This window comes from Pimephales promelas, chromosome 9, assembly GCF_988280905.1.
Source record: "Pimephales promelas chromosome 9, fPimPro1.hap1.1, whole genome shotgun sequence".
Taxonomy (NCBI): domain Eukaryota; kingdom Metazoa; phylum Chordata; class Actinopteri; order Cypriniformes; family Leuciscidae; genus Pimephales; species Pimephales promelas.
In genome coordinates, this window is record NC_142777.1 from 14,264,625 (window position 1) to 14,552,982 (window position 288,358).

Below are 288,358 nucleotides of genomic sequence, written 5' to 3' on the forward strand. Positions count from 1 at the left end.
GGTACCACTGTCGTTTTTTTTTCGGGCCGAATTTTTGAGTTTCGATATCTCAGCTCTGGAAGGGGCTAGAACCTCCATTTTTGCACTCAGGTCTAAGTCTCATGGCCCTCTATCAGAATTCGGGGAGATTGGAGAAACTTAATTTTTCGCCCCAAGAAAAAAACGTAAGGGGTACCACTGTCGTTTTTTTTTTTCGGGCCGAATTTTTGAGTTTCGATATCTCAGCTCTGGAAGGGGCTAGAGCCTCCATTTTTGCACTCAGGTCTAAGTCTCATGGCCCTCTATCAGAATTTGGGAAGATTGGATAAACTTAATTTTTCGCCCAAAAAAAAACGTAAGGGGTACCACTGTCGTTTTTTTTTTTCGGGCCGAATTTTTGAGTTTCGATATCTCAGCTCTGGAAGGGGCTAGAGCCTCCATTTTTGCACTCAGGTCTAAGTCTCATGGCCCTCTATCAGAATTTGGAAAGATTGGAGAAACTTAATTTTTCGCCCAAAAAAAAAAACGTAAGGGGTACCACTGTCGTTTTTTTTTTCGGGCCGAATTTTTGAGTTTCGATATCTCAGCTCTGGAAGGGGCTAGAGCCTCCATTTTTGCACTCAGGTCTAAGTCTCATGGCCCTCTATCAGAATTTGGGAAGATTGGAGAAACTTAATTTTTCGCCCTAAAAAAAAAACGTAAGGGGTACCACTGTCGTTTTTTTTTTTCGGGCCGAATTTTTGAGTTTCGATATCTCAGCTCTGGAAGGGGCTAGAGCCTCCATTTTTGCACTCAGGTCTAAGTCTCATGGCCCTCTATCAGAATTTGGGAAGATTGGAGAAACTTAATTTTTCGCCCAAAAAAGAAACGTAAGGGGTACCACTGTCTTTTTTTTTTCGGGCCGAATTTTTGAGTTTCGATATCTCAGCTCTGGAAGGGGCTAGAGCCTCCATTTTTGCACTCAGGTCTAAGTCTCATGGCCCTCTATCAGAATTTGGGAAGATTGGAGAAACTTAATTTTTCGCCCCAAAAAAAAAAACGAAAGGGGTACCACTGTCGTTTTTTTTTTCGGGCCGAATTTTTGAGTTTCGATATCTCAGCTCTGGAAGGGGCTAGAGCCTCCATTTTTGCACTCAGGTCTAAGTCTCATGGCCCTCTATCAGAATTCGGGGAGATTGGAGAAACTTAATTTTTCGCCCAAAAAAAAAAACGTAAGGGGTACCACTGTCGTTTTTTTTTCGGGCCGAATTTTTGAGTTTCGATATCTCAGCTCTGGAAGGGGCTAGAGCCTCCATTTTTGCACTCAGGTCTAAGTCTCATGGCCCTCTATCAGAATTTGGAAAGATTGGAGAAACTTAATTTTTCGCCCAAAAAAAAAAACGTAAGGGGTACCACTGTCGTTTTTTTTCGGGCCGAATTTTTGAGTTTCGATATCTCAGCTCTGGAAGGGGCTAGAGCCTCCATTTTTGCACTCAGGTCTAAGTCTCATGGCCCTCTATCAGAATTTGGGAAGATTGGAGAAACTTAATTTTTCGCCCCAAAAAAAAACGTAAGGGGTACCACTGTGGTTTTTTTTTCGGGCCGAATTTTTGAGTTTCGATATCTCAGCTCTGGAAGGGGCTAGAGCCTCCATTTTTGCACTCAGGTCTAAGTCTCATGGCCCTCTATCAGAATTTGGGAAGATTGGATAAACTTAATTTTTCGCCCAAAAAAAAACGTAAGGGGTACCACTGTCGTTTTTTTTTTCGGGCCGAATTTTTGAGTTTCGATATCTCAGCTCTGGAAGGGGCTAGAACCTCCATTTTTGCACTCAGGTCTAAGTCTCATGGCCCTCTATCAGAATTCGGGGAGATTGGAGAAACTTAATTTTTCGCCCCAAGAAAAAAACGTAAGGGGTACCACTGTCGTTTTTTTTTTTCGGGCCGAATTTTTGAGTTTCGATATCTCAGCTCTGGAAGGGGCTAGAGCCTCCATTTTTGCACTCAGGTCTAAGTCTCATGGCCCTCTATCAGAATTTGGAAAGATTGGAGAAACTTAATTTTTCGCCCAAAAAAAAAACGTAAGGGGTACCACTGTCGTTTTTTTTTCGGGCCGAATTTTTGAGTTTCGATATCTCAGCTCTGGAAGGGGCTAGAGCCTCCATTTTTGCACTCAGGTCTAAGTCTCATGGCCCTCTATCAGAATTTGGGAAGATTGGAGAAACTTAATTTTTCGCCCTAAAAAAAAAACGTAAGGGGTACCACTGTCGTTTTTTTTTTCGGGCCGAATTTTTGAGTTTCGATATCTCAGCTCTGGAAGGGGCTAGAGCCTCCATTTTTGCACTCAGGTCTAAGTCTCATGGCCCTCTATCAGAATTTGGGAAGATTGGAGAAACTTAATTTTTCGCCCAAAAAAGAAACGTAAGGGGTACCACTGTCTTTTTTTTTTTCGGGCCGAATTTTTGAGTTTCGATATCTCAGCTCTGGAAGGGGCTAGAGCCTCCATTTTTGCACTCAGGTCTAAGTCTCATGGCCCTCTATCAGAATTTGGGAAGATTGGAGAAACTTAATTTTTCGCCCAAAAAAAAAAACGAAAGGGGTACCACTGTCGTTTTTTTTTTCGGGCCGAATTTTTGAGTTTCGATATCTCAGCTCTGGAAGGGGCTAGAGCCTCCATTTTTGCACTCAGGTCTAAGTCTCATGGCCCTCTATCAGAATTCGGGGAGATTGGAGAAACTTAATTTTTCGCCCAAAAAAAAAAACGTAAGGGGTACCACTGTCGTTTTTTTTTCGGGCCGAATTTTTGAGTTTCGATATCTCAGCTCTGGAAGGGGCTAGAGCCTCCATTTTTGCACTCAGGTCTAAGTCTCATGGCCCTCTATCAGAATTTGGAAAGATTGGAGAAACTTAATTTTTCGCCCAAAAAAAAAAACGTAAGGGGTACCACTGTCGTTTTTTTTTCGGGCCGAATTTTTGAGTTTCGATATCTCAGCTCTGGAAGGGGCTAGAGCCTCCATTTTTGCACTCAGGTCTAAGTCTCATGGCCCTCTATCAGAATTTGGGAAGATTGGAGAAACTTAATTTTTCGCCCTAAAAAAAAAAAACGTAAGGGGTACCACTGTCGTTTTTTTTTTTTCGGGCCGAATTTTTGAGTTTCGATATCTCAGCTCTGGAAGGGGCTAGAGCCTCCATTTTTGCACTCAGGTCTAAGTCTCATGGCCCTCTATCAGAATTTGGGAAGATTGGAGAAACTTAATTTTTCGCCCAAAAAAAAAACGTAAGGGGTACCACTGTCGTTTTTTTTTCGGGCCGAATTTTTGAGTTTCGATATCTCAGCTCTGGAAGGGGCTAGAGCCTCCATTTTTGCACTCAGGTCTAAGTCTCATGGCCCTCTATCAGAATTTGGGAAGATTGGAGAAACTTAATTTTTCGCCCAAAAAAAAAAACGTAAGGGGTACCACTGTCGTTTTTTTTTTCGGGCCGAATTTTTGAGTTTCGATATCTCAGCTCTGGAAGGGGCTAGAGCCTCCATTTTTGCACTCAGGTCTAAGTCTCATGGCCCTCTACCAGAATTTGGGAAGATTGGAGAAACTTAATTTTTCGCCCCAAAAAAAAAACGTAAGGGGTACCACTGTCGTTTTTTTTTTCGGGCCGAATTTTTGAGTTTCGATATCTCAGCTCTGGAAGGGGCTAGAGCCTCCATTTTTGCACTCAGGTCTAAGTCTCATGGCCCTCTATCAGAATTCGGGGAGATTGGAGAAACTTAATTTTTCGCCCAAAAAAAAAACATAAGGGGTACCACTGTCGTTTTTTTTTCGGGCCGAATTTTTGAGTTTCGATATCTCAGCTCTGGAAGGGGCTAGAGCCTCCATTTTTGCACTCAGGTCTAAGTCTCATGGCCCTCTATCAGAATTTGGGAAGATTGGAGAAACTTAATTTTTCGCCCTAAAAAAAAAACGTAAGGGGTACCACTGTCGGGTTTTTTTTCGGGCCGAATTTTTGAGTTTCGATATCTCAGCTCTGGAAAGGGCTAGAGCCTCCATTTTTGCACTCAGGTCTAAGTCTCATGGCCCTCTATCAGAATTTGGGAAGATTGGATAAACTTAATTTTTCGCCCAAAAAAAAACGTAAGGGGTACCACTGTCGTTTTTTTTTTCGGGCCGAATTTTTGAGTTTCGATATCTCAGCTCTGGAAGGGGCTAGAGCCTCCATTTTTGCACTCAGGTCTAAGTCTCATGGCCCTCTATCAGAATTTGGGAAGATTGGAGAAACTTAATTTTTCGCCCAAAAAAAAAACGTAAGGGGTACCACTGTCGTTTTTTTTTCGGGCCGAATTTTTGAGTTTCGATATCTCAGCTCTGGAAGGGGCTAGAGCCTCCATTTTTGCACTCAGGTCTAAGTCTCATGGCCCTCTATCAGAATTTGGGAAGATTGGAGAAACTTAATTTTTCGCCCAAAAAAAAAACGTAAGGGGTACCACTGTCGTTTTTTTTTTCGGGCCGAATTTTTGAGTTTCGATATCTCAGCTCTGGAAGGGGCTAGAGCCTCCATTTTTGCACTCAGGTCTAAGTCTCATGGCCCTCTACCAGAATTTGGGAAGATTGGAGAAACTTAATTTTTCGCCCCAAAAAAAAAACGTAAGGGGTACCACTGTCGTTTTTTTTTTCGGGCCGAATTTTTGAGTTTCGATATCTCAGCTCTGGAAGGGGCTAGAGCCTCCATTTTTGCACTCAGGTCTAAGTCTCATGGCCCTCTATCAGAATTCGGGGAGATTGGAGAAACTTAATTTTTCGCCCAAAAAAAAAAACGTAAGGGGTACCACTGTCGTTTTTTTTTCGGGCCGAATTTTTGAGTTTCGATATCTCAGCTCTGGAAGGGGCTAGAGCCTCCATTTTTGCACTCAGGTCTAAGTCTCATGGCCCTCTATCAGAATTTGGGAAGATTGGAGAAACTTAATTTTTCGCCCTAAAAAAAAACGTAAGGGGTACCACTGTCGGTTTTTTTTTCGGGCCGAATTTTTGAGTTTCGATATCTCAGCTCTGGAAAGGGCTAGAGCCTCCATTTTTGCACTCAGGTCTAAGTCTCATGGCCCTCAATCAGAATTTGGAAAGATTGGAGAAACTTAATTTTTCGCCCAAAAAAAAAACGTAAGGGGTACCACTGTCGTTTTTTTTTCGGGCCGAATTTTTGAGTTTCGATATCTCAGCTCTGGAAGGGGCTAGAGCCTCCATTTTTGCACTCAGGTCTAAGTCTCATGGCCCTCTATCAGAATTCGGGGAGATTGGAGAAACTTAATTTTTCGCCCCAAAAAAAAAAACGTAAGGGGTACCACTGTCGTTTTTTTTTTTCGGGCCGAATTTTTGAGTTTCGATATCTCAGCTCTGGAAGGGGCTAGAGCCTCCATTTTTGCACTCAGGTCTAAGTCTCATGGCCCTCTATCAGAATTTGGAAAGATTGGAGAAACTTAATTTTTCGCCCAAAAAAAAAACGTAAGGGGTACCACTGTCGTTTTTTTTTCGGGCCGAATTTTTGAGTTTCGATATCTCAGCTCTGGAAGGGGCTAGAGCCTCCATTTTTGCACTCAGGTCTAAGTCTCATGGCCCTCTATCAGAATTTGGGAAGATTGGAGAAACTTAATTTTTCGCCCCCAAAAAAAACGTAAGGGGTACCACTGTGGTTTTTTTTTCAGGCCGAATTTTTGAGTTTCGATATCTCAGCTCTGGAAGGGGCTAGAGCCTCCATTTTTGCACTCAGGTCTAAGTCTCATGGCCCTCTATCAGAATTTGGGAAGATTGGATAAACTTAATTTTTCGCCCAAAAAAAAACGTAAGGGGTACCACTGTCGTTTTTTTTTTTCGGGCCGAATTTTTGAGTTTCGATATCTCAGCTCTGGAAGGGGCTAGAGCCTCCATTTTTGCACTCAGGTCTAAGTCTCATGGCCCTCTATCAGAATTTGGAAAGATTGGAGAAACTTAATTTTTCGCCCAAAAAAAAAAACGTAAGGGGTACCACTGTCGTTTTTTTTTTCGGGCCGAATTTTTGAGTTTCGATATCTCAGCTCTGGAAGGGGCTAGAGCCTCCATTTTTGCACTCAGGTCTAAGTCTCATGGCCCTCTATCAGAATTTGGGAAGATTGGATAAACTTAATTTTTCGCCCAAAAAAAAACGTAAGGGGTACCACTGTCGTTTTTTTTTTCGGGCCGAATTTTTGAGTTTCGATATCTCAGCTCTGGAAGGGGCTAGAGCCTCCATTTTTGCACTCAGGTCTAAGTCTCATGGCCCTCTATCAGAATTTGGGAAGATTGGAGAAACTTAATTTTTCGCCCAAAAAAAAAACGTAAGGGGTACCACTGTCGTTTTTTTTTCGGGCCGAATTTTTGAGTTTCGATATCTCAGCTCTGGAAGGGGCTAGAGCCTCAATTTTTGCACTCAGGTCTAAGTCTCATGGCCCTCTATCAGAATTTGGGAAGATTGGAGAAACTTAATTTTTCGCCCAAAAAAAAAACGTAAGGGGTACCACTGTCGTTTTTTTTTTCGGGCCGAATTTTTGAGTTTCGATATCTCAGCTCTGGAAGGGGCTAGAGCCTCCATTTTTGCACTCAGGTCTAAGTCTCATGGCCCTCTACCAGAATTTGGGAAGATTGGAGAAACTTAATTTTTCGCCCCAAAAAAAAAACGTAAGGGGTACCACTGTCGTTTTTTTTTTCGGGCCGAATTTTTGAGTTTCGATATCTCAGCTCTGGAAGGGGCTAGAGCCTCCATTTTTGCACTCAGGTCTAAGTCTCATGGCCCTCTATCAGAATTCGGGGAGATTGGAGAAACTTAATTTTTCGCCCAAAAAAAAAAACGTAAGGGGTACCACTGTCGTTTTTTTTTCGGGCCGAATTTTTGAGTTTCGATATCTCAGCTCTGGAAGGGGCTAGAGCCTCCATTTTTGCACTCAGGTCTAAGTCTCATGGCCCTCTATCAGAATTTGGGAAGATTGGAGAAACTTAATTTTTCGCCCTAAAAAAAAACGTAAGGGGTACCACTGTCGGTTTTTTTTTCGGGCCGAATTTTTGAGTTTCGATATCTCAGCTCTGGAAAGGGCTAGAGCCTCCATTTTTGCACTCAGGTCTAAGTCTCATGGCCCTCAATCAGAATTTGGAAAGATTGGAGAAACTTAATTTTTCGCCCAAAAAAAAAAACGTAAGGGGTACCACTGTCGTTTTTTTTTCGGGCCGAATTTTTGAGTTTCGATATCTCAGCTCTGGAAGGGGCTAGAGCCTCCATTTTTGCACTCAGGTCTAAGTCTCATGGCCCTCTATCAGAATTCGGGGAGATTGGAGAAACTTAATTTTTCGCCCCAAAAAAAAAAACGTAAGGGGTACCACTGTCGTTTTTTTTTTTCGGGCCGAATTTTTGAGTTTCGATATCTCAGCTCTGGAAGGGGCTAGAGCCTCCATTTTTGCACTCAGGTCTAAGTCTCATGGCCCTCTATCAGAATTTGGAAAGATTGGAGAAACTTAATTTTTTGCCCAAAAAAAAAACGTAAGGGGTACCACTGTCGTTTTTTTTTCGGGCCGAATTTTTGAGTTTCGATATCTCAGCTCTGGAAGGGGCTAGAGCCTCCATTTTTGCACTCAGGTCTAAGTCTCATGGCCCTCTATCAGAATTTGGGAAGATTGGAGAAACTTAATTTTTCGCCCCAAAAAAAAACGTAAGGGGTACCACTGTGGTTTTTTTTTCAGGCCGAATTTTTGAGTTTCGATATCTCAGCTCTGGAAGGGGCTAGAGCCTCCATTTTTGCACTCAGGTCTAAGTCTCATGGCCCTCTATCAGAATTTGGGAAGATTGGATAAACTTAATTTTTCGCCCAAAAAAAAACGTAAGGGGTACCACTGTCGTTTTTTTTTTTCGGGCCGAATTTTTGAGTTTCGATATCTCAGCTCTGGAAGGGGCTAGAGCCTCCATTTTTGCACTCAGGTCTAAGTCTCATGGCCCTCTATCAGAATTTGGAAAGATTGGAGAAACTTAATTTTTCGCCCAAAAAAAAAAACGTAAGGGGTACCACTGTCGTTTTTTTTTTCGGGCCGAATTTTTGAGTTTCGATATCTCAGCTCTGGAAGGGGCTAGAGCCTCCATTTTTGCACTCAGGTCTAAGTCTCATGGCCCTCTATCAGAATTTGGGAAGATTGGAGAAACTTAATTTTTCGCCCTAAAAAAAAAAACGTAAGGGGTACCACTGTCGTTTTTTTTTTTCGGGCCGAATTTTTGAGTTTCGATATCTCAGCTCTGGAAGGGGCTAGAGCCTCCATTTTTGCACTCAGGTCTAAGTCTCATGGCCCTCTATCAGAATTTGGGAAGATTGGAGAAACTTAATTTTTCGCCCAAAAAAGAAACGTAAGGGGTACCACTGTCTTTTTTTTTTTCGGGCCGAATTTTTGAGTTTCGATATCTCAGCTCTGGAAGGGGCTAGAGCCTCCATTTTTGCACTCAGGTCTAAGTCTCATGGCCCTCTATCAGAATTTGGGAAGATTGGAGAAACTTAATTTTTCGCCCAAAAAAAAAAACGAAAGGGGTACCACTGTCGTTTTTTTTTTCGGGCCGAATTTTTGAGTTTCGATATCTCAGCTCTGGAAGGGGCTAGAGCCTCCATTTTTGCACTCAGGTCTAAGTCTCATGGCCCTCTATCAGAATTCGGGGAGATTGGAGAAACTTAATTTTTCGCCCAAAAAAAAAAACGTAAGGGGTACCACTGTCGTTTTTTTTTCGGGCCGAATTTTTGAGTTTCGATATCTCAGCTCTGGAAGGGGCTAGAGCCTCCATTTTTGCACTCAGGTCTAAGTCTCATGGCCCTCTATCAGAATTTGGAAAGATTGGAGAAACTTAATTTTTCGCCCCAAAAAAAAAACATAAGGGGTACCACTGTCGTTTTTTTTTCGGGCCGAATTTTTGAGTTTCGATATCTCAGCTCTGGAAGGGGCTAGAGCCTCCATTTTTGCACTCAGGTCTAAGTCTCATGGCCCTCTATCAGAATTTGGGAAGATTGGAGAAACTTAATTTTTCGCCCCAAAAAAAAACGTAAGGGGTACCACTGTGGTTTTTTTTTCGGGCCGAATTTTTGAGTTTCGATATCTCAGCTCTGGAAGGGGCTAGAGCCTCCATTTTTGCACTCAGGTCTAAGTCTCATGGCCCTCTATCAGAATTTGGGAAGATTGGATAAACTTAATTTTTCGCCCAAAAAAAAACCGTAAGGGGTACCACTGTCGTTTTTTTTTCGGGCCGAATTTTTGAGTTTCGATATCTCAGCTCTGGAAGGGGCTAGAACCTCCATTTTTGCACTCAGGTCTAAGTCTCATGGCCCTCTATCAGAATTCGGGGAGATTGGAGAAACTTAATTTTTCGCCCCAAGAAAAAAACGTAAGGGGTACCACTGTCGTTTTTTTTTTTCGGGCCGAATTTTTGAGTTTCGATATCTCAGCTCTGGAAGGGGCTAGAGCCTCCATTTTTGCACTCAGGTCTAAGTCTCATGGCCCTCTATCAGAATTTGGAAAGATTGGAGAAACTTAATTTTTCGCCCAAAAAAAAAACGTAAGGGGTACCACTGTCGTTTTTTTTTCGGGCCGAATTTTTGAGTTTCGATATCTCAGCTCTGGAAGGGGCTAGAGCCTCCATTTTTGCACTCAGGTCTAAGTCTCATGGCCCTCTATCAGAATTTGGGAAGATTGGAGAAACTTAATTTTTCGCCCTAAAAAAAAAACGTAAGGGGTACCACAGTCGTTTTTTTTTTTCGGGCCGAATTTTTGAGTTTCGATATCTCAGCTCTGGAAGGGGCTAGAGCCTCCATTTTTGCACTCAGGTCTAAGTCTCATGGCCCTCTATCAGAATTTGGGAAGATTGGAGAAACTTAATTTTTCGCCCAAAAAAGAAACGTAAGGGGTACCACTGTCTTTTTTTTTTTCGGGCCGAATTTTTGAGTTTCGATATCTCAGCTCTGGAAGGGGCTAGAGCCTCCATTTTTGCACTCAGGTCTAAGTCTCATGGCCCTCTATCAGAATTTGGGAAGATTGGAGAAACTTAATTTTTCGCCCAAAAAAAAAAACGAAAGGGGTACCACTGTCGTTTTTTTTTTCGGGCCGAATTTTTGAGTTTCGATATCTCAGCTCTGGAAGGGGCTAGAGCCTCCATTTTTGCACTCAGGTCTAAGTCTCATGGCCCTCTATCAGAATTCGGGGAGATTGGAGAAACTTAATTTTTCGCCCAAAAAAAAAAACGTAAGGGGTACCACTGTCGTTTTTTTTTCGGGCCGAATTTTTGAGTTTCGATATCTCAGCTCTGGAAGGGGCTAGAGCCTCCATTTTTGCACTCAGGTCTAAGTCTCATGGCCCTCTATCAGAATTTGGGAAGATTGGAGAAACTTAATTTTTCGCCCTAAAAAAAAAAAACGTAAGGGGTACCACTGTCGTTTTTTTTTCGGGCCGAATTTTTGAGTTTCGATATCTCAGCTCTGGAAGGGGCTAGAGCCTCCATTTTTGCACTCAGGTCTAAGTCTCATGGCCCTCTATCAGAATTCGGGGAGATTGGAGAAACTTAATTTTTCGCCCCAAAAAAAAAAACGTAAGGGGTACCACTGTCGTTTTTTTTTTCGGGCCGAATTTTTGAGTTTCGATATCTCAGCTCTGGAAGGGGCTAGAGCCTCCATTTTTGCACTCAGGTCTAAGTCTCATGGCCCTCTATCAGAATTTGGAAAGATTGGAGAAACTTAATTTTTCGCCCAAAAAAAAAACGTAAGGGGTACCACTGTCGTTTTTTTTTCGGGCCGAATTTTTGAGTTTCGATATCTCAGCTCTGGAAGGGGCTAGAGCCTCCATTTTTGCACTCAGGTCTAAGTCTCATGGCCCTCTATCAGAATTTGGGAAGATTGGAGAAACTTAATTTTTCGCCCTAAAAAAAACCGTAAGGGGTACCACTGTCGTTTTTTTTTTTCGGGCCGAATTTTTGAGTTTCGATATCTCAGCTCTGGAAGGGGCTAGAGCCTCCATTTTTGCACTCAGGTCTAAGTCTCATGGCCCTCTATCAGAATTTGGGAAGATTGGAGAAACTTAATTTTTCGCCCAAAAAAGAAACGTAAGGGGTACCACTGTCTTTTTTTTTTTCGGGCCGAATTTTTGAGTTTCGATATCTCAGCTCTGGAAGGGGCTAGAGCCTCCTTTTTTGCACTCAGGTCTAAGTCTCATGGCCCTCTATCAGAATTTGGGAAGATTGGAGAAACTTAATTTTTCGCCCAAAAAAAAACGAAAGGGGTACCACTGTCGTTTTTTTTTTCGGGCCGAATTTTTGAGTTTCGATATCTCAGCTCTGGAAGGGGCTAGAGCCTCCATTTTTGCACTCAGGTCTAAGTCTCATGGCCCTCTATCAGAATTCGGGGAGATTGGAGAAACTTAATTTTTCGCCCAAAAAAAAAAACATAAGGGGTACCACTGTCGTTTTTTTTTCGGGCCGAATTTTTGAGTTTCGATATCTCAGCTCTGGAAGGGGCTAGAGCCTCCATTTTTGCACTCAGGTCTAAGTCTCATGGCCCTCTATCAGAATTTGGAAAGATTGGAGAAACTTAATTTTTCGCCCAAAAAAAAAAACGTAAGGGGTACCACTGTCGTTTTTTTTTTCGGGCCGAATTTTTGAGTTTCGATATCTCAGCTCTGGAAGGGGCTAGAGCCTCCATTTTTGCACTCAGGTCTAAGTCTCATGGCCCTCTATCAGAATTTGGGAAGATTGGAGAAACTTAATTTTTCGCCCTAAAAAAAAAACGTAAGGGGTACCACTGTCGTTTTTTTTTTCGGGCCGAATTTTTGAGTTTCGATATCTCAGCTCTGGAAGGGGCTAGAGCCTCCATTTTTGCACTCAGGTCTAAGTCTCATGGCCCTCTATCAGAATTTGGGAAGATTGGAGAAACTTAATTTTTCGCCCAAAAAAGAAACGTAAGGGGTACCACTGTCTTTTTTTTTTTCGGGCCGAATTTTTGAGTTTCGATATCTCAGCTCTGGAAGGGGCTAGAGCCTCCATTTTTGCACTCAGGTCTAAGTCTCATGGCCCTCTATCAGAATTTGGGAAGATTGGAGAAACTTAATTTTTCGCCCAAAAAAAAAAAACGAAAGGGGTACCACTGTCGTTTTTTTTTTCGGGCCGAATTTTTGAGTTTCGATATCTCAGCTCTGGAAGGGGCTAGAGCCTCCATTTTTGCACTCAGGTCTAAGTCTCATGGCCCTCTATCAGAATTCGGGGAGATTGGAGAAACTTAATTTTTCGCCCAAAAAAAAAAACGTAAGGGGTACCACTGTCGTTTTTTTTTTCGGGCCGAATTTTTGAGTTTCGATATCTCAGCTCTGGAAGGGGCTAGAGCCTCCATTTTTGCACTCAGGTCTAAGTCTCATGGCCCTCTATCAGAATTTGGGAAGATTGGAGAAACTTAATTTTTCGCCCAAAAAAAAAACGTAAGGGGTACCACTGTCGTTTTTTTTTTCGGGCCGAATTTTTGAGTTTCGATATCTCAGCTCTGGAAGGGGCTAGAGCCTCCATTTTTGCACTCAGGTCTAAGTCTCATGGCCCTCTACCAGAATTTGGGAAGATTGGAGAAACTTAATTTTTCGCCCCAAAAAAAAAACGTAAGGGGTACCACTGTCGTTTTTTTTTTTCGGGCCGAATTTTTGAGTTTCGATATCTCAGCTCTGGAAGGGGCTAGAGCCTCCATTTTTGCACTCAGGTCTAAGTCTCATGGCCCTCTATCAGAATTCGGGGAGATTGGAGAAACTTAATTTTTCGCCCAAAAAAAAAAACGTAAGGGGTACCACTGTCGTTTTTTTTTCGGGCCGAATTTTTGAGTTTCGATATCTCAGCTCTGGAAGGGGCTAGAGCCTCCATTTTTGCACTCAGGTCTAAGTCTCATGGCCCTCTATCAGAATTTGGGAAGATTGGAGAAACTTAATTTTTCGCCCTAAAAAAAAAACGTAAGGGGTACCACTGTCGGTTTTTTTTTCGGGCCGAATTTTTGAGTTTCGATATCTCAGCTCTGGAAGGGGCTAGAGCCTCCATTTTTGCACTCAGGTCTAAGTCTCATGGCCCTCAATCAGAATTTGGAAAGATTGGAGAAACTTAATTTTTCGCCCAAAAAAAAAAAACGTAAGGGGTACCACTGTCGTTTTTTTTTCGGGCCGAATTTTTGAGTTTCGATATCTCAGCTCTGGAAGGGGCTAGAGCCTCCATTTTTGCACTCAGGTCTAAGTCTCATGGCCCTCTATCAGAATTCGGGGAGATTGGAGAAACTTAATTTTTCGCCCCAAAAAAAAAAACGTAAGGGGTACCACTGTCGTTTTTTTTTTTCGGGCCGAATTTTTGAGTTTCGATATCTCAGCTCTGGAAGGGGCTAGAGCCTCCATTTTTGCACTCAGGTCTAAGTCTCATGGCCCTCTATCAGAATTTGGAAAGATTGGAGAAACTTAATTTTTCGCCCAAAAAAAAAACGTAAGGGGTACCACTGTCGTTTTTTTTTCGGGCCGAATTTTTGAGTTTCGATATCTCAGCTCTGGAAGGGGCTAGAGCCTCCATTTTTGCACTCAGGTCTAAGTCTCATGGCCCTCTATCAGAATTTGGAAAGATTGGAGAAACTTAATTTTTCGCCCAAAAAAAAAACGTAAGGGGTACCACTGTCGTTTTTTTTTCGGGCCGAATTTTTGAGTTTCGATATCTCAGCTCTGGAAGGGGCTAGAGCCTCCATTTTTGCACTCAGGTCTAAGTCTCATGGCCCTCTATCAGAATTTGGGAAGATTGGAGAAACTTAATTTTTCGCCCTAAAAAAAAACCGTAAGGGGTACCACTGTCGTTTTTTTTTTCGGGCCGAATTTTTGAGTTTCGATATCTCAGCTCTGGAAGGGGCTAGAGCCTCCATTTTTGCACTCAGGTCTAAGTCTCATGGCCCTCTATCAGAATTTGGGAAGATTGGAGAAACTTAATTTTTCGCCCAAAAAAGAAACGTAAGGGGTACCACTGTCTTTTTTTTTTTCGGGCCGAATTTTTGAGTTTCGATATCTCAGCTCTGGAAGGGGCTAGAGCCTCCATTTTTGCACTCAGGTCTAAGTCTCATGGCCCTCTATCAGAATTTGGGAAGATTGGAGAAACTTAATTTTTCGCCCAAAAAAAAAACGAAAGGGGTACCACTGTCGTTTTTTTTTTCGGGCCGAATTTTTGAGTTTCGATATCTCAGCTCTGGAAGGGGCTAGAGCCTCCATTTTTGCACTCAGGTCTAAGTCTCATGGCCCTCTATCAGAATTCGGGGAGATTGGAGAAACTTAATTTTTCGCCCAAAAAAAAAAACATAAGGGGTACCACTGTCGTTTTTTTTTCGGGCCGAATTTTTGAGTTTCGATATCTCAGCTCTGGAAGGGGCTAGAGCCTCCATTTTTGCACTCAGGTCTAAGTCTCATGGCCCTCTATCAGAATTTGGAAAGATTGGAGAAACTTAATTTTTCGCCCAAAAAAAAAACGTAAGGGGTACCACTGTCGTTTTTTTTTTCGGGCCGAATTTTTGAGTTTCGATATCTCAGCTCTGGAAGGGGCTAGAGCCTCCATTTTTGCACTCAGGTCTAAGTCTCATGGCCCTCTATCAGAATTTGGGAAGATTGGAGAAACTTAATTTTTCGCCCTAAAAAAAAAACGTAAGGGGTACCACTGTCGTTTTTTTTTTTCGGGCCGAATTTTTGAGTTTCGATATCTCAGCTCTGGAAGGGGCTAGAGCCTCCATTTTTGCACTCAGGTCTAAGTCTCATGGCCCTCTATCAGAATTTGGGAAGATTGGAGAAACTTAATTTTTCGCCCAAAAAAGAAACGTAAGGGGTACCACTGTCTTTTTTTTTTTCGGGCCGAATTTTTGAGTTTCGATATCTCAGCTCTGGAAGGGGCTAGAGCCTCCATTTTTGCACTCAGGTCTAAGTCTCATGGCCCTCTATCAGAATTCGGGGAGATTGGAGAAACTTAATTTTTCGCCCAAAAAAAAAAACGTAAGGGGTACCACTGTCGTTTTTTTTTCGGGCCGAATTTTTGAGTTTCGATATCTCAGCTCTGGAAGGGGCTAGAGCCTCCATTTTTGCACTCAGGTCTAAGTCTCATGGCCCTCTATCAGAATTTGGGAAGATTGGAGAAACTTAATTTTTCGCCCTAAAAAAAAAACGTAAGGGGTACCACTGTCGGTTTTTTTTTCGGGCCGAATTTTTGAGTTTCGATATCTCAGCTCTGGAAGGGGCTAGAGCCTCCATTTTTGCACTCAGGTCTAAGTCTCATGGCCCTCAATCAGAATTTGGAAAGATTGGAGAAACTTAATTTTTCGCCCAAAAAAAAAAACGTAAGGGGTACCACTGTCGTTTTTTTTTCGGGCCGAATTTTTGAGTTTCGATATCTCAGCTCTGGAAGGGGCTAGAGCCTCCATTTTTGCACTCAGGTCTAAGTCTCATGGCCCTCTATCAGAATTCGGGGAGATTGGAGAAACTTAATTTTTCGCCCCAAAAAAAAAAACGTAAGGGGTACCACTGTCGTTTTTTTTTTTCGGGCCGAATTTTTGAGTTTCGATATCTCAGCTCTGGAAGGGGCTAGAGCCTCCATTTTTGCACTCAGGTCTAAGTCTCATGGCCCTCTATCAGAATTTGGAAAGATTGGAGAAACTTAATTTTTCGCCCAAAAAAAAAACGTAAGGGGTACCACTGTCGTTTTTTTTTCGGGCCGAATTTTTGAGTTTCGATATCTCAGCTCTGGAAGGGGCTAGAGCCTCCATTTTTGCACTCAGGTCTAAGTCTCATTGCCCTCTATCAGAATTTGGGAAGATTGGAGAAACTTAATTTTTCGCCCTAAAAAAAAACCGTAAGGGGTACCACTGTCGTTTTTTTTTTTCGGGCCGAATTTTTGAGTTTCGATATCTCAGCTCTGGAAGGGGCTAGAGCCTCCATTTTTGCACTCAGGTCTAAGTCTCATGGCCCTCTATCAGAATTTGGGAAGATTGGAGAAACTTAATTTTTCGCCCAAAAAAGAAACGTAAGGGGTACCACTGTCTTTTTTTTTTTCGGGCCGAATTTTTGAGTTTCGATATCTCAGCTCTGGAAGGGGCTAGAGCCTCCATTTTTGCACTCAGGTCTAAGTCTCATGGCCCTCTATCAGAATTTGGGAAGATTGGAGAAACTTAATTTTTCGCCCAAAAAAAAAACGAAAGGGGTACCACTGTCGTTTTTTTTTTCGGGCCGAATTTTTGAGTTTCGATATCTCAGCTCTGGAAGGGGCTAGAGCCTCCATTTTTGCACTCAGGTCTAAGTCTCATGGCCCTCTATCAGAATTCGGGGAGATTGGAGAAACTTAATTTTTCGCCCAAAACAAAAAACATAAGGGGTACCACTGTCGTTTTTTTTTCGGGCCGAATTTTTGAGTTTCGATATCTCAGCTCTGGAAGGGGCTAGAGCCTCCATTTTTGCACTCAGGTCTAAGTCTCATGGCCCTCTATCAGAATTTGGAAAGATTGGAGAAACTTAATTTTTCGCCCAAAAAAAAAAACGTAAGGGGTACCACTGTCGTTTTTTTTTTCGGGCCGAATTTTTGAGTTTCGATATCTCAGCTCTGGAAGGGGCTAGAGCCTCCATTTTTGCACTCAGGTCTAAGTCTCATGGCCCTCTATCAGAATTTGGGAAGATTGAAGAAACTTAATTTTTCGCCCTAAAAAAAAAAACGTAAGGGGTACCACTGTCGTTTTTTTTTTTCGGGCCGAATTTTTGAGTTTCGATATCTCAGCTCTGGAAGGGGCTAGAGCCTCCATTTTTGCACTCAGGTCTAAGTCTCATGGCCCTCTATCAGAATTTGGGAAGATTGGAGAAACTTAATTTTTCGCCCAAAAAAAAAACGTAAGGGGTACCACTGTCGTTTTTTTTTCGGGCCGAATTTTTGAGTTTCGATATCTCAGCTCTGGAAGGGGCTAGAGCCTCCATTTTTGCACTCAGGTCTAAGTCTCATGGCCCTCTATCAGAATTTGGAAAGATTGGAGAAACTTAATTTTTCGCCCAAAAAAAAAAACGTAAGGGGTACCACTGTCGTTTTTTTTTCGGGCCGAATTTTTGAGTTTCGATATCTCAGCTCTGGAAGGGGCTAGAGCCTCCATTTTTGCACTCAGGTCTAAGTCTCATGGCCCTCTATCAGAATTTGGGAAGATTGGAGAAACTTAATTTTTCGCCCTAAAAAAAAAAAACGTAAGGGGTACCACTGTCGTTTTTTTTTTTCGGGCCGAATTTTTGAGTTTCGATATCTCAGCTCTGGAAGGGGCTAGAGCCTCCATTTTTGCACTCAGGTCTAAGTCTCATGGCCCTCTATCAGAATTTGGGAAGATTGGAGAAACTTAATTTTTCGCCCAAAAAAAAAACGTAAGGGGTACCACTGTCGTTTTTTTTTCGGGCCGAATTTTTGAGTTTCGATATCTCAGCTCTGGAAGGGGCTAGAGCCTCCATTTTTGCACTCAGGTCTAAGTCTCATGGCCCTCTATCAGAATTTGGGAAGATTGGAGAAACTTAATTTTTCGCCCAAAAAAAAAAACGTAAGGGGTACCACTGTGGTTTTTTTTTTCGGGCCGAATTTTTGAGTTTCGATATCTCAGCTCTGGAAGGGGCTAGAGCCTCCATTTTTGCACTCAGGTCTAAGTCTCATGGCCCTCTACCAGAATTTGGGAAGATTGGAGAAACTTAATTTTTCGCCCCAAAAAAAAAACGTAAGGGGTACCACTGTCGTTTTTTTTTTTCGGGCCGAATTTTTGAGTTTCGATATCTCAGCTCTGGAAGGGGCTAGAGCCTCCATTTTTGCACTCAGGTCTAAGTCTCATGGCCCTCTATCAGAATTTGGGAAGATTGGAGAAACTTAATTTTTCGCCCTAAAAAAAAAACGTAAGGGGTACCACTGTCGGTTTTTTTTTCGGGCCGAATTTTTGAGTTTCGATATCTCAGCTCTGGAAGGGGCTAGAGCCTCCATTTTTGCACTCAGGTCTAAGTCTCATGGCCCTCTATCAGAATTTGGGAAGATTGGAGAAACTTAATTTTTCGCCCAAAAAAAAAACGTAAGGGGTACCACTGTCGTTTTTTTTTCGGGCCGAATTTTTGAGTTTCGATATCTCAGCTCTGGAAGGGGCTAGAGCCTCCATTTTTGCACTCAGGTCTAAGTCTCATGGCCCTCTATCAGAATTTGGAAAGATTGGAGAAACTTAATTTTTCGCCCAAAAAAAAAAACGTAAGGGGTACCACTGTCGTTTTTTTTTCGGGCCGAATTTTTGAGTTTCGATATCTCAGCTCTGGAAGGGGCTAGAGCCTCCATTTTTGCACTCAGGTCTAAGTCTCATGGCCCTCTATCAGAATTTGGGAAGATTGGAGAAACTTAATTTTTCGCCCTAAAAAAAAAAACGTAAGGGGTACCACTGTCGTTTTTTTTTTCGGGCCGAATTTTTGAGTTTCGATATCTCAGCTCTGGAAGGGGCTAGAGCCTCCATTTTTGCACTCAGGTCTAAGTCTCATGGCCCTCTATCAGAATTTGGGAAGATTGGAGAAACTTAATTTTTCGCCCAAAAAAAAAACGAAAGGGGTACCACTGTCGTTTTTTTTTTCGGGCCGAATTTTTGAGTTTCGATATCTCAGCTCTGGAAGGGGCTAGAGCCTCCATTTTTGCACTCAGGTCTAAGTCTCATGGCCCTCTATCAGAATTCGGGGAGATTGGAGAAACTTAATTTTTCGCCCAAAAAAAAAAAACGTAAGGGGTACCACTGTCGTTTTTTTTTCGGGCCGAATTTTTGAGTTTCGATATCTCAGCTCTGGAAGGGGCTAGAGCCTCCATTTTTGCACTCAGGTCTAAGTCTCATGGCCCTCTATCAGAATTTGGAAAGATTGGAGAAACTTAATTTTTCGCCCAAAAAAAAAAACGTAAGGGGTACCACTGTCGTTTTTTTTTCGGGCCGAATTTTTGAGTTTCGATATCTCAGCTCTGGAAGGGGCTAGAGCCTCCATTTTTGCACTCAGGTCTAAGTCTCATGGCCCTCTATCAGAATTTGGGAAGATTGGAGAAACTTAATTTTTCGCCCTAAAAAAAAAAACGTAAGGGGTACCACTGTCGGTTTTTTTTTTCGGGCCGAATTTTTGAGTTTCGATATCTCAGCTCTGGAAGGGGCTAGAGCCTCCATTTTTGCACTCAGGTCTAAGTCTCATGGCCCTCTATCAGAATTTGGGAAGATTGGAGAAACTTAATTTTTCGCCCAAAAAAAAAACGTAAGGGGTACCACTGTCGTTTTTTTTTCGGGCCGAATTTTTGAGTTTCGATATCTCAGCTCTGGAAGGGGCTAGAGCCTCCATTTTTGCACTCAGGTCTAAGTCTCATGGCCCTCTATCAGAATTTGGGAAGATTGGAGAAACTTAATTTTTCGCCCAAAAAAAAAAACGTAAGGGGTACCACTGTGGTTTTTTTTTTCGGGCCGAATTTTTGAGTTTCGATATCTCAGCTCTGGAAGGGGCTAGAGCCTCCATTTTTGCACTCAGGTCTAAGTCTCATGGCCCTCTACCAGAATTTGGGAAGATTGGAGAAACTTAATTTTTCGCCCCAAAAAAAAAACGTAAGGGGTACCACTGTCGTTTTTTTTTTCGGGCCGAATTTTTGAGTTTCGATATCTCAGCTCTGGAAGGGGCTAGAGCCTCCATTTTTGCACTCAGGTCTAAGTCTCATGGCCCTCTATCAGAATTTGGGAAGATTGGAGAAACTTAATTTTTCGCCCCAAAAAAAAAACGTAAGGGGTACCACTAGGGGTGGCACGGTACATGAAAAAACACCCGAACCGTTCGGTTCGCTTGTCTCGGTTCGGAGCGTGTGTGCGTCTCACGGTTCGACGCATGCGCAATGTAGCCCGTATGTCACGTTTGTTTTCTTTTCGCACGACATAAGCTTGTTCAACTTGGACCGGCGCTGCAGAGAGCGACCGGTGAATAACATCAAACTAGAGCGGGAACGACGGCTCCGTCACTCACTTTCGCGGTATTTGATGTCATTACCGATCGCTCTGTATGCCGGTTCAAGTTAGTAAACAATCCAGTAAAAGTGGAGTATGGAGCGCTGCAGGTCACGGCACGCGGAGAAATGGCAAGTGGGAGAGATGAGGGAGTTGGAGGAAGCGCGAGCGTCCTATAAGTCCGGTGTGTGGGAACATTTTGGATTTCATGTTATGATATTTTAATATAACGCTACAGTGGCACTTTATGTTTAAATAAGAGCTCCAGTCATATGTTTCGAAATCCTGCATTTTAATTTCAAGTGAAAAAAGGTACCCTCACTTTTTGGGAATAGAAGCATTGTTTATACTGTTTTTTGTGTTGAGGTTGAACTTGTTTCACTTTATGTTTATGGCCTTTGCTATTGCTATAGCCTAATTATAGGCAATGAGGTATTCATGTATATTAACTTATTCATAAAAGACAGTGTAGTTCCTCTTTTTTTCTTTTAAAAGATAGAATTTTTGTAAGAGCTACAAAAGTTGTCAGTTGATAAATGCAAGTTAATTTCTTTGTGTAAATAAGATTTGTGTGATAAAAATGCTCAAGTTCTTGTAGAGATAGTGATACACATTCTCCTTTTTTTTCAAAAAAAAATCAAAAGCATGTTAATGTCTTCTCTCTTGCTGTATCAAAATCTCACCTAGCTTTCCTCTGAGATAGTCCCAAAATGTGCTTAAAGTCAAAGAGTCAAATTCAGTTTGTGCATGATTGCATGAATATAATATATATTTTTTTAATACTGTATCCTAAAGTGTGGATAATTAAGCTATATATCACATGCTGAAGTACATTTCTGGAGTGTTAAAGATTAAAAGAAAAAAAATAACAAGAACCGTACAGAACCGAAAACCGTGACACTAAAACCGTGATACAAACCGAACCGTCGGTTTCGTGAACCGTGCCACCCCTAGGTACCACTGTGGTTTTTTTTTCGGGCCGAATTTTTGAGTTTCGATATCTCAGCTCTGGAAGGGGCTAGAGCCTCCATTTTTGCACTCAGGTCTAAGTCTCATGGCCCTCTATCAGAATTTGGGAAGATTGGATAAACTTAATTTTTCGCCCCAATAAAAAAACGTAAGGGGTACCACTGTCGTTTTTTTTTTCGGGCCGAATTTTTGAGTTTCGATATCTCAGCTCTGGAAGGGGCTAGAGCCTCCATTTTTGCACTCAGGTCTAAGTCTCATGGCCCTCTATCAGAATTCGGGGAGATTGGAGAAACTTAATTTTTCGCCCAAAAAAAAAAACGTAAGGGGTACCACTGTCGTTTTTTTTTCGGGCCGAATTTTTGAGTTTCGATATCTCAGCTCTGGAAGGGGCTAGAGCCTCCATTTTTGCACTCAGGTCTAAGTCTCATGGCCCTCTATCAGAATTTGGGAAGATTGGAGAAACTTAATTTTTCGCCCTAAAAAAAAAACGTAAGGGGTACCACTGTCGTTTTTTTTTTTCGGGCCGAATTTTTGAGTTTCGATATCTCAGCTCTGGAAGGGGCTAGAGCCTCCATTTTTGCACTCAGGTCTAAGTCTCATGGCCCTCTATCAGAATTTGGGAAGATTGGAGAAACTTAATTTTTCGCCCAAAAAAGAAACGTAAGGGGTACCACTGTCTTTTTTTTTTTTCGGGCCGAATTTTTGAGTTTCGATATCTCAGCTCTGGAAGGGGCTAGAGCCTCCATTTTTGCACTCAGGTCTAAGTCTCATGGCCCTCTATCAGAATTTGGGAAGATTGGAGAAACTTAATTTTTCGCCCAAAAAAAAAAAAACGTAAGGGGTACCACTGTCGGTTTTTTTTTCGGGCCGAATTTTTGAGTTTCGATATCTCAGCTCTGGAAGGGGCTAGAGCCTCCATTTTTGCACTCAGGTCTAAGTCTCATGGCCCTCTATAAGAATTTGGGAAGATTGGAGAAACTTAATTTTTCGCCCCAAAAAAAAAACGTAAGGGGTACCACTGTGGTTTTTTTTTTTCGGGCCGAATTTTTGAGTTTCGATATCTCAGCTCTGGAAGGAGCTAGAGCCTCCATTTTTGCACTGAGGTCTAAGTCTCATGGCCCTCTATCAGAATTTGGGAAGATTGGAGAAACTTAATTTTTCGCCCAAAAAAAAAAAACGTAAGGGGTACCATTGTCGGTTTTTTTTTTCGGGCCGAATTTTTGAGTTTCGATATCTCAGCTCTGGAAGGGGCTAGAGCCTCCATTTTTGCACTCAGGTCTAAGTCTCATGGCCCTCTATCAGAATTTGGGAAGATTGGAGAAACTTAATTTTACCCCCAAAAAAAAAAACGTAAGGGGTACCACTGTCGTTTTTTTTTTGGGCCGAATTTTTGAGTTTCGATATCTCAGCTCTGGAAGGGGCTAGAGCCTCCATTTTTGCACTCAGGTCTAAGTCTCATGGCCCTCTATCAGAATTTGGGAAGATTGGAGAAACTTAATTTTTCGCCCAAAAAAAAACCGTAAGGGGTACCACTGTCGTTTTTTTTTTCGGGCCGAATTTTTGAGTTTCGATATCTCAGCTCTGGAAGGGGCTAGAGCCTCCATTTTTGCACTCAGGTCTAAGTATCATGGCCCTCTATCAGAATTTGGGAAGATTGGAGAAACTTAATTTTTCGCCCAAAAAAAAAAAACGTAAGGGGTACCACTTTCGTTTTTTTTTCGGGCCGAATTTTTGAGTTTCGATATCTCAGCTCTGGAAGGGGCTAGAGCCTCCATTTTTGCACTCAGGTCTAAGTCTCATGGCCCTCTATCAGAATTTGGGAAGATTGGAGAAACTTAATTTTTCGCCCAAAAAAAAAAACGTAAGGGGTACCACTGTCGTTTTTTTTTCGGGCCGAATTTTTGAGTTTCGATATCTCAGCTCTGGAAGGGGCTAGAGCCTCCATTTTTGCACTCAGGTCTAAGTCTCATGGCCCTCTATCAGAATTTGGGAAGATTGGAGAAACTTAATTTTTCGCCCCGAAAAAAAACGTAAGGGGTACCACTGTCGTTTTTTTTTTCGGGCCGAATTTTCGAGTTTCGATATCTCAGCTCTGGAAGGGGCTAGAGCCTCCATTTTTGCACTCAGGTCTAAGTCTCATGGCCCTCTATCAGAATTTGGGAAGATTGGAGAAACTTAATTTTTCGCCCCAAAAAAAAAAACGTAAGGGGTACCACTGTCGTTTTTTTTTCGGGCCGAATTTTTGAGTTTCGATATCTCAGCTCTGGAAGGGGCTAGAGCCTCCATTTTTGCACTCAGGTCTAAGTCTCATGGCCCTCTATCAGAATTTAGGAAGATTGGAGAAACTTAATTTTTCGCCCAAAAAAAAAACGTAAGGGGTACCACTGTCGTTTTTTTTTTTGGGCCGAATTTTTGAGTTTCGATATCTCAGCTCTGGAAGGGGCTAGAGCCTCCATTTTTGCACTCAGGTCTAAGTCTCATGGCCCTCTATCAGAATTTGGGAAGATTGGAGAAACTTAATTTTTCGCCCAAAAAAAAAACGTAAGGGGTACCACTGTCGTTTTTTTTTTCGGGCCGAATTTTTGAGTTTCGATATCTCAGCTCTGGAAGGGGCTAGAGCCTCCATTTTTGCACTCAGGTCTAAGTCTCATGACCCTCTATCAGAATTTGGGAAGATTGGAGAAACTTAATTTTTCGCCCAAAAAAAAAAAACGTAAGGGGTACCACTGTCGTTTTTTTTTTTCGGGCCGAATTTTTGAGTTTCGATATCTCAGCTCTGGAAGGGGCTAGAGCCTCCATTTTTGCACTCAGGTCTAAGTCTCATGGCCCTCTATCAGAATTTTGGAAGATTGGAGAAACTTAATTTTTCGCCCCAAAAAAAAACGTAAGGGGTACCACTGTCGTTTTTTTTTCGGGCCGAATTTTTGAGTTTCGATATCTCAGCTCTGGAAGGGGCTAGAGCCTCCATTTTTGCACTCAGGTCTAAGTCTCATGGCCCTCTATCAGAATTTGGGAAGATTGGAGAAACTTAATTTTTCGCCCAAAAAAAAAACGTAAGGGGTACCACTGTCGTTTTTTTTTTTGGGCCGAATTTTTGAGTTTCGATATCTCAGCTCTGGAAGGGGCTAGAGCCTCCATTTTTGCACTCAGGTCTAAGTCTCATGGCCCTCTATCAGAATTTGGGAAGATTGGAGAAACTTAATTTTTCGCCCCCCAAAAAAAACGTAAGGGGTACCACTGTCGTTTTTTTTTTCGGGCCGAATTTTTGAGTTTCGATATCTCAGCTCTGGAAGGGGCTAGAGCCTCCATTTTTTCACTCAGGTCTAAGTCTCATGGCCCTCTATCAGAATTTGGGGAGATTGGAGAAACTTAATTTTTCGCCCAAAAAAAAAAACGTAAGGGGTACCACTGTCGTTTTTTTTTCGGGCCGAATTTTTGAGTTTCGATATCTCAGCTCTGGAAGGGGCTAGAGCCTCCATTTTTGCACTCAGGTCTAAGTCTCATGGCCCTCTATCAGAATTTGGGAAGATTGGAGTATCTTAATTTTTCGCCCAAAAAAAAAAAACGACAGTGGTACCCCTTACGTTTTTTTTTTTTCGGGCCGAATTTTTGAGTTTCGATATCTCAGCTCTGGAAGGGGCTAGAGCCTCCATTTTTGCACTCAGGTCTAAGTCTCATGGCCCTCTATCAGAATTTGGGAAGATTGGAGAAACTTAATTTTTCGCCCAAAAAAAAAAACGTAAGGGGTACCACTGTCGTTTTTTTTTTCGGGCCGAATTTTTGAGTTTCGATATCTCAGCTCTGGAAGGGGCTAGAGCCTCCATTTTTGCACTCAGGTCTAAGTCTCATGGCCCTCTATCAGAATTTGGGAAGATTGGAGAAACTTAATTTTTCACCCCAAAAAAAAACGTAAGGGGTACCACTGTCGTTTTTTTTTCGGGCCGAATTTTTGAGTTTCGATATCTCAGCTCTGGAAGGGGCTAGAGCCTCCATTTTTGCACTCAGGTCTAAGTCTCATGGCCCTCTATCAGAATTTGGGAAGATTGGAGAAACTTAATTTTTCGCCCAAAAAAGAAACGTAAGGGGTACCACTGTCGTTTTTTTTTCGGGCCGAATTTTTGAGTTTCGATATCTCAGCTCTGGAAGGGGCTAGAGCCTCCATTTTTGCACTCAGGTCTAAGTCTCATGGCCCTCTATCAGAATTTGGGAAGATTGGAGAAACTTAATTTTTCGTCCAAAAAAAAAAACGTAAGGGGTACCACTGTCGTTTTTTTTTTCGGGCCGAATTTTTGAGTTTCGATATCTCAGCTCTGGAAGGGGCTAGAGCCTCCATTTTTGCACTCACGTCTAAGTCTCATGGCCCTCTATCAGAATTTGGGAAGATTGGAGAAACTTAATTTTTCGCCCAAAAAAAAAACGTAAGGGGTACCACTGTCGTTTTTTTTTCGGGCCGAATTTTTGAGTTTCGATATCTCAGCTCTGGAAGGGGCTAGAGCCTCCATTTTTGCACTCAGGTCTAAGTCTCATGGCCCTCTATCAGAATTTGGGAGGATTGGAGAAACTTAATTTTTCGCCCCAAAAAAAAAACGTAAGGGGTACCACTGTCGTTTTTTTTTTGGGCCGAATTTTTGAGTTTCGATATCTCAGCTCTGGAAGGGGCTAGAGCCTCCATTTTTGCACTCAGGTCTAAGTCTCATGGCCCTCTATCAGAATTTGGGAAGATTGGATAAACTTAATTTTTCGCCCAAAAAAAAAACGTAAGGGGTACCACTGTCGTTTTTTTTTTCGGGCCGAATTTTTGAGTTTCGATATCTCAGCTCTGGAAGGGGCTAGAGCCTCCATTTTTGCACTCAGGTCTAAGTCTCATGGCCCTCTATCAGAATTTGGGAAGATTGGAGAAACTTAATTTTTCGCCCCAAAAAAAAAACGTAAGGGGTACCACTGTCGTTTTTTTTTTCGGGCCGAATTTTTGAGTTTCGATATCTCAGCTCTGGAAGGGGCTAGAGCCTCCATTTTTGCACTCAGGTCTAAGTCTCATGGCCCTCTATCAGAATTCGGGGAGTTTGGAGAAACTTAATTTTTCGCCCAAAAAAAAAAACGTAAGGGGTACCACTGTCGTTTTTTTTTTCGGGCCGAATTTTTGAGTTTCGATATCTCAGCTCTGGAAGGGGCTAGAGCCTCCATTTTTGCACTCAGGTCTAAGTCTCATGGCCCTCTATCAGAATTCGGGGAGATTGGAGAAACTTAATTTTTCGCCCAAAAAAAAAAACGTAAGGGGTACCACTGTCGTTTTTTTTTTTTCGGGCCGAATTTTTGAGTTTCGATATCTCAGCTCTGGAAGGGGCTAGAGCCTCCATTTTTGCACTCAGGTCTAAGTCTCATGGCCCTCTATCAGAATTTGCAAAGATTGGAGAAACTTAATTTTTCGTCCAAAAAAAAACCGTAAGGGGTACCACTGTCGTTTTTTTTTTTCGGGCCGAATTTTTGAGTTTCGATATCTCAGCTCTGGAAGGGGCTAGAGCCTCCATTTTTGCACTCACGTCTAAGTCTCATGGCCCTCTATCAGAATTTGGGAAGATTGGAGAAACTTAATTTTTCGCCCAAAAAAAAAAACGTAAGGGGTACCACTGTCGTTTTTTTTTCGGGCCGAATTTTTGAGTTTCGATATCTCAGCTCTGGAAGGGGCTAGAGCCTCCATTTTTGCACTCAGGTCTAAGTCTCATGGCCCTCTATCAGAATTTGGGAGGATTGGAGAAACTTAATTTTTCGCCCCAAAAAAAAATGTAAGGGGTACCACTGTCGTTTTTTTTTTGGGCCGAATTTTTGAGTTTCGATATCTCAGCTCTGGAAGGGGCTAGAGCCTCCATTTTTGCACTCAGGTCTAAGTCTCATGGCCCTCTATCAGAATTTGGGAGGATTGGAGAAACTTAATTTTTCGCCCCAAAAAAAAAACGTAAGGGGTACCACTGTCGTTTTTTTTTTGGGCCGAATTTTTGAGTTTCGATATCTCAGCTCTGGAAGGGGCTAGAGCCTCCATTTTTGCACTCAGGTCTAAGTGTCATGGCCCTCTATCAGAATTTGAAAAGATTGGAGAAACGTAATTTTTCGCCCAAAAAAAAAAAACGTAAGGGGTACCACTGTTGTTTTTTTTTCGGGCCGAATTTTTGAGTTTCGATATCTCAGCTCTGGAAGGGGCCAGAGCCTCCATTTTTGCACTCAGGTCTAAGTCTCATGGCCCTCTATCAGAATTTGGGAAGATTGGAGAAACTTAATTTTTTGCCCCAAAAAAAAAAAAACGTAAGGGGTACCACCGTCGTTTTTTTTTTCGGGCCGAATTTTTGAGTTTCGATATCTCAGCTCTGGAAGGGGCTAGAGCCTCCATTTTTGCACTCGGGTCTAAGTCTCATGGCCCTCTATCAGAATTTGGGAAGATTGGAGAAACTTAATTTTTCGCCCAAAAAAAAAAACGTAAGGGGTACCACTTTCGTTTTTTTTTCGGGCCGAATTTTTGAGTTTCGATATCTCAGCTCTGGAAGGGGCTAGAGCCTCCATTTTTGCACTCAGGTCTAAGTCTCATGGCCCTCTATCAAAATTTGGGAAGATTGGAGAAATTTAATTTTTCGCCCCCAAAAAAAAACGTAAGGGGTACCACTGTCGTTTTTTTTTCGGGCCGAATTTTTGAGTTTCGATATCTCAGCTCTGGAAGGGGCTAGAGCCTCCATTTTTGCACTCAGGTCTAAGTCTCATGGCCCTCTATCAGAATTTGGGAAGATTGGAGAAACTTAATTTTTCGCCCCAAAAAAAAAAACGTAAGGGGTACCACTGTCGTTTTTTTTTTCGGGCCGAATTTTTGAGTTTCGATATCTCAGCTCTGGAAGGGGCTAGAGCCTCCATTTTTGCACTCAGGTCTAAGTCTCATGGCCCTCTATCAGAATTTGGGAAGATTGGAGAAACTTAATTTTTCGCCCAAAAAAAAAACGTAAGGGGTACCACTGTCGTTTTTTTTTTCGGGCTGAATTTTTGAGTTTCGATATCTCAGCTCTGGAAGGGGCTAGAGCCTCCATTTTTGCACTCAGGTCTAAGTCTCATGGCCCTCTATCAGAATTTGGGAAGATTGGAGAAACTTAATTTTTCGCCCCCCAAAAAAAACGTAAGGGGTACCACTGTCGTTTTTTTTTTTCGGGCCGAATTTTTGAGTTTCGATATCTCAGCTCTGGAAGGGGCTAGAGCCTCCATTTTTTCACTCAGGTCTAAGTCTCATGGCCCTCTATCAGAATTTGGGGAGATTGGAGAAACTTAATTTTTCGCCCAAAAAAAAAAACGTAAGGGGTACCACTGTCGTTTTTTTTTCGGGCCGAATTTTTGAGTTTCGATATCTCAGCTCTGGAAGGGGCTAGAGCCTCCATTTTTGCACTCAGGTCTAAGTCTCATGGCCCTCTATCAGAATTTGGGAAGATTGGAGTATCTTAATTTTTCGCCCAAAAAAAAAAACGACAGTGGTACCCCTTACGTTTTTTTTTTTCGGGCCGAATTTTTGAGTTTCGATATCTCAGCTCTGGAAGGGGCTAGAGCCTCCATTTTTGCACTCAGGTCTAAGTCTCATGGCCCTCTATCAGAATTTGGGAAGATTGGAGAAACTTAATTTTTCGCCCAAAAAAAAAAACGTAAGGGGTACCACTGTCGTTTTTTTTTTCGGGCCGAATTTTTGAGTTTCGATATCTCAGCTCTGGAAGGGGCTAGAGCCTCCATTTTTGCACTCAGGTCTAAGTCTCATGGCCCTCTATCAGAATTTGGGAAGATTGGAGAAACTTAATTTTTCACCCCAAAAAAAAACGTAAGGGGTACCACTGTCGTTTTTTTTTCGGGCCGAATTTTTGAGTTTCGATATCTCAGCTCTGGAAGGGGCTAGAGCCTCCATTTTTGCACTCAGGTCTAAGTCTCATGGCCCTCTATCAGAATTTGGGAAGATTGGAGAAACTTAATTTTTCGCCCAAAAAAGAAACGTAAGGGGTACCACTGTCGTTTTTTTTTCGGGCCGAATTTTTGAGTTTCGATATCTCAGCTCTGGAAGGGGCTAGAGCCTCCATTTTTGCACTCAGGTCTAAGTCTCATGGCCCTCTATCAGAATTTGGGAAGATTGGAGAAACTTAATTTTTCGTCCAAAAAAAAAAACGTAAGGGGTACCACTGTCGTTTTTTTTTTCGGGCCGAATTTTTGAGTTTCGATATCTCAGCTCTGGAAGGGGCTAGAGCCTCCATTTTTGCACTCACGTCTAAGTCTCATGGCCCTCTATCAGAATTTGGGAAGATTGGAGAAACTTAATTTTTCGCCCAAAAAAAAAAACGTAAGGGGTACCACTGTCGTTTTTTTTTCGGGCCGAATTTTTGAGTTTCGATATCTCAGCTCTGGAAGGGGCTAGAGCCTCCATTTTTGCACTCAGGTCTAAGTCTCATGGCCCTCTATCAGAATTTGGGAGGATTGGAGAAACTTAATTTTTCGCCCCAAAAAAAAAACGTAAGGGGTACCACTGTCGTTTTTTTTTTGGGCCGAATTTTTGAGTTTCGATATCTCAGCTCTGGAAGGGGCTAGAGCCTCCATTTTTGCACTCAGGTCTAAGTCTCATGGCCCTCTATCAGAATTTGGGAAGATTGGATAAACTTAATTTTTCGCCCAAAAAAAAAACGTAAGGGGTACCACTGTCGTTTTTTTTTTCGGGCCGAATTTTTGAGTTTCGATATCTCAGCTCTGGAAGGGGCTAGAGCCTCCATTTTTGCACTCAGGTCTAAGTCTCATGGCCCTCTATCAGAATTTGGGAAGATTGGAGAAACTTAATTTTTCGCCCCAAAAAAAAAACGTAAGGGGTACCACTGTCGTTTTTTTTTTCGGGCCGAATTTTTGAGTTTCGATATCTCAGCTCTGGAAGGGGCTAGAGCCTCCATTTTTGCACTCAGGTCTAAGTCTCATGGCCCTCTATCAGAATTCGGGGAGATTGGAGAAACTTAATTTTTCGCCCAAAAAAAAAAACGTAAGGGGTACCACTGTCGTTTTTTTTTTCGGGCCGAATTTTTGAGTTTCGATATCTCAGCTCTGGAAGGGGCTAGAGCCTCCATTTTTGCACTCAGGTCTAAGTCTCATGGCCCTCTATCAGAATTCGGGGAGATTGGAGAAACTTAATTTTTCGCCCAAAAAAAAAAACGTAAGGGGTACCACTGTCGGTTTTTTTTTTTCGGGCCGAATTTTTGAGTTTCGATATCTCAGCTCTGGAAGGGGCTAGAGCCTCCATTTTTGCACTCAGGTCTAAGTCTCATGGCCCTCTATCAGAATTTGCAAAGATTGGAGAAACTTAATTTTTCGTCCAAAAAAAAACCGTAAGGGGTACCACTGTCGTTTTTTTTTTTCGGGCCGAATTTTTGAGTTTCGATATCTCAGCTCTGGAAGGGGCTAGAGCCTCCATTTTTGCACTCACGTCTAAGTCTCATGGCCCTCTATCAGAATTTGGGAAGATTGGAGAAACTTAATTTTTCGCCCAAAAAAAAAAACGTAAGGGGTACCACTGTCGTTTTTTTTTCGGGCCGAATTTTTGAGTTTCGATATCTCAGCTCTGGAAGGGGCTAGAGCCTCCATTTTTGCACTCAGGTCTAAGTCTCATGGCCCTCTATCAGAATTTGGGAGGATTGGAGAAACTTAATTTTTCGCCCCAAAAAAAAATGTAAGGGGTACCACTGTCGTTTTTTTTTTGGGCCGAATTTTTGAGTTTCGATATCTCAGCTCTGGAAGGGGCTAGAGCCTCCATTTTTGCACTCAGGTCTAAGTCTCATGGCCCTCTATCAGAATTTGGGAGGATTGGAGAAACTTAATTTTTCGCCCCAAAAAAAAAAACGTAAGGGGTACCACTGTCGTTTTTTTTTTGGGCCGAATTTTTGAGTTTCGATATCTCAGCTCTGGAAGGGGCTAGAGCCTCCATTTTTGCACTCAGGTCTAAGTGTCATGGCCCTCTATCAGAATTTGAAAAGATTGGAGAAACGTAATTTTTCGCCCAAAAAAAAAAAACGTAAGGGGTACCACTGTTGTTGTTTTTTCGGGCCGAATTTTTGAGTTTCGATATCTCAGCTCTGGAAGGGGCCAGAGCCTCCATTTTTGCACTCAGGTCTAAGTCTCATGGCCCTCTATCAGAATTTGGGAAGATTGGAGAAACTTAATTTTTCGCCCAAAAAAAAAAACGTAAGGGGTACCACTTTCGTTTTTTTTTCGGGCCGAATTTTTGAGTTTCGATATCTCAGCTCTGGAAGGGGCTAGAGCCTCCATTTTTGCACTCAGGTCTAAGTCTCATGGCCCTCTATCAAAATTTGGGAAGATTGGAGAAATTAAATTTTTCGCCCCCAAAAAAAAACGTAAGGGGTACCACTGTCGTTTTTTTTTCGGGCCGAATTTTTGAGTTTCGATATCTCAGCTCTGGAAGGGGCTAGAGCCTCCATTTTTGCACTCAGGTCTAAGTCTCATGGCCCTCTATCAGAATTTGGGAAGATTGGAGAAACTTAATTTTTCGCCCCAAAAAAAAAAACGTAAGGGGTACCACTGTCGTTTTTTTTTTCGGGCCGAATTTTTGAGTTTCGATATCTCAGCTCTGGAAGGGGCTAGAGCCTCCATTTTTGCACTCAGGTCTAAGTCTCATGGCCCTCTATCAGAATTTGGGAAGATTGGAGAAACTTAATTTTTCGCCCAAAAAAAAAACGTAAGGGGTACCACTGTCGTTTTTTTTTTCGGGCCGAATTTTTGAGTTTCGATATCTCAGCTCTGGAAGGGGCTAGAGCCTCCATTTTTGCACTCAGGTCTAAGTCTCATGGCCCTCTATCAGAATTTGGGAAGATTGGAGAAACTTAATTTTTCGCCCCAAAAAAAAAACGTAAGGGGTACCACTGTCGTTTTTTTTTCGGGCCGAATTTTTGAGTTTCGATATCTCAGCTCTGGAAGGGGCTAGAGCCTCCATTTTTGCACTCAGGTCTAAGTCTCATGGCCCTCTATCAGAATTTGGGAAGATTGGAGAAACTTAATTTTTCGCCCAAAAAAAAACGTAAGGGGTACCACTGTCGTTTTTTTTTCGGGCCGAATTTTTGAGTTTCGATATCTCAGCTCTGGAAGGGGCTAGAGCCTCCATTTTTGCACTCAGGTCTAAGTCTCATGGCCCTCTATCAGAATTTGGGAAGATTGGAGTAACTTAATTTTTCGCCCCAAAAAAAAAAACGTAAGGGGTACCACTGTCGTTTTTTTTTTCGGGCCGAATTTTTGAGTTTCGATATCTCAGCTCTGGAAGGGGCTAGAGCCTCCATTTTTGCACTCAGGTCTAAGTCTCATGGCCCTCTATCAGAATTTGGGGAGATTGGAGAAACTTAATTTTTCGCCCAAAAAAAAAAAACGTAAGGGGTACCACTGTCGTTTTTTTTTCGGGCCGAATTTTTGAGTTTCGACATCTCAGCTCTGGAAGGGGCTAGAGCCTCCATTTTTGCACTCAGGTCTAAGTCTCATGGCCCTCTATCAGAATTTGGGAAGATTGGAGAAACTTAATTTTTCGCCCCAAAAAAAAAACGTAAGGGGTACCACTGTCGTTTTTTTTTTTCGGGCCGAATTTTTGAGTTTCGATATCTCAGCTCTGGAAGGGGCTAGAGCCTCCATTTTTGCACTCACGTCTAAGTCTCATGGCCCTCTATCAGAATTTGGGAAGATTGGAGAAACTTAATTTTTCGCCCAAAAAAAAAAACGTAAGGGGTACCACTGTCGTTTTTTTTTCGGGCCGAATTTTTGAGTTTCGATATCTCAGCTCTGGAAGGGGCTAGAGCCTCCATTTTTGCACTCAGGTCTAAGTCTCATGGCCCTCTATCAGAATTTGGGAGGATTGGAGAAACTTAATTTTTCGCCCCAAAAAAAAAATGTAAGGGGTACCACTGTCGTTTTTTTTTTGGGCCGAATTTTTGAGTTTCGATATCTCAGCTCTGGAAGGGGCTAGAGCCTCCATTTTTGCACTCAGGTCTAAGTCTCATGGCCCTCTATCAGAATTTGGGAGGATTGGAGAAACTTAATTTTTCGCCCCAAAAAAAAAACGTAAGGGGTACCACTGTCGTTTTTTTTTTGGGCCGAATTTTTGAGTTTCGATATCTCAGCTCTGGAAGGGGCTAGAGCCTCCATTTTTGCACTCAGGTCTAAGTGTCATGGCCCTCTATCAGAATTTGAAAAGATTGGAGAAACGTAATTTTTCGCCCAAAAAAAAAAAACGTAAGGGGTACCACTGTTGTTTTTTTTTCGGGCCGAATTTTTGAGTTTCGATATCTCAGCTCTGGAAGGGGCCAGAGCCTCCATTTTTGCACTCAGGTCTAAGTCTCATGGCCCTCTATCAGAATTTGGGAAGATTGGAGAAACTTAATTTTTTGCCCCAAAAAAAAAAAAACGTAAGGGGTACCACCGTCGTTTTTTTTTTTCGGGCCGAATTTTTGAGTTTCGATATCTCAGCTCTGGAAGGGGCTAGAGCCTCCATTTTTGCACTCAGGTCTAAGTCTCATGGCCCTCTATCAGAATTTGGGAAGATTGGAGAAACTTAATTTTTCGCCCAAAAAAAAAAACGTAAGGGGTACCACTTTCGTTTTTTTTTCGGGCCGAATTTTTGAGTTTCGATATCTCAGCTCTGGAAGGGGCTAGAGCCTCCATTTTTGCACTCAGGTCTAAGTCTCATGGCCCTCTATCAAAATTTGGGAAGATTGGAGAAATTTAATTTTTCGCCCCCAAAAAAAAACGTAAGGGGTACCACTGTCGTTTTTTTTTCGGGCCGAATTTTTGAGTTTCGATATCTCAGCTCTGGAAGGGGCTAGAGCCTCCATTTTTGCACTCAGGTCTAAGTCTCATGGCCCTCTATCAGAATTTGGGAAGATTGGAGAAACTTAATTTTTCGCCCCAAAAAAAAAAACGTAAGGGGTACCACTGTCGTTTTTTTTTTCGGGCCGAATTTTTGAGTTTCGATATCTCAGCTCTGGAAGGGGCTAGAGCCTCCATTTTTGCACTCAGGTCTAAGTCTCATGGCCCTCTATCAGAATTTGGGAAGATTGGAGAAACTTAATTTTTCGCCCAAAAAAAAAACGTAAGGGGTACCACTGTCGTTTTTTTTTTCGGGCTGAATTTTTGAGTTTCGATATCTCAGCTCTGGAAGGGGCTAGAGCCTCCATTTTTGCACTCAGGTCTAAGTCTCATGGCCCTCTATCAGAATTTGGGAAGATTGGAGAAACTTAATTTTTCGCCCCCCAAAAAAAACGTAAGGGGTACCACTGTCGTTTTTTTTTTTCGGGCCGAATTTTTGAGTTTCGATATCTCAGCTCTGGAAGGGGCTAGAGCCTCCATTTTTTCACTCAGGTCTAAGTCTCATGGCCCTCTATCAGAATTTGGGGAGATTGGAGAAACTTAATTTTTCGCCCAAAAAAAAAAACGTAAGGGGTACCACTGTCGTTTTTTTTTCGGGCCGAATTTTTGAGTTTCGATATCTCAGCTCTGGAAGGGGCTAGAGCCTCCATTTTTGCACTCAGGTCTAAGTCTCATGGCCCTCTATCAGAATTTGGGAAGATTGGAGTATCTTAATTTTTCGCCCAAAAAAAAAAACGACAGTGGTACCCCTTACGTTTTTTTTTTTCGGGCCGAATTTTTGAGTTTCGATATCTCAGCTCTGGAAGGGGCTAGAGCCTCCATTTTTGCACTCAGGTCTAAGTCTCATGGCCCTCTATCAGAATTTGGGAAGATTGGAGAAACTTAATTTTTCGCCCAAAAAAAAAAACGTAAGGGGTACCACTGTCGTTTTTTTTTTCGGGCCGAATTTTTGAGTTTCGATATCTCAGCTCTGGAAGGGGCTAGAGCCTCCATTTTTGCACTCAGGTCTAAGTCTCATGGCCCTCTATCAGAATTTGGGAAGATTGGAGAAACTTAATTTTTCACCCCAAAAAAAAACGTAAGGGGTACCACTGTCGTTTTTTTTTCGGGCCGAATTTTTGAGTTTCGATATCTCAGCTCTGGAAGGGGCTAGAGCCTCCATTTTTGCACTCAGGTCTAAGTCTCATGGCCCTCTATCAGAATTTGGGAAGATTGGAGAAACTTAATTTTTCGCCCAAAAAAGAAACGTAAGGGGTACCACTGTCGTTTTTTTTTCGGGCCGAATTTTTGAGTTTCGATATCTCAGCTCTGGAAGGGGCTAGAGCCTCCATTTTTGCACTCAGGTCTAAGTCTCATGGCCCTCTATCAGAATTTGGGAAGATTGGAGAAACTTAATTTTTCGTCCAAAAAAAAAAACGTAAGGGGTACCACTGTCGTTTTTTTTTTCGGGCCGAATTTTTGAGTTTCGATATCTCAGCTCTGGAAGGGGCTAGAGCCTCCATTTTTGCACTCACGTCTAAGTCTCATGGCCCTCTATCAGAATTTGGGAAGATTGGAGAAACTTAATTTTTCGCCCAAAAAAAAAACGTAAGGGGTACCACTGTCGTTTTTTTTTCGGGCCGAATTTTTGAGTTTCGATATCTCAGCTCTGGAAGGGGCTAGAGCCTCCATTTTTGCACTCAGGTCTAAGTCTCATGGCCCTCTATCAGAATTTGGGAGGATTGGAGAAACTTAATTTTTCGCCCCAAAAAAAAAACGTAAGGGGTACCACTGTCGTTTTTTTTTTGGGCCGAATTTTTGAGTTTCGATATCTCAGCTCTGGAAGGGGCTAGAGCCTCCATTTTTGCACTCAGGTCTAAGTCTCATGGCCCTCTATCAGAATTTGGGAAGATTGGATAAACTTAATTTTTCGCCCAAAAAAAAAACGTAAGGGGTACCACTGTCGTTTTTTTTTTCGGGCCGAATTTTTGAGTTTCGATATCTCAGCTCTGGAAGGGGCTAGAGCCTCCATTTTTGCACTCAGGTCTAAGTCTCATGGCCCTCTATCAGAATTTGGGAAGATTGGAGAAACTTAATTTTTCGCCCCAAAAAAAAAACGTAAGGGGTACCACTGTCGTTTTTTTTTTCGGGCCGAATTTTTGAGTTTCGATATCTCAGCTCTGGAAGGGGCTAGAGCCTCCATTTTTGCACTCAGGTCTAAGTCTCATGGCCCTCTATCAGAATTCGGGGAGATTGGAGAAACTTAATTTTTCGCCCAAAAAAAAAAACGTAAGGGGTACCACTGTCGTTTTTTTTTTCGGGCCGAATTTTTGAGTTTCGATATCTCAGCTCTGGAAGGGGCTAGAGCCTCCATTTTTGCACTCAGGTCTAAGTCTCATGGCCCTCTATCAGAATTCGGGGAGATTGGAGAAACTTAATTTTTCGCCCAAAAAAAAAAACGTAAGGGGTACCACTGTCGGTTTTTTTTTTTCGGGCCGAATTTTTGAGTTTCGATATCTCAGCTCTGGAAGGGGCTAGAGCCTCCATTTTTGCACTCAGGTCTAAGTCTCATGGCCCTCTATCAGAATTTGCAAAGATTGGAGAAACTTAATTTTTCGTCCAAAAAAAAACCGTAAGGGGTACCACTGTCGTTTTTTTTTTTCGGGCCGAATTTTTGAGTTTCGATATCTCAGCTCTGGAAGGGGCTAGAGCCTCCATTTTTGCACTCACGTCTAAGTCTCATGGCCCTCTATCAGAATTTGGGAAGATTGGAGAAACTTAATTTTTCGCCCAAAAAAAAAAACGTAAGGGGTACCACTGTCGTTTTTTTTTTCGGGCCGAATTTTTGAGTTTCGATATCTCAGCTCTGGAAGGGGCTAGAGCCTCCATTTTTGCACTCAGGTCTAAGTCTCATGGCCCTCTATCAGAATTTGGGAGGATTGGAGAAACTTAATTTTTCGCCCCAAAAAAAAATGTAAGGGGTACCACTGTCGTTTTTTTTTTGGGCCGAATTTTTGAGTTTCGATATCTCAGCTCTGGAAGGGGCTAGAGCCTCCATTTTTGCACTCAGGTCTAAGTCTCATGGCCCTCTATCAGAATTTGGGAGGATTGGAGAAACTTAATTTTTCGCCCCAAAAAAAAAAACGTAAGGGGTACCACTGTCGTTTTTTTTTTGGGCCGAATTTTTGAGTTTCGATATCTCAGCTCTGGAAGGGGCTAGAGCCTCCATTTTTGCACTCAGGTCTAAGTGTCATGGCCCTCTATCAGAATTTGAAAAGATTGGAGAAACGTAATTTTTCGCCCAAAAAAAAAAAACGTAAGGGGTACCACTGTTGTTGTTTTTTCGGGCCGAATTTTTGAGTTTCGATATCTCAGCTCTGGAAGGGGCCAGAGCCTCAATTTTTGCACTCAGGTCTAAGTCTCATGGCCCTCTATCAGAATTTGGGAAGATTGGAGAAACTTAATTTTTCGCCCAAAAAAAAAAACGTAAGGGGTACCACTTTCGTTTTTTTTTCGGGCCGAATTTTTGAGTTTCGATATCTCAGCTCTGGAAGGGGCTAGAGCCTCCATTTTTGCACTCAGGTCTAAGTCTCATGGCCCTCTATCAAAATTTGGGAAGATTGGAGAAATTAAATTTTTCGCCCCCAAAAAAAAACGTAAGGGGTACCACTGTCGTTTTTTTTTCGGGCCGAATTTTTGAGTTTCGATATCTCAGCTCTGGAAGGGGCTAGAGCCTCCATTTTTGCACTCAGGTCTAAGTCTCATGGCCCTCTATCAGAATTTGGGAAGATTGGAGAAACTTAATTTTTCGCCCCAAAAAAAAAAACGTAAGGGGTACCACTGTCGTTTTTTTTTTCGGGCCGAATTTTTGAGTTTCGATATCTCAGCTCTGGAAGGGGCTAGAGCCTCCATTTTTGCACTCAGGTCTAAGTCTCATGGCCCTCTATCAGAATTTGGGAAGATTGGAGAAACTTAATTTTTCGCCCAAAAAAAAAACGTAAGGGGTACCACTGTCGTTTTTTTTTTCGGGCCGAATTTTTGAGTTTCGATATCTCAGCTCTGGAAGGGGCTAGAGCCTCCATTTTTGCACTCAGGTCTAAGTCTCATGGCCCTCTATCAGAATTTGGGAAGATTGGAGAAACTTAATTTTTCGCCCCAAAAAAAAAACGTAAGGGGTACCACTGTCGTTTTTTTTTCGGGCCGAATTTTTGAGTTTCGATATCTCAGCTCTGGAAGGGGCTAGAGCCTCCATTTTTGCACTCAGGTCTAAGTCTCATGGCCCTCTATCAGAATTTGGGAAGATTGGAGAAACTTAATTTTTCGCCCAAAAAAAAACGTAAGGGGTACCACTGTCGTTTTTTTTTCGGGCCGAATTTTTGAGTTTCGATATCTCAGCTCTGGAAGGGGCTAGAGCCTCCATTTTTGCACTCAGGTCTAAGTCTCATGGCCCTCTATCAGAATTTGGGAAGATTGGAGTAACTTAATTTTTCGCCCCAAAAAAAAAAACGTAAGGGGTACCACTGTCGTTTTTTTTTTCGGGCCGAATTTTTGAGTTTCGATATCTCAGCTCTGGAAGGGGCTAGAGCCTCCATTTTTGCACTCAGGTCTAAGTCTCATGGCCCTCTATCAGAATTTGGGGAGATTGGAGAAACTTAATTTTTCGCCCAAAAAAAAAAAACGTAAGGGGTACCACTGTCGTTTTTTTTTCGGGCCGAATTTTTGAGTTTCGACATCTCAGCTCTGGAAGGGGCTAGAGCCTCCATTTTTGCACTCAGGTCTAAGTCTCATGGCCCTCTATCAGAATTTGGGAAGATTGGAGAAACTTAATTTTTCGCCCAAAAAAGAAACGTAAGGGGTACCACTGTCTTTTTTTTTTTCGGGCCGAATTTTTGAGTTTCGATATCTCAGCTCTGGAAGGGGCTAGAGCCTCCATTTTTGCACTCAGGTCTAAGTCTCATGGCCCTCTATCAGAATTTGGGAAGATTGGAGAAACTTAATTTTTCGCCCAAAAAAAAAACGAAAGGGGTACCACTGTCGTTTTTTTTTTCGGGCCGAATTTTTGAGTTTCGATATCTCAGCTCTGGAAGGGGCTAGAGCCTCCATTTTTGCACTCAGGTCTAAGTCTCATGGCCCTCTATCAGAATTTGGGAAGATTGGAGAAACTTAATTTTTCGCCCCAAAAAAAAAACGTAAGGGGTACCACTGTCGTTTTTTTTTCGGGCCGAATTTTTGAGTTTCGATATCTCAGCTCTGGAAGGGGCTAGAGCCTCCATTTTTGCACTCAGGTCTAAGTCTCATGGCCCTCTATCAGAATTTGGGAAGATTGGAGAAACTTAATTTTTCGCCCAAAAAAAAACGTAAGGGGTACCACTGTCGTTTTTTTTTCGGGCCGAATTTTTGAGTTTCGATATCTCAGCTCTGGAAGGGGCTAGAGCCTCCATTTTTGCACTCAGGTCTAAGTCTCATGGCCCTCTATCAGAATTTGGGAAGATTGGAGTAACTTAATTTTTCGCCCCAAAAAAAAAAACGTAAGGGGTACCACTGTCGTTTTTTTTTTCGGGCCGAATTTTTGAGTTTCGATATCTCAGCTCTGGAAGGGGCTAGAGCCTCCATTTTTGCACTCAGGTCTAAGTCTCATGGCCCTCTATCAGAATTTGGGGAGATTGGAGAAACTTAATTTTTCGCCCAAAAAAAAAAAACGTAAGGGGTACCACTGTCGTTTTTTTTTCGGGCCGAATTTTTGAGTTTCGACATCTCAGCTCTGGAAGGGGCTAGAGCCTCCATTTTTGCACTCAGGTCTAAGTCTCATGGCCCTCTATCAGAATTTGGGAAGATTGGAGAAACTTAATTTTTCGCCCCAAAAAAAAAACGTAAGGGGTACCACTGTGTTTTTTTTTTTCGGGCCGAATTTTTGAGTTTCGATATCTCAGCTCTGGAAGGGGCTAGAGCCTCCATTTTTGCACTCAGGTCTAAGTCTCATGGCCCTCTATCAGAATTTGGGGAGATTGGAGAAACTTAATTTTTCGCCCCAAAAAAAAAACGTAAGGGGTACCCCTTACGTTTTTTTTTTTGGGCCGAATTTTTGAGTTTCGATATATCAGCTCTGGAAGGGGCTAGAGCCTCCATTTTTGCACTCAGGTCTAAGTCTCATGGCCCTCTATCAGAATTTGGGAAGATTGGAGAAACTTAATTTTTCGCCCAAAAAAAAAACGTAAGGGGTACCACTGTCGTTTTTTTTTTTCGGGCCGAATTTTTGAGTTTCGATATCTCAGCTCTGGAAGGGGCTAGAGCCTCCATTTTTGCACTCAGGTCTAAGTCTCATGGCCCTCTATCAGAATTTGGGGAGATTGGAGAAACTTAATTTTTCGCCCAAAAAAAAAAACGTAAGGGGTACCACTGTCGTTTTTTTTTTCGGGCCGAATTTTTGAGTTTCGATATCTCAGCTCTGGAAGGGGCTAGAGCCTCCATTTTTGCACTCAGGTCTAAGTCTCATGGCCCTCTATCAGAATTTGGGAAGATTGGAGAAACTTAATTTTTCGCCCCCCAAAAAAAACGTAAGGGGTACCACTGTCGTTTTTTTTTTCGGGCCGAATTTTTGAGTTTCGATATCTCAGCTCTGGAAGGGGCTAGAGCAGGGGTCTCAAACCCAAATTAACTGGGGGCCGCTGGAGATAGAGTCTGGGTCAGGCCGGGCCGCATCAAGTATTACAAAAAAAAAATTTTATTTAAGTATTCCAAAAATGGAGCACAACTGATCCAATCTTCTCAATCTTTATTATGAACGTTTCTTTTGAACTGTTCCTGAACTGTTTGAACATCCTTTCTGTACATGATTGGTTCTTCATGAGCTGTCCTTCTGACAGTTGAAGTTCATTTTACAAACTTTCTGTCTTTTTCTTATACAACATCTTCGTGATGATAGTCAAATTTGCTTTTTATTTTCTTTATACAACACTATTATATTGAATGTTTTTTTTCTTTTTTTTCCTAAAGGCATATTTCCTTTTATTATACTTAGAAAAACAATTACTGCTTTTGAAATACAAATAATTATTTCTACATATGTATATTGTCTCTTTTTTACTAAAATTACTGACTTTGCACATATCAAAGCAAACCTTCTTATCAACCTGTTGGACCAAGTTCATTACATGAACTAGTTCAAAGTTCAGTTCACAAATTTTAAAATGGACTAGTTAGTTCTTTTTTTCCATATGTTGCTGCGAGCTTCTTTTTTATTATTATGGTATTATTATTGCCACAGCCCATATACAACCACAGATAACAATAATTTTGTCTACGGGCAAATTTTGCACATTAAGATTTTCCCATCCTCACCGACCTCATAAAAGCCTTTTAAATGATCTTACGACGCCTCCTCGCTCCTCGGTTCACAGACACTACTAGAATGAACGAGTACACTGTAACTTTCATCAGGCAGTAATACAGTAGGCTACGTTCAGTTCACGTTCGCCCAAAATATGAACGAGATCATGAACTATATCTTTCATTGAACGCGTTCAGACACAACGCATATTACAAGCTCAAAATGATTATTCTCACATTGTTTTAGAGCAGGGGTATCCAACACGTCGCTCGCGAGCTGTGGCCTGATTTGGTGGTGGTAGCTCGCCTTGTTCACATATCGCGCTCACATATTTTGCACGCTCAATTACGTTTCAGATGTAGGCGCGCATCAAGCACCCTCATAATTGAAGCGACGCGCTCATTTTTTCCAGGCGCAGTATATTTGTACTTCGTGGTTGTCTATGACAACTGACAACAAACCCACCGTAAGCTGTCACGAGACTATATATGGTAGCCCATAAGGGATAAAAATATTAATAATAAAAAAACGCGGCAAACACAATGGCGGGCCGCACTAACATTAAACTTTAATATCAAGTAGGGGGCCACAAAATATCATCGGGCCGCGAGTTTGAGACCTCTGGGCTAGAGCCTCCATTTTTGCACTCAGGTCTAAGTCGCATGGCCCTCTATCAGAATTTGGGAAGATTGGAGAAACTTAATTTTTCGCCCAAAAAAAAAAACGTAAGGGGTACCACTGTCGTTTTTTTTTCGGGCCGAATTTTTGAGTTTCGATATCTCAGCTCTGGAAGGGGCTAGAGCCTCCATTTTTGCACTCAGGTCTAAGTCTCATGGCCCTCTATCAGAATTTGGGAAGATTGGAGAAACTTAATTTTTCGCCCAAAAAAAAAAACGTAAGGGGTACCACTGTCGTTTTTTTTTCGGGCCGAATTTTTGAGTTTCAATATCTCAGCTCTGGAAGGGGCTAGAGCCTCCATTTTTGCACTCAGGTCTAAGTCTCATGGCCCTCTATCAAAATTTGGGAAGATTGGAGAAACTTAATTTTTCGCCCAAAAAAAAAACGTAAGGGGTACCACTGTCGTTTTTTTTTCGGGCCGAATTTTTGAGTTTCGATATCTCAGCTCTGGAAGGGACTAGAGCCTCCATTTTTGCACTCAGGTCTAAGTCTCATGGCCCTCTATCAGAATTTGGGAAGATTGGAGAAACTTAATTTTTCGCCCCAAAAAAAAAAAGTAAGGGGTACCACTGTCGTTTTTTTTTTCGGGCCGAATTTTTGAGTTTCGATATCTCAGCTCTGGAAGGGGCTAGAGCCTCCATTTTTGCACTCAGGTCTAAGTCTCATGGCCCTCTATCAGAATTTGGGAAGATTGGAGAAACTTAATTTTTCGCCCAAAAAAAAACGTAAGGGGTACCACTGTCGTTTTTTTTTCGGGCCGAATTTTTGAGTTTCGATATCTCAGCTCTGGAAGGGGCTAGAGCCTCCATTTTTGCACTCAGGTCTAAGTCTCATGGCCCTCTATCAGAATTTGGGAAGATTGGAGTAACTTAATTTTTCGCCCCAAAAAAAAAAACGTAAGGGGTACCACTGTCGTTTTTTTTTTCGGGCCGAATTTTTGAGTTTCGATATCTCAGCTCTGGAAGGGGCTAGAGCCTCCATTTTTGCACTCAGGTCTAAGTCTCATGGCCCTCTATCAGAATTTGGGGAGATTGGAGAAACTTAATTTTTCGCCCAAAAAAAAAAAACGTAAGGGGTACCACTGTCGTTTTTTTTTCGGGCCGAATTTTTGAGTTTCGACATCTCAGCTCTGGAAGGGGCTAGAGCCTCCATTTTTGCACTCAGGTCTAAGTCTCATGGCCCTCTATCAGAATTTGGGAAGATTGGAGAAACTTAATTTTTCGCCCCAAAAAAAAAACGTAAGGGGTACCACTGTGTTTTTTTTTTTCGGGCCGAATTTTTGAGTTTCGATATCTCAGCTCTGGAAGGGGCTAGAGCCTCCATTTTTGCACTCAGGTCTAAGTCTCATGGCCCTCTATCAGAATTTGGGGAGATTGGAGAAACTTAATTTTTCGCCCCAAAAAAAAAACGTAAGGGGTACCCCTTACGTTTTTTTTTTTGGGCCGAATTTTTGAGTTTCGATATATCAGCTCTGGAAGGGGCTAGAGCCTCCATTTTTGCACTCAGGTCTAAGTCTCATGGCCCTCTATCAGAATTTGGGAAGATTGGAGAAACTTAATTTTTCGCCCAAAAAAAAAACGTAAGGGGTACCACTGTCGTTTTTTTTTTTCGGGCCGAATTTTTGAGTTTCGATATCTCAGCTCTGGAAGGGGCTAGAGCCTCCATTTTTGCACTCAGGTCTAAGTCTCATGGCCCTCTATCAGAATTTGGGGAGATTGGAGAAACTTAATTTTTCGCCCAAAAAAAAAACGTAAGGGGTACCACTGTCGTTTTTTTTTCGGGCCGAATTTTTGAGTTTCGATATCTCAGCTCTGGAAGGGGCTAGAGCCTCCATTTTTGCACTCAGGTCTAAGTCTCATGGCCCTCTATCAGAATTTGGGAAGATTGGAGAAACTTAATTTTTCGCCCCCCAAAAAAAACGTAAGGGGTACCACTGTCGTTTTTTTTTTCGGGCCGAATTTTTGAGTTTCGATATCTCAGCTCTGGAAGGGGCTAGAGCAGGGGTCTCAAACTCAAATTAACTGGGGGCCGCTGGAGATAGAGTCTGGGTCAGGCCGGGCCGCATCAAGTATTACAAAAAAAAAATTTTATTTAAGTATTCCAAAAATGGAGCACAACTGATCCAATCTTCTCAATCTTTATTATGAACGTTTCTTTTGAACTGTTCCTGAACTGTTTGAACATCCTTTCTGTACATGATTGGTTCTTCATGAGCTGTCCTTCTGACAGTTGAAGTTCATTTTACAAACTTTCTGTCTTTTTCTTATACAACATCTTCGTGATGATAGTCAAATTTGCTTTTTATTTTCTTTATACAACACTATTATATTGAATGTTTTTTTTCTTTTTTTTCCTAAAGGCATATTTCCTTTTATTATACTTAGAAAAACAATTACTGCTTTTGAAATACAAATAATTATTTCTACATATGTATATTGTCTCTTTTTTACTAAAATTACTGACTTTGCACATATCAAAGCAAACCTTCTTATCAACCTGTTGGACCAAGTTCATTACATGAACTAGTTCAAAGTTCAGTTCACAAATTTTAAAATGGACTAGTTAGTTCTTTTTTTCCATATGTTGCTGCGAGCTTCTTTTTTATTATTATGGTATTATTATTGCCACAGCCCATATACAACCACAGATAACAATAATTTTGTCTACGGGCAAATTTTGCACATTAAGATTTTCCCATCCTCACCGACCTCATAAAAGCCTTTTAAATGATCTTACGACGCCTCCTCGCTCCTCGGTTCACAGACACTACTAGAATGAACGAGTACACTGTAACTTTCATCAGGCAGTAATACAGTAGGCTACGTTCAGTTCACGTTCGCCCAAAATATGAACGAGATCATGAACTATATCTTTCATTGAACGCGTTCAGACACAACGCATATTACAAGCTCAAAATGATTATTCTCACATTGTTTTAGAGCAGGGGTATCCAACACGTCGCTCGCGAGCTGTGGCCTGATTTGGTGGTGGTAGCTCGCCTTGTTCACATATCGCGCTCACATATTTTGCACGCTCAATTACGTTTCAGATGTAGGCGCGCATCAAGCACCCTCATAATTGAAGCGACGCGCTCATTTTTTCCAGGCGCAGTATATTTGTACTTCGTGGTTGTCTATGACAACTGACAACAAACCCACCGTAAGCTGTCACGAGACTATATATGGTAGCCCATAAGGGATAAAAATATTAATAATAAAAAAACGCGGCAAACACAATGGCGGGCCGCACTAACATTAAACTTTAATATCAAGTAGGGGGCCACAAAATATCATCGGGCCGCGAGTTTGAGACCTCTGGGCTAGAGCCTCCATTTTTGCACTCAGGTCTAAGTCGCATGGCCCTCTATCAGAATTTGGGAAGATTGGAGAAACTTAATTTTTCGCCCAAAAAAAAAAACGTAAGGGGTACCACTGTCGTTTTTTTTTCGGGCCGAATTTTTGAGTTTCGATATCTCAGCTCTGGAAGGGGCTAGAGCCTCCATTTTTGCACTCAGGTCTAAGTCTCATGGCCCTCTATCAGAATTTGGGAAGATTGGAGAAACTTAATTTTTCGCCCCCCAAAAAAAACGTAAGGGGTACCACTGTCGTTTTTTTTTCGGGCCGAATTTTTGAGTTTCGACATCTCAGCTCTGGAAGGGGCTAGAGCCTCCATTTTTGCACTCAGGTCTAAGTCTCATGGCCCTCTATCAGAATTTGGGAAGATTGGAGAAACTTAATTTTTCGCCCCAAAAAAAAAACGTAAGGGGTACCACTGTGTTTTTTTTTTTCGGGCCGAATTTTTGAGTTTCGATATCTCAGCTCTGGAAGGGGCTAGAGCCTCCATTTTTGCACTCAGGTCTAAGTCTCATGGCCCTCTATCAGAATTTGGGAAGATTGGAGAAACTTAATTTTTCGCCCAAAAAAAAAACGTAAGGGGTACCACTGTCGTTTTTTTTTTCGGGCCGAATTTTTGAGTTTCGATATCTCAGCTCTGGAAGGGGCTAGAGCCTCCATTTTTGCACTCAGGTCTAAGTCTCATGGCCCTCTATCAGAATTTGGGAAGATTGGAGAAACTTAATTTTTCGCCCCAAAAAAAAAACGTAAGGGGTACCACTGTCGTTTTTTTTTCGGGCCGAATTTTTGAGTTTCGATATCTCAGCTCTGGAAGGGGCTAGAGCCTCCATTTTTGCACTCAGGTCTAAGTCTCATGGCCCTCTATCAGAATTTGGGAAGATTGGAGAAACTTAATTTTTCGCCCAAAAAAAAACGTAAGGGGTACCACTGTCGTTTTTTTTTCGGGCCGAATTTTTGAGTTTCGATATCTCAGCTCTGGAAGGGGCTAGAGCCTCCATTTTTGCACTCAGGTCTAAGTCTCATGGCCCTCTATCAGAATTTGGGAAGATTGGAGTAACTTAATTTTTCGCCCCAAAAAAAAAAACGTAAGGGGTACCACTGTCGTTTTTTTTTTCGGGCCGAATTTTTGAGTTTCGATATCTCAGCTCTGGAAGGGGCTAGAGCCTCCATTTTTGCACTCAGGTCTAAGTCTCATGGCCCTCTATCAGAATTTGGGGAGATTGGAGAAACTTAATTTTTCGCCCAAAAAAAAAAAACGTAAGGGGTACCACTGTCGTTTTTTTTTCGGGCCGAATTTTTGAGTTTCGACATCTCAGCTCTGGAAGGGGCTAGAGCCTCCATTTTTGCACTCAGGTCTAAGTCTCATGGCCCTCTATCAGAATTTGGGAAGATTGGAGAAACTTAATTTTTCGCCCAAAAAAGAAACGTAAGGGGTACCACTGTCTTTTTTTTTTCGGGCCGAATTTTTGAGTTTCGATATCTCAGCTCTGGAAGGGGCTAGAGCCTCCATTTTTGCACTCAGGTCTAAGTCTCATGGCCCTCTATCAGAATTTGGGAAGATTGGAGAAACTTAATTTTTCGCCCAAAAAAAAAACGAAAGGGGTACCACTGTCGTTTTTTTTTTCGGGCCGAATTTTTGAGTTTCGATATCTCAGCTCTGGAAGGGGCTAGAGCCTCCATTTTTGCACTCAGGTCTAAGTCTCATGGCCCTCTATCAGAATTTGGGAAGATTGGAGAAACTTAATTTTTCGCCCCAAAAAAAAAACGTAAGGGGTACCACTGTCGTTTTTTTTTCGGGCCGAATTTTTGAGTTTCGATATCTCAGCTCTGGAAGGGGCTAGAGCCTCCATTTTTGCACTCAGGTCTAAGTCTCATGGCCCTCTATCAGAATTTGGGAAGATTGGAGAAACTTAATTTTTCGCCCAAAAAAAAACGTAAGGGGTACCACTGTCGTTTTTTTTTCGGGCCGAATTTTTGAGTTTCGATATCTCAGCTCTGGAAGGGGCTAGAGCCTCCATTTTTGCACTCAGGTCTAAGTCTCATGGCCCTCTATCAGAATTTGGGAAGATTGGAGTAACTTAATTTTTCGCCCCAAAAAAAAAAACGTAAGGGGTACCACTGTCGTTTTTTTTTTCGGGCCGAATTTTTGAGTTTCGATATCTCAGCTCTGGAAGGGGCTAGAGCCTCCATTTTTGCACTCAGGTCTAAGTCTCATGGCCCTCTATCAGAATTTGGGGAGATTGGAGAAACTTAATTTTTCGCCCAAAAAAAAAAAACGTAAGGGGTACCACTGTCGTTTTTTTTTCGGGCCGAATTTTTGAGTTTCGACATCTCAGCTCTGGAAGGGGCTAGAGCCTCCATTTTTGCACTCAGGTCTAAGTCTCATGGCCCTCTATCAGAATTTGGGAAGATTGGAGAAACTTAATTTTTCGCCCCAAAAAAAAAACGTAAGGGGTACCACTGTGTTTTTTTTTTTTCGGGCCGAATTTTTGAGTTTCGATATCTCAGCTCTGGAAGGGGCTAGAGCCTCCATTTTTGCACTCAGGTCTAAGTCTCATGGCCCTCTATCAGAATTTGGGGAGATTGGAGAAACTTAATTTTTCGCCCCAAAAAAAAAACGTAAGGGGTACCCCTTACGTTTTTTTTTTTGGGCCGAATTTTTGAGTTTCGATATATCAGCTCTGGAAGGGGCTAGAGCCTCCATTTTTGCACTCAGGTCTAAGTCTCATGGCCCTCTATCAGAATTTGGGAAGATTGGAGAAACTTAATTTTTCGCCCAAAAAAAAAACGTAAGGGGTACCACTGTCGTTTTTTTTTTTCGGGCCGAATTTTTGAGTTTCGATATCTCAGCTCTGGAAGGGGCTAGAGCCTCCATTTTTGCACTCAGGTCTAAGTCTCATGGCCCTCTATCAGAATTTGGGGAGATTGGAGAAACTTAATTTTTCGCCCAAAAAAAAAAACGTAAGGGGTACCACTGTCGTTTTTTTTTTCGGGCCGAATTTTTGAGTTTCGATATCTCAGCTCTGGAAGGGGCTAGAGCCTCCATTTTTGCACTCAGGTCTAAGTCTCATGGCCCTCTATCAGAATTTGGGAAGATTGGAGAAACTTAATTTTTCGCCCCCCAAAAAAAACGTAAGGGGTACCACTGTCGTTTTTTTTTTCGGGCCGAATTTTTGAGTTTCGATATCTCAGCTCTGGAAGGGGCTAGAGCAGGGGTCTCAAACTCAAATTAACTGGGGGCCGCTGGAGATAGAGTCTGGGTCAGGCCGGGCCGCATCAAGTATTACAAAAAAAAAATTTTATTTAAGTATTCCAAAAATGGAGCACAACTGATCCAATCTTCTCAATCTTTATTATGAACGTTTCTTTTGAACTGTTCCTGAACTGTTTGAACATCCTTTCTGTACATGATTGGTTCTTCATGAGCTGTCCTTCTGACAGTTGAAGTTCATTTTACAAACTTTCTGTCTTTTTCTTATACAACATCTTCGTGATGATAGTCAAATTTGCTTTTTATTTTCTTTATACAACACTATTATATTGAATGTTTTTTTTCTTTTTTTTCCTAAAGGCATATTTCCTTTTATTATACTTAGAAAAACAATTACTGCTTTTGAAATACAAATAATTATTTCTACATATGTATATTGTCTCTTTTTTACTAAAATTACTGACTTTGCACATATCAAAGCAAACCTTCTTATCAACCTGTTGGACCAAGTTCATTACATGAACTAGTTCAAAGTTCAGTTCACAAATTTTAAAATGGACTAGTTAGTTCTTTTTTTCCATATGTTGCTGCGAGCTTCTTTTTTATTATTATGGTATTATTATTGCCACAGCCCATATACAACCACAGATAACAATAATTTTGTCTACGGGCAAATTTTGCACATTAAGATTTTCCCATCCTCACCGACCTCATAAAAGCCTTTTAAATGATCTTACGACGCCTCCTCGCTCCTCGGTTCACAGACACTACTAGAATGAACGAGTACACTGTAACTTTCATCAGGCAGTAATACAGTAGGCTACGTTCAGTTCACGTTCGCCCAAAATATGAACGAGATCATGAACTATATCTTTCATTGAACGCGTTCAGACACAACGCATATTACAAGCTCAAAATGATTATTCTCACATTGTTTTAGAGCAGGGGTATCCAACACGTCGCTCGCGAGCTGTGGCCTGATTTGGTGGTGGTAGCTCGCCTTGTTCACATATCGCGCTCACATATTTTGCACGCTCAATTACGTTTCAGATGTAGGCGCGCATCAAGCACCCTCATAATTGAAGCGACGCGCTCATTTTTTCCAGGCGCAGTATATTTGTACTTCGTGGTTGTCTATGACAACTGACAACAAACCCACCGTAAGCTGTCACGAGACTATATATGGTAGCCCATAAGGGATAAAAATATTAATAATAAAAAAACGCGGCAAACACAATGGCGGGCCGCACTAACATTAAACTTTAATATCAAGTAGGGGGCCACAAAATATCATCGGGCCGCGAGTTTGAGACCTCTGGGCTAGAGCCTCCATTTTTGCACTCAGGTCTAAGTCGCATGGCCCTCTATCAGAATTTGGGAAGATTGGAGAAACTTAATTTTTCGCCCAAAAAAAAAAACGTAAGGGGTACCACTGTCGTTTTTTTTTCGGGCCGAATTTTTGAGTTTCGATATCTCAGCTCTGGAAGGGGCTAGAGCCTCCATTTTTGCACTCAGGTCTAAGTCTCATGGCCCTCTATCAGAATTTGGGAAGATTGGAGAAACTTAATTTTTCGCCCAAAAAAAAAAACGTAAGGGGTACCACTGTCGTTTTTTTTTCGGGCCGAATTTTTGAGTTTCAATATCTCAGCTCTGGAAGGGGCTAGAGCCTCCATTTTTGCACTCAGGTCTAAGTCTCATGGCCCTCTATCAAAATTTGGGAAGATTGGAGAAACTTAATTTTTCGCCCAAAAAAAAAACGTAAGGGGTACCACTGTCGTTTTTTTTTCGGGCCGAATTTTTGAGTTTCGATATCTCAGCTCTGGAAGGGACTAGAGCCTCCATTTTTGCACTCAGGTCTAAGTCTCATGGCCCTCTATCAGAATTTGGGAAGATTGGAGAAACTTAATTTTTCGCCCCAAAAAAAAAAAGTAAGGGGTACCACTGTCGTTTTTTTTTTCGGGCCGAATTTTTGAGTTTCGATATCTCAGCTCTGGAAGGGGCTAGAGCCTCCATTTTTGCACTCAGGTCTAAGTCTCATGGCCCTCTATCAGAATTTGGGAAGATTGGAGAAACTTAATTTTTCGCCCAAAAAAAAACGTAAGGGGTACCACTGTCGTTTTTTTTTCGGGCCGAATTTTTGAGTTTCGATATCTCAGCTCTGGAAGGGGCTAGAGCCTCCATTTTTGCACTCAGGTCTAAGTCTCATGGCCCTCTATCAGAATTTGGGAAGATTGGAGTAACTTAATTTTTCGCCCCAAAAAAAAAAACGTAAGGGGTACCACTGTCGTTTTTTTTTTCGGGCCGAATTTTTGAGTTTCGATATCTCAGCTCTGGAAGGGGCTAGAGCCTCCATTTTTGCACTCAGGTCTAAGTCTCATGGCCCTCTATCAGAATTTGGGGAGATTGGAGAAACTTAATTTTTCGCCCAAAAAAAAAAAACGTAAGGGGTACCACTGTCGTTTTTTTTTCGGGCCGAATTTTTGAGTTTCGACATCTCAGCTCTGGAAGGGGCTAGAGCCTCCATTTTTGCACTCAGGTCTAAGTCTCATGGCCCTCTATCAGAATTTGGGAAGATTGGAGAAACTTAATTTTTCGCCCCAAAAAAAAAACGTAAGGGGTACCACTGTGTTTTTTTTTTTCGGGCCGAATTTTTGAGTTTCGATATCTCAGCTCTGGAAGGGGCTAGAGCCTCCATTTTTGCACTCAGGTCTAAGTCTCATGGCCCTCTATCAGAATTTGGGGAGATTGGAGAAACTTAATTTTTCGCCCCAAAAAAAAAACGTAAGGGGTACCCCTTACGTTTTTTTTTTTGGGCCGAATTTTTGAGTTTCGATATATCAGCTCTGGAAGGGGCTAGAGCCTCCATTTTTGCACTCAGGTCTAAGTCTCATGGCCCTCTATCAGAATTTGGGAAGATTGGAGAAACTTAATTTTTCGCCCAAAAAAAAAACGTAAGGGGTACCACTGTCGTTTTTTTTTTTCGGGCCGAATTTTTGAGTTTCGATATCTCAGCTCTGGAAGGGGCTAGAGCCTCCATTTTTGCACTCAGGTCTAAGTCTCATGGCCCTCTATCAGAATTTGGGGAGATTGGAGAAACTTAATTTTTCGCCCAAAAAAAAAAACGTAAGGGGTACCACTGTCGTTTTTTTTTCGGGCCGAATTTTTGAGTTTCGATATCTCAGCTCTGGAAGGGGCTAGAGCCTCCATTTTTGCACTCAGGTCTAAGTCTCATGGCCCTCTATCAGAATTTGGGAAGATTGGAGAAACTTAATTTTTCGCCCCCCAAAAAAAACGTAAGGGGTACCACTGTCGTTTTTTTTTTCGGGCCGAATTTTTGAGTTTCGATATCTCAGCTCTGGAAGGGGCTAGAGCAGGGGTCTCAAACTCAAATTAACTGGGGGCCGCTGGAGATAGAGTCTGGGTCAGGCCGGGCCGCATCAAGTATTACAAAAAAAAAATTTTATTTAAGTATTCCAAAAATGGAGCACAACTGATCCAATCTTCTCAATCTTTATTATGAACGTTTCTTTTGAACTGTTCCTGAACTGTTTGAACATCCTTTCTGTACATGATTGGTTCTTCATGAGCTGTCCTTCTGACAGTTGAAGTTCATTTTACAAACTTTCTGTCTTTTTCTTATACAACATCTTCGTGATGATAGTCAAATTTGCTTTTTATTTTCTTTATACAACACTATTATATTGAATGTTTTTTTTCTTTTTTTTCCTAAAGGCATATTTCCTTTTATTATACTTAGAAAAACAATTACTGCTTTTGAAATACAAATAATTATTTCTACATATGTATATTGTCTCTTTTTTACTAAAATTACTGACTTTGCACATATCAAAGCAAACCTTCTTATCAACCTGTTGGACCAAGTTCATTACATGAACTAGTTCAAAGTTCAGTTCACAAATTTTAAAATGGACTAGTTAGTTCTTTTTTTCCATATGTTGCTGCGAGCTTCTTTTTTATTATTATGGTATTATTATTGCCACAGCCCATATACAACCACAGATAACAATAATTTTGTCTACGGGCAAATTTTGCACATTAAGATTTTCCCATCCTCACCGACCTCATAAAAGCCTTTTAAATGATCTTACGACGCCTCCTCGCTCCTCGGTTCACAGACACTACTAGAATGAACGAGTACACTGTAACTTTCATCAGGCAGTAATACAGTAGGCTACGTTCAGTTCACGTTCGCCCAAAATATGAACGAGATCATGAACTATATCTTTCATTGAACGCGTTCAGACACAACGCATATTACAAGCTCAAAATGATTATTCTCACATTGTTTTAGAGCAGGGGTATCCAACACGTCGCTCGCGAGCTGTGGCCTGATTTGGTGGTGGTAGCTCGCCTTGTTCACATATCGCGCTCACATATTTTGCACGCTCAATTACGTTTCAGATGTAGGCGCGCATCAAGCACCCTCATAATTGAAGCGACGCGCTCATTTTTTCCAGGCGCAGTATATTTGTACTTCGTGGTTGTCTATGACAACTGACAACAAACCCACCGTAAGCTGTCACGAGACTATATATGGTAGCCCATAAGGGATAAAAATATTAATAATAAAAAAACGCGGCAAACACAATGGCGGGCCGCACTAACATTAAACTTTAATATCAAGTAGGGGGCCACAAAATATCATCGGGCCGCGAGTTTGAGACCTCTGGGCTAGAGCCTCCATTTTTGCACTCAGGTCTAAGTCGCATGGCCCTCTATCAGAATTTGGGAAGATTGGAGAAACTTAATTTTTCGCCCAAAAAAAAAAACGTAAGGGGTACCACTGTCGTTTTTTTTTCGGGCCGAATTTTTGAGTTTCGATATCTCAGCTCTGGAAGGGGCTAGAGCCTCCATTTTTGCACTCAGGTCTAAGTCTCATGGCCCTCTATCAGAATTTGGGAAGATTGGAGAAACTTAATTTTTCGCCCAAAAAAAAAAACGTAAGGGGTACCACTGTCGTTTTTTTTTCGGGCCGAATTTTTGAGTTTCAATATCTCAGCTCTGGAAGGGGCTAGAGCCTCCATTTTTGCACTCAGGTCTAAGTCTCATGGCCCTCTATCAAAATTTGGGAAGATTGGAGAAACTTAATTTTTCGCCCAAAAAAAAAACGTAAGGGGTACCACTGTCGTTTTTTTTTCGGGCCGAATTTTTGAGTTTCGATATCTCAGCTCTGGAAGGGACTAGAGCCTCCATTTTTGCACTCAGGTCTAAGTCTCATGGCCCTCTATCAGAATTTGGGAAGATTGGAGAAACTTAATTTTTCGCCCCAAAAAAAAAAAGTAAGGGGTACCACTGTCGTTTTTTTTTTCGGGCCGAATTTTTGAGTTTCGATATCTCAGCTCTGGAAGGGGCTAGAGCCTCCATTTTTGCACTCAGGTCTAAGTCTCATGGCCCTCTATCAGAATTTGGGAAGATTGGAGAAACTTAATTTTTCGCCCCAAAAAAAAACGTAAGGGGTACCACTGTCGTTTTTTTTTTCGGGCCGAATTTTTGAGTTTCGATATCTCAGCTCTGGAAGGGGCTAGAGCCTCCATTTTTGCACTCAGGTCTAAGTATCATGGCCCTCTATCAGAATTTGGGAAGATTGGAGAAACTTAATTTTTCGCCCAAAAAAAAAAAACGTAAGGGGTACCACTGTCGTTTTTTTTTTCGGGCCGAATTTTTGAGTTTCGATATCTCAGCTCTGGAAGGGGCTAGAGCCTCCATTTTTGCACTCAGGTCTAAGTCTCATGGCCCTCTATCAGAATTTGGGAAGATTGGAGAAACTTAATTTTTCGCCCAAAAAAAAAACGTAAGGGGTACCACTGTCGTTTTTTTTTCGGACCGAATTTTTGAGTTTCGATATCTCAGCTCTGGAAGGGGCTAGAGCCTCCATTTTTGCACTCAGGTCTAAGTCTCATGGCCCTCTATCAGAATTTGGGAAGATTGGAGTAACTTAATTTTTCGCCCCAAAAAAAAAAACGTAAGGGGTACCACTGTCGTTTTTTTTTTCGGGCCGAATTTTTGAGTTTCGATATCTCAGCTCTGGAAGGGGCTAGAGCCTCCATTTTTGCACTCAGGTCTAAGTCTCATGGCCCTCTATCAGAATTTGGGAAGATTGGAGAAACTTAATTTTTCGCCCCAAAAAAAAAACGTAAGGGGTACCACTGTCGTTTTTTTTTTCGGGCCGAATTTTTGAGTTTCGATATCTCAGCTCTGGAAGGGGCTAGAGCCTCCATTTTTGCACTCAGGTCTAAGTCTCAAGGCCCTCTATCAGAATTTGGGAAGATTGGAGAAACTTAATTTTTCGCCTCAAAAAAAAACGTAAGGGGTACCACTGTCGTTTTTTTTTTTCGGGCCGAATTTTTGAGTTTCGATATCTCAGCTCTGGAAGGGGCTAGAGCCTCCATTTTTGCACTCAGGTCTAAGTCTCATGGCCCTCTATCAGAATTTGGGAAGATTGGAGAAACTTAATTTTTCGCCCAAAAAAAAAAAACGTAAGGGGTACCACTGTCGTTTTTTTTTTCGGGCCGAATTTTTGAGTTTCGATATCTCAGCTCTGGAAGGGGCTAGAGCCTCCATTTTTGCACTCAGGTCTAAGTCTCATGGCCCTCTATCAGAATTTGGGAAGATTGGAGAAACTTAATTTTTCGCCCAAAAAAAAAACGTAAGGGGTACCACTGTCGTTTTTTTTTCGGGCCGAATTTTTGAGTTTCGATATCTCAGCTCTGGAAGGGGCTAGAGCCTCCATTTTTGCACTCAGGTCTAAGTCTCATGGCCCTCTATCAGAATTTGGGAAGATTAGAGTAACTTAATTTTTCGCCCAAAAAAAAAAAACGTAAGGGGTACCAGTGTCGTTTTTTTTTCGGGCCGAATTTTTGAGTTTCGATATCTCAGCTCTGGAAGGGGCTAGAGCCTCCATTTTTGCACTCAGGTCTAAGTCTCATGGCCCTCTATCAGAATTTGGGAAGATTGGAGAAACTTAATTTTTCGCCCCAAAAAAAAACGTAAGGGGTACCACTGTCATTTTTTTTTTCGGGCCGAATTTTTGAGTTTCGATATCTCAGCTCTGGAAGGGGCTAGAGCCTCCATTTTTGCACTCAGGTCTAAGTATCATGGCCCTCTATCAGAATTTGGGAAGATTGGAGAAACTTAATTTTTCGCCCAAAAAAAAAAACGTAAGGGGTACCACTGTCGTTTTTTTTTCGGGCCGAATTTTTGAGTTTCGATATCTCAGCTCTGGAAGGGGCTAGAGCCTCCATTTTTGCACTCAGGTCTAAGTCTCATGGCCCTCTATCAGAATTTGGGAAGATTGGAGAAACTTAATTTTTCGCCCAAAAAAAAAACGTAAGGGGTACCACTGTCGTTTTTTTTTCGGACCGAATTTTTGAGTTTCGATATCTCAGCTCTGGAAGGGGCTAGAGCCTCCATTTTTGCACTCAGGTCTAAGTCTCATGGCCCTCTATCAGAATTTGGGAAGATTGGAGTAACTTAATTTTTCGCCCCAAAAAAAAAAACGTAAGGGGTACCACTGTCGTTTTTTTTTTTCGGGCCGAATTTTTGAGTTTCGATATCTCAGCTCTGGAAGGGGCTAGAGCCTCCATTTTTGCACTCAGGTCTAAGTCTCATGGCCCTCTATCAGAATTTGGGAAGATTGGAGAAACTTAATTTTTCGCCCCAAAAAAAAAACGTAAGGGGTACCACTGTCGTTTTTTTTTTCGGGCCGAATTTTTGAGTTTCGATATCTCAGCTCTGGAAGGGGCTAGAGCCTCCATTTTTGCACTCAGGTCTAAGTCTCATGGCCCTCTATCAGAATTTGGGAAGATTGGAGAAACTTAATTTTTCGCCTCAAAAAAAAACGTAAGGGGTACCACTGTCGTTTTTTTTTTTCGGGCCGAATTTTTGAGTTTCGATATCTCAGCTCTGGAAGGGGCTAGAGCCTCCATTTTTGCACTCAGGTCTAAGTCTCATGGCCCTCTATCAGAATTTGGGAAGATTGGAGAAACTTAATTTTTCGCCCAAAAAAAAAAAACGTAAGGGGTACCACTGTCGTTTTTTTTTTCGGGCCGAATTTTTGAGTTTCGATATCTCAGCTCTGGAAGGGGCTAGAGCCTCCATTTTTGCACTCAGGTCTAAGTCTCATGGCCCTCTATCAGAATTTGGGAAGATTGGAGAAACTTAATTTTTCGCCCAAAAAAAAAACGTAAGGGGTACCACTGTCGTTTTTTTTTCGGGCCGAATTTTTGAGTTTCGATATCTCAGCTCTGGAAGGGGCTAGAGCCTCCATTTTTGCACTCAGGTCTAAGTCTCATGGCCCTCTATCAGAATTTGGGAAGATTGGAGTAACTTAATTTTTCGCCCAAAAAAAAAAAACGTAAGGGGTACCAGTGTCGTTTTTTTTTCGGGCCGAATTTTTGAGTTTCGATATCTCAGCTCTGGAAGGGGCTAGAGCCTCCATTTTTGCACTCAGGTCTAAGTCTCATGGCCCTCTATCAGAATTTGGGAAGATTGGAGAAACTTAATTTTTCGCCCCAAAAAAAAACGTAAGGGGTACCACTGTCGTTTTTTTTTTCAGGCCGAATTTTTGAGTTTCGATATCTCAGCTCTGGAAGGGGCTAGAGCCTCCATTTTTGCACTCAGGTCTAAGTCTCATGGCCCTCTATCAGAATTTGGGGAGATTGGAGAAACTTAATTTTTCGCCCAAAAAAAAAAACGTAAGGGGTACCACTGTCGTTTTTTTTTTCGGGCCGAATTTTTGAGTTTCGATATCTCAGCTCTGGAAGGCGCTAGAGCCTCCATTTTTGCACTCAGGTCTAAGTCTCATGGCCCTCTATCAGAATTTGGGAAGATTGGAGTAACTTAATTTTTCGCCCAAAAAAAAAAACGACAGTGGTACCCCTTACGTTTTTTTTTTTCGGGCCGAATTTTTGAGTTTCGATATCTCAGCTCTGGAAGGCGCTAGAGCCTCCATTTTTGCACTCAGGTCTAAGTCTCAAGGCCCTCTATCAGAATTTGGGAAGATTGGAGAAACTTAATTTTTCGCCTCAAAAAAAAACGTAAGGGGTACCACTGTCGTTTTTTTTTTTCGGGCCGAATTTTTGAGTTTCGATATCTCAGCTCTGGAAGGGGCTAGAGCCTCCATTTTTGCACTCAGGTCTAAGTCTCATGGCCCTCTATCAGAATTTGGGAAGATTGGAGAAACTTAATTTTTCGCCCAAAAAAAAAAAACGTAAGGGGTACCACTGTCGTTTTTTTTTTCGGGCCGAATTTTTGAGTTTCGATATCTCAGCTCTGGAAGGGGCTAGAGCCTCCATTTTTGCACTCAGGTCTAAGTCTCATGGCCCTCTATCAGAATTTGGGAAGATTGGAGAAACTTAATTTTTCGCCCAAAAAAAAAACGTAAGGGGTACCACTGTCGTTTTTTTTTCGGGCCGAATTTTTGAGTTTCGATATCTCAGCTCTGGAAGGGGCTAGAGCCTCCATTTTTGCACTCAGGTCTAAGTCTCATGGCCCTCTATCAGAATTTGGGAAGATTAGAGTAACTTAATTTTTCGCCCAAAAAAAAAAAACGTAAGGGGTACCAGTGTCGTTTTTTTTTCGGGCCGAATTTTTGAGTTTCGATATCTCAGCTCTGGAAGGGGCTAGAGCCTCCATTTTTGCACTCAGGTCTAAGTCTCATGGCCCTCTATCAGAATTTGGGAAGATTGGAGAAACTTAATTTTTCGCCCCAAAAAAAAACGTAAGGGGTACCACTGTCATTTTTTTTTTCGGGCCGAATTTTTGAGTTTCGATATCTCAGCTCTGGAAGGGGCTAGAGCCTCCATTTTTGCACTCAGGTCTAAGTATCATGGCCCTCTATCAGAATTTGGGAAGATTGGAGAAACTTAATTTTTCGCCCAAAAAAAAAAATGTAAGGGGTACCACTGTCGTTTTTTTTTTCGGGCCGAATTTTTGAGTTTCGATATCTCAGCTCTGGAAGGGGCTAGAGCCTCCATTTTTGCACTCAGGTCTAAGTCTCATGGCCCTCTATCAGAATTTGGGAAGATTGGAGAAACTTAATTTTTCGCCCAAAAAAAAAACGTAAGGGGTACCACTGTCGTTTTTTTTTCGGACCGAATTTTTGAGTTTCGATATCTCAGCTCTGGAAGGGGCTAGAGCCTCCATTTTTGCACTCAGGTCTAAGTCTCATGGCCCTCTATCAGAATTTGGGAAGATTGGAGTAACTTAATTTTTCGCCCCAAAAAAAAAAACGTAAGGGGTACCACTGTCGTTTTTTTTTTTCGGGCCGAATTTTTGAGTTTCGATATCTCAGCTCTGGAAGGGGCTAGAGCCTCCATTTTTGCACTCAGGTCTAAGTCTCATGGCCCTCTATCAGAATTTGGGAAGATTGGAGAAACTTAATTTTTCGCCCCAAAAAAAAAACGTAAGGGGTACCACTGTCGTTTTTTTTTTCGGGCCGAATTTTTGAGTTTCGATATCTCAGCTCTGGAAGGGGCTAGAGCCTCCATTTTTGCACTCAGGTCTAAGTCTCATGGCCCTCTATCAGAATTTGGGAAGATTGGAGAAACTTAATTTTTCGCCTCAAAAAAAAACGTAAGGGGTACCACTGTCGTTTTTTTTTTTCGGGCCGAATTTTTGAGTTTCGATATCTCAGCTCTGGAAGGGGCTAGAGCCTCCATTTTTGCACTCAGGTCTAAGTCTCATGGCCCTCTATCAGAATTTGGGAAGATTGGAGAAACTTAATTTTTCGCCCAAAAAAAAAAAACGTAAGGGGTACCACTGTCGTTTTTTTTTTCGGGCCGAATTTTTGAGTTTCGATATCTCAGCTCTGGAAGGGGCTAGAGCCTCCATTTTTGCACTCAGGTCTAAGTCTCATGGCCCTCTATCAGAATTTGGGAAGATTGGAGAAACTTAATTTTTCGCCCAAAAAAAAAACGTAAGGGGTACCACTGTCGTTTTTTTTTCGGGCCGAATTTTTGAGTTTCGATATCTCAGCTCTGGAAGGGGCTAGAGCCTCCATTTTTGCACTCAGGTCTAAGTCTCATGGCCCTCTATCAGAATTTGGGAAGATTGGAGTAACTTAATTTTTCGCCCAAAAAAAAAAAACGTAAGGGGTACCAGTGTCGTTTTTTTTTCGGGCCGAATTTTTGAGTTTCGATATCTCAGCTCTGGAAGGGGCTAGAGCCTCCATTTTTGCACTCAGGTCTAAGTCTCATGGCCCTCTATCAGAATTTGGGAAGATTGGAGAAACTTAATTTTTCGCCCCAAAAAAAAACGTAAGGGGTACCACTGTCGTTTTTTTTTTTCAGGCCGAATTTTTGAGTTTCGATATCTCAGCTCTGGAAGGGGCTAGAGCCTCCATTTTTGCACTCAGGTCTAAGTCTCATGGCCCTCTATCAGAATTTGGGGAGATTGGAGAAACTTAATTTTTCGCCCAAAAAAAAAACGTAAGGGGTACCACTGTCGTTTTTTTTTTCGGGCCGAATTTTTGAGTTTCGATATCTCAGCTCTGGAAGGCGCTAGAGCCTCCATTTTTGCACTCAGGTCTAAGTCTCATGGCCCTCTATCAGAATTTGGGAAGATTGGAGTAACTTAATTTTTCGCCCAAAAAAAAAAACGACAGTGGTACCCCTTACGTTTTTTTTTTTTCGGGCCGAATTTTTGAGTTTCGATATCTCAGCTCTGGAAGGCGCTAGAGCCTCCATTTTTGCACTCAGGTCTAAGTCTCATGGCCCTCTATCAGAATTTGGGAAGATTGGAGAAACTTAATTTTTCGCCCAAAAAAAAAACTTAAGGGGTACCACTGTCGTTTTTTTTTTCGGGCCGAATTTTTGAGTTTCGATATCTCAGCTCTGGAAGGGGCTAGAGCCTCCATTTTTGCACTCAGGTCTAAGTCTCATGGCCCTCTATCAGAATTTGGGGAGATTGGAGAAACTTAATTTTTCGCCCAAAAAAAAAAACGTAAGGGGTAACACTGTCGTTTTTTTTTCGGGCCGAATTTTTGAGTTTCGATATCTCAGCTCTGGAAGGGGCTAGAGCCTCAATTTTTGCACTCAGGTCTAAGTCTCATGGCCCTCTATCAGAATTTGGGAAGATTGGAGTAACTTAATTTTTCGCCCAAAAAAAAAAACGACAGTGGTACCCCTTACGTTTTTTTTTTTTCGGGCCGAATTTTTGAGTTTCGATATCTCAGCTCTGGAAGGGGCTAGAGCCTCAATTTTTGCACTCAGGTCTAAGTCTCATGGCCCTCTATCAGAATTTGGGAAGATTGGAGTAACTTAATTTTTCGCCCAAAAAAAAAAACGACAGTGGTACCCCTTACGTTTTTTTTTTTTCGGGCCGAATTTTTCAGTTTCGATATATCAGCTCTGGAAGGGGCTAGAGCCTCCATTTTTGCACTCAGGTCTAAGTCTCATGGCCCTCTATCAGAATTTGGGAAGATTGGAGTAACTTAATTTTTCGCCCAAAAAAAAAAAACGTAAGGGGTACCAGTGTCGTTTTTTTTTCGGGCCGAATTTTTGAGTTTCGATATCTCAGCTCTGGAAGGGGCTAGAGCCTCCATTTTTGCACTCAGGTCTAAGTCTCATGGCCCTCTATCAGAATTTGGGAAGATTGGAGAAACTTAATTTTTCGCCCCAAAAAAAAACGTAAGGGGTACCACTGTCATTTTTTTTTTTCGGGCCGAATTTTTGAGTTTCGATATCTCAGCTCTGGAAGGGGCTAGAGCCTCCATTTTTGCACTCAGGTCTAAGTATCATGGCCCTCTATCAGAATTTGGGAAGATTGGAGAAACTTAATTTTTCGCCCAAAAAAAAAAACGTAAGGGGTACCACTGTCGTTTTTTTTTCGGGCCGAATTTTTGAGTTTCGATATCTCAGCTCTGGAAGGGGCTAGAGCCTCCATTTTTGCACTCAGGTCTAAGTCTCATGGCCCTCTATCAGAATTTGGGAAGATTGGAGAAACTTAATTTTTCGCCCAAAAAAAAAACGTAAGGGGTACCACTGTCGTTTTTTTTTCGGACCGAATTTTTGAGTTTCGATATCTCAGCTCTGGAAGGGGCTAGAGCCTCCATTTTTGCACTCAGGTCTAAGTCTCATGGCCCTCTATCAGAATTTGGGAAGATTGGAGTAACTTAATTTTTCGCCCCAAAAAAAAAAACGTAAGGGGTACCACTGTCGTTTTTTTTTTTCGGGCCGAATTTTTGAGTTTCGATATCTCAGCTCTGGAAGGGGCTAGAGCCTCCATTTTTGCACTCAGGTCTAAGTCTCATGGCCCTCTATCAGAATTTGGGAAGATTGGAGAAACTTAATTTTTCGCCCCAAAAAAAAAACGTAAGGGGTACCACTGTCGTTTTTTTTTTCGGGCCGAATTTTTGAGTTTCGATATCTCAGCTCTGGAAGGGGCTAGAGCCTCCATTTTTGCACTCAGGTCTAAGTCTCATGGCCCTCTATCAGAATTTGGGAAGATTGGAGAAACTTAATTTTTCGCCTCAAAAAAAAACGTAAGGGGTACCACTGTCGTTTTTTTTTTTCGGGCCGAATTTTTGAGTTTCGATATCTCAGCTCTGGAAGGGGCTAGAGCCTCCATTTTTGCACTCAGGTCTAAGTCTCATGGCCCTCTATCAGAATTTGGGAAGATTGGAGAAACTTAATTTTTCGCCCAAAAAAAAAAAACGTAAGGGGTACCACTGTCGTTTTTTTTTTCGGGCCGAATTTTTGAGTTTCGATATCTCAGCTCTGGAAGGGGCTAGAGCCTCCATTTTTGCACTCAGGTCTAAGTCTCATGGCCCTCTATCAGAATTTGGGAAGATTGGAGAAACTTAATTTTTCGCCCAAAAAAAAAACGTAAGGGGTACCACTGTCGTTTTTTTTTCGGGCCGAATTTTTGAGTTTCGATATCTCAGCTCTGGAAGGGGCTAGAGCCTCCATTTTTGCACTCAGGTCTAAGTCTCATGGCCCTCTATCAGAATTTGGGAAGATTGGAGTAACTTAATTTTTCGCCCAAAAAAAAAAAACGTAAGGGGTACCAGTGTCGTTTTTTTTTCGGGCCGAATTTTTGAGTTTCGATATCTCAGCTCTGGAAGGGGCTAGAGCCTCCATTTTTGCACTCAGGTCTAAGTCTCATGGCCCTCTATCAGAATTTGGGAAGATTGGAGAAACTTAATTTTTCGCCCCAAAAAAAAACGTAAGGGGTACCACTGTCGTTTTTTTTTTCAGGCCGAATTTTTGAGTTTCGATATCTCAGCTCTGGAAGGGGCTAGAGCCTCCATTTTTGCACTCAGGTCTAAGTCTCATGGCCCTCTATCAGAATTTGGGGAGATTGGAGAAACTTAATTTTTCGCCCAAAAAAAAAAACGTAAGGGGTACCACTGTCGTTTTTTTTTTCAGGCCGAATTTTTGAGTTTCGATATCTCAGCTCTGGAAGGGGCTAGAGCCTCCATTTTTGCACTCAGGTCTAAGTCTCATGGCCCTCTATCAGAATTTGGGAAGATTGGAGTAACTTAATTTTTCGCCCAAAAAAAAAAACGACAGTGGTACCCCTTACGTTTTTTTTTTTCGGGCCGAATTTTTGAGTTTCGATATCTCAGCTCTGGAAGGCGCTAGAGCCTCCATTTTTGCACTCAGGTCTAAGTCTCAAGGCCCTCTATCAGAATTTGGGAAGATTGGAGAAACTTAATTTTTCGCCTCAAAAAAAAACGTAAGGGGTACCACTGTCGTTTTTTTTTTTCGGGCCGAATTTTTGAGTTTCGATATCTCAGCTCTGGAAGGGGCTAGAGCCTCCATTTTTGCACTCAGGTCTAAGTCTCATGGCCCTCTATCAGAATTTGGGAAGATTGGAGAAACTTAATTTTTCGCCCAAAAAAAAAAAACGTAAGGGGTACCACTGTCGTTTTTTTTTTCGGGCCGAATTTTTGAGTTTCGATATCTCAGCTCTGGAAGGGGCTAGAGCCTCCATTTTTGCACTCAGGTCTAAGTCTCATGGCCCTCTATCAGAATTTGGGAAGATTGGAGAAACTTAATTTTTCGCCCAAAAAAAAAACGTAAGGGGTACCACTGTCGTTTTTTTTTCGGGCCGAATTTTTGAGTTTCGATATCTCAGCTCTGGAAGGGGCTAGAGCCTCCATTTTTGCACTCAGGTCTAAGTCTCATGGCCCTCTATCAGAATTTGGGAAGATTAGAGTAACTTAATTTTTCGCCCAAAAAAAAAAAACGTAAGGGGTACCAGTGTCGTTTTTTTTCGGGCCGAATTTTTGAGTTTCGATATCTCAGCTCTGGAAGGGGCTAGAGCCTCCATTTTTGCACTCAGGTCTAAGTCTCATGGCCCTCTATCAGAATTTGGGAAGATTGGAGAAACTTAATTTTTCGCCCCAAAAAAAAACGTAAGGGGTACCACTGTCATTTTTTTTTTCGGGCCGAATTTTTGAGTTTCGATATCTCAGCTCTGGAAGGGGCTAGAGCCTCCATTTTTGCACTCAGGTCTAAGTATCATGGCCCTCTATCAGAATTTGGGAAGATTGGAGAAACTTAATTTTTCGCCCAAAAAAAAAAATGTAAGGGGTACCACTGTCGTTTTTTTTTTCGGGCCGAATTTTTGAGTTTCGATATCTCAGCTCTGGAAGGGGCTAGAGCCTCCATTTTTGCACTCAGGTCTAAGTCTCATGGCCCTCTATCAGAATTTGGGAAGATTGGAGAAACTTAATTTTTCGCCCAAAAAAAAAACGTAAGGGGTACCACTGTCGTTTTTTTTTCGGACCGAATTTTTGAGTTTCGATATCTCAGCTCTGGAAGGGGCTAGAGCCTCCATTTTTGCACTCAGGTCTAAGTCTCATGGCCCTCTATCAGAATTTGGGAAGATTGGAGTAACTTAATTTTTCGCCCCAAAAAAAAAAACGTAAGGGGTACCACTGTCGTTTTTTTTTTTCGGGCCGAATTTTTGAGTTTCGATATCTCAGCTCTGGAAGGGGCTAGAGCCTCCATTTTTGCACTCAGGTCTAAGTCTCATGGCCCTCTATCAGAATTTGGGAAGATTGGAGAAACTTAATTTTTCGCCCCAAAAAAAAAACGTAAGGGGTACCACTGTCGTTTTTTTTTTCGGGCCGAATTTTTGAGTTTCGATATCTCAGCTCTGGAAGGGGCTAGAGCCTCCATTTTTGCACTCAGGTCTAAGTCTCATGGCCCTCTATCAGAATTTGGGAAGATTGGAGAAACTTAATTTTTCGCCTCAAAAAAAAACGTAAGGGGTACCACTGTCGTTTTTTTTTTTCGGGCCGAATTTTTGAGTTTCGATATCTCAGCTCTGGAAGGGGCTAGAGCCTCCATTTTTGCACTCAGGTCTAAGTCTCATGGCCCTCTATCAGAATTTGGGAAGATTGGAGAAACTTAATTTTTCGCCCAAAAAAAAAAAACGTAAGGGGTACCACTGTCGTTTTTTTTTTCGGGCCGAATTTTTGAGTTTCGATATCTCAGCTCTGGAAGGGGCTAGAGCCTCCATTTTTGCACTCAGGTCTAAGTCTCATGGCCCTCTATCAGAATTTGGGAAGATTGGAGAAACTTAATTTTTCGCCCAAAAAAAAAACGTAAGGGGTACCACTGTCGTTTTTTTTTCGGGCCGAATTTTTGAGTTTCGATATCTCAGCTCTGGAAGGGGCTAGAGCCTCCATTTTTGCACTCAGGTCTAAGTCTCATGGCCCTCTATCAGAATTTGGGAAGATTGGAGTAACTTAATTTTTCGCCCAAAAAAAAAAAACGTAAGGGGTACCAGTGTCGTTTTTTTTTCGGGCCGAATTTTTGAGTTTCGATATCTCAGCTCTGGAAGGGGCTAGAGCCTCCATTTTTGCACTCAGGTCTAAGTCTCATGGCCCTCTATCAGAATTTGGGAAGATTGGAGAAACTTAATTTTTCGCCCCAAAAAAAAACGTAAGGGGTACCACTGTCGTTTTTTTTTTCAGGCCGAATTTTTGAGTTTCGATATCTCAGCTCTGGAAGGGGCTAGAGCCTCCATTTTTGCACTCAGGTCTAAGTCTCATGGCCCTCTATCAGAATTTGGGGAGATTGGAGAAACTTAATTTTTCGCCCAAAAAAAAAACGTAAGGGGTACCACTGTCGTTTTTTTTTTCGGGCCGAATTTTTGAGTTTCGATATCTCAGCTCTGGAAGGCGCTAGAGCCTCCATTTTTGCACTCAGGTCTAAGTCTCATGGCCCTCTATCAGAATTTGGGAAGATTGGAGTAACTTAATTTTTCGCCCAAAAAAAAAAACGACAGTGGTACCCCTTACGTTTTTTTTTTTCGGGCCGAATTTTTGAGTTTCGATATCTCAGCTCTGGAAGGCGCTAGAGCCTCCATTTTTGCACTCAGGTCTAAGTCTCATGGCCCTCTATCAGAATTTGGGAAGATTGGAGAAACTTAATTTTTCGCCCAAAAAAAAAACTTAAGGGGTACCACTGTCGTTTTTTTTTTCGGGCCGAATTTTTGAGTTTCGATATCTCAGCTCTGGAAGGGGCTAGAGCCTCCATTTTTGCACTCAGGTCTAAGTCTCATGGCCCTCTATCAGAATTTGGGGAGATTGGAGAAACTTAATTTTTCGCCCAAAAAAAAAAACGTAAGGGGTAACACTGTCGTTTTTTTTTCGGGCCGAATTTTTGAGTTTCGATATCTCAGCTCTGGAAGGGGCTAGAGCCTCAATTTTTGCACTCAGGTCTAAGTCTCATGGCCCTCTATCAGAATTTGGGAAGATTGGAGTAACTTAATTTTTCGCCCAAAAAAAAAAACGACAGTGGTACCCCTTACGTTTTTTTTTTTTCGGGCCGAATTTTTGAGTTTCGATATCTCAGCTCTGGAAGGGGCTAGAGCCTCAATTTTTGCACTCAGGTCTAAGTCTCATGGCCCTCTATCAGAATTTGGGAAGATTGGAGTAACTTAATTTTTCGCCCAAAAAAAAAAACGACAGTGGTACCCCTTACGTTTTTTTTTTTTCGGGCCGAATTTTTCAGTTTCGATATATCAGCTCTGGAAGGGGCTAGAGCCTCCATTTTTGCACTCAGGTCTAAGTCTCATGGCCCTCTATCAGAATTTGGGAAGATTGGAGTAACTTAATTTTTCGCCCAAAAAAAAAAAACGTAAGGGGTACCAGTGTCGTTTTTTTTTCGGGCCGAATTTTTGAGTTTCGATATCTCAGCTCTGGAAGGGGCTAGAGCCTCCATTTTTGCACTCAGGTCTAAGTCTCATGGCCCTCTATCAGAATTTGGGAAGATTGGAGAAACTTAATTTTTCGCCCCAAAAAAAAAACGTAAGGGGTACCACTGTCGTTTTTTTTTTCAGGCCGAATTTTTGAGTTTCGATATCTCAGCTCTGGAAGGGGCTAGAGCCTCCATTTTTGCACTCAGGTCTAAGTCTCATGGCCCTCTATCAGAATTTGGGAAGATTGGAGAAACTTAATTTTTCGCCCAAAAAAAAAACGTAAGGGGTACCACTGTCGTTTTTTTTTTCGGGCCGAATTTTTGAGTTTCGATATCTCAGCTCTGGAAGGGGCTAGAGCCTTCATTTTTGCACTCAGGTCTAAGTATCATGGCCCTCTATCAGAATTTGGGAAGATTGGAGAAACTTAATTTTTCGCCCAAAAAAAAAAAACGTAAGGGGTACCACTGTCGTTTTTTTTTTCGGGCCGAATTTTTGAGTTTCGATATCTCAGCTCTGGAAGGGGCTAGAGCCTCCATTTTTGCACTCAGGTCTAAGTCTCATGGCCCTCTATCAGAATTTGGGAAGATTGGAGAAACTTAATTTTTCGCCCAAAAAAAAAACGTAAGGGGTACCACTGTCGTTTTTTTTTCGGACCGAATTTTTGAGTTTCGATATCTCAGCTCTGGAAGGGGCTAGAGCCTCCATTTTTGCACTCAGGTCTAAGTCTCATGGCCCTCTATCAGAATTTGGGAAGATTGGAGTAACTTAATTTTTCGCCCCAAAAAAAAAAACGTAAGGGGTACCACTGTCGTTTTTTTTTTCGGGCCGAATTTTTGAGTTTCGATATCTCAGCTCTGGAAGGGGCTAGAGCCTCCATTTTTGCACTCAGGTCTAAGTCTCATGGCCCTCTATCAGAATTTGGGAAGATTGGAGAAACTTAATTTTTCGCCCCAAAAAAAAAACGTAAGGGGTACCACTGTCGTTTTTTTTTTCGGGCCGAATTTTTGAGTTTCGATATCTCAGCTCTGGAAGGGGCTAGAGCCTCCATTTTTGCACTCAGGTCTAAGTCTCAAGGCCCTCTATCAGAATTTGGGAAGATTGGAGAAACTTAATTTTTCGCCTCAAAAAAAAACGTAAGGGGTACCACTGTCGTTTTTTTTTTCGGGCCGAATTTTTGAGTTTCGATATCTCAGCTCTGGAAGGGGCTAGAGCCTCCATTTTTGCACTCAGGTCTAAGTCTCATGGCCCTCTATCAGAATTTGGGAAGATTGGAGAAACTTAATTTTTCGCCCAAAAAAAAAAAACGTAAGGGGTACCACTGTCGTTTTTTTTTTCGGGCCGAATTTTTGAGTTTCGATATCTCAGCTCTGGAAGGGGCTAGAGCCTCCATTTTTGCACTCAGGTCTAAGTCTCATGGCCCTCTATCAGAATTTGGGAAGATTGGAGAAACTTAATTTTTCGCCCAAAAAAAAAACGTAAGGGGTACCACTGTCGTTTTTTTTTCGGGCCGAATTTTTGAGTTTCGATATCTCAGCTCTGGAAGGGGCTAGAGCCTCCATTTTTGCACTCAGGTCTAAGTCTCATGGCCCTCTATCAGAATTTGGGAAGATTAGAGTAACTTAATTTTTCGCCCAAAAAAAAAAAACGTAAGGGGTACCAGTGTCGTTTTTTTTTCGGGCCGAATTTTTGAGTTTCGATATCTCAGCTCTGGAAGGGGCTAGAGCCTCCATTTTTGCACTCAGGTCTAAGTCTCATGGCCCTCTATCAGAATTTGGGAAGATTGGAGAAACTTAATTTTTCGCCCCAAAAAAAAACGTAAGGGGTACCACTGTCATTTTTTTTTTCGGGCCGAATTTTTGAGTTTCGATATCTCAGCTCTGGAAGGGGCTAGAGCCTCCATTTTTGCACTCAGGTCTAAGTATCATGGCCCTCTATCAGAATTTGGGAAGATTGGAGAAACTTAATTTTTCGCCCAAAAAAAAAAACGTAAGGGGTACCACTGTCGTTTTTTTTTCGGGCCGAATTTTTGAGTTTCGATATCTCAGCTCTGGAAGGGGCTAGAGCCTCCATTTTTGCACTCAGGTCTAAGTCTCATGGCCCTCTATCAGAATTTGGGAAGATTGGAGAAACTTAATTTTTCGCCCAAAAAAAAAACGTAAGGGGTACCACTGTCGTTTTTTTTTCGGACCGAATTTTTGAGTTTCGATATCTCAGCTCTGGAAGGGGCTAGAGCCTCCATTTTTGCACTCAGGTCTAAGTCTCATGGCCCTCTATCAGAATTTGGGAAGATTGGAGTAACTTAATTTTTCGCCCCAAAAAAAAAAACGTAAGGGGTACCACTGTCGTTTTTTTTTTTCGGGCCGAATTTTTGAGTTTCGATATCTCAGCTCTGGAAGGGGCTAGAGCCTCCATTTTTGCACTCAGGTCTAAGTCTCATGGCCCTCTATCAGAATTTGGGAAGATTGGAGAAACTTAATTTTTCGCCCCAAAAAAAAAACGTAAGGGGTACCACTGTCGTTTTTTTTTTCGGGCCGAATTTTTGAGTTTCGATATCTCAGCTCTGGAAGGGGCTAGAGCCTCCATTTTTGCACTCAGGTCTAAGTCTCATGGCCCTCTATCAGAATTTGGGAAGATTGGAGAAACTTAATTTTTCGCCTCAAAAAAAAACGTAAGGGGTACCACTGTCGTTTTTTTTTTTCGGGCCGAATTTTTGAGTTTCGATATCTCAGCTCTGGAAGGGGCTAGAGCCTCCATTTTTGCACTCAGGTCTAAGTCTCATGGCCCTCTATCAGAATTTGGGAAGATTGGAGAAACTTAATTTTTCGCCCAAAAAAAAAAAACGTAAGGGGTACCACTGTCGTTTTTTTTTTCGGGCCGAATTTTTGAGTTTCGATATCTCAGCTCTGGAAGGGGCTAGAGCCTCCATTTTTGCACTCAGGTCTAAGTCTCATGGCCCTCTATCAGAATTTGGGAAGATTGGAGAAACTTAATTTTTCGCCCAAAAAAAAAACGTAAGGGGTACCACTGTCGTTTTTTTTTCGGGCCGAATTTTTGAGTTTCGATATCTCAGCTCTGGAAGGGGCTAGAGCCTCCATTTTTGCACTCAGGTCTAAGTCTCATGGCCCTCTATCAGAATTTGGGAAGATTGGAGTAACTTAATTTTTCGCCCAAAAAAAAAAAACGTAAGGGGTACCAGTGTCGTTTTTTTTTCGGGCCGAATTTTTGAGTTTCGATATCTCAGCTCTGGAAGGGGCTAGAGCCTCCATTTTTGCACTCAGGTCTAAGTCTCATGGCCCTCTATCAGAATTTGGGAAGATTGGAGAAACTTAATTTTTCGCCCCAAAAAAAAACGTAAGGGGTACCACTGTCGTTTTTTTTTTCAGGCCGAATTTTTGAGTTTCGATATCTCAGCTCTGGAAGGGGCTAGAGCCTCCATTTTTGCACTCAGGTCTAAGTCTCATGGCCCTCTATCAGAATTTGGGGAGATTGGAGAAACTTAATTTTTCGCCCAAAAAAAAAAACGTAAGGGGTACCACTGTCGTTTTTTTTTTCGGGCCGAATTTTTGAGTTTCGATATCTCAGCTCTGGAAGGCGCTAGAGCCTCCATTTTTGCACTCAGGTCTAAGTCTCATGGCCCTCTATCAGAATTTGGGAAGATTGGAGTAACTTAATTTTTCGCCCAAAAAAAAAAACGACAGTGGTACCCCTTACGTTTTTTTTTTTCGGGCCGAATTTTTGAGTTTCGATATCTCAGCTCTGGAAGGCGCTAGAGCCTCCATTTTTGCACTCAGGTCTAAGTCTCAAGGCCCTCTATCAGAATTTGGGAAGATTGGAGAAACTTAATTTTTCGCCTCAAAAAAAAACGTAAGGGGTACCACTGTCGTTTTTTTTTTTCGGGCCGAATTTTTGAGTTTCGATATCTCAGCTCTGGAAGGGGCTAGAGCCTCCATTTTTGCACTCAGGTCTAAGTCTCATGGCCCTCTATCAGAATTTGGGAAGATTGGAGAAACTTAATTTTTCGCCCAAAAAAAAAAAACGTAAGGGGTACCACTGTCGTTTTTTTTTTCGGGCCGAATTTTTGAGTTTCGATATCTCAGCTCTGGAAGGGGCTAGAGCCTCCATTTTTGCACTCAGGTCTAAGTCTCATGGCCCTCTATCAGAATTTGGGAAGATTGGAGAAACTTAATTTTTCGCCCAAAAAAAAAACGTAAGGGGTACCACTGTCGTTTTTTTTTCGGGCCGAATTTTTGAGTTTCGATATCTCAGCTCTGGAAGGGGCTAGAGCCTCCATTTTTGCACTCAGGTCTAAGTCTCATGGCCCTCTATCAGAATTTGGGAAGATTAGAGTAACTTAATTTTTCGCCCAAAAAAAAAAAACGTAAGGGGTACCAGTGTCGTTTTTTTTTCGGGCCGAATTTTTGAGTTTCGATATCTCAGCTCTGGAAGGGGCTAGAGCCTCCATTTTTGCACTCAGGTCTAAGTCTCATGGCCCTCTATCAGAATTTGGGAAGATTGGAGAAACTTAATTTTTCGCCCCAAAAAAAAACGTAAGGGGTACCACTGTCATTTTTTTTTTCGGGCCGAATTTTTGAGTTTCGATATCTCAGCTCTGGAAGGGGCTAGAGCCTCCATTTTTGCACTCAGGTCTAAGTATCATGGCCCTCTATCAGAATTTGGGAAGATTGGAGAAACTTAATTTTTCGCCCAAAAAAAAAAATGTAAGGGGTACCACTGTCGTTTTTTTTTTCGGGCCGAATTTTTGAGTTTCGATATCTCAGCTCTGGAAGGGGCTAGAGCCTCCATTTTTGCACTCAGGTCTAAGTCTCATGGCCCTCTATCAGAATTTGGGAAGATTGGAGAAACTTAATTTTTCGCCCAAAAAAAAAACGTAAGGGGTACCACTGTCGTTTTTTTTTCGGACCGAATTTTTGAGTTTCGATATCTCAGCTCTGGAAGGGGCTAGAGCCTCCATTTTTGCACTCAGGTCTAAGTCTCATGGCCCTCTATCAGAATTTGGGAAGATTGGAGTAACTTAATTTTTCGCCCCAAAAAAAAAAACGTAAGGGGTACCACTGTCGTTTTTTTTTTTCGGGCCGAATTTTTGAGTTTCGATATCTCAGCTCTGGAAGGGGCTAGAGCCTCCATTTTTGCACTCAGGTCTAAGTCTCATGGCCCTCTATCAGAATTTGGGAAGATTGGAGAAACTTAATTTTTCGCCCCAAAAAAAAAACGTAAGGGGTACCACTGTCGTTTTTTTTTTCGGGCCGAATTTTTGAGTTTCGATATCTCAGCTCTGGAAGGGGCTAGAGCCTCCATTTTTGCACTCAGGTCTAAGTCTCATGGCCCTCTATCAGAATTTGGGAAGATTGGAGAAACTTAATTTTTCGCCTCAAAAAAAAACGTAAGGGGTACCACTGTCGTTTTTTTTTTTCGGGCCGAATTTTTGAGTTTCGATATCTCAGCTCTGGAAGGGGCTAGAGCCTCCATTTTTGCACTCAGGTCTAAGTCTCATGGCCCTCTATCAGAATTTGGGAAGATTGGAGAAACTTAATTTTTCGCCCAAAAAAAAAAAACGTAAGGGGTACCACTGTCGTTTTTTTTTTCGGGCCGAATTTTTGAGTTTCGATATCTCAGCTCTGGAAGGGGCTAGAGCCTCCATTTTTGCACTCAGGTCTAAGTCTCATGGCCCTCTATCAGAATTTGGGAAGATTGGAGAAACTTAATTTTTCGCCCAAAAAAAAAACGTAAGGGGTACCACTGTCGTTTTTTTTTCGGGCCGAATTTTTGAGTTTCGATATCTCAGCTCTGGAAGGGGCTAGAGCCTCCATTTTTGCACTCAGGTCTAAGTCTCATGGCCCTCTATCAGAATTTGGGAAGATTGGAGTAACTTAATTTTTCGCCCAAAAAAAAAAAACGTAAGGGGTACCAGTGTCGTTTTTTTTTCGGGCCGAATTTTTGAGTTTCGATATCTCAGCTCTGGAAGGGGCTAGAGCCTCCATTTTTGCACTCAGGTCTAAGTCTCATGGCCCTCTATCAGAATTTGGGAAGATTGGAGAAACTTAATTTTTCGCCCCAAAAAAAAACGTAAGGGGTACCACTGTCGTTTTTTTTTTTCAGGCCGAATTTTTGAGTTTCGATATCTCAGCTCTGGAAGGGGCTAGAGCCTCCATTTTTGCACTCAGGTCTAAGTCTCATGGCCCTCTATCAGAATTTGGGGAGATTGGAGAAACTTAATTTTTCGCCCAAAAAAAAAACGTAAGGGGTACCACTGTCGTTTTTTTTTTCGGGCCGAATTTTTGAGTTTCGATATCTCAGCTCTGGAAGGCGCTAGAGCCTCCATTTTTGCACTCAGGTCTAAGTCTCATGGCCCTCTATCAGAATTTGGGAAGATTGGAGTAACTTAATTTTTCGCCCAAAAAAAAAAACGACAGTGGTACCCCTTACGTTTTTTTTTTTTCGGGCCGAATTTTTGAGTTTCGATATCTCAGCTCTGGAAGGCGCTAGAGCCTCCATTTTTGCACTCAGGTCTAAGTCTCATGGCCCTCTATCAGAATTTGGGAAGATTGGAGAAACTTAATTTTTCGCCCAAAAAAAAAACTTAAGGGGTACCACTGTCGTTTTTTTTTTCGGGCCGAATTTTTGAGTTTCGATATCTCAGCTCTGGAAGGGGCTAGAGCCTCCATTTTTGCACTCAGGTCTAAGTCTCATGGCCCTCTATCAGAATTTGGGGAGATTGGAGAAACTTAATTTTTCGCCCAAAAAAAAAAACGTAAGGGGTAACACTGTCGTTTTTTTTTCGGGCCGAATTTTTGAGTTTCGATATCTCAGCTCTGGAAGGGGCTAGAGCCTCAATTTTTGCACTCAGGTCTAAGTCTCATGGCCCTCTATCAGAATTTGGGAAGATTGGAGTAACTTAATTTTTCGCCCAAAAAAAAAAACGACAGTGGTACCCCTTACGTTTTTTTTTTTTCGGGCCGAATTTTTGAGTTTCGATATCTCAGCTCTGGAAGGGGCTAGAGCCTCAATTTTTGCACTCAGGTCTAAGTCTCATGGCCCTCTATCAGAATTTGGGAAGATTGGAGTAACTTAATTTTTCGCCCAAAAAAAAAAACGACAGTGGTACCCCTTACGTTTTTTTTTTTCGGGCCGAATTTTTCAGTTTCGATATATCAGCTCTGGAAGGGGCTAGAGCCTCCATTTTTGCACTCAGGTCTAAGTCTCATGGCCCTCTATCAGAATTTGGGAAGATTGGAGTAACTTAATTTTTCGCCCAAAAAAAAAAAACGTAAGGGGTACCAGTGTCGTTTTTTTTTCGGGCCGAATTTTTGAGTTTCGATATCTCAGCTCTGGAAGGGGCTAGAGCCTCCATTTTTGCACTCAGGTCTAAGTCTCATGGCCCTCTATCAGAATTTGGGAAGATTGGAGAAACTTAATTTTTCGCCCCAAAAAAAAACGTAAGGGGTACCACTGTCATTTTTTTTTTTCGGGCCGAATTTTTGAGTTTCGATATCTCAGCTCTGGAAGGGGCTAGAGCCTCCATTTTTGCACTCAGGTCTAAGTATCATGGCCCTCTATCAGAATTTGGGAAGATTGGAGAAACTTAATTTTTCGCCCAAAAAAAAAAACGTAAGGGGTACCACTGTCGTTTTTTTTTCGGGCCGAATTTTTGAGTTTCGATATCTCAGCTCTGGAAGGGGCTAGAGCCTCCATTTTTGCACTCAGGTCTAAGTCTCATGGCCCTCTATCAGAATTTGGGAAGATTGGAGAAACTTAATTTTTCGCCCAAAAAAAAAACGTAAGGGGTACCACTGTCGTTTTTTTTTCGGACCGAATTTTTGAGTTTCGATATCTCAGCTCTGGAAGGGGCTAGAGCCTCCATTTTTGCACTCAGGTCTAAGTCTCATGGCCCTCTATCAGAATTTGGGAAGATTGGAGTAACTTAATTTTTCGCCCCAAAAAAAAAAACGTAAGGGGTACCACTGTCGTTTTTTTTTTTCGGGCCGAATTTTTGAGTTTCGATATCTCAGCTCTGGAAGGGGCTAGAGCCTCCATTTTTGCACTCAGGTCTAAGTCTCATGGCCCTCTATCAGAATTTGGGAAGATTGGAGAAACTTAATTTTTCGCCCCAAAAAAAAAACGTAAGGGGTACCACTGTCGTTTTTTTTTTCGGGCCGAATTTTTGAGTTTCGATATCTCAGCTCTGGAAGGGGCTAGAGCCTCCATTTTTGCACTCAGGTCTAAGTCTCATGGCCCTCTATCAGAATTTGGGAAGATTGGAGAAACTTAATTTTTCGCCTCAAAAAAAAACGTAAGGGGTACCACTGTCGTTTTTTTTTTTCGGGCCGAATTTTTGAGTTTCGATATCTCAGCTCTGGAAGGGGCTAGAGCCTCCATTTTTGCACTCAGGTCTAAGTCTCATGGCCCTCTATCAGAATTTGGGAAGATTGGAGAAACTTAATTTTTCGCCCAAAAAAAAAAAACGTAAGGGGTACCACTGTCGTTTTTTTTTTCGGGCCGAATTTTTGAGTTTCGATATCTCAGCTCTGGAAGGGGCTAGAGCCTCCATTTTTGCACTCAGGTCTAAGTCTCATGGCCCTCTATCAGAATTTGGGAAGATTGGAGAAACTTAATTTTTCGCCCAAAAAAAAAACGTAAGGGGTACCACTGTCGTTTTTTTTTCGGGCCGAATTTTTGAGTTTCGATATCTCAGCTCTGGAAGGGGCTAGAGCCTCCATTTTTGCACTCAGGTCTAAGTCTCATGGCCCTCTATCAGAATTTGGGAAGATTGGAGTAACTTAATTTTTCGCCCAAAAAAAAAAAACGTAAGGGGTACCAGTGTCGTTTTTTTTTCGGGCCGAATTTTTGAGTTTCGATATCTCAGCTCTGGAAGGGGCTAGAGCCTCCATTTTTGCACTCAGGTCTAAGTCTCATGGCCCTCTATCAGAATTTGGGAAGATTGGAGAAACTTAATTTTTCGCCCCAAAAAAAAACGTAAGGGGTACCACTGTCGTTTTTTTTTTCAGGCCGAATTTTTGAGTTTCGATATCTCAGCTCTGGAAGGGGCTAGAGCCTCCATTTTTGCACTCAGGTCTAAGTCTCATGGCCCTCTATCAGAATTTGGGGAGATTGGAGAAACTTAATTTTTCGCCCAAAAAAAAAAACGTAAGGGGTACCACTGTCGTTTTTTTTTTCAGGCCGAATTTTTGAGTTTCGATATCTCAGCTCTGGAAGGGGCTAGAGCCTCCATTTTTGCACTCAGGTCTAAGTCTCATGGCCCTCTATCAGAATTTGGGAAGATTGGAGTAACTTAATTTTTCGCCCAAAAAAAAAAACGACAGTGGTACCCCTTACGTTTTTTTTTTTCGGGCCGAATTTTTGAGTTTCGATATCTCAGCTCTGGAAGGCGCTAGAGCCTCCATTTTTGCACTCAGGTCTAAGTCTCAAGGCCCTCTATCAGAATTTGGGAAGATTGGAGAAACTTAATTTTTCGCCTCAAAAAAAAACGTAAGGGGTACCACTGTCGTTTTTTTTTTTCGGGCCGAATTTTTGAGTTTCGATATCTCAGCTCTGGAAGGGGCTAGAGCCTCCATTTTTGCACTCAGGTCTAAGTCTCATGGCCCTCTATCAGAATTTGGGAAGATTGGAGAAACTTAATTTTTCGCCCAAAAAAAAAAAACGTAAGGGGTACCACTGTCGTTTTTTTTTTCGGGCCGAATTTTTGAGTTTCGATATCTCAGCTCTGGAAGGGGCTAGAGCCTCCATTTTTGCACTCAGGTCTAAGTCTCATGGCCCTCTATCAGAATTTGGGAAGATTGGAGAAACTTAATTTTTCGCCCAAAAAAAAAACGTAAGGGGTACCACTGTCGTTTTTTTTTCGGGCCGAATTTTTGAGTTTCGATATCTCAGCTCTGGAAGGGGCTAGAGCCTCCATTTTTGCACTCAGGTCTAAGTCTCATGGCCCTCTATCAGAATTTGGGAAGATTAGAGTAACTTAATTTTTCGCCCAAAAAAAAAAAACGTAAGGGGTACCAGTGTCGTTTTTTTTCGGGCCGAATTTTTGAGTTTCGATATCTCAGCTCTGGAAGGGGCTAGAGCCTCCATTTTTGCACTCAGGTCTAAGTCTCATGGCCCTCTATCAGAATTTGGGAAGATTGGAGAAACTTAATTTTTCGCCCCAAAAAAAAACGTAAGGGGTACCACTGTCATTTTTTTTTTCGGGCCGAATTTTTGAGTTTCGATATCTCAGCTCTGGAAGGGGCTAGAGCCTCCATTTTTGCACTCAGGTCTAAGTATCATGGCCCTCTATCAGAATTTGGGAAGATTGGAGAAACTTAATTTTTCGCCCAAAAAAAAAAATGTAAGGGGTACCACTGTCGTTTTTTTTTTCGGGCCGAATTTTTGAGTTTCGATATCTCAGCTCTGGAAGGGGCTAGAGCCTCCATTTTTGCACTCAGGTCTAAGTCTCATGGCCCTCTATCAGAATTTGGGAAGATTGGAGAAACTTAATTTTTCGCCCAAAAAAAAAACGTAAGGGGTACCACTGTCGTTTTTTTTTCGGACCGAATTTTTGAGTTTCGATATCTCAGCTCTGGAAGGGGCTAGAGCCTCCATTTTTGCACTCAGGTCTAAGTCTCATGGCCCTCTATCAGAATTTGGGAAGATTGGAGTAACTTAATTTTTCGCCCCAAAAAAAAAAACGTAAGGGGTACCACTGTCGTTTTTTTTTTTCGGGCCGAATTTTTGAGTTTCGATATCTCAGCTCTGGAAGGGGCTAGAGCCTCCATTTTTGCACTCAGGTCTAAGTCTCATGGCCCTCTATCAGAATTTGGGAAGATTGGAGAAACTTAATTTTTCGCCCCAAAAAAAAAACGTAAGGGGTACCACTGTCGTTTTTTTTTTCGGGCCGAATTTTTGAGTTTCGATATCTCAGCTCTGGAAGGGGCTAGAGCCTCCATTTTTGCACTCAGGTCTAAGTCTCATGGCCCTCTATCAGAATTTGGGAAGATTGGAGAAACTTAATTTTTCGCCTCAAAAAAAAACGTAAGGGGTACCACTGTCGTTTTTTTTTTTCGGGCCGAATTTTTGAGTTTCGATATCTCAGCTCTGGAAGGGGCTAGAGCCTCCATTTTTGCACTCAGGTCTAAGTCTCATGGCCCTCTATCAGAATTTGGGAAGATTGGAGAAACTTAATTTTTCGCCCAAAAAAAAAAAACGTAAGGGGTACCACTGTCGTTTTTTTTTTCGGGCCGAATTTTTGAGTTTCGATATCTCAGCTCTGGAAGGGGCTAGAGCCTCCATTTTTGCACTCAGGTCTAAGTCTCATGGCCCTCTATCAGAATTTGGGAAGATTGGAGAAACTTAATTTTTCGCCCAAAAAAAAAACGTAAGGGGTACCACTGTCGTTTTTTTTTCGGGCCGAATTTTTGAGTTTCGATATCTCAGCTCTGGAAGGGGCTAGAGCCTCCATTTTTGCACTCAGGTCTAAGTCTCATGGCCCTCTATCAGAATTTGGGAAGATTGGAGTAACTTAATTTTTCGCCCAAAAAAAAAAAACGTAAGGGGTACCAGTGTCGTTTTTTTTTCGGGCCGAATTTTTGAGTTTCGATATCTCAGCTCTGGAAGGGGCTAGAGCCTCCATTTTTGCACTCAGGTCTAAGTCTCATGGCCCTCTATCAGAATTTGGGAAGATTGGAGAAACTTAATTTTTCGCCCCAAAAAAAAACGTAAGGGGTACCACTGTCGTTTTTTTTTTCAGGCCGAATTTTTGAGTTTCGATATCTCAGCTCTGGAAGGGGCTAGAGCCTCCATTTTTGCACTCAGGTCTAAGTCTCATGGCCCTCTATCAGAATTTGGGGAGATTGGAGAAACTTAATTTTTCGCCCAAAAAAAAAACGTAAGGGGTACCACTGTCGTTTTTTTTTTCGGGCCGAATTTTTGAGTTTCGATATCTCAGCTCTGGAAGGCGCTAGAGCCTCCATTTTTGCACTCAGGTCTAAGTCTCATGGCCCTCTATCAGAATTTGGGAAGATTGGAGTAACTTAATTTTTCGCCCAAAAAAAAAAACGACAGTGGTACCCCTTACGTTTTTTTTTTTCGGGCCGAATTTTTGAGTTTCGATATCTCAGCTCTGGAAGGCGCTAGAGCCTCCATTTTTGCACTCAGGTCTAAGTCTCATGGCCCTCTATCAGAATTTGGGAAGATTGGAGAAACTTAATTTTTCGCCCAAAAAAAAAACTTAAGGGGTACCACTGTCGTTTTTTTTTTCGGGCCGAATTTTTGAGTTTCGATATCTCAGCTCTGGAAGGGGCTAGAGCCTCCATTTTTGCACTCAGGTCTAAGTCTCATGGCCCTCTATCAGAATTTGGGGAGATTGGAGAAACTTAATTTTTCGCCCAAAAAAAAAAACGTAAGGGGTAACACTGTCGTTTTTTTTTCGGGCCGAATTTTTGAGTTTCGATATCTCAGCTCTGGAAGGGGCTAGAGCCTCAATTTTTGCACTCAGGTCTAAGTCTCATGGCCCTCTATCAGAATTTGGGAAGATTGGAGTAACTTAATTTTTCGCCCAAAAAAAAAAACGACAGTGGTACCCCTTACGTTTTTTTTTTTTCGGGCCGAATTTTTGAGTTTCGATATCTCAGCTCTGGAAGGGGCTAGAGCCTCAATTTTTGCACTCAGGTCTAAGTCTCATGGCCCTCTATCAGAATTTGGGAAGATTGGAGTAACTTAATTTTTCGCCCAAAAAAAAAAACGACAGTGGTACCCCTTACGTTTTTTTTTTTTCGGGCCGAATTTTTCAGTTTCGATATATCAGCTCTGGAAGGGGCTAGAGCCTCCATTTTTGCACTCAGGTCTAAGTCTCATGGCCCTCTATCAGAATTTGGGAAGATTGGAGTAACTTAATTTTTCGCCCAAAAAAAAAAAACGTAAGGGGTACCAGTGTCGTTTTTTTTTCGGGCCGAATTTTTGAGTTTCGATATCTCAGCTCTGGAAGGGGCTAGAGCCTCCATTTTTGCACTCAGGTCTAAGTCTCATGGCCCTCTATCAGAATTTGGGAAGATTGGAGAAACTTAATTTTTCGCCCCAAAAAAAAAACGTAAGGGGTACCACTGTCGTTTTTTTTTTCAGGCCGAATTTTTGAGTTTCGATATCTCAGCTCTGGAAGGGGCTAGAGCCTCCATTTTTGCACTCAGGTCTAAGTCTCATGGCCCTCTATCAGAATTTGGGAAGATTGGAGAAACTTAATTTTTCGCCCAAAAAAAAAACGTAAGGGGTACCACTGTCGTTTTTTTTTTCGGGCCGAATTTTTGAGTTTCGATATCTCAGCTCTGGAAGGGGCTAGAGCCTTCATTTTTGCACTCAGGTCTAAGTCTCATGGCCCTCTATCAGAATTTGGGAAGATTGGAGAAACTTAATTTTTCGCCCAAAAAAAAAAACGTAAGGGGTACCACTTTCGGGTTTTTTTCGGGCCGAATTTTTGAGTTTCGATATCTCAGCTCTGGAAGGGGCTAGAGCCTCCATTTTTGCACTCATGTTTAAGTCTCATGGCCCTCTATCAAAATTTGGGAAGATTGGAGAAACTTAATTTTTCGCCCCAAAAAAAAACGTAAGGGGTACCACTGTCGTTTTTTTTTCGGGCCGAATTTTTGAGTTTCGATATCTCAGCTCTGGAAGGGGCTAGAGCCTCCATTTTTGCACTCAGGTCTAAGTCTCATGGCCCTCTATCAGAATTTGGGAAGATTGGAGAAACTTAATTTTTCGCCCCAAAAAAAAACCGTAAGGGGTACCACTGTCGTTTTTTTTTTCGGGCCGAATTTTTGAGTTTCGATATCTCAGCTCTGGAAGGGGCTAGAGCCTCCATTTTTTCACTCAGGTCTAAGTCTCATGGCCCTCTATCAGAATTTGGGAAGATTGGAGAAACTTAATTTTTCGCCCCCCAAAAAAAACTTAAGGGGTACCACTGTCGTTTTTTTTTTCGGGCCGAATTTTTGAGTTTCGATATCTCAGCTCTGGAAGGGGCTAGAGCCTCCATTTTTGCACTCAGGTCTAAGTCTCATGGCCCTCTATCAGAATTTGGGGAGATTGGAGAAACTTAATTTTTCGCCCAAAAAAAAAAACGTAAGGGGTACCACTGTCGTTTTTTTTTCGGGCCGAATTTTTGAGTTTCGATATCTCAGCTCTGGAAGGGGCTAGAGCCTCCATTTTTGCACTCAGGTCTAAGTCTCATGGCCCTCTATCAGAATTTGGGAAGATTGGAGTAACTTAATTTTTCGCCCAAAAAAAAAAACGACAGTGGTACCCCTTACGTTTTTTTTTTTCGGGCCGAATTTTCGAGTTTCGATATATCAGCTCTGGAAGGGGCTAGAGCCTCCATTTTTGCACTCAGGTCTAAGTCTCATGGCCCTCTATCAGAATTTGGGAAGATTGGAGAAACTTAATTTTTCGCCCCAAAAAAAAAACGTAAGGGGTACCACTGTCGTTTTTTTTTTGGGCCGAATGTTTGAGTTTCGATATCTCAGCTCTGGAAGGGGCTAGAGCCTCCATTTTTGCACTCAGGTCTAAGTCTCATGGCCCTCTATCAGAATTTGGGAAGATTGGAGAAACTTAATTTTTCGCCCAAAAAAGAAACGTAAGGGGTACCACTGTCGTTTTTTTTTTTCGGGCCGAATTTTTGAGTTTCGATATCTCAGCTCTGGAAGGGGCTAGAGCCTCCATTTTTGCACTCATGTCTAAGTCTCATGGCCCTCTATCAGAATTTGGGAAGATTGGAGAAACTTAATTTTTCGTCCAAAAAAAAAAACGTAAGGGGTACCACTGTCGTTTTTTTTTTTCGGGCCGAATTTTTGAGTTTCGATATCTCAGCTCTGGAAGGGGCTAGAGCCTCCATTTTTGCACTCAGGTCTAAGTCTCATGGCCCTCTATCAGAATTTGGGAAGATTGGAGAAACTTAATTTTTCGCCCCAAAAAAAAACCGTAAGGGGTACCACTGTCGTTTTTTTTTTCGGGCCGAATTTTTGAGTTTCGATATCTCAGCTCTGGAAGGGGCTAGAGCCTCCATTTTTTCACTCAGGTCTAAGTCTCATGGCCCTCTATCAGAATTTGGGAAGATTGGAGAAACTTAATTTTTCGCCCCCCAAAAAAAACTTAAGGGGTACCACTGTCGTTTTTTTTTTCGGGCCGAATTTTTGAGTTTCGATATCTCAGCTCTGGAAGGGGCTAGAGCCTCCATTTTTGCACTCAGGTCTAAGTCTCATGGCCCTCTATCAGAATTTGGGGAGATTGGAGAAACTTAATTTTTCGCCCAAAAAAAAAAACGTAAGGGGTACCACTGTCGTTTTTTTTTCGGGCCGAATTTTTGAGTTTCGATATCTCAGCTCTGGAAGGGGCTAGAGCCTCCATTTTTGCACTCAGGTCTAAGTCTCATGGCCCTCTATCAGAATTTGGGAAGATTGGAGTAACTTAATTTTTCGCCCAAAAAAAAAAACGACAGTGGTACCCCTTACGTTTTTTTTTTTTCGGGCCGAATTTTCGAGTTTCGATATATCAGCTCTGGAAGGGGCTAGAGCCTCCATTTTTGCACTCAGGTCTAAGTCTCATGGCCCTCTATCAGAATTTGGGAAGATTGGAGAAACTTAATTTTTCGCCCCAAAAAAAAAACGTAAGGGGTACCACTGTCGTTTTTTTTTTGGGCCGAATGTTTGAGTTTCGATATCTCAGCTCTGGAAGGGGCTAGAGCCTCCATTTTTGCACTCAGGTCTAAGTCTCATGGCCCTCTATCAGAATTTGGGAAGATTGGAGAAACTTAATTTTTCGCCCAAAAAAGAAACGTAAGGGGTACCACTGTCGTTTTTTTTTTTTCGGGCCGAATTTTTGAGTTTCGATATCTCAGCTCTGGAAGGGGCTAGAGCCTCCATTTTTGCACTCATGTCTAAGTCTCATGGCCCTCTATCAGAATTTGGGAAGATTGGAGAAACTTAATTTTTCGTCCAAAAAAAAAAACGTAAGGGGTACCACTGTCGTTTTTTTTTTTCGGGCCGAATTTTTGAGTTTCGATATCTCAGCTCTGGAAGGGGCTAGAGCCTCCATTTTTGCACTCAGGTCTAAGTCTCATGGCCCTCTATCAGAATTTGGGAAGATTGGAGAAACTTAATTTTTCGCCCAAAAAAGAAACGTAAGGGGTACCACTGTCGTTTTTTTTTTCGGGCCGAATTTTTGAGTTTCGATATCTCAGCTCTGGAAGGGGCTAGAGCCTCCATTTTTGCACTCAGGTCTAAGTCTCATGGCCCTCTATCAGAATTTGGGAAGATTGGAGAAACTTAATTTTTCGCCCCCCAAAAAAAACGTAAGGGGTACCACTGTCGTTTTTTTTTTCGGGCCGAATTTTTGAGTTTCGATATCTCAGCTCTGGAAGGGGCTAGAGCAGGGGTCTCAAACTCAAATTAACTGGGGGCCGCTGGAGATAGAGTCTGGGTCAGGCCGGGCCGCATCAAGTATTACAAAAAAAAAAATTGTATTTAAGTATTCCAAAAATGGAGCACAACTGATCCAATCTTCTCAATCTTTATTATGAACGTTTCTTTTGAACTGTTCCTGAACTGTTTGAAAATCCTTTCTGTACATGATTGGTTCTTCATGAGCTGTCCTTCTGACAGTTGAAGTTCATTTTACAAACTTTCTGTCTTTTTCTTATACAACATCTTCGTGATGATAGTCAAATTTGCTTTTTATTTTCTTTATACAACACTATTATATTGAATGTTTTTTTTCTTTTTTTTCCTAAAGGCATATTTCCTTTTATTATACTTAGAAAAACAATTACTGCTTTTGAAATACAAATAATTATTTCTACATATGTATATTGTCTCTTTTTTACTAAAATTACTGACTTTGCACATATCAAAGCAAACCTTCTTATCAACCTGTTGGACCAAGTTCATTACATGAACTAGTTCAAAGTTCAGTTCACAAATTTTAAAATGGACTAGTTAGTTCTTTTTTTCCATATGTTGCTGTGAGCTTCTTTTTTATTATTATGGTATTATTATTGCCACAGCCCATATACAACCACAGATAACAATAATTTTGTCTACGGGCAAATTTTGCACATTAAGATTTTCCCATCCTCACCGACCTCATAAAAGCCTTTTAAATGATCTTACGACGCCTCCTCGCTCCTCGGTTCACAGACACTACTAGAATGAACGAGTACACTGTAACTTTCATCAGGCAGTAATACAGTAGGCTACGTTCAGTTCACGTTCGCCCAAAATATGAACGAGATCATGAACTATATCTTTCATTGAACGCGTTCAGACACAACGCATATTACAAGCTCAAAATGATTATTCTCACATTGTTTTAGAGCAGGGGTATCCAACACGTCGCTCGCGAGCTGTGGCCTGATTTGGTGGTGGTAGCTCGCCTTGTTCACATATCGCGCTCACATATTTTGCACGCTCAATTACGTTTCAGATGTAGGCGCGCATCAAGCGCCCTCATAATTGAAGCGACGCGCTCATTTTTTCCAGGCGCAGTATATTTGTACTTCGTGGTTGTCTATGACAACTGACAACAAACCCACCGTAAGCTGTCACGAGACTATATATGGTAGCCCATAAGGGATAAAAATATTAATAATAAAAAAACGCGGCAAACACAATGGCGGGCCGCACTAACATTAAACTTTAATATCAAGTAGGGGGCCACAAAATATCATCGGGCCGCGAGTTTGAGACCTCTGGGCTAGAGCCTCCATTTTTGCACTCAGGTCTAAGTCGCATGGCCCTCTATCAGAATTTGGGAAGATTGGAGAAACTTAATTTTTCGCCCAAAAAAAAAAACGTAAGGGGTACCACTGTCGTTTTTTTTTTCGGGCAGAATTTTTGAGTTTCGATATCTCAGCTCTGGAAGGGGCTAGAGCCTCCATTTTTGCACTCAGGTCTAAGTCTCATGGCCCTCTATCAGAATTTGGGAAGATTGGAGAAACTTAATTTTTCGCCCCCAAAAAAAAAAACGTAAGGGGTACCACTGTCGTTTTTTTTTTTTTTCGGGCCGAATTTTTGAGTTTCGATATCTCAGCTCTGGAAGGGGCTAGAGCCTCCATTTTTGCACTCAGGTCTAAGTCTCATGGCCCTCTATCGGAATTTGGGAAGATTGGAGAAACTTAATTTTTCGCCCAAAAAAAAAACGTAAGGGGTACCACTGTCGTTTTTTTTTCGGGCCGAATTTTTGAGTTTCGATATCTCAGCTCTGGAAGGGGCTAGAGCCTCCATTTTTGCACTCAGGTCTAAGTCTCATGGCCCTCTATCAGAATTTGGGAAGATTGGAGAAACTTAATTTTTCGCCCAAAAAAAAAAAACGTAAGGGGTACCACTTTCGTTTTTTTTTCGGGCCGAATTTTTGAGTTTCGATATCTCAGCTCTGGAAGGGGCTAGAGCCTCCATTTTTGCACTCAGGTCTAAGTCTCATGGCCCTCTATCAAAATTTGGGAAGATTGGAGAAACTTAATTTTTCGCCCCAAAAAAAAACGTAAGGGGTACCACTGTCGTTTTTTTTTCGGGCCGAATTTTTGAGTTTCGATATCTCAGCTCTGGAAGGGGCTAGAGCCTCCATTTTTGCACTCAGGTCTAAGTCTCATGGCCCTCTATCAGAATTTGGGAAGATTGGAGAAATTTAATTTTTCGCCCCAAAAAAAAAACGTAAGGGGTACCACTGTCGTTTTTTTTTTCGGGCCGAATTTTTGAGTTTCGATATCTCAGCTCTGGAAGGGGCTAGAGCCTCCATTTTTGCACTCAGGTCTAAGTCTCATGGCCCTCTATCAGAATTTGGGAAGATTGGAGAAACTTAATTTTTCGCCCAAAAAAAAAACGTAAGGGGTACCACTGTCGTTTTTTTTTTCGGCCGAATTTTTGTGTTTCGATATCTCAGCTCTGGAAGGGGCTAGATCCTCCATTTTTGCACTCAGGTCTAAGTGTCATGGCCCTCTATCAGAATTTGGGAAGATTGGAGTAACTTAATTTTTCGCCCCAAAAAAAAAACGTAAGGGGTACCACTGTCGTTTTTTTTTTTCGGGCCGAATTTTTGAGTTTCGATATCTCAGCTCTGGAAGGGGCTAGAGCCTCCATTTTTGCACTCAGGTCTAAGTCTCATGGCCCTCTATCAGAATTTGGGAAGATTGGAGAAACTTAATTTTTCGCCCAAAAAAAAAAAACGTAAGGGGTACCACTGTCGTTTTTTTTTCGGGCCGAATTTTTGAGTTTCGATATCTCAGCTCTGGAAGGGGCTAGAGCCTCCATTTTTGCACTCAGGTCTAAGTCTCATGGCCCTCTATCAGAATTTGGGAAGATTGGAGAAACTTAATTTTTCGCCCAAAAAAAAAAACGTAAGGGGTACCACTGTCATTTTTTTTTCAGGCCGAATTTTTGAGTTTCGATATCTCAGCTCTGGAAGGGGCTAGAGCCTCCATTTTTGCACTCAGGTCTAAGTCTCATGGCCCTCTATCAGAATTTGGGAAGATTGGAGAAACTTAATTTTTCGCCCAAAAAAAAAACGTAAGGGGTACCACTGTCGTTTTTTTTTCGGTCCGAATTTTTGAGTTTCGATATCTCAGCTCTGGAAGGGGCTAAAGTCTCCATTTTTGCACTCAGGTCTAAGTCTCATGGCCCTCTATCAGAATTTGGGAAGATTGGAGAAACTTAATTTTTCGCCCAAAAAAAAAAAACGTAAGGGGTACCACTGTCGTTTTTTTTTCGGGCCGAATTTTTGAGTTTCGATATCTCAGCTCTGGAAGGGGCTAGAGCCTCCATTTTTGCACTCAGGTCTAAGTCTCATGGCCCTCTATCAGAATTTGAAAAGATTGGAGAAACTTAATTTTTCGCCCAAAAAAAAAAACGTAAGGGGTACCACTGTCGTTTTTTTTTCGGGCCGAATTTTTGAGTTTCGATATCTCAGCTCTGGAAGGGGCTAGAGCCTCCATTTTTGCACTCAGGTCTAAGTCTCATGGCCCTCTATCAGAATTTGGGAAGATTGGAGAAACTTAATTTTTCACCCCAAAAAAAAAAAACGTAAGGGGTACCACTGTCGTTTTTTTTTTTCGGGCCGAATTTTTGAGTTTCGATATCTCAGCTCTGGAAGGGGCTAGAGCCTCCATTTTTGCACTCAGGTCTAAGTCTCATGGCCCTCTATCAGAATTTGGGAAGATTGGAGAAACTTAATTTTTCGCCCAAAAAAAAAACGTAAGGGGTACCACTGTCGTTTTTTTTTTCGGGCCGAATTTTTGAGTTTCGATATCTCAGCTCTGGAAGGGGCTAGAGCCTTCATTTTTGCACTCAGGTCTAAGTCTCATGGCCCTCTATCAGAATTTGGGAAGATTGGAGAAACTTAATTTTTCGCCCAAAAAAAAAAAACGTAAGGGGTACCACTTTCGGTTTTTTTTCGGGCCGAATTTTTGAGTTTCGATATCTCAGCTCTGGAAGGGGCTAGAGCCTCCATTTTTGCACTCAGGTTTAAGTCTCATGGCCCTCTATCAAAATTTGGGAAGATTGGAGAAACTTAATTTTTCGCCCCAAAAAAAAAACGTAAGGGGTACCACTGTCGTTTTTTTTTCGGGCCGAATTTTTGAGTTTCGATATCTCAGCTCTGGAAGGGGCTAGAGCCTCCATTTTTGCACTCAGGTCTAAGTCTCATGGCCCTCTATCAGAATTTGGGAAGATTGGAGAAACTTAATTTTTCGCCCCAAAAAAAAAACGTAAGGGGTACCACTGTCGTTTTTTTTTCGGGCCGAATTTTTGAGTTTCGATATCTCAGCTCTGGAAGGGGCTAGAGCCTCCATTTTTTCACTCAGGTCTAAGTCTCATGGCCCTCTATCAGAATTTGGGAAGATTGGAGAAACTTAATTTTTCGCCCCCAAAAAAAAACTTAAGGGGTACCACTGTCGTTTTTTTTTTCGGGCCGAATTTTTGAGTTTCGATATCTCAGCTCTGGAAGGGGCTAGAGCCTCCATTTTTGCACTCAGGTCTAAGTCTCATGGCCCTCTATCAGAATTTGGGGAGATTGGAGAAACTTAATTTTTCGCCCAAAAAAAAAAACGTAAGGGGTACCACTGTCGTTTTTTTTTCGGGCCGAATTTTTGAGTTTCGATATCTCAGCTCTGGAAGGGGCTAGAGCCTCCATTTTTGCACTCAGGTCTAAGTCTCATGGCCCTCTATCAGAATTTGGGAAGATTGGAGTAACTTAATTTTTCGCCCAAAAAAAAAAACGACAGTGGTACCCCTTACGTTTTTTTTTTTCGGGCCGAATTTTCGAGTTTCGATATATCAGCTCTGGAAGGGGCTAGAGCCTCCATTTTTGCACTCAGGTCTAAGTCTCATGGCCCTCTATCAGAATTTGGGAAGATTGGAGAAACTTAATTTTTCGCCCCAAAAAAAAAACGTAAGGGGTACCACTGTCGTTTTTTTTTTGGGCCGAATGTTTGAGTTTCGATATCTCAGCTCTGGAAGGGGCTAGAGCCTCCATTTTTGCACTCAGGTCTAAGTCTCATGGCCCTCTATCAGAATTTGGGAAGATTGGAGAAACTTAATTTTTCGCCCAAAAAAGAAACGTAAGGGGTACCACTGTCGTTTTTTTTTTTTCGGGCCGAATTTTTGAGTTTCGATATCTCAGCTCTGGAAGGGGCTAGAGCCTCCATTTTTGCACTCATGTCTAAGTCTCATGGCCCTCTATCAGAATTTGGGAAGATTGGAGAAACTTAATTTTTCGTCCAAAAAAAAAAACGTAAGGGGTACCACTGTCGTTTTTTTTTTTCGGGCCGAATTTTTGAGTTTCGATATCTCAGCTCTGGAAGGGGCTAGAGCCTCCATTTTTGCACTCAGGTCTAAGTCTCATGGCCCTCTATCAGAATTTGGGAAGATTGGAGAAACTTAATTTTTCGCCCAAAAAAGAAACGTAAGGGGTACCACTGTCGTTTTTTTTTTCGGGCCGAATTTTTGAGTTTCGATATCTCAGCTCTGGAAGGGGCTAGAGCCTCCATTTTTGCACTCAGGTCTAAGTCTCATGGCCCTCTATCAGAATTTGGGAAGATTGGAGAAACTTAATTTTTCGCCCCCCAAAAAAAACGTAAGGGGTACCACTGTCGTTTTTTTTTTTCGGGCCGAATTTTTGAGTTTCGATATCTCAGCTCTGGAAGGGGCTAGAGCAGGGGTCTCAAACTCAAATTAACTGGGGGCCGCTGGAGATAGAGTCTGGGTCAGGCCGGGCCGCATCAAGTATTACAAAAAAAAAAATTGTATTTAAGTATTCCAAAAATGGAGCACAACTGATCCAATCTTCTCAATCTTTATTATGAACGTTTCTTTTGAACTGTTCCTGAACTGTTTGAACATCCTTTCTGTACATGATTGGTTCTTCATGAGCTGTCCTTCTGACAGTTGAAGTTCATTTTACAAACTTTCTGTCTTTTTCTTATACAACATCTTCGTGATGATAGTCAAATTTGCTTTTTATTTTCTTTATACAACACTATTATATTGAATGTTTTTTTTCTTTTTTTTCCTAAAGGCATATTTCCTTTTATTATACTTAGAAAAACAATTACTGCTTTTGAAATACGAATAATTATTTCTACATATGTATATTGTCTCTTTTTTACTAAAATTACTGACTTTGCACATATCAAAGCAAACCTTCTTATCAACCTGTTGGACCAAGTTCATTACATGAACTAGTTCAAAGTTCAGTTCACAAATTTTAAAATGGACTAGTTAGTTCTTTTTTTCCATATGTTGCTGTGAGCTTCTTTTTTATTATTATGGTATTATTATTGCCACAGCCCATATACAACCACAGATAACAATAATTTTGTCTACGGGCAAATTTTGCACATTAAGATTTTCCCATCCTCACCGACCTCATAAAAGCCTTTTAAATGATCTTACGACGCCTCCTCGCTCCTCGGTTCACAGACACTACTAGAATGAACGAGTACACTGTAACTTTCATCAGGCAGTAATACAGTAGGCTACGTTCAGTTCACGTTCGCCCAAAATATGAACGAGATCATGAACTATATCTTTCATTGAACGCGTTCAGACACAACGCATATTACAAGCTCAAAATGATTATTCTCACATTGTTTTAGAGCAGGGGTATCCAACACGTCGCTCGCGAGCTGTGGCCTGATTTGGTGGTGGTAGCTCGCCTTGTTCACATATCGCGCTCACATATTTTGCACGCTCAATTACGTTTCAGATGTAGGCGCGCATCAAGCGCCCTCATAATTGAAGCGACGCGCTCATTTTTTCCAGGCGCAGTATATTTGTACTTCGTGGTTGTCTATGACAACTGACAACAAACCCACCGTAAGCTGTCACGAGACTATATATGGTAGCCCATAAGGGATAAAAATATTAATAATAAAAAAACGCGGCAAACACAATGGCGGGCCGCACTAACATTAAACTTTAATATCAAGTAGGGGGCCACAAAATATCATCGGGCCGCGAGTTTGAGACCTCTGGGCTAGAGCCTCCATTTTTGCACTCAGGTCTAAGTCGCATGGCCCTCTATCAGAATTTGGGAAGATTGGAGAAACTTAATTTTTCGCCCAAAAAAAAAAAACGTAAGGGGTACCACTGTCGTTTTTTTTTTCGGGCAGAATTTTTGAGTTTCGATATCTCAGCTCTGGAAGGGGCTAGAGCCTCCATTTTTGCACTCAGGTCTAAGTCTCATGGCCCTCTATCAGAATTTGGGAAGATTGGAGAAACTTAATTTTTCGCCCCAAAAAAAAAAACGTAAGGGGTACCACTGTCGTTTTTTTTTTTTTTCGGGCCGAATTTTTGAGTTTCGATATCTCAGCTCTGGAAGGGGCTAGAGCCTCCATTTTTGCACTCAGGTCTAAGTCTCATGGCCCTCTATCGGAATTTGGGAAGATTGGAGAAACTTAATTTTTCGCCCAAAAAAAAAACGTAAGGGGTACCACTGTCGTTTTTTTTTCGGGCCGAATTTTTGAGTTTCGATATCTCAGCTCTGGAAGGGGCTAGAGCCTCCATTTTTGCACTCAGGTCTAAGTCTCATGGCCCTCTATCAGAATTTGGGAAGATTGGAGAAACTTAATTTTTCGCCCAAAAAAAAAAAACGTAAGGGGTACCACTTTCGTTTTTTTTTCGGGCCGAATTTTTGAGTTTCGATATCTCAGCTCTGGAAGGGGCTAGAGCCTCCATTTTTGCACTCAGGTCTAAGTCTCATGGCCCTCTATCAAAATTTGGGAAGATTGGAGAAACTTAATTTTTCGCCCCAAAAAAAAACGTAAGGGGTACCACTGTCGTTTTTTTTTCGGGCCGAATTTTTGAGTTTCGATATCTCAGCTCTGGAAGGGGCTAGAGCCTCCATTTTTGCACTCAGGTCTAAGTCTCATGGCCCTCTATCAGAATTTGGGAAGATTGGAGAAATTTAATTTTTCGCCCCAAAAAAAAAAACGTAAGGGGTACCACTGTCGTTTTTTTTTTCGGGCCGAATTTTTGAGTTTCGATATCTCAGCTCTGGAAGGGGCTAGAGCCTCCATTTTTGCACTCAGGTCTAAGTCTCATGGCCCTCTATCAGAATTTGGGAAGATTGGAGAAACTTAATTTTTCGCCCAAAAAAAAAACGTAAGGGGTACCACTGTCGTTTTTTTTTTCGGCCGAATTTTTGTGTTTCGATATCTCAGCTCTGGAAGGGGCTAGATCCTCCATTTTTGCACTCAGGTCTAAGTGTCATGGCCCTCTATCAGAATTTGGGAAGATTGGAGTAACTTAATTTTTCGCCCCAAAAAAAAAACGTAAGGGGTACCACTGTCGTTTTTTTTTTTCGGGCCGAATTTTTGAGTTTCGATATCTCAGCTCTGGAAGGGGCTAGAGCCTCCATTTTTGCACTCAGGTCTAAGTCTCATGGCCCTCTATCAGAATTTGGGAAGATTGGAGAAACTTAATTTTTCGCCCAAAAAAAAAAAACGTAAGGGGTACCACTGTCGTTTTTTTTTCGGGCCGAATTTTTGAGTTTCGATATCTCAGCTCTGGAAGGGGCTAGAGCCTCCATTTTTGCACTCAGGTCTAAGTCTCATGGCCCTCTATCAGAATTTGGGAAGATTGGAGAAACTTAATTTTTCGCCCAAAAAAAAAACGTAAGGGGTACCACTGTCATTTTTTTTTCAGGCCGAATTTTTGAGTTTCGATATCTCAGCTCTGGAAGGGGCTAGAGCCTCCATTTTTGCACTCAGGTCTAAGTCTCATGGCCCTCTATCAGAATTTGGGAAGATTGGAGAAACTTAATTTTTCGCCCAAAAAAAAAACGTAAGGGGTACCACTGTCGTTTTTTTTTCGGTCCGAATTTTTGAGTTTCGATATCTCAGCTCTGGAAGGGGCTAAAGTCTCCATTTTTGCACTCAGGTCTAAGTCTCATGGCCCTCTATCAGAATTTGGGAAGATTGGAGAAACTTAATTTTTCGCCCAAAAAAAAAAAACGTAAGGGGTACCACTGTCGTTTTTTTTTCGGGCCGAATTTTTGAGTTTCGATATCTCAGCTCTGGAAGGGGCTAGAGCCTCCATTTTTGCACTCAGGTCTAAGTAAAGATATAAAATGTAAAACCTAACATTAAGGTCTCTAGCGTTATATTTTGCCAACGAACTAAAATTGAAACCATGTTATACAAATCTGTGTTTCGAAAAGGGAGAAGAGAGAGTTCGGCAAGGCGGATTCGAACTCGCGTTCAGCGCTTCAAAAAGCTGCTGTCAAGTACTTCACGCCCTACGACCCACGCCACTGAGGCTGTTTCAACACGGGTGTCGTTTTGCTGTAAAGACAGGCACTAGTGCAAATATATGCTCCGTTGTAGAAAATGTAAAAAAAAAAAAAAAAAGTTTTCTTCCCTTAGCTTGGGCCATGGCGAACTTCCAATAAATACATTTTATCAGACCGGGCCGGCCCTCGCGGCTTCGAAACACTACCGATGTCAGAACACCGGCCCACCGGGAAAACTCCCGACTCTCCCGATTGCCACTCCGCTTCTGATGAGCAGTGACAGATCAATGCGACTCAGATGAACGCACTGAATTGTCACTACTGAAGTGAACACAAATCTGTGTAGCCAACTCAATTACTAATTATTATTTTTACTAACCCCCCAAACTATAATTTTCATCCCTTTTGGGATGGTCCAAATGTTTTCAGACTCTTTGAGAAATGAAGTGATGTGGAGCATGAGTAAAATGGTGCTTTTGACATTGGGTTAATGTAAACCTGTTGTAGGAGAGCTGCAAAATAAAAACAGCCTAGTAGGCCCTTTAAAAACTAATGGAAATGTTGATAGCACACAAATCATTTTTTTATGCTTATTCAAACCTACCTACCTAGATCACTCACATCAGCTAGAAACACCAAGGGTTCACTCTAAGCATGGAGATTCTGCTTTTAGCTATTATGCCAGCAGCCGCCACTGGAACCAGCTTCCAGAAGAGATCAGGTGAGCTCCTACAGTAGTCACATTTAAATCCAGGCTCAAAACACATCTGTTTAGCTGTACATTTTGCCACTGTTCGTCCGACTGTTACTGTACTTCGTTTTATTTTTGATTCTAAATTGTTTTAATTATTTACTGTATTTTTATTTTTATAATTATTTTTATTTTTCATATGTTTTATTCTAAACTGTTCTAATTATTCTGATTTCTTTTGATTATTTTAATTTTTTCTATGTAAAGCACTTTGAATTGCCATTGTGTATGAAATGTGCTATATAAATAAACTTGCCTTACCTACCTACCAGTATTAACTTTCACATGCAGTTACACATTAACCTACCTACCAGCATTAAATAAAAAAAAAATATCAAACAACCCATACATCCCCACATGTTGTTTGAGAGGGTTTCAAGAAAGATCCTCCTCACTCCTCCAAAAACAAACTCCAGCATATTCAGGTGTCAGACACGACTGGATCTTCAAACGGCACATGGTTCTGTGGTCAGATGAGACTAAAAAAAGAGCTTTTTGGCAGTAAGCACACTAGATAGTTTGGTGGACATGAGGATAAAAAGTACCATGTGTACAATTTAATAAACCATTGGATCTTTAATGTTGGGGACCTATTTTTCAGCAGGAGGTCCTGGACTTCTTATTCAGACACATGGCATTGTGGATTCTATTAAATATCAACAGATAAAAAATCAAAACCTGACACCTTCTGCTAGAAATCTTATTATGGGCCATGGTTGGATCTGCCATCTGGACAACGATCCAAGACAAACATCAAAATCAACACAAAAATTTGTTAGGGAGCACAAAATGAAGCTTCTGCCATGACCGTCCCAGAACCCTATAGAAAATGAGTGGTCCGAACTGAAGAGAAGAAGCACAAACATGGATCTGGGAATCTGAAGGATCTGGAGAGTCTGTATGGAGGAATGGTCTCTGATCTCAGGTCAGGTGTTGTCCAAACACATCAGGCATTATAGCAGAAAACTCAGAGCAGTTATCTTGGCAAAAAGATATTGCAAAAAGGTATTTAATAAAAGGGTATGAGTAATTGTGGCCAACGTGTTTTGGAAAAAAACATTTATTTTATAATGTGATCCCACATTAACAAACATACCTACCAACCAGTATTAACGTTCACATAGTTACACATAAACCAACCTACCAGTATTAACTTTCACATACAGTTACACATTAACCAACCTACCTACAAGTATTAACTTTCACATCCAGTTACACATTAACCTACCTACCTACTGTATTAACTTTCACATACAGTTACACATTAACCAACCTACCTACCTACAAGTATTAACTTTCACATGCAGTTACACATTAACCAACCTACCAGTATTAACTTTCACATACAGTTACACATTAACCTACCTACCTACCTACCACTATTAACTTTCACATGCAGTTACACATTAACCTACCTACCTACCTACAAGTATTAACTTTCACATGCAGTTACACATTAACCTACCTACCAGTATTAACTTTCACATGCAGTTACACATTAACCTACCTACAAGTATTAACTTTCACATGCAGTTACACATTAACCTACCTACCAGTATTAACTTTCACATACAGTTACACATTAACCTACCTACCAGTATTAACTTTCACATGCAGTTACACATTAACCTACCTACCTACCTACCAGTATTAACTTTCACATACAGTTACACATTAACCTACCTACCTACCAGTATTAACTTTCACATGCAGTTACACAATAACCTACCTACCTACAAGTATTAACTTTCACATACAGTTACACATTAACCTACCTACCAGTATTAACTTTCACATACAGTTACACATTAACCTACCTACCAGTATTAACTTTCACATGCAGTTACACATTAACCAACCTACCTACCTATAAGTATTAACTTTCACATACAGTTACACATTAACCTACCTACCAGTATTAACTTTCACATGCAGTTACACATTAACCTACCTACCAGTATTAACTTTCACATACAGTTACACATTAACCTACCTACCAGTATTAACTTTCACATGCAGTTACACATTAACCAACCTACCTACCTATAAGTATTAACTTTCACATGCAGTTACACATAAACCAACCTACCAGTATTAACTTTCACATACAGTTACACATTAACCTACCTACCAGTATTAACTTTCACATACAGTTACACATTAACCTACCTACCAGTATTAACTTTCACATACAGTTACACATTAACCTACCTACAAGTATTAACTTTCACATGCAGTTACACATAAACCAACCTACCAGTATTAACTTTCACATACAGTTACACATTAACCTACCTACCAGTATTAACTTTCACATGCAGTTACACATAAACCAACCTACCAGTATTAACTTTCACATGCAGTTACACATAAACCAACCTATCAGTATTAACTTTCACATACAGTTGCACATTAACCAACCTACCAGTATTAACTTTCACATGCAGTTACACATTAACTTTCACATACAGTTACTCATTATCGTTCGCATGCTGTTACTCGTCATTTCACATGCAGGTACTCATCATTTTTCACAGGCAGGTACTCGTTAACTTTCACATGAAGCTACTCATTAACTTTCGCTTGCAATTACTCAACAACTTTCTCACGCAGTTACCTATCGATTTTCACTGCAGTTACACATTAGCTTTCACATGCAGTTACACATCAACTTTCACAAGCAGTTACTCGTCGCCTTTCGCATGCCGTTACTCATTAACTTCGCTTGCAAGTTACTCATTAACTTCAGTGCAGTTACTTATCATTTCACATGCAGCTACTCATAAACTTCGCTTACAAATTACTCATCAACTTTCAGATGCAGTTCCACATCAACTTTCTCTGCAGTTACACATAGACTTTCACATGCAGTTACCGGTTAACTTCGCTTGCAGTTACTCATTACCTTTCACATGCTTGCTACTCGTCTTTCACATGCAAGTACTCATATCTTTCACATGCAGCTACTCGTAACCTTTCGCATGCAGCTACTGGACATTTTCCGATGCAGTTACATATCGATTTTCACTGCAGTTACACATTAGCTTTCACATGCAGTTACACATTAACTTTCACTGCAGTTACTCGTTGCCTTTCGCATGCAGCTACTCATTAACTTCGCTTGCAAGTTACTCATTAACTTCACGTACAGCTACTCACCATTTCACTGCAGTTACACGTTAACTTCGCTTGCAAGTTACTCATACTTTCACCTCAAGTTACTCGTACTTTCATATGCAGTTACACATTAATTATCACACGCAGTTACACATATGACTTTCGCAAGCAGTTACTCAATAACTTTCACCAGCAGTTACACATTAACTTCCACTTGCAGCTACTCATAAACTTCATCTGCAGATACTCATTAACAGTAACATGCACTTTACTCATCGACTTTCACCTGTAGTTACACATAGACTTTCACTGCAGTTACACATCGACTTTCACAGCAGTTACTAAATAACTTTTACATGCAGTTACACATTAACTTTCACATGCAGTTACTCATTAACTCTCACATGCAGTTACACATTAACTCTCACATGCAGTTACACATTAACTCTCACATGCAGTTACACATTAACTCTCACATGCAGTTACACATTAACTCTCACATGCAGTTACACATTAACTCTCACATGCAGTTACACATTAACTCACATGTAGATACACATTAACTTTCACATGCAGTTACACATTAACTCTCACATTAACTCACATGTAGATACACATTAACTTTCACATGCAGTTACACGGTAACACTTTACAATAAGGTTCGTTAGTTAACATTAGTTAACTACATTAGTTAATATGAACTAATAATGAATAGCACATATACAGCATTTGTTAATCTTTGTTAATGTTATTTTCAACATTTACTAATACTTGATTAAAATCTTGTTAACATTAGTTAATTCACCGTGAACTAACATGAACAAACAATGAACAGCTGTGTTTTCATGAACTAACATTAACAAAGATGAACAAATGCAGTAACAAATGTATTGCTCATGGTTAGTGCACGTTAGTAAATAAATTAAATAATGAACCTTATTGTAAAGTGTTACCAGTTACACATTGTCGGTTAAAAACAAGAAAGTGGCTAGTAAAAACGTCGAGTGGCTGGTCGATTTTGAAATCCACAGTGGCCGCCGGTGGACAAAAGAGTTGATTTCCATCCCTGCTTGGTAATGTCAAGGTGTCATAACAAAGACATCTCAAACAATGTCATATTTGCATTAAAACTTTCATAACTGAGCAAAAGACACTTAATGACAGTTGTCACAAACAAACACAAACCTTCCTTCATATTCATAATACATCATGTTAGTCTTATGCATACCCCTTCAAGTAAAGTGTTACCAAAGAATGACTCTTATGAATGACAGTTTATAAGAGAAACGTGTGCAGGATTCCGTGTTGCAAGAATGCTGTCTTGACGAAGCCCAACTTGCTTCATAAATGTAATATATTTTTTAATATTTAATTTATCAGTCAGAGCAGGAATCAAGGCTACATTCGAATAAACAAAGCCAGCGGAGCGATTATCTCTGTCCATCTTGAGGAATGAAAACGGTTGAACCAAAGAACGTATATTGACAAGAAGTGAACGCTCCATTGCAACACAAGTATTTTGCAGTATTATCTTATATTAATGACCGTTAAAACAAAACTATGTAAACAAAAAAAAAAACACAGCCACTGTTCAAAGTGGCAATTAAAGTTATAGGATAACGGACACAGCGCATCACGATCATCATGTTTGTAGCATGATCCAGGGGATTAAAACGTACAAAATATATTTCAGGCCTAATGGAGTTGGTAACTAATATAAGTAGTAAATGTGTAAAGTTGCATACAATGGAAATACCACAGACTGTAAAAAATATGGACAAAGCGTCTGTGACGTCACTCATAGACTTTCTGAAGAACAGGTTTGAGGCTGTTTATGGGGGGTATGGGCGGCACCATATTAGAAAATCTTGAGAAATACAAAATACAAATGTTCAGAAATACAAATGTTTCAGAAAGGATACAGAGATGCGTCGTGTCAGATCATGGCCAAGACGTCCAATTCCACTCGGCGCAGCCCGTTATCAGATGTCAATCGAAGTTAACCGCCCTTATTTTTCATACATTTTACATCCAAATACGATCTAAACTAACGAGTTAGAAAAAAATTCACTCACCTCACAGTTGTCAGGCACTCAGAACCTATCGAAAAATACAATAAAAGTCAAACTGTAAACATATGAATTGATGCTGTGAAAACGGACATTTTAATGTGAGGTCTATGGATATTCACCCCCTTTTGGGACCGGCCTCTAGCGGATTTTCGATGGATTGCAGTTTTTCCCACTTCCGGGTAGGCTTCATTTTTCAGATTAGAATTTTGCCGCTTGGGAAAAATTAGAAGAAAAAACTACCTCAAAAAACTGTTATCTATGCTGTTGTCCAGTAACTCCAGTTGGAATTTTCACCCCAAAATGGCGGCCCCGCTCCTGAAGCGCCACCTAGTGGCTTTTACCAAAAAAGCATTAGAGTTTTGCTTCTTGTTCTTCTATACTCTTTGGTTGAACTCTGGCCAATAAGAGGATCGTTTTATACATGTGGCTTGCATAAACACATTTTGGTACGCTTTGAAATGTTGCCTTGTGAAAGCAAACCGAACGAGTAAAAAATTAAATCCGTGCTTCAGAACACAGAAAATGACCTACAGGTATGAAAATGCAGCCCTACACTGCAACCTATGGCATGAGTTGGGCTTTGCTTATCAGGTTTTCTGATAATCAAGTCATTTTGTGTGAAAAGACAATGGTCATGAAAACAGTAGACTTCCTTTTGGAAAAAAATACTTTTGGCATTTGGTTGGAGAGACAGTGCTCACAGAAGGCACATGCAAACTTTCTTTCTCAATTGGCTCATTTTGGCTTTCATGGGCTCTATAATAACATTTTCTACTAGGGCTGAACGATTTTGAAAAATTGCGATTTTTTTTAACCAATATTGCGATTGCGATTTAATATGCGATTTAAAAAACAGTTCTTTACCTTCTGTATTAGTCGACAAAGACAAGCAATAAATCATTGTACAGTAGAGATGGGAATCTTTAGATAGCTCATGATCCGATCTAATTAATTAATCTTAATAACTCTTAAAATATGTATTTAATTACTTGTGTAAAAACACATACTTTAAAAAATAAAAAACATTTAATTAAACCAATTACATGTTAAGAATTTTAAAATAGGCTATATAAAATAATATAGCTTCAAAATATAAAAGCTAGTAAATAAAGAGAAACAAAAAAAGCATTACAAGCAATTAACAAAGAGTGCTCTCAGTATTTAAAAGTAGGCTGTCTGAATGTTTTTCATTCAAGAGCTGGAGTGATTTCCCCTCAGTTTAGATATGATAAGCTGCATTCACACTAATGCATATATCTCTTTTGAAATTGTAAATGTGGTTTGTCCTGTTGGTTTAAGATATAACTGACCGTGTTCACATTAATTTCGCGTCATAAAAGCATTTTGACATGCAAGTACATTTAACCAATGAGTCGCTTACGGCCGCGTGCACGAGCGCTCTTCACAAAGCACGCGTTAGTATTTTAAAATGAAATCAGCCTTCTCAGTGATTTTCATAGTTTTAATATATAAAGCCAACTGCATTCCAAAAGACATAAATAATGCCTCTGTGAAGCATTTGTAAAGAAAATTCCCACGGGAGAGAACGCGTTCAGCCCTATTTTCTACCTCATGAATTTCGCTGAATATGAAATGAATATCTTCATAAATGGATATTAAAGGCTTTAGCTGTGCTTTGCCGCTGGAGTATAATAGAAACCCACATTTTGCTTAAGCCGAACAATAACTCCTGGCAAATAAACCGTCGAGGTATAAAACGGTTAACGGTAAAGCTGTAAACGTGCGTGGGAGAGAGCAGACCTTGCCTATATCAGAGCAACTCAAAATTTCGACCCAAAAAAAACGACAGTGGTACCCCTGTGGGTTTTTTTGGTGCGAAAGAATAAGTTTCTCCAATCTTCTTGAAACTCTGGATTCTGATAGAGGGCCATGAGACTTAGACCTGAGTGCAAAAATGGAGGCTCTAGACCCTTCCAGAGCTGAGATATTGAGATCCCACTTAGCATTTATGCCATTATATAATATCTCAATATGTCAGCACTGGAAGGGTCTAGAGCCTCCATTTTTGCACTCAGGTCTAAGTCTCATGGCCCTCTATCAGAATCCAGAGTTTTGAGAAGATTGGAGAAACTTAATTTTTCACCCGAAAAAAAAAAACGTAAGGGGTACCACTGTCGTTTTTTTTTTTCAGGCCGAATTTTTGAGTTTCAAAATCTCAGCTCTGGAAGGGGCTAGAGCCTCCATTTTTGCACTCAGGTCTAAGTCTCATGGCCCTCTATCAGAATCCAGAGTTTTGAGAAGATTGGAGAAACTTAATTTTTCACCCGAAAAAAAAAAAAAAAACGTAAGGGGTACCACTGTCGTTTTTTTTTTTTGGGCCGAATTTTTGAGTTTCAAAATCTCAGCTCTGGAAGGGGCTAGAGCCTTCATTTTTGCACTCAGGTCTAAGTCTCATGGCCCTCTATCAGAATCCAGAGTTTTGAGAAGATTGGAGAAACTTAATTTTTCGCCCGAAAAAAAAAAAAAAAAAACGTAAGGGGTACCACTGTCGTTTTTTTTTTGGGCCGAATTTTTGAGTTTCAAAATCTCAGCACTGGAAGGGTCTAGAGCCTCCATTTTTGCACTCAGGTCTAAGTCTCATGGCCCTCTATCAGAATCCAGAGTTTTGAGAAGATTGGAGAAACTTAATTTTTCACCCGAAAAAAAAAAACGTAAGGGGTACCACTGTCGTTTTTTTTTTTTGGGCCGAATTTTTGAGTTTCAAAATCTCAGCTCTGGAAGGGGCTAGAGCCTCCATTTTTGCACTCAGGTCTAAGTCTCATGGCCCTCTATCAGAATCCAGAGTTTTGAGAAGATTGAAGAAACTTAATTTTTCGCCCGAAAAAAAAAACGTAAGGGGTACCACTGGCATTTTTTTTCGTGATGAATTTTTGAGTTTCGATATCTCAGCTCTGGAAGGGTCTAGAGCCTCCATTTTTGCACTCAGGCCCGAAAAAAACAAACAAAAAAAAAACGAAAGGGGGTTTGGGGTGTGAAAGTTGTACCCCTTTCGTTTTTTTTTTTTCGGGCGAAAAATTAAGTTTCTCCAATCTTCTCAAAACTCTGGTTTCTGATAGAGGGCCATGCGATTTAGACCTGAGTGCAAAAATGGAGGCTCTAGACCCTTCCAGAGCTGAGATATTGAGATCCCACATAGCATTTATGCCATTATAAATATCTCAATATCTCAGCTCTGGAAGGGCCTAGAGACTACATTTTTGCACTCAGGTCTAAGTCTCATGGCCCTCAATCAGAATCCAGAGTTGAGAAGATTGGAGAAACTTATTTTTTCGCACCAAAAAAAAACAAAAAAAAAAACGACAGGGGCACTGTCGTTTTTTTTTTGGGTCGAAATTTTGAGTTTCTCTGATCTTCTTGAAAATCTGGATTCTGATAGAGGGCCAAGAGACTTAGACCTGAGTGCAAAAATGGAGGCTCTAGACCCTTCCAGAGCTGAGATATTGAGATATTTATAATGGCATAAATGCTATGCATGCATTATGCATGACTAACGTACTAACGTGTAACTACTTCCCCTCAAAATAAAGTGTTACCATAACTTTAATAAGAAAGCATAAAGACATTGTCAATACATTTCAATATTTTAATGGATTTCAATGAAGCAGTTTGCACAACCATCACTATAAGCGGTCATAACAGACAGTACAAAAATGCATTACCAGCTGTTCAGCAAACTGAACGCTAACAAACTACTGTCCAGTCGACGAGGCAGCTTGTTTTCAATCACAGGTCTGTAAACTCACTCATGTTGATGGGTTCACATTGGCTCTGGGTAGTAAAAGTATAGTTGAGGTGGAATGGGAGATCTGGTTGAGCCAGTATTAACACAAAAAAAGTCAACAAACATTGAGGACACTCCTGAAAGCAAGCAGCAGCTTTTATGAGTGAAAAATGTTTGCCAAGACAGACCTGTGGAATGTGGAATTTGTTCTGCTAAACCGACACAACTGAACATGGTGGTGTTTTTTCTGAAAACAATGTCAAATGGAATGTAAAAATGTTGATGTTCGACAACATTACAGGACAAGCTCCACCCGCAGAACAATGTTGAGGAACTGGACCAAAACAGAGGCAGATACCGTCCATCATAAGTCTCATCCAATGTAGATGCGATGGAAATCATTGGCACCAAAGGCAGCATTGCACTTCGGGCACTTTCTCTGACGGGTGTCGTAGCGCGTCTTCACGCACTCGAAACAGAAAACGTGGAAGCACTTTGTCAAAACTGCGTCCTTTACACGTGAATTGCAGCATGGACACGTCAATCGGGCCTGCAAAACAAACAAAACAAGAAAAAAACAGATCCTTAAAGCCTATGAACACACAACTAGTTCTGGTCCCCCATCCAAATGGACAACATAAAATGACCTTGTAATCGTTTATTTCTTCATTCAGGATCTCATCTCCATTTCGAATGTTCTCGGCCGGTTTCTTGGCCTTCTCAATCTTCCTGCGCAGTTTGGAAATGTCCTCCTAATACGATAAAAGAAACATCACATGCTCAGTTCAATCCACAGATGAACAACAGTATGTAGACAGCTGGCATTGAGCTAAAGAACGGTTCATCGCGGTCTGCTCACCTGTGCACGACGGGCATTGAAAGACTCTTTCTCTCGAGATATGCTGTTCTCAACCACCTCCTCTCTGACCGCGCTCAACCTCTGCTGCACCCCCTCCAGCTGAGTGCGCACCTCCTCCGACAGCAGCACTGACTCCTGCGCCTGAAACACACAATTCATGGACGCACATCATTTACTCTCCCTCAAGTTGTTCCAAACATGTATGAGTTTCTTCTGCTGAACACAAAACAAGTTTATTATGAAAAATGACCAATGACTTCCATAGTATGGAACGAAAAATACTATGGAAGTCAAAAGGGTCCATCAATTGTTTGGTTACCCGTATTCTTCAACTATTCTTCAATTCTGCATGTAAATAATGTTCTATTTATTATGATTATTTTTCACAGAGAGCCTGACCGATAAAGGATTTTGAAGGCCGATACCGATACAAATATTTGTTGGTTTTAAAATCCGATATTCCGATATATCGGCCGATGTTATTTTTATATTTCAGAAACGCGCAACAAAACATTAACAGATTTCCCTAACATTAGTTATTTATGAGTTTTAACTAAAATAATATGATAATGCATTTTAAAAAGAAACTTGTTTCTATTGTCACAACAGAGCAGAGGAACATTAAAATATATGAAAGTTCTGATAAATAAAATAATAATTAGTCCCTACATTGCCTTATAAGCTACCTTATAATTACAATGTCAGCTTGCTTATCCCTTTACCTGCACTTTTTAAATTTTTTTCATCAAGCTACATCAAACCATTTTCAATCATCAGTTGCTGCCTGCCTTCTAAAACCTACTATTTAGCGATTCTAATCTAAATCCATTACAGAACGACAGTCTGCAACGCACACTTGGCATCGTTGGATTTCACACACGTTTGAAAGAAAAGCTAACTTTTATGCACAAGATACGTTTGATTCTTTTTCTCTATGTCTAAATGTTCACTCTTCGCAAGACTAACTTGCATTTTACAATGCAGGGACTGTAACTACAGATATGTTAGTTAGTGTAGAGTGCCCTCTGGAGGACTAACTATACAACTCCAACACTCATGACATGGTTGAAGCGTGATTCGTCCGTTTTTATTTTATTTTTGAAATATTCTTTTATCGGTCATTATAACTGACGATACCGATATTTTAGAAAATGCCTAATATCGGCCTGCCGATATATCGGTCTGGCTCAACAAGCTAGTGCTTTTTTAAGCATTTCTTGCATTTGCTACGAAATAATAACTATACGAATGCAGTAACAAATTTCATGTATATTTAACTGATGTTTTTAATAGTCAACTTATATTCAGATAATCATTCTATTAAAGCTCAGTGAATATGTCATGATGGTCACAGACACGGAAATCTACCTTTAATTATTTCACCAAACTGACTGCTTGCTTAAAGAAAAACTCACAGATCATGTTTTCAAGTCATTTCAGGATTGAATGTATAGTAACAAAGTGGTGATATTTAAGTGGGTGAATTGACCCTTCGCTAAGCCCCGCCCTCCTTAATTACTGTTGCTACGCCTGTCAAGCTTTCGCGGCTGGCCCATCTAATATAGTGTGGATGCACCCGGTGCCAGACATTCCAATGAGATAATTAGTAATTTTCGGCGAACAAGTGAAATATCAGAGAGAGCAAGACAAAGGGGACTACAGTATGCATTCGAGGGATATATTCACGACATTATATGCAACCGATTAGAGAATAATTTCTTAAAAATTGAAGTTAACGGGTTAGTTCACCCAAAAATGAAAATTAAGTCATTAATTACTCACCCCCATGCTGTACCAACCCCGTAAGACCTTCGTTCGTCTTCGGAACACAAATGAAGATATTTTTGATTAAATTTGAGAGCTGTATAACTACCACATTGGCTCCTAAAGGACTGCCTCTTGACGGCCCAGAAAGTCAATGAAGAAAATGTTTAAATATCCCAAGTGACTACCGTGGCTCAACTATATGTTTATCAAGCGACGCGAATACTTTTTGTGCGAAAAAACAAACAAAAATAACGAGTTTATTCGACTATTTCTTTTCTTCCTTGTAGGCCAGAACGAGAATTCCTTAGATTTCCACGACGCATGCGCGAGATTTGCGATCTGCTCACACCAGCCTTCACTACTTCAGATCGCAGAGCGCATGCGTCATGGAAATCTAAGGAAGTCTCGTTCTGGCCTACAAGGAAGAAAAGAAATAGTCGAATAAACTCGTTATTTTTGTTTGTTTTTTCGCACAAAAAGTATTCGCGTCGCTTGATAAACATATAGTTGAGCCACGGTAGTCACTTGGGATATTTAAACATTTTCTTCATTGACTTTTTGGGCCGTCAAGAGGCAGTCCCTTAGGAGCCAATGTGGTAGTTATACAGCTCTCAAATTTAATCAAAAATATCTTCATTTGTGTTCCGAAGACGAACGAAGGTCTTACGGGGTTGGTACAGCATGGGGGTGAGTAATTAATGACTTAATTTTCATTTTTGGGTGAACTAACCCTTTAAAGCCTAACGTTATAGTCCCAGCGCAAGCAGCAGCGCCTCATACGCTGACCGTTCAAATGGGAAACACAAATTGAGGAACAGCTATGCATGTATGTATACACAGCAGTGTATGTGAAAATAATCTTAATAATTATAAATCAAACAGCTTATCAATAAATCTTGTGGAATAACACTAATACCGGGAGAGCCGCGATCGGATTGGGTTAAGTTACTTAGTAAGGGGTAACGTTAGTAGGACGTCGATTAACAAAATGCTGAAATATATTTCAAAGTATGTCAGTGAGCCTTTGTCTTGTCTCTTTAATTGTCTTATTTTACGTTATCATTATGACCAAAGAACCGTCAATATTTCCAAGCAATAGGTGTTTTTGTTAAGCATGTCGACATTTACCAGTAGTTGTGAATGGGTCTCGCACATAGATGCTAGATCACGCCAATCATTTCTCCCCTTGGCTTTTAGATTTTCTGGAAGGAAAACAATTCCTCTCCCCCGTCCAAACTTTTAGTATACCGGTATCAGATTTGCACAATCCATACGCACAATGCTTCAGCATGTTCCCTCTTTCGAAAGCTTGCCAGACCTCCCGCGCATAGTTACGGTTGCTACGACATGATTGGCCAGTGGCGGTTTTTGGGCGTGGCTTAGCGAAGGGTCAATTGTTTGTTTACTTTTTAATTAATCTTACCATTAAACATGATAATTTATTCATTAACCCATTTAATCCCAAATTTTCCCAGACACAAAAATATCCAAATCATTAGTATCCCTTTGAAACGATCAATCATATATATTTTTTTAAATTTTCATGGAAAAGTGTGTGAAAAAGTGAGTTCTATGATCGGTCACGATTGTGACTGGTGGGATACCGTGTTGTATCCACCATTGGACAGACTGAATATAGGCGATAGTGGTGTGTGCGTGCGTGTGGGGTGTGTAGTGCATGATTTGAGTGTTGCGGTGTGCGTGCGTGCGTGTGGGGTGTGTAGTGTGTGATTTGAGTGTGTGTGAGATGTGAGAGTGGGGTGTTGGGTGTGCGTGTGGGGTGTATGATATTAGTGTGTGGGGTGTGCGTGTGTGTGGCATGCGTGGTGTGTGTGTGTGAGTGTTTCTGTGCATGTCTGTATGTAAAATTAGGTAGAAAGTTATGTATTGTGTATTGGCATTTAGATACAATGTGTTATCCCATCTATTGTTGCCGTTGACATGTTTGTGAGTTCTATGAACACAATAAACAAAGTTGAGTAATTGCAAAAAACTTAACACCCTGAACACGAAGTGTACCAAAAATCTATGTCCTATCTTTATGTTAACATACTTTACTAATCTTTTCGTTGGGAGCTTTCTTGCTGCCATCCTCTTCTCTTGGCACAAACAGGAAATAAACAGCTCTGGTCAAGTGACTATTTACAGTAAACATGCGACACTGCACATATTTCATTGAGACCCTTTATTATTTCAATATCTGCTGGAAATCCATTGATGGATTATTCAGTAACATTTTTATAGCCTTAGAAATGAAACATTTTTTTACAGTCACCGTATTGTGACCGTTGGGATTAAATGGGTTAAAACCGATTTACGAATGTGGAACATGCATTAAAAGGAGACACAGGATTTATCATGTTGGCGGGGCATCGCGACGTTCGTCTGTTATAGGACAACTTAGTTTGAATAAATGAGCAGACACTGATTGGCTACTTGCTCTACGTTTATTTTAAATTAATATCAAGACAACAACCAATGAATGTGCTTTCCATTAAATGAATCACACAGTAAATAAATCCTTAACAAAACAAAAAAAAACAAAAAAAAAGCTTTCTTTGTCAGTGTCGGCAGCAAAGATGAAGTTGACGATGCAGACTTGCAATCTTCAGTAGTGAACGTGCTAGAGAGAAATGCACATTTCATACGGATTACATAAGCAGAGAGCAGTCTGTAGTCTGTTTTCTTTCAGTTTGGATTGTTCTGTTTAAAAGTAGACATGTCTGTGAGGCAAATAGGCTACCTTTATATGAGACGAGCTCCGGCCCCTCCGTGTCGTGATTATCTATCTGCTATATTTACTTCTTATTTATTAAATCCAGGCAATTGGTTGATGAAACATTGATTACAAAACGAAATTCACTTTAAAGAAAGGTTTTGTGCTTTGTTTGTCTCTGTGAACGTTTTTACTCTGTGAGATGTGATTAAAGGTCCTATATGTAACTTATTTTATAAAATGAATCCTTTTTGTAATCACACATTGCAATGATCCACTCTTCGGGTTTTGCTATTACCTCTAAAGGCCAATATTCATATGCGAGGTCTCCGGGTCGGATTTCCTGCGAAATCCTTCAGATGTGACGTGCATGCGCGCTCCCAAGCCTCTCTATGCAGTCAACCATGTCTCTATCCAATCTCTATACAATCAACCATGCGACCAACGGCACTTCAACCCCCCAAAATGTCCTGCCTCAGACACAGACTCCAACACAAACTCCATAAATATAAAAACAAAAAAAGTTATCTGCCCAAGCTCGTCAGGCAAAACGTGAATCTGATCGACTCCGGACGAAAACGCGGATTAACATAATAAACTCAAGTGAAATAGCAAACTACATGAAACATGACATGAATACAAAAGAATGTTCCAGGATAACAAAAAGTCAGTGCTTTAGGATGTAACTTATTTTATTTACTAGATCTACTGACTAACGTCGTCATCCCACTACTATCATATTGTTTATAATTACACATTTCCAGACACGTTCAGTACAGTAATGTTACTTCCTACGATCTTACTGATAACTGTTCAATTTAGTTCACTAACCGTTTTCGTTATCATATTATACATTCACCTGTGTTGACATTGCTGATTGTGAAAGATACACGAATAGTTAGAGAAATAGCTTATGCTATATAACATCACATGTCGGCTAAATGCAGTTTATTGTAACATTATCATGGACGAGCAGAGCATTAGTTCAACGTCAACCTGATAAAAGTCTATTATTGTATTATATTATTGAATTATTATATAAAAGTATATATAATATATTGTATTATTATATAAAAGGCTATTATTGTAACTGCAGTGGGAGTTTACATTAGTTTCCAGCATGTTGTGCGATGATTTCGCCGTTGCGTTGAAAGTCTCCGTGTGGAGACTAGTGAATGCTCGCTATCGAGCACGCACACGAGCGCTGTTGTTGCATTCTGAAACATCACCACTAGAAAACGCATAGAGCACCTTTAAATGTCACGTCTTTTAGTGGCGCTTTCAGACCGGTCACATCCGTAACGTTGTTTCTTCATGAATGCGAACACGAAAAATACAATAAAATGAATAATTTATGTTCTGTGAAGACTACCTGTTACTCATAATTTGTATTCTGAATACATAACGCCAGTACATGTATTCCGTTACTCCCCAACACTGATATTAGTTTAACCTTATCTGCAAGATATTTTAATAACATGGTTTTGGCGGTTATAGAAGTCTACTGACAGTGTTCAACAATAACCGTCACACCCCTAATCTGCAACTGTATGTTCTATATGTACCTTGCGTTTGTTCATCTCTAATGCTTGTGTGCGTAGACCCAGCTCCCTCTCCGCAGCGCTGATGGTGCCCTGCAGCAAGCGCTCTTTCTCCTCTAGCTTTCGTACCACCTGCAGCTGAGCGTCCACCTAAGAGAAACACAGAAAAATGTTTCAGTTGCATATCATTTAAACACTCAAGCGAGTTTAAAGCATTCAAGCGCAAGACGCAAAAGAGAACTCAATTCTGAACAATTAATTTCAGTTCTCTTTCTTGACTTTTTGTGCTTGAATGGACACATACATGCAAAATTCAATTCATTCAAAAAAAAAAAAAAAGGCCCGTATTGCTGAGTATCTTTGTGAACACAGTCGGAAATTATAAACTTCCACTCTTTGATGGTTATACTTTTAAATTAATCTGCGAATCACATGCGTTCTGATCCGCGGGGCCTGGTCCATGTGGATTACAGATCAACTATGATTCCTTTATACTACATCCTGCGCAAATTGAGTTTCTGAGGTTTATTGCGCTTGAACAGTCAAATAAACACTTATGTATCTAAATGCTCGTCTTGGCGAGAATTCAAGTAAACGCAGTTGCTTATGTCTTAAGTGAACATAAACCGTTAAGAAAGAAAAATGTGATGTGTAAATTGGATCTGTGTATTAGTCTTATAGTCCCCGTGAACCAGAAGTTGCAAATGATTTTTCTCCAGTGCTGTGACGTATTTCGCTCCTCCTCTCCATCTCTCGCTCATAGCAAACTAACGGTTTGAGGGGAGTGGTTAAGCGTTTCCCCACCCAAACTGTGAAACCTACGTCATCAGAAAAAGAAACCGTTCCAGACCGGAAGTAACTTTTCAGATTTTGATTAAAGATTACCAAGGTAAAACATTTTTTGAATATATATATATTTACTTGCACGGATTAATTGTTCACCACAAGACTAGTAATATGCGCTAACAAAGTAAATAGGTTCAATTTTGATTTCACAGGGACTTTAAAGGGTTAGTTCACCAAAAATGTTAAATTCTGTCATTAATTACTCAACCTCATGTCATTCTAAACCAGTAAGACTTTTGTTAATCTTCGGAACACAAATAAAGGTCTTTTTAATGATATTTGAGAGATTTCTTTCCCTCCATTGACAGCTACGCAACTACCACTTTGAGGCTTCAAAACGTTCATACAGGGATTGTAAAACTAATCCATATGAATCGATGACTGTCATTGGAGGGACAGATATCTCAGATGAACCAAAGTCTTTCAGGTTTGGAAGGGCACAAGGGTGAGTAAATGATATGTTTGAGTAAACTAATAAAACTAGTGTTTCTAACTTGAATACTAGGTTTGGCTGTGGGGGGCGTCATCATGTACGTTGTGTCAAAAGGGGAGGCCCACTGTTTTTGACTTTGAGAACCCCTGCCATAACCCAAACAATTCACTCAAGAATTCAGTCAACATGATAACAATCCATCTCAAAAGCCCACCCACTTGTGTTTTAAGTGTGAGCAGCTGGTCGGCAAGCTCCTCTTTCTCTTCCTTGAGGAGTTTATGGATCTGGTTGGATTTGATGCGTTCGCTCATGAGTTTGAAGTTGGCATCATCTTTCTCTCTGAGCTGCTGCATCAGACGAATGTTCTGCTCCTGCATGTCTTCGAATGCCTGGCCAGTAACATCCATTTCACTCAGCAAAGCATCTTCCTCCTGAGATAGAGAGACCGATTCAGACTTTTCCAGAAGAAAGTTTGTCATTCATTACTGAATGTCAGTCTCATATATTTGTGTAAATCTGAGCCCTACCTGCTTAGCAAGAGAGAGTTTCTTATTGAGTATATCGATCTGCTCCTCCACTGAGCGGATCTTTCTCAGGGCCTCTTCGTCTGCCATCTTCTTTCCTTCTCTCCTCTCTCTCTCCTCCAACTCTCGCAACCGCTGACGGAGCTCCTCGGCCTGCACAAACATCCACATAAACTCTGATAAACTATTAATCTCTTGATCTTTTCATTGATTAATCTGATATTTCACTTTGCTTCCAACAATTTGAGCTCTATATAGTGTATGCATGTACATTTGGTTATGTACCTCTGACTTCGCCTTCTTCTCCGCTGCCATCAGCTGTACTTTATCTCTCTGTTCTTTCGGTGCCGAGCGGTACATGTCCAACAACAGCTTCATCTCCCTCTGGGACTCTTGGGCTTTCCTGTTTCGTAATTGCATTATTACCATCAGCTTCCCTATTATCATTATTGACACTTCCCAAAGTCTTTGGACTTGAATTTGCAAATCAGAAAGAAGCAGTCAAGAAACAGGAGGGGCCAGTTGTTCAAAACATTTAATCTGGATCAAAATGATCCGGATTTGGAAATCCCATTTTTTCCTATCCAGAATCAGGTAATCCGTCTTACTTTTATGCCGGTTTTTCAAAGCAACATTGGACTGGAATCTGGATCACCCTGATCCAGATACACAGTTTTCAAGATTACCAAATGAAGATTACCAGTGCTCTAAATGGGACGACATATCCCAATGTGGGCTACCAGCTATGTAAAGAACAGGTAGAAGAGCCAACATGGGGTCACTGTAAGTGTTTCTTATTTTGAGACAAAACACAAATGGGGATGATCATTTTTATTTTATTTTTACTTTACTATACTGAATAGCTTGATTGTTAGCCTATGTCTACTTTATCACTGTTACAACAGTTACACAAGTCAAGTGCAAAATATAAATAAAAGTAAATGATAGAAATGTATTATTTGACCCATTTTAAAGTTTTACTACATTTTCTTCCCGAAATCCACCTTGAAATCCTACCCCCTGTTGGGATCAGGATAATCCTGTTTTTTTGGATCAAAGTTATCCAAATCCCACTGACAAGTTTTGAACAACACAAACTGAAGGTTTGATCCAGATTAAAACTAGGATTGGATTCCCTGATCTAATCTGATTTCAGATTCCTTCTTTCCCTTTTTGAACAACCCATTTTCAAGATTTGATCCAATCCGATAACCAAAATCCGATCAGCTTTCCTTCGAACAACTAGCCTGAGGTGATAGTAACTAAGTGTTTTGGATCTTTTTCTCATTTGATTTAAAGTGCAGTTGTTGTTCACTGTGCTGAAATCTAGTTGATAGTCTTGTTTGTTTGTGTTTAGTCACAAGGTAAACCATTTAGCTGGTGAGGCGTGTCCAGCTGTATTCAATAATGATGTTTCAGATTAGTATAAAAGCAAGCAGTATACGCGTCATTCCTCGAGTGAAGGCCGTCACCTATCCTCTTTGGTCTCATCCACACTTCCTTCACCTGATCAGCTCTCAACACTAGATACTAACAGTGTAACTGATACTCTTTTCTCCACTTTAACATCCTGCTTGGACAACTTCTGCCCCCTTTCCTCCAGGCTAGCCCACGCCACCCCCTCTGTCCCCTGATAATCTCTGCGAACATAGTTCTAAACTCAGGGGTGCAGAGAGGAAGTGGCGCAAATCGAAAGATCCCATTATCAATTCCTCCTCTATTCCTTCTTTGCTAATATCTCTACTGCTAAAATGGCTACTATAGCATGCTTTTCAAAACTCTCTCCTTCTCAAACGTCCTTCATCAACCCTAACAGCTGACGATTTTGCCAAATTCATCATAAATAAAACAACCACTATGAGTGGCCAATTTACTAAACCACAAAGTGACACATGCATATCTTACCAGCCAACACACACATTATAGCCTGCTTCTTTTTCAGGTTTGCTGCCTTTGACACAGTTAACCACCAGACCTCCTGTCCTGACAGACTGGATGAAGGACCACCACCTTCAACTAAACCATGCAAAGACAAGGAGTTGCTTGTGGATCCCGGCCAACCCAACACTACACTACAACTTCTCCAGTCAGCTAGATTTTTTATCCATAACTCCATCAAGGGCAGCCAGGAACCTTGGAGTTGTGATTGATGATCAATTGAACTTCACAGACCACATTGCTAGAACTGCAGATTTGCCCTATACAACATTAAGAGGATCAGGCCCTTCCTTACAGAGCATGCTACACAACTCCTTGTCCATGCACTTGTTCTATCCAGACTGGACTATTGTAATGCTCTCCTGGCTGGTCTTCCAGCTTGCACTGTCAAACCTCTTTAACGTCTTTAACGAACCGAGAGCACACATCACTCCTCTCCTCGCAAAACTGCACTGGTTACCAGTTGCCGCTCGCATTAAATTCAAGTCACTGACTATGCCTACAGAACTAAAATAAAAAGTACACGTACTACGTTAGATTAAACTGGGAAGGGTCATAGCACTTGCATATTGTTGTCCAATTGTTAACTGCTTCTTTTGTTCTCATTTGTAAGTTGCTTTGGATAAAAGCGTCTGCTAAATGAATAAATGTAAATGCAAGTCATTTTCATTATTACAATCATCGTTTTGAGCAGAATGACTTACTTCAGCTCCACCCGTACTATTTTCAGCTGCTCCACCTCCTTGCGTTTAGGTCCTCCAATCACAGTGCAGCGTTCAACTGCTAAGTCTTCTGATTGGCTGCTGCTAGTGCTGGCTTTCTCTCTTTCTTCTTTCACCGCTATGCCTCCAGTACTCCCACGAGTCACCCTCTCTCGTTCTCTCTGCTCCTTCTCTTTTTCCTTGTCTTTTTCTTTCTCCTTTTCCTTATCCTTTTCTTTTTCCTCCTCTTTCACCGCAGTCTCCGCATCCGTACCTGGTTCAGTCTTAACCGCTGCACCTAAAGGGAAAATATATAATATATAAGTGCTAGACTGTCGCTTATATATAAAAAGTTAAGAAATGTAAACACAGCTGAAAATACAGAATTATATTAGACTCATATGCTTGCACACTGTCACCGACTACATATTTAAAATAATGTAGGCCCTTTTTTACTGGTGCAGATCAATTCCAGCGTTGATGGTCTTGACAAAAAAATCAGTAAGAGTTCCAGGTAGAACGTCACTGGTTGCCATTTTGTAATTACAATTACGACATGGCATGAACGCAGCACACGACCTCTGTTTTGGTTCAGGAGGAACGGTGGCTGAAAAGGTGGCTGCTGTTTGCCCAGTGACTACAAAGCTAGCTACGTTCATTCATCAACTGAAATCAGCATAGATTGGACGATTATTGGAATTTAAGAATCAATATTGATATGATCAGTGTCAAAATGAGAATCAATTAAAATCGACATCGATATTTTTCACCAATATTTTAAATTAGCTTTTATCTTTATATTTTCATTTTAAAGTATTAATTTTATTGTTTAGTCATTGTATTATTATTATTATTATTATTATATTTTAAATATGTCTATATAGATTTTTTATTAATTCAGTTTTAGTCATTTTATTACATCAACTTGTAATAGAAATGTTGCCTTATTAAACTTTTTTTTTTTAATTTCAGATTCTAAATTTCTGAGTTTATGTTTTAGTAGGGCTGTCAAATGATTAATCGCATCCAAAAAAAAAAAATGTGTTTATATGTGGGTGCACTGTGTATAATTTAATATATATATAAATATATATATATATATATATATACACACATATACACGCACACACACACTTGTATATATTTAAGAAATATTTTCATGTATATACTCATTATAGATTTATATATAATATAAATATTTTATAAATAAATAATATTTTTTTCTTAAATATACATGCATGTGTATTTATATATATATATATATATATATATATATATATATATATTATGTAAACACAAACTTTTATTTTGGATGCGATTAATCGTTTGACAGACCTAGTTTTTAGTTTTAGTTTACTTTAATAACCCTTTTGCTTGCGTTAGAGACATCATTTTCAATATATCGTGCAGCCCTACATAACAATATTCATATCGTCTGCCATGTCAAAATCTTATTTTGATCATTTAGAAAAGTAACAACAAACCTCACCCGAACAAGCCAAACAATTTGATGTATTACTCATATCCGTAACGGTGCAGGACGTAATACACACAGTAGTTCAATACATAGTTTAATACCTCAGCAAACACCCCCAATTAAAGATTAAAAACGCAGTGTGTACCAGTTGTGCTGGGTGTGGCGGAGCCGCTATCTGGTTCGGTCTTCACAGTGACGTCACCCGTCGGGGCGGGTGTTAAAGGGGAGGCGGTCTCTTCCTTCACATCCATCTCTGTGCTCGACTGTGATTGGACAGCAGCATTACCTTTGGCAACACGGAGCTATAAGACACAACAGAAACTTCAGCAACCACTTATTTTCTTAATGAGTAAATATTTGCTTCTAATACTTGTTTTATTTCAGAGGCAATAAGTTTGTGTTCTCGCCTGGCTGTGCTCTTGCTGAGACTCTCTCAGTCTGAGTTTATACTTGACCACCTCTCCCTTCATCTGCTGGTTATGATTCTGCAGCGTACTGATCAAATGTCTCATCTCACGGTTTATAGGACCTGAGAAAGAACGAGAAGGCACTATAGACTCACTTCAAAGGCTGATCTTAACAAAAAGACCAACATGAGCACATCATTATAAAGAGAGCAACGAATGTTACCTGCTTGTTCATTAGCAGCTAATGTCTGCTCAAACTCGATCCTGAGCATCTCGTACTCCTTGCGCACCTGTGCTAACGTGTCTTCCAACTGAATCACTTCAGTGCGGACCTTACGCTGCAAGGACACCTCGTCGTTCTGAAATAACACGCATAAATCATCAATCACACAGCCATCCCTCCTCAACATCATTTAATTCCCAGTTCATTCACATCATCCCCCCACGTACCTCCATGTGGTCCAGCTGGCGCAGGCGGGCGGTCCTGGTCGTGTTGAGCCGTGCTTTGGTCTCGTCCAGCTGCGATTTCAGCACCAGTGATTCGTTATAGAGCACAGAGAACTGAGACTGCAGACAGCGATACTCAGCGCTCTCTCTGGCCACCTCCTCAGCCCTGGACAACAACTCCAACTGTCAGAGAGAGAGAACCATGCACGTCCTGTTAGTCAATCTAAAGGGCCTTTCACACCGGGTAGATCTAGGAACTAGCCACCAGAGTGGTTCCCCGAGTACTAAGAATGTTTTCCTGGTTGCATTCTTGGCATTCTTCCTGGTTGCAAAATTATAGCAATATCTATCGGTTCATCCTACCTCATCGTAAATTCCTACTACGCGTTTCTGCTTCGCGTCTGTGCCAAATAAAATAATTCAATGTAATTTTACCAAAGATACTTATTAGGTGATGCAGGGTGATTTTACAGTGCAAAGTAACGTTACATAATCAGATCTGTGAAATAAACGGGTAGCGCTAGGATGATTTGGTAACGCTTCCTTTTACAGTACAGTACTTACAGTGTACTTACCTAGAAATTACTGGCTGGTAAGTACATGGAACAGGGGTAGGTTCAGGGTAAGTACTAGTTATTACCCAGGATTGTAGTTACTAAAATAAGTACATAGTATTTACATGGGTAACTGGACTGTAAAAGGAAGCGTTACCGATGATTTTACGGTGCAAAATATCTCATCAGATTGTCCTACCAGTATGAAATAAACGGGTAGGATGATTTTATAGTGCAAAATACCTCAGAAGATAATGTGCAAGCTTCAGTAAATCCCACCATTACTAAAAGGAGTGTTTTTCAGAGTATCTGTCTTCAAGTGTTACTTCAAGATTTATAGTGGGGTTTTAATCTTCCACTCCAAAGAGCTGAACAGTTGATTGCCTCTGAATATCAGATTGAATCAGGTATTGCCTGAACAGGAGATCTCACAATAAACCTCATATTAATCTAACAAGTTAATGGTGTGTGTGCTCTCGAGGGCTTTACCTTCATGTTATTGTTCTCCTGGTAAACGGTCTGCAGGTCCTGCTGGAGTTTCTGGAGCTCACTGAGCCGGTTCTCCGCCAGCTCCCTGTTCTCCTCCAACTCACTGTCCATCTCCTCAAACTAACAACAGATGAGAAAGGGTTTAATATTCAACATTTATAACAATATATTCTATAGCAAAACCATTTAGCACAAACCTGCCAATGTCATCAATATATGGTTGAGCAAGTATTAAAGATACACTACCATTCAAAGGTTTGGGGTGATTTTTTTTTTTTTTTTTTTTTTTAGCAAGGATGCATTAAATTGATAAATAGTATTATAATTTTACAAAAAAGAATCCTAAACAAAATGCATTACAGTTTCTCCAAAAATATGAAGCTACAACTGTTTTCAACATTGATAATAATAAGGAGTCATTTACCTTTCTTTTGTTGATTGTGATGGTTCCACATACACTGCTGGCTTCGCCACACACCTTATAACCTTTGCTGTTCACCTGGTTATGGTGGAAGAGCACACTATCAGGTCCGGCACAATGTAAAACAATAACAACACTATATCTTGGGTTTACCATCACAAATATCTGTAGAAGTCCGTATGTTTTGACATTTGACATTACATCTTGACATATCCCAGTGCCTTTTTTTAAATCCATTGTCATTTGCTATTATAGAGGTAAACCTTATCACATTACTACTGTTAACTGATATTAAAATGCTGGTAACTAAAGAAAGGCTGTATTATACACAGCAGTAGCCTAAATTGAAGACTAAAAAGTTTTTTGGCTATTTATTAAAGTTAATTTTGGCCCAGTTGACATTAGCAGAGAAGAAAGAATAACATGCGTTAATCAATCATACTCAAAAAGACAATGAACGTGTTTGAAATGAAAGTAGCAACAGAACTTTTCTTCTGTATTGTGGCATACATCTGAGTGTAATCAATTATTGAAAAAGATAAGCTTGTAGGGCGGGACTCAGTTCTCTGCATTGATTGTTGATTGGGCCGCACAGAGAACAGATGCGAAATGTGTGGGGAAATCCATTTGATAATACTTTCGAATGAGAAATTATAAGGGTGTCACGATTTAATTTTAAATAGAAATCGATCAAAATTAATTCACAATCTCGAACTTCGAATTAAAAAAAAAAAAAAAAAAAAAAAAAAATGGAACAGTCGTTGCTGCCAAGCCCCAATGTCACATCCGGTCACCTTGCCAAGTGGAAAAAACATGCGTGTTGAAGTGCTGCGAGTCTATGGTCAACCTCCTCTAACTTAGCTAGAGCCATTCAAAAGATAGCATGGCAACTGCAGATGCAAGAGACCCATCGACAGAACTTGAATCATTGAAGTCGCAGGTGTGGAAGTTTTTTGGATTACCAGTGTGTTATGTTGACAACGTTTCCGCTTCAAAAAAGCCACCGTTTGCAGACATCCCAAGTCTTGCTGAAGTGCCGGGAGTCTCCCGCATATTGATAGTGGCTCCCTGATGCACGCAAATTAGTTAAAATCTCCCAGAATCTAGAGTGAGCGAGCAAGAGCGAGCGTGCATGCCGAGACAGAAAAAACTGTGCTCCAAACCGTATTGTGCGCACGGCAGAGAGGGAGAGGCCGAGAGACCCTGCGTGTGTGCCTCACAAAGCGCATGTAAGACAGAGAGCATCCTGATTGGCCGATTGATAAAAATAGAGAATCAAATCGAACCGTGACCTTAGAATTGAAAATGTAATCAAATTGCGGATTTGGAGAATCGTGACACCCCTAACCACTATAGAGCTTTACAGGTTTCATAGAAAGAGAATGATTGTGTGTGCGGCAGTGAGCCAAATCAGTTGCGGAAAAAACAAATAGCACAATACCAGAGCCAAGAAAAATTGGTTTAAAAATTAAAAAAAAAAAAAAAAATTAGGTCTTTAAAAAAAAAAAACGTCGACTTTACCGGCCCCAATATACTCATTCCAAGAGGTTCTTTTTCGTTCTACGCTTAGGGGTAAAAAGAAGTTTGAAACACCTGTGTAGCAGTAAGACAATTAGCGTGTCACTATCAATTATAATTAAGAACTCCAAACAAACTTATTTTGTTCGAAATGATGCCACACCAGTTCTTTCTTTGATTGTACTTAAAGTATATCAGGGCCTTAAAATGCCAAGTAGTGTCCATTTTGATTTCATGTTGACTGTGGTGCAAATACCACTTACCCTTTCTAGCACCTCTGCGAGGTGTGTGTTGAGGCGATTCTCCCTCCGTCTGATTTTCTCCATGTCCCACTGCAGCTCCTCAATAAGACCCTGCAGCTCACTGATCCTGTTATCAGCACGATTAGCCGCGCGACCCAAAGAACGAGACTAAACACACATACACATACATTAAGAGCAATACGGCAACGTTAACAGATGAACATGCCAACAAATCAACCACCAACCTCACTGGTCATGTGGCTATGCTTCTGCTGGAGACTGTTGGTCAGTTGGCGGAGACGTTCATTCTCATTGGTCAGGAGGGTGTTGAGGCGGACAGCGGCGTCCCAGAGACTGCCACCTGAAGGAAATCACATGAATAAACACATTAAATACAGACTGTATAAATAAATAGTTTGTTTTTAATTCATTTGATGGATTGATCAACAAGAGATGTTGAGAAGCGTAGAGTTGGTCTCACCTGTTCCAGACTCCACATCCTTCTTCAGTTGATCAACCGTGTTCTTCAGGTTCTCGTAGATTTCCACCACACGACTGGCCTGTTTGCAGCTGGACTCCACTCGCTCCTTCAACTCTGTGTCGATCTCCTCGCTGCTGCTGCTGGCCAGCGTGGCCAGAAAAGAGCTCACTCCCTCCCCCTGTTGACCTGTGTGAAACATTACAAGAGGAACAGGTTTCCATCAAGACTAGACCCTCAGAAAAGACAGATCTGGCCTTCAAAGAACAGAGAAAATGGGGAATAAAATTCAAACACCATGAAAGTTGCTGTTATAGTGTAATGATCACCATGAAATCATTAGCCACCATGAAATTCTTGTTTTTTTATGGAATATTGTACTATTTATTAGAAATGTAATTATTTATCTGTGATTTTTTTTTTTTTTTAAATGAAGGTGTCCTTGTAATCTTTAATCAAAATAACTTCGCCTCCCTCTCTTCTCTGATGATGTGTCTACTGGCGTGAGGGCGGGTCAACCTGTCACTCACATCAGATCCACCAATAGCAAACCACAACCATCCAATCAATTCCCCATTGACAAAATCAAGTCCCACCCTACATCTGTTCTGGTTTGAAAAGCCGCTTCACTCGGACATACATGCATCACAATAGGGAAGAAAAGACTATTTGAATTTCTGTTGTCATCCCGACTTAAATATTTTTTTAAATGGACTGTGGTCTTGTCTGAAGCCACAAGACTAAACTTTAGCTGTTGATACCCTAAGCAAAAAGAACAAGAATGAAATGATGCATCAAAATGATTATTTTTTTTGCAAAACCAAAAATAAAAACCAAGAGGGAAGATAAAGTCTTTTTTTAAAAATCAATTACTACATTTATTGGTTCTCATTTAATAACGCTGCAATTAATTTAAATTGCACTTGATAAATTACATAAATAAAATATACTTTTTTATTTTAAGAATACAGCTTCAAGTTTTCAAGATGAGGAAGACATTCAGAGCAGCAAATTAAATTTAAATTCAAGTCAAGCTTGCGGATTCAACAAGGAAGAGTAGAGGCACTAGAGTAGAGGTCGAACATCACATTTTGGCCTATTACAGAGTTGCAATAATTCTCAGCACGTGGTAAATTTGTTTTTAGTATTAAATATATTTAAGAAAATGATATTAGTGTGCCTAAAGGGGCTTGCACATCTAACAGGAAGCGCAGCACCAACACATCTATACGCAGCGGCCAGCAATGGCTCAGGACACAGAGCGCCATTTACAGTTTTATATTACATTTACGTTATATTTGTCTCAAATCATCATAAATACTGATTTCACCCTGTGCTGCAATTTACATTTAGTTTTACATTCATTTTCAGAAATCAGCTGATTCTGTAATTTATACCCATATATATATTATATTTAGACAGTTGATGGACCCCATTACACATGAATACTATTAAAGTCAATGGGGTTTTGGTTACCGCCATTGTTGTTCAACAAAAGAAAGAAACTCATCCAGGTTTGGAACAACTTGAGGGTGAGTAAATGATGGCAGATTTTTCTTTTTTGGGGGGAAATGTTGTACCTCTGTCTTTTGCACGCTCCTGGTTCGAGTCTCCATCTGGTTCTGGTGTTCCAGGTTTTAAGCTCCGGCCTTCGGGCGGTTGGCTTTCCACAGGCTCACTCCCCGATTGGTCATAGCGATGAACAATTAATCGCACATTTTCATCAAACTGAAAAAGTAGGGTGGAACAAAAATCAGGAATAAAAAAAATGGTAGAGATTGAGAGAAATATAATATAGGCTGAAAATAAAACCCAAAAAACTTTACCTGGTTCCAGTATCTGTTTAGAATCAACAAACTTGCATCATCTGTCGCCTGACGAGTCTCCAATCTCTCAACTCTCTCTCTCAGTTCATCCTCAATCACCTACATCAACATAGAAGGAAGAGTCCATGTTTGCATGTACACATGTGTCCCACTTTTCAGTAGGAAATGGAATGTAATTGTAATTGTAATGATGATGTAAAACTCTGTTCAATGTTTTTTGTAAATAATGAAAGGGTTGTATATACGAGTTATGAATCTACCTGTCTTTGGTCTAGGGATTCTCCCAACTTCCTGTTTTTGATCTGCAGGGCTTTTATATCTTGTTCTTCCTGCAAGAACAAAAGTGGGGACCAAGAATCAGGAGTCAGAAGTTAACACTGGCACGCATTCACAACAGTTTCAAGACAAACAATTAAGTCAGGAGTGCAACCAACCTACCTAAATATTAAATATAAGACACACACACACACATATACATATATATATATATATATTGCTCAAATGATTTCCACAAAAAGAGCCTCTCACCAGGTTGGATCCTCCTCCAAGTTTGATGACGGTTTCCACAGCAGTGCTTCCTCCTGACCCAGTGCTCATTCCCTCTCCATCCTCACCTCCCTTCTTCTTCTCTGGAGGAGCACCGAGGAGGGCAGAGCTACTGGGATCACTGGGGCGCTTCTGACCGGACATCACGCACCTCACTGTGAAAAATACACCATTAGAGTCCATACACAGTCAGAAACCACAAAAGCACTTATGGAAAAGTACTTATGGGGGAATTATAACAAACAATAAATAATCTATGAAAAGAGTCAAGGAATTGGGAGAATAAATGTTCAAAGACTTAAATTATGCTTCTAAACATCAGGCTAATAAACCAATAATGATGTATAATATTACTATTGCTGTTGTCATTATTTCTAGTATATATACAATACATGTTGTATAAGAATTATAATGGTAGTTTCTAATCATTATCATCATAACGATATTAGTAGTATTATTTATGATTTTATTAAATGTTTATTAATGTATTATGCTAACATTTAAATATGCCTAATAAAGAGGTATCAGCACATTTAAGAAGTAATAATAATGTTTTAATTGTTCTTAGAAATATTAGTACTAAAGTAGCGCTAAACTTTACATCAAACTGTACTACTCTTCAGTATTTTAGCATGGTGAATAACTTACACTGCTACTAATGGTAAAATATGACAACATAAGTTAGCATTTAAAAAAAAAATATCGTGGTTCTCATTCATATACTCTAACGTTATGTGTATTGACATGGTACTCCGTGATATTTCAGCCGATACAATGATACTTTATTGTTAGAGTACATAATAACACACAGGCGTAACCGTCATTAATATATAATAGGCAGTTACACAATTATAAGCAAATATATTTATTGTTAAACTGCGGCGATTCAGTGTAATCCCGAGCACAACTGATCTAAGAAAGCACTGGTACACTCTCGCGCTAAAAACGCAATGTGCATTATATAATAACACTCTAACTATGTTTTTGTTCAATTCTTACCTAATTTTGTTTGTTATTGATTGTGAAATGGTTTTGTGGATGTAGCTGTTGCGCTTCATCCAGCGGCCGAAACACCTCCCGGAAACAGCGCCGCTTCTCTTCTTCTACCGGCGCTGAGCTGACGGAGTCTGCAGAACTGCAGCGCCACCTCGTGGTGGAAGGACCGTTTCAGGTCTGTGTCTCCTATCCCTGGGATTATCAACTATACAACACAATTTAAAGGAATAGTTCGCTTAAAAATGAAAATTCTGTCATTATTTACTCACCCCGAAGTAGTTTCAACCTGTATGCGTGTATTTCTCCTGCTGAACACAAAAGAATATACTTTCAAGAATGTTGGTAACCAAACAGTTGATGGACACCATTAACTTCCATGGTATTTTTTCCCTACTATGTAAGTCAATGGGGTCAATCAAATGCCTGATTTCCCACATTCATAAAAATATCTTCTTTTGTGTTCAGCAGAAGAAACTCATACAGGTTTGAAACAACTTGAGGGTGAGTAAATTATGACAGAATTTTAATTTTAGGTGAACTGTCCCTTTAACGGTTGGTTGATTCTATGGTCTTTATTTGATTGATGCATTCATTTTTGGGCACACAAAAGATTAAACAAGAAGAGACATGTCTTATTTAGCATAATATTACAAGATATTCAAGCAGAGTCAATAGTTTTGGGATTCCACAAGAATGCGCAAATACCGTCTTCAAGTAATAATAATTGAAAAAAAAGATAATTAGATATTATTGAAATGCAAAACAACATTAAGGTTTCTGTGAGGATCCTTACACCATTATTTGTCACTGCAATTGTGTCACACTCTGTGCATGAACTATGATGACTATTTGGACTCTGTCCTTGCATGCATTTCAGACTCTTGGATTTGAATTCAGAGTTCATGTTGTGAAATCCCTAGATTTGTTTCCCCTTGTTTTTTTGCCTGGTCATTTGTGCACCTCTTTGTCTTCATTATGCTGCAAGTTTATCACTGGCATTGCTCCTGGAACCCTTTCATTGGATGTCTTGTCTGTTTGCCAAAGTGATTTCATCAACTGCTCTTGATGTAATTCTCTGTTTGAATGTCACAACAATCAGACAACTTTGTTATCCACACACATTCAGCAAACACACACACACACACACACACACACACACACACACACGTTGGGTTTTCATGTTTTATGGGGACGGACTCTCCACAGATGGAATGGACTTGTACAAACTGCATATTTTATCCCCTAAACCTACCCATCACAGAAATAAATAACACATTTTTACCTTTCCAAAACATAAAAAAGGATAGGTTATGTATTTAAAATATGGTCAAGTTTGTGGGGGCAGTTTTTGTCCAGGCCACACACACACACAAAGTAGCCTAACTATTTGAGTAGCCTGGCATTTTTAGTATTTTATGTTTAGTGTATTTTTAAGGTGCCAACTGAGCACATTTCTCTTACAAAGAAATGTTAGTGAAAGTATGTTAACACTAACAGCATGCGTTTTATTTTTATTTAGTGTTTATTTAGTCCCAGGCTCCTCATCCAAACACCCACACAACGGTCTTCTGGACCTTAAAAAGCATTTCATTTTGCAGAAGGTCGACATGTTTTCTTTCATATGCTCTCTTTTATGTAATATCACATAGCACAATGCCTTTTCCAGATATTTAGTATACAACAAAAAGTGTGACTTAATAGAAAGGTTGCAAAGTGAACATGCTTGAGAAGGACAATGCGGAAACTGAAGAACCTGAAAATCAACTTTAACTTAAAACTCACGTTTCACAACCCTGTGCCTCACAGTTCATCCATGGTTTTCCAAATATTTTGCGAATTAATTTAAAATATGTGTTACACTAAGTGCAAGGATGGATGTAGCCAGGCCTATTATGGACATTTTGGAGTTAAAAGCCTTCTTCCAAAGTCCACATAAGCAGATATTTTCACACACCCGTCCAATCCTCCAGCCAATGGCGTCCCCGGAGTCTAAGCACGCCCGTTCGCATCACTCCAGCCCGGCCTCTGCGCTCGCCTCACATAAATACTCACTTGTCCCAATCGCTCGGTCCCGATCCATTCAGATCCATCGTCGTCAGTGAGGAGAGGCCACTCCATCCATTCACACACTAGTGCAACTTACCTGCAGACCTGTCAAGTAAGCGACTTTTAAACTCTTTATATTGTCACTGCATCTTGCGAAAATAGTATTAATAATAATTTCATCAAGTATATTATTATGTTGTTGCCTTCCTTGTTTGGATGTGTATACGTATACGTAACATAATCGTACGTTTTGAAACGTCAACATGCAGTTGTTCTCAAACTGCAGGTGTGTTATGCAATACTGTCACTACATATGTAGGTTCTGCTCTTTAATTTATGTCATGAATCACATTAGCAATTTCATTGTTTGGTTTGACAGCGCAAAATGATCTATATTGAATCAACGTAGACAATGCATTTTGCAATATTTTCGTGTACTGCGAAAAAGGAAGGCAATTCATAACTTGAATATACACAGCGTGTAAATAAAAACAGTATTGTACAGTTGTTAATGATATTGCGCGAATGTGTGAAACTTTTTGCACATAATCGCAAAGAAAACTGCTAAATCTTCAAGTCTAGTGTGAACCCTGGACTTGTTTGTTCAGTGGGAGGAGCCTGTGTGTTCCTCTCTGGACTAAAGTTCAACAGTCAGGCCAAATATTTACAGATAAGAGTGAATAACCCAGTGAGCCGAATAAGAGAAGTTCTGTAAATTACAGGTTTTAGTATTTTAGCTAATAATTGTACATCTGCTCCTCTTGCCAGGATGACGCATCAGTTTCCAGCTCTCTCTACGGAGCAGAAGAAGGAGCTTAGCACAATCGCCCAGCGCATTGTGGCACCTGGAAAAGGCATCTTGGCTGCAGATGAGTCCACAGGTAGGAATGTGTGGCGTACTGCGTTGGATAGAGTACCACCTTTATGCAAAATGACTTAAAGGAGTAGTTTGCTGATAATTTACTCACCCCCATGTCATCCAAGATGTCCATTTCATTCTTTCTTTAGTCGAAAAGAAATTAAGGTTTTTGATGAAAACATTCCAGGATTTTCTCCATATAATGGACTTCAATGGGAACCAAACGGTTCAAGGTCCAAGTGAGAGTTTCAGTGCAGCTTCAAAGGGCTTTAAACGACACCAGACGATGAATAAGCGTCTTAATTGATCAACAACAAATTATAAATGTGCTTCAACTGTCACTATAATTGGTTATTAACAGTGTTATGCATGAAGATGTAGTGATAATGAAATGTATCCCTCTCCAGATGTTCTTAGATGTTTGTTTCATATTCTAGGCACCATGGGAAACCGTTTTCAGAAGATAAAAGTGGAGAACACCGAAGAGAACCGTCGTAGCTATCGCGACCTCCTCTTCTCTGTAGACGATTCTATCTCTGAAAATATTGGTGGTGTCATCTTTTTCCATGAAACAATGTACCAGAAATCAGACAAAGGAGTTCTGTTTCCAAAAGTCATCAAGGACAAGGGCATCGTAGTTGGCATCAAGGTGAGGTTTCGGTGCTTTTTCTGAAGATATTTGCCAAAACATAGTTACAGGGTCTTCTCATTAATCTTGACAGTAATGTTATGAATGAAAATTTTGTGTTTGTGTTCATAAAGGTGGACAAAGGCACAGCAGGCCTGGGTGGAACAAATGGAGAGACAACCACACAGGGTAACTTTCTTACTGAAATACTTCTTAACATGACAGTTATCTATCCCGACTAACTGTCTTTGCCTGATCGGTTTCACTCAGGATTGGATGGTCTGTCTGAACGCTGTGCCCAGTACAAGAAGGATGGTGCTGACTTTGCCAAGTGGCGTTGTGTACTTAAGATCTCTGACAGCTGCCCCTCTGCTCTCGCAATAGCTGAAAACGCTAACGTTCTTGCCAGATATGCCAGCATTTGCCAACAGGTATGTCTTAACAGAATTTGGCTGGCTCATGGAATCCTGTTTATTAAACAGCCTTTAAATGGCTCCTCTGAACAGTACTATTCATTTTGTTTCCAAACTGTCTATAAGATCTTTTCTTCTGATTAATTCTTCCTCAATTCCTTTAGAATGGCTTGGTTCCCATTGTAGAGCCCGAGATCCTCCCAGACGGAGATCATGATCTGCAACGGTGCCAGTACGCCACTGAGAAGGTAAGTTTCCTTCCAGAATAAACAAGGATGGTTCATCTAAAAAAATGAAAGTTCTGTCATTAATTACTCACCCTCATGTCGTTCCTAACCATCTTTGGAACACAATTTAAGATATTTTTGATGAAATCCGAGAGGTTTCTGAACCACCCATAGGCTGCAACGTCACTGCAACTTTCAAGGCCCAGAAAGTTAGTAAAGACATTGTTAAAATAGTCCATGTGACTTTCACTTAAAAAAAAAAACCTTTTGCTGATAATTTACTCACTGCCATGTCATCCAAGATGTCCTTGTCATTCTTTCTTCAGTCGAAAAAGAAATTAAGGTTTTTGATGAAAACGTTCCAGGATTTTTCTCCATATACAGTAATGCACTTCATTGGGAACAAAACGGTTCAAGGTCCAAAAGACACTTTCAGTACAAACTGCAAGCTGTTCAAAGGGTTTTGAATAAGGGTCTTATCAAGCGAAACGATCGGCCGTTTCAAAAATAAATAAAAAAGTTTAAGTTTTATAAGCACAAATGCTCGCCTTGCTCTGTTCTGTGATGCGAGTTCGTGACTCTCCTGTTCAAACTCGTTCATCAAAATGAACAAATCTTTTTTCGAGTCATTTCGTACGTTGAATGAACCAAATGACTCGAAAAAAGATTCGTTCATTTTGATGAACGAGTTCGAAAAATTTCTTTTTGACTGAAGAAAGAATGACATGGACATCTTGGATGACATGTGTGTGTGTAAATGATCAGCAAAAGTTTTTTAAAAGTGAAGTAGTCCTTTAATGTTATGAAGTGACCAGAATACTTCTTGTGAAAAAAATTCAAATAACAACTTTATTCAACAATCTCTTCTCTTCCACGTAAATCCACAAAGTTAGCCAATAGTTAGCATTCTGATGTAGAACCAGGAAGCGCTGCACTGTGTTTACTTCATGAATAGCGTAGCAGAATGACGTGGAAGAGAAGAGATTGTTGAATAAAGTCGTTATTTTTGCCGTTGGGTGGTTCAGAAACCTCTCGGATTTTATCAAAAATATCTTAATTTGTTTTCCAAAGATGAACGAAGGTCTTGCGTATTTGGAATGACATGAGGGTGAGTAATTAATGGCAGAATTTTTGGGTGAACTAACCCTTTAAAGCAGAGCAATTCCAAATTATCCATTAAAAATAACTCTCAACAAATTGCTACCAAGGTCCTGGCGGCTGTGTACAAGGCCCTCTCTGACCACCACGTGTATCTGGAGGGAACTCTGCTCAAACCAAACATGGTCACTGCTGGACACTCCTGCACCAAGAAGTACACCCCTCTGGAGGTTGCCATGGCAACAGTCACTGCTCTCAGACGCACCGTCCCAGCTGCTGTGCCAGGTATGCCAGTCCTCGTCCCAGTCACTAGAGGAAGGCCTCCATTTAAGTGCTCTTCAAACGTACAACATCTCTCTTCTGGTTCTCAGGCATCTGCTTCCTCTCTGGTGGCCAAAGTGAGGAGGAGGCCTCTGTGAATCTGAATGCCATGAACCAGCTTCCCCTGCACAGACCCTGGAAGCTGAGCTTCTCTTATGGCCGTGCTCTCCAGGCCTCGGCTCTTTCTGCATGGAAGGGACAGGCAGCGAACAAGAAGGCTGGACAGGATGCTTTCGTCACACGTGCCAAGGTAACCAATGTCAAACTTAAAATACTGCGTGTGGGCAATATGCTTCAATGTGTTGTCAGTTTATAGGCCTACCATATTAAATGAAGCAGTCCATCTTGATTATTTTTTTTTTTGTTTCCTTTTCAGATCAATAGTCTTGCATCAAAAGGCGAATACAAGCCCTCAGGCCAGGCTGACCAATCATCCCAACAGTCCCTCTTTACCGCCAGCTATGTCTACTAAACTCAACAACAAACAACAGCAACTTATTATGGACGTTACAAAATGTACATGCATGGACTGTTCTGTGATTTATCAATAAAATAACTATGAAACAAACGTTCTAGGATATATTTCTTAGTAAATAAAACCCACAGATTCAATATTAGTAGAGACACTGCCAGTCTCTCCTCACTCACTAATGCCTGGTTCAGATTACATGATTTTTGCCCGATTTTGGCACAATCCGTTTGACATAGGGTGTCGTGGGGATTCGTGTCATCGTGGGCGACAACCTACGTCACGTCTGTGATGCTTCACGACATAAAGACTAGCATGTTTAATTTTTTTAATGGTCGTCCACGACGGTTTAGTCACATGTATGAGGTTGACCAATAGAAGCACAGAAGCTTTTCGTACACAACTTTCAAAAATGGCGAAACGAAAGAGAGACGATGGTGCTAACGTTCAAACTAAACGTAAAAATATATAAGAAAATAATATTTTACCTCAAGTTCTCTTTGGAGGATTGATAGCCCATACTGTCCGCTTAGAGCAATCCAGGAATGTGTCCATTGTCGGGTTTTCTTTCTTTTTTTACTTTTTTCTGAACACAGGACAGCACATAAAACACTCACCGCTTCATCCATTGTTTGTTTACGTTCGTTTCCGGAAGTCACTCGCTACTAGTTTCGCCTTCTCGAGCATGCGATGACTGGTCAGGAAGCAACGTGTAGTCTGACGTGTCTTGTCGACGACACGACAAGATTTTAGGAGTCAAAATCGCGTAATCTGACACAGTGACTATCAAGGTTACAATCATTTACGAAAAAACGAAAACTAGATGGGGAAAAAACATTGTCGTTAACTGAAATAAAAATAAAAACGAGCCATTACAAAAAAAAAAACTATAACTAACTAAAACTGTAATGTGTGTTTGCAAAACTAACTAAAATAAAATAAAATTATAGAGCAAACGTCCTTAGTTTTCGTCTTTGTCAATGTCTTTCATTTTAACGTTATTTAAAACATGCATGTAAAGCTGTGGGATTTTTATATAGAAGAATGTAGATTGTTGGTACGGTAAAGGAATTTCACATTGTATGCTACATTTTATGTACTGGTTTTAATGTTGAATAGATATTTCTAAAATTGTATGATGTTTTTGTTGAGTTGTTATTATTACACAATTCTTTTTCTGACCTTTTTCAACCTTACCCCTGACAAATAACCCAAACTACAAAAAAAGACTAAAACTAACACTAAAACTAATAAAAACTAAACTTAAACAAAGCATTTTCAAAAAATGGAAACTAAACTAAACTAGTAAACCCACTTTTAAAACTAATTAAAACTAAACTGAATTTGAAAACAAAAATTCAAAACGAAATAAAAATAAAAACTAATAAAAAATGCAAAGCTATAATAACCTTGGTGACTATCGTAACATACAAAAAAATGTGTAATCTAAGCCAGGCATAATGCATTCATATAAATGTAATCTTTACTTTGCTACTTTTTATCTGGTTTAGAACGAACAGAAATCTGTGAGAAATACAACGGCCTAAAGACAAAAGAACTGTTAAAAAATAAGCTGTTATGTAGGAGCAATAGTTTTGTGGGCAGCGCTGCCTGTGTCATTCGCCATTCCTGTGTACAACTTCATTTGCTTATTCATTAATGACGTCATCAGCGACTAGTCAATGTCGACTCGAATATCGACTTTAAAATGATAGTCCTTCAACCCCTACTGACAACACATGAATGTGTACACTTGTTAATGGTCCTAAAAAGAATGTTCTACCAAAAATGACTCAAACAGACCCTGGATTAGTTTCAGTTAATTAATTTAATCAATTATATATTTTAATTGAGTTGGTTTATTGTGTAAACATTAAGTGGGGGAGTTTATTTTAGTTAACGGTTTTGTAGTGATCTACTTTGTCAAGGCCTTTGCATTTGATGTCACCTGGTGTGTCTGACTCCTTCACCACAGACTGAAAAGAGATGCTGAAGGGTGAGTTTCAAATAGGAAGGTTGAAGAGCACCAAAATGTCATGCAGGTTATTCTTTCTTGCGTCATCTGCTGCTGTTCTCCCCCAAATATCAGGAATCTGATAGGGAAAAGACAAATACAGGTTGATGGTTATGGCTTATGCTGTCTTTGGGCCATTTGGACCTGAAATTATTTGTTTTCATCTTTCATTTGGGAGAGGTCCAAGACCTTGGAAATTGGAATTCATACACAAAAAAATGTTGACTGGATTCGAGGAGTTTGTGATTGTAATAAAAATAGCATTCCCTTTCCTCGCGTCAATTTGACCCGCATAGGAATGAATAGGAAAAATTGGGATTTGTCCAAAAAACAAAAACAATCTGGCATAGGCCTAATCCAGAACACACATAAGCATGAGACATAGAACAAACCAAACAGACGGAGAACAATAACATAAATAGAAGCACAATACTCTTACTGAAATATGCATATTGCTAAAATATTTGTTGTTGGACTGTTATGAAAAAAAGAAAAGAAAAACAGAGAACACCAAGATATATAACGTTTCCATATATCACCATGTGATAAAAATGCTTCAACTTTCCCAAAATATTATTTTATAATGTCTAAATCGAGTATTTTGTATTTAAGTTGAAACAATGTGAAAAAATGTGCATAATTTATATTAATAAATTAAATCATTGATAAAATCTAGTAATGTAGAGGTAAAAAAAAAATCCATTCAAATAATAGAAAAAATATTATCAAAATGAAATGACATAAGCTTTCTGGACCAAAATTGTATTAAAGGGGTGGTAAACATTTTTTTCAAAGGCTTGAATATGTTTGTGGAGTGTACTGTAACAACTCTTCTCCAAAGCAATATAAAATGGCCTCGCCCCCCTTATTTAGTCATTTAATATTCTCAAAGGAGGGGTTTATGGAAATATTGGGGTTAGTGATGTCAGCAACCCAGGAGGAATGTCGTGTAGTCCCTACCGGCCATTTGCTGTAGTCCTTAAAAAACGGGGGTTTTTTTAAAGCAAATATCTCCCTTTGCGAGGGAGTTAAAAAAATCGAGTTCAAAAACTTTGAGCGTTGTAACTTTGCAGATGTTGTTTTAAGCTCAAACATCAACATTTCACATCAACTACAATTAGAAAAGTGAAATCGTGTTTTACCACCCCTTTAAGAATAATTTTAGGTCCTCGGGTCATTTACAGGAGTGCTGCAGCTGCACGAGGAGACCATAAGGGTTCAATATTTGAATTGCTAGAGTGCCACCAATCAGAAAAGTAAAAAAAAAAAAAACATAAATTCATAATGTTCAGTATACTGTACATATTAACAAATGTACTTTTATTATACCTCTGGGGTCGCGCCATGTTGAAGAAGTTTGGACACCATGAGCTTGTTCCTCTTCTCCACGGCTGCATGTAAAGCAGTCTGTCCATTGTAATCACACTGGTTCATGTTTGTACCAGCTAAGAACCATGCATGCACAAGCCGATAGTCTTTAGCCCAAACCGCCCTAAATTAGAGAGGACAGTTGAATGAAAATGTCCACAACAGACAGACTGCCAAGTTAATTGTTGTTTGAAAGACTGACTTGATAAGATCCATCCCGATTCGCAGAGGATTTTGAGTTACTGTGGCTCCGCGCTGTATCAAAATCTTGATCATGCCAAAGTGCCTGGCATATGTAAGGCAATGGTGTAAAAAATGAAATGTAGGTAAATTAAATCATTTAAACTGGTGAAAACCACTTACTTGTTTTTTATGGCAAGATGCAGAGGTGTGTAACCAAAGCGGGTAGTCGCTTGGCATGTTGCTCCAATAGACAGTAAATGAATTGCCATTTTAATGTTCCCCGTTTCACAGGCGAAGTGCAGGGCAGTGTATCCATCATAGTTTCCAGCATCTTCCTTCATCTAAAGAGATAAAGCATGGATTAAGAATTATATTAATGGTCATATGAAAGAGAAGAAGCTAACTTAATAGTCTAATGCACTCTACATCTTACATGCTTGAGAATCTCCTGTAAAGATATAAAGTCGTTGTTCTCCACGCATCTGCAGGCAAAAGATGGCATCAGCATTCGGTGAATTGACTCGACGTCCTGGGGAGAAAAAAAAAACATTTAAGTTAATCGGATGTTACGTCACTTCATTCATCTAAGACTTATTGATTTATCTCAGTAAACGAATAAAAACACAGGATGGCAAAAGTGTAAGCTCGCTCACGTCAGGCGTCTTGTCTTTAAGCCAGGAGAGTTTTAGCACCTTGCCCATGTTGTGGAGGAACTGCCGGTTTCGCAGTTTAGTTTCCAATTTCGATAACGGAAGAAATAACGGATCATACGGTTCCACTTCTGGCTCCTCAACTAGTAAAGTTATACGTCAAAATAAGCTTTAGTTTAAACATATTTTAATAGATAACAACATGACTTTTACATGGTTTCTATTTTTATATTCAAAATTGTGATATAAATATTTACTTACAATACATGTTTGAAGGTATTTTTTATCTTGCTCAGCTTTGGTGAAGTTAAATTACCGTTAGATTCCGAATCTTGCCACGCGCGGGTTTAGTTGCGCATGCGTCAGTGTCCTGAGACACCGCGCTTAGGACTGCACATGCGCAAGATATAGGCTATAGGCTATATATATATATATATATATATATATATATATATATATATATATATATATATATATATATATATATATATATGATCCAAATGTCTAGCCACTAATATGATACTATTCTAAATAGCTTAAGAGCTCTACTATACAATAGAAAAGAAAGAATTAAACACAGATGACTCTTCCATAAACACACAATGAAACCACATTTTTCAAGGCTCTGTCAAACTGGCACATTTAAAACACATTCAGTTGTTATTTAAGTGTAGGCCTTATAAATGAAATACATTTAACAACATAAACAACGTTATAAACAACAACAATAATATAAACATCACTTTTTTAAGAAGGGGTGCAGGTACAGCAGACCCCCTCCCCTATATGTGTATGAGACTATCCCCAATGTGTATGAGCCATAGGATTTATACTGGATACATCCCAGTCCCCCTGAAGCCAGCTTGGGCAGTCTGGACTGTGCCTATATTATCGCAAGCAAGCTCAATAAGTAGTTTAACAGTCTTTGTTTAAATATATAACTAACTAAATTTATGAGGGACATATAAAATGGGAACTCAATTCCTCAAGAATGACTTGAATGGCTGTTCCAGTTTGCCAGTAATACCCTAATACCCTGTCCCAGTTTAACAATATGCTATTCGCAAACTGGGACAGTGCCAAAATCGCATAAAAAACCCCAAGAAGATTAATATGAATGTGATATTTAGAAATTCTGATTCTCCATTACATCCCATAACAAAATATATAACAATTACAAATGATTCATGATTTTTTTTTTCATTTTTATAACCTTAACAAGTCATTTTACCATATATATATATATATATATATATATATATATATATATATATATATATATATATATACAGTATATATATATATATATATATATATATATATATATATACATGTCTTTATGTTAGAGCCATTCTTTACAGGATTGGTACAAACTGTTCTGTTAGTGTTAATCATGACTACTTTTGTCATCTATGAAAATGATCTAAATTACTCTCTGGATTTGTAAGTGCATTTATGTATGTAATTAAGGGTATTTATGGACAGCCATCTGGTGTGCCAACAAATGAAAGTAAAAAAAAAAAAAAAAAAAAAAAAATTTGCATATTTTTCTTCTTCTTCGTAAAAAAGATCAGACTAATTATGACAACATGTTCCCTATTTATATATATATATATATTTTTTCTTTTTACTGTATTTCTAGTACAATTTCTTATATGTGAAAAATAATATCTGTACTCTTTGACCTTATTGCGAACCTTCGTTTTCCCCAATTTTGAGTTCAACCTAGTTTAGACAATGACAATATATAATCAAATCAATCTTTATTGGCAATTCGACACGAACAACCCATCTACCCTACCAAAATACACATGCATGCGCAGTTTCTAAACAAGTCTTTCCACAATTACAGTTAAACACATACTTGGAGAGTTATTTCCAATAGGAAGGGATGTTGGTGCACATTAAAGTGAAACTAACACCAGAGGGCCTTTCATTGACAGCCCCCCCTCCATTGGTTACCTGCTGTTGATCCTGTGAAACCTGAGACTTTCTGGGGTTGCGTGCATGGGGAACATCATCAAAACCTTCATTTACCAATATCCTGCTTTGCAAATTGTGCTCAAAAAGACTGTATATACATACATTACAATGAATTTGGAAATTCTAATCTAAGACAAATGTAAAACTAGCCTACATATTTGAAAAGATCCATATTAATTAGTTTCGCAGCAGAAGAAACCTCACATAAGAACTTCACATCACAAAATGAGGGTATTATTCAAGGATGGCCCCAAAAACTTCTGTCTATGTAATAAACTGTGCAAGATTTGGATCTACCCTGAAAAAAAAGAAAAAAAAAATCCTTTAGTTCAAAAATCGGCACTAAATTCAGCATGAAGTTAAAGGAGTAGTTCACTTAAAAAAAAAAAAAACTTTTGCTTATAATTTACTCACCCCCATGTCATCCAAGATATCCATGTCACTCTTTCTTCAGTCGAAAAGAAATTAAGATTTTTGATGAAAACATTCCAGGATTTTCTCCATATAATGCACTTTACTGGGAACCAAACGGTTCAAGGTCCAAAAGACAGTTTCAGTGCAGCTTCAAAGGGCTTTAAACGACACCAGATGATGAATAAGGGTCTTATTGAGCGAAAAGATCGCTCATTTAAAAAAGAAATACAAAAGTTTAAGTTTTATAACCACAAATGCTCGCCTTGCTCTGTTCTGTGATGCACGTTCGTGACTCTCCAATTCGAACTTGATCAAAATGAATGAAAATTGGTTCATTCAAAGAACGAAATGAACGAATTGACTCGGAAAAAGATTTGTTCATTTTGATGAACGACTTCAAACAGGAGAGTCACGAATTTGAGCTTGTAAAACTTAAACTTTGTTATTTATTTATTAAATGAGCGATCGTTTCGCTTGATAAAACCCTTATTCATCGTCTGGAATCGTTTAAAGCCCTTTGAACAGTTTGCACTGAAACTGTCTTTTGGACCTTGAACCGTTTGGTTCCCATTGAAGTCCATTATATGGAGAAAATCCTGGAATGTTTTCATCAAAACCTTAATTTCTTTTCGACTGAAGAAAGAAAGACATGGATATCTTGGATGACATGGGGGTGAGTAAATTATCAGCAAAAGTTTTTTTTAAAGTGAACAACTCCTTTAACATTAGTTAATAATAAAAACCAAAAACACTCCTCCAAATGTAAGCATTTCCATAAGAATTCAATCTTGCAGATTTATTTGATGAATGATAGATAAGTCCATACAGTATGTACTGTATAAACTAATGTGATTCTTTAACAAAAGCCTGACACCAAAGAACACTGTTGTGTTTTTTTAGTCTGTACATCAGAGCAGAGCAGTATTGCTATAAATGCTACAGCTTTTTTAACGTTACCTCATTAACTGAGGATATCAGTCAAAATATAATATTAACATAAATGCATGTCACAGATTTCACAGGTGCAAAAGCAAGGCATCAGAGTGTTCCCTACAACTACCTATTCACAATCTATCTAAAAATAATGACCTAAATGGGTGCCCTTGTTCAAAAAACAAATGAATTATTCATTTTGTTAACACACTACAAGGCAGAAGCTCCTTTGAGATAAATTGAAATGGAGTTGTGTTGGAGTTTGTTTTACGCTATTGAAAAGTTAAATAAATGCCAGACTATGAACCAGTTTAAAAACACCATACACAAAAAAAAAATCCCTCATCACACAAGTCTGTTTCTCGCAGAACAACTCCATTGTGATTCGGAACAATCAGTTCAGAAAAGGTCTTGTAGGCCGGTTGAGGACAAGGGCATATTGTCAATGAATTTCATTGCATGGAATAAGGGCCACAGGATTGACACCCTTGGACAAATGACGTCAACATGAGATTCACCCAGCCTACGATGGCTCCGAGAAGTAACGTTCCAGAGGTTTAGTGGCGCTCGCATCACATAATATAAACCTTCTCGGCCTGGGAAAAGTTGAACACCTCTTTGGTCCTGGGGCATACCACCTTGTCATCTTGACGAATGGACAAGAGAGACTGAAAACCAGAGGCAAGGAAATGTTAAATCACTATATAATACACAGCATTGCTAACAGCATAATATTGGGCTGCACAATTTGGGGAAATAAAATCAAATTGTGAAAAAAAAAAAAAAAAATATATATATATATATATATATATATATATATATATCCAGGTGCTTGTTTGTAGGGGTGCACAATTATATATATTTTATATATATATAATTATATATATTATAAGTAATTATATATATGTTGTTGTTTTTTAACAATACAATAGCAAAACTACTAAACTAATATTTATGGTCTTAGCAAAATAACAGCTCTCGACAACAATTTCCTCAGACACAGATAAGCACAACCGGCGCTGCGTCATAGAATGTCTCTGAATAGGTTCTCGCCCACTTTTGGGGGAAAACAAACTAGACTCCCCATAGACTTCAATACAAAATAACAGCAAAAACCAACGTCTGTACACAGCCGACAGGCGTAAATAACTTAAGAAATCACTTATATAAAACATAGAGCCACAGAGCGTGAAAGAGACATACACACAAATTTAATTTGGCCAATTTAAAAACATGTCCCTTTATTCTCCCAGCATCAAATTGGTGCAACAACCCCACCCAGTGGCCAGAGGTGTCTTACCCGGACATTTTATTGTACCTTATCGAGTCACCAGGTAAGCCCCTGAATGATTTTATTTCGTTTTTTAAAGTAAAAAAAAAACTTAATGTATATATTATGAATTTATGATGATGATGGCAGGTAGCCTGGGCTTGTTGATTACGGGCATAAAAAATGTATCTTTCAGGCTCTATGGCAGGCAGGGTGGACTTATAATTACTTGACATGTTTTATACAAGTGATTTCTTAAGTTATTTACGCCTGTCGGCTGTGTACGGACGTTGGTTTTTGCCGTTATTTTGTATTTAAGTCTATAGGGAGTCTAGTTTGTTTCCCCCAAAAGGGGGCGGGGACAAAATTGATAGTTAAGTTCCCGGATGTGCCGGTTGTGCGTATGCTCGTTGCTGCTAGAAATAATGCTGCCCACAGGTAAAAATGCTTTAATTTCTTAAATTCCGCTGCTATTATGTTTTTAAAGAGGAAAATGACAACAACATGGTTTTACAGTGCAAACTGTGCCTTGTTAGTATGTAGTGTGTATTACTGCTTAAAAATTCAGTGGTTTGTATGATTGCAGTTGTAAGTTTTCTAGCGATGCTGAAATCTGAAGAAATTAGGAATCGTTTTTTTTAGTACCTAAAATGTTCTTTCATAATCTCTTCTCTGTCTCACTTAAGGAGATGAACTCCCACTGCCAACGGCCCAAGTTCAGTCAGGCAAATTAAGAAAGATCACAGCTTTAGTCAACATGTAGGCCTATTTTAAAATAAACTAATATGTAGATTGTGTAGAATTTTTAAATGTTTTTTTTTATTATTATTTCCTTGTTGCCTAGTTATTTCAAAATAAAACAAAAAATCTGTAATACCACACTGTTGCCAATAGATGTCTGTATAGCCCTTTAAATAAATATATATTCAGGGCTGTGAAATTAATAAATAAAAGTTAGTTTTTTTTGGGGTTTTTTTTTTAAATAATATCTGTCCTTGAAGTAATCCAAAAGTAATCAGTTACATTACTTTCCTATTGTGGTACTTGGATTACGTTACTGAATACTTTTTTATCAAGTAATTTGTAACTAACGGAAAACATTTTTAACCATAAGTAACCATCCCAAGCCTGGTTGTATTCCCAAATGCCAACATGACATAATGACTTTTGCGTAAACTTGACTTGAAAGTGGCATGTTATACACATTTTGAGCTATCCGCGTGTATGTCTACGGCGTTAAATGTCCGAGTGATTCCGCGTGTAATGTACACGCCGTTAAATGTCTGAGCGAAACGAAGCAAAAAGTAGATCTACATATGGGAGCGATATTTTTTTCCTAGGATGGTAGGGGAAGACTCATAAATGTTTTTAACCCCAGTGACGGGTAGGTTTAAGGATGGGGTTGCGGTAGGTCATATATTTATATATACAGTAATAACGTTAAGTCAACGGCGTTCATAAACACGCTGAAAAGCGATTATGCGTGTTGATAGCACGCCAAAACTGGAAATACGAATTGCCGTGTCATACATACGCAATTTCATGAGATCAGTCTGCAAATGCATAAATGTCAATGCTTAAATATTTTAAGTAATCCAAACTCAGAGCAGATGCAGAGACGAATTTCGTGCAGAGCAGCGTTTACTGTGAACCAATCCGGCCTGAGATGCTGGAACCACCGGCGGAAGAACGCAGTGCCGCGCTTTACTTTGAAACACGCAGTTCAAAGTTGCCTTTGAAATGTGATAATCGCGTTTTAAATATAACGGTTTAATTTGGAGTCATTGTGCAGCCCTGGCATTGAACAATTACAGCATATAAACACTGAATATGAAAATGACACAAAACTAGCTTCAAAACTCACATTGTATCCATAAACATAGCCATTAGGCAGCATCATGGGTGGGTTGTTCTCATTCATGACTTCGCCAGAGATTTTGCACACCAGCCTTGAGTTTGCACAGTGTGCCATGGGAAGAGGTTGAGCCAATTTGTTCAGCGACTTACTGCAGACAGGGCAGTCGGGGTTTTTGGAAGTGCCATCCTCTTTATAACACTGCCTGTAAACTTGGAATTAAGGTCAACAACTATTCAGTTGGACTAATAAACCAACAGAGTACCATTTTCAGTCACTTAAAAACAATGACCTTTCTCTTGTCATAGCCAAAAATACTGTTAAAATCGACTTTTTTTACTCAGAATCAGTTGAATAAATGACCTGCTGGAAACCCTAAGGATGATGAACGTTACTGCAGAGAGGATACGGGGTTTTGATGGCGGACAGCCCTGCCTGCAGGGTAATGGTAAACACAGAGTTGTTCCCCAGCTGGTGTAATCTGTAGTTGTCATATCTGAATTGCTGGATCAGCATTTTCCAGCGAGCCGGATCCAAAAGATCCTGGGAGGAAAGAAAAAAAAAAAACGCTGCAGACCATTGAACTTCAAATGAACCATCAGAACAGTTCCAGATAATAGATGTGCAGAAATATCATTTACCTTATACGGTGAGATGTGCGTATCTGAGGGAAACGCCAGCATGCCCATCACTTGCCGTACCTCATCCAACTGCCCTCCTTCTGCTTGGCTGAAGTGTTTGCGTGCATGTCTAAAATGAGAATGCTTATAATCTATATTCATGTTTAACAATAAATGACAGTTATTCAGTTAAAATGGCAGTCTAGCCATGAACTCCAAGGATTTGTCTCATACCTTACTGCATCCATTCGTTTGTTTTGTCGAATGAGTTCAATAAATTCCTGGATCCTTAAACTGAACTCCAAACAGCTCTGGGAACGAGAACATATTTCAATAAAACGGAATAAACTTTACCTTTCAAATTGCATTGCCTTTAGGCAACGTGTCAAAACATCTCTGAAATGAAAACTTGAGACTGCAAGGAATACAACCACAAAACACACTGTGGCTCAAAACGCAAGAAGATGTTTGAATACAGAAACAAACTCAGCGTCTTACCTTCATTTTCCGTAAGCGAGACTTGTTGTCGTGGCACCAAGCCAGGCAGGTAGCCGTTTCCTGACGTTCAAGAGACTCTTCAACCTCTTTTGCAGTAAGAAACATTTCTATGTTCACCAAATCCTACAAAGACAAAACACAGCCAATATGAGAACCAGCTCAAAACTCTTATGGTGCGTTCACACCGGACGCGAATAGCGCGTCAGGCGCGAATGATTTCAATGTTAAGTCAATGCAAATACGAGTTACGTGCGTAAAAAATTCCTGCGGCGCGAATGAGACGTGGAAGCACGAATACGCCTCGTTCGCGCGAATTGAGCGTCTGGCACGTTAAGCGCGAATGATTTAGTTAGTGCCATTTGTGCATTCACGCGTTTGACGCGAATTTGCGTCTGCCGCCCGAGTTGAAAAATCTGAACTTTGGCGTGAATTCGCGCCGCATTAACCAATCAGGAGCCTAGCTGCTTGCTCATGTGGTAAAGAATCTGGATGCTTCAATAAATTATTTTGTAATATGACTAAATGCATGGTGGGATTCTGTTATGCACATCAAAGCAAATATTTTATCACTTAAAACATTATTTCTATATACGAGACATGTTTATTTTGTATTGAATGTTATTCATTCAATATCTAGATTATATGAAATCGTATTGTGATGTAAAGACAATCAACATATGTGCATAAGTTTGTGTCTGGACGTGAGAGAAAAAAAAAATCACAGGACAGGTTAATAACTTTTGGAAGCTGGCTCTTTTTATCATCAAAACAAAAATAAATGACAGCTAGATTAGGTGGATGAGGGCGAGGGTGATACTCGCTTTGATGCGGTACAACAGGTCATCAAACTGGGCGCGGGACAGGCGGAAGTACCGCTGATAGCGGCCGTCATCCAACGCAGCTCCTGGAGCGAGCAAATGGTGAAACTCGCCAAACGGTTCGCCTCAGAAGGGTCCGGAGGACACAAATATACGGCGACGATGATCCCAACGCCGCTGTTCTGCTCTCCAGAGTAAATACAGAGCGATGAATGGTCGGTCGACATTAAAATAATGGCCGCCAACGGATTTCGATTCTGACGCACGTAAATTTCGCTTCAAACTTTTGTTTTTACGCGCGCCAGTTTCACTCTTGACACACAAATTGACACAAAGTGGTCAAGCGTCAAACTAAACGCGTCAGGCGCGAATTTGACACGCTATTCGCATCCGGTGTGAACACAGCATTACACGATGCACAGGAACAGTGGAGACGCACCTCAATCCCACTTTGTCTTGCTAGCTTGACTGCAGTGTTGTAATAGCCACATCGTAGTAAGTGTTCCACCATCATGCGGTCCATGCGCTTCTTCTTCCAAACGTTGGCGCTGGCCGGCTGGTCGCTGCTATGTTCCTTCAGGTGCTCTATGCGTCGCTTGCATAACTTAGCGCTCTCGTCTTCTGCTTGGATAGACTCAGCCGCCTATCAGATAAGAAACCCTTTCACTCTTTATAGTGTGAACGGAACAAATGCAGTAAAACTGAACTAACTCAACATGATGCATTAGTTAGTATACCTTTCTCTTGAGGGCGCTGAGCTTCTCAACCACCCCATCCAGGAGAGAGACTACGGTATCCACCACTGGAAAGTTACTGAGTGTTTTCTCCAGCTCTGCAACCACCATCGTCACGTGACTGGTCTCCCGGTCTATGTTCTTTTGAGCTGCTCGGAAGCGCTTGTTCAAGGTTTCATAAGGAACCTGTTGAGGTAAATAAACAACAGAATTTCATAAGTAGGCACAATTTCAGCTAGCTACAACAACATCTTTGTATGTTACTTGCTTGGTAAAACTCTCTCTCTCAAATCACTAAAGGTTTAGTTCACCCGATAAACTACATTCTAGTCATCATTTATATCCTGTGATTTAAGCATGGAAATGTCCAGTGGATCCTTAGTAAGCAAATATTCTTGAACCGTAAGTTTCAGCATTAGATAAATAAGTAGAAAGTAGGTCTATTCGAGAGAAAGGTCATAAAGATGGACATGATCATTGGTCCAGAATGAACAGCTCTGGAGGAGGCAGAGATGCATAAAATTTCAACCTTATCTCGAAGGATCCGCCAGTTTATTTTGATCAGGCCATCTGTCACCTTAAAACCAGGGCAGATAAGCAGTATCAACATTTGCAGTGCTCTATTCACGTATGATTTAGAGTAGAAAAACTCCCTACATCAGTCAATGCTATTATTGAAGCTATAACCTTTGTTGGATTACAATGCGCAACCTAATTTTAGGCAGTGAGAAGTGAAAGGTCCTCAATGCAAGCCAGAATGCAAACTACTGAAAAAAAGCAAATCAGCACACAACTAGGTCCAGAAAAACTAAATTACACAGAATCAAATAGGCTATTTCTTTTCAATAAACAATTTTAAGATATGGATTCATTTCATTATCAATCATGCATGCCTATAACTTAAACCCATAATTAAAGGTCCACTGAAGTGCATTGAAATGCCTATAGTGCAATCTAGAGAGTATTTGATTGGACAGAAAATCTGATGAAAAGCTAAAGCTGAAGTGCAGAGTGATGTCATCAAAATCATTTTTTCGTATTGAGTGCCAAAGTTACGACGTCACTTTGTAGGCCAAAACGCAGAAGTGAGTTAGCATTTTAGCATTAGCGAGTTAGCAACACTTCCGGTTCTCCCGCTCTAAAGTCTATGGGCTTTTTGAATGGGTTTTTGCTAAATCGCCTGAAATAAGGTCTGTGGTGAACAAAGCCTCTAAATATTTTCACGTTTAGTTCTATGACATAAAAACACACCAGTTATAACCTGCTTGTGGTTTTTTAAACTTTATTGTGTCTGCTTGTGTTTTTAAAAACTTTGATTGGCTTCAAAATGTATACATTTTGGATTAACTACGTAGACAAAACGTAAGCGTCACAACTCTTTGTTAAACACAGATTTTATTTTGTGCGAAATTGTCTAATTTCGCACAAAAGTTGTCCAACAAAATGACGTTATCACTTCGGCACTCTATTGGGGGAAGTGAGAGACTACATTTTGAATGGTTGAGGGCTTGAGGCCTCAAGTGAATTGTGTCATTGTTTTGGAGACGCACTAACTTATAGATAACAGACTAGCATGTTTATACCTTCCATTTTGATTTCATGGGGACTTTAAAACCTTATATTACAACTGCCACAAACACAAGTGAAGTAGAAAGCTACTTAGATAATAAATAATAGCATTCAAATACTTTGCGAATATAAAAACAGTTGGATTTGTGCCAAATGAGAGAGGGAGGCTACATGACTGACGCTGGATTTAGTTTAAAGGGGTGGTCCAGAATTTTGAACATCGGGCCTCATTTCCAAGTGAGCCTTAGTGTTATTTATTTGTAACTTATATGTTATTTATTTGTAACTTTTAGCATGCCATTAAAAACAGTTTTACCCACTCCACAGTACACCAAAAGCAAATCAATTATAACGACAGACCATCAATGTAAGATGTAAATGTCTGTTGAGAGAATCGCAAAGTTTTCACAAATTTCCTTTTGAAGATCCAGAAAGGATTCAACTTTGGATTATTTCTGCGGGCTTGGACAAGGAGACACCGGCAGAGACTCTAAAAAAATTTAGGATTTGCAGTGACCATTTTAGACCAGACGACTTTAAAGAACCATTTAGTCGAATCGATCACAGGTTTATGACAAGGAATGCAGTTCCAGCTGTCTTACCAGATGCACCAACAGATGTACAGTTAATATATTTAGGCTACTCTAGCTAGCACTTTCATAACTGATAGATCGACACTGACAACGTTAGTGGAGAATACGTAACGTTCAATGCATTGTGTAGAGTGACAATAATAGTGTAACTAAGAGTATAGTTATTTTTTGAATTGGTCAAACAGTATGTCAAACATAGTAGTCGTATTGTCTTTACAATCCACTAAAGTTGTTTATTTGTTTTTATGTTGTGTGTAGCAATACATTATATTTATATTAGGGCTGGGCAACCAATCCAAAATAAAAGTTTGTGTTTACATAATATATGTGTGTACTTTGTATAATTATTTTGTATATACAAATTCACACAGGTGCATGTATATATTTATAAATATATATACAGTATATTCATGCAAATATTTCTCAAATATATACATGTGTGTGTATCTATATATATGCAAAATAATTATACACAGTACACACTACCTACACATATTGTGTAAACACAAACGTTTATTTTGGATGTGATTAATCGTGATTAATCGTTGATTCGTTGGCCAACCCTAATATATATATATATATGTTATTGTTGTTGTTATCTACAAAGGAAATAAAGGAGATGTGCACTGTACCAGTCCTTGTATTACATATCACAAATTACACTCTGTTTCTGTAGTGATGAATGTCAGCAGCAGGTAAATAAACTTGTGTGATTGTCGTGTGGACCGGCTCTCTCGGTTGCCTAATATGCCTAGGTAACTTCATATCGCTCCGCCGCTGTAGACCGTGCTAATAAATATAGGTAAAACAATATAACTATTGCAATGCGATGAAAGAGTAGTTTGATTTCTAACATTATTATCTCAACAGACACTTGCATCAATAGTCTGGCGTTATAATTGATTTGCTTTTGGTGTACTGTGGAGTGGGTAAAACTGTTTTTAATGGCATTTTAAAAGTCACCGTTGACTCGCGCTCTCCTAGCACCGGCGAACTATGCAACTGGGACGACTAATGAATTTTTTTTTAACTGTCTCCACTGATAAATAACACTAAGGCTCACTTGGAAATGAGGCCCGATATCCAAAATTCCAAACCACCCCTTCAAGTTTCGCTTGAATGATACATTAATCGTCTCATGTTAATCAACAATTTTAAGATATTTATTTCTTTATCAAACAATATAAGATAAACTACTGTTCAATTATGCCTATAACTTAATCTCATAATTAAAACCTTACATTACTGTCAAAAAGATACATGTATCCATCTAGAGCTCTATTCTGTTACATAATTTGCTTGTTTAAATATGTGTTCATTTTAATGATCTCTGAGGTATCAGTGCCTTACAAAAATAGCTAGTTCATTCATTCTTCAACCAATGTGTCTTTAGATTTTGCACACACACAAAAAACAGTGACTAGTTTACATGGTTAGATCATGATGCAATGATTAAGAAGGTACTGGAAATCATTCTCAATGCTGCAAGACAAGCTCAGATGCAATATGCCCTTGACACAGCAGTGAAGACCATAATATATTATTGACATTCAGTGTGCATACATAAACAGGCGTCATTTTACAGGAGATCAACCAACTAAATCACGTTACAAAGCATTCAGCTCATCATTAAACAATAAAAGGAATCGATTAACGCAAGGATTCAGACAAATCGACGCTATAAATCGGGAAAACCCTGTGACGCAGAGAACAAAGGTGCTGTATGCCAACTATTAAATAATAAGCCCCTCATCGAGAATCAACAATACATGAGCTATAACCTGTTAAGATCTGCTACTGATCCACGCAACACGATGCAATATGATCCCAATATGGTGCATAACTCGTTTGCATACCGAGCTCTGTTCACCATTGGCATGTGTCTATTCCTCCAGCATTTAACGTTATCCAGAGACACGACTATCATGCAGTGTCTAGATCATATTTTTAGACGGCAGCGTTCAAAACTAAATTATCTCATCAGTACGTTAACGTTACTCGATTATAAAATAGCTCACGTTAAACAACCGAGTCGTGTCACTATCCACCTCGCGAATGGTTCTCGTCAATCTGCATTGGTTGCACTAGTGGACAAACCTGTGATGGGATAATAACGTTACAGCGCCTGTCTAATAACACAATACTGTCGGAACGCAAAAGTGTCGCGGATCAGCGATGACATAACTCGACTTATTGCTCTCCTTTATAGATCCATCGGGTTGTAACTGAACACAGCCGATGTCACAGCTCGACTGTTTGCAATCACTCCGGTGAGATGTGTTTGTGTGACACTTATTTTGCTAAGTTGCCTAGCCCGAGAGCTAACCAGTTAACTGTCTAAATGCAGCCACATACTTTCATCTGGTCGATCATTTCCGTTTTGATGATCAATTTTGAAGGTCATATAGCGCTAAAGAGAATCTGTTCAGTTGCACGATTAGAGTATTAAGAGGAAAGGCTTGACAGACCTTTAAAGTTGGATATTCTTGCACCTTTAGGGCCATAGAGAGTTGAGCTGCTGTCTCCTGCACCGCCATCTTGCTTTGGGGAAACTGTGGAGCATTTGTTCGTCTTCTTCTCGGCGTTGGTCTTAACGGCGGCAATGAAGCTAGACTGGACATTACTGCCTCCTAGTGTAGCGGTGCATAGATGTGTCCTCAAGGGTTAGTATTTCATCCAAACAATGATATAATCGAATGATCCAATCGTTATGGGGCCGTTCACACAGAACGCGGTTTTCCCATTCCAATATGCTACTTTTCCGTTATTTTACTCTTTAAACACGAGCTAGACGGACGTGTTTGACAGCTGCGCTTGCGGCAGTGACATCAGTGTTTTTTAAATGGAAGGCTATCGAGATATGCCCTTCCAGTCCAGTCTTTATGAGGCTTTTAGTCTAGTGTCCTCTACAGCAATTAATATTCAAATAAAATATATATTTGAATGTTTTAAAGCTGCACTCTGCAGTTTTTCCTCTTTGTTGCCATCTCTGTTTGAAATCTGCAATTGCAGTCATTCGTGGAATTATCAACTTTACGTCGGTTATGCCTCGGCATGGCACAGTGCGAGTGAATCCAATGTTTTGAGGAGAATGTGCGGCTGAGTCACTGCGCCGTTGTGGATGTCATTCAGAATCACAGATTTTACTTTTTGGAAATATGACCAGCTGTATGATAAAAACGTTTTTTTTTGTTTGTTTGTTTGTTTGTTTGTTTGTTTTGAGAATTTTTAACCCAAAAAGGTTATGGAATACAGCTTTAAATATTGGTGTGAGAACAAACATCAAGCACCTCATTGATAAAATCATCATAAAATCAAAATTGACTAGTATTTATTATAAATGATTTATCCATGCACATTTTATTTTATTTTTTAATTTGTGTACCCTCATTAAAAAAATAACGTTCATTTCATCCCTCTTGTAACTGTGTTTACTGCCATGAGGACGGGACAACAACCTGTCACTCACATGACATCTTACAAAAGCAAACCACAACAATCCAATCAATTCCTCATGGACAAAAGCAAGTCTTGCTTGCCGTTTTTTCTTGTTTAAGAGGCCGTTTCACTAGGATTTACCTCACAATGAAAACACTATTGAAAATTTCCATTTCATGTCGACCTGAATAAAACCGAGGACAAAACTTGTCACATAATAACGTTTTCTGCCATAGAAAATATAAGCATGGAGAACTATAGGTCTTAAATACTTTATTATATATGAAGTATGGAGTTATGGTCTGAGAACAGCTGAGTTTAAGGGAGCACATCCATAGATATCCATAATAAAGGCTAGATGTCTCATCCGTGCTGCTGGCCAATGGAGGTCGACGTCCGCACCTTGTGGCCATCTTGTCACAGGCAGCTCGCTTTTTAACGGTTTAGTTGGTTGTTAACGTCAGAGATGTAGTTATGAACACTGCATCATTATGAATAATACGTGTATAAGTAAATAATCAGAATTAGCCACGTTAATAATGTTCATAAGAAACCAAACGTCAAGATTTTAATGAGAAAAAGAGTCTTTGTATTGGTGCTGATCACTCATCATACATCAGGTGCTCGCCAGAAAGCTTGCCTGTGACAAGATGGCCGCCGGTGATGATGATGATAGAGACTCCGCCATAAGACATTTAGCCTTTATTATGGATATCTCTGGGTACATCTATTTAAGCCGTATATTACATTTTCTCTTGAGGGTACAACCTTTAATTTTTTATTCGCCACCAGAGGTCGCATTTTCAAAACAATAACAAAGACGAAGCTTGATGACTTTATGAAGGACAGTGGAACGATGGGAGATGTCGTTTTCACCATGCAGAGATGTATGGAAATTCACAAATCATATAGATTATATATATATATATATATATATATATATATATATATATATATATATATCAGCTAATAAATTCATTTTTGTATATCTGAATCACACTATATCAAGTCATCGTAATGAATTATCTGCAAGGAACGTGAAATGTAATGCCTTAGCCTGTTACTGATATGTGACTATTTGTCAAATTATTTGGTGGTTTAATGCTGCACAGTTTTAAACGTTTAAAACAATCACACTAAAAGTAGCAACATTTGAACAAACCCACTGCATTTGCAAGCAATGGCTAAATATTTTTGTGCAACATATAGGCTGTATTTAATTGTACTGCCATAGACTTGGTCACCAGACTTGATAAAAAGTATTACTGAAGTATGTGTACAATAAATAATATAAAGATTTGCTAACCTTTCAATTAAAACACTCCATGCGAGAATGGAGTCTCTGTGGACAGATCAAGTCCAAGTTTTTTACGAAGCTCTCTCCAATCTCGAAAACCCCACGCCGATATTTGTTTTATTTCTCTGTTTTTGTCCCAAACCTGCTTGCCTCAGTTGATCTACGTTTAAGTTTTTATTTTCTGTACTCGCAATGAATAATCGTGAACCATAATTCTTTACGTAGCGGCCCATTGAAACGGCCACTAATGACATTTCTATATGGTTTCTACAAGCGGAAACCGATGATAGCGCAGATTTTACGTAACTGAAATGGGTTGAGCCATTATTTAAAACTGACTAAGACCAATCAGGGATGATAGCTCCTAAATGGTATATGGTGGGGTCCGGATAAGAGGAAAGTACCCAAAAATCTTACATATTGTACCTTTAAGTGTAGGCTACCTCTTTATACTTAATTATTTCAAAATGGAAATGTTGCTATTTTAACTAATGGTAGGAAAAGTTGTGGGTCGTGCATTGTTTATTGTCTCAGTAATCGTCTATTCAGTTAGACCCACTATTTTATTGAAAAAAAGAAAACAAAAGTAGTTCCTTCCTCACCCTTCACCTCCTCCACTCTCACTTTCACCCCACATCGCGCTCACATTTCTCTTTCCTGCACGAGCATGCGAGTGTGAACCCTCCCCCACCCCTTCGGTGTCCGCTTGAGCAATGAGTCTCGATATGATTGGTTTTCGTCCATGCGCATCTTCCACTGATTGGCTGACTCACCTGTCACACAGCGCTGATTGGTCACATTTTCGTATCATGTTTTACCCGAATCCCGGGCACATTCAGGGACTTTAGCCTTCAAAGCGGGTGATGCAAGGTTTGTGATTGTTTTGGTTTTCTCTTTGAGCTATCTTGGGTGGGTGTGCTTGTCAAACCGCGCTGATAGAGCCATGTTTTTATTTGCTCTTTTTATTTCTGTCAGGCAGATGAACACGGCTGTGGACCGGCTATTATGGTGCTTTCTTAGCTAACACACTTGACTTGGATTTAAGGGCACTTAGTTGTCAACACTGTGGCAGAGTTCGGGTTACTTTGAGTAAGTGTTTAACGTTACTTGATATTTTAAATTAGTCATTATTCTCTTTAAACAGCGGCAACAAGTGAGATACTGAAGCTGGAATTAGGACGTGCGACGTGGTAAATAAAACCCCAACAATATCTATAAAACTTTAAGGGTTTCATAAGGGATTTAGTGTTGGAGATGTACAAAAATGCAGGAATCCATATGTATGATATTTGATCCATGCAATTGAATATATCTATTATAACAATATAAATGATTGAAGGTCCCATAGATGGCACATATCGCTTTTTATTTTTGTCATTTCATTTTAATATAAACATTTGTGAGATTAGTCTGTCAAAATGGAGTTTAATTGATCTAATGTTGTGTCTCTGGAAAATAGGGATTATGACATTGTATTATGTTGAATATAACATCTATCTATAAGATTTTTACAGTAAAAATTCTAGTTTTTATTTTAAGTAAAAAGATAAAATTAGACCCTTGATGTATGACCCCACAGAATGGGCACAGAAGACATCATGTTACCAGTGTTATTATTTGAATAATTATTGTAATTAATAGGATTCATATTTAGTGTTCCCATGAATTAGTTGTAGGCTACTTTTCAGACATCATCGCTTTCATTAAAACGTATAGGTTAGCTGAGTGAAATCACAAAATTTGCATTCATTTTTCATAGTGTTCACATGGGCAATTAAATATGTAAATATTCATATGCCTATACAGAATAATTTTACCTTTCAGATTAATCTCTTTAACTGCGATTCTGCTTTTTCTGTCATTGGTTACTCAATTATTCAAAGAAATTGTCAAAATTCAATATTAAATAGAATAGAGTTGATTTAGTACTTTACATTATTGACACTTAAAGCTATATTCTGTAAAAGTGTAGGGGGGCAGTAGTGTCGTCTTTTACTATTTTATACATTTTGTTCTTCTATTACTACATTATCAAATGTTTTCTAATTATTTCCTATAATAACACATTGGCTGATATACATCATCATTCTGCAGATGCTAAACTTAAGTCAATATATACAAATCGTATTGGGCGGTGAATGTGCGTGACATTTAAATCCCTGAATGTCTAACTGCAGCTCATTCATCTTCATTATTAGTAATAGTTAGTTCCACCTTATTTTCATAAATTCAAATATTATTTTAATGAATATTGTTTGGTTCTGAAAAAATGCCTCAGTATTCAAAGGCTCTGTGTAGTTAACAAGTAGCTCAATTATCCTTTATAAAAAAATCAAGATTTTAAGTCAAAATGATATTTAAGCAATATATGTAAAAAAAGCATTGACTTTTCCTCCCATCTCACATTTTTTTTCCAACACCATGTCCTCTTTTGGTCTCCGTAATACGATGCATAAGAGAAAGCCAGTAATTTCAACACTGTAATGTTGTTCACAACTTTTAATAATTCTATTTTTTACCACCCTGTGAAAAATGAGTTTTACTACATATACATATGAGGTCATACAAATGGGATGAATAATAATCATAGGCTACAATGAATTGCAAAATCTTTTTAATAGATTCAGAGGAAATTTAGCTTGTCACACCAAGTATTTAGGACCAGATTTACTTACAGCTTGCTCCAGTGCAAGCCCCCCTTTTGCCAAAATTAGCGCTGAAAAGTTATGGACAGTGTTATTTTTTTTTGCGGCTGACCTTATTGCATATGCATTTTAAGTAGTTTCCCTTTCAGACGCAAAATTTATGGCAGGAGAATATTTAAATGAATCAAGCAAAGTAATCATACTAAGGTTTGTACTCGTCAATTTACTGGTATTTGCCCCATTATTTAACACCCCCAAAAAGCATAAAGCTTAAACCAGATGCTAATTTGCTCTTGGTAGATTGTGTTGGTCATTATGGAAATGATCCGGCTGCGTCTGTGTTCTTTAATTTGCGCGTCGTCAGTAGATCACGCACAGAACTGTCCACTCCCATCAGTGCCTTTTTGTTATTGCGCTCACACACTAATTTGCCCTGTTTAGTAACTCCGGTCCTTAATTTCACATACCGTTCAATCAGTGCCAGTCTAATTCATTGCTTTTTTAGTTTGATTTAATGTCATATATTTGTAATATTTCCTAAGTGGTTGTGATGTGTGCAGTCTACTTTGGTCATATGTTTAATGTGTGTAGTTGCAGAGCAGAGCAGAACATCGAGTGCTTTCATAGGATCCTTTATAATTGTGTTTGTTGTTTGACTGGAATCCAGTCTTGGAAGACTCCAAGACAAAGAATGATCTTGATCGAATAAATGCCTGTTCTCTGGCATTCACCATGTAGATATTCCATAGATACAATCTGTTAATGGACTTTGATCTAATAATGGACTGTTAGGTCTCGGCGGGTGTTTTAATGAAATTCTCTTGCTTCTGCACTTCCCGATTGCAGCCAAGTTTAATAGGATGCGTTCAGTCACACTGAATTTATTTAGGGAAATGTTATCCGTGCACACTCTTCCCTTCAAGATAGGCTATGTGAAGGAGTTTACCCATTCGCCACGCTGCAGTGGGTGTGCGTGTGTGTGTGTGCTGGCAGGGAGGCGGCAGCAGCAGTGTGTCTGAGGCAGCGTAATCTTTCTCAGGGGCATCTTTCTTATGCTCTTTGCCTCTCCCCACCTCTATTTTTCCCTCTTTCATAGTGTTTTTCAATAGGTTTTTGAGGTTTTCACTGGTGCCAGTTGCGATATTCCTCATTCATCATAGATTGTATCCTCTGACAGGTTCTTTTCCCAGCTGTTACTGTGGCTCAGAATTGATTTGACTGTGGTGGATGTGCGGTTTGGTGTTGAGATGGTTTTCACCTTGTTCTGTCCTTGCGCTCTTTTACAAAGATAAAATATGCCCAGTTGGTTTTAGAGAAAATATATTGCAATGGCAAAATTTACCAGCTATTTATTAAGAAGATTTTGACTTTCCTAAATCACATTAAAGGCAGCATGAAACAGAAGTTTTCTTCAGTATTGTGACGTATATCTGAGGCCCCGTCCACACTACTGCGTTTTCGTTTAAAAACGGAGACCTTTTGCAACGTTTGCACCTCCCGTCCAGACTAAAACGAGAAAAACGAAGACCTAAAACGGAGAAGTTTAGAAACGCTGCAGCTGCATTTTGCGTTTTGAATCTCCGGAGGGCGTTTTAGTGTGGACGAGACAAAACGGAGGAGTTTACAAACGATGACGCAGAGGCTGATGCTTGGCTCTCTGATTGGGTGTTATCAGTCATGACGTATCCTTCCCTGATTCGTCATTCACTGTTTACACCGGCACGCGCATGCCCAGTGTTGGTGAATGGTCACGTGATCCGCATTTTCAGTCGTTTTAATGTGGACGAGATCGTTTCTAATACGCAGATAAAACGCTGGTGTGGACGGAGATCGTATTCGTTTTAATTCTCCGTTTTTAAACAAAAACGCAGTAGTATGGACGGGGCCTAAGTGAAATGTCTTCTCAAACAAGAACAAATGTAGGGCGGGGCTTGATTTTGTCTATGGGTAATTGATTGGATGGTTGGGGTTTGGTATTGGTGGATCTGATGTGAGTGACAGGTTGTCCCGCCCTCGCGGCAGTAAACACATCATCAGGGAAGAAAAGAGATGTCGCTGCAAGAGGGAGGGGAAGTTAATCTGATTAAAGATTATAGGCACATAAATAAATAAAACATCATGATGTGCACGGATAAATCATTTACAATAAATATTGCAATATTCCATACAAAAAAAATAAATTAGTCCATTTAGATTTCATGGTGACTTTAAAGTACTATGTAGGCCAGAGTAACACTTTACAAGGTTACATTTATTGACATGAACTATTGAACTTCACAGCATTTATTAATCTTTGTTAATGTTAATCTCAACATTTTCTAATACATTTTTAAAATCAAAAGTTATATTTAACATTAGTTAATACACTATGAAGTAAATTTAACAAACAATGAACAGCTGTATTTTTTTATTAACTAACATGTACAAAGAACAAAGTTAAATGTATTCTCATGGCTAGTTTAAGTTAGATAATATATTAACTAATGCAGTCAAATGAAACCTTATTGGAAAGTGTTACCAAGGGTTGTTTAGAGAACAAATTGTACCACGCATTTGTAAGGTGTGAACATAATTATTACAGATTTTAGGATGTGTCATAACTTGTTCAATAGCTTTTTTTGTCGCCTTGTATCTGGAATGTTATATTATGAAGTAATAATATAATTGGAAGTGAGTTAAACCTGACTTTTCGTGAACAAATCATGGATTTTCCATAAATTTCCCTACATGATCGATGCATGAGTGGCCGTTTTATGGCACAGGCATGATTAGCCGGCTTATTAAATGTGGCCAAAGTGCTCAGATCGCATACGTGATGCATACTTTGTGCTTTACTTGCCAAAACCAACGGTCCCCTGAGGTCTTTACCAGAGCTAATGAATTCACAAAGAATGGGGCTCTTCTGCATGAGTGCCAATCTGTCTGACTTCTCCACTGGAGCGCACACACACAAGATACAGTATGTCTGTGTTCCCAGACTGCCTTGTTATTAACGTACTGTAGCAGTGGCCTAGCAGAAATACAGTACATGCCACACAACATACAGTACATAGTTATAACTACATAGGCTAGTTAGATATTATGTAAAATGTTTTGTGATCGAATTTCAGCAAAAAACTTTAGAGATTCTTGAGCATTATATGTGTTACTTCTAAAAATTAGACTATAGTGGTAAAATTGCTTACTAACTTTGTTGTTTGTTATTTGAAATCCTTTATCTCATGTCATGAGCCACTAAATGAACACTAACTTTTGCATGATAGCAAAAGGATAGTAGAATGGAAGTGGCCTCCACTTAAAGGAGAAGCATCTTTATTAACATTTAACAAAAAATGTGCATGGAACTACCAAAAATAAGTCTTTTATGCTCACCAAGACTGCATTTATTTGATAAAAAAAATACAGGAAAATATACATTTTCAAGCAAAAAATGAAGTTCAAAAGAGCAACATTTATTTGGAATAGAAATTTTGTAACATTTTAAATGTCTTTACTGATCTATTTAATGTGTCTATACATAAATAAAAATACATGCAAACACCCTTTAACAAATTTGCATACTGAATCATGTGGCAACTGATCATAGCTTTGATGAGGATTGTGAGTTTATCTAAATGAATCAGCTGACAAATTATGCATGTTGCAGCCGAAGGAGACACTTAACAGTTTCTGTTCTACCATTGAGCAAATGACTCATTAAGTAAACTGTTAGAATGACTTTTAAAAGCATAGTAAAAGTGGTGAAAAGTAGAAACAGATGCAAATAGAAAAAACACCAGCAAATAAAGAAAACATCTTCATTAGTGTGACAACACGTACTCACAACTCAACCATGTACAGAAAGACACTGCAAATATTACAAACCACAAGATAAATGTTTCCAGGGGACCCCAACAAGTGACAAACCTAGGGTGCGTTTCCCGAAAGCATTGTTAGCCAACTATGGCCGCAAGTTCCGTCGTTATCTGCATAGTTCAACGAGTCGTTGTTTCCCGAAACCATCGTTCCAAGGAACATTCGAAAACAGCATCGCAAAGTTGTGTGGTTTGAACGACAGCTCTCGACCTTAGGTAAGAGGCATCGTTTCTATATTGCATGACATTTAATAAATCCTTATCTTGAGCAAAATAAGCAAGCTGACATTCAGTACAACCAGTGCCTTTTATTTAGAATACATAAAAATGGAATTTACACCTTTTAGTTTGTCAAAAGTTTTGAAGTACCGTGTTTGAAGAGTGCACATGTTCGAACGTGCTCTACTATGTAAGAACAAGCCAAATATTATGTCTGGTAATAAAGCAAAATAACTGAGAACAATTAGAAATAGTCCTCAGATGACACGTCTGTAATTTATATAAAACAAATCTAGCGTTAATTGGATCTCAAACAGTTTCATTAAAAGTAGTTATTACTCCACCACGTGCGAAACCAACGTGGTTGAACGATACTTTGCGACAGTGGGTTTCGGGAAACAGTCGTGACTAGCTAGTTGATTTTTCCAACGATGCATCGTACTATGGTAGTGAAACAGTGAACAACGTCGTTGTACGGGAAACGGACCCCTGGCTGGGATATGTTTATTGTTCAATGTCTATTCATCAGTGGTGTTGTCGATGACCTGATAGGTGAGTTTTGTTTATGTTAACATTCTGGTCGTATTTGTCTTGTGAGTATTTGCTGCACTTTTTTGTGTTTAGATTAGTTTTAAGCATTTGCGGCGTGTTTCTGTATTTGGTTACATTGTGAGTATTTGCAGCTTGTTTCTGTATTTGCAGTTTCTGTATTTGGTTGCGTTGTGAGTACAGTGTGTTTCTGTATTTGGTTGCATTGTGAGTATTTGCACCGTGTTTCTGTTTTTGCATGTTTCTGTATTTGGTTGAGTTGTTAGTATTTGCAGCGTGTTTCTGTATTTGGTTGAGTTGTGAGTATTTGCTCTGTGTTTCTGTATTTGGTTGAGTTGTGAGTTTTTGCAGCGTGTTTCTGTATTTGATTTAGTTGTGAGTATTTGCAGCGTGTTTCTGTATTTGGTTGAGTTATGAGTATTTGCTGTGCGTTTCTGTATTTGGTTGCGTTGTGAGTATTTGCAGCGTGTTTCTGTAGCATGTTTCTGTATTTGGTTGCATTGTGAGTATTTGCAGCGTGTTTCTGTATGTTTCTGTATTTGGTTGAGTTGTGAGTATTTGCAGCGTGTTTCTGTATTTGGTTGAGTTGTGAGTATTTGCAGCGTGTTTCTGTATTTGGTTGAGTTGTGAGTATTTGCTGCGTGTTTCTGTATTTGGTTGAGTCATTACTATTTGCAGCATGTTTCTGTATTTGGTTGAGTTGTGAGTATTTGCTGCGTGTTTCTGTATTTGGTTGAGTCATTACTATTTGCAGCATGTTTCTGTATTTGGTTGAGTTATGAGTATTTGCTGCGTGTTTCTGTATTTGGTTGCGTTGTGAGTATTCTGTATCTGCATTTTGAGTATTTGCAGCGTGTTTCTGTATGTTTCTGTTATTGCTTGTTGTTAGTTTCCAGCCTGTTTCTGTATGGTTGAGTTGTGAGTATGCTGTGTGTTTCTGTATTTGGTTGAGTTGTGAGTATTTGCAGTGTGTTTCTATATTTGGTGTAGTTGTGAGTTTGCTGTGTGTTTCTGTATTTGGTTGAGTTGTGAGTAGGCCTATTTGCTGTGTGTCTCTGTATTGGGTTGTGAGTATTTGCTGTGTGTTTCTGTATTTGGTTGAGTTGTGAGTATTTGCTGTGTGTTTCTGTATTTGGTTGTGTTGTGAGTATTTGCTGTGTGTTTCTGTATTTGGTTGAGTTGTGAGTTTTTGCTGTGTGTTTCTATTATTGGTTGAGTTGTGAGTATTTGCTGTGTGTTTCTGTATTTGGTTGTGTTGTGAGTATTTGCTGTGTGTTTCTGTATTTGGTTGAGTTGTGAGTAATTGCTGCATGTTTCTATATTTGGTTGAGTTGTGAGTATTTGCTGTGTGTTTCTGTATTTGGTTGAGTTGTGAGTATTTGCTGTGTGTTTCTGTATTTGGTTGTGTTGTGAGTAATTGCTGCATGTTTCTATATTTGGTTGAGTTGTGAGTATTTGCTGTGTGTTTCTGTATTTGGTTGTGTTGTGAGTATTTGCTGTGTGTTTCTGTATTTGGTTGAGTTGTGAGTTTTTGCTGTGTGTTTCTATTATTGGTTGAGTTGTGAGTATTTGCTGTCTGTCTCTGTATTTGGTTGAGTTGTGAGTATTTGCTGTGTGTTTCTATTATTGGTTGAGTTGTGAGTATTTGCTGTCTGTCTCTGTATTTGGTTGAGTTGTGAGTATTTGCTGTGTGTTTCTGTATTTGGCTGCGTTGTATTTGCTACAGGTGTGTTTCTGTATTTGGTTGTGTTGGGAGTATTTGCAGCATGTGTTGTCAAAGTGATAAAGATGTTTTCTTAATTTGCTGGTGTTTTTTTCTATTTTCATGATTTTTTTTCTTTCTGTTATCTGTTTTTGTGCTGATTTTGAATTAACTTTCAAAAACGTGTCTCGAGACCCTACGTTTTGTCTATTCTGCCTCTGTTTTTAATAATGTGTCTTGTGTGAGCGGCCCCTAACCCTGTTTGTACTTATTTTTGGCGATGGCTCAGCTGTCCATCAGGACTATAGGATTTAGTAATTGGTTTTCTGAGAGCTAAATAACCGAGAACCATCACTGTCAGAAGCGTTTAGATAACTCTCACTCAGTATCACAATGTAGTCCACAAAGATGAAGATGAGAGCTGAAGTACGTCAAACAGTCAAGCAACTTAATTTAAACAAAATAAGAATCAAAGTAACAACACCAGACAAATAGTGGAGAGAACTGAAGGTCTTAAATACACACGCAAATGAACCACATTACAAAACGTGTGCTCTAATTAGTAGTATACTTAGTAACCATGACAACTAATGATGGCTGGAACAAGTAAACTGAGGGTACGTTTACACGACAAGGATATGCTTAAAACGGACAAGTTTTTTCCTTTGAGCATCATTGTCAAAACAATCCCCATTCACACGGATCTGCGAAAACGTCTAAAACCGCTGTATTCTGCTGCCAGACCAGTAGATGGCGATAAAACACTACAGACTGCATGAAACGTGTAATTCGCATGTGCATGACGTCATTGTCTTCAGAGATTTGCGTTTTTGTTTTTTACACAGAAACTTTGAAAACCCGTTTTCAAAACTCTGCATTTTCAAGCACCCGAAATGCCGTTGTCGTGTAAATTAACGGCCAAAACGCATAAAAAGTGTTACGTTTTTAGTTGAAAACGGTGTGGTGTAAACAGCCCCTAAATGTCTATAATGAAATAGAAAGTGAAACAACGGACAAAATGTGACAGTACCATTAGGCTATTCATCTACAGTTGGATGTGACCAAAAATGCTGATTTTAGTTGTTTTTTTTTCTTTCTAAAAGACAATCATAAACAATAACATTTTAACAATAGGAAATACACTCCCAAATTTCAATCCCTTCATGCTGTTTCTTGCATTTTCCATTTATCTTTTTTTTTTTTTTTGCCCCCTCTCAGGAAACAAAAGATCAATTTTGTGAGAGCCCAGGCTCCACCCCATTCCTCTCCAGTCTTTCTTTTAGCCACCTCACACACACACTCTCCCACTCCCATAAATGCAGTGACACTTGCATTCTGTGTGTGCATGCGTGTTTGTCCGAGAGAGAGAGAGAGTCGAAATAGAAAGTGAGGGAGCGGGGGGGGAGAGAGGGAGTTGGAGAGAAAGAGAAAGACAAGGAGGGGTGGGAGCGTGTGTGTGTGTGTTTAAGCTAGCTACTCACAGAAAAGAAGGAATAAGAAAATTGAAGTAGCCGCCATATGCTGAGGATTTTGGTGAATGCCTTGCTGAGGAGACACGCTCGTTTTTCCGGCGGATCCTAAGAGATGGGAAGCTCTCATTTGCTGAACAAAGGCTTGCCTTTAGGTAAACATTTACCTTTCCTTTCTGCATGGGGCCACACGTGAAAGTGTTGTACGGATATCTGTGCCAATATTTGAGCGTTCGTTCGGCTGTCGTACAATATTCTGGCTTCCCCTCCCCCTCTTCCTTTTTCTCCTCCCCTCGTCTCTGCTCCGCTTTTCCCTCTTTCCTATTATCTTTCATTTCAGCCATTCATCCACGTACAATTGCTTGCTTTCTGTTGCAAAAGACAATATTCATCCGAGAGCCGGGGCTACGGACCTCTGATGGGTCGCTTTGTTAACTGCATAAATCTTCCCAAGCTCGAAAGATTAAAAAAAAAAAAAAAAACACACACACTATCCCCTTTGGAAAATTTGAGGGGTTGGCAAGGACATGACTCTCTCTCCTATGGCCCTCCCGCACATTGTGCAGTGGAAATGTGGCTTCCAGTTCCGGCCTTGACTTACTTCCTAATTTTGCTCTCTTCGAAAGTAATTCTCATTTTAGAAGAGTCCAAAAATGGCAATACTTAGCCTTAGGAAGAATAGGGTTTTTAGGAGTTCATTGAAATAGCTAAGCCATTGTATAAAATGAACAAATCTGTCATATTTGTTTGGGCCATATTCCTGGTCTGACTTGATCTTTTTGGTCATATTTTTAGGTTGGTTGATTTGTGACGTTGGGTAATGAAAGTTAAATACAGATTTTAATAAATTTTCTAGTGACTCCCTTTCTATCTTTTTGAAGAAATTCCCAAGTGCACATTTCATGAAAATCTTGGATGAGAACAATGCATTGGCTTTCCACGAATTACACACACAAAAAAACAGCTGCTCACTCATGTGACGAGCAAAACGGTGTCATTAAAAACAGGTTTTGTTCTTCTCACACCGTGAACGCGAGGTTGGGATTTGAAATTGGCTTTCATTTTCACCAGAAGACAACAAAGGGGGGGGGGGGGATGTCAGCTTGAATTATCGCCCGTGGGCAGTTGAGGTCTTTAGACGCTATAGTGTGACTGACCCTGTTGGTTTTTGTTGCTATGAACTAGCTAATTCAAACAGATCCAGCTTGCCCTCGGGGCAGGCTAATATGAACAGAGTGCCGAGGGATTTTGACAGAACGGTGTGTTGTGAGAATCCATGTGTTTTTCGGGTTTTTTTTCCAATGCAGGATTCTAGATTATAGCTACATTCAAAGATGGAGAGATTCTTCAGATTGTTCTTATGGGCAAAATATGTCATGCTTTTCTTCATTGTAGCATTTTTGTGTGTGCTTGGAAGCGTATAGCTTATTGCATGTTGTTGGCAGTTTGTCCTAATCAGAAAAGGGAGATAACAGTGGCTGTGTTACAAGATAACCGGATCCTGCTGGGATAGTTTAGATGTCACTAACACATAATTTACGGTTGTAAATGTTCACCTTCATTACAAATGGAGAAAACAGCTGGTTCTGTGTGGAAACGAATACGTGAAGGCAAAGGATCTTTTTACAGAGGTAAACTAGGTCGTGTTTGTGCATAAACGTGTGTATTGTGTGTGTGTGGGTGTGTCTATGTCTTTTGGACATGATTACGCCATGTCTGCACTTGCCTGGCTGGGAGAGGTGTACATGTTCAAGCTTCATTCTTAAATATACACTACTGTTCAAAAGATTGGTGTCATTGAGTTTTTAATTAGAAATTAGGACTTTTATTCAGCAAAGATCGATCAAAATTGACATTAGTTACCAATAATTTTTATTTCAAATAAGCCTAATTGTGTTCTTTTGAACTTTCTATTCATCAAAGAATCCTGAAAAAAGAATAATGAAGTAATGTTTCCTGAGCAGCAAATCATCATATTAGAATGACTTCTGAAGGATCATGTGACAATGAAGACTGGAGTAATGATGCTGAAAATTCAGCTTCACCATCACAGGAATAAATTAGTATTTTTTTTTAATCTATTACAATAGAAAACAGTTATTTCACAATATTAACATATTTTTATGAAAAATACAGCCTTGGCGAGCATAAGAGAGACTTCTTTCAAAAATCTTACCGACCCCGAACTTTTGAACGATAGTATAAATTAATTATCTGTCTGTTGGTAGAATTTTTTTTTACTGACACTAGGCAGAATGAAGCCAAGCAGCAGTCTTGTGGCCAATGACAATACAGTGCAGCAGTGACGGCCCACTTTTTCAGCAGCTTTGCTCCTGGAAGTGTTTTTCCCATTTATTTTATTTTTAAGGATTTGACCCAACCAACCAGCTCTGAGATGAATCAACATTACAATTATTTACTGATAGCAAAAATATGTGAAAATCAGATACAAAGACAAGATTGTGTTCTGCATTCCCATACACTCACCTAAAGGATTATTAAGAACACCTCTTCAATTTCTCATTAATGCAATTATCTAATCAACCAATCACATGGCAGTTGCTTCAATACATTTAGGGGTGTGGTCCCGGTCAAGACAATCTCCTGAACTCCAAACTGAATGTCAGAATGGGAAAGAAAGGTGATTTAAGTAATTTGGAGCGTGCCATGGTTGTTGGTGCCAGACAGGCCGGTCACAATCTCCTCAGTTACTGGGATTTTCACGCACAACCATTTCTAGGGTTTACAAAGAATGGTGTGAAAAGGGAAAAACATCCAGTACGCGGCAGTCCTGTGGGTGAAAATGCCTTGTTGATGCTGGAGGTCGGAGGAGAATGAGCTGACTGATTCAAGCTGATAGAAGAGCAACTTTGACTGAAATAAACACTCGTTACAACAGAGGTATGCAGCAAAGCATTTGTGAAGCCACAACACGCACAACCTTGAGGCGGATGGGCCACAACAGCAGAAGACCCCACCGGGTACCACTCATCTTCACTACAAATAGGAAAAAGAGGCTACAATTCGCAAGACCTCACCAAAACTGGACAGTTGAAGACTGGAAATTGTTGCCTGGTCTGATGAGTCTCGATTTCTTTTGAGACATTCAGTAATAATGTCTGTGGTAATGGTGTGGGGGATGTTTTCTTGACACACTTTAGGCCCCTTAGTGCCAATTGGGCATTGTTTAAATGCCACGGCCTACCTGAGCATTGTTTCTGACCATGTCTATCCCTTTATGGTCAACATGTACCCATCCTCAATGGCTACTTCCAGCAGGATAGTGCACCATGTCACAAAGCTCGAATCATTTCAAATTGGTTTCTTGAACATGACAATGAGTTCACTGTACTAAAATGGCCCCCACAGTAACCAGATCTCAACCCAAAAGAGCATCTTTGGGATGTGGTGGAATGGGAGATTCATGCCCTGGATGTGTATCCCACAAATCTCCATCAACTGCAAGATGCTATCCTATCAATATGGGCCAACATTTCTAAAGAATACTCTCAGCACCTTATTGAATCAATGCCACGTAGAATTAAGGCAGTTCTGAAGGAGAAAGGGGGTCAAACACAGTATTAGTATGGTGTTCCTAATAATCCTTTAGGTGAGTGTATATCATTGAGAATGCTGTAATAGAAAAAATAGATTTAATTGTCATTGATAATTTACAATTCAATATATTTGAAGTTTATTCCAAAGGGTTCAAATCTGACTCTATTATCAATCGCAGTGCATCATGGGAGTGGGCGACTGACCGTTGATAAGCACGTTTGAAGTGTTTTTTTTTTTTTTAATTATATATGTTAGATGCAATGCATGTCTAGCATATATAGGCTTATCACAGTAAAATGATAGCGTAGGACTGAAAATGATGAGGAGCTTAAAATGGAACAGGTACTGGGATAAGACACGCAGGTGTTCAAGTCTTTATTACTCATCGTCATCTGTTACATCAGCTGCTGTTCAATGAAGATCATTCATTCATTGTTTTTCCTTTTAAATCTGATTTCACACGAGCACTTGTGTATTTCATCATGATATCATCATCAGTCATGTATATACATGTATCATGTATCATTATATACATAGTCACGTATCTTATTAAGTGTTTGATATCAAGTGTCTGGTTGAGTATATGTGTATCACACCTAGTTTGTAGTCTGTTATATAGCCCTTTTTATGGACAATTGTTCTTCTTCAGTCAAACTGGTCATCTGCACAGTGGAACGGAAAATGGTACTGACATCATCAGGGTTGATAATAAGCAATGGACATTTAAATGTAAGAAAGGTCTTGTTTTCAGTAAAATAGCAGGATTAGTCATTTTGAAAGGACTATAAAACCCACAACAGCTCTCCGTGTTACTATAACAGCAGTTGTAAAACATGAAAATCATTTTTAATATTGAGCAATAAAATCAGGAATCAACTGCTAATACAGTGTTTTCTGTGTTTGTGAGTCACTTTATTTTTAGAATCTGAAACTTGGCATTCAATATTTGTGTTTATCTTTGAGCCAAATCATTTGGAAAGATTAATATCAGAACGGTTAATTCACTTTGCTTATGTAGACCAAATGAACACACCTGAACACAAGGTCAGGACATATAACATATGTGATTTATTACTCTCTACAGGCATCAGGCCTCCCATAATGAATGGGCCCATGCACCCTCGTCCTCTGGTGGCTCTGCTGGATGGGCGGGACTGTACTGTGGAGATGCCCATCCTGAAGGACGTGGCCACCGTGGCCTTCTGTGATGCCCAGTCCACACAAGAGATCCACGAGAAGGTACAATTAACGCTTAATGGCACTTACTTTGGTACAGTTGCAATATGTTAATTTTTGCTCTTGGGTTAATTAATACAAAGTTCTGTACATGGCTGGTTGTAATCGCATCATTGTCCTTAGGGCACAGATGATTGGTTCCTGCTGTATTAGTGGTAGCGATGGGTATTGTTGAGGTTTAATCAACCGTATTACTACTGTTTATTGAGCCTGAACTATAACGGTACTATCGGTTCTTTTTGTTATATGTAATTAACATGGTTTTATGAACTGAAGTGTAAAATAAATATGGTAACACTTTATAATTAAGGTCTCATTTGTTAACATTAGTTAATGTAATATAACTAACATGTTATTACATTGTTACAACTAACATCAACTTGTTACAACTAACCAATAAGCAATACATTTGTTACAGTATTTATTAATCTTTGTTAATTTAGTTAATAAAAATGTTAGTTCCCAGTGCATTAACTAATGTTGACAAATACAACTTTTTGATTTTAATGTATGAGTTGGCTAAATGTTGAAATTAACATTAACTAAGATTAATATATGATGCAGTAGAAGTGCAGTTCATTCAATAAGGATAACCAATGAAACTTATTGTAAAGTGTTATGATAAATATCTATAGCAAAAGAAACAGCAATGTTTGAATATAAAACATCAATGGTAAATGCACCAGTCTGGAGGTATTTCTTGTGTTTTATATGCAGATAACATACCATAAGAACCAGAACAAAGAAACAAAGTACAGTCAAATGGTATAAACATAGGATAACAAATATAATAGTGTGCTTAGTTTTAGCTTTAGTGCCTAAAGTTATTCATTCAAGAGCAGCGAGTGATTTTCTCTCTTTTGTTGTTTGATTAAAGGGTTAGTTCACCCAAAAATGACAATTCTGTCAGTATTTACTCACCCTCATGTTGTTCCAAACCTCTGTGTGTTTATTTGTTCTGCTGAACACAAAGGAAGATATTTGGAAGAATGTTTTGATCAAACAGATCTCATTCCCCATTGACTACCATTCCCACTAGTCAATGGGGATTGAGATCTGTTTGATTAAAACATTCTTCCAAATATCAGCAGCCAAGGTTTTTTAGACTTTGTATTAAACCGCTGTAACTTTAAGACATCAAAAATACATGTCATGTTTCTCTCTACTGTTTACCTCCCCTTAAGACAGAAATGACTGTGTTTAAGTGAATACACCAAAGCCGGTAATGTTGACACAGTCATTTTTATGTGTATTTTATCGATCCCAACGTATAATTTGCTTGTAAATTGCAGCCTGTTTTGGAGCGCACACACAGAAAGCCTCCTTGGGAAAGCATCTCTTGCGCTGATTATTGTGCTTTTAATAAGCCTTTTATTATCAAAATAGTCCCATAGTTTGGCCACATTAGACAGTTTGAGCTTTTAGGGAGGAATGAAGGCACACCCCTGTGAAGGAAATCAAAGTAAGGTGCGCTCGATAGAATGCGGCTTGTTTTAAATAGTTTTACCTCAAACTAATTTTTTTGGAATCATTGGAAGACAAAACCGAATTAAAATAAGTCGTCCGAATTGCATAGTTCGCCGGTGCTAGGCTAGCGCGAGTCAGTGGTAACTTTTAGCATGCCATTAAAGCAGTTTTACCCACTCCACAGTACACCAAAAGCAAATCAATTATAACACATCGATGCAAGTGTCTGTTGAGATAATAATGTTAGAAATCAAACTACCCTTTAATCGCATTGCAATAGTTATATTGTTTTACCTATATTTATTAGCACGGTCTACAGCGGCGGAGTGATATGAAGTTACCTGGTGGGACAGAAATTTGCTTTTGCGGCCGCCAAAAAAGCTGACGATCTGACGGATTTTATTAGATTTATTACAACCCGAAACTATAAAAAACAGACCCGGCCTCTATTTGAGACCGGCCTTTATTTACCCAAACCTGGCAGCCACACCAGGCGTGTAAAAGGGACAGGCGCCTATTTGGGACTCGGCTATTATTTGAAGTTTTCTGCAAGCCCGCAGAAATAATCCAAAGTTGAATCCTTTCTGGATCTTCAAAAGGAAATTTGTGAAAACTTTGCGATTAACATTTATTAGGTTTGTTCTTGCAATTGCGAAATGCACACCGAATCACCATGTTGTCTTCGTTTACCTCAACAACTATTACTAAGCTAGCTACTAGTTACTACTAACCGGAGTGAAGTAAAATTCTGCCGCTGTTGAGAAACTAGTTCCTGTAAATGTAAAGCAATTATTGAGATGAAAAGGATAGTTTGATTTCTAACATTATTATCTCAACAGACACTTACATCAATAGTCTGGCGTTATAATTGATTTGCTTTTGGTGTACTGTGGAGTGGGTAAAACTGTTTTTAATGGCATGCTAAAAGTTACCGTTGACTCGCGCTACTAGCCTAGCACCGGCGAACTATGCAACTGGGACGACTAACCAAAAATTTTTAACTGTCTCCACTGATAAATAACACTAAGGCTCACTTGGAAATGAGGCCTGATGTCCAAAATTAATATTAAGAATTTGGAAGATGGACAATAACAGAAAAAACAAAACAAAAAACATGCCATTAATTCTCACTATTTAACTAAGGAATGTCACATCACAGAAGTAAAATGTATTGTGAATGCTGTTCATGTGAAGGCTATTTATTACTGTGTGGAGAGGTGTTTTTTTCATCACTGGTTCATACAGATTAATATATCATGTAATATATGTTTGAGAATGGTTTTGCAATTTATCAGATACGACTGCCTCGATATGATGGAGCCTCTTTGGCTTTGTTACATGGAAAAAGCACTTCATCTCACAGGCTCAAAAAGTAGATTGCACAATGGGGTAATATTTATGAGTCTGCGAGCGTTTTTGCCAGAAATAAGTCGATGATTCATTAGATGAATTCACTGGGAAGCGTGATGAAATCTCACATTCATTCTACCAGCTGTACTAGTTATTTCATTCTCAGTCTCTCTTGCTGGCAGCCATTGATCAATCATTTTCTTTAGGATTTGTTAAAGCTAGATCTGTCATGTTGTGTTGTTTCATTGTGAAAGAACACATTGGTCTTTGTCAATCATTACGAATGGTGTTTGACATGTTTCCCAGCAATGAACTCCAGTGTCAATGACTCCAGTGTCGTGTCTCTGAAAGAAATGTGCACCTGTAAATTAAATTCAGTAATGTATTAAAATAAGGTCCGATTATATATCATGAACTAACATTTTTAGGGAATCTAGGGAATATACTACCGTTTAAAAGTTTTAGTTTCTTTGTTTTTAAAGAATGCTTTAAACTTATCAAAATGGAAGTAAATTCATTTGTTAATGTAACAAGATTTCAAGTTTTTTATTTCATCAAATAATCATGAAAAACAAGTATCTCAGTTTCCACTGAAATATGAAGCAGCACAACTGTCTGAACAGCAAATCAACATATTAGAATGATTAAAAATATTTTTAAATATATTTAAATAGAAAACAGTTATTTAGAGTGGTAAAAATATTCACTATATATATATATATATATATATATATATATATATATATATATATATATATATATAATTTCACAATATTACAGTTTTTTCTTACAGCAGCCTTGGTGAACATAAGATGCTTTTTCCAAAATTGTAAAAAAAAAATCGAACCCACCCCAATCTTTACTTTAATTTTATTTTTGTTAAGTTGCTAGCCATCCACCAGCATGTGTCATCATTTTTACAAACACTGGTAATGTATACTAGAATATCTTTATTATATTCAAATATACTATTATTCATTGTTAATTCAGGTTTACTCATACAAAATTACTAAACTAAATGTATTACATCATGTAGAATACAACATTAACCTAGATTAATAAATTCTGAAAAAAACGAATATAACTGGCTGGAGCAAGAGCACCATTTGATAATGCGTTTGTACACAGAGGAAACTAGGGCTGTCAAACGATTAATCGCGATTAATCGCATCCAAAATAAAAGTTTTAAAAATATACATGCATGTGTGTGTATTTATATATAATTATACACACCCACATATATTATGTAAACACAAACTTTTATTTTGGATGCGATTAATCGCGATTAATCGTTTGATAGCCCTAGAGGAAACCTGATTTGCTGCTGTCAGTGATGGTTTTCTCTTTCACACTACCCGTGACCCTAAATGAACTTTGTTTGCTCCATTCATTCAACTAGCTACATGCCAAAGACCGTCCATAAATCATTCCCTCTCAACACAATTCCCTTAATTCCATGTCATATAAATATTTGCTCCCTCTGAATGCTTTTATGCTCATTCAGACATTTAATGCAGCCAGGGCCCGCATTGGTTTTCTGCCGAAGTGCTGATTTTGGCATGTTTTGTGTGGTTCTGGGTGCTTGCCAGGCTGATTCTCTAAGAACACTCCCCAGGCCTGCACAGACAGATGGCACTCGCTTTCTGCCCCTTCCCACAAACCTGCAAACAGCCTTCTTATTTGACTTATTTAATCGCCCACTGCTGAATGGACAGAAACTGTTCAGTCTCTTCATATGGAGAAAGAACGTCTAATAAGATGCTAAATCAATTAGTAAGTGATAAAGTAACATGAAAATTGTGCACTAAAATATAAAAAAAAAGTCTCATCTGTGCGGTGCTTGTCTGAAACGAGGTGTCTTCAGGCGCATTGTTGACCCGTTCCACTTTTGAGGAAACTGAAATGGACTGAGCCATTGACCAACTATCACTTGGTCTAAATTTAATGTCTCAATATTTTTTTTTTTTGAGCAATTAGTAAAAACCAATAGGCGGGTACACAACACATGTACACTCTGCTTATTACACACAGAGCTGACTCGCAGCAGCACACATATTACAAATAAAAAGATTACAATGTAAAAGATTAATATGATATGGTGGAATTCGGCTTGTCCCGTAGATGGTCTGCTTGCACGCTTTAACCTCGCAGACGAGCAGATCCGTTTCCGCTGGCAAATTCCAACATGTAAATACTAGCGAATCCGCCATTGGCGCGAGCGCAACTGGCTTTTAAAGGGGATGGGAAATTACACTTTGATTTGCACGTTATCCCCCCAAAACACACTTATTATTCATTTAGAGAATAGGGACAACACTTTGAGACCATGCGATCGAGTGCGCCGGCCATTTTTCCCGTCGTTAAACTAGCAAAAGTGGATTCGGACACGAAGCCGTGCGCTTTAGACCATGTGATTAGATTGTTAAAATATAGCGCCCATGATATGGTTAATATGCTTATGCTGTGTAACTCCAGAACTTGATGGTTTATTAGATTGACAAGTGTTTTTTAGATAAACTGATTAATCATCATGAACCCGTTGTTAGTGAAGTTGGACAGTGAAGCTCTTGTTTTTGGTCATCAGCAGAAATGAAACTCATGTTGTTGAGTCATATTAACAGTGAAGCATGTTGCAGGCATAAACTGTCCACAGAGAGTCTACATCAGGTTTTCCTTATTAGATTCACATAAAAACACGATTACCGAAGCACATATTATCTCATGGCAATGAAATCCATCCCCACATTCTCATTACTGTTTATGAAAAACATTACTATCATTACTTTAACCTCATAACCACGTTTTATTAATTTTCCATTTTATTTATTCAGGTAAAGTATGTTTACCTCTTGGTAGTATTTTTGCAATGGTACACTGAATTTCTATTGATTTAAAATCAATCTAAGTTAGTTTAGTTATTTATTTATTTTTAATTTATTTATTAGGGGCATGTACAATTTACATATATGTTGCCATTTGATGCATTGTACCAGAGTTAGCCATAGGCTATTTTACATCTGCAGTCCCATGGCAGGGTACAAATAAAAACAAACTCCCAATCCCCTTGCTCCCCTAATCACCTTGAAAAAAAAACACATTTTATCAACACCACATCAGCTTCAGTGAGTACAGATTTGAGTAGTCTTCAGAAAGAATTTCAGTTCTGACTTAAAACTTCTTATGTAATTGCAGCTCTTTACGTCATTTGCTATTGCATTACAGGCCATGTCCACACTAATACGTTTTCGTTTGAAAACGTATATTTTTCTCTCCGTTTTGGCCTTCCGTCCACACTGAGACGATGTTTTAAGTCAACAAAAACGTATCATTTGGAAAACGCTCTCCAAAGTGGATAAATTTGAAAACGCCGTTTTCGCGGTGTAGTGTGGACAGTGAAACCGGAGGTATTTCAAAACAATGACGTAAGTTTAGTCATGTGATCCATGTAGTACAAATATATATTCATGTTTATCGGTATTGTGCCTGTTATTTGTTATTCATTTTTACATGCTAAAATATGTTACTTTCTATGTTACTTAATATGTGCTCTTCTTCATACAGTACTGCAAAGATAACAGATAATGTAGGAAGCAGAGAATGTCCGAGTGTATAGAGAGCCTAAGTCCCTCCCCTTCCGGTCGACCACCATATTTCGGAAAAATATTGCATGGTAGTCAATGGCGAGAGACAACAAATATTTTGATCTGGTTTGAATTGTGCCCTGAATTACACATTTTAAAGTAAAGAAAGTCGCCGTTTGATGTGAAACCGTTGAGGTGAAAATACGTAATTACAAAGACTACAAACCCCAAAGGTGCACATTTTCTGTCAATGAATGAAGCTAACTTTACTGAGACTATTGTCTGTCATTGTTTCTATAGTCTTATGCCATTATCGTAACGTTACGCCGTCATGCCTGAGTGTTTTGTACCAGACTGCACACACACAAGATCTTGCTCGTTGATTCGCTTCCCGGGAGATGTAGTTCATTGAGAGATTTTCACATAAAACTAAATGTTACTCTTCTGTTTTATGACAATCTGTGACGTTTTTGACTTTCAGAATAATCTTTTAAATTGACAAACATCATACGAGTAATTCAGGACACAGTTCAGACGGAATAAAAAGATAAGTTGTCTCTCGCCATTGACTACCATACATATTTTTTTCCGAAATAAGGTCCCATGAGCCGGAAGCGGAGGGGCGGGACTTAGGCTCTCTATTGGGTTAGCTGTGCACTGTGATTGGCTCATCTCGTTTGAGGGTGTGGCTTAGCCATAGGTTAATTCACTGTATAACATTAGGCAGTTTTGATTTGTTCTGTTTAATGTTGATCACGCTATTTTACATATGCTATCGCTTGTTTCTGCTGCTTCTTCCCCTGTGTTTTGATCTGAAGATTCAGTAGTCTTTCAGAGGATGTGTAATAGCGCCCTCTACCGTATACGAGCCGTAAATTTCCGTCAATGGCGGGGAAAGAGTTAAATGTCCTAATCGAACTAAGGCCTAATCCTGGCTTGTCTGTGAAACCAGGCCTTAAAGTTCTGCACTATTTCTATGTTACTAATCAAATAAGTACGTTTTGTGATTGATCAAGTAATGTTTGTCTCTTCAAATCATCAACTGTAAGTGTGTCAATAAATCACTGCATTTTTTTTGCCCCTTTAGTTTTGGAGCTGTTCTACTTGTGTGCATCTTCTTAGCACAGACTGACTGTATTTTCTGTATATTGTCTTAGGTGTTAAATGAAGCAGTGGGCGCCCTCATGTACCACACAATCACGCTGATGAGGGAGGACCTGGAAAAGTTCAAAGCACTGCGTATAATTGTCCGCATTGGGAGCGGCTTTGACAATATCGACATAAAGTCTGCCGGAGACTTAGGTAATGGTTAAGAAGGCTTTCCATTAAACAACAATGTATGTGTGTGTGTGTTTGCTGTATGAAGATAACCCTTCCGTAACCCTTCCACATCTGCAGGTATAGCAGTCTGCAACATGCCGGCAGCTTCAGTAGAGGAGACGTCAGACTCCACCATGTGTCACATCCTGAACCTGTACCGACGCACCACCTGGCTGCACCAGGCTCTCCGGGAGGGCACGCGGGTCCAGAGCGTGGAACAGATCCGAGAGGTCGCGTCTGGGGCGGCCCGGATCAGAGGAGAGACGCTGGGGATCATCGGTCTAGGTGTGTTGTCTCACATAGACTCTAGACATGAAGTCTGATCCACTTGGCTGTGTATTCTGGCCAGGAAAAGCCCACTGAGACAGAAAGAGATCTTCTGAAGGAGATATAAAGTAACAGTGGTGGTTTGTTTTGGTTTTATGCGCAATGTAGGCTTGGGTAAATATGAATAGATTGGTGCAGGCTAAGTAAACATTTCAAATTCTGATGAAGGCGCCACCAGTGGCTATAAACATAACAGGAAACGGGAATGTGTGGAGACTATGCGATCTGCATATCTCTCCATCCAGAAGTTTCAAGAAGAATTGATTACTTCACAGACCAAAAAGAGAGTTAAAGATGCAGTTGTGCTCATTTCAGGGCTCTTTAAAATAGGGATTTTTTTAAATTTTTAGTTTAATTTTTAGCAATATATAATTTTTCATACATTTTTATTTTAGAAAATCACACACACACACACACATATATATATATATATATATATTAGGGCTGTCAGTTTAATGCGTTATTAACAGCGTTAACGCAAACCCATTTTAACGGCGTTAATTTTTTTATCGCGCGATTAACAATCTTTTTGTCCTAGCAAACTTTGTAATTTTTTCACATGCTTTTGCTACAGGACGCGGCATGCGTCCTGATCCATTTCGGCGTCTCGCGCTCGTCATCCACTCAAAGCCGGCTCGCAAGCCCAAACGTGTGTTTGCGGCGTGCCTGTTGTTTTGTTTACGGTCTAGCTAGATCTGCTTGCGCTTTGGTCAAAGAAGCAACAAAACGAGGACGTTTTGTTCCGCACACACTCGTTTCGGCTTGCAAGGTAATGTTTTGAGTGGATGACGAGCGCGAGACGCCGAAATGGATGCCCTAAGATACTGAATGGAAAGTTTACTTTTAAAAAGTTGCCAAATTGTCCCATTGACAAGACCAAGTGATCTGTGTGTTTTGTCGTTGTGAACTGAGCTATCATCATCGCAGCACGTCCGAAACACCACTTGATGATGGCCAAGCAAGCAAACACACACACACACACACACACAGATGATGCGAATTCTCCACCCGCTCGTCAATATCAGGACCTCGTCAGTATTTCTTTCACCCTTTTATTGATAGACAGTGTTACATTGTGTGAGAGATTATTTATATATGTTAGTGTGAAATTGAACACTATTCCAATGTTATTTTCAATAATTATAATTAAAAAAAACATTTGCACTAAACAAGCCAATCCACTTTTCCATGTTGATAAGAGCATTAAAATGAGAAAATGTAACAAAAAGAAATCAAGAGACATTTAGAATAGATAAAAATGTGCGATTAATCGCGAGTTAACTATGACATTAATGCGATTAATCGCAATTAAATATTTTAATCGTTTGACAGCACTAATATATATATATATATATATATATATATATATATATATATATATATATATATATATACAGACTCACTGTGTTCCAACAATTGACATATCAGTCATTTTAGCACAAAAGACATTCAGATTTTTTTATTTGTTTTTTTTTTTTGTTTTTTTTTAAGAAATTTGTTTGTTAAGAAATGTTTACAGTGGGTGTAGAAAGACATTTTAAAAATGTGTTATTGCTGTGTGCTATTTTGCTGCATTTCCCTGCATGAAAATCCTTTTATTTCAGAAGGCACTTATCCTTCTTTTTATACCAAAGCAGAAAATGGTCAGTTATGAACTCCACATATCTTGCAGAAGTCATTTTGACACCCTCAGGGACCCTAAACGGACCTTCCATCTCACTTCACCCATCTGTAGCTTTCTAGCAACCCTTCACACCTTGATGAGCTTGTTCGTGTGCTTTTGATTAGGGTTGGAGCTGAACTCTGCAGGACTCTGCATGTCCAAATAATACGTTTTCATTTGAAAACGCATCTTTTCGGCCTTCCGTCCACTCTGAGACGGTATTTTCATTAATGAAAAAAAGCTTTTTGAAAACGCTCTCCGAAGTGGATAAATTTGAAGGATTAGTGTGGATTGTCAAAATGGAGGCATTTTAAACCAATGATGTAAGTTTAGTCATGTGACACATATTTATACCGGTATTGTGCCTGTTATGTGCTTTACTTTCACAACTTGCTACAATATGTTACTTTGTGCACTCTACACATCACAGTCCTGCAAAGATGACAGAATATATACTCACATAATCTGTCCTGTGGCATAACATGAGAGCAGTTGCTTTTAGACCAAAAATATAATGGTGAGTGAGTGTGACCAGTGAATGGTGAGATATTTCGCTAAATAAAGTGCTAAATAATTTATTTTTCAGTCCGTATCATCTCAGTGAGCTTTTTTGAGACTCCAGAGTCAAATACCTGTTTGCTGCTTAACAGTGGCTTTTTTTAATGTTCACCTGCCCATTCAGTCTTAATAGTTGGCTTGCTGTCCTTAAAGGAGGCTCAAACCTGAGGCTAGACCCCCTATAACAGTACTGCTCTGAGGAAGAATAAGAGAAATAGAGGATGACATGGGGAGGAGGAGGAGGGATGCCGGAAGAATTGTTGCTGGGACTGATGCTTATACACTTGTAAATTAATGATTGACAGGATTGAAACTAATTTGTTTGTCAGAAACTTCCCTTAATAAGCCTTCATCTGACCGGGTTCTTCTGTGCCCTAAATCACTCACAAATCTCAGTTTTCTAAATTTCAGTGCTAAATATTAGTAGTTTGTATGCCTTCGCACTATTTCATACTTTTCATCTTCAGGGAGATCTTTCTTCCTCCTCGTATTGCATGAAAAATGTGACTTGCTTAATAATGTGGAACAACCTCTTTAAGTATTTTTTTTTTTTTTACCTTTTGAAGACCTGGTAAACTACTTAACAAACCTACACACACACACACACACATGCTACTGTTCAAAAGTTTAGGATCAGTTTGTTTGTTTTTTTGTTTTTTTCAAATAATACATTTATTTACCCATTAAATTGATTAAAGATGACCGTATTTATAATGTGACAAAATATTTCTATTTCACATAAATGCTGTTCTTTTGAACTTTTTATTCATCAAAGAATCCTGAATATTTTTTATCACAGTTTCCACAAAAATATGAAGCAGCACAACTGTTTTCAACATTGATAATAATGATAAATGTTTCTTGAGCATCAAATCATCATATTAGGCTGATTTCTGAAGCATCATGTGACACTGAAGACTGGAGTAATGATCCTGAAAATTCAGCATTACATCACAGGAATAAATACATTTTAAAATATATTCAAATAGAAAATATTATTTTAAATCGTAATAATATTTCACATATATAATATTTTACTGTATATCACATTTATTTATGTATTACATTTGATCTTTTCAAAGAAGCTGAAATTAATTGAGCTACAATATAAATGTAACAAAATGAATTAAACACACTTTTTCTGGAAATTAAGATGGCATTCAAAAACATTACTCAAAATATCAGCCTGGTACCTTTTAAACACTTTCTTTTAGCATACTGTGGCCTGTAAGGAAGCAAACACACCATTTTAATAGAGCCTTTTTAATTATTACACGGCTCTTCATTCATGGCTGAAGTTGATATGTTTGCTCTCAGGTCGTGTCGGACAGGCGGTGGCGCTGAGAGCCAAAGCATTCGGTTTCAACGTGATGTTCTACGACCCGTACCTGTCTGACGGGATGGAGCGAGCCCTGGGGCTGCAGAGAGTCAACACCTTACAGGACCTGCTCTTCCACAGCGACTGCGTCACCTTACACTGCAGCCTCAATGAGCACAACCACCATCTCATCAACGACTTCACCATCAAACAGGTGCTACTCACAAACACCAGAGCACACGTTTGCACAGAGCTGTTGTCACGTTTGTGTACCATCACCATTTTGTGTTGATTGTAGATGCGTCAAGGCGCCTTCCTAGTGAACACTGCGCGTGGTGGTCTGGTAGATGAGAAAGCTTTGGCCCAGGCTCTGAAAGAGGGCAGAATACGGGGAGCAGCGCTGGACGTCCATGAGACAGAGCCCTTCAGGTGAACAACAACATTTGATGATGAAGTACTGCGTTGTTTTGACATCCGGTTCGATTGCTTGCTCCAAACCCCATTCCTATTCCTCCCCCGGACTCTGCTCCTTTTTTTTTTTTTTTTTTTTTTTGCAGTGTATTATTAGGCTCCAAACCACTATGATATAACAAGCATCTGTTTGCTACAAAGGCATTCAAGAGATGTAAAGAATGCGAGCTGCTTCCTGGAGGCAGTTTATAAGGAGACAATTAGCTATGAGAAATGCTGGAATGTATACGTCATCAATAATGATTCACTTTGAAATGTACACTACACTTACACTTACATTTTACATTTAGGAAACACTTGTATCCGAAGCCACTTACAAAAGAGGAGCAAAAACAATTCATCACTACCAGATTTGGTTAAATTGCTTTCATACTAATTGTGAATTCTAGTGTTATTTTAGTGTATATATATATATATATATATATATATTTTTTTTTTTATATATATATATATATATATATATATATCTTTTTTATATATATATATGTATATATAATATATATACTATTATAGTTATTATTAATATTTTATAGTATGTTTTACTTTTATATTTTCAGTTTTCATTGTAATTTCGGTTTTCTTTTTAGTACTTTTGTTATGTGCTTTTTGTTATTTTTATTATTTTTGTTGGATTTTTTTAATATTACTATTTTGGTTTAATCTATTTTTATTTCAATTTTAGTTTTAGTTATGGCAATAGAATTTAGTTATATGACTTCCAGTTAGTAGTGTGTGCTTTTATATGTGTGTGTAAATATTTTAGCTTTGTCAATTAACAAAAGTGTTTCAGGGAATGATAATAACCCTGAATCAAACCTCAGGCTGTTTCCAGGATTCCCAGGTCTAGAAAAGTCAATGTAATATAAAATCTAAGGCGGCATGAAATTTAAGTTTAGTTCTCAGCTCTGAAATATTTCATTGGCTAAGTTTAGCTCTTTTCAGCTGGAAAATTCCTTGGTCTCATTGTGAAAAGTTCTTATTATACTGAAGTGATTTTCACTCAGACTCTTATACAGCTGCATGTGTGTGTGACAGTTTCAGCCAAGGTCCTCTTAAAGACGCCCCTAACCTGATCTGCACCCCTCACGCGGCCTGGTACAGCGAGCAGGCCTCCATCGAGATGCGGGAGGAGGCGGCGCGGGAGATCCGGCGAGCTATTACCGGTACGCTATCAATACCACTTTTTACTTTACTTTATTGTTCATTTTTACAGGGACAATGCACAATTGAGAGTAATTGCACCAGAGTTAGCTAACAGCTAATTTACATCTGCAGTCCTTGGACAGGTAAACTAATAAAATAACATACAACAATACATATTGTAAGATTCATCAGTATCAGTAGCCAGTACTTAGGCTTGGTTTTAAAAATTGTGTTTTATCAATGTTTCAGATGTTTATGGGTAAGGAATTCCCATATCCCCACTACTCTAACAGGAAAAGCTTTTTGACCTAATAGTTGGGTCATCTATAGCCGTTTCATGACCACGGACAGCGAAGGTTCGTTTCTCACTGGATTTGTCATCTATAAAGGTTAAAGAAAAAAATGAGTCGGGGTGCCCCTCACAAAAATGTGGGGAAATTTTGTGAGAGCCCGAAATCTAAAATGGCTGCCGTCGGCCAAGCTGTGAAATGAACTTTTTAATGGTTTTGACAGTGCTGCATAATACATGGTTTCTGAGACTATTTGCGTCAGGAAATTCATAAATGATGTAGATTTATTGATTTGACCTATTTTTGACCTTCAAATTCAAGATGGCCGCCAATTGGCTCTTTAAGGTGAGACACCACTACAGGTGAATAGGGTATAAAAAAAAAATTTGACGGCAGCCATTTTGGATATCGGGCTCTCACAAAATTTCCCCACATTTTTGTGAGGGGCACTCATTTTTTTCTTTAATCTTTATGGATGACAAATCCAGTGAGAAACGAACCTTCGCTGTCCGCGGTCACGAAACGGCTATAGATGACCCAACTATAAGGCTGTTTTTCTAAACTGTGGTACCAAATGTCCCCTGGCAGATGCTCTTGGGCATCCCTTAAGAGGATGGAGAGCAAGACTATGGATCATTTTGTACATCAAGCATGCATCAGTGTAAAATATGACATTATTACAATTTAAAAAATTGAACCTTTTTCACAATGTCTTGCACTTTCATAATTTGTTTCTAAAGGGAGTACGCAGGCTTAAGTGTAGTTGCACCTGCCTGTAACCAAGTTTTTATACAAGGCTTTTAAATGCCTCAGACATTTGTCAGATGATTTGATGAGGCCTGGGTGTCTGATGTCTTTCTTCAGTCCAGTGAAAACCGTTTTTTAATTGCAGCTCTGCAGGCTTGATGTACTGTGATCAATGATTCTGGGTTTCCCTGTAACAAAGTTGTTTTCCTCCTCCAGGTCGCATTCCAGACAGCCTGAAGAACTGCGTGAACAAAGAGTTCCTCACACAGACCACGCACTGGGCCGGCATGGACCCGGCTGTTGTTCATCCAGAACTCAATGGCACCTATAGGTACAACAAACCATTGAGAAACTCATTCCTCTTAACTGAATGTAGCATGTAGATGATGCTTTGATACAATAATACACAACTGGCAATGCAAGATTGCTTTTACTGGGGTTCAAATCAACATGATGTCAGAATAGACCATTTTGGACTTCTTAATACTTGTTCCTGGTCTTATTGCACATTAGTGGATGTTAAAAGAAAACTCTTCACAGTCTTTCATCAACATGTCATAACATGTTTCAGAGACAATAACTTGTCTCTGAAACACCTAATTTAAAGGAGTAGTTCATTAGAAAAAAAATTTTTGCTGATAATTTATTCGCCCCCATGTCATCCAAGATATCCATGTCTTTCTTTCTTTAGTCGAAACGAAATTAAGGTTTTTGATGAAAACATTCCAGCATTTTTCACCATATAATGGACTTCAATGGGAACCAAACGGTTCAAGGTCCAAAAGACACTTTCAGTACAAACTGCAAACTGTTCAAAGGCTTTAAATGATTCCAGTCGATGAATAAGGGTCTTATCAAGCGAAATGATCGCTCATTTAAAAATAAATAAAAAAGTTTAAGTTTTAATCAAAATTTAATTTAATCAAGTTTTCATCAAAATGAACGAATCTTTTTCAGAGTCAATTCGTTCGTTTCGTTCGTTGAATAAGAAAAAGATTCGTTCATTTTGATGAACGAGTTCGAACAGGAGAGTAACGAACCTGCATCACAGAACAGAGCAAGGCGAACATTTGACATTTGAGAAAAATGCTGCAATGTTTTGCAGCTTAATTTCTTTTCGACTGAAGAAAGAATGACATGGACATCTTGGATGACATGGGGGTGAGTAAATTATCAGCAAAAGTTTTTTGAAAAGTGAACTGCTCCTTTAAGTGTGTGGGGAAAATAATTAGTGATTGACTGAAGTTTGTTCATTTTCCATTAGGATCTAGAGAGCCAGTATGATATATACATAAAACTATGCAATGGCAGCAAATGAGACGAGACACAGAATCGCTTATATAAAACGCACATATTTTACAGAAAAAAAAAAAGAAAAAAAAACCTTGGTATGATAATGATCAAGAAATAAAAAAAGGAATTGTTTAATATCTACTGGCAAAGTTATTACATTTTGAAACTTACGGATAGGGTACGTAAAGGGTTCCCACAGTTTTTAACGGTGCATTTCTGTGACCTTTCCAGTCATTTGTGAGTACTTGATAAGGATTGTTGAAATCGTTTTGATTAAGACTGATTTGCCAATGAATCAATCAGACCAATATGTGAATCTGTATGACTTATTCATTGAAAAGAAACGAATGATTTGCTCATGAATCAAACATTACTAGCAGGGCTTGACATTAACACCCGTCAACCCGCCAAATGCGGGTCGATTTCAGCGGTGGCGTGTAACGCAGTCACTCCTACTAGTCACTTTGACAGGTTGAATTTGATATATAATATGCACATTTTTCAATTGTAGCCTTTCAAAAAGGCATCTGAAATAATAAAACAAGTGCAATGTAGTGTTGTCGAAAATATTTTTCGATACATATCGATGCTCAAATATGTATATGAATAACACTTCCAATACTCATTTTCCGCAGAATAGATACACCCTATCAGCTGAGCTTTCTCTCTCTCTCATCTCTCCAACAGTGAGTTACACACAAACCCGCCTCCCATCATTCACTCATTTCATTTGCTCCGGATGAATATTGTTGGTGCATTGTACTCATTCCCGCATATTGTGTTCTCACACCCAAAGTGCGCGCACATAAAGCCGCCTCTCTGTAATAAATTTAGTTCTTTTTCGGTGTTTATTGCGCTTAAACAGTTAAGTACACACAAAATAATGTCAAAATTAGCGAATATTCAAGTAAATACAGTCAGTTGTTTTAAGTGAACGTAAACAGTTGAGAAAGAAAACGAATCTGTAACAGTAGAATGGATCAGTACGTCAGGTCTTAAAGTGACGGCAGTCTAATATACCTGCTGACAAATTATAAGATGCTATAAAAAATATGTATATGGCAGTTTTTCCACATTGTATTGATGTCAAAATTATGGCCAATGAAAATGCTTAATAGCTGGTAACTTTGGAAAACCACTAGTCAACAGTGATTGGTGAGCAAAATTTAATGTCAAGCCCTGATTACTACAATAGAACTAGAATATATATTCACTAGTGAAATTTTCAATACTTTTTACGTGGCTTTAAGGAAAACCAATGCTTGAAAAACACAGTTTTAGTTATAAAATCACTATAACACACAGCCTCAAGCTGCTTTTATAGAAACAGCAACATTATGACAAATTTCCAATAAAAAAATACATTATTAAATATATGAATCCAATCGTTTTGTAATATAGCCATGTACAGAGCCCCTAAAGGGACCTCTGCAAAAATAAAAAAATATACAGACATTCGCGTGTGCATGGGAAACTATTGCTCAATTTTTTAATTGGCTGTTAAAGTTTTTATGGGACAATATAAATATATTGCCCTAATGAAATCAAAATTTTGAGCCCTTTTTTTACTGTATCAATCTTTTTTTGTGAACCATAAAACTTAGCATATAGGACGATGCACACTGAGCCGCATATTGTGCCATCAGCCCATTTTTTGGCCGCCAAAGCAGACATAAGGCCTTGATATTATACATATTGCCCTAACAAAAGCCAAATATTGAGCACACTGATCTCTATTAATTCATGCACATCCATTATCTCGTTTACTTCAGAGTAAGATGGCAGTGACGCACAAAGGAAATAGGTTAGTATTCATAAACTAGAAATTATGAGGGGTAGTTCACTTTAAAATTAATTTTTGGTGTTTTAGATTACCTCAAGGGCATCCAAGATGTAGATGTCTTTGTTTCCACAGTATTTTCAATTTTTATATTTTTAGGTCAAACCGTTCTTGTCCGTCAGTCATATACAATGGAGGTCTATGGTCACCACCTCAAAGAGCATGCACAGAGAAGTCCAAATTAAACATGATTTAATGACTCGTAAATGTAAGTACACATTGATGGCCTAAGACACGAAATGAGCGGTTTGTGTGAGAAAACAAACAGTATTTATATCGTTTTTACCTCTTGTAACCACTGCCATAAAGCGCTCCCGCCCTCAGATCACTTGGACGTGGCTGTTTACAGGAGGTAAAAACGTTATAAATACTGGTCGTTTTGTGTCTTAGGCCATCAACGTGTACTTACATTTACGAGTCATTAAATCATGTTTAATTTGGACTTCTCTGTGCATGCTCGTTGACGTGGTGACCATAGACCTCCATTATATGACTGAGAGACACGAACGCTTTGACCTAAAAATATCAAAATTGAAACTACTGTGGAAACAAAGACACCTACATCTTGGATGCCCTTGAGGTAAGATAAAACATCAAAAATGTATTTCAAAGTGAACTATCCCTTTAAGAGAAATCTTTTGTAACATTTTTACTGTCTTTACTGTAACTTTTGATCAGGTTAATGCATCCCTGCTAAATAAAACTATGAATTTTTGTTTATTATTATTATTTTTTTTTTTTGAGAGATGACTGACTTTAATGGGAGTGTAGTATATGATGTATGGACTTTTAAACTCGGCCCATTCAGTCAGATTGTAGAGCTGGATAAAACTAATTTTTTTTAATCAACCATTATGCACACATAGTAGTTTCATAGAGACATGGAGGGCTTCACTGCAGGGACAGTTGTTCTATTGCAGGTGTTTAATAGGTTTTAACATGATTCCCCTTCCGCAGGTACCCCCCGGGCATAGTGAGCCTCGCTTCAGGGGGTCTACCACCACCAGTGGAGGGCATCATGCCGAGTGCCGTGCCCATAACCCACAGCCTGCCCACCGTAGCCCACCCTCCACACGCCCCCTCACCTGGCCAAACCGGCAAACCTGAACCTGATAGAGAACAGCACCCCAACGAACAGTTGTAGCCCCCCTCTTCAAATTCTCTCCGTACCACTATAGAACTCTCCTGGTCCTTCTTTACCCCAAAGAAGAGCACGGAAACAGGCTCCCGGGCTCAGAACCAGCCACTAAAAACAACCACGACTCCGAAGCAGCCATCTCTTTGACTGAAGCTGGTGGACTGCGCTCTTTGAAGTACTAGTGGGGGGGGAAAAAAACAACAACAAAAAAAGAGAAAACCGTGTGGATTTCAAACAAAGTTAACTTCTCCCTGATGCAAAATCCTGCTGTTTTAGATTGTAGTCTGTCCAAGTGCAGTGGGCGATCTTTTATTCGTTCTTTTTTTTTGTGTCTGTCTAATGGGTTTCATTGTTAAAACAACAGTAGCTATTACATGAATGTAACCTGTTTGTGTGCAGTTTTTAGGACATGATTAATGGTTTGTAGATGCTAAAAAAATAAATAAAAAAACTGAAACCGCTTACAGGAGGCATCTCACCACCTGATATTAGATGCGATAAAAAGCATATTAGTTTCACTCGTTTGATTTTAAAAGCCCCGAAAGAGGCGGGATTTGCACACCCTCTCAGGAAAATTTATTTCCCCCCCCCCCTTCCTTCCTTCTTCCTCCTTCCTTTTAAATTAAACCACATAGTGCATTGTTTTTGTACTCATTTGTCTTTTTGTAGTTAAAATTAAGTACAGTACATTAAAGAACTACACTCAGTATGTTTTTATTTTTGGAGCATGTATTACCTTATGTGTTAAAGGTTAAAAAAGAAAACAGAAAAATGTAAAAAAAGAAAACAGAAAAAACAAAACAAAAACAAATTTGTCTTGTGCAAAGCTGGCGGTAATGCTTGCCTGTTTGTGTGTGACTTGATTGTACCGTGTGTGTTTTTTTTTTTGTTTGTTTGGTTTTTTTTTTTTTTTTTTTTTTTTGAGGATGCCGGGATAGTTGCAGCTCTCCATCGCCTACATAGTTTCCTTCCTGGTAAAGTGGTAGGCTAGCAATATACATACTATATATACTATGAGATCTTAATATTTTTTGTTAAACAAGAGTCCAAAAAGAAATGTTTGTGACTGTATGCATTTGTATGAATTATTTTAAATGAAATAAAAGTCAGAGTTAAGTGACACGACAACATTTCTGTGAGTTTATCTAAGATATGGCAGAAGTGGAGGTTCAGTTCAGGTTTCCTTTGTATTTGAACAACACCATCGCTGTTTACGTCCTCTTGTGGACATTGGTCATCACATCATATAAATAATGCAGATCAAAAGGTACCAACCAGGCATCATGCTGCATATAGTTTGTATACAGGGGAATTGGGATCTTATCTCAAAGCTGTGAATTAGCTCTGAAGAATTGGTATTTTGAAGGATTCTTTCACTTAAATTTTCTCTTATTCTTTACTCACTCTCGTGTCTTTCCAAACCAGTTTTGAAGAACATTCACCTGGGGATACCGAGCTCCAGAAAGGCTTCGTTGAATAGAAAAATAAAAAAATAAACATTTTATGTTACCATTTGTTTTAGTGTGGTGTAAGGAACAGACCAAAATTTAAAGGGGTCATGACATGATAAATTATATTTGCCTTGATCCTTTGACATATAAGAGGTCAATGTACCATTAAAACACCTGGCAAGTTTCAGAGCTTAAAACGTCCTCATTATAAACAAAGCATTTTTTTATCAGTTTTAGTCACAAAACCAAATGCATTCATCAATGCGCATGTTTAATTTTCCACAATTCCTAAATAATGGCATCTTCCTGTGAAACGACAGACTTCTATCTGATGACAAACAGGATTTTCTCAATCATTTAGTCTCTTAAACCCCTCCCCTTTCTAACAATCGACCATAAACTCGCCTCTATCTGCCTCTATTCAATCAACAACCGATGCAGATTTTCAACTCGCTTTGAATTGTTACAATGTCTTAGTATATGTAAATGAACAATGCTTACTGTTTCTCTATGTTACCTGGACAAAGAAATTCACGTTTATTTGGCAGCAAAAGTCTGAATGACAGCTTCAGGGCTTTCGTGAAAAATATAGATTGTACTTCTGCATTTATTGGCGCTTTTCCACTGCTGGTACGGCTCCATATGGTTCGGTGCGACACGGTTCGGCTCGCTTTAGCTTTTCCACTGCGTGGTATGACTCGGCTCGACACGGCATGGTTCGCTTTAGCTCGGTGCGCAAAACACATATATGTGCGCAAACACATATAACCTACAATTATATATATATAAATATAAACACAGTTACATCCAGTCGAACGATGTATCAATTAAATTCAGATTGGATTATGTTGGAAATAGGAATTTACCTAAAGCTAAAAGAAGTTTTGTGCCTCTTACTAGTGCTTTCGACCTTCTTTTGATCTGAATGGTGTGTGGAAAACCCTTGAGTTTTGCCACAGACTTGTCCCACCACCTAGAACGCAACTGAATGGATTTTAAAGCACCTCCATGCTTGGAAAAACCTTGGAAAACTCTCACATTTCACAGGAAATGATGTAATACTTGCGTCCATATTTACAGGTCTGTTCTCATGGGATTAGTATTACCTAAGGTAATTTTTCTAGACCTTTTTACAGAAGGTAAAAGTCGGCCTAATCTTTATTGACATTGTCCGTAATGATTACTGAGATGCACATTCGGACGGGACCTAAAATCACTGAAAAGCTCTTTTGATAATAACTTTATTCCATGTTAAAGGGATGATGAACTGAGAAATCAATTTTTCCTTGAGCTATTGGCATCTAAGAGGTCATCATATTATAAGAACCCTTCTGAAAAGTTTCAAACTGAAAACGTCCTTGTTAGTCCAATAAAAGCTTTTATTGACACCAGGCTCAGCAAACGACTCGTTTTTTAAAGTGCGAAACAACGTCAACAAAGAGGATAAAACACCACCCCCGCAGAAGATCAACGCCTACTTCAACACGGCCGGTTTAGCCCCGCCCACCGATTCACGCATTACACGCATAGATAGATAACATAGATGCCTACCTCGTGATGACAAACCGGATCCGAGCGATACAAAATATTGTCCAGTGCCTGGTTGTTGAAGAAGACAGTTGCTGCATAAGCTTCCTCTGGATTCCAATAGGACTGCATGGATAAACTTTATTTTTAATGACGTTCCAGCTGATGAGGTAAAACATTGTCCGTCTGTTCGCTTCATATCACTGAGGATTGTTTTGTTAACAAGACTGGATTTGCAGACCGATTAAGAGTAAAGAACAGTGCTGTGCCGTCTATATTGGATCTGACAGGAATGATGCAACACATGGACTCTGGGTCGAACCTGGGTCGAACCTTGACCTCAGGCAACAATAGAATAAAATTTTAAAAGCCAGTTCATGACCCCTTTAAATCAATCCCGTCCAAATAGGGCTTAAATTCACTAAAAATCCTCCCCTCCACTGCACCATTAAAAAACTTGTACGCATATTCAAGCTTGCAATGTTTGACGTCAACAACGGCAAACTACATTGGTCCTTGTATGTTTCTTAACTGTGGCAATTTTAAAAAAAGAATCGCAATGACCTTTCGTTCAAATGTATACGAATTGGGCAACTCATAAAATATTTACGATTTCACAAAAATTAGCCACCTCGTAAAATTCATACAAATTGCCATGAGATCTGACTGTTTTTCTTTTTCATATTGTGTGTAAAAGAGCAGCATGAACATCCTGCTGAATTTCTCTTCAGGAAGAAAATCAAACAGATTTGGAATGACATGAGGGTGAGAATTTCTTTTTTCATTTTTGGCTGAGCTGTTTTGTCAACACATTAAATAAAATCATCCAACCAGTAGTACACTAGCTAGCAAATGCCTGTAAGTATGTGTTCAAAAGCGTTGGATTGGGAATGCTCTTTACACATTGAGGTGGGGGTGGTGATGACTCAGCATTGAAACTGATCCCTGCACATGCTGTTTTCCTTCCAGCAATGTCCCTCAGCAGACCTCCATAATTCCTGCATCCTGTCCTCTGCTTGTTCTGGATATCGTTTTGGTGAGTTTTGCCATTGAACATAGGAAGAGGCCTTAGAGAGTCCCTGAGCAGTTTTGTCAAACCAAAGAAAACTGAAGAAAACTCAAGCCTGAGAAGAAAGAACAGACACGACATTCTATACAAGCAGTGCAGAGCGTTGTAAAGCATTGTAAGGGCTCTGATTCGCTTACAATCATCATTGTTAAATAAGCCCTGTTCATGATGAGCAAACAGCTTTGTAAACATGCATGTGCGATCTGTATGTTTCAGGGTAGCTGAACATTATCTAACCCGAGTGTTCATACTGCATGCCATGCTATAGCACTGAATCCGAGTGATACATTTTCATTCAAAACCAAAGTTATAGTTTCTATTATTCAATTGTTGGGGAGGTTATACGTGTTCGTAATAGTTTTTGAGATTGTTCTGATACTGATGACACTGAATGGAGATTGGAAATGTGATAATAAAGGGCAATTGATCGGACTTGGACTTGCACGTGTTTTGTGCCAGAAAACAGTGTAACATTACAAAGTAAGATTTGGGTGCGTCTGTCATTTGGGAGGCGCACTTTGTATTTCCGGTGTGTTGTGATGTCCATTGGCCATCAGTCTGTCCTGAAAAATGTAAAGGTTGTTGCTGGCGGCGATGGCGATAATGTTTTCTTTGGGATGCCAGGCAGTGTGGAGGATTTTCTTCCTGAAGTCCAGACTTTCCACGCTGACGTCCGTCTCTTTCCGTTTCTTGCCCACACACACGCGCCTCGGCTGCAGGACGGCACGCCGCTTACACATCTCGCGACTGGCCTCCAGAGTCACGTCACGCCGGCTCGCCCGGTCAAACATTCGGAAGTAGTTGTTGTAAGCCCCCGTCATGATCACGCTGTGGAGGAAGAGAGGGATTGAGAGGGAACAGATGCACAACAGGTGGATCCACTTGAGTTATATTTCAGAGGTCAAAGGTAAATGTTGTAAAGGTTACGGCCTCACCTGTCTGTTCCATTCCAAGCACATTCAAACTTGTCAAAAATACAGTCGCTTTCATACAAAGAGAACAGTTTGGTTCTCAAGTAGTCGTGGACCTAAAGAGACAAGCAAAAATGAGAGAGAATTCTTTTGAAAAAAAAGTTAAGCACTCATGATAAATGGAGTGAAATGTCATATATAACTGGATATATAACTGGAATTTTTCTTAATACTGTAGGTTTAGGTCAATAAAAACATTTTGGTTTTGGCTTTTCTTTATTAAACTCAGAATTGAAATCATTTTTAAAGGTCTCACCTTTGAGGTGCTTTTTGTCCAACTACATCAAGATGTTTGATGGAGCTGCCCTCTCCCTTTGCAGAAAATTTATTTAGATCTTTTTCTATCACAACAACTCTTTAGCACGGTAACGGATATGGCAATGTTAATGTATTCGGTCTTGTCAGAATAGATATGCTACGCTGCTGCTACAGAGCAAGTAAAGAGATTGCATGTCTGTGTATCTATTAGCAGTAGCATGATGTAATATTACTCATAACAGGTCTATACAGGTGGAGCTGTAGGGAAGGTGGAGGGTTTCAGAAGTACACATGCCAGTCCTGTCTCATGTAGCACATGTGGTGTTTTGTGTTCCTGTCTCTGTCTCGATCCCATCTTCCTTGTTATCTCCTTATTGGTTTCCTTTGCCCCACTTGTTGATCCCTCTTTACCTGCCTGATTTGTCCCTTTTATAAGTTCCTTAGTGTTTGCAGTCTGTGTTGGCTTGTTGTCTTGTATACGTTTCCTGTTTTCTCGTTTGTTTTTGAAGCTGTTGTTTTGTTTTGTATTATGTTTTCCCCCCTTGTGGGTACTTTTTTCTTTAATTTATTTATTTTATTAAATACATCACTATTCTTTTGCAATCGAGTCCTCACCTAGTTTTCTTAAGTTGTCGCGTAACATAACGATCCAAAGCAGCGAAGGAATTCATGTAACAGAACGAACCGACCATGTCGAGGACTCAGCGAAGGAATTCACTTCACCCACCAGCTGTCTTGTGCCCCCACTACGAAGTTATTCTTCGTTTTCTGTCGCTAAGTTCCCTCTGCCAACAAGGGGCTGATATGAGGAAGTCCGCCGCCAAATTCCTTAGAGCAGCGGAGGGATTAAGATTGAATGAAGGGCCTCTTAAGGACCTTTTTTTTTTGCTTTCGGGTCCCAAGTCCGGTGGTCCCGAGTCCGGTGGTCTGGAGACGGAGGAGGAGGAGAAAGGCCTCCTCAACGACTTGTCCGGTGGCTCCTATAGACTATCTCGAAGGTGACCGCCATCCCTGACGAACCGCCCAGGTGCCTTGCCCTGCCCATGCCGCTCAGGCTGCTCACCCTGCCGGCCCTGCTCAATCTGTTCGACTTTCCGGCACCACCCCAGCGACCCTTCACGTCTGGCGATCCAGAGACTGTTCTTGTCAAGTCTGCCGATCCAGAGACTGTTCACATCACGTCTGCCGATCCAGAGACTGTTCGCGTCACGTCTGCCGATCCAGAGACTGTTCACGTCACGTCTGCCGATCCAGAGACTGTTCACATCACGTCTGCCGATCCAGAGACTGTTCGCGTCACGTCTGCCGATCCAGAGACTGTTCACATCACGTCTGCCGATCCAGAGACTGTTCGCGTCACGTCTGCCGATCCAGAGACTGTTCACATCCCGTCTGCCGATCCAGAGACTGTTCACATCCTGTCTGCTGATCCAGAGACTGTTCACATCCCGTCTGCCGATCCAGAGACTGTTCACGTCCCGTCTGCCGATCCAGAGACTGTTCACATCCCGTCTGCCGATCCAGAGACTGTTCACATCCCGTCTGCCGATCCAGAGACTGTTCACATCCCGTCTGCCGATCCAGAGACTGTTCACGTCCCGTCTGCCGATCCAGAGACTGTTCGCGTCACGTCTGGCGATCCAGAGACTGTTCACATCCCGTCTGCCGATCCAGAGACTGTTCACGTCCCGTCTGCCGATCCAGAGACTGTTCGCGTCACGTCTGGCGATCCAGAGACTGTTTGCGTCAGTCTGGCGATCCAGAGACTGTTCGCGTCACGTCTGCCGATCCAGAGACTGTTCACATCACGTCTGCCGATCCAGAGACTGTTCGCGTCACGTCTGGCGATCCAGAGACTGTTCACATCCCGTCTGCTGATCCAGAGACTGTTCACATCCCGTCGGCCGATCCAGAGACTGTTCGCGTCACGTTTGGCGATCCAGAGACTGTTCACATCCCGTCTGCCGATCCAGAGACTGTTGCGGTTCCTGAGCCGGTGTTCCTCCGCCATGGCCATCCGACGTGACGTCTCCACCCTGGCCACCTGCACGACCTACTTCCCTCTGGCTGCCTCTGTCTCCGCTGTGGCCACCAGTGGGAAACTCTCTGCCCTGGCCGCCTAAGGAAAAGTCTCCGCCCTGGCCACCAGATGGACTGACATTTCCGCCCTGGTCTCCCGAACTGTCCATTTCCCCTGCCCCACCCTGGTCTGTCCTTCCTGTTCAACGTTGTTTTTTTTCTCCTGTCCCTACCCCTCCCTGGTCTGTCCCTTCTGCCCCTCCCTGGTCTGTCCCTTCTGCCCCTCCCTGGTCTGTCCCTTCCGCCCTTGGATCCCTTCTAGCTAAAACACTGTGTGAGTTTGTGTATATGTTTGAGTGAGTGAGTAGGTGAGAGACCTGGTATGTTTCCACAGGTTTATTTTCCATGTTGAGGTCCCAGACTTTAGCAGTGAGGTAATCTCTAGTCATCAGGTAGCGGCCACTGTGACTGAACTTCACATCTGACACAGAGGATACAATCTCTGAGAGGAACGAGCGGCGGGCTGGATCCACTGCCTCTTCATACACTGAAATGGAGTGAGCACACAGATATAAAAACAATTAATTTAATACAAAGCATTATTACATTATCAACCATTTGAATGTAAACAAGTATCATCTGACCTTACATTAAATATGGACGATGGCAAATTGAGTTTCAAATCTGAAAGTCTAAGTGCTTTAGGATATCTTAAGTTCAATTTAATTTAATCTAAAAACACTTTTAATAGGCTACTATTTGTGGATATGCCCCTATTGTAAGTCTTAGAACAACATTTTCTGCCAACTACTAAGATTTTAGGCTCAGGAGGACTGAAAGAATTGATGTCATCAGGGGTAATTACAGGTTATGGTTGACAGAAATGTTGTTTCAAAACCAACAAAATCAGTACATTCAGGCAGTATGATTTTTCATTATTCATCTGCGTAGCTTACATTTGGCATGCTGGTCGCAGAGCGCACGAGCTCTCATGTCACAGAGGCGTGTGGTTCCTGTGCTGCTGCTGAAGGCCAGCAGGTGGCAGTGGTGAGGGTGAAATTCGGCCACTGTGATCACCTCACTGAGGTCCTCCATGTTTTCTGGCTTTAAATCTACAATATCTGACAGAAACTCACTGAGGAACTCTGACAAACTGGGGTTTTATATCATCACTAGTTCACAACACATTTTTAACAATAACTATTAACAAAATGTCCAAAACAAAAAGCTTTCCTCTGGATTTCTGTAGGGTTGCACCAGCCGTTTCCAGGTTCTTGCTTAAACTGAAACGCAAAGAGGCTACGACACGTAACTACTAGCTAGTTTGTAACTAACTAGTTTGTGAGGTACAAAACTGTTTTGCCTAGAGTGTTAAGTGACTCTGCCTCTCTAAATGAGTAATTGAATCATTCACTCAAATGATTAGTTTAACAATATTGATTTATTCAGGAACGTAATACCAATGCTGGGTGCTGTTTAGAGATCTAAAGGTCGATTCTGTGATACAGTCTTTGATTCAGATTTGATAGAAATCTTTTTTTATTTAAATGAAGCAAAACTATAGGCAAAGTAATCAGCAAATATCTAGTTAAGGGACTGAACAGAAACATTTATACAAAATTTAAATTTTCAGCCCTTTTCCAAAACTCATTTGTTCAAAATTCCCAAAGCTGATGAACTTAGAGAGGTTTAAATTTATTTTAAATACTATTCCTGAATATTAGAATCCCAACTTTTATCTTTGTGCTACACAGTTTACGGAGAACAGCTTCCAGAACCACAATTCCCACTTTGTCTGGACAATCTGTTGTTTGAGGATCACAACTTGTAAGTATGTCTTATTATTTGTACTTATGTTTTCTATTAACAGTTCCAATTATAAGTTTTATTTTGTTGCAACAACAATGGAAACAAAGGGCAAAGCCTTGCCTCTGCTCGCTTGCAGGCCAACATTAATGTTGATATAGTGTTTACTGTAGCTTTTGTAAGACTGTTCACCTCCCCTTAGGAAAATTAACCTTGGTTTTGTGATCGATTACTGTTTGTATTACCATAGTATCATGATTAAATGGTATTATAACATTGTATCTAATATGTGTGAGAAAATTAGAATTTAAAAAAAAAACACCACCCTGAAGCGTCCTGTGAAATTTGTGCTTGCATGTGCATGAAATCCGTTCTGGATGCTCCTCTTGCTTGTTAACACTGTCAGGGTCTGAATCAGGTTTGAAATTGCCGCCATCCCTTATATTTACACCTGAGGAGATGAAACTCGCGGTTATAGTAAGGGACGTGACATTTCCCAATTTCCCATTTCTCTGCTAAGCGGGAACACACTGGGCCAGCTACACCAATCACAGCATATTTCAGGAGGAGGGGTTTCATCAAAACAGAAACTAAACGGCGCATTGCATTCGGGCCAGACTGGGAAGAGAGGAGCTGTTATAATGTAAAATATGTGAAATTTATGTTGTTTTTTTAACAATCAAGTATGAAAGCATATTCTAGTTCACCCCAAAAAGAAAATCAAGACTTTGTGAAAGGGCATAATAGGACCCCTTTAATTTGCAACTGGCTCCTGCTAAAAAGATTGATCACCATGTTGCAACATGCTAAAAGCCACTATTTATTTAAGCCATATCTCTGTGCAGCTCTCTCACATTGAAAAGATGAGGATACTGAAGCTGCGGTCCGTGATGCTGAGATGCCACAGGTTAATTCTCAGGTCATCAGCAGACAGGTACGTCTCACAGTCGCTGTTAACACTGATGGAGTTGATGTGATATGCATGTGCGTTAGCAAAAACACGGCGTGGGGTCGCCTCCACCAGCAGATCCATCGGCCGCAGGACAGGGACCTACACCAGCAGAAACTCACATCAGGCAATAAGAAGAAACAGAAAAGAAGAAAGGAGAAGTACCACACACCTGTAGAGTAGTGACTGTTGAGAGGTCCTTCAGTCTGCCTTCCTCGTCTCGCAGATTGTAGCCTTCTGCTCGCTTGTCTCTCTCACTCACCTTCCACAGCTTTACGGTCTTATCTGACGAGAAACGCAAAAGGTGTGTAATTCTTAATGATTCATCACTGTGTTTTGGCATTGTATGATGTAATGTTATCAAGAGTTTTAGCGGTTACCATTGGTGGAGAGGAGGAAGTGGGCGGGGTTATGCGGAGGGAGCCAGCGAATCTTATTGATTTTCTCTTCAATCTCCAAACTTTTCAGATAATCAAACTCAGGCTCATGACTCTGAAATGTACTATAAACATTATATTCGCCCTAAAAGAGAGAGGTAGCAGGAAAAGATGAGACTTTTTAGCATGAAGTAATTATGAATGAATTATTTTGCTGTTAATTTATCTGCTTCCCGTGTTAAGATATCTGAGGAAACGTTATAATAAAAGGTTAAACTAGGTAAATATTAAAATATGCAAAATATTATTTATTATAATAATGATAATTTCCATGTAAAAATGTCATTTAATTATTAAGTCCAAATGAAATCTAAATCAAAGCTTTATGGTTTCGTCTGTTAGCTTTTAGGGGATTGTATGTGAAAAGTTAACCAAAAAAAAGTAATCAAGATATGCAATTAAAAAATGTATTGGGCCTCATTCACATGAGGGGAATGAATTTTGGCTTAAATCATTCATAAAAGCAACTCTCAAATCTACTAATACATGACATCTACATGACATCTGGCCCAGTTGTGGCCCACATCTCCCACATTCTTCTGGCCCACATACTCAACCTGAGTGTAGATGGCAATAACATACACATCCGGGCCTCATCTGGGCCAACTGTGGCACATATGGCTCAGTCCTTGCAGCGGCAAAGTAAAAATAAGCCGCATCTGGGCGCCACACAGCAAGCTACAACTCACTAAAACCGGCTTGATGTCTGTGGGCCAGATACGGCCCGTATGACCTTTGCCGCTGCCAGAACTGAGCCATATGTGTCATAGTTAGCTTGTCTGAAGTATAAAATCATTGGTTACCCGTAAGCCAATCACATAACGCAATCACCTCTCTCTCCAACTTAAACATCACCTCCATTCAAAATGTTTAACAAACATTCTTCTTGTTTCGGGCTTCAGTTTGCAAATGACGGGAATATTCTCCACAACAGAGCGAATTACATCCCGTATCTCCATTTCCGCAGTCGTTTTCGATTTCCCTAGCCTAAAGTACAATCTCAAACTCAGCGTTTAGCAGACGCGGCTCTCAGCCCGCCCTCTGTTCGTTGAAGCGGAAGTACGCATCTGACGTAGTCAGGTTAATTATGGCGCTTTTCCACTGCATAGTACGGTACGGTTCGGCGCAGTACGCTTCGACTCGGCGCGGAACAGTCCGGATCGCTTTTCGTTTCCACTGCAGTAGTACCCCTTCAAAGTGTGTGGGACTGATCGTTATTTGCGCGCGCCTCTACTGCCATGACATCATCTTAAAAGCGCCACATTTTCAAACCCACAACACAGGAACAATGGAGACTATCGAGGGGATGGTGTTCCTGATTCTCGGTATGTGGTTGTTTTTAACTGCTAGACGAAAAAATGTGTTTAAAATGAGGCTGATGGCAGCAAAACAAAAATACTGCTAAAAAAGTGTCTCGTGTCGCAAATCCAATGACGCTAGTAGTGACACTGGTAGTGACGATTCTGTCTGACCAATCAGTGATCTGCAGTGTTTCACGTCACATTTTAGTACCGGTACGGTACGCTTGGAACCTCAACAGACCAGGTACCATTTAAAGCGACCTGAAGCGAACCGTACTGTACCGTACCATGCAGTGGAAAAGCACCACAAGTGAGACGTACCGAACCGAACCGTACCGTACTATGCAGTGGAAAAGCGCCTTTAAAAATACCACCTGCCTTGAGTTACACACTCTCAGAAAAAAAGGTACAAATTTTGTCACTGGGACAGTACCCTTTAAAAATGCTTTAATATGTACCATTTAGGTACTAATCTGCATACTTCTGGTACCAATATTTAGGGCCTACTTTTTTGGCACAAAGGGGTACCTTTTGAAAGGGTACTGCCCCAGAAACAACTTTTGTACCTTATTTTCTGAGAGTCGTAAACTAAAACCTATTGACTTTAAAAATGCAACTTGTGCTTTAAAATCTCCCATCTCAACTTCCAGTTTCAATTGGTTTCAAAGTTTGTCAAAAATGGAAAAGTGTGTTTGTCAGAGATATCTCTCACCTGTGGTTCTCTCTGAAAGATGACAACCCTCCCACCCTTATCACCCGTGGCCAAGAACTCTCCAGTCTGGTTGAACTCCACCGTAGAAATGACATCCGCTGAAACAGACAATTTTTTTAATAAATCCACAGGCCTCTATTTAGTGTAATGTGCTGTCAATAAAACTGCAGATCTGCTCAGTCAATATTAGACTGCCTGAGTCAAGCATTGCTTTGCAGTAAACTAGTGTAGTAAAACAAATGTAATATTTGTATTTGAATACAGATCCAAAAACAGTTTTAATATCAAGGTGTGCACATTCACTAAACACCAGTACAAAGGACAAAAAGTGTCTCTGTTACAGTACTCGTCAAAAGTTTGGACACTTTTTGTTATGACTTATTTCCACATTTTAAAGTAATGGGGAAGTCATCAAAACTATGAATTACTATGCATAACACAAATGGAAATATGGAAATTATGTAGTAACCAAAATTGTCTTATATCTATATATCTGAGCTTCTTTGTTGAGATTCCAGCTCTGTACACCTGGGTTATTATAAAAAAATAAATGAATGTGTAACTTGAAATAAATGTTAACTGAAATACAATGTAAAAACCCTTACAATTATTTTATTTCAAGTAGTTGCTAAAGAAACATTTCTAATTTTCATTCTTGATGTAATAAAAAAAACCTAAGTGAAATAAAATATGAATAAAATCTTATATATATATGAAGAGTTCAGATGCAAAAGCCTCTAAATGCCATTTGAAATTTTCTTCTAAAATGACAATTTTTATCAAGCTTGTATATTTAAGTTCAGTAATTTCACTTAAATGACAATTAATAGGTAATCTTCATTGCCATTTAAGTGAAATTACTGAACTTAAATATACAAGCTTGATAAAAATGATAATTTTAGAAGAAAATGTCAAATGGCACTTAGAGGCTTTTGCATCTGAACTCTTCATATATAAAGACTATATTTTTCATTTCTTTCATTATTTTTCATTTTTATTAGGTATATATATATATACCTAATAAAAATGAAAAATAACAAAATTACCAAACATTAAACTAAAATGAAAACAGAAAATAATTTTAACTATTATTACGTGACAAATTTGGGAATCACAAAAAATTTGGGAATTCCTCCTGAATTGGGATCACAATTCGTCAGGGAACTCCCCGACGACACGTTGGAGTTCCCAGGACAAAAGGGAACCTATAATAGTATCTCAATGATACTAAAATAACACTGATGCATACTCGTTCTCTCAAAAACGTCACAAGGCGCATCCTGGGATGCTTTGAAACAGTATTGAAGTTCCCAGCTGGCATTTTAACGTTGATTCACCGGTGAAACAACGTCAGGGACCAAGGTTGGATCAACATTGGATTATGTTTCGATTTTGCAAATCTAATCAACGTTGATTTTGCAACGTTGTTTCACCGTTGACATCATGAATGTTGTTTCACTGTTGATGTCGCGACGTTGTTTCACGATCTCTCCTTTCAATATTGGTGAGTAAAAGTTGTATGTCGAAGTTAAACCAACATTTAATTATGCTTCGGTTTTGCAAATTGAATCAACGTTGCTATCGTGATATTGTTTAAGTCTTACCATTCAACATGGGAGAATACAATTATACATTAAATTACAACGTAGTTTGAATACACGATCATAACAATGCTAACTGATTTAGTGATTAACTGTACATACTGTAGTCTACACTAAAACATTGTTTAATGTCAAATGACTGACAGCAATGGCTTAATTACAAACACATTTAATAAAGAGTTAGCACATGCTCAAGATTGTAAAACAAGTTTTATTTTGGAAAACAAAACAAAAAAGTCTAAAAATACTTTCTACATCTGAAAACTTTAACTTGCAGTGTTTTCAAAGTAATAAGTAAAGTACAAATCTGAATGGAATACTTAAAAGACAGTTTTTGTTCAATTACAGTAAAACTTAGATGAAATACATTTAATATTTTAAGTGTACAGTAACAGTAGAAAAACTTAGCATCTCAATAAAATGCGACAGCCTTTTGCATTGCTCTAGTAGAGTCCCAGCTTGAGGTCTGCTCCGATGCCATCGCTTCCTCTTGCTCCCTCTTCACTTCTTGTCTGCTCTCTGTACGATCCTGTAGCTCATAAATAAAAGCAAAAACAGTTAAAACTGAATACAAAATTATTTACAAGATTTTCACTTACACTGTTCAATAACAGTCGAGTTGAAAAAGTATACAACTCTATCCAAGACATGTTATGTATTCAGATGTAAATGTACAATATCAACCATAATTAACAAGCAGTTCTTCAGAGCCCCAAGGTGGAATTGATTGCTGCTTAATATTAAAGGTCACTTTGAAATTAATTTTTGATATGTTTTATCTTACCTCAAGGGCATCCAAGATGTAGGTGTCTTTGTTTCCACAGTATTTTCAATTTTGACATTTTTAGGTCAAACCATTCTTGTCTGTCAGTCATATAATGGAGGTCTATGGTCACCACCTCAAAGAGCATGCAAAGAAGTCCAGATTAAACATGATTTAATGACTCATAAATGTAAGTACACATTGATGGCCTAAGACACGAAACGAACGGTTTGTGTGAGAAAACCAACAGTATTTAGGCCTATATTGTTTTTACCTCTTGTAACCACAGCCAAGTCCAAGTGATCTGAAGGCATAATCGGTCTGCGCAAGCGCCGGAAGTGATTCGTTGTTTACACAGAGATTTCGGAAGTTTTAACTGTCACTGGGATCTAAACATATTTAGATATATAGGAAATCGCAATAAAACTTCCGAATCTCTGTGTAAAAAATGAATGACGTACACACGCAAGAGATCACTCCCGGCGCATGCGCAGACCGAAGCGCCCGTGCCTTCAGATCAGTTGGACGTGGCTGTGGTTACAAGAGGTAAAAACGAAATAAATACTGTTAGTTTTCTCACACAAACCGCTCGTTTCGTGTCTTAGGCCATCAATGTGTACTTACATTTACGAGTCATTAAATCATGTTTAATCTGGACTTCTCTGTGCTGCTCTTTGAGGTGGGCCCCATAAATCTCCATTACACGACTGACAGACAAGAACGGTTTGACCTAAAAATGTCAAAATTGAAAATACTCTGGAAACAAAGACACCATCTTGGATGCCCTTGAGGTAAGATAAAACATATCAAAAATTAATTTCAAAGTGAACTATCCCTTTGAACCGTGATTAATTTTTCAGGATTCGTTGAAAGTTCAAGAGAAAAGCAATTAATTAAAATATATATATGAAGAGTTCATATGCAAAAGTCTCTAAATGCCATTTGAAATTTTCTTCTTTAATGATGATTTTTATCAAACTTGTATATTTGAGTTCAGTAATTTCACTTAAATATTATTTAAGTGAAATTACTGAACTTAAATATACAAGCTTGATAAAAATCATCATTAAAGAAGAAAATTTCAAATGGCATTTAGAGGCTTTTGCATCTGAACTCTTCATATATATATATTGCATTACTATAAATGTCTTTACTGTCACTTTTGATCAATTTAATGTGTCCTTTCTGAAGAAAAGTATTTCTATTTTATATATATATAAAAAAAAAATCATATTGACCCCAAACTTTTGAACGGTAGTGTACATTTTTATTAAATTGAGTAAAATCAAATCATAAAAGGTCAATGAATGCATACCAGAAGTGATAGCAGCTAAAGAAAAATCCTCCACCAAATTGCCAGTAATCATATGGATCCTTGGTGAGTCTGGAAGGGGAAACAAGAAATGATTCAATGAAAAGCTCTAAAAAAGCCCTAAAAAAGCGGGATTTTTTTTTCATTCCATAAACAATCTTAAAATGTATTTAATACTACAAACGTTTGCCATTATAACACATTCACACAACATGAACAGAGTACTGTCATCTTTGAGACTGTTAGTTATTACATGATTAAAATGTAAACGCATATTTAAAGCATGGCAATCCCATCAGAAAAATGTGTATCATAGAAAGGGAAGCACACAAAAAAGCCAACTGGTACATCAAAATCAAGCCATAATATAATGTTACCTGCAGCCTTTATCCTGTTATGACATGTCTGAGGGTCTTTCCCTTAATGTTTTCCAGTGAATTAAAGACAGGACTGATGAAGGTAGGTGACATGACCTTTCACTGCGGCACGTCAGAGGAAAAAAGACAAAAGTACAAAAAGTTACTCAGACTTTCTATCAGTAAATGTCTTTCTTTGATGATGAGAATCATACTTTATACTTTATATTAATCCCAGTGTAGGTTTTCGAAAGAGTGTGTAAAATTGACAAGAAACAAAACAAAAACTTACTGTAGTTGGTGGATTTGTCTCTATTTGGGTGTTCTCCCCCCGAAAAAATCATATTCCAATGCTTAACCTAAAACAAATAAACAAATATAATCATTGGCAGTTATCAGGGTTCGAGGTTTTGAACTTCTAATGAATAAATTACGATTTTATCACTTTATTCCGAGACTAATTACCTCTCATGCGTTTAAGCTAACACAAACCACCAACAACAACGCACAGCAGTGTCAGATGGTAACGTAAGATACATGAATAAACTTAATAATATCTCTAGCGCGCTTCACTGATGCAGTAGAAAAACACTCATTTGCAGGCTGCTGTATTAGGCCTATGTCCGCTACCAGTTTGTAAAAATCTTGTCTACAGACAGTAAAAAATGAAGATAATGATCTTCATTAACGGGTGATTATCAGTTTATAGCGTTACCCACAAACTAAATTTACACTCTTTTCAACAGATTTCAACAGAACAGAACAGAACGTTAATACCTTTTAAACATTTATTGATATTTGTTAACATATCTAAAGTGAAACTGTGGTAACGACATACATTAAGGACGTTTAACGTTCACGTTAGACTGTTAAGAATAAAAAATGTTTTCTTACCTTTAGTGATTTCGCCAGTATTTTTACAGACCACGTAACATTACGACCCCATCCTCTGTTCACATTCCAGCTTTTGTCCTTCATTGACATATCACAACTCAAATTCGCTCAAAATAAGAATTTAACAAGAATTTTTAAAATAATCCGTGTCCGACGGGGTAATAATCAGCAGAGCAGATGCTCACCTCATACCGACTCAAACAATAACGGACGTATTTTCAAACTTAAAATAGGCGCGCATTTTGTCATTGGCCAGTTTCCTGGAAGACAGAAAGATTAACCAATCAGGGTCAAAGTAAACCGGTGAAACAACCAATAACAGTAGTTTCAGCGTGGTAACGTAGCGAAATGTGTATAGAATATTTAGTTTGCAGTCTGTATTTATTTAATTAATTTGTCAAATGGTGTTTTCATGACAGTGTATGATTTTAAAAAAAAATAATAAAGCATGGTAAACTGTTAGGTAAGCACACAGTATTGTAAATCCACACAAAATCACAAAGCAAAAAGTTTCTGCTGCACTCTTGAGGTTGAAATTATTGGAGAGTTGTCTATAATGATAATAATTATATTTTAACATAGCCAAGGCTGTATTATCAGAATATCATTAAATGCTAATAATGATCATAAACTTTATAAGGCAGATTTCTGTTGTATGTGGTTGAAAACATTACGTTGTTCCAACGTACAGATCTTGTACAAATTTCAACGTTGATTTAGAAGTGTTTTCTTAACATTTTTCAACCGTTTAGCATTAAACGTTATATCAACGTTGTTTCAATGTTGAAACAACAACTGACATTATTTCAACCATATTTCAACGTTGAAGGTCGGTCGTATGCCAGCTGGGTTGCTCCTACTTGTTGACTGCGTCATATAAAGACATTTATCTACAATTTGTCTACAAAACTAATTATTTCAGTAAAACCTTTACAAGAAACATCAGCGTGTCCAACTTTTGACTGGTATTGTAGATCCACGAGAGTTTGTGGGGTATGATGGTGTGTGTGTGTATGCCTGTACCCTCAGTGTACTCTGGCTTCAAGGCAGCGAGGTCTGAACAGAGAACCGGGCTCAGCATTCTGGGACGGAACCAAGGGCGGGGATGCAGCTCTACCAATCCTGCAAAGAGGAGGAGTTTCATGATGAGCGTTAAAAAAGAGTGAGTGGTGAGGGGTTAGAACAGATGCCACTGGTGTTAATGTGTGCCAGAGAAAGATGTTCCAGAGGCGGATTCAATGAGCGGAGCAGAGATAAACCTAAAGATCTGGTTTTGATGTGCTGAAATGGGCCTAGATTTGAGATTAGTAAATGTAATCTTGTTTTGCATCAATATAAACAACAGATTAGCAGAGGGGAGGGGATGGAGGATCCCAGATATGCCACATATAAACATCTCCCTCTGGTCTAAAAGCTGTAAATGGCCTCTGAGATGTAGTTTAGGGTGTTTGAAGAGGATCACATGGCTCACTTTTGCTTGTAAACATTCAGACAGCAAAGCAAGCATGCAAATTTAAATGAAAAACATGACGTTCATAGAAAAACACTCTTACCTTCTGTCACATCGCTGTGCTAGCAGTCGCGTTCAGATACTGATATATTCATTCAGTTCCATTGCTGAGTTGGTGTGTGCAAAAGGTGTCTGTGAAGGTAGGTGTGTGTGTGTGTGTGTGTGTGTGTGTTTGAGGAGTGAGCAACACACCATCCATTTTTCATCCATCAGCATCGAGGTCTGCTGCAAAGCGTCATGGGGTAAATGCAAAGAGATGAATGACACTCTACAGGATATGAACTCCACAAAAAATGTTGAAGAAAAACCACAAGAAGAATCTCTTGGCTCAGTCAGGATGCATCTACACCCAGAGGACCCTTCCGGTCAATTCATTCCTGTTGGGTTTTCCTGAAATCAGAAGTAAACACATGACAGCTGGATTTGTGCGTAGGCATACTGATGTTTGTGCAAAAGAATGAGGGAGGGGTAAACATTCTGCCTATTCTACTGCATAGACTCCTCCTCCAAAGCATTTCACGGAGAGGGAGACACAAAGATGCTGAGTGACACGCACTCGTCCAATCAGGCCACTGGTCAGGGAGTTGTAGCCAATGGGAGAGCAGATCAGCATCACAGAGAGCAGCATCCCCCCACTACAGCATCACACTGATACAGCTACAAGAGCGGTTGCCTGGTAACCGCATCTGTCTATGCGAGCACAGCATGCTTTCGGAATCATTACGAAACATGAGGCTTGGTTACATAAAGATGTGAGAAACCTTACATGATGTACTGTCAGGGAAAAAGTACAAATATTGTACCTTTAGTGGTACAACAGCTCGTCACTGGGGCAGTACTATTAAAAGGACAACTATACCTCCAAAAGGTGCCTTTTAAAAATAATATTTCAATCACGACGACAATGTTAATGTGTGAATGTTAATCGGCTGGACTGAGCAAGTCTGGACTTGTAAGGCCCTGTTTACAGCTGGTATTAAGATGCGTTTTGGTCAATCGGATCACAAGCAGACGAGGGAGAAACATTCCCGTTTCCACCTGGTGTTTCATTGCGTCTCTTTTGTCCACTTTCGACCACTTCTGTCCTGATTTCTTCAAGGGGTCTATGGGCGGGTAAATGTACGGGCCTTGTCAGATATGACGAAATAAGCTCACGCAATTTACATATTAGCAGAAAAGCAACAGCCTGACGGCCGGAAAACCGAACGCTGAATGCTGTGAGTGTGTGTTAGATATTCAGGAATGGTGAGAAGAACATTGTGCTTGGGTCTTCAGCTGACAAAGTTTTAATCCCGTTTAGCATTTCACATCCTGTCCATGATTAATAATGAAGACGGCTTGAATTGAATTTCACCAGCTGAGTTCTGTCTTTGGATAGCTTTGAAAGTGCGAAGTTCAGGGTGTGAGAAGATAAAAGTAGACTGGGCTTAATTCACTTCCTGACCTGCAAAGATAGCATATATAAACCCTGTTACAGATTTTGATCTTTTGCAACATCCTGTAATGCTTATAGTGACTAGATGAAATGATGTGGTGTACTGATATATTGCAATTGATGTGAGAAAAAGGCATGCAGAAAAAGGTGTTAAATATATTTGTTGTGTAGTGCTGTGCTATTTATTTGAGTTTCTGACATGTTCACTGCCTGAGGGGGAGAGGGAGGAGTCTGTTTTCACACAGATATAAGCCTTCTGAATGAAAATGAAAATGAAAATTGGAATATCAAAGACACGAGCAGCACCAATATTAGGTAAAGCGTGCAATCTCTCAATTTTTATGAATTATTGTTGCTCAGAAATGTTTCCTTTACACACCGTGTTAGGGGCTTTAGAATGATATTTGAGCACTATTCTCAATAGTTGTAAAGACTGTGTTGGGTTAGCAGAGGAAATAGAGATGTGAGGTACAACACTGTTTAGTGAATCATTCACTTAAGCAATTACTTTAACAATATTTATTTATTCAGGAACGAAACACCACTACTGAGGCGGTGTTCTCGATTTGATTCAGCTTTGATTGGAACTGTTTTTGAAGCAAAATGTAGGCTGGAGCAAAAAAAAAAGTTTAGGGACTGAACAGATACATTTGCACTAACCATTACTACAACATTTCCTGATTACTGTCATATAACTCTGACCGTTGGTGATAAACAAACCGTGCCATGTAGAGGCTCAAATCAGAGAATCTTTTTGTAATCTGTTAATTTACAAGAACAAAGCATCTGAATGAACTGATTTACCAGAATTAATAAGATTTTCCAAAGTTATAATTGAGAGTGAGGACGGTTTCGGATGAACCGACCCACTGTGATGAATCAGACTTTCCATGCTTTGTAAAACAGAGAGAAGTTCATGTAGGAGAAACCGATACGCTAGAATGAAGAGCTGAGAATTGTTATTCAACACTCGGTGGTAAACCAATACTACAAATGTGATTGTTGAGCTACTCACTAATCATTGGACAAAGTAGCTTGTTATTGGAAGTCTTTGGTTTAATTTCCCCGTCATCCATTTATTTTCGCAGAAAGACATAATAGCTCAAAAAGTGAGTCAAATCTGCACAATGTGAATGAATCATGTGTGCTGATCAGCGGAGGTGCCATACACTTCATTAAATGTCATCGTAAATTCGTTACAGGAGTGAAATAATGTACAATTTATAAATTACATGCTAGGCTCTTTTGCCTGGGCTTATTTTGCCAGGCCATTGATATACTCTGGTAGTGTTGTTTGGGTGGGCCAGCACCAATCTCTAGCCTTGTGGCATTGACCTTGATTTAACTATGTGCACTTTGGGCCGTCTATTGTAAAGAACTCGAAACACACTTTTGAAGTTTTCAAGTTTTGATTTAAAACAAGTTCAAATCTGGTAACCCCTGGCTGGGATATAGAAGCAACCAAAGTTAAACATGCAGTTGCTCTATATCAACTTAACTTGCTGAGCGGTTGTATAAAAGTAAAAGCATTGTGGCTAAATCGCAGCTGTGCTGATATTCAGAGCAGAACTATTTTAACACGTGAAACTGGTTAAGTAAAAGCTGTCAGCGTGACTGAAAGATAATGTTGTACGCCTCACATTCTTTAGCTCCATAGTGACTCTTTCACATTGTTGGGAAGCAACTCTTCAGGTAAATCTTGAATCCTAGCTTTAGGAATGAAAGCGTGAATAGTAACGTTTGGTTTCTAGGCACTAGGCTTTGGCTTATTGGAAAGAGAAGACGTGTAAAGAGACTCTCTGTGTGTTTAAAGATGCCAAAATCCCCTGATGTGATGATGAGCACTGAAGTTTACCAGCAGCAGTATGACGTCTCCCAGTTCCTGAGGATCAAGCCAATGGCTGTGGGGGTAAAACACACTTTTTTTTTTACATTACATTAATTTCCCATGTTTAGTTTAAGTTGTTCTTTGTTCCCCTGGTTCCTGTTGCTATAGTTGTTTCCATACTTGTCATCATTATCTTGTTTAAGTCTTACTTTACCTTTGTATTTGATGCCCTGTTCGCTTTACCTTCTCCTGTGTTAATCTTTGTTATTTTGGTTATATAAAGTAAGTAAAAGTTAAATAAAGTCATTGCCTCGCTGGCGTTTTGTGTGTATGAATTAAAATGTATTATTCTAATGTTTTTTTATCACAGATATTGGAAATCTTGATAGGTTTATTAGCACTTGGTTTGACAATCTGGAATTACAGGCTTTTTCTTCTCTGGTCACCAATTGTTGTAAGTCAATCATTTCAATATCAGTACAACATTATACAATGAACAGATACTATATTTTGGTCCATTTCAATTCTGCAGTTCATTATAATTGGAGCTCTAACATTATCGGCTGCACACACATGTAAACCACGTTTGGTAAGTGTCAACTTTTCTGCCTTGAGAACAAGCTAAACTTTTTAATAAATCGGCATATGGGGAATTGATGGGGTTTTTTTTGTCTTGTAGGTAAAATTCTCTCAAATACTCAGCTATCTAAGTTTTGGAGTTGCTGCTTTCTCCTTACGCTCTCACTTTTATATCACTTGGGTTAGTAGTTACGTACAGTATCTATGTGTGTGTGTGTGTGTCTAAATTAAAATGATTTACTGTAAATTCTTGTTTTTCCAAATCTACAATTCATAAAACAGTCTAAGTTTCAGTCTACAACAGTGAAACATAGCCAGGATTTAATCCACCCTTTGTATTGTTTAGATATGAAAACATGTTTTTGATTCATATTTTAGATTATAATCACTGTCTCTTTATTTATCAGGGTGTGTCCTGCTTTCTACTAATGTCATGTGATATTCTGATCTCAATCTTCTCTCTTGTTGTTGCCGCAACCTTCTGTCCCTGTTGCTGCAAACCAAAGGTAAAAATCATCAAGAGCTTAAAACATTCATCTTGAGAAAAAAATGAATGAGATGAAATAGATGTATAATAAATGTATAATAAATGTTATGTCGGTTCTCTCTTAGTCAAGACCTGTCACGGTCAGTTATATGAATACCGATTTGCCTGTCAACCATATTGTGCTGATGGGCCAGCCGGACTGTTCTGCAACGGCACATCCTGGTTCAGTCCTGTACACGATGCCAACAGCAGGTGGCCAAGCCTCAGCTGCACTTCTGCCAATGTTGGGTCTATTTGCCAATGCACATCCACCAAACTACAATCCAGTACCAATTGCACCTCCACCAACCTACGAACAAGTCACAGCTGCACTTCTACCAAACAACAGTCCAGTCCCAAGCGCACCTCCACCAGCATATGAGGTAATCATTAGCATTTTTGAGTAAAGGCCCGTTCACACCAAGAATGATAACTATATAAGCGTCCACACCAACGCACAATAAGCAAGCGGCAGGTTTGCCGTCTGCTGCTTCAAACACCATGGATTCTGATTGGCTGTCAATGTTTTTATTGTTTATCAGCTGAAAAAAAAGTTCTAAAAGTGATTCCAAACATGTCTTTTCTCTGTACCGTTATAGCACTTTCTTTCATACTTAAAACGATAACTTTATTAGAAAATAAATGTATAATGGCTTACGAATAATCTTCACCTTTAATCATACTTGCTTGCTACCCTTTTGTATTTGCTGTACCGCACGGTTTTGATACAGTGTGTTTTACATTTACAGTATGAAGATTTACAGGCCAGAAGATGAACTGGATCTCCGACACAAATGGGGAAATTTGATGTTTACACTGTTTATGGCATTGAATTATGATGAATGGAAAAGAAGTTTGTAAATTATTTGTAAATAATTGTAATATTACAAAAATGTAAATAAATTTTTTATGAAAAACAGAACAGTGAATGCATGCTTTAACTGCATTTTATCTTAAAAAAAAAGATCTGTAATAAAACTAAAAAGAACTAAAATATATGTAAAACACAAACACACACACTTTGTTACTGGACCTGGCCGTTGGTGTTACTGGACCTGACAGCTGCATTTGACACCGTGGATCATGCCATTCTCATCTCTCGTCTTCAACATGTTGTCGGTCTGCAGGGCGCAGTGCTTAAATGGTTTACTTCATATCTCACCAACAGAACATTTTCAGTAATGCTAAATGACTTTTCCTCCTCACCTGCTTCTCTGTCCTCCGGTGTGCCTCAAGGATCCATTCTCGGTCTGATTCTGTTTCCTTTGTACATGTTGCCACTTTGTCAACTCATCTTCAATCACAACATTAATTTCCATTTCTATGCTGACAAAATCCAGATTTACCGTCCTGTGATTTTGAGTAATCATTCTGTGCTGGATCCTCTCCATAACTGTCTTCAGGACATCAAACAGTGCGCTTTCCCAGAATTTCGTTCATCTGAATAAAGGAAAGACTGAGTACATCCTGTTCAACCCAGACTCACCTAATGGGTCTCCCAATTTCGATCCTCTAACACCTCAGTTTGCTCCCATTGTGCATAACTATATTTATTTGTTATAATGTTATTTTAGACAAGAGTGTGCAGTACTATATACAGATCAATGCGGTCGTGAAGGCAAGCTTTTACCAGTTGAAGCTCTTGAGTTAGGTCAAACCATTTCTGTCCAGTGCTGACCTTGAAAAGGCTATTCATGCCTTCATCAGCTCGAGGATAGACTATAGCAATGCCCTTTACATTGGACTTAATCATTTACTCCTCAATAGGCTTCAACTGGTACAAAATTCAGCAGCACGTCTCCTTTGTAAGTCATCCGTTCGCTTCACTGGCTTCCGGTGTGGTTCAGGGTGGAGTATAAGGTTCTGCTGTTCGTGTTCAAGGCCATCAATGGTATGGCCCGGTCTACCTCGCAGAACTATTAATGGTCTATCAACCTGTCAGAACCTTGCGCTCCTCTGAGCACACCTCTTTGGTGACTCCCAAGTTCAAATATAAGAATTTGGAGGACGGTCTTTTGAGACTTTGGAGGACTTCACAGACATGTTGCTGTGAGCATCTAAGGCCCTGTTTACAGCTGGTTTTAAGATGCGTTTTGGTCAATCGGATCACAAGTAGACAATGGAGAAACATTACAATTTACACCTGGTGTTTTATTGTGTCTCTTTTGTCCACTTTCGACCACTTCTGTCCTGATTTCTTCAAGGGGTCTATGGGCGGGTAAATGTATGGGCCTTTTCAGATATGACGAAATAGAAATGATTTCCATTACACGAAAGTAGATGTTTAAACTTCATGCTGATTTATATTTGGCTTTCGCCAAGGTAAGCTAAGACGTAGCTTTCCAGTAAACTATGCTTCTCCATCCATTTACGCTTCTTTCCATATGGTGGTGTAACTCCCCTTCTGTCCGGCGTTAACGGCTGCAGTGTACTTGCCGCGTCAGCACACACGACGGCTGCAACTACAGTGTGGTCTCCGTAGTGGACCACCACGACAACCGTCTGGATTGAGCCGAGTAGGGGACATCTCTAGGGTCTTCAAGTGGGCATCTTCCATCCTCAATGTTTTGTCGACTGTAATTGACTGTAATTTCAATGCAACCTATAGAAACAGACTCTTCAAGAACTCTACGAAACCGTAGCGTGGCAGCATGTACATAGCCAGATAGAATCTTTCCGTCTCAACCACAGCCAGTTGCTGCTCCTTTCTGCTGCTTCAGATAAGTTCTTTACTGTGCGACGCAACTCTTGGCCACTGAATCCAACGTCTCTGAGGAACCGGGTTGTAGAGTGTGCCACAAAACCTCGACAACCCGCTTCCACTGGATAAACCTGGACTCTCCATCCTCTGCTCTGCCTCAGTGGCCAGATGAGCATACCGCAATTTCTTCCTCTCATATGCTTCATCTACCGCATCCTCCCATGGCACTGTTAGCTCTATCAGCTGAACAATGCGTGCTGATCCAGACCACAAAACAATATCTGGTCTCAAGTTAGTGGTGGCAATCTCAGGTGGAAAAATAAGCCGTTGATCAAGATCAGCCAGCATCTTCCAGTCCCTAGCAGTTTCCAGTTGTCCTGGGCGAGAATTGGTGTTAACACCTTTTCTTGGTGGTTGCATGCCTGGGTGGAGGAATATTGTCTTCTGCATGTAATGTTTTGCAGGCGGCAACTTATTGGTCAAACAACACTTGACCTCTAATGCTAAAGCCAAACATCGCAGTACTTGGTCATGGCACCAAGTAAACCGACCTTGGCTAAGAGCCACCTTACGTTCTGTCAGAATGTGCCTTAATGTGGCAGGTGATGAACACAAAGGATAAGAGGGATCCTCTCCAACCCAGAGGTTTAGGTTCTGCGGTGATGGGAGGACATTATATGTTGACCTTATAAGGAAACTGATCCTACTCTCTTCCATTGACCAAAGGTCTTGCCAGCCCAACTTGCGTTGTTACTCACTCTCTCATCTCATCCACTCTCCCTGCTTGGCCTGGGAAATGGCCTTTATACACCTCATCCTCTCCTCCTGCTTTCACACCTCGTTGACTACAAGCTTCCTCCTTTGAGCTGGGTCTGCCTTGTACCATTTAGGAGGAGCTACACTAAGCCCCAAACCCCCTCTTCCATGCTGTACCTGTCCCACAATATCCCCAATTTGAAGGGCAGCCTTTGCCTCTACTACAGATTTCTCTGCTGACCACTTTCTACACGTTTTTAACACAGGGGCTGCCTCCCTTACACATTTGTCACGTGACTCTACTAAGGTCGTTTCCAGCCTGACCTTGGCACACTTAAACTCCTCGGTTAAAGCAGAGACTGGCAGCTGCAATATTCCTTTACTATAAAGTCCCACTCTGCTGAGGTAACTCCCAACCATTTCGTGATGTATGAACTTATTAACGCTTCCAGCTTATCCACTGTTGTCAAAGAAACCTCGTACACAGTCAGTGGCCACAGCAACCTCGGCAGCAGGCCAAACTGAAAGCACCAGAGTTTTCGCTTGCCTGGTAGAGCACAGCTGTTTATGCTCTTCAACCCTTCCACTGCTTGCCGTCTAACTTCTTCCACTCGAACTGTGTCCCTTAGATCCCCATCGTACCATCTCCCAAGACTCTTCACTGGCTTCTCAGAAACTGTTGGTATTGCCTCACCATTAATGAAGAATGTTTTATCTACTACCTTTCCTTTAATTATCAAGATACTCCTTGATTTAGAGGGCTTAAATTGCATTCGTGCCCATTCAATATTATCTGTTAACTTCCCCAATACCCGATTAGTGCAGGCTACTGTTGTAGTCATGGTTGTTATGTCGTCCATGTTTGCTCTGATTGGTGGTAGTCACATCCCAGAAGCCAAGTGCTCTCCACCTACTACCCATCTTGATGCCCTAATGATTACTTTCATTGCCATAGTAAAAGCCAGTGGAGAAATGGTGCATCCTGCCATTATTCCGACCGCTAAGCGTTTCCATGCAGTGCTGAATTTTGGAGTTGAGAAACTGAATTGCAGATGTCCAAAGTAGGCTTTCACTAACTTTGTTATTGACATTGGTACTCTGAAAAAAACGAATGCTGCCCACAGAAGCTCATGTGGCACTAATCCATATGCATTAGCCAAATCCAGGAATGTCACATGGAGCTCCTTCCTCTCCTTTTTTGCTGACTGAATTTGTTCTAAGCATCCTGAGAACCCTGGAATGCCTGCTTTTTGAATTAAAGTGTCAATGAAGCCATTCTTTAATTGGTAGGTGGACAATCTCTGGGCAATAATGCTGAAGAAAATCAGCATAGTGAAATAGGACGAAACTGACTGATGCTTGTAGCATCTTTTTCTTTAGGCATAAAGACTCCACCTGCTCTGCGCCATGCTCTGGGCACAACCTGTTTTTCCCATGCCACTTTCATCAATTTCCACAAAATTTCCACAAAAAGCTCACACAATTTACATTGAACACGACCGTAGAAGACGGAAAAACATCAGGTAGATACAGATTTTGTTTCTGCTCTGACTGCAACAAGACCGAACGTATTGAGTGAAAACAATATCAAAACTGTTTTCACTCCAATCGTACTGTAAGGTTAGCTTAGAATATTAAAGGGTTAGTTCACCCAAAAATGAAAATTTCTGTCAGTATTTACTCACCCTCATGTTGTTCCAAACCTCTATGTGTTTATTTGTTCTGCTAAACACAAAGATATTTGGAAGAATGTTTTAATCAAACCGATCTCATTCCCCATTGACTACCATAGTATGTATTTTAGTCAATGTGGATCGAGATCTGTTTGATTGAAGAGCCCCATCATGGATTTTTGAAAATGACTGTTCATATGGTGTGGAATATAGCTCTAAGGGAATGAAAACATCCTGCAAAGATTTATATCTGAAAGTGCACCGTATATAAAGTTATTGTCTTTCAAAAGTGAGAGTCGACTCTGAGTTTATGAAATGAATTGTTTTGAAACTGATTTGTTTTTTTGAAACATACTGGCCGCGCACAGTTACTGCGGGCGCAGACGGAAGTGTAAACTTGAAGTCTACACAAAATACTTCATCATAGCATCATGTCGAGAAGACGCTGTGTTCTACAATGCAAAGATATTTCAGCCACTTTGTTTTCATTTACCAGGGACGAGCATGTGAAGAATGGGGGGCTTTCCCCGGTCGCCCCCAGCGTCCCCAGGCGGAAAACCATCCGTGCAACATGAGGACTATCGTCCCGGTAAGTTGGTAATAGAAGTCTCGTGAGAAGTGAGAACGAGCGAGAACGAGCGAGAAACACAAACTGCTTAATGCAGGGGTCTTAAACTCAAATTAACTGGGGGCCGCTGGAGATAGAGTCTGGGTCAGCAAGGGCCGCATCAAGTATTCCAAAAAAAAAAAAAAAATTGTATTTAAGTATTCCAAAAATGGAGCACAACTGATCCAATCTTCTCAATCTTTATTATTAACGTTTCTTCTGAACTGTTCCTCTAAATTTGAACATTACTTTATGATTGGTTCTTCATGAGCTGTCCTTCTGACATGAAGTTAATTTTACAAACTTTCTGTCTTTTTCTTATACACAACATCTTTGTGATGATAGTCATATTTGCTTTTTTTTTCTTTATACAACACTTTTATATTGAATGTTTTTTTCCCCCAAAAGGCACATTTCCTTTTATTATACTTAGAAAAACAATTACTGCTTTTGAAATACAAATAATTCTTTCTACACATGTATAGTGTCTCAGGCAAATTAGTGACTTTGCACATATCAAAGCAAACCTTCTTATCAATCTGTTGGACCAAGTTCATTACATGAACTAGTTCAAAGTTCAATTCACAAATTTTAAAATGAACTAGTTCAGTTCATATTTCAAAAATGAACTAGTTCTTTTTTTCCATATGTTGCTGCGAGCTTCTTTTTTATTATTAGGCTATTATTATTGCCACAGCCCATATACAACCACAGATAACAATCATTTTATCGACGGGCAAAGTTTGCACAGACGTGTAAGATTTTCCCATCCTCACCGACCTCATAAAACCATTTTAAATGATTTTACGACGCCTCCTCGCTCCTCGGTTCACAGACACTTGAATGAACGAGTTCACTGTAACATTCATCAGGCAGTAATACAGTAGGCTACGTTCAGTTCACGTTCACCCACAATAGGAACGAGTTCATGAACTATCGTTCATTGAACGCGTTCAGACACAACACATATTACAAGCTCAAAATGATTATTCTCACATTGTTTTAGAGCAGGGGTATCCAACACGTCGCTCGCTATCAGTAGCTGTGGCCTGATTTGGTGGTGGTAGCTCGCCTTGGGCCTGTATGAAATTACAGGTACAGATATATGGGGTTAAAATTTTGTCACAATTCTGCACGTGCAAGATTGAATTTTGAGCATGCAAGAGGGCATTTTGCAAGCGTGTGAACTGAGTTTTGCGGAGAAATGTTCGTCTCGCAGATAAGAAAATATTTTGATTTTTCGATTCCTCTCATACCAGCTATAAGCGCTCTTGAAGCGCAGACGGCTCGCGTGCTCAACACAACCTAGCGTTACAATATGACATAATTCCAGCCAATCAGAGATGAGGCTGCTAAATTCCCACTGGCTGGCTTGAAAACCAATCACAAGACTCCCTGCATCACTGACTGTGGAAGAGGAAAAATACATGGTGCAAAATACAGTGGTAAGCAGTAGGCCAGTAGGAGGAGAGAAAGGGTCTTTTGTGGCTGTTCGAACGCATTCAACCACATGAGCGTTTACACTACGAAAGCAATCTGGTTGAATGCGTTTTTGACTCATTCTTTGACTGAAGTTTGAGTCTCATGTTCTCAAAACATTTTAGACACCCCAACCTTTATTTAGCCTCGTCCACTTGTAAATCTGATCAACTTAAACGCATCTTAATAGCAGGTGTTAACAGGGCCTTAGATATGCTGTATGGATATATATATATATAAATCCCATAGATTGGCAGGTGTAGCTGGGGAAGGTGGAGGGTTTCAGAGTAAATGAAGAGTTCAGATGCAAAAGCCTCTAAATGCCACTTGAAATTTTCTTCTTTAATGATGATTTTTGTCAAACTTGTATATTCAAGTTCAGTAATTTCACTTAAATAACAATTAATAGGTAATTACCATTGCCATTTAAGTGAAATCACTGAACTTAAATACTGTATACAAGCTTGACATAAATCATCATTAAAGAAGAAAATTTCAAATGGCATTTAGAGGCTTTTGCATCTGAACTCTTCAAATATAAAAAGACTAACATACAGCACAACACTGAATCCGACCATTGAAATGTTAAGTAAGCAATCTCATTGGCTGCAGGATCACCAATCAGTTAACACCATGTGGTAATGATGTGATTGCTTGCAGATACAGAAGCATGTAAATGACCTATAAGTCTATTTAGCATTTCACATCCTGTTCATGATTAATAATGAAGACGGCTTGAATTGAATTTAATCAGCTGAGTTCTGTCTTTGGGCAGCTTTGAGACTTCAGACCAGAGAGCAGCAGGTGTTGATGAGAGTGTGAAGTGAGAAGATAAAAGTAGACCGGGCTTAATAGGCTTTATGCCGTGCGTCACGTGATCAAACCGGAAAACGGGTCTCATCGCATCCGCTTGTCAGAGAAAGTGTTAACGGCCGTAAGAACTGACTACGATATCTATGGATTTTTAAGGTAATCAGCTAACCTAACTAGTTCACTTTGTTATTGCCGCTTTATTCCATTGAAATATCTAAACTTTACTGTGAAGAAGAAAAATATAAAACGTTTAAATATCAATCTGCACATGTGAGGGATATTGGTTATGCTAATCTTTGCTCGCTCCTTTTAAGTTATCTTGCGTAAAACCGCAAAAAAATTCATGAAGCACATACAAAAGACCTGGACCGGAAGCGATGCGACCTGTTTTACAGAGAATGCGGAAGTAAGTTGTGCATAAAGCCTATTCACTACCAGACCTGCAATAGCATATATATGCTGCATATAGCATATATAAAGTCTGTTAACATGATGATGCTTTTACAGATTTTGATCTTTTGCAACATCCTGCAATTCTTCATAGTGACTAGATGAAATGATATGGTGCACTGAAATATTGCAATTGATGTGAGAAAAAAGCCATACAGAAAAACGTGTTACATATATTTGTTGTTGTGTTGTGCTGTGCTATATTTTTGAGTTTCTGACATGTTCACTGTATGAGTTTCACTTACACTGCCTGAGGGAGGGGCAGAGGGAGGAGTCTGTTTTCACACAGATATAAGCCTTCTGAATGAAAATGAAAATGAAAATTGGAATATCAAAGACAAGAGCAGCACCAATATTAGGTAAAGCGTGCAATCTCTCAATTTTTATGAATTATTTTTGCTCAGAAATGTTTCCTTTACACACCGCATAAGGGGCTTTAGAATGATATTTGAGCACTATTCTCAATAGTTGTAAAGACTGTGTTGGGTTAGCAGAGGAAATAGAGATGTGAGGTACAACACTGTTTATATCTTTTATTGAATCATTCACTTAAGCGATTACTGATTTATTCAGGAACGAAACACCACTACTGTGGAAAACCATTACTACAAATGTGACGTTAAAACTGTGATCGTTGTGCTACTCGCTAATCATTGGACAAAGTAGCTTGTTACTGGAAGTCTTTGGTTTAATTTCCCCATCATCCATTTATTTCACAGAAAGAAATAATCACTGAAAAAGTGAGTCAAATCCGCAATATAAATTACATGCTAGGCTCTTTTGCCTGGGCTTATTTTGCCAGGCCATTGATATACTCTGGTAGTGTTGTTTGGGTGGGCCAGCACCAATCTATAGCCTTGTGGCATTGAGCTTGGTTTAACTATGTGCACTTTGGGCCGTCTGGATTGTAAAGAACTCGAAACACACTTTTGAAGTTTTCAAGTTTTAATGTAAAACAAGTTCAAATCTGAACTTGTCTGGTAACTGGTAATCTGGTAACCCCTGGCTGGGATATAGAAGCAACCAAAGTTAAACATGCAGTTGCTCTATATTTTGCTGAGCTGTTGTATAAAAGAAAAAAAGCATTGTGGCTAAATTGTCTAAAAGAGCTGTGCTGATATTCAGACCAGAACTATTTTAACACATGAAACTGATTAAGTAAAAGCTGTCAGTTGTACGCCTCACATTCTTTAGCTCCATAGTGACTCTTTCACTTTGTTGCACATTGAAGCAACTCTTCAGGTAAATCTTGATTCCTAGTTTTAGGAACGAAAGCGTGAATAGTAACGTTTGGTTTCTAGGAACTAGGCTTTGGCTTATTAGAAAAAGAAGACATGTAAAGAGACTCTGTGTGTTTAAAGATGCCAAAATCCCCTGATGTGATGATGAGCACTGAAGTTTACCAGCAGCAGTATGACGTCTCCAAGTTCCTGAGGATCAAGCCAATGGCTGTGGGGGTAAAACACACTTTTTTAACATTTTGTTTTGTTTCTGTAACTCTTTGTTCGCATGTTCTTAATTTCCTGTTTAGTTTGAGATGTTCTTTGTTCCCCTTGTTCCTGTTGCTATAGTTGTTTTGTCATCATCATCTTGTTTAAGTTTTACTTTACCTTTGTATGCGCTTTACCTTCTCATGTGTTAATCTTTGTTATTTTGGTTATATAAAGTAAGTAAAAGTTAAATAAAGTCAACACCTTGCTTGTGTTTTGTGTCTATGTTTTTTTATCACAGATATTGGAAATCTTGATAGGTTTATCAGCACTTGGTTTGACAATCTGGAATGATAGGCTTTTTCTTCTCTGGTCACCAATTGTTGTAAGTCAATCATTTCAATATCAGTACAACATTATACAATGAACAGATACTATATTTTGTTCCATTTCAATTCTGCAGTTCATTATAATTGGAGCTCTAATATTATCGGCTGCAATCACATGTAAACCACGTTTGGTAAGTGTCAACTTTATCGGCTTGACAACAAGCTAATCTTTTTAATAAGTTGGTATATGGGGAATTTTATGTTTATATTTTATGTTTTTTGTTGTCTTGTAGGTAAAAGTCTCTAAAATATTCAGTTGTGTAAATTTTGGAGTTGCGGTTTTCTCCCTATACTCTCACTTTCATATCCTTTTTGTAAGTAGTTACATACAGTATCTGTGTGTCTAAATTAAAATGATTTACTGTAAATTCTTGTTTTTCCAAATCTACAATCCATAAAACAGTCTAAGTTTCAGTCTACAACAGTGTAACATAGCCGGGAACTAATCCACCCTTTACTGTTTAGATATGAAAACAGGTTTTTGATTCATATTTTAGATTATAATCACTGTCTCTTTATTTTTCAATCAGAGTTTGTCCTGCCATCTCCTATTGTTATGTGATATTCTGATATTAATCTTCTCTCTTGCTGTTGCCGCAACCTTCTGTCCCTGTTGTTGTAAACCAAAGGTAAAAATCATCAAGAGCTTAAAACATTCATCTTGAGAAAAACTGAATGAATGAAAGATGAAATAGATGTATAATAAATGTATAATAAATGTTATGTTGGTTCTCTCTTAGTCAAGACCTGTCACGGTCAGTTATATGAATACCGATTTGCCTGCCAACAATATTGTGCTGATGGGCCAGCCGGACTGTTCTGCAACGGCACATCCAGGTTCAGTCCTGTACACGATGCCAACAGCAGGTGGCCAAGTATCAGCTGCACTTCTGCCAATGTGGGGTTTATTTTCCAATGCACATCCACCAAACTACAATCCAGTACCAATTACATCTCCACCAAACTACAATCCAGTACCAATTACATCTCCACCAAACTACAATCCAGTACCAATTACATATCCACCAAACTACAATCCACCAATTACATCTCCACCAAACTACAATCCAGTACCAATTACATCCGCACCAAACTACCATCCAGTACCAATTACACCTCCACCAACCTACGACCAAGTCACAGCTGCACTTCTACCAAACAACAGTCCAGTCCCAAGCGCACCTCCACCAGAATATGAGGTAATCATGAGTATTTTTGAGTAAAGGCCCGTTCACACCTAGAATGATAACCATAAAAGCGTTCACACCATTGACAAAAAGCACGCTGCAGGTTTGCCATCTGCCGCTTCAAACGCCCAAGCTTTTTAAAGCAGGGTGGATTCTGATTGGCTGTCAATGTTTTTATTGTTCATCCGCTGAAAAAAAAAGTTATGAAAGTGATTCCAACCATGTCTTTTCTCTGTACTGTTATAGCACTTTCTTTCATACTTAAAACGATAACTTTATTGTTATTGGTGGTCTGAATGGGCCTTGACACTAGAAAATCATAAAATAAATGTATAATGGTTTGCACACATTCAAATCTATGAATAATCACCTTTAATCATATATGCTTGCTACCCTTTTGTAATTGCTGTACCACACGGTTTTAATACAGTGTGTTTTCCATTTACAGTATGAAGATTTACAGGCCAGAAGATGAACTAGATCTCCCGACACAAATGGGGAAATGTGATGTTTACACTGTTTATGGCATTGAATTATGGTGAATGTAATAAAGTTTGTGAATCATTTGTAAATAATTGTAATATTACAAAAATGTAAATAAATCATTAATAAAAACTGACAATGTTTATTCCAGACAATTAATAAGGGTCTTATCTAGAGAAACGATCGGTCGTTTCAAAAATAAATAAAAAAAGTTTAAAGGGATAGTTCACTTTGAAATTAATTAAATTAATTTTTCATACACAGCAAATTTCAGGAGTTGAAAAATCATGAGTTATAGGCAAAAAGTGTGAAAGAGTTAATTGTTTTGAGTTATTTTTTTTAACTCTGACTACAGTAGTTTGTGTTATTGGACACTCCCTGGCTGTGTTCTATTTTGGAATTCATTCATTGATGTTCAGGAGCGTTTTTTAACAGAGTGGCTACATTCTAATCTAAAACATGAAGCCTACCCGGAAGTGCGAAAAACTGCAATCCATCTCAAATCCGCTAGAGGCCGGTCCCAAAAGGGAGCAAATGTCCATATACTCCATGTTAAAAGGTCAGTTTTCACAGCATAAATTCATGTTTTTACAGTTTGGTCCCACGGACTTTTATTGTAATCTTTAATATGTAACGCGTGCCTAACAACTGTGAGGGGGGTGAATTTTTTTCTAACCCATTAGTTTAGATCGTATTTAGATATAAAACATATGACAAATAAGGGCTGTTAACTTTGATTGACAGCTGATAACGGGCTGCGCCGAGTGAGTTTGACGTCTCAGCCATGATCTGACACGACAGATCATACCACCTCTGTATCCTTTCTGAACATTTTGTATTTCCCAAGATTTTCCAGTATGGCGCCACCACCCATACCCCCCATAAACAGCCTCAAACCCGTTCTTCAGAAAGCCTATGGGTAACGTCACAGACGCTTTGTCCATATTTTTTACAGTCTATGGTTTTAATACTACACCTGGAGTTATTTTTGAAAAGTGCGCCACGACACGACCCTGCTGCTGCACAGTTTATGCCTCATACTGTTGTTTTTGTGATCTTCACATATGACTGTCCTGCAGCAAGCGGTTGAAGGTAACTTCTCAAGTCTGAACCAAATGGATTTGCTCAAATAAAGGCAGTAAATCAAGAGTATGGTGTTCAGTGTAGTAATTTCCACATAAAACATTATATTGTGTTAAATAAATATTAACTCTAATAAGTGTTAAACTAAATATTTTTTTAAGTGTGATGGTACACTTAAATGAGTTAACACTGGTAAAAATAATATAATTAATTTTAGAGTTAAGGCCATTGCACACCGAGTCCGAAATTCGCATCCGAAATTTTCGCACGTAAAAAAAAAAAAAAAAAATCAACCTCATGTTATGTCAATAACGCTTGCACACCGCCTTCCGAAAGTTTCGTCCGTCATAAAACTATTTGGATCGGGTTCGATTTTCTGTGTTTTTCGCATCCACAGCCAGCATTTTGAGAGGTTTTTTTGACAATTCAGAGCCGGCTGGAGCTCTTTCCGAACATCATTGCACATATGCGCAGTGCATTTAGTTTCAGTTTTCAATTCGATCAAGTGTTTATGTTCTCTTCTTTCGATTGGATTATGAAAGGAAACCTTCCCTTTCAATCAGATTGAAATTTCGGATCGATTAAAAAGTGTGATTGAGCAGCCAATTCGATAACTAGTAATGTATTATTTGGGTACAATATACACTCACCGGCCACTTTATTAGGTACCCCATGTTAGTAACGGGTTGGACCCCCTTTTGCCTTCAGAACTGCCTCAATTCTTCGTGGCATAGATTCAACAAGGTGCTGGAAGCATTCCTCAGGGAGTTTGGTCCATATTGACATGATGGCATCACACAGTTGCCGCAGATTTGTCGGCTGCACATCCATGATGCGAATCTCCCGTTCCACCACATCCCAAAGATGCTCTATTGGATTGAGATCTGGTGACTGTGGAGGCCATTTGAGTACAGCGAACTCATTGTCATGTTCAAGAAACCAGTCTGAGATGATTCCAGCTTTATGACATGGCGCATTATCCTGCTGAAAGTAGCCATCAGAAGTTGGGTACATTGTGGTCATAAAGGGATGGACATGGTCAGCAACAATACTCAGGTAGGCTGTGGCGTTGCAACGATGCTCAATTGGTACCAAGGGGCCTAAAGAGTGCCAAGAAAATATTCCCCACACCATGACACCACCACCACCAGCCTGAACCGTTGATACAAGGCAGGATGGATCCATGCTTTCATGTTGTAGACGCCAAATTCTGACCCTACCATCCGAATGTCGCAGCAGAAATCGAGACTCATCAGACCAGGCAACGTTTTTCCAATCTTCTATTGTCCAATTTCGATGAGCTTGTGCAAATTGTAGCCTCAGTTTCCTGTTCTTAGCTGAAAGGAGTGGCACCCGGTGTGGTCTTCTGCTGCTGTAGCCCATCTGCCTCAAAGTTCGTCGTACTGTGCGTTCAGAGATGCTCTTCTGCCCACCTTGGTTGTAACGGGTGGTTATTTGAGTCACTGTTGCCCTTCTATCAGCTCGAACCAGTCTGGCCATTCTCCTCTGACCTCTGGCATCAACAAGGCATTTCCGCCCACAGAACTGCCGCTCACTGGATGTTTTTTCTTTTTCGGACCATTCTCTGTAAACCCTAGAGATGGTTGTGCGTGAAAATCCCAGTAGATTAGCAGTTTCTGAAATACTCAGACCAGCCCTTCTGGCACCAACAATCATGCCACGTTCAAAGTCACTCAAATCACCTTTCTTCCCCATACTGATGCTCGGTTTGAACTGCAGGAGATTGTCTTGACCATGTCTACATGCCTAAATGCACTGAGTTGCCGCCATGTGATTGGCTGCTTAGAAATTAAGTGTTAACGCGCAGTTGGACAGGTGTACCTAATAAAGTGGCCGGTGAGTGTATAACAGCCTATATAAAGCTGTTCTGTCTGCCCAGTGCTTCCACCGGGCGTGTGTGTGCCGGCTCAGCCGCCATGTGTTGGAGTTTACCCCGATGAACGAGAGGGTCGTTTCCCTACGCCTACAGGTCGGGGATAGGTCTCTCACTGTCGTGTGTGCCTAAGGGCCAAACGGCAGTGCAAAGTACCTGGCCTTCTTGAGGTCTCTGGGAAGAGTGCTGGAAAGTGCTCTAACTGGGGACTCTGTCGTTCTACTGGGGGACTTCAACGCTTACGTGGGCAATGACAGTGACACCTGGAGGGGCTTGATTGGGAGGAACTTTCAGGCGCCTCAGGAGAGGGAAACAGTCCCCTACCAACACTGTTTACAGTGGGGATGGGCGGCTGTTGACCTCAACTGGGGATGTCGTTGGACGGTGGAAGGAATACTTCGAGGATCTCCTCAATCCTGCCGTCACGTCTTCTATTGAGGAAGCAGAGGCTGGGGGCTCAGAGGTGGACTCGTCCATCACCCTAGCTGAGGTCACCGAGGTAGTCAATAAACTCCTCGGTGGCAAGGCACTCGGGGTGGTTGAGATCCGCCCTGAATACCTCAAGTCTCTGGATGTAGTGGGGCTGTCTTGGCTGACACGCCTCTGCAGCATGGAGAGGTGGTTGTTGTGGTCGGGGACAGTGCCTCTGGGGGATCGCAGACCGGGTTGGTGGTTCCTCTTTTTAAGAAGGGGGACAGGAGTGTATGTTCCAACTACAGGGGGACACAACTATCACACTTCTCAGCCTCCCTGGGAAAGTCTATACCAGGGTACTGGAGAGGAGAATACGGCCGATAATGGAACCACGGATTCAGGAGGAACAGGCCGTGGATCACTGGACCAGCTCTATACTCTCTACAGGGTGCTGGAGGATTGATGGGAGTTTGCCCAACCAGTTCACATGTGTTTTGTGGATTTTGAGAAGGCATTCGACTGTGTTCCCCGAGGCGGCCTGTGGAGGGTGCACCGGCAATATGGGGTCTGGGGTCCTTTGGGGTCTGGGGTTCACATCGCCGGTAGTAAGTCAGACTTCTTCCCGTTTCATGTTGGACTCCGGCAGGGCTGCCCTTTGTCATCGGTTCTGTTCATGATTTTTATGGACAGAATTTCTAGCCTAGCCAGGGGCCTGGTTGGAGGGTGTCAGGTTTGGGGACCACGCGATTTCGTCTCTGCTTTTTGCGGATGATGTTGTTGTGTTGGCCCCCTCACACCAGGACCTTCAGCATGCACTAGGACAGTTTGCAGCCGAGTGTGAAGCGGCTGGGATGAAAATCAGCACCTCCAAATCAGAGGTCATGGTCCTCAGTCGGAAAAGGGTGGCTTGCTCACTTCAGTTTGGTGGAGAGATCCTTCCTCAAGTGGAGGAGTTTAAGTCTCTTGGGGTTTTGTTCACGAGTGAGGGAAGGATGGAACGGGAGATTGACAAACAGATCGGTGCAGCTTCTGCAGTAATGCGGTCGATGTACCGGTCTGTTGTGGTGAAGAAGGAGCTGAGGCGTAAGGCAAAGCTCTCGATTTACCGGTTAGTCTATGCTCCTACTCTCACCTATGATCATGAGCTTTGGGTCTTGACCGAAAGGACAAGATCCCGGATACAGGCGGCCAAAATGAGCTTTCTCCGCAGGGTGACTGGGCGATCCCTTAGAGATAGGGTGAGAAGCTCGGTCACTCGGGAGGAGCTCAGAGTAGAGCCGCTGCTCCTCCACATCGAGAGGGGTCAGCTGAGGTGGCTCGGGCATCTGTTCCGGATGCCTCCTTGATGCCTTCCCGGGGAGGTTTCCGGGCATGTCCCACTGGGCGGAGACCCCGGGGAAGAGCTAGGACACGCTGGAGAGACTATGTCCCCCCGGAAGAGCTGGAGGAAGTGTCTAGGGAGAGGGAAGTCTGGGCATCTCTGCTTAGACTGCTGCCCCATGACCCGGCCCCGGATAAGCGGAAGAAGATGGATGGAACTATCCCTTTAAGAAAATTATAAGCAAAAATGCTTGCCTTGCTCTGTTCTGTTATGCGCGTTTGTGACTCTCCTGTTTGAACTTGTTCATCAAAATGAACAAATCTTTTTGAGAGTCATTGAATGAACGAAATGACTCGAAAAAATGATTTGTTCATTTTGATGAAAGAGTTTGAAAAGGAGAGTCACGAACGAACATCACAGAACAGAGCAAGGCGAGCATTTGTGCTTATAAAATGTAAACTTTTTTATCTATTTTTGAAATGACCGATCGTTTCGCTAGATAAGACCCTTAAACATCGTCTGGTGTCATTTAAAGCCATTTGAAGCTGCACTGAAACTCTCATTTGGACATTGAACTGTTTGGCACCTATTGAGGTCCATTATATGGAGAAAATCCAGGAATGTTTTCATCAAAAACCTTAATTTCTTTTTTCGACTGAAGAAAGAAAGACATGGACATCTTGGATGACATGGGGGTAAGTTATCATATTTTATGGCTGGGTTTTGGCTTGTGCTCTCAGACAAGACTGTGGTGAAATACTAGTTTAGTAAATTATTTTAAACATTAAGTAGGGTATTCTCATGACTCTTTTTAACGTGGCTCACAAGTGACACATGTACGAAAATGCATGCATGTGTGAAAATAGATAAGAGTCTTTGTGTGATTCTTTTTTTCATTTTATTTTAACATGTACATAGACAAAGAAAACTGTTAGTTTAAATTTCTTTTTTTAAATGTCAACAAACCAACAATCATGTGAGGGTACAGACTGTGAGTTAAAAGCCTATCAAACAGAGTTCAGTGTGTACTTTAGAGAAAAGACAAATATCCACGTTGGTGTCACTCAAGCAAATGGTAGTAGCATTATTAGGGATTATTTATTAACTTCTAAAATTCGCTTCAGAAAAGACTCGCATGGAACAGGATTCACATTTTATATTAAAATTTGTTTGCATTGTCCTGCCACAAATGTTTCGAGATGGTCCTCACTGCAGAACATGAAATCCATGGGGAGGAGTTGGATCCAGATCCAACTCCTCCCACCTTACATATACCTATAGTCTACTATTACTCTAATAAGAGTTAGTTGACATGTAGTTGCAAAGTTACTAAGTGGACTATCAAAATAAAGAGTAACCCAGATAATAAAGGCAGTAAAATTGTTCACAGATTTATAAACATTATAAATGAGATGATTATCTGACTGTATAAGAAATATATTCATGTTAATTAATTCCATTAATCCACATTCCGTTTTGTGGATATTCAGATCTTCTCTCTCCTTTTAATATATACCGGTAATCGGCCAAGGTCTAAACAATTTAAATAAACAAGGACTTCTTTATTGTACAGTATAGAAGCTAGTCTCCGCCACCGAATAAAAAATTTAAATGGAAATCTCGCAATTCAGCCCATTTTACTCAAAACTGTGAGTTTATATCAATTGTGTGAAATAAAGTCTGCAATGTGAGATATAAACTGTGGCATTTTTTATTTACATTAAGTTTTGATATAATTTTGAGGACGAACACTGAAACAAATGTAACTATTAAAACTCAAAATCTACATGTGCAAACAGCAGTGAAAGTGTTAGAGAAGCCACTTAGGGTGAGATTTAGGGTGAAACTTGTTTTCTTTCCCGATTTTAACAACCAGCTTAATGATTATTTGACAGGTTTTTTTTGGTGTTATATTATAACTTTGATCCAAAGTCTAATATGAGTCTATTCACCCTTGACCTGCCCATCAGAGGCTTTTGCTTGGTCTCTTGGCACTCTACCCATGTTGTAAAACTCTGTGTTAGGTCTCATGTCAGTCAGATGGGCCATGCGGTTGGACAGGGCGAAGAAGGCGGCAATGGCAGAAATGTCCCAAATATCCTCCCGGTCAAAACCATGAGCCTCCAGGGTGCTGAAATGTTCTTCAGTTATTGTTTCACTCCTGCAGACGGTCAGAGCAAAGTCCAGCATGGCTTTCTCACGGGCGGTCAGATCTGCAACCCCATAATTAACTGCAACCTGTGGGTCAGGACAGTACCGGTAAAGTCAATTATATGCCTAATAATCATAATAATAATTCTCACTTTTCAGTTTTCAACATCATTTCATATTATTTATATGATTCTCTGACTTTTTTATTTTTACATGGTTTTGTTAAAATTTTAGGTACCTGATCAGCCAGCAAGGGTTTTTTGGAATAGATGCGGTGCAATGCACTGTGGGATACCACACAATACAAGCAATGATTGTGAGCACTGGTCGCAACAACGATCAGTTCCCGATCTGCTTTAGACAGACCACCTGTTACAAAAAAGTACAATAAAACCTATATCATCCTGATTTTTTTACTGTGCCTTTATTATTCATTTTTAAATAGTCTTGTGATGTGACAAACGTTTTTTTTTTAACTTTCAAATGGTCTTGATTTCCCATTTACACTTCTGGGCTTAGGGGTCTATATGACCCCAACAATTGATTGAGTAATTGTACAAAAAAATATACATTTTTAATCATACAAATAACATACAAGTATATTTTTTTGTTTACTTCTCATCTATTCATTAATGCTCTGTTTTTGGAGATATAAAGTACTTTTGTATCCATATACCACACAATTCCTCAACTACACCATTAGCATATGAAATATTATTTTTTATGATACATTGCATTTATGCTCTAGTACTAGGCCTTCATTTCTGTGTAAAAATGTCAGATTAATGCCGGATTTATTTATTTATTTTGACACAGGAAGAATATATATATATATATATATATATATATTCCTCACATTTCCCATTCATTTCAATGTGGGGTCATATTGACCCCAAAGACCAGAAGTGTAAACATTTTTTTTTTTTACATACCTTCAGAACAACCAAATCAAGCCCAGTTTTTTGTGTGTGTATAGATAGATAATGGATGAAAAGTCACAAAATCTTATTCCACTGAGATGAAGGGAACTTTTTTTTATTAAGTAAAATTTGATTGGGGTCGTATAGACCCCGTGACCCGATTGAGGGCTACAAACGTATTAAAAACGTTCCTATTCTACAGGAAAAGACAACTTTCCAGAATTATTTTCCTATATTGAACACTTATTACTCAAGCAAATCCTAATCTTGGACCGGTTGAAAGCTAATTAAAAAAATAAAATGTTGTATAGATGTAGATTCATTAAATATAAAAGGAACTACTTCCGAAAATGAAGCATGAATAAAAAAGTTCGTACCACTTTCCTTGTTCATGAGGGCATTATAATAAGAAAAGAAAGCCCGAAATTCATCAGGACGATGGGCAAGAACTTTGAAGACATTAGGCAAAAACCCTCCCTGTAGATGACACACAAGAAACACAAAATTCATCATATTTTGTGTCATTGAGAGCCATATGGGTTTTAAAAGACATTAGAGCAAGTAAATAAAATTGAACTCTCTCTTTAAATGTTTATGTGAGGTCAAACCTTCTGTTCAACCTCCTCCATCAGTTCCACAATGTCAAATGGCAGGTTCTTCTTGTTTGGCACTGGATAGCGACTGATGTCCTCTGAACTTCTGTGTCGTGTGTGAGGAGCTGCTATTTTCACACAAACTCGGCTAGCTTGGGAAACTGAGTACTGCAAATATCGTTGATATCGTTAATATCGTCCACAAAATACTAATAAACAACTTGAAGAAGTCATAATCCAAGTTCTGCAATTACAGAGTAATAAAGTGTTTATGATTACAAGCAATTAACGTTACAGAAAGACATAACGGTTACTCTGTACAGGTGCAGGTATTGCGTGAAACTATTGACGCTTTAAAACAATTTATTGTTACGTCACAGTTCATAAAACTAAATAATTTATAAAAACCTCACCATTATTCCAAAATTAGAGCGGTGAATAAGCTTAAAAGCACCTCGTAACGACATTGTTAAACTTTATCATGCAATGGTGCTCTCTGTGTTTATTTTAGAGATAGACAGTCACGTGTTCTGACGGGCAGCCAATCAGCTAGTCTTGCTCTGACACGCCTCATTGCCGATCGACCAATGATAACATTTTATGGACTTGATTTGACTTCCTTCTGCTTCCTTCTCATGAGTCCATTAAACAGTGTCAAAGTAAGAGTGTATTTGTGTGCGCGTGAAGAGCAAGAGTTATTATTCTTAAATTATTATTATTATTATAACTAGAAAAATATTGTGATCTGTTTCCCCAACATGTTCTGTGATCATTCATAAAGAGACGATAACCAGTGTTTGATTAGCTAGTGATACAAGTCGAAATCCTGTCAAACAGTTTCACTCTGCAGGGACTTTTATTTTGAACTTTACTCTGCGCCACTCTCTCTGCTTATCCGGAAGTAAATGTTATTGTTGGAGTCGCTGTCTGATAAGATACAATCCATTTTTACATCATATGTAGACTGTATATTTTTTGCATTTTAATAAACGCGTGATTATGGCTGGGTATGGGGTGATGGCAGATGAGGAATCTCTGGATTATTCAGTCCATGAAGCCTGGAATGAGGCCACTAATGTTTACCTGCTGGTTATTTTGGTCAGTTTCGCCCTGCTTATGTACGCCAGAAAGTAAGTCTCCATTTATTTAATTTCATATTCATCATCGCACGATGATGCACCTGTAAACATGATCACAATGACACGTAAAAGCTGTCTCGATTAAATCTTTTACACAAAGCGCTTATAATACGTCTCTAACATAATAATCTCTCTCTCTGACTTTATTTTATTTATTTTTTATTTTTTAAAGAAATAAGAGGAAGATAATGCGTATATTTACGCTTCCACCAGCAGCCGGTAGTGCACCAGAGCCAAACTTCTACGACAGTCTGCAGAAAGTCCGGCTAAGACAACAACTGGAAATGTATTCACTGGGTGGGTTGGACTCATTTTTTTCTGTGTATGTATCTTATCCTTTCGAAAAGTTGATATGGTAGGTAGGTAATATCTAGTTTCTGGCAATACTCTAATTATTTATCCTAAAATAATGCATATTTGGATATTATGCATTATTCACCACTTTAGCAAGACTAATAAAACAAGTCTAGCACTCTTCACAGTTCAGGTAATGCTGCATTAAATTGCTGCCCTACCGAACTGTGTTCTCACTACATTTTTCATTTGTTTATCATCATGTTGGCTACATGTTTTTTTCACCCCATTACATTTTAAAGGCACAGTATGTAAGTTTTGTCTAGAGGTCGCTTTTTCAAAACAATGACAAAGGCGTAGTTTGATGTTGCCGTGAATAAGGGTGGAATCATGGGAGTTGTCGTCTTCACCTCCACAGCCGATGGAAAGCAGTCCGATGGGACTCAGGCAGAAATCGTGGTTATTGGTGAGCTAATGTATTAAAGTTTTATTAACATTACTAGCCTATGCTATGAAGCAAGGCAGAGTCAAGAGCCTTGGACATTAACATTGCTGTTTTTATCATGCTTATATGCCACAGTCGGCCACTACCACTCCTTTCGCTTTGTTGTTTATGCATATTTTATAGACCTTATTTAGCCCCGCCCCTTTTCAGCACTGCGCTCGTTGTCTTTTGACTTCCGGTCTATTTTCAAAGTGATCTTGCATAGGTATGAATGAACTGCTCGTAAAAAATTTCCCGGTCGACATTTGTTATGACATCTGCATTACAATGCTTATGATAAACATTACAATGCTCTTGATAACTTTTGTTAACTCTATAATAAATAAATCCACTTCACCAACTAATTACTCCTCGACAGCGATGCCATAGAAATATACAAAGTGACCGCAAAAACGGAAGTTCAAAGACTATATTCTAAAGAGGACGGCGCCCACGTTTCTCTGGTGCATAAGGTCTTTTATGATTAAAATTACCATTAAAGTTAAAGTTTAACATCCACCTTCTCCTAAAATACATTTGAATGTGTGAAAGTTATGTTATGTTATAACTTTTGCTAAATCAGTGAAACAAGAGATTCATACAATAAGACTTCTGTGTTGAACTAGCTATATAATAATAATAATAATAATAATAATAATAATAATAATAATAGTATTGTTCGGTTGCTAAAAGTTTTCTAACAGTTGCTCACTTGCCTAATAAAATGCATAATATATCAAAGCATCTTTGGTTTTTCAATGGTTTCTGCGTAAATCGAGGGTCATTGACAGGCGATGCAATGACATAGGCCGTTACACTGGTCAGAATAGCTGATTTCTCTGGATTTAAACATTGTTAATGTAAGTAGCCTACAGAAGTCAAAAAAATATTGTTTTAGTGTTTGTTTTTTGGATATTTGAATCCAAAACTTTTACATATTGTGCCTTTTACTGCACACATGTACATTTCGACTTTCTCTAAATGTATTTGTGCACTTTCTCATTAAATTTATGTGCAATTTCTCATTAAATTAATATTCAGCATCATCTCTTTTCTCAGTCTTCTGTGAGGACATCTCCAACTTGGAGTGTTTTAAGAGCAATTTAAAAGGTCCTCAATCCCCAAAACCCTGTATTTATTCCTAAAAAGCTATCTTTACCATTTTGAAAATTTGTATCATTTCTTTCAGTCACTATACATGTGTTTTAATGTAAAGCCTGTGAATATTATGAGAACTATGCCAGAAACTCGATCTGCAAAACATTTCCTAAACTGTTGAAAAATCCAGGTTTTTAATAGACTAGTCTTCAGCATCCCTGAGGATGAACTCAGTCTTAGGTCGTCGTAGGTCGTATTTTCAAATGTTGTATGTTGTCTTCCCAGCTCGTAAATATGATCAGCAGCAGCAGTCGCAGTCAGACAGTGTGCAGCTGTCAATGGAGTGAAGTCACCAGAGGAGGCGCTCTTCACCCACGAATGGTGCAGAAATGCAGAAAGGGTCACAGAGAGAAGGGGATTGTTGAATGTCTTATTTTTTTTTTATTTGAAGAGCCTTTTTTTTCTCCGTTATCTCTCAAACATTCAGAAGAAGTGACAGTTATTTAAAGAACTTGTGATTTTCTTACAGGGGCATTGGTGGACTATGACACAGACTGCCCTCTGTTGTTGGAAGTCAAATTGCGTGTATATAGACCAACATCTCAACGTTTCACGTTTGACAAACATCATCTCTGTGCCGTAATGTAGATCACTGTTTGTGATCCGCATCCAAACATTAAGATCAACATTTTAACTCGCCTCAAAATCATTGTTCCAAAATGCTATTTAATGTTGACCATGTAAAGCTGTTGAAAATAGCGTACACTGATTTTGTTGTGCATGCTGGGTACCTTATTTTTCTCCAGTACTGTATTATATTGCCCTCTAGTGCTAGTTTACATGCATGTCAGTTGTTTTGGGCTGATCTGCAAAGCTGTATAAAGAATAATCTGTCAAAAATAAAGATTTTAACAGTAAACAAATGTAACTGAGTTAATTTCATGTAAATTCAGTGGTGTTCTGAATCTGAAAAGAGGAGGAATAGTCCTCTGTTCTGGATTTATTAAAGGAAAATAAAAATAAAAATCATGTCTCAGTTAGCCTACACTTGAAGTTGTCACATTTTCCTGGTTAAATATACATCATATCAAAAAAGAAACCAAATACAATTCTATTTTGTGTTTTTACATTAACACATTAATATTAATGTTATTAATGTTCTATTTATTAAAAATTAGTATAAAACTCTTCAAGTTAGTGTTTGAAACATGCAAAATAATAACTAAAGGCAGTGACAATTTAAACTATTTATTTGTGAACTGGTGTTTATCTGTTCTTTTTAATAGTCAACTCATTTTCTGATCAGCAAGCTCATAAACACTGGTCATCTTTATTTCCCCCAAATTGATTACCCCCTAAAAAAACCACAGTCATATTTTCAGGTTTCTTGTTAGTTAATAATAGTTACTATTGTTAATATTGTGTTACTCATTGGTTCTTGTGTAGTTATTCATTAACGAAGGAACCGTATTCTAAAGTGTTACCCTAAGTAGTAAACAAGTGTTTATTAAACATAAACATGTTTAAATTATACTGTGCGTCAAATTGTGCAAATTCTTGAGGTACAAATTGATTTCCTTCTTTAATAAAAAAAAAAATAAAGGTTCTTTCATGAGTTCATTCGCCCATGTAATCTTTAATCTAATCTTTAACCGTATTTAGTTTGCTGTCAGTAATGGATGGGCTCGAGGAAGCAGCTTCAACTCTGTCACAGTCTTCATCTGCACCTGTCTGTCTTAGTCTTCACTACACTACCCAGAATCCTTCTTGTCTTCACACCTGAACTCAATCCCTCAATTATCAACTATGTCACCTGTCCTCACCTCATTAGTGTTCATTTGTGCTCAGTTATTCAGTCCTTGTCGGTCATTGTAAATGTTTGAGTGTGTTTGTATCCTGCCTGTCTGTACCTGTGAGAAAATATTTGGAGTAGTTTATTTGAATTGGAGATTTTGCCTCGTCTGCCTTCTTCTACCCGCACACACCTGTGACAAACTCAAGCTTAGATTTACCCCCCAGTGCGACTACTAATGCTTAGATGATGAGTATGGTAGCAAGATGCCTAAATTATGTTGGTGGAGTTGGGGAGGTGGGACGGACCCCAAAACAGCTGATGCCAGAGCAAGGTGAGCGGCTGCCTATGTGCTCCAGCAGTTAATTGAAAGATTAGATGGGTTCACTCCTCCCGAAATTACATTGTGAACTTCACTTATGTGCACCTATGGTTCCATCAAGAACTTTTAACATCTTTGAAACCTTTCCATTCTTTCTAGAACTTTGCTCCGCCCATTTTCAGCGCTGCACTCGTGTTCGGTCAGCATGAAGGTAAGATCTTATGGATTTATGAACTTTTGTTACCTCTACAATAAGTAAATCCACTTCACCAGCTTAATTACTCTTCGACAGTGATGCCATAGAAATATACAGAGCTACTGCAAAAACAGAAGTTCAAATACAAAATACAAACCTTGCTACTGTTGAAGGGGTGGCTGATTATGATTTCACTTTTCTAGTTAGTGGGTAATGTTGCTGTTTGAGCATAAACAACATCTTACAACACTCAAAGTTAAAAGCAAAGGAAGATATTTGCTTTTAAAGAAATCGTTTTTTAAGGACTACAACAAACGGCTGGTAGGAACTACACAAGCTTCCTCCCAGGTTAGTGACATCACTAACCCTAAAATTTACATAAACCCCGCCCCGGAATACGATTTAATAGATTATGAAGACAGAATATGCTAATCAATGAATAGAAAATAACTACACATAAGCAACATAAATTCATCAACTAACCATTTAGAAATGTCCTGTTGCTTTCTACATGTCGTCACTTCTCTTTTGTCTTTCATCATTGTCTTACTCCGGTTTGAACGTAAAAGTTTTTGAAATTTTCAGTGCCGGTGTGTGTGAGGTAAAAGGACACAAGCTCTTGAAGCTCCGCCCACTGTGCCGGGAGCAGCAGCTCATTTGCATTTAAAGGGACACACACAAAACAAGTTTTTTTTTTGCTCAAAAAGTGTCAACTTTAACATGCTATAAAAATATCTGTGGGGTATTTTGAAGAGTTGGGGTACTCTAACTCGGACTCGAGCCGGATTCGTGTCCAATTTTGAATGAACTCAGACTTGTCACGCACTCTGACATTTTAGACTCGGAAAAAATGTCAGTCCAGTCGAGTCCAGGCACTGTAGGACACATTATTCAAAAATGAAACGAAACTACTTGTGTTGTTTTTGCGTGGAGCATTGTAGCCAATCACAGACATGTATATTAAGCGCATGAACGCAGTGGCAAATCAGAAGCATTTTAGAGTCAACATGCAGAGAATTGGCTCAAAATGTAGGTTCAGAATCAGCTCGAGCTTTATCCTTTTGCAAATCCCCTCATAAACAAAGTCTAGACACGATATAAATGAAAGATTCACTGTGAAGTGCGGATAACTATAGTGTTTATGAGAAGAGTTTTAGAGAGAGTGCACCATGGCTTAAAGTGAGCGCTATTGACAATCTAAATAATCATTTTGTTTTTCGTGCTTCTAGAGCACCAGTGGTTTCGTTCACAGTGTAAATTAAAAAGAGTGATAAATGCAGTTAAATGTGGGAGTGAATCTGCTAAATTTTAGTCCTGTGAGTCATAAAATTGTGATGATTGACAGTAACCATAGCAACATTTTGGTGACTAACTATTGCATGATTTTTTTTTTTTACATTTAGACTTAAGTCATAAATTTACATTTCAGAATCTCCAAAATGTATTTTTTTATTAATATGAACATAAAAACATTGTTTCTATTCAGTACTGAAAAAGCTTTTAATTTAAACATAACATATGTTTAATAGCCTAGTCCACAAGACAAAATACAAACACAAAATCCAAGAGAAATTTCTTGATTTTAATATTGTGTGTCATTACCTGAATGGTAATGTTTTTTTTTTTTTTGTTTGTTTGTTTGTTTTTTTTGTAATTGTTGGAACTGGATGTAAATTGGTGTAAATTTGTAAAAAAAAAAAAAAATACAAATAATTAATTTAGTCCTGCCCTTCAGAGGGTGAAAAAGATATTAGCATGTAAAACAAAATAATAAAAATTTAAACATCACCATCATCTTGCTCAAAAGTGTACCCCTGGCTCTTAATGCATCGTGTTGCATTCTTGAGCATTACCTTGCAAATACCTTTTTTCTCTTTGCTCCTCAATATATTTTTCTCTCTCTATTTCTTTTTTTGTGTGTGTGTGAGACAACGCATTCTCACCCCAAGGCGTCACCTTTGACCATGCTTCAATATTTGACGTTTTAGGCGCCCTTTAGCGTCACTTACATGACGCGATCCTACGGCGTCATCTAACTGACGCTAAAGGAAAGCGTCAGTTAGAGGACGCGGTTAGGTTTAGGTGTGGGGTGGGGGTAGGGTACACGCGATCCTAGGGCATCATCTTACTGACGCTAAAGGGCGCCTAAAGCGTCAGATATTGAAGCATGTCCAAATTCTTCCCAAGGCGTCAGTTAAGTGACGCCTTGGGGGTGAGAATGGGCTGTGTGAGAACATGTGGAGTGAGAACGGAACGGCTTGTCGGACGTAGCAACAGTAACTAAGAGGGGTGGGTCTTTGTCAATTTAAAATCATTTAAATTTTTATGGACTCGGCCGGACTCGACTCGGACTCGAACTCAAGTCCGACTTGGCCCTCTTTGGTCTCGGACTTGGACTCGACAAAGGTGGACTCAGACCCTATATTTTGAGCTAAAACTTCACTTACACACTCTGGGGACATCAGAGATATCTTTTACACCTTGTGAAAAGGACATTATAACACCACTTTAAGAGCAGAATAGACAGAGCCATCCAGAACACCCTAGCAACATAAAATACTGCGACACACACCAAAGCATCATGTTGGCAACTCTTGTATGGATAAGTACCATTCAAGTTTTCTTTACAAAGTGTTAAACTATAGTTTTTTTTTCTTGTTTTAAAAAAAACACTGAGTGAACAAAGTGCAAGAAATAAGTCCAAGTGATACAGAAGTGAGAAATGGAAAACATGGAGTGATAAATAAAAGTTAAAAGGTGTGAGAGAGAATCAAAATCTTGGACAGTCTCGCTTTTGTTTTTGCGGCTTTGTTCTAATCGTTTATTTTTTTTTTCCTTCATGCCGCTCTTCTATCATTCTCTGGCTTCTGATCCGCTGTGGATATCATTTCCCCAGATGAATCACAGAAAGCTAAAGAAATGATGCCTCGCCTCATCTTAGTCATCTGCCCCCCATCCCACCCTCCCTCCGCTTCCTCTTGCGCTTTCCCTCAGGTCTCTATGGAAATAAGATGAACAAACTTTTTTTTTAAACCTCTAATAATTCTAATTTTATTTTATATCTGCCTTTCCCTTTTATCCTAAACCCAGAGAGTCTCATAGCAAACCGAATGCTGTTGGGAAAACAAAAAAGAGAATTTTCGAAGAATCTTCATGCTGCCTTTTTCCATATCCGTTGAGCGCCAAAGAGAATCGTAACATACGACCCATGAAGTCAAGTCAAGTCAAGTCACATTTATTTATATAGCGCTTTTCACAATACAGATTGTATCAAAGCAGCTTCACAGTGATAACATGTAAGTAGCACAACACAGATCAACAACATTGCTAAACACTAAATAAATAACCCCAACTGAGCAAGCTCAAAGCAAGCCAAAAGCAAGGCGACAGTGGCAAGGAACCAAACTCCATCAGATTGGATGGAGAAAAAACCTTGGGAGAACCCAGGCTCAGTCGGGGGCCAGTTCTCCTCTGGCTTACATTCATATTGTTTAAATATAAATATTGTTTATGAATCAAACGGCGCCATAACATATCGCAGGCGTTGAGTCGTCTCATCACAGGCGTTGAGTCGTCTCATCACAGGCGTTGGGGCATCCGAAATCCCCGTGAGAGGCTGGACACAAAACTGGACCTGACGAACGCCATTTTTCTCGGGACAAGCGTCCCGAGATAACAGCAGAAAGGCAGATGGGAAATAATTAGCATAGCTGATGTTCATAATGATTTCCGTTATAACTCACAAACTCTCCGTAACCCGAACTCTCCGCAACCCAACCATACGCGCCGACCCGTTTGTCTAAAAGGCTGTCGAGCCCCACTGGTGCGTTAAGCAGTTTCAGTGGCAAACGGTTCTGTATGGCATAACAGAGGACTAGAAGGTAAGCATTATGTGAATGCTTGACTAAAGAGAAGCGTCTTTAATCTAGTTTTAAACTGTGTCAGCGAGTCAGAGGCTCGGACCGTATCGGGAAGGCCATTCCAGAGTTTTGGAGCTAAATGCGAGAACGCCCTCCTTCCTTTACTGGACTTCGATATCCTAGGAATGACCAGAAGCCTTGAATTTAGTGATCTTAAGGAACGTGGTGGATTGTAGGGCGAAAGAAGGTCCGTTAAGTACATAGGTGCTAAACCATTTAGGGCTTTATAGGTCAGTAGTAGTATTTTGTAGTTGATGCGGAACTTAATAGGTAACCAGTGTAGAGATGATAAAATCGGTGTTATATGATCATATTTTCTTGACCTAGTAAGAACTCTAGCAGCTGCATTTTGTACTAACTGTAGCTTGTTTATTGAGGATGCAGGACAACCAGCTAATAAAGCATTACAGTAATCTAGTCTCGAGGTCATGAATGCGTGAACTAATTTTTCTGCATCAGAAATAGATAGCATGTTACGTAGCTTAGCAATGTTTCTAAGGTGGAAAAAGGCTGTTCTTGTAACCTATATAAAATATGATTTTCGAACGACAAGTTGCGGTCTAGTATAACACCCAGGTCTTTTACTGTTGTGGATAAAGTAACAGGACATCCGTCTATATTAAAGTTGTATTGTGAGAGGTTTTGTGAGTAGTTTTTTGGACCAATAAGTAATACCTCCATTTTATCTGAATTTAATAGCAGGACATTACGCGTCATCCAGCATTTTATATCTTTGAGACACTCTGTCATTTTAGATGAGTTAGTGTTTTCATCTGGTCGTGATGAAATATATAATTGAGTGTCGTCAGCGTAACAGTGGAAATTAATTCCATGTTTTCTTATAATATTACCAAGTGGCAGCATATATATTGAGAATAGCAGAGGGCCTAAAACCGATTCTTGCGGTACTCCATAGTCTACTGACGTTATCTTTGATTTTTTCCCATTTAAACAGACAAAATGAGAACGGTCCGATAAGTACGATCTAAACCAGCTTAATGCCTGTCCCTGGACACCGGTGAAGTTTTGTAGTCGATCCAAGAGTATTATATGATCTATAGTGTCGAACGCAGCGCTAAGATCAAGTAGGACTAGTATTGAGATACAGCCTTGGTCAGAAGCTAAAAGTAAATCATTTGTAATTTTAACTAGCGCAGTTTCTGTACTATGATGCGGTCTGAATCCTGACTGGAATTTTTTATAGATATCATTTCCTTGCAAAAAAGAGCACAATTGAGCGGACACTACTTTTTCAAGTATTTTGGACATAAATGGAAGATTTGAAATGGGTCTGTAATTTGCCAAGTTATTTGGATCTAATTGCGGTTTCTTAATGAGCGGTTTTATTACAGCCAGCTTGTATATTTTTGGGACATGACCTAAAGATAAAGACGAGTTAATAATATTGAGGAGAGGCTCTTCCACTACAGGTAATAGTTCTTTAGTAGTAATAGTAATGAAGTCTTCTGATATCTGTGAAGAAACAAAATGAAAATCTGAAAATCTTTCCCCAAAATCAAATACTATGTAAGGTTACAAAACATGCAATAACCGGTGGTGAATATTGGAGTCATTGACGTCAATATTTCATGTGAATAATAGTCACATGGACTATTTTTATGGTGCTTTTTAAAATCTTGACAGACATAAAAACATATAAAAGAGCCTTGGGAAGATTCTTCAAATTCCTCTTTTTGTGTTTTGTATGGATTTGGAGGTCTTGTAGGTCTTTTTTTTTTTTTTGGTGAACTGTTGCTTTAACACTCAAATAACACATTATACTTCCTTCTGTCTCTCTCTTTCCCCTTTCGCCATTGTTTAACGAACACACATAGAACTGAATTCCAGGTATGAACGCATGACATGCATCAACACAAATCTTACACATTCGTTCTGCATCCGTTTGCAAGCTCAAACCAGAAATAATAATCAATAAACCAGAGGAAAAATAAACCAGAAGGGTTGAGGAGCAACGTCCTTGGCCGCTGGATTTCAACACGTTCATCAGCGTATGGTTGATGTTTACTGTCTGGCTGTCGTTCCCTGCCCTGTCTCGATCCACTGCGCTGTTCTGAGACCTGTGGCTGCTTGAAGCCCAGACAGATGTAAACATGGCCTGACCGCACGCACTGGCCCCAGGCCAGCGGCTGGCAAAAACAGCCAGGAATGTCAGTGCCATGGCCCGTCTCTCTCTTTCTGGGTTTTTACACCCAGTTACACTGGCCCACTGCCACAAGGCCCCACAAACCGGTCAGTGTTAAACAGAATCACTTTATTTAAAGGCATGACTCAAGGAGGTTGTGATCTGCTTATACAACATGCTTATGAATAGTAAAAACATTTATAAATGCTGTGAGTCAGCAACATTTGAGTTGAAATAACAGTTTATGAAACCTCAGTGAATGCATTATGCAGCGTTCAGGCCTGTTACTTGGTATAGATTGTGAGATTAATATTTAATGTGGCTGTCCCGTCTGCTTTTTTGTAAAGTTCAAAAAGCTACAGACAGCCACTTGGAGGTCATACGTTATGTCAATGTCACATCCTCCCGACTCCATGGGGTATCATGAACTGCATTTCCCATAACCCATTGCCTGGACTTATTATGTTTGATTATTTGTTAAAGCTACACTGTGTAACTCTTTTAGTTTATTCTTAGCTAAAAACACTTAGTTCTTTCACAAATATATGGGCTCATTAATGTATACTTACTTCGTACAATAAAGTATTCTTGTGAGTGTATAATATGCCATTTAAAATGCATACGGGTAAGGGGTTCTAATGTCGGTCGCCATGTTGCCCCTCCATCTTGAAAGTACATTAGCCATACCCGTTAATTCAAGCTTCGCCTTTCGCATTTACGTTTGAGTTAATGCTCATGGACGAGGTCGAACTGGAAACCATGTTAATCTTGGACTACATTGGCTACCGTAGGAGTTAAAACGAAATCGGAATTGAGAGGAACAGAAACTAATATTCACTGGATGGTCATATACCTTTTCACCGCTAGATGGGGGTAAAAATCACACAGTGTAGCTTTAATGCCGGCCTATTTAAGCTGTGTTTTCACTCATTCGTTGTGAAGTCTAGTAAGTGTCGCACTGTCTTTCTGAGTGTTCTCCCTCTGGTGGCCTGTGTTTTGGTTTTGACTTCCTGCCCAGTTTCCCAGATTTCCCTGTGTTTTTCAACCCTGTGGTCTCTTTGGTTTATATGTTTTGATCTATTGCCTGTTTTATGAATTATGATTCTGGATTGCCCCAATATTTGGATTTGCTGCATATTTGGATCCTCAACTGTGGCATTACAGTTCATGACAGTCAAATCTAAATGTATATTGCACAATTTAATACCTTATCAGTACAAAACTGTAAACATAACTGTAAGATTGCTTTTATACAACAGTTTATTAACTAAAACTTCACATTGAAAATGTATGTTTTAGACAGAATATTGACGGATACTTTTGCTCAGCCAATGAAAGTAGTTTCAAATGAACTCACAGAATAATCACTATACAGAGTATGACGTTCCTGAATGAAACAATGGTTAGGGTTGACTCACTCATAAATACTGTCAGCTGTTAAGTTGCATTAATCAGCATTTTTCATTAATCAGATAATGATTCATTGCCTCACTCATGAAGAAAGTCAGTTGTCGCCATTTACTGGGGTAAACTTAACGTTGTTCTATGAAGGTTTTTTTTAGGTGAAATCCAGTCATTTCAATAAAAATTACATGTGGATTTGGAATTTCACGTGAGGTTAAAAAAATACCCCACACAGGTTTCACACTATTAAGACAAATGGCAGGATAAAAGGTTCAGTATAAACTCTACATTTCCCATCAATTTGGTGGTATGCTTGCTTTCTCAACACTGCATATAAACCAAATTTAAATTATTATTTGAATTATCGCTCAGTGAGTCCTTTTTATTAATGTCTTTGGAAAGCATTTGTCTCACGTTGAAATAGATAATTTCATATCATCGTCATGTGGACCTTAAAGGAGTAGTTCACTTTTGAAAACTTTTGCTGATAATTTACTCACCCCCATGTCATCCAAGATGTCCATGTCTTTCTTTCTTTAGTCAAAAAGAAATTAAGGTTTTTGATGAAAACGTTCCAGCATTTTTCTCCATATAATGGACTTCAATGGGAACCAAACGGTTCAAGGTCCAAAAGACAGTTTCAGTACAAATTGCAAACTGTTCAAAGGGCTTTAAACCATTCCAGACGATAAATAAGGGTCTTATCAAGCGAAATGATCGCTCATTTAAAAAATAAATAACACAAATAAATAATCTCCTGTTCGGACTCGTTCATCAAAACGAACAAATCTTTTTCCGAGTCAATTCGATCGTTTCGAACAGGAGAGTCACAAAAGTGCCATGGAATGACATGGACATCTTGGATGACATGGGGGTGAGTAAATTATCAGCAAAAGTTTTTTCAATAGTGAACAACTCTTATGTCTAAAATGAGTTTGCGAGTATTGCATACACCTTCACATTAACTGGCATTAAATTACGGTGGTATATACAAGTTTTGGATAGAAAGGCTGAAAAAAAAACCCCATAAAGGTCCAAACCCCACTGTGAAAAAAAAGTTGCCTCAACTTGGATGTTTAAGTCATTTCAACCTAATTACATTTAACTGATTTCAAAAAGGAGTTGAATCTTGTTTAACTTACAAAAAAGTAAAAAAAAAAAAAATTGCTTTACATATTTTGATTATTTCTGTAAAAACATATGTTGTCATAACTTATTGATCATCTAATTTTTTAGTTTAACCCTCAGTGGGGTGTTGCAAATTGTACGAACAATGACTTTACACAATGATTTAATGGCTAAAAGTGAACATTTATCAATATGGCAGACCAATGTTTGTACTGTGAAAAAGTGCTCTCTAAATGATGGGTGTTTGGGGAGAAGCTGTTGAAAAAATACAAGGGTTAGTTAATGAAAGGCATTCAGGTTTCAAATTAAAAAAAAATTCTTTGGAATAAAATGCGAGAATGAACAATAATGCGAGAATGTGCACAATAACAAAAGAAACACATTTTAAGGAAGTAAACAGAGCAAATTATTTTGATTTTATGTTTGTGCAGTGCTTTCAATATTTCAGATGCCCTACCAGAAAGTTGAGACTCATTAGGACACTTCTATGTTTGAATTATACGCAGGGACAAATATGGGTCACAGTGAAATACCCAACACTGCATTGAAACCTGTGCTTCTCTCTCCCTCCCCGTTTCATTTCTCCACATCGCTTTCTTCTTTCAAAGGCATCTGCGTTGCACAGAAGCGCAAGTCTGTGTGTGTTTCCATGCTGCGCGTCTCTGGATCCAAGCGCAGATGAGACATGACAAGCTCCTTCATCCTCCCCTCCGCTCTTGCGTTGTGGGGCCAAGCGCTTTGCCTTTCTCATCTTCATTCCACCATTCTTTCCTCTTTTTTTTTTTTACACTTTCTCTTTATGTCACAGGTGGAAACAAGACACGACGGGGAATGAAAGAGAACAGGCGCTAATTAGGGAAGGGGGACTGGGACAAAGAGACTGGAATAATAAGACGTTTAAAACAGGCAACTCTAATCTGTGAGGATTGGAAACGAGGCTGACTGGTGGTCGCTTTCTTTTTCTTTCTCGCAGTGCAGGAGGATCAAAAGAGGAACACAGACCTTTTCAACTGTCTTGTTTCCATGTTTTGCTTCTTTTTTTTTAAACACAGAGACCCTTTAAACCAACAGAGTTGAACAAAACAGAAGCCGTAGTCTCATGCGTGTCCTTGTGGTATCCACTGCTTTTTATAAGGATTTCAGCGTCAGGTTTGTCGGATAAATGAGTGTATGAGGCCCATTTTGGAGCCTTGCTTGGGGACAGTTTGATTTTTGGGAAAATAAATGATTGAGAAAACGTCTACAGCTCTCGCCATCTCCCTGAGGTCAACTGCTCTTCACACCAAAGTTCCACAGAGCCTCCTAAAGCTCAGAGCTATTAGTCATGTGTGTGGTTTCAGGTCTGTCTTAAGAAGAGCCCCTCTGGGGCTCCTGTGCCGGGGCAGACAGCTCCGGTCATTGGCAGAGAACAGCCCAGGTATGACCCAGAGTTCTGTCTGACCGCCAGCCTTCGTGGAGCCAAGACCTGAACAACAAACACAAGGGACCCAGGCTGAACCTCCTCTCTGGCCCCCACACAGACTGTATCCACGGGGCCCGTCATCACACGTTTGGACCTCCGTATGGACGTGAGCCATGGCCCGGCCGCAGGCTCCATTTTACCTCACGCTTTCTGCAATAAACAACAAGAGGAGAATTGAAAACCCACCGTCGCTTATGGCAAGCCAAGAGGACAGCTCAGTCAATATCTGCCTCAGTTGTGAAATGGACACAAGAAGGACAAACTTAGGATGGTTTGATCTGATGAAAAGCCAGACATTTTTGGCACCCTAGAGATGATACTATGAAATATTTTACCACTTAAACAAATAACTAAATATAAAATGTAAATATCACACCTTAAATGACTGACCACTGTTGGACCTGTGGCGTACTGGTTATTGCTTGCAACATGCTGCTCATTTAAGTAACGTTCAAGTTTTGCTCACATCAATCACTGAGCAATCAAAGTCTAATTTAACTTTCGCATTAATTCATGCTTAACTAATGCACAGATAATACTGAATTAATGTATAACTAATGATTATTTAAGCTATTCATTAATGAGTACCACATTAGGAACTACTTAAGAGTCTGTAAGGTTAATGTATTAGTTCATACATGAATTGTTATTAATTAAATATGTAATTGTGGATTAATTCCATTATAACTCATTTTTTTAAACTAATAGTGTTAATTAATATGTTAATTACCAGAATGAGCCACAACCTTTTATTTCAACTTCCAGATCATATGACAGGTACACTAATATGCATTAATACATGATTAATTACTGCATTGTTAGTGCAAATTCATGTGCAAATTACTACAATTACTAAATGACTAGTTAATAATGATGTGCCCCAACAAGTAAAGTCATAACATAATGATACCTTTGTAAATTATTAGCTAATGATTAATTAAAGCAGACAACTGGAAGTTGAAGTGCATAGCTTTGACTAATTGTGGTAATTAATTTACACTATTAGTTAATATAATATGTTATTAAGGAATTAATACACAATGACACAATTAATTATTAATAGAAATTCATGTATTACTTAATCTATTAATCATATAGACTCTTTATTAGTTGCTGATGCAGTTATCATTAATTAATGGTTTAGTTCTTTATGAGTTATATATTAACTCATGATTATCTGTGCATTAGTTAAGCATGAATTAATGCAAATTAGTGCACCCGTATTGTAAAGTGTTACTTTACTTTCTTTCCTGTTTTTTTCTATCTCTGTGAATGGATGCCAAAAATATAATTCAATTCAATTAGATTAAATTAAATTAAACATTATTTTATATATATTATAATTAAATAAATCATTGTATATTTGAGTCTTTTCTATCTTTTTGCCAATTAAGAAAAATGAATATAATACAACAACAACAAAAATACACGCAGATTCAGCAGATTTTTATAATTCGCTCCATCAGTGCTTCTCAGGACTATTTTCCCTGTGTTTTCCTTTCGTCCCATCTAACCATAGTTTTCATGGTTTGAACTCTCTCTCCTTTACTTTCAGAAGTGTGGAGTCCACTGTATTGACGCAGACAGACTGCCTCTTGTCTGTTTGTTGTTAGTGGTATCTGTGCTTACTCTTCTAACCTCAAGTATTTCATTGGACAGTGCTATAAACCTCTCTCAGCTGCAGTCGTATCAGGAAGAGTGAGAGACTTTTCTCTTTCTGTGGGCACTGGTGTAGTCGATGAGAGACGGGTGGTCGTGTGGCCATGTGGTGGTCAGTCCCCGAAATCAATCTTCTGGGAGTTCCAGAGGTGTACCAGGACAGGGAAACTACACCTAGTTGACATTTTCAAGCTTGTCGCTAGATATTTTCCATCAGTGACAAGTAGCTTTTTGTAAATTGGTTTTGTGGTTGTACTGATGGTTAGAGAGGGTAAATTCCATCTTACAAATATATGGTAAACTTAAGGTCAATTGCAGGTGAGGAAAAGGTCATGGCACTAGTGTATATCAAAGAGTGTCACTTTTCAAAAGTAGGTTCTCTGCATTATTACATAAGAAAGCCACTAGTACTTGTTGTCCAGACTTCCAATATCCAGATAAATACCAAGCCAAGTGTGATTGGGATTCAAACCAGCATCAAATGGCATGGAAGATGGACATGCTCTTTTCAGTGTTTCTTAACTCCTGTCCTGAGGGCCCACCTTCCATTATGTTAGATGTTTCAATAATTAAAACATCTGGTTCAACTCATCAGCTTCCTACAGTGCCGAATATGGAGACGTCTAAAACATTTTGGGAGGTGGGTCCTGAAGACTTGAGTTAAGAAACACTGCTCTTTAAAGCTGGCCTTGTCCAAGTCACAACACTCTGAAGTTGACCTGATCTGAAGTCAACCAGTAAGGCAATTGAGGACCATAACAAGGATGCGACCTCTAATACCAGTCACAAGTATGTCTCTTGATGGCCAGGGGTGAGGTTTACCTTCACTGCTTCTACCAGCTGACACTCACCCCTTAACCCACATTTCACCCGGGTCACGGCACCAAGGTAACTGCCCTTCTTTGCAGAGGCAGGGGGAATTTACCTGCCGTCCGTTATACGTGCATGTGCCTAAAACTGACTGCACTAATTGTTTGATCCACTCAGTGTCAACACTCACAGCTGGGTCTCTGCTTTTGATTTAAACCAGTGTCAATCAGCATGGGAGCAAACAGGCTCTATAGTGTCAGTCGCTAGTGTCTCTTCACTGACAAAAAAAGTCACTGCCTTACAATTCTAAAGGAATAGTTAACTTGGAAAAAGAAGATGATGTTATCATTTATACACCCTCAAGTTGTTTCACACCTGTTCTTTGAACATGTTGTTTCATCTTTAAGTGAACAAACCTATTCCTTTAAAGGGATAGTTCACTTCGAAATTTAATTTTTGATATATTTTAGGGCATCCAAGATGTAGGTGTCTTTGTTTCCACACTATTTTCTTTTGTGATATTTTTAGGTCAAACCGTTCTTGTCTGTCCCCGAAATCAATCTTCTGGGAGTTCCAGAGATGTACCAGGACAGGGAATGTCATGTGTGTTGGATGTCTACGCATTGGCAAAAATATGACGCCTTGGGATAAGAATGCGTTGGCTGTTCAGCAGTTTGGGGTCGGTAAGATTTTTTTCGACATATATTTTCAAAGAAGTACTTTAGGTCTGCTGGAAGCTTGTTTCCACCACAGAAAAAAGGTTATTGCGACTTTTAATCTCACAATTGCGAGTGTACACCTCACAGGAAAAAAACTTCCACACTGCCTCGATGGAAATGTATAACTGTTCCAAAAAAGGTTTTGGTCGGACCTTCACTGGGAAGGAAAAACGGAGACTTTAATTAAATACCCCTGGTTTAATGCATACATTTGAACAGAGTTCAAGACAGATGACTGTTCAAGAGAGGAAAAGGAAAAGCCTTATATGGACATGTTTGGGTGTGTTTTATGGTAATTACAAACTGTGTGAACACTGTCATTTATAATCTGAATTCATCAACACAAGAAGGAGATTAATAACAAATATAAGTAAGAATATTTGTATGAAATCTTTATTGGATGTGACCTTTGCAGATCAACGTCTGTGTTTTGTAGTGGTCTCAGTACCAAGACCACCAGATTTACTGGGGTGGGCACTTCGCCAACAAAAGACCTGTACTATATCTAATGCCATATGTGATAATAATATCTGCTGCCAATAGTTGCAGCACATGTCACTTGAATGGCTCAGTGAATGACCACATCTAAAGGTGGACCCCTTCCACCACACCCCCTCATGACAATCAAATCCGGATATCCTGCCGTTATGTTTTACACTTCCCTCATTTGTGCTGCACATGTTGCAGTTTCTGATATTCAGCTTTCATCCATTAAGAAGCCTTTACAAGTTCTAGTGCCTCGTTAAATGGCAAATGTTGGTCCACTTCCTGTACAGTTCCACCTGTTTTCTGGAAATGGCGGATTAGAAAGTAGTAAAAAAAGGGGTTTTTCACTCCACTGAATGTGTTGAGGGCAGGTTGGGGATTGGGTGGACAGTCTTGGCACTTTTCAGTTTGACCCACACTTTGATTTAGAGCCACTCTGACGGCCATGTTTCTTTGATGAGGCCTGTCGGTACGGTTTAGCTCAAGCCAACTCTTCTTGACAATTGATCCTGTCCTCAGGGCACGTCCCTGGTCCTCAACGTGCTTTCAGTCACCCAGCTGTTTACGCTGTGAACTGACTTGGCTTCTCGGTCTGGGGGCAGGAATTGGGATGTGAACCGCAATCTTTAACCACGGAAGAAGATGACCTGAGTCACTTAGTGAAGTTTTGACTTGGACCCACTCATTGCTGTTCTTTGACTTTAATTTGCCTCTCCCAGTAAGCAGATATTTGTTGGCAAGGCATCTGTGAAAGAATGCATCATCTTGGAAAGCATCATGTTCTATTTTAAGCGTCATATTTGTCTACAAACATCTAATAAACATCTTAAAGGGGGGGGTTACTGCTTTTTTTTCTTTGCATGATTGTGTTCATGGGGTGCAATATAACATGTATTCGTGTTTTTTTCTTTTTTAAAAAGTCTTATTTTTCATAAATTTCACCTTTATTGTCAGCCGCGCTCTCCTCTGTCATTTGAACGACCGGTTTACATCCTGAGTCTATGAAACCACTCCCTCAGAAACAGGCAGTGGGCTCAGATTGGTTAGTTTGGGCCGGTGTGTTGTGATTGGCTAAACTGTGTAGTGCACTTTGTCCGGATACTTTACGCCCATTACCTTTACGGGCGAAAGTTGCATATGTGTTCCTGTCAAATGTACATAATGGTGTCGATACTGCAGTATCAGTATGAGCCAGAATCAGACCCAGAAAGTGGGATGAAGAGAGGGAATGGTAATTGCCTATATTTTTTTTAACTTTATACACGTTTTTTTTACACAGTAGCATCGAACTAACTGGCTATATACACGAACAGCATTAGCATTGGTTTACGTTCTTGATCAAATCGAAAAATAACGTCATAAAATATTTATACATGAAAATACATTTACAAAATGAATTAGTACATATACAAATTCAGGTCCAAAATGTTTATAAGCGTTTGTCGTAGACACGAAATAGCATAACAAAGTGGCTATAAAGCCAGCGCTGGCATTTGATAAAACTAAAGTATAGTCATTGACACTAAAATACATTTAAAATGATTACGTCTTAGCCTACTTAGGTTGTGGCCCAACAACTGCTGCCTCTGGTTTTTAAAGTTGGAACTGCTTCATGTTTTAGTAACAGTTTCTTGTTGAATCCGGCATTGAATTCGTGGTGATTCTGGAAGCTGTTTTTCTTAAATTGCGCAGCACGGAGAGCTAAATTATGATTGTAATTTTCAGGAACATAATCAAACATAAATTGTATCTATTGTTGACGAACTACAACGTCTGTGGGAAGCCCGGACACAGAAGACCTGACAGCTGGGTGAACATAAAACACTCGAAGAGTCGTAGAAATATGGCCATGCCCTTTTTTGCATATGCCGGAGGGAGGGTTAATGAAAATGTGTGGGTTAGTTACGTATAAAACCTGTTGTAGTCCCGATCGAGTTGTTTTTGTAGGCTGTAAACTTCCTGATTTTTAAAAGACGATATCTCTGCTTACATTGAACTTTCAGCGCTGCAACTTTGCAGATACTGTTCATGCACCAACAGCAACATTACACACTATTTAAAATGAAAAAAGTGAAATCGCAATCAACCCCCCCTTTAAAGGTCCCACTTCCATTGATGAATGCAAGTAGTCAGTGATAACAAAAAGGGGGAAACAGTGTCCTAAATGTTTTGTGATTTCACTCAAACCACTTTTTAGAAGTAGCGAGAATCGCGTTCAAATACTAATGCGTACTGATTTCCAAACAATAGCAAAGGATTATTCACGCATTCAAAGAATTATAACAGGAAAAGTATTTTAAAAGCTTTAAAAGAATAAATAAATGGAAACACTGCTGTTCAGCAGTTTGGGGTCGGTAAGATTTTTTTCTACACATATTTTCAAAGAGGCGCTTAACAAGGCTGTGTTTTTTTTTTTTAATAATAGTTCAATATTTATACAATTAATATTCTAAAATATAATTTATTCCTGTGATGGCAAAACTGAAATTTAATCCTCATTACTCCAGCCTTCAGTGTCACATGATCCTTCAGAAATCACTCTAATATCCTGATTTGATGCTCAAAAAACCTTTCTAATTTTTATCAATGTTGAAAACAGTTGTGCCGCTTCACATTTTTATGGAAACTGTGATGCATTTTTTTTCAAGATTCTTTGATGAATAGAAAATTCAAAAAGACAGGATTCATTTAAAAACAAACAAATCTTTTGTAACATTGTGACTGAGAGAACCTTAAATCAGGTCTCAAACTAAAGTCAATTGAAGCATGGCTGCGAAATATGGCGGAGCCCAACAAGGCAGCTCACATAGATTCTAAATAATAGAATGCCATGGAATGATCTGTGTTTCTAACATCTGACATTTGAAAATGACATCTTTCATATGTAAACAAGCGCATCTTGAATGTGTGCTATCATGGATCACACACAAAGCCATACCAATGTACGTTTCTTTACTGTGCTGCCCTACATAGGCTACAGATGGAATCCACCAAACAGCTTTTGAAATAACTTTTGTTTCACTTTGAGGAGAAAAACTAAAAGAATCTGGTGAAAATTCCCCTTGCGGTAAAAAACAGGGCCGTGCTGATGGCGCTCTATAAATATGAGTGTGAGGGGTGTGTGTGGTTAGCCATAATTGCCAGCCTCTTAAACTCTGGCTGAGCTAAACTATCTGCCTGCTGCCCCGCGCACACACACACGAACACATGCCATCGAGGATGTAAACACTCCATTTTCACAACACTTGTCTAGAACAATAAAAAGACGTGTTAAAATTGTTACATAACGCCGTCTCTTTTGAAAACAACTTGTTTTTCGGTTGCACAAGTTTACAGACTATAACCTTTTTTTTTTTTTTGCAAATCAGGTTTTTTTGTTTTGTTTTGTTTTTCAGACAGACTTAATAAAGTAAGATTCGCAGAACCAAGATTTCCAGAATTGGAACCATTGATTTTGGTTTTCTGCAAGCTGATTATCTCAGTATATTTATGGTACTTTGAGTGACTTCTGTGACTCTAGCGCTCATTTATTGCTTTTGGATAGCAGACGTGTGTGTTTTACAGTACATCTATCTATTTAAATGTTACATATAAACTTCTGCCCTAGTTTGGCAATGAATTGTGTGTGATTGTAGAGAGAGAGAGAGAGAGAGAGAGAGAGAGAGAGAGAGAGAGAGAGAGAGAGAGAGAGAGAGAGAGAGAGAGAGAGAGCGAGAGCGAGAGAGAGAGACAGACGTAGACAAATAAACATATGCCCAGTAACTCTCATTAGAATATCATATAATCATAATACTGGCATTTTTTTAAGGGAATTCATGGAATTCTTGGGAAAATTTTTGGTACAACTTGCCTGGTTATATTATAATCATTTGGAATTTGGTTTCTTCAGAAATGTCTGTATCATCATCTTATAAACAAAACATATAATTAGCCTTTAGTCACAGTTTCGACGAACTCTATTTCCATTTTTTTATTTTTTATTTGAGGGTAAGTATAGTAAAAAAAAAATCTATTTATGTATAGGAATGTTACTTAAATTCTTGACATTTTCTTTAAACCTTTCTAGCAGCAATAGATTATTGAACATCTGTGTTACAACTTGCCCCATTGCCATGTGAAAAAATATCACTTTTTCAAACACAAAAAGAGTAGCCTACTTATTATGAAAAAGTATACTTTTAAAGAATATACTTAAATGCCAACTGAATGCCATATTTTTTGGACACTTTTTGTGTCCAAAAATTGAATTGAATGTTGAATTGAATGTTATTTACAAATAAATTAAATTTTTATAGTTTAAATTTATATTAAATGAAATTTAGCTGCAACTAAATTAGTTAAACTTAAAGGAGTAGTTCACTTTAAAAAAAACTTTTGCTGATAATTTACTCACCCCCATGTCATCCAAGATGTCCATGTCATTCTTTCTTCACTCGATAAGAAATTAAGGTTTTTGATGAAAACATTCCAGGATTTTTCTCCATATAATGGACTTCAATGGAAACCAAACGGTTCAAGGTCCAAAAGACAGGTTCAGTTCAAACTGCAAACGGTTCAAAGGGCTTTAAACGATTCCAGACGATGAATAAGGGTCTTATCAAGCGAAACGATCGCTCATTCAAAAAAAATATATATAACTAAATTCAAGTTTTATAAGCTCAAATGGTCGCCTTGCTCTGTTAGGGTTAGGGTGTGATGAGCGCTCGTGACTCTCCTATTCGAAATCGTTCATCGTAATGAACGAATCTTTTTCCGAGTCAACTCGTTCATTTCGTTCATTGAATGAACCAAATGACACGAAAAAAAAAATTGTGCATTTTGATGAACGAGTTCAAACAGGAGAGTCAAGAACGCGCATCACACCCTAACCCTAACAGAGCAAGGTGACCATTTGAGCTTATAAAACTTAAACTTTGTTATTTATTTATTAAATGACCGATCATTTCGCTAGATAAGACCCTTATTCATCGTCTGGTGTCGTTTAAAGCCCTTTGAAGCTGCACTGAAACTCTCATTTGACTTTGAACCGTTTGGTTCCCATTGAAGTCCATTATATGGAGAAAATCCTGGAATGTTTTCATCAAAAATCTTAATTTCTTTTCGACTGAAGAAAGAAAGACATGGACATCTTGGATTACATGGGGGTGAGTAAATTATCAGCAAAAGTTTTTTTTTTTTTAAAGTGAACTTCTCCTTTAATACAGTAACTATACATGTAACGTGTAACGAAGACAGTTGTAAAATAAATTGTTACCAAACCTTTTAAGATTTGTATTACACTAGAAGTTCACAATCAATTTGTACACTTGTTTTTCACAAGGGACTCTCCTCTAAAATATGTAACCAATTCATACTGTTCGTGTTTCCAAGCTGCCTCTTCTACAAGAGAATAATACCACTTTCCTACTAACCAGCTTAATTTAAATAATACATCTATATATATTCCAAAACTGTGGTTCAGCCCGGGGTCTTTACAAGAGCCTCTTGTGATTTTACACTTCCTGTCTCACTTCTCCCTGGAGCCCGCTAGTTTAGGCTGGGCTTAGACTGTGGTCAGATAGACAGGGGCCAGGCGTTTTTTGTCTGTTTCTCTACACACTCCATTTCTGATGTTCTCAGAAGGCTACTGTTGCTGTGCCTGCTGCTTCACTGCTTATATAACACACTCTCATTGACAGGTTTATAATAGCACACAACACACACTCGCCCGGTGCTGTTTTTTTAAGCGCTGTTACCTGCTGTACTCAGCCTGTGTTTTAAAACCGTCCACAGCGCTCATAACATTTGCTATCATGATTGTGGTCGTTTGAGCATGTACTTTGTACTGAGTGTGTGTTAAGAGGCTGCATCGGTTGTGAGTACAGCAGCGCTTCTCAAAGTCCATTTCTCCTGTTCAACTGTCCATCTGTATAGTGATTTTCAGATTAAAATGCAATCCCACTGACTCTCTGCATTCACATTATAGTTCGTGATGTTTTCTGACAAAATCAAGACTCTGTCTCAATAAGGACGTTCTGTTCAGAGTTGTTCTTTTAAATTGCAGTGAGATGTTTGACACTTTGGATGTGTTATTATTAGAGTGAAGGAGTTTTTAATGGATATAAAGGGTGAAAACATTTGAAATTGATCAAAGTTTTTATGTTCTGCATGTTCACAGTCTATTTAGTTTTCATTTTTCTGTTAATCAAAAGTCATTTCAGGCAACATTTCACTTTGTTTTTATAGAAGTGCTACATTCCTCATCATATGGTGTTGATATGTGTTTGTTAAAATATTTTAAATGATAATTCTGAATATTATTATTTATAATAATTTATATATTATTTCTACCAGTTTCAAATGTATTCATTTAACAGCCCATTCTCACCCCCAAGGCGTCACCTAACTGACATTTTGACCATGCGCGCCCTTTAGCGTCAGCTAGATGATACCCTAGGATCGCGTGTAACCCTACCCCTACCCCAGACCTAAACCTACCCGCGTCATCTAACTGACACTTTTCCTTTAGTGTCAATTAGATGACGCCATAGGATTGCGTCATGTAACTGACGCTAAAGGGCGCCTAAAGCGTCAAATATTGAAGCATGGTCAAAAGGTGACGCCTTGGGGTGAGAATGCGTTGCATTTAATTATTCCCATGAAGTGGATTTGCATTTTTCCTTTCCTTGGATTGTGTCAAACTCAAGTGGAGCTGGACCTGATTTCGTTATGCATCATAGTTTAATGAAAATGTAACAAAAGAATATATAATATAAATTTAACATGTAACATGTGACTTTGTTACTAGGGGTGTAACGATACATGGATTGGCGACACACAGGTAGATCTGTTTGCTTCCCGCGACTCTTCCATGAGGGTACTCATTGGGTTGCATATTTTCACTGAGATATGGACAGGGAGCTCAGACTTACGCAAGGCACTGAAAGACAGCCAGGGTGGCGTGATTTGACTGGGAACCCCATCCATCAGTCATTGACATAACTTGGAGTGACTAAACGAAAGGCAAAGTCTCAGTTACATTTGTAACCCTCGTTCTCTGAGGAGGGAACGGAGACGTTATGTCTCCCTGCCACTTCCGCTGTACCGCTGGAACCACCTGAGTTCAGTCTCGGCTCATCAGCAGGAAAACATATCTGCATGTTGCCAGTGTACTTCCTTACATACCATGGGGTGGGGCGGAGTTACGCTATGCAAATTCTGCAGACCCATGGCATTTCCTAGCCGTTGGCTCGTTTTGTAAGAACTCGGGGTGATAGGCTTTCAAAGTGAAGCCCCATTCGTCAGTAACTGACGTAACGTCTCCGTTCCCTCCTCAGGGAACGATGATTACATACGTAACCGAGACGTTTGCTAGGGGTGTACAGTACACGGAATTGAAGGTTCAGTAGGAACTAAGGACCTTATTTTGTTATGCGTCAAAGTTTATTGAAAAAGTAACAAAGAAAATATAGTCTAAATTTAACATGTGACATGAGACTTTGCTTGTTACTAGGAGTGTACATGGAATTGATGGTTCGGTGCAAACTCAGGTGAAGCCGGACCTGATTTTGTTATGTATCAAAGTTTAATGCTCAGGGGTTTGTTCAGATCAGTAATTTTCAGTTTGAACAACCGTGATATTAATTCTTTCCTTCGCAAACGCCACTAATAATTGTTCTTTTTTTGAAGACCAAATGAATCTCATTATCCAGCTCAGTTATATCCCAGTCCATACTTACACATTATTTTTCAAGCAGGACTGCAGGATCTCGGTGAATGAAGAATTGAAGGTTCACCCTAACATTTACTGTAGGTGTCAGCAGAGCCGTGTGTTACCATGTGGTCTGTCTGGATGGCGCAGCGATGCTTCGAGCCAGATGTGGTCATGACAGGCGGGTCATTTTCTGGGGCCATCATCAGCTGTCAGTCATTTGGACATCTGTGGATGTACTGTGTATGTTTGTTTGGTGTAGAATTTCAGGGCAGAGATGATATGTTGTGCAACTATTACGCAGAAGTATCAGTCATAGCTGCTGAAAGCTCCATATGAGTTGCTGTGGAGACTTTTGTGCTTCCGTCTGTGATGATTCATTGTGTTTGTAGCAATACACAAACACTGCTCAACAAACATCATCTTTGTTTAACCTTCAGCTGTGCCATTTTGAACCTGTACAAATGGGATAAAGGCAGGAAGGTTTCAGCTTTTATAAAGAACCTTGAAGTTATTTTAAAGCGTCCTTCTCATAGTGTTGGCTATTGGATTTCTTGAATAAAGCTGAACTGTGAATTGGACAACCTAGACATGAAAGTACAAAACCTCTAAAACCAGCATGCAAACTCAACTCCAGGAATGTTCCACAACATTACTTCTAATAGGAAAGCTCCTTATGCACTATTTAATCATGTTACTTTTTATGTCTAGGGAATGTGATACATACAATTAAAGGGTAACTAAACCCCTGTTCAGAGCCTGACTCCACCCACTGGCAATATTTGAAAATGCTGAAAAAGTGGGCCGATCCCAGCGGAGATAGAGGGGACGAAATAGATGCTAAAACACTCTATCCTGATCGTTTTCAATACTCACAATTCCAATTCCTGACTCCCTACAGTGGTTTTGACGACACAAGATGGTTTTTATATTGCCAAGGACGTAGCTGAGTTGAAACCTGCGTACGTCACGAAGTGCGGAACATCCAATAAGAAAATTCAACTGCAATAGCCACCGTTCAACCTGAAGAGGGCAGCACTAAGACGTTTTTACACCATATATTGTAGAAATAAAACACTTTACACACAAATGTCAAATAAGTTACTCGAATCAATGACTGGTATTAATAAAGATCCATTCTTACAGATCATTAACTAAAAAAAACACTGGTTTAGTGTTTAAGTACTTTTTATTTCTGTCAACGGACACTATTTCTGGCATCAGGGCAAAGGGAGAGGCTTTCAGTTGGTTTTGTCAGTAAATAAATCAACTAAATAGAAAAGTAACAAAACAAAATTTTGTGTGAATTTAACATGTAACATGAGTTGACTCTTTACTGTGTAATGGTACACAAAATGATGGTTCGGAATCGGTACGTAACTCGGTTTTGAAGTAATGGTTCGGTGTGTTTTCGATACAGCAGAGGGAAAAATTCAAATTCAAATTCAAATTTATTTATAAAGCACTGACTAAAACAACCGAGTTGACCATAGTGCTGTACAGGCAGTAAAACCATAAACAGAAGAATAAAAGAAAAATGTACATCCACATATCTAATTAGGTAATATAGGCTTCATCAATCAACAACATGTATTTATAAGGAGAATAAAAAACACTAGCACCCTTCACGCTTATCTTGATCGAACGCTATCATAAAAAAATAAGTTTTCAAGTGACTTTTAAACTGACTGAGTGTAGGAAGGTCCCTAATATATAGAGGTAAACTGTTCCATAATTTAGGGGCTGCGACCGCAAATGCGCGATCCCCTCTAGATTTCATCTTTGACCTAGGAACGTCAAGGCGTTTCTGAGAATTTGATCGTAGTGATCTCATCGACTTTTGTTCCTGGATTAGATCTGCAATATAAGATGGGGCTAACCCATGTAGGGATTTGAATACAAAAAGCAACATTTTGAACTGAATCCTAAAAGTGACAGGCAACCAATGTAGTGCTTTTAATACCGGAGTAATATGGTCGAATTTGCGACAGTCTTGCAGCCGCATTTTGTACCATCTGAAGTCTATCTAAGAGTTTATTTTGGGCACCATAATATAGAGAATTGCAGTAATCTATTCTTGAAGTGATAAATGCATGAATTATTTTTTCCAGATTTTTATAGGATAAAAAAAGGCTTAATTCTTGAAATCATCCTCAGTTTAAAAAAGCTCGTTTTAGCGATTTCATTTACCTGTTTGTCAAATTTAAGTTTCAAATCAAATTTAAGCACAAATCATCCCCAGATTTTTTACATGATGTTTTCTAAACATGCTCAGAGGACCCAATTTGGTTTCGGATGTGTTTTCAAGGTCAGAGGGACCAAAAACAATCAATTCTGTTTTTGATTCATTTAGGCTCAGGAGATTTGTAGACATCCAAGCCTTAACTTCTTCTAAACGTGCCAACAGTCTATCTATGGATATGGATATATATCTATATCTAAACCTAGTTTATTTTTTTAAGTAAAAAGTAGCTTAATTAACAATCAATGGCTCTTTCTTTGAATACAAATGTCTGTCAATACTGCTGACACTGGCTGTAACACTCTTTATGGTGCTGTTGTAAATGGGGGAAGAAATATTTTTGCATCCAAGATCCTCCTGGCATTGTCTGTCTGTCGGGTGTTGGTTAGTGGAGCACTAGAGTCATTGTTCCCAAGTGATAGTGTTCATAAGGGGCAAGACGTCATCCGACTCGAAGCAAGTGTCGAAGTGGAGACGCCTCATTTAGCTTAAGTCAGGTATGGGGTATTCAGCCAAACACGAATTACATGTTCTAAAATATGTATCGGTTGTACAAACCCCCTAACTGTATGCTATTGAGAGAAAATTAAGTTGAGATGATCTGACCAGGATGCTTGTGACCGTCACTGCAGGAGCGCAGGTGTCCCCCTGCAGACCGTGAGTGTGTATTGAGAGGGGAGATGGAGAACAATGGTTGCGGCGACCGAGCTGCTTCTCTGGGGCTTGCGCTGCACTCACTAATTGCGGCTCTGGATGTGTTCAGATCTCTTTGAAGTATGTCTGAAGAGGATGCATGAAAGACCGGCAATTACCGCACATCATGTAATTGCTGTGAGACAGGCAGCCGTATGAGAGAACTCACTGCTTTCTCTGAGAGAGCGAGTGTGTGTGTGTGTGTGTGTGTGTGTGTGTGTGTGTGTGTGTACACTTTCTTGAATTAATGGAGTAATACTTCACAATATCTGTGTAAGAAAATATCAAATCAAAGGGATTGGAAGCCGTTTGAGCTTTTGTTTGATGCGCAATTTGTAAATAGTTTCATAATAAATGGCTGAACTGAAGCTTTTTGGTTACATAAAATTAATCTCTTTTACATTCAACATTGATGATATTGATCAGGATTAAAGTCACTGTGAAATCAAAATGGACTATTCATATTTGTTTTTTATGGAATATTGCAGTGTTAATTATAAATGAATTATCTGTTATAAAGGAACTCTTCTACACAATAACATCTCTTCTCTGATGATGTGTGCACTGGAGAAATTGGTCGGCACAATAATCGCAAAAGAAAAGACGATTACATTTTTATGTCTTTAAAGGAATAATTTAGCCATAGATAAAAAAATATGATATAATTTACTCAACAAATATATCAATGTATCAATACACTGCCTTATATTATATTATACTGTCATTTAAAACTAGTTTTTGGAAAAGAAACTCATTACAATATTGAATTGATAATTGAATGTTAAGTTTCTTTCGAGTTAACTTTTTCATACCTGGGCGGAGCTTGCTTGTTTGTTTCTATTTTCGGCAAATGTAAATGCTTTAAAGGCCTGGTTTCACAGACAGGGGATTAAAGGGGCACTTGGCAACAATTTGAACTTAATAAAACCGTTTAGAAATCATATGAATGGTTCAATAACCTGTTCTGGAGAGAATGGTGGCTTTTCCCACTCCCCCCAGCATCCCCAGGCGGAAAACCATCCTTGCAACATCGGGACTAATGTCCCGGGAAGTTGGAAATAGAAGTCTCGTGAGAAGCGAGAACAAGCAAGAAACACAAACTGCTTTATGGCAATTCAACATAATTATATGATACTGTGTATGATCTAATACCCACTAAGTAGACACAGCTCCACACGATAGAGTTGGCCGGCTCCGATAATAACAGAAGCACACGAGCAGCTCTAGAAAGCGGGAGGAAGTTGCTGCAAGTGAGTGTTTTAATGATAGTGCCGCACAGCTGTAGGGGGCGCTGATGAGAACCAGTGTTGTGCACTCGAGACTCGGACTCATATTTTACATTTACATATTTTAAATGGACTCAGTCTTGTCATGGACTCGTGTGCATTTTGACTCGGAATTGACTCCTACTCAAACACATTGGGAGTCGGGACTCGGACTTATTCCCGAGTCCACTCGAGTACCATTCAAAATATGTCATGATTATTACTGTATGTTAATATTTCTTCAAATTGTTGTTTGATTGAAACGTCCAATGATTGCTGACTTTCTTGTGCGCAACTGCGCATGACTTGAGACTATAACGTTCGCGGCGCGCAAACGCAGCAAGACCTAGGTCAGATGTGATGTGGAGCCTCTAGCTCAACTATGTATTGAAAATGTCTGCCTTATCATCCCTAATTCAGTTTGCATATAAGAGCCACACAGAATTCGTGTGCAGTAATGTTCTGTGAAAGAGCACTTACTGATTGTAAAAATTGTAAGTCATATTATAAAATTACCTTTACACCACTATGTGGCCTTTTTACCATTACAGTGTACATGATTCCATGGTATATTTGGTTTACTGTTTGAGTATGGTGCCAATTTTATTGTTACCACCAAATATTTTACATTTTCTTGAAGATATCTTTAAGTCTGGTTTGAGACCCAATCTTAGGTTATCTAACCTCTCTGGTCTCGGTCTCGACTTGTACTCGACTGTCTTTGGTCTCGGTCTCGACTCGGACTTGACTCTCTTTGGTCTCGGTCTCGACTCGGACTTGACTCTCTATGGTCTCGGTCTCGACTCGGACTTGACTCTCTTTGGTCTCGGTCTCGACTCGGACTTGACTCTCTTTGGTCTCGGTCTCGACTCGGACTTGACTCTCTTTGGTCTCGGTCTCGACTCGGACTTGACTCTCTTTGGTCTCGGTCTCGACTCGGACTTGACTCTCTATGGTCTCGGTCTCGACTCGGACTTGACTCTCTTTGGTCTCGGTCTCGACTCGGACTTAACTCTCTATGGTCTGGGTCTCGACTCGGACTTGACTCTCTTTGGTCTCGGTCTCGACTCGGACTTGACTCTCTTTGGTCTCGGTCTCGACTCGGACTTGACTCTCTATGGTCTCGGTCTCGACTCGGACTTGACTCTCTTTGGTCTCGGTCTCGACTCGGACTTGACTCTCTATGGTCTCGGTCTCGACTCGGACTTGACTCTCTATGGTCTCGGTCTCGACTCGGACTTGACTCTCTTTGGTCTCGGTCTCGACTCGGACTTGACTCTCTATGGTCTGGGTCTCGACTCGGACTCGACTCTCTTTGGTCTGGGTCTCGACTCGGACTCGACCCTCTATGGTCTCGGTCTCGACTTGGACTCGACTGTCTTTGGTCTCGGTCTCGACTCGGACTTGACTCTCTTTGGTCTCGGTCTCGACTTGGACTCAACTGTCTTTGGTCTGGGTCTCGACTCGGACTTGACTCTCTTTGGTCTGGGTCTCGACTCGGACTTGACTCTCTTTGGTCTCGGTCTCGTCTCGGACTCGACTCTCTTTGGTCTCGGTCTCGACTCGGACTCGACTCTCTATGGTCTGGGTCTCGACTCGGACTTGACTCTCTTTGGTCTCGGTCTCGTCTCGGACTTGACTCTCTTTGGTCTCGGTCTCGACTCGGACTCGACTCTCTATGGTCTGGGTCTCGACTCGGACTTGACTCTCTTTGGTCTCGGTCTCGACTCGGACTCGACCCTCTATGGTCTCGGTCTCGACTTGGACTCGACTGTCTTTGGTCTCGGTCTCGACTCGGACTTGACTCTCTTTGGTCTCGGTCTCGACTTGGACTCGACTGTCTTTGGTCTGGGTCTCGACTCGGACTTGACTCTCTTTGGTCTGGGTCTCGACTCGGACTTGACTCTCTATGGTCTGGGTCTCGACTCGGACTTGACTCTCTATGGTCTGGGTCTCGACTCGGACTTGACTCTCTATGGTCTGGGTCTCGACTCGGACTCGACCCTTTATGGTCTCGGTCTCGACTTGGACTCGACTGTCTTTGGTCTGGGTCTCGACTCGGACTTGACTCTCTATGGTCTGGGTCTCGACTCGGACTTGACTCTCTATGGTCTGGGTCTCGACTCAGACTTGACTCTCTTTGGTCTCGGTCTCGACTCGGACTCGACCCTCTATGGTCTCGGTCTCGACTTGGACTCGACTGTCTTTGGTCTCGGTCTCGACTCGGACTTGACTCTCTTTGGTCTCGGTCTCGACTTGGACTCGACCCTCTATGGTCTCGGTCTCGGTCTCGACTCGGACTCGAGTGAGCTGGTCTCGACTACAACACTGATGAGAACATATGAAGAGTTCAGATGCAAAAGCCTCTAGGTGCCATTTGAAATTTTCTTCTAGAATGATCATTTTTATCAAGCTTGTATATTTAAGTTCAGTTATTTCACTTAAATGGCAATGATAATTACCTATTAATTGTTATTTAAGTGAAATTACTGAACTTAAATATACAAGTTTGATAAAAATCATCATTAAAGAAGAAAATTTCAAATGGCATTTAGAGGCTTTTGCATCTGAACTCTTCATATGTCACAACAAAAGTGAAAATCAGTGAAGAAGTGAGTTGCCGAGTGCACCTTTAAGCCAGGATTGCATTTAAAGTTCAACAAAACAATGGCAGTGACATATTTTAAGATATTTCAGTACAAGTTTGTTTCAGTTAAAACAGACTGGACTTGACTTAAGCCTTATCTGTGAAACCGGGGGAGAGTATTATTCTTTTACGTATTTCATCTTGAGGAATACTGAATCTGTTTTAGTGCGAGGAAGTGAGATGAGCAAATGCATGTTCCCTTTAAATCCAGAACTAATCATGTTTACACACAACACCTCTGTGCTTTTACTCACGATTTCCCTCAACATGCATGGGACAAGAGAGCTGTCGGTCAATAAATGGGAAAACAACTTGCGTTACTTATTTGAAAAAGTAACTCTGATATTTGGTTGTAAATCTAAAAGTAATGCACTACTACTTGAAAAAAGGAATATGATTATTTATCTTACATTATTTGTAATGCATTATAATGAACTGTTGTTGCATTAAAAAAAAAATAATCCGAATCTTCTCTTTGGTCTGGGTGTAACAACTATGTTCTGGATGTGAATTTAAGCAGATCTGGAAAGGTTCACACGATGAATTGCACACTGGATACATAATTTATATGGCTACATCTGCTCTTTGCTTGAATGTGGATGTGCATGTGTGTTTTAGAGAGAGAGAGAGAGAGAGAGAGAGAGAGAGAGAGAGGGGAAGGCAAGGCAGAGGAGCGGTGTGGATGAGTGCCAGATTCCTATGGAAGTGCTGGCATGGACAGCCGCGGTGTTTACCTGAAGGTCACACTGCATATCAGCAGGAGCCGCGAGCACATCCCATCACAAACAGACACTGAAAAATCTCATATAGAGTCAAGACTACACTCAGTCAGAGTTCACCTGGATTATAAACATATTTTAAACAAGATCAATAAACACTGTAAAAAAATATTTTCATGATTTGTAATCACAACATATTTTCTTTTGTCAAATCAACTTAGATAATTTATGTAGTTCAGATAACATAATATTTTGAGTTTCTAGTGTTTAAATTAATCTCCTTCATTGTATTAACTCAATTTTTCCAATTCAATGAACTTAAAATTTTAAGGCAACCAGGTTACTTTTTTTTTTAAGTTAAACCAACTTTAAATAAAATATATATAAATACCAAAACCAAATATATCTCCTGTTCTTGGAGACATATTACCTGAGTTCAGCTTCAGAAAGCAAGGTTATCTTACCGTCAAACATACCCTGAACTCCCGGTTGATTAAACTAAACCTTGCTTACTCGAGGTGTGCTGGTTTCCAAAACTGCGTCCGGGAGGAAGTTCATCCAACTCAGAGTATGTTAACGGTTAACACGCAAGAGATTCTCGACAGTCGACGAGTCACCATGGAAACAGACGCTAAGAAAAGCACTCTAGTATTTTCTTCTTCTTTTGTTCAATGATGATTTACAGATCAAATCATCACCTTTTTGGTGGTTATGCAATCATGTTTCAATACTCGTTTAATAATCTTTAATCACTGTAAATAAGAACTGAATTGTTTGTTTTAGGCTAATTATATTATAAAAAGAAACTAAACAACAGTCTGTCCGTGTAAAGATAACATGGCTGTATACATTTTTTTTATTGTTTTAATTTTTTATGTTTAGTCATTTTGCTTCTACATTGCTTGAAATGTTTTTTTTATATTAAATAACTACATTATAGCATTGTAAATGTCCTGTTGAAAAACAAAAATAAAAAACCTCTGAATGCAGATCAACAATGTGTGAGATGAGTATAATCTAATGTATAGTTTACAATAATATATATTGGTAACCAGACAGTAGACGGTAGCCATTGACTTCCATAGTAGGAAAAAAAATACTCTCTGCTTACCAACATTGTTCAAAATATCTTCTTTTGTGTTCAACAGAGGAAGGAAACCTATACAGGTTTGGAACAACATGATGTTGAATAAATGACAAAATGTTCATTTTTGGGTGAACTATCTCCTTAACTTTGACTGCCCTCAGTTGCTGTTTTACTTCCAAACCTCTAGTGGGAGCTTGTTAGCAGGTGTTTAACAAGTTGGTTTGTGATCACTCTAAGGCTACATGTCAGTCAGACATGTCAGAAATCAAATCAGATTTAGCATGTGTGAACGGGAAAAAAAAAATCACATGAAATACATTTTATTTTACAAATCCATTTCGAGCTACATTCATATGTTGTTTGAAATCATTTTCAAATCACATTTCTGGAAATCCGTTTCAGTCTGACCGCTCTGGGCTGTGTTTCTCAAAAGCATTGTGAGAAAAGTTTAGAGACTAATGGTGGCAATGGTTCTACGATCTAAGGCCTACGATGCTTTCGGAAAACGTGGTTCATGTAACTTTCTCATGCCATGTAAAATGTAAACGTTAGAAATTGTTATAGGAAACATGCTGAAAGAAGGCTGTGTTGTTGTAAGAGTCGGACGAGAAGAAATTAACAATAGGAGACGTTTTGAGACCAGCGGAGATTTGTAAATATGACAACATCTGTATTGCAAGCCCCTCCATGTTGCAGCTGTTGCTGTTTTTCGTGTAGGCCAATGCAATGTCATTGCAATAGAAATCAATGCAGATATTCCGGATAACGAAAAAGCCACATGGACACACAAATCGGATCTGAACAATAAGTCAATCATTTACACTGAACAAAATAATAAACGCAACACTTTTGTTTTTGCCCCCATTTTTCATGAGCTGAACTCAAAGATCTAAGACTTTTTCTATGTACACAAAAGGCCTATTTCTCTCAAATATTGTTCACAAATCTGTCTAAATCTGTGTTAATGTGCACTTCTCCTTTGCCAAGGTAATCCATCCACCTCACAGGTGTGGCATATCAAGATGCTGATAGACAGCATGATTATTGCACAGGTGTGTCTTATGCTGGCCACAATACATACACCATTACATGAGATCAGTCAAAAGCAGAGGTTAAGGCCATTGCACACTGAGTACGAAATTTTCGCATGCGTATTTTCGTGTTCGTCAGCCCAAAAATTCGTCACGGATAGAAACCTTGCACACAGAGTCCGTTGCATATTTATTAAACGTTTGCGGGAAAAAACGCAAAAATACCAAATGGATTCGTCAAGCAGTGAGGATGATTTTTGCCCTCTCTTTTATTGAAAAGAGAAAAAAGAGAAAATATTATGTCCATCCAATCCTGAAATTGCGCCGAGACAGGAGAGTTCCACCTTATCAAGGAGTTGCGAATTTATCCTGAGCGATTCAAAATTTACCTCAGAATGTCAGTGGGACAGTTCGATGCTTTGCTTGCGATTCTGGAGCCACATATTAAAAACAAGACCACCAATTTCCGTGAACCAATCGATCCTGAACGAAGACTGGCTGTGTGTCTGGTATGGACCAGGTATGGACACACACACACACACACCCGCGCGCGGCCCGTTGGAAGCACTGGGCAGACAGAACAGCTAGGCTGTTATTGTGTATATATTGTGTATATATTGTGCCCAAATAATACATTAGTTATCGAATAGGCTGCTCAATCACACCTTATTCGATCCTAAATTTCAATCTGATTGAAAGGGTAGGTTTAATAATTTCATAATCCAATATAGAGAAGAAAACATAAACACTTGATCGAATTGAAAACCGAAACTGAAAGCACGGCGCATATGTGCAATGATTTGACGACGAGCTCCCCCCCGGCCCTGAATTGTCAAAAGACCTCTCAAAATGCTGGCTCTGGATGCGAAAAACGCAGAAAATCGAACCCGATCCGATTAATTTTATGACGGACGAAAGTTTCGGAGGCGGTGTGCAAGCGTGACTGACATAACGCGAGGTCGAATTTTTTTTTTAACGTGCGAAAATTTCGGATGCGAATTACGGACTCAGTGTGCAATGGCCTTTAGACCTGGCCAAGCAGAGTCACAGCGTGATTCGCATCTCCTGTGGGTGATCGCAGATCGGCGAAATAATCACTGCTCACTACGACTGCAAAGCCGGGTAAGTCTTCATTGATCAGTGTTCTTATTTATTTATTTATTGAAACTTTTTATCAGGCCCCCAACGAGCCGTACAATCGACCACACAGCAAAAGTGAACATCCTCTTCTCTAAATCCTCCTCCAAACATGCCAATTTGATTAAATTACAGGTATCTAGCGGTGTTTCCCGCGACAAACATAAACAATGACGTCACAAAAGATCCGCCTATAGCATAACACGTGCTCACATGTTTATTTTTAGCATTTTTGGGAGGAATTAAATTTACAAATTGTGGTTTCAAAAACCAGGTGCATTTAGACTTGTCCAGTTTCGTCTGGAATGCGGCCTAGACCACCTTCTGAGGTGGTTTGAGCGATCGGATTCAAATCCGTCTCAAATGCGTTTCGAGGGGCATTTACACCTCGTCGGATAGCTATCCGATCACAGAAAATGCACGAAGTGGCCAGGTGTAAACAGCCCCTAAAAGGCCACTCTAAAATGTGCAGTTTTATCACACAGCACATTGCCACAGATTTTTGAGGGAGCGTGCATTTGGCATAGCTGACTGTTGCAATGTTCTCCAGAGCTGTTGCCCGTCAATTGAATGTTCATTTCTCTACCATAAGCTGCCTTTGAAAGGCGTTTCAGAGAATTTGGCAGTAGATCCAACCGGATGCGTTTCTGAAAATGGGGCAAAAAAAGAGTTTGTAACTTTGTTCAGTGTTGATCAGATTCCAGTGGGATACACCAATAATAGGATTTGGACTGACAGTGTGAATGTAGCCTAATGTATTTAAAATGGTTATTTATTCCTAAAGTGTATTTTAAATGTGAACTATTACCAATTTTCAGCTTGTTTTATCATTTTGAAATCTGAAAATATAACAGAAACTATAGTTGGTAGCCGATTTTCTTCAGAGCCTCGGTGTGTTTAGCTACTCTGCAGAAAATGCTTTGATATGAGTCTGATAAACAAAAACAACAACCTTGAGGCAAACTCTACATTTGCAGTTATGCTAGGTATGCAGCCGTACTGCGTCTGTCACATTTCCAGCACAGCAGAGAATTTTAAGGGAGCGGCATGTAACCATAAAAAAGTTCAATAATGCAAAAAAATTGCATTTTTTTGATAATTGTAACATTCAGAGTATACCAGCAAACGTGCATGTACTGTTGACGTCATTACGTCAGTATGTCAGCAATAAACGCACTGGATACAACGCTCCGTCTGATTATTTGTAGATTAACCAAACAACACATGTAAAATATCACAATAATAGTGTGTCATAGAACAATACATGTTTAGTTTTCTATTTTTTCAGGACATGATCTGTAGTCATTGCAGTTTAAATATCATTATGTTTCAGTAAATGAATTTATATTGGTCACATAGCAGCTGAAAGTATTCCCATATGGGAAGAAAAAATCACAATGGGATCTCTTTAACTTCTCTGTTGATTTCCTAGGCAGCAATGAGATTATACGGAGAGTTTTGTAATATAACAGTAGGTCCACACTTTTGCTGTGTCAGCCATTGCAGTTTTATTTTTATTTTTAGGCAATGTATACACTGTAAACTGTAAATATTGTTGGTTTAACTTAAAAAAACCTGGTTGCCTTAAACTTTTAAGTTCATTGAAATGGAAAAATTTAGTTCAGTAATTCTCAAAGTGTGGTATACAATACAATGAAGGAGATTGATTTAATCATCAGATAAATATTACGTTATCTGAACTACATAAATTATTTAAGTTGATTTGACAAAAGAAAAAATGATGTGATTACAAACATTTTTTTTACAGTGGGGGAAATATATAGGAGACAGGAAGTTTATACTTAAATTAATCTAATAATTATAATAATGATAAGAAATGGATAAATAACTAAAGAATTGTATTTTGCTGTACTCAAGCTTTTCACTCAAGGCCAAAGGTTCAGTTTCATCCTGTCTGTGATGTCAGTGTTAAATCTCCTAACGCCATTGGTCCAGAGCTGAGCAGGCCATGATGTCAGTAGCTCAGATGGGGGTTGTGGTAGTAATGGATTAGTACAGCCATTGGTGCAGGAAAGTGCACGTTAGGACATGTGATGTAATTGTGTGACTTCTAGGCCATATGTGAGGATAGTCCTATTTGGTTTGTGGTCGGAGGGAAATTCTGACGTGTCATTATTTTAAAGTGTTTATAAATCATATTGATTGTACTGCATTTATGCAGAGTTAATACAAATCTAAAAAGACTGCAATGCAATGGATATACAACAATGAAATCAGCTTAGCCCTATAAAATGCATGATATTTGATACATTTCCAAGGCCTCCTAATTATCAACTTCGCTGAAAAACCTGTTGCACACATCCTCTACTAAATGCCTTCTGTCATCTGACTTTTTTTTTTTTGGCAAGTAAAAGGCCTTTTATTGTAGGTCTAATTGTAAAAACGGCCCCCATTCAGGCCGTGGTTTACGTGTATTTTTGTTGTGAAATCTTAACTGATTTTTTATAAAGTAAACATAAGAATCAGTAATGTTTCAAGATGAACACCCTGGACAGAAGAGACTTCTTTTTAGTATAAAATATGTCCATATATTATTATCCATAGGGCTTTGAGGAACATTAATTTTTTCATCTCTCAATCATCAGTGTATTGCAGTGCATTATATATTTTGACCCCCCCCCCCCCCCCCCCAAAAAAAAAAAAAAAAAAACTGTAGTTTTGATCCATTGGCCATAAATAGCATCTGCACCAAATTGCATATTTTTGCTATATATATATATATATATATATTGAAAAATTTTTCCCTCCTCCATTATGAGCTCCATATTCTCACTATTTTATATACTGCATGAGCAATAAAAGCCAGATGTACCAAATATGTAAATATATAAAACAATATATCAAAACAATAGAAAAATATAAATATTTTGTCAAAGGGTTCAATAAACTGTTCCATTTAAAAACTCGATCAAAGCTGATCATTTCCTAGCTAGTTCAGGCTTTACAGTGCTAAAAGCAGCAAAACAAATTCTAGTATGGTTTATGAATACTTATTGAAAAATTAAACATAAAATACATATTTGTCTTATTAATGTAACGAGAATGAGATTTTTGTTTGCATTACGGTAAGGACAATCTGAGGGGCGTCTTTTTTGTATGTTGGATTTTTCCAACTTTTACATTTTCTTAAACTTCTTCAGATTGTTCTGGGTTCAGTTCTTAACATAAAAGTACATAAACATACTAAACCCACACACCCTGTTCTCACAAGGCGTTAAGTTAACATGCATGTATACAACACACACACACACACACACACACATGGCGGCCATTCCTTCACACAGCAGCAATCAGTAATCAGAAACCTCTGGCCTGCTTTCCACACACAGAAAAAAGGCAACTGCCGTAGAGAGAGAAAAAAAAGATTTCACCCAGCCAGTTTACCAGGGCAGACAGCCAATACTGAGAAAGAGAAAAGGAGAGTGAAAGGGAGGGAGTGAAAGGGCAGGAAACTCCATACATAGCCAACAGGAAGATGAGAGTTGGGGAAGGAAGTGCCTTGTATGGTCACAAAAGGTTTCCTGGCTGGCCGCGAGAGACCACATTTCTTTAGCTGGTTGGTTCCCTGAGCCCGGATCACATGACACGCAGCGGGAGAGGAGAGATTTCAGGGCCCGGGCCACAGCATGTGTTTATGTGTGTGTTCAACACTGAAGCCACTCCCTGCTCTCCTACACTCCAGCCCCGTCGCTCTGTTATGCAGCTTGCGGTGACTGCGCTAAGCTAATCCGCACAGCTCAGACTGTGGTTATGTATGCTTAAAAAAACCCTCAAACAACCACTCAGGCTTAGAGCGTAACCCAAACATTCCTCGTTGGCTTCTTTATGTCATAAAAGACACAACAAAACTGTTTGAACTTGTTTCGCTAAATGAGGAAAGTTCAACAAAATAAAGAGCTTAGCCCACAGTCATAGAACTGCTAGCTAGACACGCCTGAGGTGCTTTTTGGCCATCATTTCTGATAAAATACTCTTTACAATAAGTGCTCTTAAAAGATTATACTTTGACCTGTACTTATGATTGCCTTTAATTTGACATTACATTTTAAACCATTGTGTTTTTATAACCTTTAGAGTACACTTTTTTTTAAATGTTGACTAGCTGGTTTCACAGACAAGGCTTAAACCTGTATAGTCCCAGACTAAAATGAATGTTTGAGCTGTTTTAACTAAAAGCAACTTGTTTTTCTTAAAATAAATCGGTGTCATTGTTTTGTCTCAAGATGCACACCAGTAATGTTTGTTTCTAAGGCAAGTTTATAAAAAGCGTCTTAGATGTATAAATATAAGAAATGTATTCCCATGCAGCAAAGTGACTCAACGTGGAAACGACATCTCTCATGACATCGAAACAACGTTGATCTGGCATTGTTTTGCTCATCGAATTAACGTTGAACCAACGTCAGACCCGCCATTCTTCAAAACTAATTGAAAATCGACGCAATTGGTTTGCTTTCCTATAACATTGAAACGACGTTGATTTCAAGTTGATTTTCCGTTAGTTTTGAAGAATGGCGCGTCTGACGTTGGTTCAACGTTAATTCGATGAGCAAAACTATGCCAGATCAACATTGTTTCGATGTCATGTTTTCACGTTGATTCAATGTCAGTTTGCTATCTGGGTAGCTACTATACTGTAACAAGGAGCATGACAAGATCCAAAGCACACAAAATGAATTCTGACATCCAATGATTAAACACACAAGTGGACAGTTAATTGAGCACTTTACAATTTAAACACAATCTAACTATTTATTTGTTAAAAAGAAAAAAAAATGCACAGGTAAAGTAATATTGTACTTATTCAGACAACCAGTTTGCATTACAAACCAGCAGAAACGGTCCAAACTTTATTCCAGATAGAGTCCGGGTGGTTTGATTGACAGTTTGAGGATCCAAGTTACAAGTTTCTTTTAATAATTCCCATTTGTTAAATATTTGTGAAACCCACAGACAAACGTTAAATGAGTAGTTCACTTTTACTTTTACTCACCCCTATGTCATCCACTATTATTCATCGTCTGGTGTCGATTAAAGCCATTTGAAGCTGCACTGAAACTCTTTTTTGGACCTTGAACCGTTTGGTTCCCAGTGAAGTCCATTATATGGAGAAAATCCTGGAATGTTTTCATCAAAAACTTAATTTCTTTTCGACTGAAGAAAGAAAGACATGGGCATCTTGGATGACATCCTTTAAAGGTGACTTAACAGTAACGATTTATGGGGAAAAAAAGGATGATATATGGGTTTCTACCCCACAGCAACAATATAGCCTATACTCTATGAATAACGCAAATTTAAAAAATAAATATTATGACATTTCTAAGCTATAAAACGCTTTGGTAAAGCTCAGACTGTGCATGCTGCTGGTTCTCTTTCAGGATTTCTAAATGATGCTGTTTTACCTTATCAGCTCATGTGCAGGGCAGCATCTGACCTTTTAAACTGCACTGAGAACAACATAGTCGTCGATTTTATAGCCTTTGTGGCGGTGAACGCTTGAAAGAGAGAATCTGAAAAAGAGGGGAGAGAAGACAGACAAGAAACAGAATCGCTGAGATCTGAGCATTTAAGCCATGTTGATGTATCGATGGCAAGTCCTACGAGATGATTGACATGTTGATGAGCGGAAATCGATTCACACTCGTTCAATTATCATCAGGATTCATTGCAACTTGCTTATCTGGGCGCATATCAAATCGTCATTGATTGAGAAAATAAATGTTTGTAGGAAATTCATGTTAGTGTTTGCAAAAGCATATAAATCTGGCTTGGAGATTAAAACAGCCGAAAGAAAGAAATGTACATAAAACATGTAGGTAAACATTGCAGGTGCATGTTTTCTGCATAATAAAAGAAATATTGCTTTTAAACACTTATGAGGCTCAGATGCATTGGGCTTTTTAATACAGACCCAGAGAAAGAATTATTCATAAATCTTTCCTGCATGTGACGCGTATAAGTCCGTACACCTGATCTAGTTGCGTATAGAAAGAAAAGATGATGGATTGATGGATGTGTGTGTTTGTAGGAATGGGCTGGGCTGTAGACATGAGGGTAATGAAGCAGACATCCCTATTCTGTAAATTCAGAAGATTCGTTCACACACCCTCATTGTGTGAATTCACAGAACAGTACACATAAAAACATGGGTGATGGACCATGTAAACACAGAGCAATATATTAACGGCACCCGAGAGCAGAAGGGCCACCTTTCACCTCCAGTCCCTGCAAGAATGCTGCCAGACCTGAAAGTGCATCATTGCATATTGCACCACTCTGTAAGAAAAAAAATATTCATCTTCTAGTTTTTCGCAGCAACGCCATTTGAGAACTATTTTGATTCCCCAAAGAACCTTTCAGTGCACAGTTCTTAAAAGAACAAATTTTCTGTGTTAAAGGCCCCCCTGAAATCAAAATTTTGCTTTTAGTATGAATATGTTAGCCTTCAGGTTATGAACAATCTGGTGTGTGTGTGGAGAAATAAGCATTCAAAACATACAGTCTCTCACTTCTGCTAAAATGGATCGCGGATTTTTATACCATCACCGCGGACTGAGCTTCTCATCACATCTTCTGTCCAATCAAATGCTCTCTGGAATCTAAAGCTCCGCTCCCTGTGATATAAATACCACCTGGCCGAACCAAACGTTGACACGTCATGGGGAAATATGGGTTGGAGATGTGTGTTCGGTTGCTTATTCTGTTTTCCAACTGTATGTTGGTTAAGAATGATATGGCTAGAATTCATTCACACCTCCAACGTATCATCAGCGCTCGGGTTCGCTTCCATGGTGCCGTCAAGTACGACTTGCAGTCCGTGAGGTAAACTAAACGCTATTGGATATTTGAAAAGGGGGAGGGGCCATTCAATATGTCCTGCCTTAGTTTCCTTAGTTTCAGTGTCGCTCTTCGAAAAAAAGGGTTCATTGGGGTTCTATACTTTACTCAACTACTATTCTTTACTCAACTCCAAAGAACTTTTTATGCTAAAAAAGGTTCTATACTGACAAGAAAGAACCCTTTTGGCACAAAGGTTCTTTTATTATTGCATTATTCTGCAACATTTTGTAGTTGTAATTAAATGATTGTTTATTAAACTGTTGTAGTAACTTAACATCACATTTAATCATGCTGATTTTTGGAGGAAAAGAAACTGAAATGGCACTCTTCGTGTGATATTGATTAACTACATAAAGTGATATAAATAATATACATTTTCTAACCCCATATCTTGAATTTTGTGATCATTCACAAGCATTCATAAATACATTTTAGGGTCTTGATGTTTGTCAGTAATATGAAATATTTAATGGAAGGACAAAACAAATGATAATGAATGGACCCAAAAGGTTCCATATAGAACCCTTTTCCTGGTTACAAAGAACCCTAAAGGGTTCTGTATAGAACCTTTTAGGAGTTCCAAATACGTAGCACTGACAGAACCTTTTAAGGTTCTATATAGAACCTTACGTCAATGCATCATTCAAAGTTGTGGGATCCAAGGCACTTCAGTAGGCCTTTAAGAACATGTTAATAATCTAAAAAAGAACCTTTTGTGCAATGGAAAGATTCCATGGATGTTAAAGGATTCCACTATAGACTATAGAACCCAGTAAAGAACCTTCATATATATATATATATAGTATATATATATATATAAAATAAATAACCCTATTCCTATATATATATATATATATATATATATATAAATGTGTGTGTGTGTGTGTGTGTGTTGAAAAATATAAAGAAAGTCTTTATTTAACAATCTAATAATGAACACGCATGGAAAAATACAACCACTTTCAACAAAGCGTTAACGAGACCAAACGAAGAACTGAGGACACTTGGGCTTAAATACACAGGGAGAGTAATCAAGGAAAAAATGGAACAGATGCTCATTAATTAAGAACCATGGATACTAACTAGGGAACTAAGGGAAATGGGAACACAAACTAAACAAAACAGAGTAAGCTTTACATATGACACCAAGGATAAGGAACATGTCCAACTTAGCAAAATAATGGTCACCATGTCAAATAAGGTGAATGATATTTCATGCGACCATATTACCTTTATCTTGGTTTTGGTACTTATCACACATTTGATCATATATATATTTGTATGTTGTTCTTTAAAACAAGCAGTTTCTGAGTAGCACTTGTCCCATTATTTCCAGCTTTCTCGGGTTCGGAATGTACAGTTTTGGTCACTGACGTGCTGATTCAATGCTGTTGCAATTTTTGAGGCTGTATTGTCACAGCTATCTGTGATGAGTCCATCTGTCCCTCAGCTTTGGCCAGTGCTGTCATTATTTTGAAACTGTTCGTCTTGACCCATTAGACATTTTTGCACTTGCAGTTTGATCTTATTGGAAATCTGTTAGCGGCCTATAATGAAAATGTATTGAAAATCTAAAGCAAGCACAACAAAATTTTGACATTTTCTGAAGAAAATGTGCTTGCAGAGCAAAAGTCATCACCACATTATAAAATTGTTGCCAGGTGATTACTAAGGTCTTACTATATGAATTCTACGATATTTTAAGTGTTTTTTAGCGTTATTGATTGTTGCTAGGGTGTTGATGTATCATTTCCGTGATGTTATGAGTTCTTTTTAGTATGCCCCTATGTGATTTGTAGGCTGCCCTTAATGGTTAGTCGTTTTAAAAATTGGTCACTAGGGCGTTGTTTGTGTTTTGGATGCTAACACATTTCGATGTAGTTGTCAGGGTGTTTTATGGTTGCTAGGGTGTTGCTATGCTTCTAAAGTAATCTGATTGCTAACATTTCTATGTAGTTGTCAGGGTGCTTTTTTATGGTTGCTAGGGTGTTGCTATGTTAATATGTCAACACATTCCTGTGTAGTCGTCAGGGTGTTTTTATGGTTGCTAGGGTGTTGCTATGTCATTTCTAAGATGTTTTGCAATCAAGCACATTGCTATGAAAGTGTTTTGGTGCATTTAATGGTTTCTAAGTGCTCTATGCGGTTACTGTAATGTTGACCATAATGTTACTAAAGGGTTCCGAGTTGTTTAACCAAGTTGATATGAGGTTGTCAGGGTGTTCTTGATTGCTACAAGAGCAAGAATGGGCAAGTTTGGTCCTGGAGGGCCACTGTCCTGCAGAGTTTGTCTCTAACCTTGATCAAACTCTGCCTGTATGCTTTCTAGTAATCCTGAAGACCTTGATTAGCTTGTGTGTTTGATTAGGGTTGGAGCAAAACTCTGCAGGACAGCGGCACCCCAGGACCAAAGTTGGCCACCCCTGTGCTAGAGTGTTTCTCGCTGCTTATTGTTAGAGTGTTGGTGATTGCTAGGTGTTTGCCTGGCAAACCAATACAATACATGGAGATGGTTATGGTACAATTGTCAAAAACTTGCACTTTGAAACGTGTAACAACCCCTAAAGTTGAAACGTCTTTTTCTCATGGTATTTTTTAAAATAATTTTATCCATCCAGTATGCACGTGCGGCTTCTTGACTCATGGCTTGACGAACTCCAGCACATGCACACACAAACATGGCTTTGGCTCAGTGTCAGACAGTAAATAATGGGCATCCCATAGGAGATTACTTCACTCAGTGAGATTGTCAGGGTCATGGCAAGAGCCTTTACAGTGTGGGATTCACGTGTGGCATTGCTAGCGTTCCTCTGGCTGGAGGAATGTGTGTTCCCTGCATTCATTTTGTCATAAGATTTCCCCGGTGGAAGTGCAGAAGCAGTTCAGCTATAGAACAAGACACTAGTAGATGTGCTTTTGGACCCGGCAGATGTCAGTGAGTACGAAAAGTACAGATGACAAAGTATTTCCTTAAATATTTCCTCTTATTCCAGTTCAATATTAGTGTCAGAAACTGGTAACACATCTGCTACACTATAAGCAAGCAATATGTTAGCAGTATAAATGTGGTTTGAATGTTTTCAAAAATGGCTGTTTATACTAAAGGTACAATGATGTACTAAAAATTTACACGTTTTTCCTTTGCGTTTTTTTCACGTACAGACGACTGCATTGTCAATATGATCCCCATTCACACGGATCCACGTAACCGATTAAAAACGCTGTATTATTCATGCCAGACTAGTAGTTAGCGATATCACTTTGTAAAGAAATGAACGCACTTATAGAGTGAACACGCGATACAAATGTGTTTAATGGCACCATTTTCACAAATTCACATTACATGGACATGATAACAGTATCGTTTTCAAAAACTTGCACTTTGAAACCAGTTTTGAAAAGTTTGCGTTTTCAGGCCGTTAAAACTCTGTTGTCATCTAAATTAACAGTCAAAACAACACATAAAAAGTTTTCCGTTTTTAGTTGAAAACGGTGTTGTGTAAACAACCACTATGACCCTTGAGCTTGACATGGTGACATTGGCTCAACCAATGGTGTAAGTGGAGCAGCGACTAACTGTTTGTCCAACCAATGCCAGACAGGTGGAGTTTATGGTGGTGGTGGGGAGTTTAATCTCTGGAAACTGTTATTATTCTTGCAATTACATTTGGTTCAGCTAATGGCATAGAAATTACACAGTCCACTGAAAAAACTGTGTGAAAATGTGTGTGTGTCTAAAAAATGCATTTATCACTTACCTCTTCAACCTCAACATACGCTGATAATTGCTTTCTGACATCCATTAATGTCAGTAAGCTTTTGATGAGAGCTTGAGAGGGAAGTTCTCCACTTTCCCATTAAAGTAAACAGAATTTTTATTTTCATGTGCAGGAGTGCCTTGCCTGATCATAGAAAGCTGCCTTCTGCCAATACAAGCCACATTTGAAGCTTCAAATCTGATATCTGATATTTAAATAGTGTGTGCTGTAATTCTTTCTCAGTACCTTGCAAACATCTAACCTTCTATAAACCAAACACCTCTCAGCTACATACATTTTGTCACTGCATTGGACTCTGTGACACATCACTGAGACTCTTTTCAAATCAGGCCTTTCAACGAATTCCCGCGGACGTTATGAACGAGCGATGAGTTACATCTGCTTTAAAGGCCAATATCAAGCAGCGGAGAATGGCTGGCGAAGTGAAGCCGACGGGTAAAAGCTTAGCGCTCATTTCCATTCTTATGCGAGCTTTTACCCTGTTGAACCAGATGGAATAACAGCACGGATCGGAGGGTCATTATTCACAATGGAGTTCTATTAGGGCGCATCAGGGTCCATGGCTGAGCCGCAGCCGGCTGGTGTGAATAACACTTAACAGAGCCCGTATTTCCAGCGGGGGGAGAGGGGAAAAAATACCTGCGAGGTGCTCTTTTGTAATCCGACGCAATTATCTGAGGCTTCACGTACATTAGAGCTGGAGAATAGTGCAGGTTAGAAGTAGGGGAGGTTAGAGGGGGTTATTGTGTATTTATAGCGCCGCGGCTGCTTGACAGGCCGGGTCTGCAATCCAATCACGGCTTAACTGTAATGAGGATGGGTGTTGGAGCGGCAGGGTTTTTAGGGAAAGCGAGTGTGTTTTTCTTTTTCCTTTTTTTTTTCCTCTAGTGATTTTGTGTTTAACCTGGAATAGCTACAGGTTAGGGTTGTGAATACCCATGAGTGTCACTGTAATGGACAATAACATGTTAAAAGCACATGAGATGTATTACATTAGCACTTTACGTGGCTCAGTTTGTATGTGGACTGCCATCGGTGTACATGTCAGAACCAGGCGATATACAGTCTATGGCCTAGATAATAGCAGAATACATATAAAGGAGAGTGGTTGAAACTGTGAGACCCCCACTCTTTTCCTTTTTGAGTAACTTGGGGTTCAGATCAATGTTGGCCAGTTTGTGCGTATATTTTTCTCCATCAACAAAAATAGTTTCAAAAGAACTATTTGCTTTTTTGCATATTGCCAAGCAATGCGCAGACTGAGACAGTAGCTAGTCTGGAAAGGAATATGTAAGTGCTGGGCTTTTTTAACCCAATTTTGGGTCATATTGATGCTAAAGGGTGCCATGTGCGTAGTATTTCGACGAAATGTCAATGGGCTCGAGAAACCCTCTCATAGCAACGAGGATACGAGAAAAAACACACACTGAATTTGGATCATATTGTAACGCAGGAGTTTCCTTCATCACCTCCTTCACACCCACATAGGGAGCCGTCTCCCGAGTATTAAAAACTACATCTCCCATCATACAATCCGACTGGACTCACACATACCTGTTGTCACACCTGTATCCCATTTGCTCGTGTATTTAACCAGCTTTCTACCCTCATTCAGTGCGAAGTATTGTTGAGCCCTGGTTGACTTACGCCTTGTTTACACGATGGGAAAATGCAGATATTTCTCTGCGTTTTGCCCTCTCATTTACACGAAAACGCTGTTTTTATCACTGAAAACGATTATTTCTAAAAACTCCGGCCGAAGTGGAGATTTCTGAAAACGCCGGTTATGTGTTGTCGTGTGAACTGGGAGAAACGGCATTTTAGGTTCTCTCTGTCATTTCTGAGGATTCTTGAATGGCTTTATCCTTATCCTACACTGCTGCCAAATAGGTTTGGCATAGTTATGATGGCGCTCGACGGCGTATTTACACGTATGTGTGTAAACAATGTTATTTTTGCAAACGGAGAGGGGGAAAATATTAGTTTTGCTAAATACCTGGCTTTGTGTAAACGTGGCCTTACTGAGTGTTTATCTTCATGTTTCCCCTTACTGGTTTAGATCATGGACTGTTGCTGATTTCTACGATCATTCTCTGGGTACCTAGACCTTGGACTGTTTCCTGGCTTTCAATCATTCTCTGGCTCCCTTGACCCTGGACTATTTACCGTGCTTTGAATCTCAGACTATGTTAACACGGAAACGATTCTGAAGAGAAAACGCAAAAGTGGTGTTGCGTTTTCACTTTTTATTCTGCATTTAGACAAGCGTTTTGGGTGAGAAATCCGCGTGCATATGGTGTCGCAAAAGTGTGTGAAATTCGATGTAGTATGCACTCCAGGCGGCTAGGTGGCGATGTGAAGCACTGCCACACAACAACACCAAGTCTGCGCACCTGCGCACAACCTGCAGACTTTTGCGTTACACGGGAACAGTGGTGGAGCGTTTTTAAGATAACACAGAAATACTGTGCGGTTCCGAGTGTGTTTTATTTCTGTCAAAGGAGAGCGGGCAAAAAACCTGGAACATATAAAAAACCTGTAATGGAGCTAGGGGGAATTATCACAGACCACTTTAGCGGAAATAGAAATTTCTATCGCTTATTTGTTCTTGTTAGACTATCATATTAGCTTAGCTAAAGTAAAATCACTAAAAGCCTTAACTTCCGCTAGAAAAAAAAATAGTCCCTGACCGTGAACAGCAACAACAATCCAATGTGTAATATGCATGAAAGCTCAAATGAAAACAACATAGGAACTGCAGTGATAAATGGAACTGTTACGTGAGGCGGTCATAGCTGTGTTTTATCATGAATAAAGCACAGCTATTGACCAATCAGAACTATATAAATATACTTATATAGAATCAGAACTATATAAATATAGTATAATTAATTACAATTTGTTTTGTATTGTCCCCATTTTTAATTTGGAGATAATAACAAGTATGATTTCAGTGGTATTTTGACCACTAGGAAACCGATTCCCATTTCAGAAATCTGCTCACCTTACAATAGACATTGAGACAATTCCCTCGGTTTTGTAACATAATCACTCCACTAAACCTAAAACAGATTTGAGAGAGCTCTAACAAAATCAGTTCATGCATTTTGTGTTAAAAGATGTAGTATATTATTAAAATTGATGAAAAATGGATGTTGACAACAAAGCCAGTCTAACATTCTCCTCATTCTCACGCAATTCGCCAAATCAATTCCGTACAAAAGCTGCACCATCTTTGATGTTAATGTGATTTAAAAATGCTTGACATAAGAAAATCCATAAAAATGTGAGGGCATGTAGCCGATATTCAATCCGCAGAACATACCTTCACTGGTCAGTGCGTGGCTCAGCAATCTAATACAGGCATGTTCTGCACAGTCTATATCAGTATGTAATTTGTATTGCTCTAATTTCTGGGTGGTAAGAGACTACACATTTTCACAGCAGGTTACCCAGCATCCCTGCCTCATGCCCACGCACCCTGGTGACATCAGCCTCCATAGAGAAGAGAGATTGGTTACACCTCATCACAAGGATCCTAAAAATACCGCAGCTTCTTTCACTGTATCAAAGACAACCATAGAGGGGGCACAGGGAAGTGAAGGGTGCCAGGCATTTTGACTTGAACAAACACACACGCACGCGATGGTCCTCGTGCTTTCCGTCTTTTAGATGAACTCTTTAGCATTATGCTGCCTTTAGTTTGTACACCTTGCATTGTGTGGATCCGTAGCCTTGCAGCTATGTAAACATCGCGGCGGTATTCACTCCAATTCCGGTTCTCTCGTAGCCGAGCCTATTACAAAGACTGTCACCAAGCAGTATTTGAATTCCCAGTCTCGCGTCCCTGCAAGGATGCCTGTGGCAACAGTGGCAAAGAAAACAACTAGGCCATGACACAACAACAACAGCAACACATTATAAAAACAGTAGTTAGACTACTAATACAATCAAGAGAACATGGGTTATTTCTGCAGACAGCTACTGAATGTTCTGCTCTTTCTTTATGCATCTTTCTAATGAGAAATATGTTGCCATGTAATGCAACACATCTCTATCAGCTGTGATGTAAAATAGCCATCAAATTCAATCTCATACATTATACAAAACACTCACCTAAATTATCTCATTAATGCAATTATCTAATCAACCAATCACATGGTATTTGCTTCAATGCATTTAGGGGTGTGGTCCTGGTCAAGAAAATCTCCTGAACTCCAAACTGAATGTCAGAATGGGAAAGAAAGGTGATTTAAGCAATTTTTGAGGGTGGCTGTTAGTGCAAGACGGGCCAGTCTGAGTATTTCACAATCTGATCAGTTTCTGGGATTTTCACGCACAACCATTTCTAGGGTTTACAAAGAATGGTGTGAAAAGGGAAAAACATCCAGTATGCGGCAGTCCTGTGGGCGAAAATGATGTTGATGCTAGAGGTCAGAGGAGAATGGGCCGACTGATTCAAGCTGATAGAAGAGCGACTTTGACTGAAATAACCACTTGTTACAACCGAGGTATGCAGCAAAGCATTTCTGAAGCCACAACATGCACAACCTTGAGGCGGATGAGCTACAACAGCAGAAGACCCCACCGGATACCACTCATGTCCACTACAAATAGGAAAAAGAGGCTACAATTTGCAAGAGCTCACCAAAACTGGACAGTTGAAGACTGGAAAATGTTGCCTGGTCTGATGAGTCTCGATTTCTTTTGAGACATTCAGATGGTAGAGTCAGAATTTGGCGAAAACAGAATGAAAACATGGATCCATCATGCCTTGTTACCACTGTGCAGGCTGGTGGTGGTGGTGTAATGGTGTGGGGGATGTTTTCTTGGCACACTTTAGGCCCCTTAGTGCCAACTGGGCATCGTTTAAATGTCACGGCCTACCTGAGCATTGTTTCTGACCATGTCCATCCCTTTATGGCCACCATGTACCCATCCTCTGATGGCTACTTCCAGCAGGATAATGCACCATGTCACAAAGCTCGAATCATTTCAAATTGGTTTCTTGAACATGACAATGAGCTCACTGTACTAAAATGGCCCCCACAGTCACCAGATCTCAACCCAATAGAGCATCTTTGGGATGTGGTGGAATGGGATGTGTATCCCACAAATCTCCATCAACTGCAAGATGCTATCCTATCAATATGGGCCAACATTTCTAAAGGATGCTTTCAGCACCTTGTTGAATCAATGGCACATAGAATTAAGGCAGTTCTGAAGGCGAAAGGGGGTCAAAGACAGTATTAGTACGTGTGGATGTAACACAAACCATATACTACCATATAAAAACCATAAACCATATAAAATGCAGTCTTTGTTTAATGTGTGATGTTGTGTTTGATGGCTCTCATGTTGGGTCTTTCCATAGACATGATTTTTATACTGTAGTGTATATTATATCCCCTAAACTTAAACATACCAATCACAGAAAACCTTTTTCATTTTTACATTTAAAAAAAAAAAAACATAACTTAGTATGATTTATAAGCTGTTTTCCTCACGGGACCAAAACATGTCCCCACATGCAAGGATTTTGGATATTGTCATCTTTGTGTCCCCAAAACATATGGTATAGCTGAACCACACACACACACACACACACACACTATACACTATATATAAGTATATATACACACAAAAAAATGGTGCTAAATAGCACTAAAAGTGGTTCATTGGCTTGTAATCATAGGGGAACCAGCACTTAACTTTGTCATATGGTGCTATGTAGAACCATAAGAGGTGCCATAGAGCACGTTTACTACCCCAGAGAACCACTGAAGAACCACTGAAGAACCAAACTGGTCTTCACTGGTTCTTTAAATGGCAGTGGTGCTATATAGCACCATGACCACCGCAAAGAACCCCTGAAGAACATTTTTTTAGAGTGTATATATACACACAGACCATATCACATACAGTCGTCGTATAATGTACAAGATTTAATTTGACGGCTGTTTTACATCACAGCTCAGCTGATAGAGATGTGTTGCATTACATGGCAACGTATTTCTCATTTTGACATCAGCTTTCTTCATTTGGCATCCATTGATGAAGGGGTCATCATTCTTACTGGCATGTGCCATTAGTCAGTGGCTTTAGCATGAAGAAAGCCATTGTTCGGTTGCGTAACTGAATGTTTCATTCATATCACTTATTGCATTATTTATCACAGCTAAAGTTCACACACATGATGGTGTTACCTAACAAGTGGCGTGATGGATTTGTGATACCACGGCTCTCTCTGTTGTCCTGGTTAAAATGTGATCAGATCAGTCCGACATTCCAACATTCGTGTGTGTATGCGTTGCCGTTTCTTTTCACTTCCATAGCAGCTGTAGGCATGACTTTTAGCTTTTGAATGGCATGATAAATCATTGAAATCAGCATCTAAATGAAACGCCTGAATGTTGGTCATTGGGTTATTTGCAGCGAAACACAGATGGACAGTTGGCCGTGGTGTGTATCTGTGCGCGTCAGGGCAGGTGTCAGCACCATGGCGAGAAGCTGCTCTCACTGTAATTGACAGGTGGTGTGTGTTACGGCCGAAGTGAAGTGACATCACTGGCATGAAAGCAGCAGGTGTAAATGACACGCGGAAAAAGTGCCGGAACATTCTACCCAGACCAGCAGGACAAAATATAGTCGAGGAATGTTTAAAAAGAATTTGTAATGACAACTCTGTTACGTCAATATGCAAGCCTTTTTACCATTCCCACTCTTTCATGGGATTCTGCAGGAAAAGGGTGCCGTGACACTGTAAACAGCCTTTCACTCCCGGATCTTCGGCAGATGTGTGATGTGTTCAGACTGATGCTCCTCCTGTGCAGCAGATTGAATGACGTCACTGCTGGCTGCAGTTTCCCAGAGCATGCGATCGCGATTTCACATCTGCACAGCTCAGTTCTCTGGCAATTTGACACATATCGGCCTTGGAGCGCATCAAGTCCCATCCAATTTGCTCAAAATGTGTAAACAATTAAAACATTTACGTTTAAGTGCCTAGCATACGCTTTCCTACTAAAGCAGCTTATAAATTGCATGAGTGCGCGGCGAGGCACATGTTTTATGAACGTTTGCTCGTGAGAAAAATGATCTGTTCTGACAATGCAAGCAGAAATAATTATTGCAGAAGCTCTTACAAGCTCAGTATCCCTGTAGATTTAAATAGCATTTTAAATGAAGATCACTTTTTTTGTTTGTTTTTTCAAACTGCTTGAACAAATTTTGTACAAGCAACTTTTTGTCCACTAACGCCATGCAGCATATCCAGAAATAGGAGTCAGGGTGGGGCACAGAGTTAGAAACTTGAGTAATAATGTTCCTGCTGAAGTTGATGCTTGCTTCCCAAAACTACATTAGTGCCCAAAATGTTGCCCTGTGTGGAGCACCTTTATATAACCGATGGATAGCTTTACTTTTCAATGCAAACCCTGCAGGAGGAAAATGACTTTTTGCTTTGAGTGAGTCATGACAAGGGTGGACAGCTCACCGTGAAACCTCCATTGGAAGATAGGATGTGCATTATTGATGAGGCAAAGAGCAGGTGTACTTTTTGGGTTTTGGAATTTGTGTTTCAGTGCTTTTGGTGCAAACACTGACATATCTGATGATTGTGATCAAGTTAGGTGGTTGCAAAGATTCAAACAGGTCCAACGGCTTTCATGACGTTAATACATCTTTAATGCATTTCCGGTCGTCCATGGTTATGTTTTCTGAATATGATTTATGTAAGTGTTAACTCGTGAAACTGCCTATTTTGAAAAGGGATGCTCATAATGCACGTATCACTTATACAGCGCAGTCTCATCCCAAGACGTCGTTTAACGTCACTTAGACGTCGGTTAGATGCCGTTATCAGATCCTAACCCTACCCCAGACCTAAACCTACCCCTAAACCTACCCCGTCACCTAACCAACATTAAAGGTAAAGCGTCAGTTGTATGACGGCCCGGGATCGTCACGTAACCGACGTTTAAGGGTACCCTAAAAAGGCGCATGTTGACGTATGGTCAAAAGACGTCCCAAGACGTCAGTTATATGACTTCTTGGGATGAGACTGTGTCTTATTACATTTTACATTAATTATTCTTCAAATCTCTGTGTGGTTTGAGTCTTGATAGCAAATTTATTATTTTTACCTGGTGAACAATTATACTGGAAAAAAACAGGCAGATTTATATTGAAACAATATCATTTCATATAGAGACTGTGTAAGTAACACCATGCGGTTGAACCAACTTCAGGATAAGACTAAGGAAGGAGATACATCCCCCTTAAAAACACATTTAAATGGATTTTCATTAAATAGCTTCAAGTTACTTGTCGCCGCACAACCTACACATCCCATCCCATGCTACCGGTAAGCAAGCATGAATGCCGGATTTGGCATGGCAGAAAGAGCGCTCCCTTTGTAATAACTAAAAAGCTGTTCATTGCAATCTCACAAAGTAATTTTATAATCAATGAAGCATTTTTACATCATTGTTTGTTATAATTAGATGATATTTGCAGGTGTGCATTTCAGTGTTAACTTAAAGGAATAGTTTTGCTGAGAAAAAAAAAAAAAACTTTTGCTGATAATTTACTCACCCCCATGTCATCCAAGATGTCCATGTCATTCTTTCTTCATTCGAAAAGAAATTAAGGTTTTTGATGAAAACATTCCAGGATTTCCTCCATATTATGGACTTCATTGGGAACCAAACGGTTCAAGGTCCAAAAGACACTTTCAGTGCAAACTGAAAACTGTTCAAAGGGCTTTAAACGACACCAGATGATGAATAAGGGTCTTATCAAGCGAAACGATCGCTCATTTAATAAATAAATAACAAAGTTTAAGTTTTATAAGCTCAAATGCTCGCCTTGCTCTGTACTGTGATGTGCGTTTGTGACTCTCCTGTTCAAACTCGTTTATCAAAATGAATGAATCTTTTTTCATGTCATTTGGTTCATTCAACGAACGAAATGAACGAATTGACTCTGAAAAAGATTTGTACATTTTGATAGGAGTCAGGAACACGGAATGTTTATATCAAAAACCTTAATTTCTTTTCGACTGAAGAAAGAAAGACATGGACATCTTGGATGACATGGGGGTGAGTAAATTATCAGCAAAAGTTTTTTTTTTTTTTATCAAAAGTGAACTACTCCTTTAAACACCTCTGATTGGCTACTGCATTATTAAAAACAGCAGATGTCTGTGATTGGCTACACTGCTCAACGCTGCAAAAACACGTTGCAAACGTTGACAATGCAAAAAATGTAGTTTAATCACCAGTTCTTAAATGCTGTAGTCCCTGGAAATAATTTCCATAAAATACCTAAAATAATCAGAAAACCTAATGATTTTAATAACACCGCTGTTACAAGGAGGCGTGAGTGATGATCTAAGGGGTGAAAGCGTATCCTGCTGCATTTCATCTATGAAGAGGTGAGCAGATTTGAGAGTTGAAGTGCAAAGCCCTGTGCCTCAACATCATCAATTCTCTCAATTCTCTCTCTCTCTCTGCCTCTCTGTCGCCAGCACATTAAAGTCAAGCCCTAATCACTGTGGGGACTTAGCCAATGATGTGCTTATCAAACGGCATATTTCAAAAAGGGATCTTAAAAGGCCTGAGGGCAAAGATGCAATAAGAAAGCATTTGTAGTTGGATGAAAGGGAGAAAACGACAGAGTGAAAAAGAACGAGAGAGAGAAAGAGTTGCATACGGATCTTGCATCAGAAATGGATGGAGCTTATTAGCATATGCCATTTAACTGGGCGCAAGGATAGAGGGATAGACAATGAGAATGAGCACTAGATCCTTTTTCTTTCTTTTTTTTTTCCAATTTTTTTTCCCCTCTCAACACACCCCTAAAAAAAGGTCCAAAAAGAATAAGAGAACAAACACTTATTTTAACAGGCAGAGGCCTTGAAGTGGAGGCTCACGGGAGAATTGGTGAGGTGGCTTTCATTGTGAGTCGACGAGTGGGGAAAAGAGCGATGCATCATCTTGCTTTTTCTTTCTCCGTGGCTGTCATTCTCGCTTTCTCCAAAACTGAGCGAGGCCTCCATGTCAGCCGGTCGACTTTGATATAAGCAAAAGCAACTAAGTCATACGAAAGCCAGCAAAGGGAAAGCATTATCAACACATCCAGCGCTCTTGAAAGAGCTTGTTTCTGCTCCAAAGTTGAGTGTGAGGGGCACATTGTCACAAAGTCGGCTTTAAACTTGTTGTGGGACAGCGCTTTGAATTCCCGCTCCCCTACGGAGTCTTCAAATGCTGCTAGCGCTCGACTAGCGCAGCCCTGTGTGATGCCTGTTGAATGTGAAACTCACACCGTTGTGAAATGACCACGGATGTGGGGATAGGGGTTTGTTATCACAGATGCTTCAGAGGAGATTGATGTGTGGGTGTTCTGGCTTTGAGATAGGGTTCGTTTACATGACCACAATGTAAAAACTGAAATGTTTTGTCTTTGTGTTTTTTCGCGTACCGATGACAGTGTTGTCGAAATTATCCCCGTTTACACGGATCAGTGAAAACAACTAAAAATGCTGTATTATGCTGCTAGGCTTGTACTGTAGTAATTTGTAGTGTAGACAATAGACAGTCTTTATTTACTTGCTGTATTTAGCTAGCTTGAAAGTAGTTTATTGAAAATTACACACAATTATGTATTCACGTCATACCAGACCTGCAAGAAAATTTTTTCCAAGTTATACATGACATGAACCAAAAATATTTCGGCAAACACAGGTTGAATTCGAAATCCCCTGTAAACCCCCATTCCATTAGTCCACTAATACTGTTCACTTGAAGGAGTGAATGGCAACGTGAATTTTGACAGCTATTGAGCGATTTGCTCCATATAATGGACTCCATTGGGAACCAAATGGTTCAAGGTCCAAATGAGAGTTTCAGTGCAGCTTCAAAGGGCTTTAAACGACACCAGGCAATGAATAAGGGTCTTATCAAGCGAAACGATCTGTCATTTCAAAAATAAATAAAAAAGTTTACGTTTTAAAACTCAAATGCTCGCCTGTTCATCAAAATGAACAAAGCTTTTTTCGAGTCATGACTCGAAAGGTCCTAGATAAGACTCTTATTCATCGTCTGGTGTCGTTTAAAACCCTTTGAAGCTGCACTGAAACTCTCATTTGGACCTTGAACCGTTTGGTTCCCAATGAAGTCCATTATATGGAGAAAATCCTGGAATGTTTTCATCAAAAACCTTAATTTCTTTTCGACTGAAGAAAGAAAGACATGGACATCTTGGATGACATGGGGGTGAGAAAATTATAAGCAAAAGTTTTTTTTTTGTTTTTTTTGTTTTTTTTTTTAAAGTGAACTACTCCTTTAAATGAGTCCACTATGGTTTCGAACACCACCACAAATGGCTGTCCCTATATTTAATGGTATAGGGGTACATTTCTGATTCAGGCCCCGTCCACACTACTGCGTTTTAATTTAAAGACGGAGAATTAAAACGAAAACGATCTTTATCTGCATATAAGAATTGATCTCTGTCCACATTAAAACGACTGAAAACGCGGATCACGTGACCATTCACCAACACTGGGCATGCGCGTGCCGGTGTAAACGGTGGCTGACGAATCAGGGAAGGACACGTCATGACTGATGACACCCAAGCAGAGTGTGAGCCTCTGCGTCATCGTTTCTAAACTCCTCCGTTTTCTCCCGTCTTCACTAAAACGCCCTCCGGAGATTCAAAACACGAAACGGAGCTGCAGCGTTTCTAAATTTCTCCGTTTTAGGTCTTCGTTTTTTTTCCGTTTTAGTCTGGATGTGAGACCTCAGCAAAAGGTCTCCATTTTTAAACGAAAACGCAGTAGTGTGGACGGGGCTTCAGCCACAGTGAACCGAATGAAATTGTATGCTGCTAAACTGGTCTTTTTAGCGGGGGAGGGTTTCTTGCTTGAGACCCCCAGGAGACTATGAATGTCCATTTAAGTGACCCTGTAAAATAATAGGTGTGTATGAACAAGCAAACAGCTTTTCCTTCAATGTGGTTCATCGACATCAGATTCACGCAACGTCTGTCTCATTGAAGACATTTGTAGAGAGTCAATTTGGGATTATGAGACCAATTACCCTAATTACTTTCCTTTGTGTTGTTCTTTCCCTTCGACTCGCTCTGTCTCACGGTTGTTATCCCTCTTTTAGATGCGTTCAAATCTGGTGCTGTTCTGTGGCTTCATCTATTGGGATGATATTGCCTCATAGTTTGGGAAAGTCCCCCTATACAAACACAAGCCAAGTTTTCTATTCCAGAGCTGCTGACACACCCTAAAAGTCTGAGATTTAAACATATTGAGCTTCAATTGGCCCAGCTATCAATGTGGGGTTATAACATCTAATGAAATGAAACCCAAAACATCTAATTGCTTTCTAATCTGTTCACTAATGTTATGTTATGTTTATATCCAAGATAATCAGCCTTTATGTCTTTGGCTTTTCTCTATGATAAGCAAGGAAAGAAATGTAAAGACATGCTACACATTTACATACACCCACAACTTCTGTCACATTAAATCTGTTCTTGTATCTCGTATCTTAAAACTTGTAGTCTGCTTGACATGACAGTTTAACCGAGCTGTAACGAGCAAACAAAGTGTGTTCTGATGCCAGAATGGAAAGAAAATATTTTTTCTTTTCTTTTTATCTTTTTGGTGGCTGAGAAATTAGTATGAGCAGATTATTATTTTTCTTTTACAAAGGCACTGATGTGGGAAGGTAAAACATACAATTGAGCAAAAGCTGCCTTGGTCTTTAAAGCGACTTCGATACTGTGACATTCTCCCCCCCTGACAAACTCAATAGACACGGAAGCCCATTACAAGGGCGTCTTATTAGTGTCGACTGATTTTACAAGATTGCTATCTATGTATAATTAAGCCCCAAGCGCATGCAGTCACATTCGTACATGCTATCTTTTGATAACATATTCTCATGACGCCCAGGAGCTCTTTTGATAAGTAATAAAGAGAGACAATCTGATCTGCCGTATCAACTCCATGATTGGCTTCTCAGTTTGCTGAACTTCTGAACAAAAGAACGCATCAGTACATATATTTTTGATGTCAAGTTTTTATTTATTAATTTTGTTCTCATTTTTTCTTTTCTTTTTTTGCTCTAGGTTATATTGCAGTTTTGATCTTTTTTGTTATAAGACGTGACTTGTTCAAATGAAATCTTGTATGCCTTCAAATGTTTAATTACAATATATATATATATATATATATGATAGACACACTTTTGTTGGTAAAACTTTGTCATTATTAATCTGAGGTACTGAAAATTTTCAATATGTGCTATATGACATATCCTTTTATTATGAATTTATGCTGATATTTTCATCAAAAAAAATTTACATTTTGTAACTAAAGGCTTTTAATGACATACTGTATTATAGTAAAATATATATATATATATATATATATATATATATATATATATAATGGTGTGCGTGTGTGTGTGTGTGTGTTCACTCTCTAAAGAAAAATTAATCGAGACCTGTTGCTAAGCGATGGAAACCACGACAGGGATTCAACATATATATTTATATATTTATGTTTTATTTATAGTTCTGTTCTTGAAGGATATCTTGTACACCAAATATCCCATTGGCAGTTAAGCGCATTCAATGTGTTTAGAAGCCATAAACAGTCACTTTTTTGAACAAACACAAATACAAAA

The 288,358-nt window shown here is 39.6% G+C and overlaps 10 protein-coding genes, 3 long non-coding RNA genes and 1 pseudogene across 21 annotated transcripts; 6 read left to right on the top strand and 8 right to left on the bottom strand.

Moving 5' to 3' along the window:
• Positions 1–94,186: 94,186 nt before the first annotated feature.
• On the bottom strand, positions 94,187–95,344 carry LOC148977524 (uncharacterized). The gene is made up of 3 exons (XR_016169653.1): positions 94,873–95,344; positions 94,334–94,834; positions 94,187–94,283 (listed from the first exon to the last, which is right to left on the bottom strand). It is a non-coding gene; the product is annotated as an uncharacterized LOC148977524 (long non-coding RNA).
• Positions 95,345–101,880: 6,536 nt separating this feature from the next.
• Positions 101,881–122,915, bottom strand: rnf20 (ring finger protein 20, E3 ubiquitin protein ligase). 2 transcript variants are annotated; one of them, XM_089134761.1, is made up of 22 exons: positions 122,762–122,915; positions 121,745–121,917; positions 121,477–121,545; positions 121,217–121,315; positions 120,971–121,118; positions 119,394–119,579; positions 119,158–119,273; positions 118,934–119,080; positions 117,156–117,230; positions 116,732–116,851; positions 115,692–115,871; positions 115,465–115,600; positions 115,242–115,363; positions 114,980–115,136; positions 113,361–113,655; positions 111,004–111,121; positions 110,722–110,871; positions 110,413–110,625; positions 108,940–109,065; positions 102,892–103,032; positions 102,680–102,784; positions 101,881–102,582 (listed from the first exon to the last, which is right to left on the bottom strand). In XM_089134761.1, the coding sequence occupies exons 2-22, from the start codon at positions 121,904–121,906 to the stop codon at positions 102,406–102,408; spliced, it is 3,042 nt and encodes a 1,013-aa protein (XP_088990887.1). In that variant the 5' UTR covers positions 121,907–121,917; positions 122,762–122,915; the 3' UTR covers positions 101,881–102,405. The 2 variants fall into 2 exon arrangements, with proteins under 2 accessions (XP_088990887.1, XP_088990886.1); XM_089134760.1 differs by having other exon boundaries at positions 115,242–115,384.
• Positions 122,916–124,757: 1,842 nt separating this feature from the next.
• On the top strand, positions 124,758–128,918 carry aldob (aldolase, fructose-bisphosphate B). Its single transcript, XM_039675301.2, has 9 exons — positions 124,758–124,916; positions 125,573–125,685; positions 126,101–126,312; positions 126,426–126,480; positions 126,562–126,722; positions 126,869–126,952; positions 128,140–128,314; positions 128,401–128,600; positions 128,727–128,918. Exons 2-9 carry the CDS (start codon positions 125,574–125,576, stop codon positions 128,820–128,822), a joined length of 1,095 nt encoding a protein of 364 aa, XP_039531235.1. The 5' UTR covers positions 124,758–124,916; position 125,573; the 3' UTR covers positions 128,823–128,918.
• Positions 128,919–130,455: 1,537 nt separating this feature from the next.
• Positions 130,456–133,377, bottom strand: LOC120481575 (L-asparaginase). The gene is made up of 7 exons (XM_039675291.2): positions 133,296–133,377; positions 133,038–133,177; positions 132,818–132,913; positions 132,565–132,725; positions 132,404–132,487; positions 132,163–132,325; positions 130,456–130,912 (listed from the first exon to the last, which is right to left on the bottom strand). Exons 1-7 carry the CDS (start codon positions 133,300–133,302, stop codon positions 130,823–130,825), a joined length of 741 nt encoding a protein of 246 aa, XP_039531225.2. The 5' UTR covers positions 133,303–133,377; the 3' UTR covers positions 130,456–130,822.
• A 1,403-nt stretch (positions 133,378–134,780) lies between these two features.
• On the bottom strand, positions 134,781–146,941 carry maea (macrophage erythroblast attacher, E3 ubiquitin ligase). The gene is made up of 9 exons (XM_039675297.2): positions 146,790–146,941; positions 142,163–142,345; positions 141,865–142,068; positions 140,608–140,730; positions 140,344–140,420; positions 140,131–140,239; positions 139,899–140,032; positions 139,499–139,694; positions 134,781–137,032 (listed from the first exon to the last, which is right to left on the bottom strand). Exons 1-9 carry the CDS (start codon positions 146,856–146,858, stop codon positions 136,937–136,939), a joined length of 1,191 nt encoding a protein of 396 aa, XP_039531231.1. The 5' UTR covers positions 146,859–146,941; the 3' UTR covers positions 134,781–136,936.
• A 2,952-nt stretch (positions 146,942–149,893) lies between these two features.
• Positions 149,894–183,916, top strand: ctbp1 (C-terminal binding protein 1). Of its 4 annotated transcripts, none has more exons than XM_089134762.1 (10): positions 149,894–149,926; positions 164,137–164,291; positions 171,844–171,988; positions 172,085–172,291; positions 175,872–176,086; positions 176,171–176,301; positions 177,379–177,506; positions 178,740–178,854; positions 180,452–180,502; positions 182,614–183,916. In XM_089134762.1, exons 1-10 carry the CDS (start codon positions 149,920–149,922, stop codon positions 182,798–182,800), a joined length of 1,341 nt encoding a protein of 446 aa, XP_088990888.1. In that variant the 5' UTR covers positions 149,894–149,919; the 3' UTR covers positions 182,801–183,916. The 4 variants fall into 4 exon arrangements, with proteins under 4 accessions (XP_088990888.1, XP_088990889.1, XP_039531226.2 ...); XM_089134763.1 differs by lacking the exon at positions 149,894–149,926 and adding an exon at positions 150,015–150,145; XM_039675292.2 differs by lacking the exon at positions 149,894–149,926 and adding an exon at positions 159,343–159,649.
• ppp2r2cb (protein phosphatase 2, regulatory subunit B, gamma b) lies at positions 183,504–201,330 on the bottom strand. The gene is made up of 9 exons (XM_039675317.2): positions 201,244–201,330; positions 195,295–195,392; positions 193,225–193,366; positions 193,017–193,129; positions 192,769–192,946; positions 191,046–191,210; positions 190,467–190,636; positions 187,777–187,868; positions 183,504–187,669 (listed from the first exon to the last, which is right to left on the bottom strand). The coding sequence occupies exons 1-9, from the start codon at positions 201,299–201,301 to the stop codon at positions 187,342–187,344; spliced, it is 1,344 nt and encodes a 447-aa protein (XP_039531251.1). The 5' UTR covers positions 201,302–201,330; the 3' UTR covers positions 183,504–187,341.
• Positions 185,850–194,369, top strand: LOC148977525 (uncharacterized). 2 transcript variants are annotated; one of them, XR_016169657.1, is made up of 5 exons: positions 185,850–185,942; positions 186,470–186,537; positions 186,742–186,808; positions 191,844–191,916; positions 192,741–194,369. It is a non-coding gene; the product is annotated as an uncharacterized LOC148977525 (long non-coding RNA). The 2 variants fall into 2 exon arrangements; XR_016169656.1 differs by having other exon boundaries at positions 186,470–186,808.
• On the bottom strand, positions 197,087–201,053 carry LOC120464238 (uncharacterized). 2 transcript variants are annotated; one of them, XR_016169655.1, is made up of 5 exons: positions 200,221–201,053; positions 199,619–199,685; positions 199,348–199,449; positions 198,974–199,042; positions 197,087–197,430 (listed from the first exon to the last, which is right to left on the bottom strand). It is a non-coding gene; the product is annotated as an uncharacterized LOC120464238 (long non-coding RNA). The 2 variants fall into 2 exon arrangements; XR_016169654.1 differs by having other exon boundaries at positions 197,087–197,424; positions 200,221–201,050.
• On the top strand, positions 201,292–207,014 carry LOC120481593 (uncharacterized). 2 transcript variants are annotated; one of them, XM_089134765.1, is made up of 8 exons: positions 201,292–201,382; positions 204,979–205,074; positions 205,364–205,447; positions 205,526–205,582; positions 205,673–205,753; positions 205,980–206,078; positions 206,185–206,481; positions 206,848–207,014. In XM_089134765.1, exons 2-8 carry the CDS (start codon positions 204,979–204,981, stop codon positions 206,872–206,874), a joined length of 741 nt encoding a protein of 246 aa, XP_088990891.1. In that variant the 5' UTR covers positions 201,292–201,382; the 3' UTR covers positions 206,875–207,014. The 2 variants fall into 2 exon arrangements, with proteins under 2 accessions (XP_088990891.1, XP_039531256.2); XM_039675322.2 differs by lacking the exon at positions 201,292–201,382 and adding an exon at positions 202,266–203,480.
• Positions 201,303–218,069, top strand: LOC120481592 (uncharacterized). 2 transcript variants are annotated; one of them, XM_089134764.1, is made up of 9 exons: positions 201,303–201,382; positions 211,725–211,817; positions 215,939–216,034; positions 216,309–216,392; positions 216,471–216,527; positions 216,630–216,710; positions 216,927–217,025; positions 217,137–217,595; positions 218,032–218,069. In XM_089134764.1, the coding sequence occupies exons 2-9, from the start codon at positions 211,800–211,802 to the stop codon at positions 218,056–218,058; spliced, it is 921 nt and encodes a 306-aa protein (XP_088990890.1). In that variant the 5' UTR covers positions 201,303–201,382; positions 211,725–211,799; the 3' UTR covers positions 218,059–218,069. The 2 variants fall into 2 exon arrangements, with proteins under 2 accessions (XP_088990890.1, XP_039531252.2); XM_039675318.2 differs by lacking the exons at positions 201,303–201,382; positions 211,725–211,817 and adding an exon at positions 213,854–214,936.
• Positions 209,631–210,415, bottom strand: LOC148977526 (uncharacterized; annotated as a pseudogene).
• Positions 218,070–224,466: 6,397 nt separating the features above from the next.
• Positions 224,467–227,014, bottom strand: LOC120481594 (uncharacterized). The gene is made up of 5 exons (XM_039675323.2): positions 226,856–227,014; positions 226,458–226,610; positions 226,227–226,326; positions 225,168–225,298; positions 224,467–225,016 (listed from the first exon to the last, which is right to left on the bottom strand). The coding sequence occupies exons 1-5, from the start codon at positions 226,907–226,909 to the stop codon at positions 224,723–224,725; spliced, it is 732 nt and encodes a 243-aa protein (XP_039531257.1). The 5' UTR covers positions 226,910–227,014; the 3' UTR covers positions 224,467–224,722.
• A 317-nt stretch (positions 227,015–227,331) lies between these two features.
• smim19 (small integral membrane protein 19) lies at positions 227,332–231,072 on the top strand. Its single transcript, XM_039675324.2, has 3 exons — positions 227,332–227,572; positions 227,754–227,878; positions 229,743–231,072. The coding sequence occupies exons 1-3, from the start codon at positions 227,442–227,444 to the stop codon at positions 229,802–229,804; spliced, it is 318 nt and encodes a 105-aa protein (XP_039531258.1). The 5' UTR covers positions 227,332–227,441; the 3' UTR covers positions 229,805–231,072.
• Positions 231,073–288,358: the final 57,286 nt, after the last annotated feature.

Bases quoted from the DNA above. Each gene is read 5' to 3' on its own strand.
- ppp2r2cb (XM_039675317.2), bottom strand. From the start codon at position 201,301: ATGCTGAGCCCGGTTCTCTGTTCAGACCTCGCTGCCTTGAAGCCAGAG. The intron at 192,947-193,016 runs GTGTGTGGTACT...CTGCTGGTGTAG, and splicing joins CAACAGTCACTACTCTACAG to GTCCCTGTCCTGCGGCCGAT. The intron at 190,637-191,045 runs GTAAGCTACGCA...ACTCCATTTCAG, and splicing joins CTGCGACCAGCATGCCAAAT to TGTATGAAGAGGCAGTGGAT.
- LOC120481575 (XM_039675291.2), bottom strand. The intron at 132,726-132,817 runs GTAAGATGTAGA...TTATCTCTTTAG, and splicing joins TACAGGAGATTCTCAAGCAT to ATGAAGGAAGATGCTGGAAA. The intron at 130,913-132,162 runs GTATAATAAAAG...TTTCCCTATCAG, and splicing joins AACATGGCGCGACCCCAGAG to ATTCCTGATATTTGGGGGAG.
- LOC120481593 (XM_089134765.1), top strand. From the start codon at position 204,979: ATGCCAAAATCCCCTGATGTGATGATGAGCACTGAAGTTTACCAGCAG. The intron at 205,583-205,672 runs GTAAGTGTCAAC...TTTGTCTTGTAG, and splicing joins ACACATGTAAACCACGTTTG to GTAAAATTCTCTCAAATACT. The intron at 206,079-206,184 runs GTAAAAATCATC...GTTCTCTCTTAG, and splicing joins CCTGTTGCTGCAAACCAAAG to TCAAGACCTGTCACGGTCAG.
- aldob (XM_039675301.2), top strand. From the start codon at position 125,574: ATGACGCATCAGTTTCCAGCTCTCTCTACGGAGCAGAAGAAGGAGCTT. The intron at 126,481-126,561 runs GTAACTTTCTTA...GGTTTCACTCAG, and splicing joins TGGAGAGACAACCACACAGG to GATTGGATGGTCTGTCTGAA. The intron at 126,723-126,868 runs GTATGTCTTAAC...CAATTCCTTTAG, and splicing joins ATGCCAGCATTTGCCAACAG to AATGGCTTGGTTCCCATTGT.
- ctbp1 (XM_039675292.2), top strand. From the start codon at position 159,610: ATGGGAAGCTCTCATTTGCTGAACAAAGGCTTGCCTTTAG. The intron at 164,292-171,843 runs GTACAATTAACG...ATATTGTCTTAG, and splicing joins CACAAGAGATCCACGAGAAG to GTGTTAAATGAAGCAGTGGG. The intron at 178,855-180,451 runs GTACAACAAACC...CATTTTCCGCAG, and splicing joins GAACTCAATGGCACCTATAG to AATAGATACACCCTATCAGC.
- LOC120481592 (XM_089134764.1), top strand. The intron at 217,026-217,136 runs GTAAAAATCATC...GTTCTCTCTTAG, and splicing joins CCTGTTGTTGTAAACCAAAG to TCAAGACCTGTCACGGTCAG. The intron at 217,596-218,031 runs GTAATCATGAGT...TTCCATTTACAG, and splicing joins CACCTCCACCAGAATATGAG to TATGAAGATTTACAGGCCAG.
- rnf20 (XM_089134760.1), bottom strand. From the start codon at position 121,906: ATGTCCGGTCAGAAGCGCCCCAGTGATCCCAGTAGCTCTGCCCTCCTC. The intron at 121,546-121,744 runs GTGAGAGGCTCT...TTGTTCTTGCAG, and splicing joins TTGGAGGAGGATCCAACCTG to GAAGAACAAGATATAAAAGC. The intron at 103,033-108,939 runs GTACATATAGAA...TGTGTGTTTCAG, and splicing joins TAGAGATGAACAAACGCAAG to GCGCAGGAGTCAGTGCTGCT.
- LOC120481594 (XM_039675323.2), bottom strand. From the start codon at position 226,909: ATGTCGTTACGAGGTGCTTTTAAGCTTATTCACCGCTCTAATTTTGGA. The intron at 225,299-226,226 runs GTACGAACTTTT...TTTTTGTAACAG, and splicing joins CCTCATGAACAAGGAAAGTG to GTGGTCTGTCTAAAGCAGAT. The intron at 225,017-225,167 runs GTACCTAAAATT...CCTGACCCACAG, and splicing joins AACCCTTGCTGGCTGATCAG to GTTGCAGTTAATTATGGGGT.
- smim19 (XM_039675324.2), top strand. From the start codon at position 227,442: ATGGCTGGGTATGGGGTGATGGCAGATGAGGAATCTCTGGATTATTCA. The intron at 227,573-227,753 runs GTAAGTCTCCAT...TATTTTTTAAAG, and splicing joins CTGCTTATGTACGCCAGAAA to AAATAAGAGGAAGATAATGC. The intron at 227,879-229,742 runs GTGGGTTGGACT...TTGTCTTCCCAG, and splicing joins ACTGGAAATGTATTCACTGG to CTCGTAAATATGATCAGCAG.
- maea (XM_039675297.2), bottom strand. From the start codon at position 146,858: ATGGCGGTGCAGGAGACAGCAGCTCAACTCTCTATGGCCCTAAAGGTG. The intron at 142,346-146,789 runs GTCTGTCAAGCC...TTACCTCAACAG, and splicing joins AAGAATATCCAACTTTAAAG to GTTCCTTATGAAACCTTGAA. The intron at 139,695-139,898 runs GTATCCTCTCTG...CCAAGTTTACAG, and splicing joins CTGTCCGCCATCAAAACCCC to GCAGTGTTATAAAGAGGATG.